The sequence below is a fragment of the Thalassophryne amazonica genome, chromosome 12 (genome assembly GCF_902500255.1).
Source record: "Thalassophryne amazonica chromosome 12, fThaAma1.1, whole genome shotgun sequence".
Taxonomy (NCBI): domain Eukaryota; kingdom Metazoa; phylum Chordata; class Actinopteri; order Batrachoidiformes; family Batrachoididae; genus Thalassophryne; species Thalassophryne amazonica.
Genome location: NC_047114.1, coordinates 10,981,007 through 11,269,364, shown reverse-complemented (window position 1 = coordinate 11,269,364; position 288,358 = coordinate 10,981,007). Strand labels below are relative to the sequence as shown.

The 288,358-nt window shown below is 42.1% G+C and overlaps 1 protein-coding gene and 1 long non-coding RNA gene across 4 annotated transcripts; both read left to right on the top strand.

Moving 5' to 3' along the window:
• The first annotated feature begins 46,016 nt into the window (after positions 1-46,016).
• Positions 46,017-286,998, top strand: efr3a (EFR3 homolog A (S. cerevisiae)). 3 transcript variants are annotated; one of them, XM_034182374.1, is made up of 24 exons: positions 46,017-46,061; positions 46,211-46,293; positions 140,906-140,982; positions 153,279-153,406; positions 156,951-157,101; positions 189,877-189,998; positions 197,353-197,502; positions 203,146-203,286; positions 219,693-219,771; positions 227,977-228,112; positions 239,763-239,930; positions 244,665-244,779; positions 245,476-245,527; positions 253,135-253,307; positions 253,648-253,723; positions 256,870-257,031; positions 257,189-257,320; positions 263,754-263,821; positions 269,690-269,817; positions 273,975-274,060; positions 281,850-281,898; positions 283,092-283,195; positions 283,319-283,368; positions 286,136-286,241. In XM_034182374.1, exons 2-24 carry the CDS (start codon positions 46,284-46,286, stop codon positions 286,239-286,241), a joined length of 2,463 nt encoding a protein of 820 aa, XP_034038265.1. In that variant the 5' UTR covers positions 46,017-46,061; positions 46,211-46,283. The 3 variants fall into 3 exon arrangements, with proteins under 3 accessions (XP_034038265.1, XP_034038264.1, XP_034038263.1); XM_034182373.1 differs by lacking the exons at positions 46,017-46,061; positions 46,211-46,293 and adding an exon at positions 136,030-136,176 and having other exon boundaries at positions 273,981-274,060; positions 286,136-286,998; XM_034182372.1 differs by lacking the exons at positions 46,017-46,061; positions 46,211-46,293 and adding an exon at positions 136,031-136,176 and having other exon boundaries at positions 286,136-286,998.
• LOC117521061 lies at positions 113,578-131,854 on the top strand. Its single transcript, XR_004563874.1, has 3 exons — positions 113,578-113,694; positions 124,461-124,473; positions 131,843-131,854. It is a non-coding gene; the product is annotated as an uncharacterized LOC117521061 (long non-coding RNA).
• Positions 286,999-288,358: the final 1,360 nt, after the last annotated feature.

Below are 288,358 nucleotides of genomic sequence, written 5' to 3'. Positions count from 1 at the left end.
ACACCAGATGTCAGTGAGAAGGTGAACATCAGGTGTCAGTCAGCAGTTGAACATCAGCTTCCAGTCAGCAGGTGAACACCAGGTGTCAGCAGACAAACACCAGTTGTCAGCAGATGAACATCACGTGTCAGCAGGTGGACACCAGGTGTCCGTCAGCAGGCAGACACCAGGTGTCAGCAGGTGAACATCAGGTGTAAGTCAGCAGGCGTACACCAAGTGTCAGGACGTGACTATCAGGTGTCAGTCAGATGGCGAACAAGTGTCATCAGTCGGACACCAGGTGTCAGCAGGTGAACACCATATGTCAGTAATCAGGGGAACATAAGGTGTCAGTCAGCAAGCAAACACCAGATGTCACTGAGCAGGTGAATATCAGGTGTCAGTCAGCAAGCAAACACCAGGAGCCAGCAGGTGAACACCAGGGGTCAGGAGATGAACACCAGGTGTCACCAGATGAACACAAGTGTCATTCAGTCAGCGAACACCAGGTGTAAGAATGCGAACAACAGGTGCAGCAGTGAACATCAGGTGTCAGTCAGCAGCTGAATCATCAGGTGTCAGTGAGCAGGCGAACCAGCTTTCAGCAGCTGAATATCAACTGTCACTCAGCAGGCGAACACCAGGTGTCAGCTGGTGAACCCAGGTGTCAGAAGACAAACCAGGTGTCAGCAGGCGAACATCAGGTGACAGTCAGCAGTCAAACACCAGGTGTCAGCAGGTGAATACCAGATGTCAGTAAGCAGGGGAACATAAGGTGTCAGTCAGCAAGCAAACACCAGATGTCAGTGAGCAGGTGAACATCAGGTGTCAGTCAGCAGGCAAACACCAGGAGCCAGCAGGTGAACACCAGGTGTCAGTCAGCAGTTGAATCAGCTTTCAGTCAGCAGTGAACACCAGGTGTCAGCAGACAAACACCAGTTGTCAGCAGATGAACATCAGATGTCAGTAAGCAGGTGAACACTAGTGTCAGCAGATGAACATCACGTGTCAGCAGGTGGACACCAGGTGTCCGTCAGCAGGCAGACACCAGGTGTCAGCAGGTGAACACCAGTGTCAGTCAGCAGGTGACCACCAGGTGTCAACAGTGAACACCAGGTGTCAGTCAGCAGGCGAACACCAGTGTCAGCAGATGAAAATCAGGTGTTCACAGGTGGACACCAGGTGTCAGTCAGCAAGTGAACATCAGTTATGTAAGCAGGTGAACACCAGGTGTCAGTCAGCTGGTGAACAACAAGTGTCTGTCAGCAGGTGACCACCAGGTGACAACAGGTGAACACTGGGTATCAGTCAGCAGGCGAACACTAGGTGTCAGCAGATGAAATCAGGTGTTGACAGGTTGACACCAGGTGTCAGTCAGCAATGACCATCAGGTGTAAGCAAGCAGGTCACACCAGGTTTCAGCAGGGGAAACAAGGTGTAAGCAGGCAGACATCAGGTGTCATTCAGCAGGCAAACACCAGGTGTCAGTCAGCATGCGAACACCATGTGTCAACAGGTGAACACCAGATGTCAGTAAGCTGGCGAACGTCAGGTGTCAATCAACAGGTGAATGGCAGGTGTCAGCAGGCGAACACCAGGTGTCAGCAGACAAACACTAGGCGTCATCAGGCGAACACCAGGTGTCAGTGAGCAGCGAAAAACAGCTGTCAGCAGGTGATCATCAGGTCTCAGTAGGCGAACACCAGGTGTCAGAAGGTGAACACCAGGTGTCAGCAGACGAACACCAGGTGTGAGCAGGCGAAAACCAGGTGTCAGTCAGATTGTGTCAGTCAGTCAGTTGTCAGTCAGGTCAGTCAGGTGTCAGCAGGTGGACATCAGGTGACAGTCAGCAGGTGGACATCAGGTGACAGTCAGCAGGTACAAATAAGGTGTCAGTCAGCAGATGAACATCAGGTGTCAGCAGATGAACAGCAGGCGTCATCAGGCAAACACCAGTTGTCAGCAGGTGAACATCAGGTGTCAGTGAGTAGGCGAACACCAGGTGTATGCAGCTGATCATCAGGTGTCAGTAGGCGAACACCAGGTGTCAGAAGGCAAACACCAGGTGTCAGCAGGTGAACACCAGATGTCAGTCAGCTGGCGAACATCATGTGTCAATCAACAGGTGAATGGCAGGTGTCATCAGGCGAACACCAGGTGTCAGTGAGCAAGCGAAAAACAGCTGTCAGCAGGTGATCATCAGGTCTCAGTAGGCGAACTACAAGTTGTCAGAAGGTGAATACCAGGTGTCAGCAGACGAACACCAGGTGTGAGCAGGCGAAAACCAGGTGTCAGTCAGATTGTGACAGTCAGTCAGTGGTCAGTCAGGTGTCAGCAGGTGGACATCAGGTGACAGTCAGCAGGTAAAAATAAGGTGTCAGTCAGCAGGTGAACATCAGGTGTCAGCAGGTGAACACCAGGTGTCAGCAGATGAACAGCAGGTGTCATCAGGCGAACACCAGTTGTCAGCAGGTGTACACCAGGTGTCAGTGAGTAGGCGAACACCAGGTGTATGCAGGTGATCATCAGGTGTCAGTAGGCGAACACCAGGTGTCAGAAGGCAAACACCAGGTGTCAGCAGGTGAACACCAGATGTCAGTCAGCTGGCGACCACCAGGTGTCAGCAGATGAACATCAGGTGTCCCAGGTGAACACTAGGTGTCAGGAGGTAAACACCAGGTGTCAGTCAGTAGGTGAAAATCGGATGTCAGTCATTAGGTGAACGGCAGGTGTCAGCAGGCAAACACCGGGTGTCAATCATTAGGTGAACGCCAGGTGTCAGCTGGTGAACATCAGGTGTCAGCAAGTGGACACTAAATGTCATTAAGCAGGTCAACACCTGGTGTTCACAGATGAACATCAGGTGTCAGCAGGTGGACATCAGGTGACAGTCAGCAGGGGAACACCAGTTGTCAGCAGATGAATACCAGGTGTCATCTGGTGAACACCAGGTGTCAGCAGTGAACACCAGTGTTAGTGAGTAGGAAAACACCAGGTGTCAGCAGGTGCATCAGTGTCAGTAGGTGAACACCATGTGTCAGAAGGCAAACACCAGGTGTCAGCAGGTGAACACCAGGTGTCAGTCAGCAGGTTAACATCAGGTGTAAGCAGATCAACCTCAGGTGTCAACACAAAAAAAACTCTATATAACTGACAGAGGGCCCAGGTTACCATCGAGGAAACTGACTTTCTGGCGCAGGTGGATGTGTAGAACCGGGTTAAATACTTTGCACAGTGATTAGTGGCAGGTGTGACAATCCCCCAATCAGCACAGTGCTCAACCACCTGGGGAGAGAGAGAGAGAAAACAGAAACCTGGCAGGACCCAAGGTGACACACATAGTACCCCCCACCACCACCACCACCACCCAAAGGGAGCCTCCAGGCGACCTACCCTGCCAATCAGGCGATCCTGTTAGAAATCCCAGATGGGGAAGGATCCAGGATGAGGCCTCACCGCACCTAGGAATGTTCCTCGGGGCCATAGCCCTCACAGCCCACCAGGTACTGAAAGCCCCCACCACAGCGACAAACGTCCAAGATCTTTGTGACTGTTCAGGCCGGTGACCATCCATGATCTGGCAGGAGGCAGAGGAGGTGCAGGTGGGCAGAGCGGACTGGCTTGCACCAGCTTCAAGCAGGAAGTGTGAAACACCGGGTGGATCTAGAGGGCACGGCAGGCGGAGAGGAACAGCGGCTGGATTCACCATCTGATCCACCACAAATGACCCAATGTATTTGGGAGACAGTTTGTTGGACTCAGTTTGAAGCAGAATGTTCTGAATGTCCAGCCCCAGCCCCTGGTAGTACGGGACGGGGTCCTGTGTCAGTCTGCAAGGTGCCTGGTCCGTTCCTTGGTCCGCAGGAGAGCGGAACGGCTGTCCTCCACACACTGTCCTCCTCTTGGCCGAGGAATATAGAGGTTGACAGCCCAATCCTCAAATGGAGATAATTTGGTGGCAGAACAGGTTTGAGAGCTGTGGGCGTATTCATTCCATGGAAGGTGGTCGCTCCAGTTGTTCAGGTGGAGGACGTAATGCATCGTAAGGCGGCTTCACGGTCTTGATTAGCCCATTCCACCTGGCTGTTGGTTTGGGGGTGGAACCCTGAGGAAGACTGACCGAGGTGCCCAATGCTAACAAAAAGCTCGCCAAACCTGAGATGTAAATTGTGGGCCTTGATCACACACAATGTCACTAGGAATGCCATGCTGCCAAAAAACCTTTTGGACCAGGAGGTCAGCAGTCTTCTGAGCAATGGTAACTTAGCAGGGCCACAAAGTGTTCCGCCTTGGAGAACCGGTCCACAATGGTGAACACAACAGTGTTTCCCTGGGACGGGGAGTCCCATGCTGCAGTCCAAGCCAATGTGAGATCAGGGTGTCCGGATTAGGAAGAGGCCAGAGTAGGCCGGAGACGGGCTTGGAGGCTCTTACCCCTGGCACAGGTGGTACATGCCTGGACAAAGTGCTTTACGTCAGCTTGGACTGAGGGTCACCAGAAGTGGTGCTGAAGAAGGTCCAAGGTCCTGTGAATGCCCGGGTGACAGGCTAGTTTGGATGTGTGACAAAACTGCAGGACCTGGGATCACCGGGCGCCAGCACCGGTGGCCGAGGACGGGCTCGCTTCCTCTACCACATTCCTCTCTTTGATGTGTGCGATGGCACATCTGCATCGACACCTGTTCGGTTAGGTACGGGTGTTCTAGACTTTCTCAGCGCTGGTATCCTGGTGGCGTAGTTCCATCGCTACTGTGGCACTTCCGTGTTTACGCCTCTGCCTGCACGGATCAGCTGGAGTCCACGTGACCACTGTCCTTCGTCCTATCCCATTGCGAGCCTCAGACAGCGCCTACGTGAACGTCGTCCACCTTGCGCCTTGGTTTATTGAACGTGCGTTCAATCCTCCGATAAATCATTTCCCTGAATGATCTTATATCAACGGAAATGTGGACTTAATGTGCCTTTCGGAGACTTGGCAGAGAGAAGAGGAATTTTCTTCATTTAAATGAGCTCTGCCCTGCTGGGTTCTGTGTCCTTGGGAAGCCCACCACCCTGTCGCCGTGGTGGGGGCCCTTGCCATCGTTTATAAAGAGGATTGTGTGTGTAAAGGGGTACAGTCACAGGATTTTCCCTCCTTGAATCACAGTTGGTCAAGGTGGGTTTCTCAAACCCATTTTTCTGTGTGTTGGTTTACCGGCCCCCCAGGCCCTGTTACTGCCTTTCTTAAGGATTTTAGTGACTTTTTATCCTCTATTATAACGTTGGAATCTGTTTTAATTCTTGGAGATTTTAACCTTCATGTTGATGACAAGTTATCTGCTCTGCTATGGAGCTTTTAAGCGTTGACTGAAGCTTTGAATTTTGTGCAATATGTTTCTGAGCCCACTCACCAAAGGGTCACATTTAGATTTAGTTTTTACACTTGGCCTAGACATTTTAAATATGTCTATAAAAGATGTCCACTTGAGCGACCATAGTCCTCGTTTCGTTGGACCTGCATTCCAGCTCTGATCAGAAGCCCTTAGAAGTTAAGTCTCGGAGGCGTATCATCACTGCTGAAACTGCAGAAAGATTTTCTTCTATGTTTAATCCTTGTTTGTTCACTGATTTTCTTGATATGGACAATTTTATCCAGTGTTTTAACCAACACTGTGATTCTATTCTTGATCAGTTGGCTCCTGTCAAATACAATGTGTCCTTTACAGAAAAATGAGTGCCCTTGGATTAATGAAGAGCTCTTAAAGTCTTAAGAGACTGTGTCGAAGGACTGAACGCCTGTGGAAATCCTCTAAACTTGAGGTTCACGAGGCTTCATCTCAGGGCGCTGGTTCTATCATACAACAAAATGGCAGAGAGTGCCCGCTCTGTCTACATACGTCAGCTGGTGTCTGTGAATAAGAAGAATCCCAGAGTGTTGTTTGATACAATCAACTCTCTTGTATGTCCTGCTGCTTCAGTTACTCCTGTGTTTTCTGAAGCTGACAGCAATGCTTTTTTGAGTTTTTCACTGACAAAATCAAGTTGATTAGGATAAAATTCCACCCTCCCTGTGTGGTACTTCTATTGTTATTGAGCCTGCTCCCAGCATTTGTCTTCATTTAGGGCTGTGACACTTGCTGATATTTCGGCATTGGTGAGCAAGATGAAACCTGCCTCTTGCTCATTGGACATCCTTCCCTACAGGCTCTTTATTAAAGTATTGAGGTAATTGGTCCGGGTATTACTAGAATGGTAAATCTTTCTTTGTCCACCGTGTGTTTCCCAGTGCTTTTAAAGCATTCCATAGTGTTGCCTCTACTGAAAAAACCAGGTTTAAATCAAATGGAGCTAAGTAGTTTTAGACCTATTTCTAAGCTCCCATTCCTGTCTAAGATCCTCGAGAGGGTGGTTTCAGACCAACTGACACTCTTCCTGGATCAGAATAACATTCATGACAGGTTTCAGTCCGGTTTTTGTAGACAACACTCTACGGAAACGGCTCTTTTGAAAGTGTCCAGCGACATTATTATGTCTGCTGATGCTGGGAAATCCACCGTGTTGGTTCTTTTGGATTTGTCCTCTGCCTTTGATACTGTTGACCACCAGGGTCCTGCTGAATAGACTGAGGGATCATGTCGGACTGTCGGGGTCAGTTCTTCGGTGGTTTTTTCATATCTGTCCTGGGCGCAGCTTTAGCATTTTTGCTAATCAGATAGGTCAGAGTCTGTGGACCTGTTATGTGGAGTCCCTCAGGGTTCTGTATTGGGCCCCATTTTGTTTTTATTGTACTTGATCCCTTTAGGTAGGATCATTCAAAGATTTACTGATGTCTCTTACCAGTTATTTGCAGATGACATCCAGCTTTACTGCTCCTTTAAGCCATCTGAGATTAAGAGGCTTGATTCCCTCCTCCATTGTTTGGGCGGAAATTAAACAATGGCTAACAAATAACTTTCTTCAGCTTAACGCAGACAAAATAGAGACATTGGTTATTGCCCCTGATGCCCATATTCCAGGTATTCAGCAGTACTTGGGAGACCTGGGCCAGTCTGCTAAATCATGTCTTCGAAACCTGGGTGTCATTTTTGACAAAGACATGTCGTTGGTACAGCATTGTAAACAGGTGACGAGGAATTGCTTCTTTCAATTAAGAAATATCTCTAAGCTCAGGAAAATGGTGTCTCGAAATGATTTAGAGCTTATTATTCATAGGCTTTGTGTCAACACGTTTAGACTATTGTAACAGTTTGTTTTCGTGTCTAAACAAGAAGGAGTTGCGTCGACTGCAGTTGGTACAGAACTCTGCAGCAAGAATTCTGACACAAGCTAACAGAAGGACTCATATTTCCCCAATTTTAAAGGAACTTCATTGGCTGCCAATGTCCTTCAGGATCAATTTTAAAATTTTGGTTTTAAACTTTTAGAGCTCTACATGGCCAGGCGCCTCCCTATATCTGTGACCTCATCCAGCCTTATGCCCCTGCCAGGGCTTTGAGGTCTGTGGACCAAAATCTGTTGATGGTTCCTCGCACCCATTTTGCAACCAGAGGAGAGCGATCCTTCCAGGCTGTTGCTCCCAGGCTTTGGAATGGTCTCCCGCTCTCTCTGCGCTCACTGGACTCTGTCGATACTTTTAAAAGCCAACTTAAGACTTTCTTTTTACTCAAGCATTTGCTTAGCTTTTAGGCTGCTCTGTGATCCTATGTTATGTTTTATGTTTTTATGTCTCGGCCATTGTCTGATGTTTTGTGTGTGGTGTACTCTGCTTTTATGTTGTGAAGCACCTTGTGGCTCTTGTCTGTGAAAGGTGCTATATAAATAAAATTTACTTACTTACTTACTTACTAGTGGTGATGATGAGTGCTGAATCAGTCCTGCGACCAGGCAGTCCCAAATTTACATCTCCATTGATTTCTCTCCGGACGTGACAAGTTGTACAACCGACTGGAAGGAAATTTGCGCCTGGAAGATCAAAGGAAATGTCATATGGTCTGTGAGGAGGGATGGACAGGGAATGATCTTTGCTGAGTACTTCAGCAATGTCATGATAATTTTCAGAAACTAAAGAGAGATCAGTGGGTGTGAAGTGATACTCCCTGGTACAACTGCTGGGAAGAATCAAAGAACAAAGGCACTGTCTAAGGCAGGCTTCACTCCACTGGGTGATGGTCCCAGTCAGCCAATCAATCCAGGTATTGTGTAGTACAGCCCAAGGATGTCCTAACACCAGTGGGGACATGGAGGAAAACACACACACACAAAAAAAACAGATAGTCTCACGGTGGTTGCCAGACACCACCAACGCGACCTTTTCGGTCTGGTGGGTGATGGGCGGCAAGGAGGTGCCGTCTAAAACATGCACATTTTAAGGTGGCGGGAGTGCTTTGACTGGGCTATGTGCTTTAGTGACCACCTTGAGATCTAAGAAATTTCCCTCAGCCCCAGTGTCAATTAGTGCAGTTAACGAGAATGAATGCTGACCAAACAAGATTGTGGCCGGGACTTGTGTGGGAGATGAATTAACACCTGTGAATTGGACCTGGCTCACCTAAAGCCTGGATCTTATGGGTGAGCACCATCTTTTGGCCACATGGAACAGGAGCTAAGTACATGCCCCTTAGCACTGCAATAGAGACATACTCCGGTCTCCAGTCTCCAGCGCCACTCATTAGCGGACAGTTTTGTCCTGCCCAGCTGCATGGGTTCATCATCAGGCGGAGCTGGAGGACTGGAGAGAAGGGGCCCTGCAGAGCTCAGCACAGAAGGACCTACTCCATGTACTAGAGGGATCGGGGTGGGCATGCCGCAGTCAGTGCTCTGGCTTTTCTCTTGCCAACGCTCCCTTAACCAGTTGTCTATTTTGATTACCAGAGCGATAAGCTGATCGATATCATGTGGCTCATCCCATACCACCAGCTCGTCTTTGAGAGCCTCAGATAGGCCGTGAATGTAAACCGTTCGCAATGCCTCGGGATTTCAGAGCGATAACGTGGTTGATATCATGTGGCTCATCCCATACCACCAGCTCGTCTTTGAGAGCCTCAGATAGGCCGTGAATGTAAACCGTTCACAATGCCTGGGGATTCCAGTCTGCCTCAGCTGCGAGAATGTGGAAGTCAACGGAATACTCCGTGGTGCTGCGGTGCTCCTGTCTGAGAGACAGAAGTCACTGCTAGGTGGCATGCTTCCGCATGGGATGATCAAAAATGAGCTTAAACCCTAAGGAAAAAGCTTGGAACGAATCTAACAGAGGGGACTCATTATCCCAGAGAGCAGTAGCCCACGTATGAGCCTCTCCATGGAGCAGATTAATCACATACGCCACTTTGCTGGACTCACTTGCGTAATGGGAGGGATGCTGAGAAAAAAACAAGGAGCACTGCATTAGAAAAACCAATTATGTTGAACCTGGTCCAGGAGAGTGTCAAGCTGCTGTTGTTGCTTCCCCAGGAACTCTCCCTGCAGACAGATGGCTGGCTGGATTGAATCTGTTCCTGCTGAATCCATGACGCTGGTCATAACTCCTGTTACAGTTTGCCTGGTTGGAACTGGACCCAGAATGCAGGGAACAGAGAAAGTGGATGAGCCACAAGATCCGAGGGCGGGCCAGGCACCCTAAGGCCCGCCCATGATGTTGGGACTGCCCCTGTTCTGTGGAATGATCTCCCTGCATCAATAAAACAGTCAGATTCTGAATTAATTTTATTAGGAAATGGAGCAGGCCTCAACTTTATCTAAATTCTGGGTCCTTTAGTGAAGCTTAGGGCTCCTGGCCGGTGATCACCTTAGTATTTCTTCTGTTTTTCTTGTTGCTTAATCCTGTCTTTCCGATGCCTGATTCTGTTTTTGTTTTCCTCTCTGTTTGAGGTGCAGCTCCATCTAAAGATGGGTGTGTTTTCTGTTTCTGCAACCCTCCTGTCCTGTGCACCAGCTAAATTTCCTGTATATTTCTTTTGTAAATTGTTTTGTAAATTCTGTTGGTAGCATGGCCCAAGCAGAGGGTCACCCCTTTGAATCTGGTCTGCTTGAGGTTTCTTCCTCAAATCATCAGAAGGAGTTTTTCCTTACCACTGATGCCTGTGTGCTGCTCTGGGGGATGGTAAGGTTAGACTTGACTTGTGTGAAGGACCTTGAGGCAACCTTGTTGTGATTTGGCGCTATATAAATGAAATTAAATTGAAATTAAAATTGATTGGTTACCAGGCAATCACCAGGTGTCAGTCAGCAGGTGAACATCAGGTGTAAGTCAGCAGGCAAACACCAGGTGTCAGCAGGTGAACATCAGGTGTCAATCAACAGGTGAACACAAGGTGTCAGCAGGCCAACCCCGGGTCAGCAGTTGAACACCAGGTGTCAGTCAGCAGGCAAACATCAGGTGTCAGCAGATGAACATCAGGTGTCAGTCAGTAGGTGAACACCGGGTGTCAGCATTTGAACATCAGGTGTCAGTCAGCAGGCAGTGGTGGGCACAGCTAACCAAAAAGTTTGCTTTGATAACCACTCATCTGCTAACTGAAAAGTTAACTTTTATAACACTAAACCAATCAACCACTAAAAAAATTAGCCAAATTTACAGCTAACCGCTTTCTTGTACTATTGATTCGGTACACGCTCAGCTACTGATAAGCCAGTTTTGAGTTTAACAACCGCCCAGGCTTCTGAGTAAAATCAAAGGCGATCACAAACCCAAACCGAACAACTCACCAGAGCGTCTGTCTTTATGCACCCCTGCCCGCTGTGGTAAGGAAGTGTCATTTACTTTCCACATGCAATGACACAGATGTGTGGCAGGAGACCTGAAAAGCAAGGCCCTTTTCAGTCATGGTTTCATTCATAAATAAAACTCATTCCAGACAGTTTATTGACATTAACGGCAACTCTGTCATTTTTACAAATAATAACAATAAAAAATGTAATAATAAATTTTATAAAGCGCCTTACATTTGACAAGCAAATCTCAAGGTGCTACCATAAAAGTACAAAGGATAAAACACAGTACAAAAATAAAAAAACAGTTAAGAAAAAGCTTTTAAAAACAGACAAGACAAGATTTTAAGTGTTTTTTAAAAGTTTAAGTTGACTGTAGCGCTCTTAGGTTGGGAAGAGCATTCCACAGTCGGGGTGTAGCCGTCTGGCCCTGTCTCCCATAGTGCGGAGTTTGGCCTTCAAAGGCTTGAGTTGGTGACTGTCAGCAGAGCGAAGATGGCGTGATGGGTTGTAGGGACTGATCACATCTTTAAGGTACAACGGTGCACTGCCATAGACACACTGATAGGTCAGGAGACAGATCTTATATTCAATCCTGAACCTAACAGGGAGCCAGTGGAGGTTTTTGAGGATGGGTGTGATGTGCAGCAGTGAAAATATCGCACATATATTATAAAGTAATGGGCTAATTCTGAAGGTTTGAGCATTAACAAACAAACGTTCAAAAGGCATTATGGGAAATGAGTGTCCTCTCAGTCATTGCTTTGTTGGTTTATTTGTAAAATCCAACACACAAGTTACTGTGTGTGCTATTTTTTTTTTTACAAATAAATGTGTATTTGTAAATACACAAATACACGTCATTTTTTCATTAGTAAAAAAAGGCATTTGCAAAACCGAAAATTCTGTTTGTTAAGTGTAATTCACAATGAAACGACCAACGTTGACTTGATCACCAGGTGTCAGTCAGCAGGTTGACACCAGGTGTCAGCAAGGGGGACACCAGTTGTCAGTCAGGAGTTGAACTTCAAGTATCAGTCAGCAGGTGAACACCGGGTGTCAGTCAGCAGGTGGACTTCGGTTGTCAGTCAGCAGGTGAATACTGGGTGTCATTCAGCAGGTGGACAAAAGGTGTCAGTCAGCAGGTGAACATCAGGTGTCATCAGCAGGTTGTCTGACACCTGGTGTCAGTAGAACACCAGGTGTCAGCAGGTGAACATCAGGTGTCAGTCAGCAGTCGAACATCAGGTGTCAGCAGGTGAATACCAGGTGTCAGTCAGCAGGTGAACACCAGGTGTTAGCAGATGAACAACAGGTGTCAGCAGGTGGACACCAGGTGTCAGTCAGCAGGTAAACATCAGGTGTCAGTCGGCAGGTGAACATCAGGTATCAAAAGGTGAACACCAGATGTCTGTAAGCAGGAGAACACCAGCTGTGAGTCAGCAGGTTAACATCATGTGTGAGTCGCAGGTCTGCCTGCCATCGAGGCCCAACAGCCCCGCGGCTGCTGCTGCTGCTGGAACACCACCGTCTGCGCTCGTCTGCCTGCCTTCGAGGCCTGACAACCCCGCTGCTTCTGCTGCTGCTGCTGGAACACCGCCGTCTGCGCTCGTCTGCCCGCCTTCGAGGCCTGACAGCCCCGCGACTGCTGCTGCTGCGGCTGGAACACCGCCGTCTGCGCTCATCTGCCCGCCTTCGAGGCCCAACAGCCCCGCGGCGGCTGCTGCTGCTGGAACACCGCCGTAGGCGCTCGTCAACTATGTTTGGTGGCTGGAGTGGATTGACGGAATTAATGTAGTGAGTGCAAGTTATTCTGTTTTCTAATTATGGGGCCTCAAAAGGGACTCCGGTTATGCAGGAAGAACTGGAGGAAATTAGAAAAATGTTAAATGACATGTCGGCACAAATGAAACCTATTAAAGAGGTGGTGGATCAATTACAAATTATTTCACAACAACAACAAAAAATATTGGAATTAACAAAGCAAGTTGAATTACAAAAGGCAAATGAAGAGAAGGACAAGTCAATAAAACTTATGGAAAACCGCATTACCGATCTTGAGCAACAGACTAGGTCAAATGTCCTCCTTATCACGGGTTTGGACATTAAACTTCGGAGTTATGCAAGAGCAGTGGTTCCAGGAGGGGAGCCCTCTGAGTTGGACAACCAATCTGTGGAGGAACAGGTGATCTCTTTTCTGAGTGCTAAAGGAATTTCGATAAACTCTGGAGACATTGAAAACTGTCACCTTATACCCCAGAGAGGTCAAACGCAATTAAAAGTCACAGTGTTGAGGTTTGTAAATAGAAAACAGAAGATTGCAGTTCTCAAGCAAGCAAAAAACTTAAGGGAACTAATGTGTACATAAATGAAAACTTGACCAAAAAGAATTCAGATCTTGCAAGACAAGCTCAACTCCTAAAAAAAGCAAAATAAGATACAGGCCACATGGACATTAAATTGCAAAATTTATATTAAACTAAAGGGGACACCAGAAGAGGCTGAAACCCTGTACATTAAAGATGAATATGATTTGAGCAAGTTTAACTGAAGAAAGGTGTAAAACAATAAAACAATATGGTGAAAATCACAATTACGATTAATGACTAACCTTCTGGGTGGCTTTTCATCATTTGATGATGGAACTTTTGCACAGGAGTCTAGCTTAAAAATCTTTGAAGATACTGTTAGATACAGTTGGGATCGATACTGAAGATACAGTTTTCATAACTTTGAAAATAATATTGACCCAGATTGTTTTTTTTCGTGAAAATATTATTCAAAATTGTAAATATTTCACTGAAGACAAACTGAAGGATTACTCTTTAATAAATGGGACTTCTTCTATTATACATTTTAATAGTAGAAGTCTCCCTACAAATTTCTCTAAAATTCAGGACTGTTTAAGAATATCAATAAGCAATTTTCAGTTATAGCTATCACTGAGACTTGGTTGAGAGAGGATCTAGAGGATGATGTTCAGCTTGAGGGATATGATTTTTTTTTTTTTTTTTTTTGCAATAAACAGGAAGAATAAACGAGGTGGTGGTGTGGCACTTTATGTAAGTTCTAATCACCAATGTGAAATTATACATAGTATGTCATTTTCCTTGGAAAATATCATGGAATGTGTTACAGTTGAAATTAAATGTAAAAAATCAAAAAATATAATTATAAGCTGCGTTTATAGAGCTCCAGGATCAGATATCAATACTTTTGTGGATAGACTGACTGACATGTACAACACAATTAATAATAACAAGCTTTTGTGTTGTGAAAGTGTAGGAACACGGACCCACAACAGGGGGCGCAATGAACGGACAATGGAGAGAGTAAATAACAAGATTTACTACTGAAACAAGCACGAGTAATACAACAAACACAATTTGGGGTCGAATCCGCTGGTGTCGTGTGGGCAGGCTCGAAGGTAGGAGACGTCTGTCTCAGTCGAACCGGAACCACCCAGATCTCCTCTGCCACCGAACCCTGGAAATACTGGAACCGCCAAGTCCCGAATTCCCAGGTGGCCACTGCCTCCGCTCGTCGGATCCGGTACTGCTGGCAGGAGAGAGCAAGAACACACAGGAGTGGATGAACGCACCCAGTACAGAGAGGGGAGAAGCCGCCTCCACCTCTTGGCAAAGTATAGCAGGAAGGTGAGTACTTATCCAAAGAATGAGGTTTTCAGTAGTCACCAGTCCTGAAAAAGGTTTTAACAGTCTTAGCTGATGATGCAATGTATAACTGCAGAGAATACTACCTTGGTCTTAGGCGATATCTCGGCACTGAGGTGGAGACGCCGTCCTCCTGATATACCTCGGTGCTGAGTAGAACAGCTGTGTCTGGTGATGGGTGACAGCTGTCACCCAGGCTACTCCCATGATGCGGCAGCGCCCTCTGGTGCCTGGAGCCCGCACTCCAGGCAGGGCGCCCTCTGGTGGTGGTGGGCCAGCAGTACCTCCTCTTCAGCGGCCCACACAACAGGACCCCCCCCCCTCAACGGGCGCCTCCTGGCGCACGACCGGGCTTGTCCGGATGGCGACGGTAGAAGTCGGCCAGGAGGGCCGGGTCCAGGATGAAGCCCTTCTTCACCCAGGAGCGCTCCTCGGGGCCGTACCCTTCCCAGTCCACCAGATACTGAAAACCCTGGCCCATCCGACGGACGTCAAGGAGCCGGCGGACAGTCCAAGCCGGTGCTCCGTCGATGATCCAGGCAGGAGGCGGCGCCGGACCCGGGGTGCAGAGGGGTGAGGTGTGAAGAGGCTTGATCCGGGAAACATGGAAGACTGGATGGATCCGCAGTGAGGCCGGAAGCTGGAGCCTCACTGCGGCGGGGTTGATGACCTTGAGGATCTTATAAGGTCCGATGTACCGTTCTTGTAGTTTTGGAGAATCAACCTGTAGCGGAATGTCCTTCATGGACAACCAGACCTCCTGCCCAGGACGATACTTGGGGGCCGGGGCTCGCCGCCGGTCTGCATGTTTCTTCGCCCTCGTCCGGGCCTGCAACAAGGCAGAGCGGGCGGCCCGCCACACCCGACGGCACTTCCGTAGGTGGGCCTGGACCGAGGGCACACCAACCTCTCCCTCAACCACCGGAAACAAGGGGGGCTGATACCCCAAGCACACCTCAAACGGGGAGAGGCCGGTGGCTGATGACACTTGGCTGTTGTGGGCGTACTCGATCCAGGCCAGGTGGGTACTCCAGGCCGTCGGGTGCGCGGCTGTCACACAGCGAAGTGTCTGCTCCAGTTCTTGATTCGCCCGCTCTGCCTGCCCGTTGGTCTGGGGGTGGTACCCAGACGAGAGGCTGACCGTGGCCCCCAGTTCCCGGCAGAAGCTCCTCCAGACATGTGAGGTGAACTGGGGACCGCGATCGGAGACGATGTCTGATGGTATGCCATGCAGACGGACGACGTGGTGGACCAGGAGGTCCGCTGTCTCCTGGGCCGTAGGGAGCTTCGGGAGGGCCACGAAGTGGGCCGCCTTGGAGAAACGGTCCACTATCGTGAAGACGACGGTGTTTCCCTGGGACGGCGGGAGACCCGTGACGAAGCTGCCCTGAGGTCTTCCTATGGTCGGCCTTGCCCCTGGCGCAGGTGGTACAGGCCTGGACGTAGTCCCGGACGTCGGTCTCCAGGGATGCCCACCAGAAGCGTTGCCGGACGACTGCCACGGTCCTTCGCACCCCTGGGTGACAGGAGAGCTTAGAACCGTGACAGAAGTCCAGGACTGCAGCTCTAGCCTCTGGTGGGACGTATAGTCTGTTTTTTGGTCCGTTTCCGGGGTCCGGGACACGGGTCAGGGCCTCCCGGACGGTCTTCTCCACGTCCCAGGTGAGGGCGGCCACGATAGCGGACTCCGGGATGATGGGATCCGGGGGATCCGACGGTTCCGTTTTGACCTCATCTTCGTGCACCCGGGACAATGCATCCGATCTCTGATTCTTGGTCCCGGGACGGTAGGTAATCCGGAAGTCAAAACGGCCAAAGAACAGTGACCAGCGGGCTTGCCTGGGGTTCAGACGCTTGGCGGTTCTGATGTACTCCAGGTTCCGATGGTCAGTGAAAACCGTGAATGGCACGGCTGTTCCCTCCAACAGATGTCTCCACTCTTCGAGGGCCTCTTTCACAGCAAGGAGTTCCCGATTGCCGACGTCATAATTCCGTTCAGCGGGGGTCAACCTGCGAGAAAAATAGGCACACGGGTGAAGGACCTTATCCGTCTTCCTGCTCTGGGAGAGCACCGCTCCTATCCCTGAGTCCGAGGCATCCACTTCAACCACTAACTGGCGGCTAGGATCGGGCTGCACCAGAACTGGTGCAGACGAGAAGCGCTGTTTCAACTCCTTGAACGCGGCCTCGCACCGGTCCGACCAGGTGAAGGGAACTTTTGGAGAGGTCAGGGCTGTCAGGGGGCTAACTACCTGACTGTAGCCCTTAATGAACCTCCTATAAAAATTAGCAAAACCGAGGAACTGTTGCAGCTTCCTACGGCTTGTAGGTTGGGGCCAATCTCTCACCGCCGCAACCTTGGCCGGGTCCGGGGCGACGGAGTTAGAGGAGATGATAAACCCCAGGAAGGACAAAGAAGTGCGGTGGAACTCACACTTCTCGCCCTTCACAAACAGGCGGTTCTCCAACAACCGCTGCAGGACCTGACGGACATGCCGGACATGAGTCTCAGGATCCGGGGAAAAGATGAGTATATCGTCCAGATACACGAAGACGAACCGGTGCAGGAAGTCCCGCAGGACATCGTTTACCAACGCTTGGAAGGTCGCGGGAGCGTTAGTGAGACCGAACGGCATGACCAGGTACTCAAAATGGCCCAACGGGGTGTTAAATGCCGTCTTCCATTCGTCTCCCTTCCGGATCCGAACCAAATGATAGGCATTCCTAAGATCAAGTTTGGTGAAGATATTGGCTCCATGCAAGGGGGTGAACACCGAATCCAACAGGGGCAACGGGTATCGATTGCGAACCGTGATTTCGTTCAACCCCCTATAGTCAATGCATGGACGAAGCCCGCCATCCTTTTTACCCACAAAAAAGAAACCAGCACCCATCGGAGAGGTGGAATTCCGGATCAACCCGGCAGCTAATGAGTCCCGGATGTAGGTCTCCATTGATTCACGCTCCGGCCGTGAGAGGTTGTACAGCCTACTGGACGGAAACTCACTGCCTGGAACCAAATCAATGGCACAATCGTACGGGCGGTGAGGAGGAAGCGTGAGAGCCAGATCCTTGCTGAACACATCAGCGAGGTCATGGTACTCCGCTGGCACCGCCTTCAGATTGGGCGGGACTCGGACCTCCTCCTTAGCTTGGGAGCCGGGAGGAACCGAGGAACCTAGACACTCCCGATGGCAGGTTTCGCTCCACTGAACCACTACCCCGGACGGCCAATCAATCCGGGGATTGTGCTTTAGCATCCATGGAAACCCTAAAACCACACGGGAGGTGGCCTGAGTCACGAAGAACTCGATCACCTCCCGGTGGTTACCTGACACCACCAGAGTTACTGGAGGTGTCTTATGTGTGATTGGTGGGAGTAGGGAGCCATCTAGCGCCCGAACCTGCACAGGCGAGGTAAGAGCCACCAGAGGGAGCCCTATCTCCCTGGCCCATCTACTGTCAAGCAGATTCCCCTCAGAGCCCGTGTCCACCAGTGCTGGGGCCTTCAGGGTTGAATCCTCATAAAGGATCGTGACTGGGAGTCGTGTAGCAATGTGGGTGTGTCCCACGTGAATGTTTTGGCCCACCCCTGGCCCAGTCTCTAGGGGCGGGCGTTGGAGTTTAACCGCTCGGGGCAGTCGTTTGCCATATGCTCACTCGAGCCACAAACATAACAAGCTCCGTGGGCCCGCCTCCTTTGTGCTCCAGGTGCCCTAAATGTTGCCCTGCTCGTGTCCATAGCTTCGTCAGCAGGGGGAGCCATAGGCGCACGGAGCGCAGGAACAGAGGAGCGTGGGGAGGGCGGAGCTCGATCGGACCCGGAAGGGAGAGGGACGACGCGTGCCTGGCCACGCCCTTCGCCTCGTTCCCGACGGCGTTCTTCTAACCGGTTGTCGAGTCGTATGACTAGATCGATGAGCCCATCTAAATCCCGCGGTTCGTCCTTAGCCACCAGGTGCTCTTTTAGGACCAGAGACAGTCCGTTTACAAAGGCAGCGCGGAGGGCAGTGCTATTCCAGCCGGATCTCGCCGCCGCGATGCGGAAGGCGACTGCATAGGCAGCTGCGCTCCGACGTCCCTGTCGTATGGACAGTAGTGCGGTTGAAGCGGACTCTCCTCTGTTGGGATGATCGAACACCGTTCTGAGCTCCCGTACAAACCCATCGTATGTATGAAGGAGCCGTGAGTTCTGCTCCCAGAGCACTGTAGCCCAAGCGCGTGCCTCCCCGCGAAGCAGATTTATCACATAAGCTACTTTGCTAGCATCAGTCGCGTACATCACGGGACGCTGAGCGAAGACGAGCGAACACTGCATAAGAAAGTCCGCGCACGTCTCCACACAGCCTCCGTACGGTTCTGGAGGGCTTATGTATGCTTCTGGGGACGGAGGGAGGGACCGTTGAACGACCAGTGGAACGTTACTTTCGCACGCAGGGTCCTCGGGAGGGAGAGCCGCAGCGGCGCCCGAAGGGCGCGCCTCCACTTGTGCGGCGAGAGCCTCCACCCTGCGGTTTAGGAGAACGTGCTGCTCGGTCATTAAGTCGATCCGAGAGGTGAAAGCGGTGAGGATCCGCTGCAACTCACCGATTACCCCTCCCGAAGCCTCCGCCGCGCCTTGGTCTTCCATTGGCCGTTCAACAGCCGGTTGACGCCCCTCGGGATCCATGACGCTGGCCGAGATATCCTGTTGTGAAAGTGTAGGAACACGGACCCACAACAGGGGGCGCAATGAACGGACAATGGAGAGAGTAAATAACAAGATTTACTACTGAAACAAGCACGAGTAATACAACAAACACAATTTGGGGTCGAATCCGCTGGTGTCGTGTGGGCAGGCTCGAAGGTAGGAGACGTCTGTCTCAGTCGAACCGGAACCACCCAGATCTCCTCTGCCACCGAACCCTGGAAATACTGGAACCGCCAAGTCCCGAATTCCCAGGTGGCCACTGCCTCCGCTCGTCGGATCCGGTACTGCTGGCAGGAGAGAGCAACAACACACAGGAGTGGATGAACGCACCCAGTAACAGAGAGGGGAGAAGCCGCCTCCACCTCTTGGCAAAGTATAGCAGGAAGGTGAGTACTTATCCAAAGAATGAGGTTTTCAGTAGTCACCAGTCCTGAAAAAGGTTTTAACAGTCTTAGCTGATGATGCAATGTATAACTGCAGAGAATACTACCTTGGTCTTAGGCGATATCTCGGCACTGAGGTGGAGACGCCGTCCTCCTGATATACCTCGGTGCTGAGTAGAACAGCTGTGTCTGGTGATGGGTGACAGCTGTCACCCAGGCTACTCCCATGATGCGGCAGCGCCCTCTGGTGCCTGGAGCCCGCACTCCAGGCAGGGCGCCCTCTGGTGGTGGTGGGCCAGCAGTACCTCCTCTTCAGCGGCCCACACAACACTTTTGTTTGTCTGTGGAGACTTTAATATTGATTTTTTAAACCCTTATGGTCAATTACAAATAACTGAATTTCTAAACTCTGTGTTTTGTATGGGTCTATATCCTGTGATCACACATCCAACCAGGATAACTAGGAACACATCAATACTCATTGACAACATATTAACAAATGCCATTGTAGGGAATATAACAGGTGGAATACTTATTTCTGATGTCAGTGATCACTTGCCAGTTTTGTAGCCTTTCAATCATCAGTGGACAGTGTGCACCAAACAAAAACTGTACATTTTATTAGGAAAGTAACTAATGTTAATATTGAGAACCTCAGAAGGGATTTATTGCGCCAGAATTGGTGTGAAATTTATTGTGATGATGCTGATGAATCATATGAATCATTTATTTCTATTGTATCTAATCTGTATGATAAACATTGTCCGTGGGTGCCTAAAACCGGAAGTATGCAAAGGACTGATAAACCTTGGGTAACAAAGGGACTCCTGAATGCATGTAAAAAGAAAAATTTATTGTATAAGCAGTTTTTAAAATTTAGAACTAATGAAGCGGATAGGAAATATAAGACATATAAAAATAAATTAACAAACATTATGCGATTGTGTAAGAAACAGTATTACTGCGATTTGTTGGAGAAAAATAAAACTAACATTAGGGGAACCTGGAAGCTCTTGGGCGAAATCATTGAAAAGAAAAAGTTGTTAAAGATTATTTATTACAGAGATTAGAGCATGCCATAGGTATTAAAGGCACTGTGCTGCGGTGGTTTGAATCATATTTATCTAATAGATTACAATTTGTTCATGTAAATGGGGAATCTTCTTCACAGACTAAGGTTAATTATGTTCCACAAGGTTCTGTGCTAGGACCAATTTTATTCACTTTATACATGCTTCCCTTAGGCAGTATTATTAGACAGCATTGCTTAAATTTTCATTGTTACACAGATGATACCCAGCTTTATCTATCCATGAAGCCAGAGGACACACACCAATGAGCTAAACTGCAGGATTGTCTTACAGACATAAAGACATGGATGACCTCTAATTTCCTGCTTTTAAACTCAGATAAAACTGAAGTTATTGTACTTGGCCCCACAAATCTTAGAAACATGGTGTCTAACCAGATCTTTACTCTGGATGGCATTACCCTGACCTCTAGTAATACTGTGAGAAATCTTGGAGTCATTTTTGATCAGGATATGTCATTCAATGCGCATATTAAACAAATATGTAGGACTGCTTTTTTGCATTTGCACAATATCTCTAAAATTAGAAAGGTCTTGTCTCAGAGTGATGCTGAAAAACTAATTCATGCATTTATTTCCTCTAGGCTGGACTACTGTAATTCATTATTATCAGGTTGTCCTAAAAGTTCCCTGAAAAGCCTTCTGTTAATTCAAAATGCTGCAGCTAGAGTACTGACAGGGACTAGAAGGAGAGAGCATACGAGGTCTGTCCGTAAAGTATCGTACCTTTTTATTTTTTTCAAAAACTATATGGATTTCATTCATATGTTTTTACGTCAGACATGCTTGAACCCTCGTGCGCATGCGTGAGTTTTTCCACGCCTGTCGGTGACGTCATTCGCCTGTGAGCACGCCTTGTGGAAGGAGTGGTCCCGCCCCCTCGTCGGATTTTCATTGTCTGGAAATGGCGGAATGAAAAGGACTTTTTTCCCATCAGAATTTTTTCAGAAGCTGTTAGAGACTGGCACCTGGAAACCATTCGAAAAATGTATCTGGCTTTCAGTGAAAATTTTACCGGCTTCACAGAGAATAAGGACTTTAACTACAGGTTTAAGGACCCCTTTAAAGGACGGTCGGTGCGCCGCGCTGCGAGCTGCGACGATGCGGCACAAACCACTGGATCATTTCTAAGCTGATGGCTCTGTGGATACGAGACCGTCGTGTGCTCTTTCTCTGGTTATCACAAGACCTGGACATCAGCCATTTTCCGGCAGATTTCACTTTTAACAAGAGATTTTGTCATGGAAAGCCGCGCGGAGGCTTTGCGCGTCACGACCGATTCGCTGATGAAGCGAGACAAAGGAACACCTCCGTTTCGATGTGTTAGAGGACAAGTTGGGACATGTCCAGCTCTCCACAAGTTCTTTTATACTCACTCGACTGGTAAGCACTGAAAGCCGGGATAGACATGTCCCAACTTGTCCTCTAACACATCGAAACGGAGGTGTTCCTTTGTCTCGCTTCATCAGCGAATCGGTCGTGACGCGCAAAGCCTCCGCGCGGCTTTCCATGACAAAATCTCTTGTTAAAAGTGAAATCTGCCGGAAAATGGCTGATGTCCAGGTCTTGTGATAACCAGAGAAAGAGCACACGACGGTCTCGTATCCACAGAGCCATCAGCTTAGAAATGATCCAGTGGTTTGTGCCGCATCGTCGCAGCTCGCAGCGCGGCGCACCGACCGTCCTTTAAAGGGGTCCTTAAACCTGTAGTTAAAGTCCTTATTCTCTGTGAAGCCGGTAAAATTTTCACTGAAAGCCAGATACATTTTTCGAATGGTTTCCAGGTGCCAGTCTCTAACAGCTTCTGAAAAAATTCTGATGGGAAAAAAGTCCTTTTCATTCCGCCATTTCCAGACAATGAAAATCCGACGAGGGGGCGGGACCACTCCTTCCACAAGGCGTGCTCACAGGCGAATGACGTCACCGACAGGCGTGGAAAAACTCACGCATGCGCACGAGGGTTCAAGCATGTCTGACGTAAAAACATATGAATGAAATCCATATAGTTTTTGAAAAAAATAAAAAGGTACGATACTTTACGGACAGACCTCGTATTTCACCCATATTGGCCTCTCTTCATTGGCTTCCTGTTAATTCTAGAATAGAATTTAAAATTCTTCTTCTTACTTATAAGGTTTTGAATAATCAGGTCCCATCTTATCTTAGGGACCTCGTAGTACCATATCACCCCAATAGAGCGCTTCGCTCTCAGACTGCAGGCTTACTTGTAGTTCCTAGGGTTTGTAAGAGTAGAATGGGAGGCAGAGCCTTCAGCTTTCAGGCTCCTCTCCTGTGGAACCAGCTCCCAATTCAGATCAGGGAGACAGACACCCTCTCTACTTTTAAGATTAGGCTTAAAACTTTCCTTTTTGCTAAAGCTTATACTTAGGCTGGATCAGGTGACCCTGAACCATCCCTTAGTTATGCTGCTATAGACTTAGACTGCTGGGGGGTTCCCATGATGCACTGTTTCTTTCTCTTTTTGCTCTGTATGCACCACTCTGCATTTAATCATTAGTGATTGATCTCTGCTCCCCTCCACAGCATGTCTTTTTCCTGGTTCTCTCCCTCAGCCCCAACCAGTCACAGCAGAAGACTGCCCCTCCCTGAGCCTGGTTCTGCTGGAGGTTTCTTCCTGTTAAAAGGGAGATTTCCTTCCCACTGTCGCCAAGTGCTTGCTCACAGGGGGTCGTTTTGACCGTTGGGGTTTTTCCGTAATTATTGTATGGCTTTGCCTTACAATATAAAACGCCTTGGGGCAACTGTTTGTTGTGATTTGGCGCTATATAAATGAAATTGATTTGATTTGATTTGAAAGATTATCCATCTTACTTTTATATAGACTCTGATAAAATTGTAAAAGGAAATAAAATTATTGCTGATTATTTTAATAATTATTTTGTTAATGTTGGTAAAAATTTATCAAACAACTCAAATTAACTACGGAAAAGCGTTCTATGGACAACTGTAAATTAATTAATAAAATTCAGGAGTCAATGTTTATTAGAGAAAGAGATGAAAAAGAAATTTTAACATAGTTAATAAAATGAAGGGGAAAAATCCACTGACATTGATAGCTTTGATATGGTTTTGATTAAGAACATTATTGACTGTATTATCAAACCCTTAACATATATTTGTAACCTGTCACTTATGACTGTGAAATTTCCCTCCAGAATGAAAATTGCTAAGGTGATACCATTGTTTAAATCTGGCGATAAACACGTTTTGTCAAATTATAGGCCAATCTCTTTGTTACCACAGTTTTCTAAAATTCTGGAAAAAATATTTGTAAAGAGGTTGAAAGATTTTATAGAAAAACATCATATACTTAACGAACAGTAGTATGGTTTCAGTAAAAATCGAACAACTTCTTTTGCTTTAATAGATTTTGTGGAACAAGTTACAAATGCAATAGAGAAGAAGCAATACACTGTTGGGTTGTTGTTTTTTTGTTGTTGTTGTTTTGTTTTGTTTTTTTGTTTTTTTTTTATTTACAGAAAGCATTTGATACTATTGATCATACCGTATTATTGGAAAAATTACAGATGTATGGTATTAGAGGACCGGCCTTTAACTGGATAGCTAGTTATTTACATAATACATAGATATTAGTGTGTTCACCTTGGTGGGATAAAATCAGAATTTTTGAGGATTACATGTGGAGTGCCCCAGAGGTCAGTTCTTGGGCCATTATTGTTTTTGCTGTATATTGACAAGCTTAGTTGGAAAACTCATATAAAACATATTGAGTCCAAAATATCAAAAGTTATTGCTATCTTGTACAAAGTAAAATACTTTCTCCCTCAACATCTGTTGGTTTCATTGTATCACTCATTAGTTGTCCTTTATAAGACTTACAGCATTGAAGTTTGGGGAAATACATATAAAGCAAATACTAATCCAATATTTCTGTTACAAAAAAAAGCTATGAGTGATAAGTAAAAAACCATATCGTGAACCAACAAATTCACTGTTTGTTCATCTTCAGTTTTTGAAATTTTATGACTTGGTTGATTATTTTACAATACAGATAATGTATAAAGTTAAAAATGGACTCTTGCCTCATCATGTCCAGGAGCTGTTTAAAATGAGAGAGGCCAGTTATAATTTGCGTGGAACTTTGGTGTTTGATAGAAGAAAGATTTGAACTACTGCTAAAAGTCACTGCATTTCCGTAAAGGGTGTTAGAGTGTGGAATGACTGTTTGGATTATATTAAAGTATCCAGTACATTGGCTTGTTTTAAAAGACTGTATAAAAATAATACATTAACTTGTTATAGTTTGCGTAATTACGTAAAATGACTGTGGCTGTTTTTTTGTTTGTTTTGTTTTGTTTTTTGTTTTTGTTTTTTTGTCTGTTGTATTACTTTGAATGTTTCACTGCGTTACATTGTTGACTGGTAATTGTTTTTTGTGTTTATTTTGTTTGTACACAGAAATTGATGTACGGGGTGGGCGTTTATAAGCTTTTGCTTCTGCCCACACCCTTTCAGCCGCATTAAATTGGTAAATTGTTTGAGTTTTGTTCTATATGTTTTAGTTTTTGTTTTCTCTTGACTTGTTTTGTAACTGAGAGATTTTGTCTGCGTGCGTGCTGAATAAAAAATCATTCATTCATTCAAAACGTGAACACCATGTGTCAGCAGATGAATACCAGGGGTCACAAAGACTTGCGTGAACTTTCTACTTAAAGTTGGCATATGATGAAACCCTGAATCTGGTGTAAGCACAAATATATTCAGATGTATGAAAGTGCATGTAGGCATGAATTCACATGTTCAGGTTGTCCATCCCACTGAACATGGAATTGAGCATGGGACCAAACTCCTCCCTGACCACGCCCTATTTAAATATGCAATTTCATTTAAATAGACCCTTTGGAACAGGGATTCCCCACGCCATCACATCAGACAACATGATCACAGAAAAGAATTCATACTATAGATGACTGTAAATCACGTGTAGACACGCAGGGATAGTTTATTCGGATTAATCATGAAACTGGAAAATGTTCGTGCGAGCTACGAAGAGTGAGTGTGTGAGGCCGACACGCACAACTGTGCGCACACACTGACATTAAAAAGGTGAGGTGCACCTCTGCTAACAGTGTGACATTCACAATTTACACACGCGTTTATTGACAAATACTGAACAGAGGAAGCCTTGGTGCTCACCACCAAGCAAAAGTAAAAAAGACATTAATAATAATAATAAAAACATATATGAATGCACACATGCCCAAATGTGTCCACGCTTGTTTTCATTCGAATAAACGAATGAATAAATGAATAAACTGTTTTAATACAATCAACAACGTACATCAAGCAAGGATGGGAAAGAATTCCACATACAAAGCTTCAACAATTAGTGTCCTCAGTTCCCAAATGCTTATTGAGTGTTGTTTGAAGGAAAGGTGATGTCCCACCTTTTTGAAACGTGTTGCAGGCATTTATTTCAAAATGAGCAAATATTTGCACAAAAACAATAAAGTCTATCAGTTTGAACATTAAATATCTTGTCTTTGTGGTGTATTCATTTAAATATAGGTTGAAGAGGATTTGCAAATCATTGTATTCTGTTTTTATTTACATTTTACACAACGTCCCAACTTCATTGGAATTGGGGTTGTACATCAGGCCCCAGGTCAGGCGAACACCAGGTGTCAGTAGGTGTACATCAGGTGGTGGTCAGCAGGCAAGCAGTCACTCTTCAAAAACATGTAATGCTGTTCGGTGGTAGCATGAGTGGGATTCGAACCCAGGTCTAGATATTGAATGGCCATCTCCTGATCTAATCAGCTACCTGCTCCTCTACAATATATGTGTTTATTATTAGTATTATTTCTCCTTTATAGATTGACAGCAGCTTTGTTTTCTGGATCTCAGTCCATAAAAAGTGAAAACTGGCGTTCTCAAACCACGGAATGCCATGAAACCAGAAACTGGCCTTTGCTTAGTAACAGTACACAGATTGGACTGGGTTTGGGCGGGATTGTTGGTGTACTAATTCCCAGCGGCAGTAAATGGTTCTTGGAAAAGAAAGTGTGTCATACCGCAGCATGTTATGTGAGCCTCATGTTGTGAAAATATTGAATATCAGGATCATCATGATCCAACAGCATCATCTTGTTGCTGCAGAGGCCAAAGCGTGGTCGATAATTCTGAACAAAGGTGTTATCACCACATCAGAGAAGGAAGGCTGACAAAGAGTGTTTTAGAGAAAGAAGAGTATTTATTCAACACCACCAGGCGCACACACGCACACACACACACAAACACACACACACACACATACATGCTGCACCAGCCATTGCAGTGGGGAGTCCATGAGTCACCCTTGTACCTTTTTCATACAGGCAGTACATCAATCATCCTCTCCTGATAGGAGCAGATGGCGTGTGGCGGCTGAGCCAGCAAAAGAAGTGTGTGTCATGGAGCGCGAGCACTGCTCTACTAATGGTCATGTAGGAGTGGGAATTCCCACTCCAAAATGGGGGCCAATATCTGGCCCAGTTCAGGACCAAACATCCGAGGCTGCACCACTATGCCATTGACCCTGTGGGATGTTCCACAACCTGTCAGTATTGTCCCAGGCTAAAGCTGTTGGTACAGGCAGCTTCACTTTGTTTGGAAGAACCACACCCTCCTGTCCTATTTTGTACAAGCATGATGAGGTGTCAGTTTCCTCTAACATGCTGTAGGATACACAGTGACCAAATCTATTTAAGATTCTGATGAGCTTGTTGTGTGCTGGGGTGTTTGGCTGGCTTGGTTTTTGTTTTTCTGTTTCTCCCACCAGGTGGTATGCATTCAGGACTGAGTGGCTGAGCATTAGGACCTCACCCTGAACACCTGAGGCTTGTTTTCACATGCAGGTCATCAGGACTCACAGCTGTGGTGTATTCTATCTTGATCAGAGATTGCTGCACTTAAACCTTGAATGCACAGTGTGTGATTGCCAGAGACTCGACCTTGTGAGCAGACGTGTGAGATCGACGTCAGGAGAACAATCTCACCATTACGGACGCAGAGACCGCTCCAGGTTTGACGCCACAGTCTGTGAAGGAGGATTGGGTGAGGTCTCACGCTCTTCAGCACACTTCCTGAGGTAATTTGGTTTTGGTGACTTTTATGAAGTAATGACAGTGGATTTGGTGTCCCTCACACCTTGTGTTAGTGAGCTGTCACGTTATGCTAATTGTCTAATCAGCTTCTGCTGCAGTGGAGATTTGAACTGAGTTGTTCCGTGCCTGCAGGGTGAGAAGCTGATATATATTTAAGCCAGGAAGTGTTTGCTGATTGTGTGCACCTTTTGAGCTGTGTCTCTCTGGGTGGAGAGTGTTGGACTCACCTCGTTTTGTTTCTTCACAGACTCGGTTTGTCGCGGGGGTCCGAACTGCTGTGGCTCCGGACCGTTTGCACTGCTGAGAGTGCGCCGTGTTTTCACCTCACCAGACCGCGGACATTTTTGGTTGTTTATCACTGCACTTATTATGATTATTAAATTCTGTTATCTTTTGAACCGTGCTCTGCTTATTTCGTGCTGGGTCCTGTCAAACGCTGGGTCGGTGCTCCGACCGCGTCCGACACATAACAGAGCTTCACATTACCAGTAAGTGCCTTCACAACAAAAGCCAAAAGGATGTGCTTTGAAGTCTTGACTTTGCCATGAGATATGGCATACACTAGATCCATGCCAAAAGAATCTCTTAGTCGTTATTCCTTCATACCAGTACCTGGTAACAGATAAAATAGCATTGACTCCACAGAGAAAGGAATGACAGAGGAATACAAGTCCAATTCTGTCGGTAGAGGTGCCCATGGCTGGTCCTGATTGAGCTGCTTTACATCTTGATGGATTTGGTTTGCAACAACCTGAGTTATATTCTCTTTGACCAGCATTTCACGAGTGAGACTGTCAGGGAATATCAGGACTTTTCCATCAGTATCAGAAACTGAATGAATGCTCGTGCCAAATTCTTTGGAAAGATTTCTACCAATGTGTGTCTTGGTTGAGTGTTTAATTTCAGTCACACTATAATCTGTTCTCATAAACTGGATTACTTTATCTAACAGATCTGATTGTTTCACAACACAGCATTCTGGTATGACTGTATTCCTGATATAGGCATACAGTTTCTTGTAAGTTTCACTTTCAGCACAACAATACCGTCTGTCATCGCTGTCAATGCATTCTGGCAGATTTGACTGCAATGAAGCACTGCAAGTGTACTGACAGTAACAGACACAATGGTAGTGTGCCTCAGCAGCATCAATATCCCTAGAAGTAATTGCTATGATGTCAGCATCATTTCTACTCATTGCTATGTTGCGAACACAATATATACGTATGTATGTACATCATTATCACCTAAGTTCTCTGCTATCTTGAGAACAGGTTCAAACCCACAAACATGTGCAGCTTCAAGCAAGCTCTGCCAAGATGCTATGTCTTTGACCTTTGCCACACCTGTTCCAGGATCCTCGTCACTCTCTGAAGTATGGAGAATACAGGAATGGGGAACTTGAATGGTTTGCTCCATGTGCTGGGATTCCACAGAACTGTCTTCTCTACTTTACATGTTAGTGTTCAAAGATGACTACCTGAAAAAGAAAACGAGTTAATATCTTTCATGAAACATGCATGCATGCATACACCCAAAGAAATCATGATTTGCATCATCAGCTGTAAAGTCATGACTGATTTGGGTGTATGTAAAGTAAGCTGTGAACACTCAATGCCATTTGCTGATCATGCTGATTGTGTACCTGAAATAAAAAAAAGCAAAAGACAAAAAAATAAAAAAGCACACTCCTGTTCAATCATTTAACCTTACACATAACTGTTACTGTTTTCAATATTGATGTTAATATCATTATTACTATCAGTGTATTAATATATGTGTAATATACCAACAAATTGTGATAGAACGCAGGTGTTCTTTTCTCATTTTTGAATGTTTATACATATAAAAACATTAAACATATGCCAATATTCAAAATCTCATATCGGTCTTTGAATCGAAAGTGCGTCACTGAAACATTGCAATATTTATCATTATATCTTTATCTGATGTCTACCTCCTACTAGGCTAATATACAAATGATATACAGTGGGGAAAATTAGTATTTGACCCCCTGTTTTGCAGGTTTTCCCACCTACAAAGAATGAAAAGGTCTATCATTTTTATCGTAGGTACACTTCAACTGTGAGAGATAGAATCTAAAAAAAAATCCAGGAAATCACATTGTATGATTTTTAAATAATTAATTAGCATTTTATTGCATAAAATAAGTATTTGATCCCCTACCAACCAGCAAGAATTCTGACTCTCGCAGACCTGTTAATTTGTCTTTAAGAAGCCCTCTTATTCTGCACTCTTTACCTGTATTAATTGCACCTGTTTGAACTTGTTACCTGTATAAAAGACACCTGTTCACACACTCAATCAATCACACTCCAACCTGTCCACCATAGCAAGACCAAAGAGCTGTATAAGGACACCAGGGACAAAACTGTAGACCTGCACAAGGCTGGGATGGACTACAGGACAACAGGCGAGCAGCTTGGTAGAAGACAACAACTGTTATGATTATTTATTAGAAAGTGGAAGAAACACAAGATGACTGTCAGTCTCCCTCGGTCTGGGATTCCATGCAAGATCTCACTTTGTGGGGTAAGGATGATTCTGAGAAAGCTCAGAACTACACAGGAGGACCTGGTCAATGACCTGAAGAGAGCTGGGACCACAATCACAAAGATTACATTAGTAACACATGATGCTGTCGTGGTTTAAAATCCTGCAGGGCAGCAAGGTCCCCCTGCTCAAGCCAGCACATGTCCAGGCCCGTTTGAAGTTCACCAGTGACCATCTGGATGATCCAGAGGAAGCATGGGAGAAGGTCATGTGGTCAGATGAGACCAAAATAGAGCTTTTTGGAATGAACTCCACTTACCATGTTTAGAGGATGAGAACAACCCCAAGAAAACCATCCCAACCGTGAAGCATGGGGGTGGAAACATCATACTCTGGGGGTGCTCTTCTGCAAAGGGGACAGGATGACTGCACCGTATTGAAGGGAGGATGGATGGGGTCATGTATTGTGAGATTTTGGCAAACAACCTCCTTCCCTCAGTAAGAGCATTGAAGATGGGTCATGGCTGGGTCTTCCAGCATGACAATGACCCCAAACACACAGCCAGGGCAACTAAGGAGGGGCTCCGTAAGAAGCATTTCAAGGTCCTGGAGTGGCCTGGCCAGTGTCCAGACCTGAACTCAATAGAAAATCTTTGGAGGGAGCTAAAACTGTCATGACCGGCCCTGATCCAGGCTTTGATCCCTTTTTTGTCACTTTCTTTGCTGCATCTTCTGTTCCCGCTTTGACTTATTAGTGGTTTATTTTCATCATGTGTTTCTTCTATGTTCTATTTTGCTTTGTCACTTTGTTTCTTTGCTACTTTTATACTTTAGCCATTGTCCAGTTCCGTTCTTGTTTTGTTTAGCCAGTTTGTGTTTTCATTGTTTACCACATGTTTATTTTGTTCTTCTCATTTGTTATATTATTTGTTGTGCTTTAGTGTCAGGTTTTGTTATCTCAGTCTCTGTTTTATTTCTAATTTGTTTAGCCACGTTGGTTTCTTAGTCTGTTCTAGTTTAGTTTTGTCTTAGTGTTTTATTTTCTATTATTCGCAGAGCAGTTTTTATGAAGTTTATCTTCTGTGTTTGTAATGCTCTGGTTTGCTTTTCAGTTTTGTTCTTAGATTGCACTCACATCCAGTTATTTATGTTCACTCCACGCCCTGCACCTGACTTTAAGTTTTTCCCTCACTTTGATTCTGTCTGCTTTGTTTTCTTTCATTCACACTCTTTGCACCTGCCCCATGTCTCTCACCTTGTTTCCGTCTGTGTTGTTTCACCTCACTCACACTCCCTACACCTGCCCAAGTATCTTTACTCCTCACATCACTCTCTTGCACAGTGTTTGATCTTTGTCTACTAGCCATGCCCCCTTTCTGGAATCTTCCCTCCACACCTGCACCTTGTTACCTAATTAGTCTGCACATATATGCACATTGTTCACAGCACCTGTTACTTAAGCCCTTACAGTCTCACAGCACACCGCCAGACTGTTGTATTGTATACTTTCCAGCGCCCTTCATAGTCTTGGTTTCTGTCTTGCCGCGTTACGAATCCTGCTCTGTTGTCTTTGACCATGCCTCTTGCCTCATCCAGGATGTCGGTGTTTGCTTGTGCCTCTGAACCCTGCTTGTTTATGACTGCATCTCAGCCTGATCCTGTCTGTACCTCTGACACACTGACTGACCACATGTGTACCGAACCTGTGCCTGAAATAAAGACCACGTTTTCTCTTACACCTAAGTCAAGTCTGGGAGTCTGTATTATGGGTCCAACCGTTCCTGGTGCCAGGCTGTCGCCCGGCTTGACAGAAACTCCAAACCTGAAAGATTTGGAGATCTGTATGGAGGAGTGGACCAAAATCCCTGTTGCAGTGTGTGAAAACTTGGTCAAGAACTACAGGAAACGTCTGACCTCTGTAATGGCAGACAAATGTTTCTGTACCAATTGTTAAGCTCTGTTTTTCTAGGGGGTCAAATACTTATTTTATGCAATAAAATGCTAATTAATTATTTAAAAATCATACAATGTGATTTACTGGATTTTTTTTTTTTTTTTTTTTTTAGATTCTGTCGCTCACAGTTGAAGTGTACAATTAAAATTACAGACCTCTCCATTCTTTGTAGGTGGGAAAACCTGCAAAACTGACAGGGGATCAAATACTTATTTTCCCCAGTGTATACCATTTAAAAGAGCATTTTGTTGGGTTAGAAATAAAGACATCCACATGTGTCTTCACAAAATTATGGATGGTGAAAATAGAAAGAAAAATTATATAATTTGTACAAAAAATGTCAAAAAGTGTCATTGGTCTTGCCACAAGGTCATGACCTTGACCTTTTACAGCAATGCTAATGTCATAATTGGGCTTGCCATACCCCAAAACATAGAAATCCATGTCTCACTTGTTGTTATACCATTTTTAGATTTTCAACTATCTCACTATCCTGCTTTGGTTCGTCGACAAAAAGTTTTTCAACTTTAGATTACGTTTTGTGCCATAACTTCTAACAGCTATTCTTGTCAGATGGCCATCATACATTATTGAAAAGCTGAGATTCCAGGCTTTCAGAAAAGGTATGGTAAACTTTGCCACTTTTTCGGTAACACTTTCCGTAATTTGAGGTCCTGGCTCACAGTCTAAACTGAGGGAGTTTTCACCGAGCGGACAGTCACAGAAGTACAAATTCTCACCTTCATAAAGGCCACTTCACCGGAGTGACGACCTCAAGAACATGTTTGCCATTTTTTTGTCATATATTTTGTAAACGCAGTGAGGAATAAACAATTCTCAACCTAAAAATGCTGGGGTTTTTGTTTGTTTGTTTGTTTTCACCACATAACACATCCAAAGTGATTTGCGAGACATCTTATGGCAATGTTAGCATGCTACTAGCGTTACAGAAATGTCACTGTGAAAGACGGCTTAAAAGCAAGCAAACTTTGGTTCCGTTAAACTGGTGTCCAAAGACATTCCAGAAAGGGCCAAGAGGGTGCCGGTTTTCTTTCACCCTACTTTTTCTGAGTCAGGCGTAAAACTTCTCAATCACCCCTCGTGCCATGGCAGTGTAGGTGGCCATGTCGAGGTGGAAGCTATTGCAGTTTGGAGCTATCCAGGAGGTACAGGTATCGTCCTTATAGAATGGAAGAAAGGACTTGTAACTACAGGGGTATCACTCTACTCTCTGTGCTAGAGAAGATGCTTGCAAGGATTATTCTCAACAGGATTCAGTTCCAGCTACTTGATACACGGGACTGGAACATGCTCAAGAAATCAACCATCAACTGCATTCAAGCCCTCACTGATGCGTGTATATCAGCAATGCTTCTTTGCACCCTATGTTGATTTTTGCAAAGCATTTGACTCAGTTGAATGGACTGCACTCTGGGACATCCTGAGAATATGTGCAATCCCCTAAAAGTTGCTGAACATTACAACCAGCCTGTAAACAGATACTGTGAGTGCTGTGCAGAGTGGAGGCAGAGACTTTGAGTTTTTCCCAGTTAAAACTAGAGTTCCTCAGGGGTGTGTTCTGGTTCCTACACTGTTCAGTGCTTGCATGGACAGGATGTTGGGTAGGGTTGTGGAAACCATTGACTTGGGTGCTTTTGTTGTTGAGGGAAGGTTTACTGACCTAGACTTTGCAGACGATGTTGTGATCTTTGCTGAGTCAATCGATACTCTGAATGCAGCACTTGAGAAGCTGAGTGAGAAATTAAGTGCTTGAATTTGAGGTTGTCCTGATCAAGACTGAGTCAGGCTTTTAATGGCTTCCTGGGCTCGAACATCAGAAGTGTATCTGTAGGTAGTGAAGCAGTTCATTCACTTAACTTTAAGGTTAACGCCCTGCCACCATCTACACTTCTCATTTATCCAGGCTTGGGACCAGGCTCCATGACACCAAATGAAAAAACAAAATTGAATGAATATCATTTTATTAACTGACATTCATGCAAAACAGCCATTGTACAGTTTTAGGCATGTAGCTGTACCGCATATTAAACACCTGTTGGAATCTGAGAATAAGCCCTGGCACCAATAGACCTCAGGGCTTATGTAAAGACTTTTTAGTGACTTAATTCAAATTTGGCTAAAAAATCTCCTTGGCTGCCTCTGAACAAAGTTCTTGACAAGCTCATCTTCATTTACTTGCAAAGTAGCCTGATTGTGACCTTTCCCATGATTTATCACACCTTTGGGCAGTAGCTTGGTGGTATTTGCAACCCTATATAAACCTAGATTTACCACTGCATTTATCAACACAAGTATACAGAAGCTGCAGAAATTTAATAACTGATTTTTCTGATGGAAACATTCATGTAAAATGTTAGCTATGAACTGACTTATCTCTGGGTCCACAGCCTTTGAGATCGAGAGGCGCCCGGGAAGATCTCATGGAGTCATGTGGTTGCTGGAGAGAGATGTTTAACAATGTCAATATCTTTGCAGGAGAACCAAGGTCCAAGTCTCTAAGGTCCTGGTGCTGCCAGTCTTGCTCTATGATTGTGAGACGTGGACTCAAACCAGTGACCTTAAGCCCCGGTCACACGGCACTAACGAAGGACACCAAAGCAATTTGCAAACTGTTGAAAAATGTGAACAAATCCTGACGACAACCTCAATTCACCTGTATTCCGTTTTGCTTTCTGTCTTGACGGTTCCTCATCGTTTGCGTAGTTCCCGTATCGTCAGCGTTCCGTTTGACTGTCATCCAACTTCGTCCAACCTCCCAAGGCCGATGTCTTGCACGAACGTTGACGATATCTGAAGGAATCAATAACTAAAGATCTGACGAGCTCAACTTGACTCGTCCGTGTGTGGGATGAAAAGCAACATTGTCATACAGAAACAAATAGTGGCAAGAAGGTTTTATCAACTACTTTAACTATTTATGCACGTTCCAGCCAGTTGTGGCTTGAACGGCCGTGCACACACACACGTTCCAGCCACAAATGGCTGTGCGCACGTTCCAGTTGTTTGTGGCTGGCACGGCTGTGCGCACATATACGTTCATCATGATTGTATCATTTTGATTTTGTTTAAAGCGTCAAGGTCGACATTCGCTTCATTTTTCTTTTGTTAGTTTTGGTTTTGTTTTGTTTCTTTATACGCTCTTGATTTGTAGGTTTTTCAGTGATGATCTCGATGATTTGTGACTTTTTCCTTTTGTTCAGCTATCGCTAATTTGTACATTTCTGCACCCAGATTTAAGAACGGGTACCAAAATAGCTGACCAGTTCCACTTTTTCAGCACCCTTCAGCTGGGTTGCCCAAATTACGGACAAGTTACAAAAGGGAGGTGCTAACCCACTGCTGTTCATTGACTGGCTTAGCAGCTAAAGTGAAAGCTGCAATCCTCATGCGAACAGTTCAGACTGTTTCAAATATTAAAACGGTTCAAACAGAGTAAATATAAAGTCTTAATCTTAACTGTTGCATCATTTCAGTCAGATTCATCAACACAGACTGACGAAAACACATCCACATAAAGCGTCCTTATTTTGGAAAACAACGTCTGAAAATACTTGAATTCCTTGTTGTGGCTGAAGAAATGCAGCATTTTTAAGCAGTCCTCCTATGTTTGTCTGCACTGGGTGAGTTTCTCAGCCTGAGCCAGAGGACGCCGGCGCGCTGTCCCACAGCAAGAAAATAAATTTATTACCGAAGCCAAAATATGGCCATTGGGTACTGCAAAGGCTTTGTGTCCATCTGTCCTTCCATCTGTGTTCAGCATAAGTCCAGTCCTATGATTGCCAGGGTCTTCAAATTTACAGAGAACATTCTTGGGACACAGACCTTGGCCAAGTTCAAAGATGGCTAACCTTGACCTATTTCAAAAGGTCACATTCTGTTTCCTGTTTAATTTGCTATGAATCATGCAAATCAGATTTTTTTTTGGGGGGGGGGGGTGACAGCTATTCAAAGTACTCTGTTTTTGTAACCTGATAACACCTCTGGAGTGATTTGTAAGACATCTTGCAGATGTCACCCTGCACATGCATCACATGCAGTCAAAGGTAACTTCCGGTCTTTTCAAACACTCATTTATGTGCACACGCACGCTCTCCTGCAGCCGTTAAAAAGTACATGCTCATATGGTCAAGGGTATTTTACCATTCTGTTATATTTCTAAAAGTCTACATGAGTCTACATGGTCCGCCTCCCAAAAAAAAAGAGGTACTGCTGGCGGTGGAAACACAAGCCAAGCCAGACTTAACCACTCCAACCAGCACCATACTGCGCTGTACTGACCCAGTCCGTTAGGTGGAAACAAGGCTTAAGGCAACAAGTGGATGTCTTTGGGACCAGTTCTCATCGGTGGATCCTTGGGTGCTGCTGAAATGACTTTGTATCAAATGAGCGGCTACTTAGTGATGCTAAGATGAGGATGAGGAGTATAGGCAGGAGTGATGGCCAAGTGGTTCATGCCAAGTGGTTCTTGGTTTCAGTGTGGAAGGCTCCCGGTTCAAACCCCACCCCTGCCACATTTCTCCATGTAATATGGAATTGTGGCAGGAAAGGCATTTGGCGTAAAACTTGCTAAATCAACACGCAGATCCACCTTGGATCTGCTGTGTTGACACCAAGTGAAAACAAGGGAGCAGCCAAATGGACTTACTTAGTCAGATGAGGAGCATCACTTCCATTGTGAGGGACCTGCGGCCTCATGTACAAAGCGTGCTTACTCACAAAAATGTGGCATATGTCCGTTTCCAAGCTAACGTTCACAAAATCCTGGCTGGCGTACGCACGTTTCTACAGCTATTGGTCCACTGCCGACACGTAAAAGTGACGCTGGGAAAACATAGAGTGCAAAAAAGAAGTAATCAGCGTGATCAGTGACACAACAATTAACACACCCACGTGTTTGCAATTATATGGGTGGACATAAAAGCATGCTCAAAGTGATGCGTAAAATGACATTAACAATGATTGCGTTAGTGTTGTTAGAGGACCTTGCAAATGGTGCAAGGTCGTGCATGATCATATATTCAGGGAATGTGAGGATTTACTTGCAAATGATGATAATTGGATCATAAGCCAAGTCCAGTTACCAAGGCCAGTGTCACTGGAGTTGCACGTAGAACTGAGGCTGTCCCAGAGCGCAATATGGTGAGGAGCCAGGGGTTGTCTGTGCTCACACAGATGCTGACCACGCCGGGCTTCCTGGCAAAAGGGGCATTCCAATGGGAGCTGGCCAATCATTCAGGAGTGTGCCAGTCATCCTTGAGCTGAGCCATGCCAGATGTGCGGAACACAATCATCCAAATGTCATCCATGTACGAGGTCTGTTAGAAAAGTATCCGACCTTATTATTTTTTTAAAAACCACATGGATTTGAATCACGTGTGATTACATCAGCCAAGCTTGAACCCTCGTGGGCATGCGAGAGTTTTTTCATGCCTGTCGGTGACGTCATTCGCCTGTGAGCACGCCTTGTGGAAGGAGTGGTCCAGCCCTCTCGTCGGAATTCCTTTGTCTGAGAAGTTGCTGAGAGACTGGCGCTGTGCTTGATCAAAATTTTTTCAAAAACTGTGAGGCACATCCGAGTGGACACCATTCGAGAAATTCAGCTGGTTTTCTGTGAAAATTTTAACGGCTGATGAGAGATTTTGGATTGTTTCTATCGCTGTAAGGACTTCCCACAGAGCGGGACGTCGCACAGCGCTCCGAGGCGACGTCGTCATCCTGTTTCAAGCTGAAAACCTCCAAATGTAAGCCTCTGTTGATCCAGGACGTCGTGAGAGAACAGAGAACTTTCAGAAGAGGTCGGAATCAGCAGTTTATCCGGACATTCCACTGTTAAAGGTGATTTTTTTAATGAAAGATGTGCGGATGGATTGGCGCGTCAGCTCGCAGCCAGCGCGGCACGCCAAGTTGGAACATGCCCTGCTGTTAAACAATTTCTCAGATACTCACTCAACTGGAAGCCACCAAAAGCCGCCTGGATTTTACAAATGGTTATCGACACGGAGGTATTTTTTCCTGCGCCGGCTGCGAGCCGACGCGCCAATCCGTCCACACGTCTTTCATTAAAAAAATCTCCTTTAACAGTGGAATGTCCGGATAAACTGCTGATTCCGACCTCTTCTGAAAGTTCTCAGTTCTCTCATGATGTCCTGGGTCTACAGAGGCTTAAATTTGGAGGTTTTCAGCTTGAAACAGGATGACGACGTCGCCTCAGAGCGTCCCGCTCCGTGGGAAGCCCTTACAGCGATAGAAACAATCCAAAATCTCTCATCAGCTGTTAAAATTTTCACAGAAAACCAGCTGAATTTCTCGAATGGTGTCCACTCGGATGTGCCTCACAGTTTTTGAAAAAATTTTGATCAAGCACAGCGCCAGTCTCTCAGCAACTTCTCAGACAATGAAAATCCGACGAGGGGGCTGGACCACTCCTTCCACAAGGCGTGCTCACAGGCGAATGACATCACCGACAGGCGTGAAAAAACTCACGCATGCGCACGAGGGTTCAAGCTTGGCTGATGTAATCACACATGATTCAAATCCATATAGTTTTTAAAAAATAAAACTGTCAGTTTCTTTTCTAATAGACCTCGTACATCACATTCCAACATTAAAGTGCAGTGAGAGCCGGTTTCCCTAATGTAATCGGAGCTATTGACTACACACATATTGCTATAAAGGCGCCATCACATGATGAATATGTTTTTGTGAATAGGAAACAATTTCATTCCATCAATGTTCAAATCATATGTGATTCGCAAATGCATCTAACTTACATTGTGGCTAGGTTGCTTGGTTCAACGCATGACTCATTCAACAGCGTGTTTGGGGCAGCTCAGTCTCATGCTCTTATGCTCCTGTCATGAAATGAGTGACATTTCTGTGCACGTTTTTTATTTTACTATTTCTGACCCCAGCCCCTTCTCCCAACTGAAAGATGTATTATGCTTTTATATTAACTATGCTAATGTTAGTTGTTTATTTTCATATGATGTGTGTTGTTTGAATTAGTTTATAAGCGCTTTTAATTTGATTTCCATATATTCATTCCGAACTGCTGGATTTTCATATAACCTCGTGAAAGTGTTGCCATGGGTTGTTAGGCAGACAGGAATGTGAAAAACTAAGTTGCAGTGAAGGTTAGAAGCAGATGTCTCCTGTTATATCAGTCAGCAGTTTTAGTCTCAAGGTCTGGTTGACCACAGGATTGTGAAAGTTGCAGACAGTTGAAGGTTAGTCATCATACTTGTAGAAGTGCACAAAACAACTCCTTTTTTATGGCCCAGTCACATGGCACACGACGATTCCTAAATGAAGGGAAAAAAGTAAAAAAGTCACAATTCGTTGAGAAAAGGTGAATGAAGGAGCTTTATCGCCGAACAGCCTGTGAAGCAAGAGTGCAAAAGGGACGCAAGAGGAACTAAACAAAACCAAGGCTAACGATCTTGACTCTTTAAACGAAATGCGCCTGGAGCCACTGCTGGAGCAGTGTGTGTCTGCATCTCTGAGTTCCAGGACTTGGCACTGGGAAGGAGCTCATAGTGCCTGAGTCCTGGAGAAACTGCAAACAGAAGCTGTGGAGATCTGTGTCCACGTCGGTGGGACCACTTGCTGTGGTTCCTCATCCAGAACAAAAGAGGGACCATCTCCTTCATCATCAGAATCCTCACTGTCTGACGACATGCTGCTCGCACCGTCTTGCTCCAATTAAAAAAAAAAAAACTCTGGTGTGCCGTGGTCACTGCTCTATCACTGTATTATGTTACTAAGCCATATACGAGGTCTGTCCAAAAAGTATCGGACCTTTTTATTTTTTGCAAAAACTGTATGGATTTGAATCACGTGTGATTGCATCAGCCAAGCTTGAACCTTTGTGCGCATGCGTGAGTTTTTTCACGCCTGTCAGTTGTGTCATTCGCCTGTGAGCAGGCTTTGAGTGAGGAGTGGTCCACCCCTCTCGTCGTTTTTTTCATTGTTTAGGTATGGCTCAGAGACTGCCGCTTTGCTTGATCAAAATTTTTTCAGAAACTGTGAGGGACATCAAAGTGGACACCATTCGAGAAATTCAGATGGTTTTTGGTGAAACTTTTATGGGCTTCAAAGAGATTACGGAGTGTTACTGTCGCTTTAAGGACGGCCCAGAGCGACTGGTGGTGCGCCATGCTCCTAAGCCGCCATCGACAGGCTGAGCGACCATTTCATTTCTAAATGGATGGCTGTATGGATCCATGACCATCGTGTGCAATTTCTCTGGTTATCACAAGAGCTGGACATCAACCATTTTCCGGCAGATTTCACTTTTAACAAGAGATTTTGTCATGGAAAGCCGAGCGGAGGCTTCGCGCATCACGATGGATTCGCTACTGGAACGAGACAAAACCACCTCCGTTTTGGTCTCACAGGATGGCTTTGAGATGGGTTTCAAACAGCTGTCGGTGGTTTTTCCATCGAGTGATTATCCAAGAAATTGTGGATGTGCCTGGACATGCCAGAACATGTCCTGTGAGGCTTCATCACAGCGTTGCTTCGCGCCTTGCGGCACCGCCGCGACGCGCGAAGCCTCCTCTCCTCTTTCCATGACAAAAACTCCTGTAACAGTGGAATGTGCCGTTCATTTCCAAACTGGATGCTGTGTTTTATCCGGGATGTCATCTGACTAGCACAGGAATTGTGAAACGACGTGGACATCAGCACTTTTTCGGCACATTGAGACAGACGTGCGGAGGAATTCTGCGCGTCGCGGCGGTGCCGCATGGCGCAAAGCAACGCCGTGATGAAACCTCACAGGACATGTTCTGGCATGTTCAGGCACATCCACAATTTTTCGGATAATCACTCGATGGAAAAACCACCGACAGCTGTCTGAATGCCATCTCAAAGCCGTCCTGTGAGACCAAAACGGAGGTGGTTTTGTCTCGTTCCAGTAGCGAATCCATCGTCGACGAGAGGGGTGGACCACTCCTCACTCAAAGCCTGCTCACAGGCGAATGACGGAACTGAGAGGCGTGAAAAAACTGATGCATGCGCACGAAGGTTCAAGCTTGGCTGATGCAGTCACACGTGATTCAAATCCATATGGTTTTTGCAAAAAATAAAAAGGTCCGATACTTTTTGGACAGACCTCGTATAATCATTTGAATTATCTACCTGTTGCCACATGTACATAAGGGCTGGATTGTCATTCCTACACTCATATTGTTATATTTAATAAAAAATAATAAGCGCACGCAGGAGCTGCTGCTGCCGCTGCATTCAAGCACCGTCGGAAATTACACAACTTTTTTTGTTGTTTCAAATTCAGCAGTTGCTTGTGGCAAAATAATTAATTGTATCCACACAAAAGATTAATTCTTCCCTATATAAGGTGCCTGAGCCCATTGAAGCTGACCCCCACCCAGATAAAAAAAATCCAAGCAAGCAGGCTGAGTTTGCCCTGTAATTTCCAATGGTACATGAATGTAGCGTCAGCAGCAGCACTCAGAAGCAGCTTCTGCAGTGTGTGAAAACATTCAGCTGGTCGAACAAAGTCAAACTAAATGCCAACGTTACAAAAACTAAGCAAACGATTAAAAAACATCAAGAACGACAGCAAAACGAAACACGGATGAACTGAGGTTTTCGTTGCCCTTTGTTCAAATTTTTCAACAGTTTAAAAATCCTGACGAAGGGCCAGCTGCAGGAACGAAGTTGGGCGAAGGTTAAACAATGCCAACGAAAGTCAACTAAAGTCCAGATTTCTTGTTTCGTTTGGGCTTCATTGCCCTTTGTTAACTGCCGTGTGACTGGGCCATTAGGTAATATTGTGATGAGGACTACGCAGTCAAGCAACAAGACTTCACAGTGCATGGGTGGGACTATACCCAGAAGCAGATAGGAGAAGTGGACAGATCAAGAAAGAATACAACATCTTAGCGTAGTGACGCAATGTTTCAACAAAAAGATAGTATATATGGGTTCTGCGAGAGGTAGGAGGGGGTTCCTGCTCAGAGCCTGACTGCTAGGGCAAACTAAGCTTGAACCCAGAGGCTCTCTGTTATTGTTACTTTTGCTCATTCTCTGTATTAAAGGCGAAGTCTGGACTGAGTCCTGGTCATCTTTCCCTCTCTCATCAATGGACACACGTGGTGTGTGGCCCGGTCCCACTGGCGTGATTTGCGTATGAATGGCACACAAAATTGGCTCATATCAGCTAAACATCTGCAGTATCCATGAAACATGCTTGTATGAGTTAATCGACACCCGCACACGTCCGCAATTATCCGCAAAGGCACGTTTGTCCGTTGCCAGGATTTTTGAGCTGCACAAAATTTTAGTTGTGGATGACATCCGCCTTACATACTCAATCTATGCGCTGTATACCCGCCGTTATCCGCTGATATCCGCAACTGACGGATTTGTGGCTTGGCAGCGGACTGGGACAGTGTGTAAAATGGATATACTGCGTGCCTATCACGTCCACATCACAAACTAAAATAAGATGTAGCGAATGCATACAGATTGGCCACGGATAAAGCGTTTGTATTACGTCTGCTTTGCAGCTGATTTATGGACAATCTGTGAATGCATAACAAACACGTCACGTAAACCCAAAGTACTATATGTGGCAGAAATCGACATACTTGCCAGTCAGTGCCAGTCCAGCTGTGGAGACGTCCACATGTAGTTATGGATCCCCAAAAACGTAATAGCTGCTGCCATCCAACAACTCCTCAGCTGCAGAGAAGTCAGTCATGGACCTCTGTTCTCTTTCAGAACTTTTATTTAACACCAACAAAAGGAAGAGTTGCTGTTACAGACACAACTCACGCAGAACTCTCTCCTTTTATGACACTCTCAACCCAGAGCGGCTTCCCCCCTCCCGCTCCCCAAACTCATGAACAGTTAACCCTCACATGACAACATGAACATCAACTCTGTGATCAACTTGTCCAAGTCCAGCACTTGCTACAGAGGCTGTGGTGTTGGTGTGAATAGTGATGCCAAAAGGCCCGACTGTGCTTCTGTTATGTCCGCAATGCAGATGCAGCATACACGCATTACAACCGCTGTTGCCGCCACACGTGCGCGAAGCTTTCACAATACATGCATTATACATCCGTGATTGTTCATCATATATTTGCTATACATTATTAATATATCCGTAATTCATACTGAGACATTTGTCATTTTTGGCCAATTTTGTTGCGGACGACAACGAACGCCCGTAATTTGTATATTCAATTCATGCACAATTAATCATCTCCCCAGTGGGACCGGACCTTAAGGTAAATAGTTTTACTGTTCACATGTTGATGTTTGGGTGCACAGGTATTTAACAGAAGTAAACAATTTGGCTCCAACCAAGTGGTCTAATGTCTTGGGTTTTCAGTTAAATATAGTGATAAAATGTCCGCTCCAACATGTGTGTTGTGAAAGTGTAGGAACACGGACCCACAACAGGGGGCGCAATGAATGGACAATGGAGGAAGTAAAAAACAAGATTTACTACTGAAACAAGCACGAGTAGTATAACAAACACAATGTTTAGGGTCGATCCGCTGGTGTCGTGTGGGCAGGCTCGAAGATAGGAGACGTCCGTCTCAGTCGAACCGGAACCACCCAGATCTCCACTGCCACCGAACCCCGGAAATACTGGAACCGCCAAGTCCCGAATTCCCAGGTGGCCACTGTCTCCGCTCGTCGGATCCGGTACTGCTGGCAGGAGAGAGCAAGAACACACAGGAGTGGATGAACGCACCCAGTACAGAGAGGGGAGAAGCCGCCTCCACCTCTTGGCAAAGTTCAGCAGGAAGGTGAGTACTTATCCAAAGAAGGAGGGTCTCAGTAGTCACCAGTCCTGAAAGGTTTAACAAGTTTATCAATCACAGAATATGCTGCAGAGAATGTTACCTTGGTCTTAGGCGATATCTCGGCACTGAGGTGGAGACGCCGTCCTCCTGATATACCTCGGTGCTGAGTAGAAACAGCTGTGTTTGGTGATGGGTGACAGCTGTCACCCAGATTACTCCCATGATGCGGTAGCGCCCTCTGGTGCCTGGAGCCCGCACTCCAGGCAGGGCGCCCTCTGGTGGTGGTGGGCCAGCAGTACCTCCTCTTCAGCGGCCCACACAACAATGTGACAAGGTAAAAACTCAGATTAAATGGGTCATAATATCAAATCAAATCAAATCAATTTTATTTATATAGCGCCAAATCACAACAAACAGTCGTCCCAAGGCGCTTTATATTGTAAGGCAAAAGCCATACAATAAAGTAAGTCCCTTCGGCTGCTCCCTTGTTTGCACTTGGGGTCACCACAGCAAATCCAAGGTGGATCTGCATGTTGAATTGGCACAAGTTTTACACCGGATGCCCTTCCTGACGCAACTCCACATTACATGGAGAAATGTGGTAGGGGTGGGATTTGAACCCGGAACCTTCTGAACTGAAACCAAGCGCATTAACCACTTGGCGACCACCCCTTCAAAAGCCATACAATAATTACAGAAAATTACATATCCTTATGTGTTGTACTCCACAAGGTATTAGGTTTCACACTCCAACATAACCATAACGTAACTGTCTCCCTTGCCCTAATCCTATCCATAACCCCCCAGAACCCCGTGTCACCACGCATTTTGTGCCCCCATCTGGCATGGTGCACAATGAGTAAATAATTAGTCCCAGCAGAAGACTGCCCCTCCCTGAGCCTGGTTCTGCTGGAGGTTTCTTCCTGTTAAAAGGGAGTTTTTCCTTCCCACTGTAGCCAAGTGTTTGCTCACAGGGGGTCGTTTTGACTGTTGGGGTTTTACATAATTATTGTATGGCCTTGCCTTACAATATAAAGCGCCTTGGGGCAACTGTTTGTTGTGATTTGGCGCTATATAAAAAAAAATTGAATTGAATTGATTGATTGATAATTATTCCCATAATTTTCCGAATGAAACCAGCACTACGTGGACACATTTGAGCAAGTGCACATTCAAATATGTTTTTTTGCTATTATTATTGTTTTTGTTTCTTGATAGTGGAGCTAGAGCTTCTTAACAAGACCCTGATTGTCTTCCTGTGTTCAGTATTTGTCAAGAAACCCATGTACTGTATATAGCTATGATGTCACACACTGTCAGCCGAGACCAGAGGATCCTTGGTTCAAATCCCAGCCTGACCAGAAAATCACTAAGGGACCTTGGGCAAGGTCCTTAATCCAGTGTGCTCCCCGGCATATAGTGAGCGCCTTGTATGGCAGCATCCTGACATCGGGGTGAATGTGAGGCATTATTGTAGAGATTTTCGGGTGTTGCAGATGTTGCAGTCCATTTACCATTTTATTCCACTTCATCTGTAGCTCACACTCAATTAAATTTTTTTTATGCCGTGATCATTCCGGACAGAGAGGGGAATCCCCCAGGTTCCAGGGCCTATTTAAAAACATTTGCATATTTAAATTGGGGAGTGGACAGGGTACTTCTGCATGTGCATGCAATTCCACGTTGATTGGTATGTACAAAAGGAATGTGCTTGGATCCATGTATATGCACACTTTGATATATCAGAATTTTTTTGTGCTTACGGCCAGTTTCTGGGTTTTGTCATACTCCATGTTTCAGTAGGAAATCCATGCAAGTCTTTTTACATGAGGCTCCAGCAGTTTTGACATTTTGGCCAGTGTTGAGAACCCCAGTAGCTGGAGAAGACCAAGAGCACACCCACGTTTCACCTGGTTGCAGCAGACTGATGGTTATTTTAGAGATGTGGGGATGGACCAGTTGTCTGTCTGGGTGGTTGCTATCCAGGGGTGGTTTCATGGTGTTGTGGAAGCGCAACACCAGCACGCGTGCTCTCACACCAGCCTATGTAATATAACACATTGACTCGTGTGTGTGTGTGTGTGCGCGCGCGGGGACTTCCGTCTTGCCGTAAAACAGGAACCACTGCCGTAAGGTTCCACTGGTTGTTTTTACTTGGAGGTATTTGAAGTGTTTGTGTCTCTAAATGTCACGTTTTCGTTTCTTTCACTAAACCTGTAGTAGTTTGTGACACGTTAGCAGCTGCGGGCAGCTTCAGCCTGTTGTCGAGGCGCACGAAGTCTTTGAATTGAATTTAAATTGTTCTACAGTGTTGTCGCGCTGCAAGAGAAGCTACATGGAGGCTAACTGAGAAGGACGAGGAGCACACGGAGCATCTTCACCATGCCAGCCGGTAAGACCCGCGTCTTAATACGATTTAAGTACAAACGACGTGAAAACGTTATGTTTAGTCTCGTAATCTGAGCTAATTAACACTCCGGTCACAGTGTCGTGCCGCATTCAGGGTCACTGCTGATGTCGGATTTTTGGACACTAGTGCTGTTTGCTACGAACCTTTATAGGTCATAGCTTTTTTTTGACGGGGGGCGGGGTTTAAAGCCTAAAATACATTAGCATCATAAAGGTTATTGGCAGCTAGTTTATAAACCATAAAAATAAAAAGAAGGTAAAACCGTTTGAATGTGTTTACTCATAATCTGTTGCCTGAAAGGCAAGTTCACGTTTTCAAAGTTCAACCTTTATTATAGAGGGACTCTAGCCAGCACAGTTGAGCATAGGGGGCCCTGTGTTGTGTTTTGGATCCCCTGTGCTGTGATTTAACCAGCAGGGGGGGTTCTCTTTTTTTGTCTTTCTTTTTTAAAGGCCATGTCACACGTTATTTAACCCTCTGGGGTCCGAGGGCATTTTTTTGGTCAGTTCACTCGCCTGGCGTAAATGTTTTATTATTGCTGTTAAAAGCTCTCCCTGCATCCCACAATCAAGTTTTATGTCTCTTTTTTTCAGGACAACCTGTGCTTTCAGAATATATATGTTTTGTTGTGTTTTATAAGTGTAATAAAGGTTTACAATCAAAAATAAGAAAGGAAAAAATAAAGCGAAAAATAATTTTCCACACACATTTATTTAAAACACACAGTAAACTATAATAAACAACTGTTTTGACCCTTTATAAAGGTAATTTGAGGTCTTGTGTAAAAGACTGTACAACAAAAAGGTTCAAACAGTAAACACAAATGCACATTTTGCGCAATATATACAAAATGGTCTATGCGTTTTGTTATTTTGATATGGTAAACAGTGCTTTATGCCGAGAAAGCAACAGAGTTATCCAGTAACATTCACATGCAAATTAGTGGAGCAATCCTGATAGTTATACACTCTTTGTTTGAGCATGTGAGATTGTCATCAGAGGCTCTCCGTGTGCTCCTGCTTTCACTGATTGCTGTGCATAATGGCACAGGGCACACTGAGTATGTACTAATAGTATGTACTCATTGGAGCACCCAGGGGCAATTCAAACGGGCCAACTAGTAACATATCACTCCTGAAAACGATCTTTGGCTTTTCACGTGCGGTAAATCTGCACTACGATTGGATTTTGGAAAACCATGTGACGTGGAAACCATTCCGATTGGACACATCACATTGCGCACATCATCACACACAGCTTCTATGAGGAGTACAAAGATGGCCGATGGCTGGCTCGAAAAGTCGTGGAGTAACTTTTCAGCAAAAAAAAAAAAAAGTAAATTTCTATCTCATGTCATTCAAAAATTATTTATAATTTACTAAAGCTTGGTCTTAGCCGTCATATACGACCGCGTTGGCCCCAGAGGGTTAATGTCCCAGTTAGCAACACAAAGTGGCCCTAAAAATGCAGAAAATACTGTTTCAAAGGGTTATAAATGTCAAAATGTTCTCTAGGGGATCCACATGGACCCTCCTACAATAGTTGCACCTGCAGCGCTTTTCGCACGGCTATGCCCTGCTAAATTGCCCCCTATGCTATGAAAAAATCCTGGTGAGAACCCTGCATAGTAATACATTATCGGCAGCAGTCAACATCATTGAAGCTCAGTGCACTCAAACCATATTTTTCCTGATCCCTTAAAATTGTGTAATGAAGTTAACACATTCTCACACCATATGTTGTGATGACCTTACTAAATGACCTTACTTTACAATGCAGTACATTAGCTATACACAAAATATTCTTATTTCTTTTACCACTAATTAACTGACATGTCAATTATTAAAAGGTAGATTGTCTATTTAACTGGAATTGTGGAAAAAAATCCCTCCAATAACACAGTGGTACAAAGAAATCTCAAGGCATTACCAATGACTCTGTATAGCCAATTTTGTAATTGCCTATCCCAGCAGTCATAGGGTGTGAGGCGGGGTACACCATGGATAGGATAGCAGTGTGTCACAGGGCTTTGTGTTTGTCTGTTAATGTCTCCAAAATCACTCTTTTGCACGCACGTTTTGTGTTCCTGGAGAGCCACCTCTGCGGTCCTTCTCGTTGGCTTTATTTCTTCTGCGTCTTCGCTGGCTTTATTTCTTCTATGGCTTTAAATGCACATTTGTCACCGTGATCCAACTTTTAACTTTGTGTTTGTCTGTTATTGGCTGCAAAATCTTTCTTTTGTGAGCTAACGTTTTATGTAAATGCTCTCCTTGAGTACGAGTCATTGTGTCAGTGTGCACAGAGCACACCTCATCTGATCCATTAACAAGATTTTACATTTATCATAAACATACTTTTACAGCAGCTTATAAAGAAGGAACAAACATGCAACCGTTTTACCAAGTTATTACATTAAAAATAGTAACCATTTAAGCTGTTCCAAAATATGTTCTTCATGGAGCAGGAGAGAGAGGGACAAAAGGGTCTAGATGAAATGGTCACTGTGATTCCAGAAGCGATTAGAGGTATTTTCAACATCCAAGCTCTGACAGAAAATGATTAATCCGCTACAAAATATTTATATACAGCATAAAGCAGGTGGGATTGTAGTGTGCAAGAGGGCTGAGCCTGTCCAAATAGGCTCTCCGGTCCTTGCAGCTGCTAGTGTTCAGATAATTGGCTTTTAGCAGCCTCTTCCTCACCACACACGCCTCTAAAAATTCTTGTTTGGTCCTCACATTAAAAACATGTTTGTTTGTTTTTTGTACATTTGCAAATAAAACAAACTTTGTGCAACATTTTAGAATAAACTCATGTATAATTCTATGTATTTTAAGCTGGCACCTGTGTGAAAACCTGCTCATTATAAAACCTGTTTTAAAATAATCAAACATTTCACATTTACCATGATTGTAACATCATGAAATTAGTAGTGGCAAAATTAAAACCACATTTAAAAAAATATGCACCAGCAATGTTTGGGGCTGTATTGTGTCAAGGTCATCTGAGTTTCATAACAGCTTTGTGCACCATTTTCAAATAGTCATTTAGAATTCTGTGTTTACACATTTCACTACATAATACTCGTTCAGTCAAACCAACATTGCAAAAATGCACCAGCACTGGTCGGAATGTAACACTACTTTTATTGTAAAGGGAAATTAAACAATGTACAGTTCTCCAAAACAAATTTAAACTATGTACAGTTGTAAAAAAAACAAACTAAAAGTATGTACAACCTGCTGCTGGTGAACCTGCCTTTCACATTGCTGGTTTTTAGCCAGCACCAAGTCATTTACCCATGCCATTAGCTCCAGCGTGAAACCCATGAAGTCCACTTCTCTGACCTGACTTTCAGCAGTGGACCTCATGTGTTCCATAAATGATGCCACTCTGCCCTCGTACCCTGATGGTGGTGCTAACAATGCCACCAGTTGAGTGACGACTTGTCAGCCGCATCAAGGACAAAAGGAGTTAGTTAACAGACACAACATAAATAAAACATACATTTGTCCACAGTTTTTCAGAGTATTTTCAATTACTCTAGAGTGCTGAGTGTACTGTAGATATTTACCTTGGTCAGTGCAGCACCCAACGATGCTGAAGATGAGGTTTGGGCATCACTAGCACCTGGATAATCGCAGTGCTTCTTCCTGGGGTGAGGCATTGTTTGCCAGGGCCATCCTTCACTCCTTTGCCCTTGCCAAGGTTCTGGCTCTCACCCAGGCTGTGATGTCCCCCTGATGCCGCGATTGTGTCCGAGTACTGTGTATCTGGATTGTCTGGGTCAGCAGCGGAGTCCCCCTCCTCCTCTGATGCCGAGGTTATCAGCCGGTGATGGTCTCTGGAACTAAAGACATCAATGTGAGATGTGTGTTTTGCAAAGACAACGAAGCACAAAAAAGAAGTGGAATAATTAATTGTTAGCTTTTTTTTTATCTTAAATGGACTTCACAGTATACACATAATGATCATACTAGGGATGTGAATCATACAACAACTCACGATTCAATTCGATTCCGATTCTTGGGGTGACGATTCGATTCAGAATTGATTTTCGATTCAAAGAGCTCTGAGAAATAGTTATATTACTTAAAAAATGTTTGTTTAAGAAGATACAGCTTTACAAGGTTAATCAAGTGATTCTAGATGTAAATTTACTTATCTGCTTTGCTCGTTCAGAGTTGGCTGACAGTTTAACGAAGCGCTGGTCAGTAGTTGGCAGAGACCGCTGCTGTGCTTCTTTTAGCTCCGGGTGATGGCGTTGCATGTGGGCTTGAGGATTTGAAGTGTTTCCGAAGTACCTGACTTTCATTTTGCAGATTTTGTACACTGCATAAGTCATGTCAAGCTCCTTACGCAGAAAATCATAAAATCCAAAATGCACCCAAACATTTGCCTTCGGCAAAGACGGTGCTGGCTGAATTAGCTCTTCGTCCGCCATGCTAAGCTGCAGCTCACGAATGTTTGAAGCATGCCGGACCCTCTCCTCGCGGGGACTCTGTAGTATGGAAGCCGTTGCCTGACAAACAGTACACGCAGCGATTAAGCAAGAAAATGTTTTTTTTTTTTTTAAATGCTTTTTAAAAATCAATTCTTGGACATTTTGGATCGATTCAGAATCGTAATAAGAATCGTGATTCGGACGTGAATCAGTTTTTTCCGGCACCCTTAGAACATACCTTTGCACACTGCCTTCCAGGCTGTTAATAAATATGGTCCCTCAGAAAAGAGAACATGGTCTTGATCCTGTTTTCAGGGTCTGTCAGGCATTTCCCAGCTCCAGAGCCTGACTTTGGAGGTGGTTCCCTCTAGAACTGAAACAGCTAATCAAGTTAATCCATTAAAATCGATTATTAAAATAATTGTCAACTAATTTAGTCATTGATTAGTTGCTAAATAACTTTTACCACAAATGTTTCATTTCTTCAATATAATCAACCAAGCTTTGCTTTGAATCTTGAACAAATGGAGTTTGTTTATTTTTATTTAGTTTGTTAGTTTGTTTATTATCAAACTGTTTATTTTGTATATCAATGATTTGTGAATGTATCCAATGTGCTTGGCAGCATTTTATTTGCTGATGATACAACGCTGTTTTACTCTGGATCAGATATACAGGAAGTAGCACAAGTGATAAATACAGAGTTGGAAAAAGTTAAACATTGGTTTGATATAAACAGATTGTCACTAAATATTAATAAGACAAATTTCATATTGTTTAATGATAGAGCGAAAGAAAATAATGTGTCATTACAAATAGATGGAATGGATATACAAAGAGTAAAAGAAATGAAATTTTAGGAGTCATGATTGATGAAGATCTTACATGGAAGTCACACATAAATTACATAAAAGGAAAAATAGCGAAAGCCATTGCTGTTTTGCATAAAGTAAAATATTCATTAAATAGTTATGGTTTATTACATTGTACAATTCATTGATTGTCCCATATTTAACTTACTGTGTAGAAATCTGGGGATCAACATATACAACCTATATACAACCTTATTTATTTTGCAGAAAAGAGCTTAAAAGTGATTAGTAACATGGTTTTAGAGATCCATCTAATCCATTGTTTATTAAGTATAGGGTACTTAAATTTCATGATTTAGTTGATTTGAAAATATTACAAACGATGTACCAAGTTAATAAAAATACTTTACCAACAAACATTCAAAATATGTTTGAAAAAAGAGTAAGTAGTTATAAATTGAAAGGAATAGAAGTCTTTAAAAAAACAAGATTTAGAACCAAAGTAAAGGAAAGGAGTATTGCAGTAAATGGTGTCAAATTATGGAACAATCTTAATAAAGAAATTAAAGAATTAAGGTCACTTAAATTATTTAAAAAACATATTAAATTAGATGTATTAAGTAAGTATGAAACTATGAAGTAAGTCAGTGGGCTGCAAGAAAGTAAAAAAAAAAAAAAAGTAAACTTGTTAATAATGTTTGGAGTGTCTTAAGTTTAAATATAACCTGTCAGTGATGTAATCTATTAATTAATGGTCATAATTATGAAATGGGTCAGTGGTATGTGACAAGTTAAAGAAATGCAATCTGTTAAATAATGTTGACTATGATGCTGTATATTGAAAGATTGTATTGTTAAAAGGGGCAGAAATCATAAGACTTGTTCTTCTTTCTGCTCCTTTTCATTCTGGTATTGTGGTGCTTTTGTTTTTTGCTTTTCTGTTTTTCTTTTAAATGAATGAAATAAATATTAAAAAGAAAAAAAGAAAGAAAAGAGTGCTTCGAGCTGCTGCTTCGTTGGTTTAAATTTGTTTTATTTCAACTTTATCTTAATTTTTCGCCACTAAAACCCTAAAGAGCATATGTCTGTGAGGAATATTTACCTTTTTATGTTAAACTGACCTGTTATGGTCTTCTGAAACAGTTGATAGATGTATTTTATGTTAATACCGATGCTAACGTGTTAGCATGTCTATTGCATTTTCAATGTTAAAGTTAGCATTAAGCTGCTGGCATTTCAGCATGTTTATGCATTTGTTTTCTGTATAATAATTAATGGCTCAGCATTTGTTGTCGTAAAAGAGTCAAATGTATTACAAATTATAATATTTTTAAATTTATTTTATTTATATATTAATAATAATAGCAACAATAATAATAGTAATAATAACTAATAATGCTACAATACAATTTTAGAGAAAGAGGCATGAGTCACATGTGTCATTGTGAAATGACCACATAGTTTACAAGTTATACAGAGAATGTTGCACATATAACTAGAAGCACTCAGAGAGTGCAAACCTCCGCCAAGGCCATGGGGTCACTGACGCCATAACATCTACACGCCTTGGAATCATTGAACCCTAAAAAAGTGTAACGATGTTTGCTCAGTAGGAAAAAAAAGTTTCATCTGCTGTGACTGGATAGCATGTATCCTTAGCGCTTGGCATCACAGTTTATTGCAACTTGCACCTTTCCCAGAAGCTACTGTCATCTGAGCACTGATATTGATATTGCATGTGCTTATAGACAAAAATAAATAAGAGACAAAATTCAATTTATTATTCAACTAAACTGCAAATATATGAATTTTTTTACATTTATGAAACACTTCTCTAAACAAGGCCATAGGGTCACTGACCCTAAAGAGATTCCCTCCTTGGCACAATGATCTATTTCTTTTTGTCTCTTTCTCTAAAATTGTATATAATAATCATTAGATTATTAATATATAAACAAAAATAAATTTAAGAAATATTACAATTTGAAAACAAATGCACCCGAACGTGATGACAGCTGCAACTGCTTAATGCTAACTTTTAACATTGAAAATGCCATAGACATGCTAACGCGTTAGCATCGGGATCCAGATCATGATCCGGATCACCACTAAAATTTAATCACTTGTTCCTCTTGTCATTTCCAACCTCCTTGGCGGAGGTAAAAATAAGAAATATTACAATTTGCAAACAAATGCTCCCGAACGTGATGACAGCTGCAACTGTTAATGCTAACTTTTAACACTGAAAATGCCATAGACATGCTAACGCGTTAGCATTGGGATCCGGATCGTGATCACTTGGTCGCTTGTCATTTCCAACCACTCCACAAAATTTCATCAAAAACCGTTCAAAAGTTTTAAAGTTATCCTGCTGACAGACAGACAAACAAACAAACAAACGCGACCGAAAACATAACCTCCTTGGTGGAGGTAATGAGTCAGGCTTCAGTTTTTGATTTAGGTTTTATGGTTAACTGGTTATGCTAAGTGCTCATTTGCAGCAACAAAAATACCTCTTTTTTCACCATATATTTTATAACATTTATATGTTTCAATATTGTTTTATGGCAACTCAGCACTTTGATAAAGCAATGCCATTTGAAGTAATTATTTTTGTTCTTTATTATAAACTGTTTTATTCTTTATTTATTTTATATTTCAACAGCCAAGGGACATTTAACGATTTGTTTATTTTCAAGTATTTTAAGTTTTCAAATAATGTTCTGTTGTTAAATAAAGTGATGGAAGGAGAGAAAAATTGTTTCCCTGGCACATTTAAAAAAAAATTCCCAGATGAATCGATTAATCGATTAACCGTGTCTGTTTTCTGAACACAGTACACACGTCGCTGCCCTTGGAAGTAGTGAGCTGTTTTTGCTGTCTGTTCTTTCCTTCTTTGACCGCGAGATACGCGCGCGCGCGAACGAACCTTCAAGCGAATGTGGAGATGTCTGGATTTCTATTTGATGTTAACATGTCCTCTCTCAGGACTTATGTCCTTTTTTGTACCTTTTTTAACTGTGATGTGAGAGTTTGAGCAGAGAACAAGGAACTAATGCCTGGAGCCACACTTTTTTTTCTTTTAATTGTTCACATGTGCGCGCGTGAATGAACGTCCATGAGTGGACTAGAGATGTCCGGACTTTTCACTGGATATTTCTGGCAGTCATTCTGCTTTTTTTTTTTCCTCAGCATGTAGTTTTTACTGCATTAAGTACACGGTATAACAACAATCCTGTGTGATCCCCTCTTGCTTGCCTCTACTGGTGGTTGGCTCTCACTGCGGTATTGTATCACTTCCTGTTCCGGAGCACAGCGGTGTTTTTCTGTATCTGTTAGCTGTTTAATCTGCGCAGTTAGATTGATCTAGTTATCTAGATTACGATTTGTTTCCCAGTGTAATCTTTACATGCCTTAACTAAAGCACTCCTTCTGCTGAATCACCTCTAAATTATTTACACATTATTCACTTTGCGTGTTTTTAGGAATCCGCTAGCTTAGCGTAGCTACTAGCTCTTAGCCGATTTAGCATGGCGGCTTCTCCTGTCTCTCCCGCACTTTTCTGCTCTGGGTGTGAAATGTTTAGTTATTCCTCGGCCTCCTTTAGCAGTAACGGTACTTGTAATAAGTGTAGCTTATTCGTAGCTTTGGAGGCCAGGCTGGGCGAATTGGAGACTCGGCTCCGCACCGTGGAAAATTCTACAGCTAGCCAGGCCCCTGTAGTCGGTGCGGACCAAGGTAGCTTAGCCGCCGTTAGTTACCCCCTGGCAGATCCCGAGCAGCCGGGAAAGCAGGCTGACTGGGTGACTGTGAGGAGGAAGCGTAGTTCTAAACGGAAGCCCTGTGTACACCGCCAACCCGTTCACATCTCTAACCGTTTTTCCCCACTCGACGACACACCCGCCAAGGATCAAACTCTGGTTATTGGCGACTCTGTTTTGCGAAATGTGAAGTTAACGACACCAGCAACCATAGTCAATTGTCTTCGGGGGCCAGAGCAGGCGACATTGAAGGAAATTTGAAACTGCTGGCTAAGGCTAAGCGTAAATTTGGTAAGATTGTAATTCACGTCGGCAGTAATGACACCCGGTTACGCCAATCGGAGGTCACTAAATTAACATTAAATCGGTGTGTAACTTTGCAAAACAATGTCGGACTCTGTAGTTTTCTCTGGGCCCCTCCCCAATCAGACCGGGAGTGACAATGTTTAGCCGCATGTTCTCCTTGAATTGCTGGCTGTCCTGAGTGGTGTCCAAAAAATGAGGTGGGCTTCATAGATAATTGCAAAGCTTCTGGGGAAAACCTGGTCTTGTTAGGAGAGACAGCATCCATCCCACTTTGGATGGAGCAGCTCTCATTTCTAGAAATCTGGCCAATTTTCTTAAATCCTCCAAACCGTGACTATCCAGGGTTGGGACCAGGAAGCAGAGTTGTAGTCTTACACACCCTCTGCAGCTTCTCTCCCACTGCCATCCCCTCATTACCCCATCCCCGTAGAGACGGTGCCTGCTCCCAGACTACCAATAACCAGCAAAAATCTATTTAAGCATAAAAATTCAAAAAGAAAAAATATATAGCACCGTCAACTGCACCACAGACTAAAACAGTTAAATGTGGGTCTATAAACATTAGGTCTCTCTCTTCTAAGTCCCTGTTGGTAAATTATATAATAATTGATCAACATATTGATTTATTCTGTCTAACAGAAACCTGGTTACAGCAGGATGAATATGTTAGTTTAAATGAGTCAACACCCCCGAGTCACACTAACTGTCAGAATGCTCGTAGCACGGGCCGGGGGCGGAGGATTAGCAGCAATCTTCCATTCCAGCTTATTAATTAATCAAAAACCCAGACAGAGCTTTAATTCATTTGAAAGCTTGACTCTTAGTCTTGTCCATCCAAATTGGAAGTCCCAAAAACCAGTTTTATTTGTTATTATCTATCGTCCACCTGGTCGTTACTGTGAGTTTCTCTGTGAATTTTCAGACCTTTTGTCTGACTTAGTGCTTAGCTCAGATAAGATAATTATAGTGGGCGATTTTAACATCCACACAGATGCTGAGAATGACAGCCTCAACACTGCATTTAATCTATTATTAGACTCTATTGGCTTTGCTCAAAAAGTAATGAGTCCACCCACCACTTTAATCATATCTTAGATCTTGTTCTGACTTATGGTATGGAAATAGAAGACTTAACAGTATTCCCTGAAAACTCCCTTCTGTCTGATCATTCTTAATAACATTTACATTTACTCTGATGGACTACCCAGCAGTGGGGAATAAGTTTCATTACACTAGAAGTCTTTCAGAAAGCACTGTAACTAGGTTTAAGGATAGATTCCTTCTTTATGTTCTCTAATGCCATATACCAACACAGTGCAGAGTAGCTACCTAAACTCTGTAAGTGAGATAGAGTATCTCGTCAATAGTTTTACATCCTCATTGAAGACAACTTTGGATGCTGTAGCTCCTCTAAAAAAGAGAGCTTTAAATCAGAAGTGCCTGACTCCGTGGTATAACTCACAACTCGTAGCTTAAAGCAGATAACCCGTAGTTGGAGAGGAAATGGCGTCTCACTAACTTAGAAGATCTTCACTTAGCCTGGAAAAAGAGTCTGTTGCTCTATAAAAAAAGCCCTCCGTAAAGCTAGGACATCTTTCTACTCATCACTAATTGAAGAAAATAAGAACAACCCCAGGTTTCTTTTCAGCACTGTAGCCAGGCTGACAAAGAGTCGGAGCTCTATTGAACTGAGTATTCCATTACTTTAACTAGTAATGACTTCATGACTTTCTTTGCTAACAAAATTTTAACTATTAGAGAAAAATTACTCATAACCATCCCAAAGACGTATCGTTATCTTTGGCTGCTTTCAGTGATGCCGGTATTTGGTTAGACTCTTCTCTCCGATTGTTCTGTCTGAGTTATTTTCATTAGTTACTTCATCCAAACCATCAACATGTTTATTAGACCCCATTCCTACCAGGCTGCTCAAGGAAGCCCTACCATTATTTAATGCTTCGATCTTAAATATGATCAATCTATCTTTGTTAGTTGGCTATGTACCACAGGCTTTTAAGGTGGCAGTAATTAAACACATTACTTAAAAAGCCATCACTTGACCCAGCTATCTTAGCTAATTATAGGCCAATCTCCAACCTTCCTTTTCTCTGAAAAATTCTTGAAAGGGTAGTTGTAAAACAGCTAACTGATCATCTGCAGAGGAATGGTCTATTTGAAGAGTTTCAGTCAGGTTTTAGAATTCATCATAGTACAGAAACGGCATTAGTGAAGGTTACAAATGACCTCTTATGGCCTCGGACAGTGGACTCATCTCTGTGCTTGTTCTGTTAGACCTCAGTGCTGCTTTTGATACTGTTGACCATAAAATTTTATTACAGAGATTAGAGCATGCCATAGGTATTAAAGGCACTGCGCTGCGGTGGTTTGAATCATATTTGTCTAATAGATTACAATTTGTTCATGTAAATGGGGAATCTTCTTCACAGACTAAGTAATTATGGAGTTCCACAAGGTTCTGTGCTAGGACCAATTTTATTCACTTTATACATGCTTCCCTTAGGCAGTATTATTAGACGGTATTGCTTAAATTTTCATTGTTACGCAGATGATACCCAGCTTTATCTATCCATGAAGCCAGAGGACACACACCAATTAGCTAAACTGCAGGATTGTCTTACAGACATAAAGACATGGATGACCTCTAATTTCCTGCTTTTAAACTCAGATAAAACTGAAGTTATTGTACTTGGCCCCAACAAATCTTAGAAACATGGTGTCTAACCAGATCCTTACTGTGGATGGCATTACCCTGACCTCTAGTAATACTGTGAGAAATCTTGGAGTCATTTTTGATCAGGATATGTCATTCAAAGCGCATATTAAACAAATATGTAGGACTGCTTTTTTGCATTTACGCAATATCTCTAAATTAGAAAGGTCTTGTCTCAGAGTGATGCTGAAAAAACTAATTCATGCATTTATTTCCTCTAGGCTGGACTATTGTAATTCATTATTATCAGGTTGTCCTAAAAGTTCCCTAAAAAGCCTTCAGTTAATTCAAAATGCTGCAGCTAGAGTACTGACGGGGACTAGAAGGAGAGAGCATATCTCACCCATATGGCCTCTCTTCATTGGGTTTCCTGTTAATTCTAGAATAGAATTTAAAATTCTTCTTCTTACTTATAAGGTTTTGAATAATCAGGTCCCATCTTATCTTAGGGACCTCGTAGTACCATATCACCCCAATAGAGCGCTTCGCTCTCAGACAGCAGACTTACTTGTAGTTCCTAGGGTTTGTAAGAGTAGAAGGGGAGGCAGAGCCTTCAGCTTTCAGGCTCCTCTCCTGTGGAACCAGCTCCCAATTCAGATCAGGGAGACAGACACCCTCTCTACTTTTAAGATTAGGCTTAAAACTTTCCTTTTGCTAAAGCTTATAGTTAGGGCTGGATCAGGTGACCCTGAACCATCCCTTAGTTATGCTGCTATAGACGTAGACTGCTGGGGGGTTCCCATGATGCACTGTTTCTTTCTCTTTTTGCTCTGTATGCACCACTCTGCATTTAATCATTAGTGATCGATCTCTGCTCCCCTCCACAGCATGTCTTTTTCCTGGTTCTCTCCCTCAGCCCCAACCAGTCCCAGCAGAAGACTGCCCTCCCTGAGCCTGGTTCTGCTGGAGGTTTCTTCCTGTTAAAAGGGAGTTTTTCCTTCCATTGTAGCCAAGTGCTTGCTCACAGGGGGTCGTTTTGAACCGTTGGGGTTTTACATAATTATTGTATGGCCTTGCCTTACAATATAAAGCGCCTTGGGGCAACTGTTTGTTGTGATTTGGCGCTATATAAAAAAATTGATTGATTGATTGATTGAAACCCCATCAGATTCAACGATCATCCAAATGATCGTTTGTTGCAGCCCTAGTTCCCTCCAACCAAAACAAGAGCAAATCCCCTTAATCCATTGCTCGTGCTGTTGGTCTGCAATTATTTACAACCCCAATTCCAGTGGTTTGGGCGTTGTATGAAACGTTAGTTAAAACAGAATACAATGATTTACAAATCCTCTTCAACCTATATTCAATTGAATACACCACAAAGACAAGATATTTAATGTTCAGACTGATAAACTCTATTGTTTTTATGCAAATATTTGCTCATTTTGAAATGGATGCCTGCAACATGTTTCAAAAAAGCTGGGACAGTGGTATGTTTACCACTGTGTTACATCATCTTTCCTTCTAACGACACTCAGTAAGCCTTTGAGGCTGAGGACAGAACTGAGGACAGTAATTGTGAGTGCCATGATTGGATATAAAAGGAGCATCCCCACAAGTCTCAGCCATTCACAAGCAAAGATGGGGTGAGGATCACCACTTTGTAACAACTGCGTGAAAAAAATAGTCCAACAGTTTAAGAACAATGTTTCTCAACGTTCAGTTGCAAGGAATTTAGGGATTCCATCATCTACAGTTCATAATATAATCAGAAGATTCAGAGAATCTTGAGAACTTTCTACACATTGAATGCCTATGACCTTCGATCCCTCAGGTGGCACTGCATTAAAAACCAGCATCTTACTGCGTGGGCTCAGGAACACTTCAGAAAACCATTGTCAGTTAACACAGTTCGTCGCTACATCTGCAAGTGCAAGTTAAAACTTTACCATGCAAAGCGAAAGCCACACATTAACAATATCCAGAAACGCCGCCGCCTTCTCTGGGCCTGAGCTTATTTGAAAAGTGTGTGCTGTATGAGTCCACATTTCAGATTGTTTTTGTAAATCATGGGCGTCGTATCCTCTGGACAAAAGAGGAACGCTGGGAACAATCCAGATTGTTACCAGTGCAAAGTTCAAAAGCCAGCATTTGTGATGGTATGGGGGTGTGTTAGTGCCCATGGCATGGGCAACTTACACTTCTGTGATGGAACCATCAATGCTGAAAGGTACATCCAGGTTTTGGAGCAACACTGCTGCAACCCAAGCAACGTCTTATTCAGGACATCCCTGTTTATTTCAGCAAGACAATGCCAAGACACATTCTGCACGTGTTACAACAGTGGGCTTCGTAGTAAAAGAGTGCAGGTACTAGACTGGCCTGCCTGCAGTCCAGACCTGTCGCCCATTGAAAATGTGTGGCGCATTATGAAGCGCAAAATACATGGAGACCCCGGACTGTTTGAACAACTGAAGTCGTACAATCAAGCAAGAATGGGAAAGAATTCCACCTACAAAGCTTCAACAGTTAGTGTCCTCAGTTCCCAAAATGCTTACTGAGTGTTGTTTAGAAGGAAAGGTGATGTAACACAGTGGTAAACATACCACTGTCCCAATTTTTTTGAAACATGTTACAGGCATCCATTTCAAAATGAGCAAATATTTGCACAAAAACAATAAAGTTTATCAGTTCTGAACATTAAATATCTGTCTTTGTTGGTGTATTCAAATGAATATAGGTTGAAGAGGATTTGCAAATCATTGTATTCTGTTTTTATTTACATTTTACACAACATTCCACTTCGCTGGAATTGGGGTTGTAACAAAAGAAACAAATACATCAATATTACTACGAGTGGACACCTCATGGTGTGACATAATATTGAATGAGACACACGACTGGGGAAAAAAAAGCTTGCACCAAACACATAAAAAAAAAGAAAAAAAAAGCATGCACCAAACACATTCAAAAACACACAAAAAAAAGCACGGTAAAGCCAGACTCACATGTTAAGCCATACTCCTGCGCTTTCTTAGCTATCTCTGCCTTCTTCCTCTCGATGTGGTGGTACTGTGTGTCTCACCTGTTGTACAGATAGGCTGCACCGTGCCACACTCAGCCGTTCGTTTCCTCCAGCAGAACAACTGGAGGCCTTCTCTTCCTGCGTTGGCACCCCCACGCTCCTGCTCCTCCTGAGTCCGGCTTGGCTGCCCAGCTGCTGGGGTCAGCCTGACCGAGACATCCGCTGTTATTTCGGTGGGCCTCCTTTGATGTTGCCGCTGGGGAACCAGGCTCAGATGGCACAGGAGATGGAGGTGAACTGGAACCTGTTCCCTGGGTTGTACTCTTCTGGCTTGCTTTGCCAACCATCCTTGTCAATGTTCTTGAGTGTCCTTCGTGCGATAGCGTGTGTGGTCCATTGCAAAATGGTGGCCGACCAAGGTGGAACGACCTTATATAGAGGCAGGCCGTCTCACGGATTTGGAAATTTTTGGAGCAGCTGCCCTCTTGTGCACACAATTCCACCTGCTCTGGACACTGTATATAAAATAATTATTTTGTAGCGGATTAATCATTTTCTGCCGAAATCCAGCGTTAACATCCGCAAATCATCAGACACAAGGGGGTTATTCCCATTCTAATCCAATTCCAACCTTTGCACGGATCTGTATCTGCCACTGAAGGCTACATCTTAATCCGCATAATAAAATAGTTTGGTAAAGCTGTTACCTAGACAAGGTGTGGTCGGTTCTTCAAAGCTTACTGTAGCAACAGTGTCTTCATGCCATACTGGAAATTTTGTGAGCAGAATCCACATCAATACTTTCATATAGTAGCTTAAATTAATCCATTTCGGCATCCAAGTCTTTAGGGTCATGGTGCCTCCTGTCTTACTGTATTGGTGTGAGACAGTGACCTGAGGTGACGATTGGATGTCTTTGTACTAAGTGTCTTTGGAGGATTCATGGGTACTGCTTGGATGACTTGGTGTCATAGAAATGGGAGATTATGATCAGGAGGATCATTTGCATTGTGAGGACAGGTGAAACTTGGATGGCTCCTTGGTATCTTCCAATCTCCAGGGGCTTCAGCACTTAGGTATTTGCACACTGCACCACGCCATGTGCGAAGTTTGCAGTCAAAGAAAACTGTGATCCACAATAGATTCTATATTTTTACTGAGTATATAAATAACTGGAATATTCTGCCACACAGGTAAATTTGCCATTGTTCATATCTGGTGGATTTTGTTTAAATTTTCTGTCAGCTAGTGAAGAATGGGAGTTAGTTTGTCTCCAGACAAACCTGTCGTGTTTTCCAGTCGTTGCTGGTGGTGTGTATTTTGGAGGAGGTGCTGTTTAGCTATAAGTAGCGTCTACAGCTTCAAGGACTCTGCTTCTCTGCAGGACCCGCGGCTGGTCTATAATTACTTCCAGTGGTTAACTGCTGATTCCATTAGCTGTAATGGGACGCCTTTAGCATTGATCCTGATGGGCCGACATGGCAGAATTGTGCACTTTGAATTCATTAGTGAAATGGGCAGAAGGACGAACTGTGTAGACAAAGTTTCTTTCGCAGTGTTTGTGATTGTTATAAAGTTGTCAAATGTGGCTGTGTTTGGGATAATTACGTTTCAGGAAACTATTGGCACTTTTAATAAGGTCAGGCTGAATCAATTAGGGGTGTCTCAATCATGAGGGGTGGGTGCTCCTGAACTGAATTCTTTCTTCGTCAGCCCTGTAAGTTGCATTGTGATGTTTGGTAGTCTCACAAAAATAGCAATATGTAGATTTCACTGATACGCCTGCTTTCTCTGGAGCTGCATGAACTGAAGTATCCCTGTGTTAGGCTGGTGGCCTCTGGTTGTACCGTGTTTCTCACCCAGTGGGTCATGAGATAGACACCCCCCCCCCCCCCCCCGTTATCCTTAATTGGAATGAGCAGTATAGGAAAATAAATAAATGAATGAATAATTGAGCCCAAGTACTTTTTTATGATTCTGAGTAAAATCCAGCAGAAGCCCAATGTAGGCCTCCAAGCTAATACTGTACATTGATGCCTTATTTCCTGAAGGTGTCACTTCTGGGAGTGCTTTAAATTTTAAAGTACTTCACTCTAGTTCAGCAGGATGGTAGAGGTTTTGACTGATTGCTAATGGTCTTATCAGTTTTACTTAGCCATGGCAACATGGTTTCCCATGCATAAATGCAACACAAAATGGACATATTATTTTACTTGTTTTTTTGTGTGTGTAAAAACGGGGGAAAAACCATGGTGCCACATGCAAAGAGTTTTATTTTTTAATAATTTCATGTCTTTCTGCAGTTAGTTTACATAGTAGATTACCAGACAAAAGTAAATATAAGGAGTCGGTTGTTGTTCCTTTTATGAAAAAATATATAACTTGAAATAAAACTGGATCTGACCCTATGTTGATGTTGGTCAGAGTTGCTGAGTGTGAAAGAGCAGAGATTAGGCAAACAAACCCTCCATAAATTTAATGAATTTTTCCTAAATTTAGTTGTAGAAATTGCAATAAAACATTATTCCATCTTTTTCCATGGCCTTGCAAAAGAGGGCATCTACTCTGTAAAATGCAGTGAGTGAAATAATTTTTAAACTGTGCCCAGCCCCTGTAGTTTAATATAATAACAATAAAACAATAAATGTTATCATCTTGTATGTCTATATTTTAAAAGTGCATATAATGAGAATAAATTAAAATAATTTGGGAAGTTCGATGCATCAAATCAACATCAAGTTAGTTTTGCTTATTTAATATACTGTTTATACCTGTATGCCACCTGCTGGATATGTCTGGAATTGTTGCAGCGAATAATCTTATCCTCCCCAGGGGTAGAGAAACCCACTGGTGCGAGGACATGGGACCAGTAACTTTTGACCTACGAGGTCTGTCCCATAAAGTATAGGTCCTTTTAATTTTTTTCAAAAACTATATGGATTTCATTCATATGTTTTAACGTCAGACATGCTTGAACCCTCGTGCGCATGCGTGTGTTTTTCCACGCCTGTCGGTGACGTCATTCGCCTGTGAGCACTCCTTGTGGGAGGAGTCGTCCAGCCCCTCGTCGGAATTCCTTTGTCTGAGAAGTTGCTGAGAGACTGGCACTTTGTTTGATCAAAATTTTTTCTAAACCTGTGAGACACATCGAAGTGGACACGGTTCGAAAAATTAAGCTGGTTTTCAGTGAAAATTTTAACGGTGGATGAGAGATTTTGAGGTGATACTGTCGCTTTAAGGACTTCCCACGATGCGAGATGTCCGCGCAGCGCTCTCAGCGCCGTTGTCAGCCTGTTTAAAGCTGAAAACCTCCACATTTCAGGCTCTATTGATCCAGGACGTCGTGAGAGAACAGAGAAGTTTCAGAAGAAGTCGGTTTCAGCATTTTATCCAGATATTCCACTGTTAAAGGAGATTTTTATAATGAAAGACGTGCGGGCGGATTGCAGCGTCGGCTCGCAGCCGCCGTGACACTCCGCCACAGGAAAAACACCTCCGTTGGAAGCCTTAAGGACAAGTTGGAACATGTCCAGCTGTTAACAATTTCTCATATACTCACTCCACTGAAAGCCATCAAAAGCCGCCTGGATTTTACAAATGGTTATCAACACAGAGGTGTTTTTCCTGTGGCGCCGCACCGCGCCGGCTGCGGTCCCAACGCGCAGACCGTCCGCACGTCTTTCATTAAAAAAAATCTCCGTTAACGTGGAATATCCGGATAAAATGCTGAAACCGACTTCTTCTGAAACTTCTCTGTTCTTTCACGACGTCCTGGATCAATAGAGCCTGAAATGTGGAGGTTTTCAGCTTTAAACAGGCTGACGACGGCGCCTGAGAGCGCTGCGCGACGTCTCGCACCGTGGGAAGTCCTTAAACGACAGTATCACCTCAAAATCTCTCATCAGCCGTTAAATTTTCACTGAAACCCAGTTTAATTTTTCGAACCGTGTCCACTTCGATGTGTCTCACAGGTTTAGAAAAATTTTGATCAAACAAAGTGCCAGTCTCTCAGCAACTTCGCAGACAAAGGAATTCTGACGAGGGGCTGGACGACTCCTCCCACAAGGAGTGCTCACAGGCGAATGACGTCACCGACAGGCGTGGAAAAACTCACGCATGCGCACGAGGGTTCAAGCATGTCTGACGTAAAAACATATGAATGAAATCATATAGTTTTTGAAAAAAATAAAAAGGACCTATACTTTATGGACAGACCTCGTATGTCTAGTAGATATTTTCCCTTGCTAGATCGATGTCTAGTTAAAAATATTGTCGGTCTTGTGATTAAAAATGTTCAACGATTTTTCTTCAAACTTGCGCCTTGAATAACTGAGCCACTGTTCAGAGATTGCAGCGAGCTATCCAGCCTTCATTTGGAATTTGGAATTGGAATCAGTTTTCAAAAATGACGGCCAAAAAAACAGTGGATGGCTTCTGAAAGCTGTCTAAAGTTTTCTAAAGGAGTGAGAGTGCGGGGGAGGAGGAGGGGAGGGGGTTTTCCTGAACGGAAGCATGAGGTGCTGCAGTGATGTTCAGAAATCACATTAAGCAGGTGACAACTCTGAACTTTATAGGCTTATTTTTTAAAGATATTTATTTTGGATCGTGTGTTAATGTAGTTTTATGTTCAAACACGAAACATGACTGAGGAGGAGGAAAAAAACAGGATGACTTTATCACGCTAAAATGAACTCCAGTCAATAAAAATACAAGCTGGCTAATTTTTCTTATTATTTTTTTTTTCAAAGTTATTAGGTGGCAGCTATATGTTTTATTTATTACAAAGTAAGTTACCTCTTATTTTAGTCTTATTTTCAAAAAACCACAGGGAGTCAAATCCGCCTGCTGTGGTCTGTTCAGTTTATATCAAAGTTTTCCTACACATGTTCGTGTATTTTTTTCCTGTTAGAAGAGTTTGGTGTTTACATTTATCCTACAAAGTTAAAAAAACAAAAAAATGTTGCACTTTCTTTATAGGAGTTCTGTAATTTCATAAATGCATCAGAAACGACCACAATCAGAAAAAGTTGGCACTCTATGGAACATGAAGATAAAAATAATTCCTAGTTTCTCCACTCACACTCAGAGAAGCCAAAAATTCTTCCAGAGTTGTGTCTTGGTGACTTCCCTCACTTGTCTCCTTCCAGCATGGCCATTTAGTTTATGAGAACTGCCCTACCTGACACAAAGTTACCATCAAGTACCACATTGTTTGTGTTTTTGAATGATTGATGTAATAAGTCTAAGAAATATTCATTGAGTTGGAAATGTCCATGTATTCATCCCCTAACATTTTTCATGAAAACTGGCTGGAAAAATGATTGTTTCATCCTTACATTTAGAATAAAAACTGCAGTGTCACAACCTTTTTTTTTCTTGGAAAATGCTGCAGGCCTTAACATGTAGGAATTAACAAATAAAATAAAACTGACCTCACAAAACATGAAATATGTTAGTATTCACACAGTCTGCAGTAAATAGAAGTCAAAGAACATGTCAGGATCATTATGGGTCCCCGACCACCACATTTTTCATATAATCCAAACTTTCCTGATTTCAGGTTCCAAAAAAACAAAAATAAAACAGAACAAAAACATGACAAAAACTCCTGTAACAGTGGAATGTGCCGTTCATTTCTAAACTGGACACTGTCTTGATCCGGTATGTCGTCTGACTAGCACAGGAATTGTGAGAAGACGTGGACATCAGCACTTTTTCAGCACATTAAGACAGACGTGCGGAAGGAGTTGCGGCGCGCATGGAGCCGCATGGCGCAAAGCAACGCCGTGATGAAGCCTCACAGGATATATTGGGGCATGTCCAGCTCATGCACAATCACAATCGGATAATCACACGACTGAAAGCAACCGGAATCCATCTGAAAGCCACCTGAAAGCCGTCCTGTGAGACCAACACCGAGATGGTTTGTCCCGCGTAATGAACGGCTCCGTGGCGCATCCCTCCACTTTCTTTCCATGAAAAAAACACTCCTGTAACAGTGGAATGTGTTGAAAAAGTGCTGATGTCCATGCCTTCTGCCTTTTTGTGAAAGTCAGACGAAGGCGTCCCGGATCAACAAAGCCTTCCACGTTGGAAATGATCTGGTTGTTTGAGCGTGTCGATCGGCGCTGGGAGCGCGACACGCTCCTCAGCAGTTGTGGGCTGTCCGTAAAGTAGTCAGTAACACTCCTTAATCTGTATAATCCCCATAAAATCGTCCCCTGAAAGCCATATAATTTTCCGAATGGTGTGCACCTGGAGGTCTCTCACAGTTTCTGGAAAAAAATTGATGCAGCAAAGCTCCAAATCGTTCAGACATTTATTCGCAATAAAAAAAGATGCTCACACAAAGCCTGCTCACAGGCGAATGACGCAACCGACAGGCGTGAAAAAACTCACGCATGCGCACGAAGGTTCAAGCTTGGCTGATGCAATCACACGTGATTCAAATCCATATGGTTTTTGAAAAAAAAATAAAAAGGTCGATACTTTTCTAACAGACCTCGCGTGTGTGTGTGTATATATATATATATATATATATATATATATATATATATATATATATATATATATATATATATATATATATATATATATATATATATAATATATATATATATATATAGTTGAACTGTATATAGAAAAACATTATAAGGTGTGTTATCTTAATTCATTATTTTTAAAGGTAAAATATATCTTCTGGCTCTAGAAGAATTTTATTTGTGAAAGGCTGCAGACCCCTGACCCATTCATAAAATTTTAAAATATAATTGTTGCCCGAAAAATCTGAGATATTAAAGACCTTACGCAGCAAGAATAGACCAAGTGGATTAAGTAACAAGAGTAAGGCTATGTTTGGGCTGCATAAGGCCAGAATTACAGAAAAGTGAAGTATAAGGTGCACAGTACATTCACATCAAAGCAGAGGATCACGTAAGCAAATGTTTATTACTTTACATACATTTAACACAAAATTAAAATATTCTATCATGATTTACAAATGCAATATTAATTGAATACATGTGCATGAAGTGCTGATTAATGCTACACCAAGGCTCGCCTTCAGAGGCTGTGAGCTTCCAAATGCCTCGGGCCAATACCTTGAAACCAGGAGGACCAGAAACAAAATTGGTGCTACTGGTTCTGACCAGTGGGCTCCAAAAATATTTATCTAACCCTGCTCACATGCATGATGGCAAGTAGGAACAAGTGTTGTTGTAGCTTGAAAAGAGCTTGTTTGTGGTTTGTTTATTTTCCAAAGCATAGGTCAGATGGGCAGGGGCGTATCACCAAATTCTGGGCCCTAGGTACTAGCCATATTGAAGACCCCCCCCCCCCACACACACACACACTGTTATGTTCTTTTTTTATTAATGCAAACACCAAATTTTTAATGCGTAGTCAAACCAGGTGTAAATCATGTATACCTTAGAGTGCCGCCTGTGCGCTGGACCTAAACCATTGTACAACTTTGCAGGGGTGGGAGGGCTTCAGAGATTTTTCAATATTCTTGTTGGAGCAGAATTATGTTTCGCAACATTTATACATCAGTCTAATTATATTCTTTTACAACATGAATTGTATGGACATTAATAACATGCAACACAAAAATGTATTTAATGCCAGTTTTTGTGGGCCCCCATGCTCTGGGCCCTGGCTCTGCAGGTGGGTGCCAGTACCACCACTGCTTGCAACTTGCATCTCTATCTTTCGAAAAAAAATCACTTTTAATTGCCAAGAAGTTTGAAGCTATCTTTATTTAAGGTAAGCCTGGTTTTTGGATTCGTCTTTGATCCAGCACCACCTGCTGTGTGCACATATTCTGCCAAATTTTGAACAATCAAAGTCTGTCTCCACTTGTGTTGTTCAATTTTCTGTGTGAGACATTGTGGCCTTGATAATTTGTTGCAAATGTTATGAAAACACTGTGAATAAATGGAATTTCTGACCACCTGCAGAGCTTTTTCTGCATATTTAGAGGTTCAGAGATTCTCTGTGATGTTGATGTCTTAATTTTTAGGTACTTTTATGGCACTGATCAACGCAGTCCCCCATGGAGTCTCTGTTCCAGGTGGGACTGTTGGGGGAGTTGATGGTTTTTTTTTTTTTTGTTTTGTTTTGGCTGGTGTTGCCTGCACAATGGATTCCTGTGCTCTCAGGATGGTTCTTCACTCAGCTGTTGGTTGTGATTTGTATGCACAGTGGAAGACAGTTTTTTCTGCAACGGAGGATTTGGCCTAAATATAACTTCAAAGGAGATGTGCCTCTCTCTGTTTGCTGCGCCGGTTGCGTCTTTGCAGCGACAGCAGCTTTTATCTGTGCTTGTGTGTGACATGCAGCTGGCTGTGTGGCTGTGCTTTTGGAGGGATTCAACACTTTCTTGTGGCCTGATTTGTTGTCCGATGTTTGTTTGTATTTCGACATCAGGCCGGTGTCACCGACCGAACGGTCCCCTTAAAAATCGACCCGCCCTGCCTTTACTGCGCATGCGTCATTAGCCACTGTTCACAGATTATCACTTCATATCTGAAGCTTTTGTACGACAGTCATTTACGCATAAATTCAGCATTATTTCATCATAAAAGATGGAGGAAGCAATCAGAGCGCTGCGGCTGCATGAGCTGCTAGCTTACGTGTTCACTGCATGTCAGTCATTTCAAAACGTCACAGAGTATCGCCTTGCTTCTGCTTAAAATGCCCTCGTTTCTGCTTAACACTGACTTTAGACTGATTTAAGAGGTTTTATCTTGTCGTCTGATGGTTAATCATCCCATTAATCCATTGATCGCTTTGGGTGGAGAGACGCTCTCAGATGAGCTGCTGAGGTCCAAAATGACGCATGCGCAGTGGAGGCAGGGCGGACCAATTTTTAGGTCCCCTTCACACATAACACGATTGAAGCCGATTAGTGCACGAAGGAGGAATTGCATGCCATTCATGAAAAATCGAAGCTGCCTCAAATGCCTCATACACCTATCACTACAACTATTCCCGCACACCAGTGGCTGAAAGACAGAGTGCCCTGTGAGAGCCCATTCGATCCCTCTCGCGGCAGGTGTCGGCCAAATTCCAGGTGACGCACACGACATCACAACAACGCTCGCTGGGCACTTAGAAATGTGTAGTCATTTGCACTGTCAGCACAAAAACAGTCAGCAGACGACTGCATTCGAGCTGAATATGAAATTCATCTCAGTGCTCCCACAAATGTGGCATTGCAAAAAAGCAACACGTGGTGTGCCAGAGTGTTGGCTCCGCCTGCAGCACATGTGACGTACATGTGAATCGCATCCCCCCCCCCCCCATCGGCAACACATCTGGCGTGCCGGGAGTGTGGGGGTTGGAGGGTTGGAGCGCACTTGCATGAACTGCTGATATGGAGTTCATTGCAAGGGACGGAGCGGCCAGCCACATCAGAGCACACACAGCACAGCGAGCTGCCTCCCAGCTGCTGAACAGAGACTCACTGACAGATACAAATGCTGGCTCAGTGAACAGGAAGTGTCGCATTAAAAACACAGACCACAGCCAGGACAGGTATATGAATAAGTACAATACCTACATACATAATTACATAACAAATAACTAAAAAATAAATCAACATAAGGACAGAAACAGAGTGACACATTGGTGTGTGCGCTGGACAGATGGGGCGTGGCCACTGACAGCAGCAGCTGTTGAGAATCTCTGGTTCTGGACGTCCCAGCTGGAGAACACGTGCCATGCTTTGACGGACATGGCCTTACAATGTCCTTGTGACGTGCTGTGTCTTCTTGCTGTCCTCACGTGGACATACATAAAAAAATATTGCTGTTGCAGCGAGCGAGGTGCACGAGTGCGCACATTGACAGGCTGTCCTAGTAAAACGGATCGTCAGATCATAACACGCAGCGGGGCCGACCTGAATGTCACGTCACCCACGTGACCTCTGTTCCACATGACGCGGTGTCTGTCCTGCAGCATGCTGTCCACGGGACACGTGTGTCGGGCCGGACATGCGCATGGGGTCAGCTGGACATGCTGGGGCAGCAGATGTGGACATAAGAGCACACTGCTTCATTTATGTCATGTCATGACTGTACATCTGTGACCATGGGTCATCTACAGAGGAACAGACAGTTCATACTTGTATTGTCCACTTGATAAGAGCGATTCAGTAAAATGCAGTGTTTTTTTTCCATGGTGTGTGGTTTTATTTTTCTTCTCCATAGCCGAGGTGTGATGTGGTGCAACAATTTCTAGCTGTTTTTTTTCCCCCCACAAGAGGGGAAGTGGATTAAGTAACAAGAGTAAAGGCTATGTTTTGGGCCCCCCCCCCCCCCACACACACACATAATTAAAGACTTCCTCTTTGTCTACTTTCTCTTTTTTAAAATATGTTTATCTCAAAGTTGATTTTAGGCATTTTTAGGTAGTGGGGGGGTGATGGTCTAGTGGTTAAGCATTGGGCTTGAGACCAGAGGATCCTCTGTTCAAATCCCAGCCTGACCGTAAAATCACTAAGGGCCCTTGGGCAAGGTCCTTAATGTTGTGTGGGCCGCTGAAGAGGAGGTACTGCTGGCCCACTACCACCAGAGGGCGCCCTGCTTGGAGTGCGGGCTCCAAGCACGAGAGGGCGCCAGACCCAGAGGAAGTGACAGCTGTCACTCATTACTCCAGCTGTCACTCATCTACACCACCATATAAGCCGGACTGCAACTCCACCTCCCCGCCGAGAAATCGACTACCAGTACCAAGGTAATTTCTCTGCTGACTGACACATTGTGTAACCAACTGAACTTCTATTGCAGCCGTTTTCCTGAAGTGTTGCCTTGTCTGGAGGATTGGCGTTTGGTGTGACAGTGACGGCTTCACCTCGCACCCCCTCCCAGATAAGTGGTTGATCAGGAGCTGCACGAGTGTGTGTGATTTGGAGGTGGAGGTGCTCCCTCCTAACGGTGTCTGGACTGTAAATTACTGAGTGTGCGGACTCACACTCATACATCATCTTTCTGTTTTCTGCCAGCAGTACCAGGGTTGACAGCCGAAGACAGAGGCCACCTGGGGACTCGGGACTTGGCGGCTCCGGTGTTCTTCAGACCGTTGGTGGTGGAGGCCGTGTGGGATGCGGCTTCTCTCTCGTCGGGCGTCTTCTATCTTCGAGCCTGCCCACACGTCACCTGGTGTTTATTGACTGTGAAAATTACGACACATTTCGTTGTGTATTATCACAACATTAAATTGTTACCTTTTGGCTTACTCATTGTCCGTTCATTTGCGCCCCCTGTTGTGGGTCTGTGCTACGACACCTTCCCAACAGGATTTCTCGGCCATCGTCATGGACTCCGAGGGGCGTCAACTCCAGCTTGAACGGCCAATGGAAGAGCCAGGAGCGCAGGCGTCAGCGGGAGGCGGGTTGAGCTGCAGCAGATCTTAACCGCCTTCAAGGCCCGGTTAGAATTAGTGACCGAGCAGAGTGTCCTCCTTAATCGGAGGGTGGAGGCTCTCACCGCCAGGGTGGAAGCGCGCGATCAGGGCGCTGCTGCAGCCACTCCTCTGGCTGGTCCTGGGCCTGTATCAGACGTTCCACTGGTCGTTCAACGAACCCCCCCACCATCCCTGAAGCATACATAAGCCCTCCGGAACCGTACTGGGGCTGTGTCGAGACGTGCGCGGACTTCCTCATGCAGTGTTCGCTCGTCTTTCACAGCGCCCGTCGTCATGTACGCATCAGACGCTAGCCGGGTGGCTTATGTTATTATTTGCTTCGAGGAGAGGCACGCGCATGGGCTACGGCGCTTTGGGAGCAGAATTCACGGCTCCTAACGTCTTATACTGGGTTTGTACGGGAATTCAAACAAGTGTTTGATCATCCCAACAGAGGCGAGACCGCTTCGAACGTGCTGCTGTCGATGAGACAGGGGCGTCGTAGCGCAGCCGAGTATGCAGTCGGCTTCCGCATCGCGGCAGCGAGGTCCGGCTGGAATAACGTTGCGCTCCGCGCCGCCTTTGTAAATGGACTGTCCCCGGTCCTTAAGGAGCACCTACTGGCCAAGGAGGAACCGCGGGAATTGGACGGGCTGATCAATTTGGTTATACGTTTAGACAACCGTTTAAATGAGCATCGTCGGGAGCATGACCGGGCACGAGTCGTCCCTCCCCCTTCCGGTTCCGATAAGATGACGTCGTCCCCACGCTTCACTGCCAGAGAGCTCCGTGTGGCTACAGCTCCCCCTGCTGAGGAGGCTAGGGACACGAGCAGGGCCAAATTAAAATCAAACATCAGACAAAGGAGGCTGGCCCGCGGGGAGTGTTTCGTCTGCGGCTCTTGCGAGCACATGCAGAGGGACTGCCCTAAAACGGTCAAACTACAACGCCCGTCCTTAGAAACTGGGCTAAGGGTGGGTCATAACACGCACGCGGGAAAACCCCGCAAATCTGCACGAATCCCAGTAACAATCCTTTGTGGGGATTTAACCCTTCATGCCCCAGCACTGATAGACACGGGGTCTGAAGGGAATGTGCTGGACAGCAGATGGGTAAAGGAAGTAGGGCTCCCTCTGGTGGCTCTGCCGGCACCATTGCAGGTGCGAGCACTAGATGGCACCTGCTTCCATTAATCACACATCACACAACCAGTGACTTTGGTTGTGTCTGGGAATCACAGGGAGGAGATAGTGTTCCATGTAACACCTTCTACCTCCCGAGTGATTTTGGGCTTTCCATGGATGGTGAAGCACAATCCCCGGATAGATTGGCCATCTGGGGTTGTGACGCAGTGGAGCGAAACCTGCCACCGGGAGTGCTTAGGATCCTCGGTTCCTCCCGGCACTATGGCTAATGAGGAGGTCAAAGTCCCCCCCAATCTATCGGCGGTGCCAAAGGAGTACCACGATCTTGCTGACGTTTTCAGCAAAGATCTGGCACTCACTCTTCCCCCGCACCGACCGTATGATTGTGCCATCGGTCCCATTTTTTTTTCGGTCCCATTTGGTCCCGGGCGCTGAGTACCCGTCCAGTAGGTTGTACAACCTCTCACGTCCGGAACGCGAATCAATGGAGACCTACATCCGGGACTCCTTAGCTGCCGGGCTGATCCGAAACTCCACCTCCCCGATGGGTGCTGGTTTCTTTTTGTGGGCAAGAAAGACGGCGGACTCCGTCCATGCATTGATTACAGAGGGCTGAACGAGATCACGGTTCGCAACCGATACCCGTTACCTCTGTTGGATTCAGTGTTCACGCCCCTGCATGGAGCCCAAATTTTCACTAAATTGGATCTTAGAAATGCGTACCACCTGGTTCGGATCCGGAAGGGAGACGAATGGAAGACGGCATTCAACACCCCGTTAGGTCATTTTGAGTACCTGGTCATGCCGTTGGGCCTCACTAACGCCCCCGCGACGTTCCAAGCATTGGTAAACGACGTCTTGCGGGACTTCCTGCATCGGTTCGTCTTCGTATATCTGGACGATATACTCATCTTTTCCCCGGACCCTGAGACCCATGTCCAGCATGTACGTCAGGTCCTACAGCGGTTGTTGGAGAACCGGCTGTTTGTGAAGGGCGAGAAGTGCGAGTTCCACCGCACTTCTTTGTCCTTCCTGGGTTATCATCTCCTCCAACTCCGTCGCCCCTGATCCGGCTAAGGTTGCGGCGGTGAGAGATTGGCCCCAACCAACAAGCCGCAGGAAACTACAGCAGTTCCTTGGCTTTGCAAATTTCTACAGGAGGTTCATTAAAGGTTACAGTCAGGTAGTTAGCCCCCTGACTGCCCTGACCTCCACCAAGGTCCCCTTCGCCTGGTCGGATCGGTGCGAAGCCGCGTTCCAGGAGTTGAAACGCCGGTTCTCGACTGCACCGTTCTGGTGCAGCCAGATCCTGATCGCCAGTACATAGTAGAAGTGGACGCCTCTGACTCAGGGATGGAGCCGTGCCGTCCCAGAGCGTGGAGGCTGATAAAGTCCTCCATCCTTGTGCCTTTTATTCCCGCAGGTTGACCCCAGCTGAACGGAACTATGACGTCGGCAATCGGGAACTTCTTGCGGTGAAGGAGGCTCTTGAAGAGTGGAGACACCTGCTGGAGGGGGCATCGTTGCCCTTCACGGTTTTATCAGACCATCGGAACCTGGAGTACATCCGGACCGCCAAGCGGCTGAACCCAGGCAAGCCCGCTGGTCTCTGTTCTTCGGGCGCTTTGACTTCCAGATCACGTATCGCCCGGGACCAAGAACCAAAAACCAGATGCATTGTCCCGGGTGCACGAAGAAGCCGCCAAAGCGGGGCTGTCGAACCCCACCGAGACCATCATCTCCGAGTCCACTGTCGTGGCCACCCTCACCTGGGACGTGGAGAAGACCGTCCGGGAGGCCCTGACAAGGAGCCCGGACCCGGGGACTGGCCCCAAGAACAGACTGTACGTCCCACCAGAGGCAAGAGCTGCCGTGTTGGACTTCTGTCACGGGTCCAAGCTCTCCTGTCATCCCGGAGTGCGTAGGACCGTGGCAGTAGTCCAGCAGCGCTTCTGGTGGGCGTCCCTGGAAACCGACGTCCGGGACTACGTCCAGGCCTGTACCATCTGCGCCAGGGGCAAGGCAGACCATCGGAGGACGACGGGACTCCTCCAACCCCTGCCAGTGCCTCATCGCCCCTGGTCTCACATCGGCCTGGACTTCATCACGGGCCTCCCGCCGTCCCAGGGCAAACCATTATTCTCACGATAGTGGACCGGTTCTCCAAGGCGGCCACTTCGTGGCCCTCCCGAAGCTCCCGACGGCCCAGGAGACGGCAGACCTCCTGGTCCACCACGTCATGCGGCTGCATGGGATACCATCGGACATCGTTTCAGATCGTGGTCCCCAGTTCTCTTCGCAGGTGTGGAAGAGTTTCTGTAAGGAGCTGGGGGCCACCGTGAGTCTCTCGTCTGGGTACCACCCCCAGACCAACGGCCAGGCAGAGCGGGCTAACCAAGAGTTGGAACAGGCCCTTCGCTGCGTCACCTCCGCGGACCCGGCGGCCTGGAGTCACCATCTGGCCTGGATCGAGTATGCCATAACAGCCAAGTCTCGTCTGCTACGGCCTCTCCCCTTTTGAGGCATGTTTGGGGTTCCAGCCCCCATTGTTCCCGCTGGTGGAGAGGAGGTCGGTGTGCCCTCGGTCCAGGCCCACCTCAGGAGGTGCCGCCGGGTGTGGCGGACCGCCCGCTCTGCCCTGTTAAAGGCCCGGACAAGGGCCAAAACCCATGCGGACCGCCGACGTTCCCCGGCCCCCACATACCGGCCCGGGCAGGAGGTGTGGCTTTCAACAAAGGACATCCCCCTCTGTGTGGACTGTGTGTGTTAAAGGACAGATACATTGGACCATTTCAAATCCTCAAGATCATCCACCCTGTATTCCACGTGTCCCGCATCAAGCCATACCACACCTCGCCCCTCTGTGCACCTGGACCTACGCCGCCTCCTGCCCGGCTCATCGACGGGGAGCCTGCTTGGACGGTCCGCAGGCTCCTGGACGTCCATCGTAAGGGCCGGGGGTTCCAATATCTGGTGGACTGGGAGGGGGTATGGACCTGAAGAACATTAGCTATACACAAAATATTCTTATTTCTTTTACCACTAATTAACTGACATGTCAATTATTAAAAGGTAGATTGTCTATTTAACTGGAATTGTGGAAAAAAATCCCTCCAATAACACAGTGGTACAAAGAAATCTTCAAGGCATTACCAATGACTCTGTATAGCCAATTTTGTAATTGCCTATCCCAGCAGTCATAGGGTGTGAGGCGGGGTACACCATGGATAGGATAGCAGTGTGTCACAGGGCTTTGTGTTTGTCTGTTAATGTCTCCAAAATCACTCTTTTGCACGCACGTTTTGTGTTCCTGGAGAGCCACCTCTGCGGTCCTTCTCGTTGGCTTTATTTCTTCTGCGTCTTCGCTGGCTTTATTTCTTCTATGGCTTTAAATGCACATTTGTCACCGTGATCCAACTTTTAACTTTGTGTTTGTCTGTTATTGGCTGCAAAATCTTTCTTTTGTGAGCTAACGTTTTATGTAAATGCTCTCCTTGAGTACGAGTCATTGTGTCAGTGTGCACAGAGCACACCTCATCTGATCCATTAACAAGATTTTACATTTATCATAAACATACTTTTACAGCAGCTTATAAAGAAGGAACGAACATGCAACCGTTTTACCAAGTTATTACATTAAAAATAGTAACCATTTAAGCTGTTCCAAAATATGTTCTTCATGGAGCAGGAGAGAGAGGGACAAAAAGGGTCTAGATGAAATGGTCACTGTGATTCCAGAAGCGATTAGAGGTATTTTCAACATCCAAGCTCTGACAGAAAATGATTAATCCGCTACAAAATATTTTATATACAGCATAAAGCAGGTGGGATTGTAGTGTGCAAGAGGGCTGAGCCTGTCCAAAATAGGCTCTCCGGTCCTTGCAGCTGCTAGGTGTTCAGATAATTGGCTTTTAGCAGCCTCTTCCTCACCACACACGCCTCTAAAAATTCTTGTTTGTCCTCACATTAAAAACATGTTTGTTTGTTTTTTGTACCATTTGCAAATAAAACAAACTTTGTGCAACATTTTAGAATAAACTCATGTATAATTCTATGTATTTTAAGCTGGCACCTGTGTGAAAACCTGCTCATTATAAAACCTGTTTTAAAATAATCAAACATTTCACATTTACCATGATTGTAACATCATGAAATTAGTATTGGCAAAATTAAAACCACATTTAAAAAATATGCACCAGCAATGTTTGGGCTGTATTGTGTCAAGGTCATCTGAGTTTCATAACAGCTTTGTGCACCATTTTCAAATAGTCATTTAGAATTCTGTGTTTACACATTTCACTACATAATACTCGTTCAGTCAAACCAACATTGCAAAAATGCACCAGCACTGGTCGGAATGTAACACTACTTTTATTGTAAAGGGAAATTAAACAATGTACAGTTCTCCAAAACAAATTTAAACTATGTACAGTTGTAAAAAAAACAAACTAAAAGTATGTACAACCTGCTGCTGGTGAACCTGCCTTTCACATTGCTGGTTTTTAGCCAGCACCAAGTCATTTACCCATGCCATTAGCTCCAGCGTGAAACCCATGAAGTCCACTTCTCTGACCTGACTTTCAGCAGTGGACCTCATGTGTTCCATAAATGATGCCACTCTGCCCTCGTACCCTGATGGTGGTGCTAACAATGCCACCAGTTGGAGTGACGACTTGTCAGCCGCATCAAGGACAAAAGGAGTTAGTTAACAGACACAACATAAATAAAACATACATTTTGTCCACAGTTTTTCAGAGTATTTCAATTACTCTAGAGTGCTGAGTGTACTGTAGATATTTACCTTGGTCAGTGCAGCACCCAACGATGCTGAAGATGAGGTTTGGGCATCACTAGCACCTGGATAATCGCAGTGCTTCTTCCTGGGGTGAGGCATTGTTTGCCAGGGCCATCCTTCACTCCTTTGCCCTTGCCAAGGTTCTGGCTCTCACCCAGGCTGTGATGTCCCCCTGATGCCGCGATTGTGTCCGAGTACTGTGTATCTGGATTGTCTGGGTCAGCAGCGGAGTCCCCCTCCTCCTCTGATGCCGAGGTTATCAGCCGGTGATGGTCTCTGGAACTAAAGACATCAATGTGATATGTGTTTTGCAAAGACAACGAAGCACAAAAAAGAAGTGGAATAATTAATTGTTAGCTTTTTTTTTATCTTAAATGGACTTCACAGTATACACATAAATGATCATACTAGGGATGTGAATCATACAACAACTCACGATTCAATTCGATTCCGATTCTTGGGGTGACGATTCGATTCAGAATTGATTTTCGATTCAAAGAGCTCTGAGAAATAGTTATATTACTTAAAAAATGTTTGTTTAAGAAGATACAGCTTTACAAGGTTAATCAAGTGATTCTAGATGTAAATTTACTTATCTGCTTTGCTCGTTCAGAGTTGGCTGACAGTTTAACGAAGCGCTGGTCAGTAGTTGGCAGAGACCGCTGCTGTGCTTTTTAGCTGGGTGCGTTGCATGTGGGCTTGAGGATTTGAAGTGTTTCCGAAGTACCTGACTTTCATTTTGCAGATTTTGTACACTGCATAAGTCATGTCAAGCTCCTTACGCAGAAAATCATAAAATCCAAAATGCACCCAAACATTTGCCTTCGGCAAAGACGGTGCTGGCTGAATTAGCTCTTCGTCCGCCCATGCTCACGAATGGCATGCCGGACCCTCTCCTCGCGGGGACTCTGTAGTATGGAAGCCGTTGCCTGACAAACAGTACACGCAGCGATTAAGCAAGAAAATGTTTTTTTTTTTTTAAATGCTTTTTAAAAATCAATTCTTGGACATTTTGGATCGATTCAGAATCGTAATAAGAATCGTGATTCGGACGTGAATCAGTTTTTTCCGGCACCCTTAGAACATACCTTTGCACACTGCCTTCCAGGCTGTTAATAAATATGGTCCCTCAGAAAAGAGAACATGGTCTTGATCCTGTTTTCAGGGTCTGTCAGGCATTTCCCAGCTCCAGAGCCTGACTTTGGAGGTGGTTCCCTCTAGAACTGAAACAACTAATCAAGTTAATCCATTAAAATCGATTATTAAAATAATTGTCAACTAATTTAGTCATTGATTAGTTGCTAAATAACTTTTACCACAAATGTTTCATTTCTTCAATATAATCAACCAAGCTTTGCTTTGAATCTTGAACAAATGGAGTTTGTTTATTTTTTATTTAGTTTGTTAGTTTGTTTATTATCAAACTGTTTATTTTGTATATCAATGATTTTGTGAATGTATCCAATGTGCTTGGCAGCATTTTATTTGCTGATGATACAACGCTGTTTTACTCTGGATCAGATATACAGGAAGTAGCACAAGTGATAAATACAGAGTTGGAAAAAGTTAAACATTGGTTTGATATAAACAGATTGTCACTAAATATTAATAAGACAAATTTCATATTGTTTAATGATAGAGCGAAAGAAAATAATGTGTCATTACAAATAGATGGAATGGATATACAAAGAGTAAAAGAAATGAAATTTTTAGGAGTCATGATTGATGAAGATCTTACATGGAAGTCACACATAAATTACATAAAAGGAAAAATAGCGAAAGCCATTGCTGTTTTGCATAAAGTAAAATATTCATTAAATAGTTATGGTTTATTAACATTGTACAATTCATTGATTGTCCCATATTTAACTTACTGTGTAGAAATCTGGGGATCAACATATACAACCTATATACAACCTTTATTTATTTTGCAGAAAAGAGCTTTAAAAGTGATTAGTAACAGTGGTTTTAGAGATCCATCTAATCCATTGTTTATTAAGTATAGGGTACTTAAATTTCATGATTTAGTTGATTTGAAAATATTACAAACGATGTACCAAGTTAATAAAAATACTTTACCAACAAACATTCAAAATATGTTTGAAAAAAGAGTAAGTAGTTATAAATTGAAAGGAATAGAAGTCTTTAAAAAAACAAGATTTAGAACCAAAGTAAAGGAAAGGAGTATTGCAGTAAATGGTGTCAAATTATGGAACAATCTTAATAAAGAAATTAAAGAATTAAGGTCACTTAAATTATTTAAAAAACATATTAAATTAGATGTATTAAGTAAGTATGAAACTATGAAGTAAGTCAGTGGGCTGCAAGAAAGTAAAAAAAAAAAAAGTAAACTGTTAATAATGTTTGGAGTGTCTTAAGTTTAAATATAACCTGTCAGTGATGTAATCTATTAATTAATGGTCATAATTATGAAATGGGTCAGTGGTATGTGACAAGTTAAAGAAATGCAATCTGTTAAATAATGTTGACTATGATGCTGTATATTGAAAGATTGTATTGTTAAAAGGGGCAGAAATCATAAGACTTGTTCTTCTTTCTGCTCCTTTTCATTCTGGTATTGTGGTGCTTTTGTTTTTTGCTTTTCTGTTTTTCTTTTAAATGAATGAAATAAATATTAAAAAGAAAAAAAAGAAAGAAAAGAGTGCTTCGAGCTGCTGCTTCGTTGGTTTAATTTGTTTTATTTCACTTTATCTTAATTTTTCGCCACTAAAACCCTAAAGAGCATATGTCTGTGAGGAATATTTACCTTTTTTATGTTAAACTGACCTGTTATGGTCTTCTGAAACAGTTGATAGATGTATTTTATGTTAATACCGATGCTAACGTGTTAGCATGTCTATTGCATTTTCAATGTTAAAGTTAGCATTAAGCTGCTGGCATTTCAGCATGTTTATGCATTTGTTTTCTGTATAATAATTAATGGCTCAGCATTTGTTGTCGTAAAAGAGTCAAATGTATTACAAATTATAATATTTTTAAATTATTTTATTTTATATTAATAATAATAGCAACAATAATAGTAATAATAACTAATAATGCTACAATACAATTTTAGAGAAAGAGGCATGAGTCACATGTGTCATTGTGAAATGACCACATAGTTTACAAGTTATACAGAGAATGTTGCACATATAACTAGAAGCACTCAGAGAGTGCAAACCTCCGCCAAGGCCATGGGGTCACTGACGCCATAACATCTACACGCCTTGGAATCATTGAACCTAAAAAAGTGTAACGATGTTTGCTCAGTAGTAAAAAAAGTTTCATCTGCTGTGACTGGATAGCATGTATCCTTAGCGCTTGGCATCACAGTTTATTGCAACTTGCACCTTTCCCAGAAGCTACTGTCATCTGAGCACTGATATTGATATTGCATGTGCTTATAGACAAAAATAAATAAGAGACAAAATTCAATTTATTATTCAACTAAACTGCAAATATATGAATTTTTTACATTTATGAAACACTTCTCTAAACAAGGCCATAGGGTCACTGACCCTAAAGAGATTCCCTCCTTGGCACAATGATCTATTTCTTTTTGTCTCTTTCTCTAAAATGTGTATAATAATCATTAGATATTAATATATAAACAAAAATAAATTTAAGAAATATTACAATTTGAAAACAAATGCACCCGAACGTGATGACAGCTGCAACTGCTTAATGCTAACTTTTAACATTGAAAATGCCATAGACATGCTAACGCGTTAGCATCGGGATCCGGATCATGATCCGGATCACCACTAAAATTTAATCACTTGTTCCTCTTGTCATTTCCAACCTCCTTGGCGGAGGTAAAAATAAGAAATATTACAATTTGCAAACAAATGCTCCCGAACGTGATGACAGCTGCAACTGTTTAATGCTAACTTTTAACACTGAAAATGCCATAGACATGCTAACGCGTTAGCATTGGGATCCGGATCGTGATCACTTGGTCCGCTTGTCATTTCCAACCACTCCACAAAATTTCATCAAAAACCGTTCAAAAGTTTTAAAGTTATCCTGCTGACAGACAGACAAACAAACAAACAAACGCGACCGAAAACATAACCTCCTTGGCGGAGGTAATGAGTCAGGCTTCAGTTTTTGATTTAGGTTTTATGGTTAACTGGTTATGCTAAGTGCTCATTTGCAGCAACAAAAATACCTCTTTTTTCACCATATATTTTATAACATTTATATGTTTCAATATTGTTTTATGGCAACTCAGCACTTTGATAAAGCAATGCCATTTGAAGTAATTATTTTTGTTCTTTATTATAAACTGTTTTATTCTTTATTTATTTTATATTTCAACAGCCAAGGGACATTTAACGATTTGTTTATTTTCAAGTATTTTAAGTTTTCAAATAATGTTCTGTTGTTAAATAAAGTGATGGAAGGAGAAAAATTGTTTCCCTGGCACATTTAAAAAAAAATTCCCAGATGAATCGATTAATCGATTAACCGTGTCTGTTTTCTGAACACAGTACACACGTCGCTGCCCTTGGAAGTAGTGAGCTGTTTTTGCTGTCTGTTTTTCCTTCTTTGACCGCGAGATACGCGCGCGCGCGAACGAACCTTCAAGCGAATGTGGAGATGTCTGGATTTCTATTTGATGTTAACATGTCCTCTCTCAGGACTTATGTCCTTTTTTGTACCTTTTTAACTGTGATGTGAGAGTTTGAGCAGAGAACAAGGAACTAATGCCTGGAGCCACACTTTTTTTTCTTTTAATTGTTCACATGTGCGCGCGTGAATGAACGTCCATGAGTGGACTAGAGATGTCCGGACTTTTCACTGGATATTTCTGGCAGTCATTCTGCTTTTTTTTTTTCCTCAGCATGTATTTTTACTGCATTAAGTACACGGTATAACAACAATCCTGTGTGATCCCCTCTTGCTTGCCTCTACTGGTGGTTGGCTCTCACTGCGGTATTGTATCACTTCCTGTTCCGGAGCACAGCGGTGTTTTTCTGTATCTGTTAGCTGTTTAATCTGCGCAGTTAGATTGATCTAGTTATCTAGATTACGATTTGTTTCCCAGTGTAATCTTTACATGCCTTAACTAAAGCACTCCTTCTGCTGAATCACCTCTAAATTATTTACACATTATTCACTTTGCGTGTTTTTAGGAATCCGCTAGCTTAGCGTAGCTACTAGCTCTTAGCCGATTTAGCATGGCGGTCTCCTGTCTCTCCCGCACTTTTCTGCTCTGGGTGTGAAATGTTTAGTTATTCCTCGGCCTCCTTTAGCAGTAACGGTACTTGTAATAAGTGTAGCTTATTCGTAGCTTTGGAGGCCAGGCTGGGCGAATTGGAGACTCGGCTCCGCACCGTGGAAAATTCTACAGCTAGCCAGGCCCCTGTAGTCGGTGCGGACCAAGGTAGCTTAGCCGCCGTTAGTTACCCCCTGGCAGATCCCGAGCAGCCGGGAAAGCAGGCTGACTGGGTGACTGTGAGGAGGAAGCGTAGTTCTAAACGGAAGCCCTGTGTACACCGCCAACCCGTTCACATCTCTAACCGTTTTTCCCCACTCGACGACACACCCGCCAAGGATCAAACTCTGGTTATTGGCGACTCTGTTTTGCGAAATGTGAAGTTAACGACACCAGCAACCATAGTCAATTGTCTTCCGGGGGCCAGAGCAGGCGACATTGAAGGAAATTTGAAACTGCTGGCTAAGGCTAAGCGTAAATTTGGTAAGATTGTAATTCACGTCGGCAGTAATGACACCCGGTTACGCCAATCGGAGGTCACTAAAATTAACATTAAATCGGTGTGTAACTTTGCAAAAACAATGTCGGACTCTGTAGTTTTCTCTGGGCCCCCCCCAATCAGACCGGGAGTGACATGTTTAGCCGCATGTTCTCCTTGAATTGCTGGCTGTCTGAGTGGTGTCCAAAAAATGAGGTGGGCTTCATAGATAATTGGCAAAGCTTCTGGGGAAAACCTGGTCTTGTTAGGAGAGACAGCATCCATCCCACTTTGGATGGAGCAGCTCTCATTTCTAGAAATCTGGCCAATTTTCTTAAATCCTCCAAACCGTGACTATCCAGGGTTGGGACCAGGAAGCAGAGTTGTAGTCTTACACACCTCTCTGCAGCTTCTCTCCCACTGCCATCCCCTCATTACCCCATCCCCGTAGAGACGGTGCCTGCTCCCAGACTACCAATAACCAGCAAAAATCTATTTAAGCATAAAAATTCAAAAAGAAAAATAATATAGCACCTTCAACTGCACCACAGACTAAAACAGTTAAATGTGGTCTATTAAACATTAGGTCTCTCTCTTCTAAGTCCCTGTTGGTAAATTATATAATAATTGATCAACATATTGATTTATTCTGTCTAACAGAAACCTGGTTACAGCAGGATGAATATGTTAGTTTAAATGAGTCAACACCCCCGAGTCACACTAACTGTCAGAATGCTCGTAGCACGGGCCGGGGCGGAGGATTAGCAGCAATCTTCCATTCCAGCTTATTAATTAATCAAAAACCCAGACAGAGCTTTAATTCATTTGAAAGCTTGACTCTTAGTCTTGTCCATCCAAATTGGAAGTCCCAAAAACCAGTTTTATTTGTTATTATCTATCGTCCACCTGGTCGTTACTGTGAGTTTCTCTGTGAATTTTCAGACCTTTTGTCTGACTTAGTGCTTAGCTCAGATAAGATAATTATAGTGGGCGATTTTAACATCCACACAGATGCTGAGAATGACAGCCTCAACACTGCATTTAATCTAATTAGACTCTATTGGCTTTGCTCAAAAGTAAATGAGTCCACCCACCACTTTAATCATATCTTAGATCTTGTTCTGACTTATGGTATGGAAATAGAAGACTTAACAGTATTCCCTGAAAACTCCCTTCTGTCTGATCATTTCTTAATAACATTTACATTTACTCTGATGGACTACCCAGCAGTGGGGAATAAGTTTCATTACACTAGAAGTCTTTCAGAAAGCGCTGTAACTAGGTTTAAGGATATGATTCCTTCTTTATGTTCTCTAATGCCATATACCAACACAGTGCAGAGTAGCTACCTAAACTCTGTAAGTGAGATAGAGTATCTCGTCAATAGTTTTACATCTCATTGAAGACAACTTTGGATGCTGTAGCTCCTCTAAAAAGAGAGCTTTAAATCAGAAGTGCCTGACTCCGTGGTATAACTCACAAACTCGTAGCTTAAAGCAGATAACCCGTAAGTTGGAGAGGAAATGGCGTCTCACTAACTTAGAAGATCTTCACTTAGCCTGGAAAAAGAGTCTGTTGCTCTATAAAAAAAGCCCTCCGTAAAGCTAGGACATCTTTCTACTCATCACTAATTGAAGAAAATAAGAACAACCCCAGGTTCTTTTCAGCACTGTAGCCAGGCTGACAAAGAGTCGGAGCTCTATTGAACTGAGTATTCCATTAACTTTAACTAGTAATGACTTCATGACTTTCTTTGCTAACAAAATTTTAACTATTAGAGAAAAAATTACTCATAACCATCCCAAAGACGTATCGTTATCTTTGGCTGCTTTCAGTGATGCCGGTATTTGGTTAGACTCTTTCTCTCCGATTGTTCTGTCTGAGTTATTTTCATTAGTTACTTCATCCAAACCATCAACATGTTTATTAGACCCCATTCCTACCAGGCTGCTCAAGGAAGCCCTACCATTATTTAATGCTTCGATCTTAAATATGATCAATCTATCTTTGTTAGTTGGCTATGTACCACAGGCTTTTAAGGTGGCAGTAATTAAACCATTACTTAAAAAGCCATCACTTGACCCAGCTATCTTAGCTAATTATAGGCCAATCTCCAACCTTCCTTTTCTCTGAAAAATTCTTGAAAGGGTAGTTGTAAAACAGCTAACTGATCATCTGCAGAGGAATGGTCTATTTGAAGAGTTTCAGTCAGGTTTTAGAATTCATCATAGTACAGAAACGGCATTAGTGAAGGTTACAAATGACCTTCTTATGGCCTCGGACAGTGGACTCATCTCTGTGCTTGTTCTGTTAGACCTCAGTGCTGCTTTTGATACTGTTGACCATAAAATTTTATTACAGAGATTAGAGCATGCCATAGGTATTAAAGGCACTGCGCTGCGGTGGTTTGAATCATATTTGTCTAATAGATTACAATTTGTTCATGTAAATGGGAATCTTCTTCACAGACTAAAGTTAATTATGGAGTTCCACAAGGTTCTGTGCTAGGACCAATTTTATTCACTTTATACATGCTTCCCTTAGGCAGTATTATTAGACGGTATTGCTTAAATTTTCATTGTTACGCAGATGATACCCAGCTTTATCTATCCATGAAGCCAGAGGACACACACAATTAGCTAAACTGCAGGATTGTCTTACAGACATAAAGACATGGATGACCTCTAATTTCCTGCTTTTAAACTCAGATAAAACTGAAGTTATTGTACTTGGCCCCACAAATCTTAGAAACATGGTGTCTAACCAGATCCTTACTGTGGATGGCATTACCCTGACCTCTAGTAATACTGTGAGAAATCTTGGAGTCATTTTTGATCAGGATATGTCATTCAAAGCGCATATTAAACAAATATGTAGGACTGCTTTTTTGCATTTACGCAATATCTCTAAAATTAGAAAGGTCTTGTCTCAGAGTGATGCTGAAAAACCTATTCATGCATTTATTTCCTCTAGGCTGGACTATTGTAATTCATTATTATCAGGTTGTCCTAAAAGTTCCCTAAAAAGCCTTCAGTTAATTCAAAATGCTGCAGCTAGAGTACTGACGGGGACTAGAAGGAGAGAGCATATCTCACCCATATTGGCCTCTCTTCATTGGTTTCCTGTTAATTCTAGAATAGAATTTAAAATTCTTCTTCTTACTTATAAGGTTTTGAATAATCAGGTCCCATCTTATCTTAGGGACCTCGTAGTACCATATCACCCCAATAGAGCGCTTCGCTCTCAGACAGCAGACTTACTTGTAGTTCCTAGGGTTTGTAAGAGTAGAATGGGAGGCAGAGCCTTCAGCTTTCAGGCTCCTCTCCTGTGGAACCAGCTCCCAATTCAGATCAGGGAGACAGACACCCTCTCTACTTTTAAGATTAGGCTTAAAACTTTCCTTTTTGCTAAAGCTTATAGTTAGGGGGATCAGGTGACCCTGAACCATCCCTTAGTTATGCTGCTATAGACGTAGACTGCTGGGGGGTTCCCATGATGCACTGTTTCTTTCTCTTTTTGCTCTGTATGCACCACTCTGCATTTAATCATTAGTGATCGATCTCTGCTCCCCTCCACAGCATGTCTTTTTCCTGGTTCTCTCCCTCAGCCCCAACCAGTCCCAGCAGAAGACTGCCCCTCCCTGAGCCTGGTTCTGCTGGAGGTTTCTTCCTGTTAAAAGGGAGTTTTCCTTCCCATTGTAGCCAAGTGCTTGCTCACAGGGGGTCGTTTTGACCGTTGGGGTTTTACATAATTATTGTATGGCCTTGCCTTACAATATAAAGCGCCTTGGGGCAACTGTTTGTTGTGATTTGGCGCTATATAAAAAAATTGATTGATTGATTGATTGAAACCCCATCAGATTCAACGATCATCCAAATGATCGTTTGTTGCAGCCCTAGTTCCCTCCAACCAAAACAAGAGCAAATCCCCTTAATCCATTGCTCGTGCTGTTGGTCTGCAATTATTTACAACCCCAATTCCAGTGGTTTGGGCGTTGTATGAAACGTTAGTAAAACAGAATACAATGATTTACAAATCCTCTTCAACCTATATTCAATTGAATACACCACAAAGACAAGATATTTAATGTTCAGACTGATAAACTCTATTGTTTTTATGCAAATATTTGCTCATTTTGAAATGGATGCCTGCAACATGTTTCAAAAAAGCTGGGACAGTGTTATGTTTACCACTGTGTTACATCATCTTTCCTTCTAACGACACTCAGTAAGCCTTTGAGGCTGAGGACAGAACTGAGGACAGTAATTGTGAGTGCCATGATTGGATATAAAAGGAGCATCCCCACAAGTCTCAGCCATTCACAAGCAAAGATGGGGTGAGGATCACCACTTTGTTAACAACTGCGTGAAAAAATAGTCCAACAGTTTAAGAACAATGTTTCTCAACGTTCAGTTGCAAGGAATTTAGGGATTCCATCATCTACAGTTCATAATATAATCAGAAGATTCAGAGAATCTTGAGAACTTTCTACACATTGAATGCCTATGACCTTCGATCCCTCAGGTGGCACTGCATTAAAAACCAGCATCTTACTGCGTGGGCTCAGGAACACTTCAGAAAACCATTGTCAGTTAACACAGTTCGTCGCTACATCTGCAAGTGCAAGTTAAAACTTTACCATGCAAAGCGAAAGCCACACATTAACAATATCCAAACGCCGCCGTTCTCTGGGCCTGAGCTTATTTGAAAAGTGTGTGCTGTATGAGTCCACATTTCAGATTGTTTTTGTAAATCATGGGCGTCGTATCCTCTGGACAAAAGAGGAACGCTGGGAACAATCCAGATTGTTACCAGTGCAAAGTTCAAAAGCCAGCATTTGTGATGGTATGGGGGTGTGTTAGTGCCCATGGCATGGGCAACTTACACTTCTGTGATGGAACCATCAATGCTGAAAGGTACATCCAGGTTTTGGAGCAACACTGCTGCAACCCAAGCAACGTCTTATTCAGGGACATCCCTGTTTATTTCAGCAAGACAATGCCAAGACACATTCTGCACGTGTTACAACAGTGTGGCTTCGTAGTAAAAGAGTGCAGGTACTAGACTGGCCTGCCTGCAGTCCAGACCTGTCGCCCATTGAAAATGTGTGGCGCATTATGAAGCGCAAAATACAATGGAGACCCCGGACTGTTGAACAACTGAAGTCGTACATCAAGCAAGAATGGGAAAGAATTCCACCTACAAAGCTTCAACAGTTAGTGTCCTCAGTTCCCAAATGCTTACTGAGTGTTGTTAGAAGGAAAGGTGATGTAACACAGTGGTAAACATACCACTGTCCCAATTTTTTTGAAACATGTTACAGGCATCCATTTCAAAATGAGCAAATATTGCACAAAAACAATAAAGTTTATCAGTTTGAACATTAAATATCTTGTCTTTGTGGTGTATTCAAATGAATATAGGTTGAAGAGGATTTGCAAATCATTGTATTCTGTTTTTATTTACATTTTACACAACATTCCAACTTCGCTGGAATTGGGGTTGTAAACAAAAGAAACAAATACATCAATATTACTACGAGTGGACACCTCATGGTGTGACATAATATTGAATGAGACACACGACTGGGGAAAAAAAAGCTTGCACCAAACACATAAAAAAAAAGAAAAAAAAAGCATGCACCAAACACATTCAAAACACACAAAAAAAAGCACGGTAAAGCCAGACTCACATGTTAAGCCATACTCCTGCGCTTTCTTAGCTATCTCTGCCTTCTTCCTCTCGATGTGGTGGTACTGTGTGTCTCACCTGTTGTACAGATAGGCTGCACCGTGCCACCACTCAGCCGTCGTTTCCTCCAGCAGAACAACTGGAGGCCTTCTCTTCCTGCGTTTGGCACCCCACGCTCCTGCTCCTCCTGAGTCCGGCTTGGCTGCCCAGCTGCTGGGGTCAGCCTGACCGAGACATCCGCTGTTATTTCGGTGGGCCTCCTTTGATGTTGCCGCTGGGGAACCAGGCTCAGATGGCACAGGAGATGGAGGTGAACTGGAACCTGTTCCCTGGGTTGTACTCTTCTGGCTTGCTTGCCAACCATCCTTGTCAATGTTCTTGAGTGTCCTTCGTGCGATAGCGTGTGGTCCATTGCAAAATGGTGGCCGACCAAGGTGGAACGACCTTATATAGAGGCAGGCCGTCTCACGGATTTGGAAATTTTGGAGCAGCTGCCCTCTTGTGCACACAATTCCACCTGCTCTGGACACTGTATATAAAATAATTATTTTGTAGCGGATTAATCATTTTCTGCCGAAATCCAGCGTTAACATCCGCAAATCATCAGACACAAGGGGGTTATTCCCATTCTAATCCAATTCCAACCTTTGCACGGATCTGTATCTGCCACTGAAGGCTACATCTTAATCCGCATAATAAAATAGTTTGGTAAAGCTGTTACCTAGACAAAGGGTGTGGTCGGTTCGTCAAAGCTTACTGTAGCAACAGTGTCTTCATGCCATACTGGAAATTTTGTGAGCAGAATCCACATCAATACTTTCATATAGTAGCTTAAATTAATCCATTTCGGCATCCAAGTCTTTAGGGTCATGGTGCCTCCTGTCTTACTGTATTGGTGTGAGACAGTGACCTGAGGTGACGATTGGATGTCTTTGTACTAAGTGTCTTTGGAGGATTCATGGGTACTGCTTGGATGACTTGGTGTCATAGAAATGGGAGATTATGATCAGGAGGATCATTTGCATTGTGAGACAGGTGAAACTTGGATGGCTCCTTGGTATCTTCCAATCTCCAGGGGCTTCAGCACTTAGGTATTTGCACACTGCACCACGCCATGTTGCGAAGTTGCAGTCAAAAGAAAACTGTGATCCACAATAGATTCTATTTTTACTGAGTATATAAATAACTGGAATATTCTGCCACACAGGTAAATTTGCCATTGTTCATATCTGGTGGATTTTGTTTAAATTTCTGTCAGCTAGTGAAGAATGGGAGTTAGTTTGTCTCCAGACAAACCTGTCGTGTTTTCCAGTCGTTGCTGGTGGTGTGTATTTTGGAGGAGGTGCTGTTTAGCTATAAGTAGCGTCTACAGCTTCAAGGACTCTGCTTCTCTGCAGGACCCGCGGCTGGTCTATAATTACTTCCAGTGGTTAACTGCTGATTCCATTAGCTGTAATGGGACGCCTTTAGCATTGATCCCTGATGGGCCGACATGGCAGAATTGTGCACTTTGAATTCATTAGTGAAATGGGCAGAAGGACGAACTGTGTAGACAAAGTTTCTTTCGCAGTGTTTGTGATTGTTATAAAAGTGGTCAAATGTTGGCTGTGTTTGGGATAATTACGTTTCAGGAAACTATTTGGCACTTTTAATAAGGTCAGGCTGATCAATTAGGGGTGTCTCAATCATGAGGGGTGGGTGCTCCTGAACTGAATTCTTTCTTCGTCAGCCTGTAAGTTGCATTGTGATGTTTGGTAGTTCTCAACAAAATAGCAATATGTAGATTTCACTGATACGCCTGCTTTCTCTGGAGCTGCATGAACTGAAGTATCCCTGTGTTAGGCTGGTGGCCTCTGGTTGTACCGTGTTTCTCACCCAGTGGGTCATGAGATAGACACCCCCCCCCCCCGTTATCCTTAATTGGAATGAGCAGTATAGGAAAATAAATAAATGAATGAATAATTGAGCCCAAGTACTTTTTTATGATTCTGAGTAAAATCCAGCAGAAGCCCAATGTAGCCTCCAAGCTAATACTGTACATTGATGCCTTATTTCCTGAAGGTGTCACTTCTGGGAGTGCTTTAAATTTTAAAGTACTTCACTCTAGTTCAGCAGATGGTAGAGGTTTTGACTGATTGGCTAATGGTCTTATCAGGTTTTACTTAGCCATGGCAACATGGTTTCCCATGCATAAATGCAACACAAAATGGACATATTATTTTACTTGTTTTTTTTGTGTGTGTAAAAACGGGGAAAACCAGTGGTGCCACATGCAAAGAGTTTTATTTTTTAATAATTTCATGTCTTTCTGCAGTTAGTTTACATAGTAGATTACCAGACAAAAGTAAATATAAGGAGTCGGTTGTTGTTCCTTTTATGAAAAAATATATAACTTGAAATAAAACTGGATCTGACCCTATGTTGATGTTGGTCAGAGTTGCTGAGTGTGAAAGAGCAGAGATTAGGCAAACAAACCCTCCATAAATTTAATGAATTTTTCCTAAATTTAGTTGTAGAAATTGCAATAAAACATTATTCCATCTTTTCCATGGCCTTTGCAAAAGAGGCATCTACTCTGTAAAATGCAGTGAGTGAAATAATTTTTAAACTGTGCCCAGCCCCTGTAGTTTAATATAATAACAATAAAACAATAAATGTTATCATCTTGTATGTCTATATTTTAAAAGTGCATATAATGAGAATAAATTAAAATAATTTGGGAAGTTCGATGCATCAAATCAACATCAAGTTAGTTTTGCTTATTTAATATACTGTTTATACCTGTATGCCACCTGCTGGATATGTCTGGAATTGTTGCAGCGAATAATCTTATCCTCCCCAGGGGTAGAGAAACCCACTGGTGCGAGGACATGGACCAGTAACTTTTGACCTACGAGGTCTGTCCATAAAGTATAGGTCCTTTTAATTTTTTTCAAAAACTATATGGATTTCATTCATATGTTTTAACGTCAGACATGCTTGAACCCTCGTGCGCATGCGTGTGTTTTTCCACGCCTGTCGGTGACGTCATTCGCCTGTGAGCACTCCTTGTGGGAGGAGTCGTCCAGCCCCTCGTCGGAATTCCTTTGTCTGAGAAGTTGCTGAGAGACTGGCACTTTGTTTGATCAAAATTTTTTCTAAACCTGTGAGACACATCGAAGTGGACACGGTTCGAAAAATTAAGCTGGTTTTCAGTGAAAATTTTAACGGTGGATGAGAGATTTTGAGGTGATACTGTCGCTTTAAGGACTTCCCACGATGCGAGATGTCGCGCAGCGCTCTCAGGCGCCGTTGTCAGCCTGTTTAAAGCTGAAAACCTCCACATTTCAGGCTCTATTGATCCAGGACGTCGTGAGAGAACAGAGAAGTTTCAGAAGAAGTCGGTTTCAGCATTTTATCCAGATATTCCACTGTTAAAGGAGATTTTTATAATGAAAGACGTGCGGGCGGATTGCAGCGTCGGCTCGCAGCCGCCGTGACACTCCGCCACAGGAAAAACACCTCCGTTGGAAGCCTTAAGGACAAGTTGGAACATGTCCAGCTGTTAAACAATTTCTCATATACTCACTCCACTGAAAGCCATCAAAAGCCGCCTGGATTTTACAAATGGTTATCAACACAGAGGTGTTTTTCCTGTGGCGCCGCACCGCGCCGGCTGCGTCCCAACGCGCAGACCCGTCCGCACGTCTTTCATTAAAAAAAATCTCCTTTAACAGTGGAATATCCGGATAAAATGCTGAAACCGACTTCTTCTGAAACTTCTCTGTTCTTTCACGACGTCCTGGATCAATAGAGCCTGAAATGTGGAGGTTTTCAGCTTTAAACAGGCTGACGACGGCGCCTGAGAGCGCTGCGCGACGTCTCGCACAGTGGGAAGTCCTTAAAACGACAGTATCACCTCAAAATCTCTCATCAGCCGTTAAAATTTTCACTGAAACCCAGTTTAATTTTTCGAACCGTGTCCACTTCGATGTGTCTCACAGGTTTAGAAAAATTTTGATCAAACAAAGTGCCAGTCTCTCAGCAACTTCGCAGACAAAGGAATTCTGACGAGGGGCTGGACGACTCCTCCCACAAGGAGTGCTCACAGGCGAATGACGTCACCGACAGGCGTGGAAAAACTCACGCATGCGCACGAGGGTTCAAGCATGTCTGACGTAAAAACATATGAATGAAATCCATATAGTTTTTGAAAAAAATAAAAAGGACCTATACTTTATGGACAGACCTCGTATGTCTAGTAGATATTTTCCCTTGCTAGATCGATGTCTAGTTAAAAATATTGTCGGTCTTGTGATTAAAAATGTTCAACGATTTTTCTTCAAACTTGCGCCTTGAATAACTGAGCCACTGTTCAGAGATTGCAGCGAGCTATCCAGCCTTCATTTGGAATTTGGAATTGGAATCAGTTTTCAAAAATGACGGCCAAAAAAACAGTGGATGGCTTCTGAAAGCTGTCTAAAGTTTTCTAAAGGAGTGAGAGTGCGGGGGAGGAGGAGGGGAGGGGGTTTTCCTGAACGGAAGCATGAGGTGCTGCAGTGATGTTCAGAAATCACATTAAGCAGGTGACAACTCTGAACTTTATAGGCTTATTTTTTAAAGATATTTATTTTGGATCGTGTGTTAATGTAGTTTTATGTTCAAACACGAAACATGACTGAGGAGGAGGAAAAAAAACAGGATGACTTTATCACGCTAAAATGAACTCCAGTCAATAAAATACAAGCTGGCTAATTTTTCTTATTATTTTTTTTTTCAAAGTTATTAGGTGGCAGCTATATGTTTTATTTATTACAAAGTAAGTTACCTCTTATTTTAGTCTTATTTTCAAAAAACCACAGGGAGTCAAATCCGCCTGCTGTGGTCTGTTCAGTTTATATCAAAGTTTTCCTACACATGTTCGTGTATTTTTTCCTGTTATAAGAGTTTGGTGTTTACATTTATCCTACAAAGTTAAAAAAACAAAAAAATGTTGCACTTTTCTTTATAGGAGTTCTGTAATTTCATAAATGCATCAGAAACGACCACAAATCAGAAAAAGTTGGCACTCTATGGAACATGAAGATAAAAATAATTCCTAGTTTCTCCACTCACACTCAGAGAAGCCAAAAATTCTTCCAGAGTTGTGTCTTGGTGACTTCCCTCACTTGTCTCCTTCCAGCATGGCCATTTAGTTTATGAGAACTGCCTACCTGACACAAAGTTACCATCAAGTACCACATTGTTTGTGTTTTTGAATGATTGATGTAAATAAAGTCTAAGAAATATTCATTGAGTTGGAAATGTCCATGTATTCATCCCCTAACATTTTTCATGAAAACTGGCTGGAAAAATGATTGTTTCATCCTTACATTTAGAATAAAAACTGCAGTGTCACAACCTTTTTTTTTCTTGGAAAATGCTGCAGGCCTTAACATGTAGGAATTAACAAATAAAATAAAACTGACCTCACAAAACATGAAATATGTTAGTATTCACACAGTCTGCAGTAAATAGAAGTCAAAGAACATGTCAGGATCATTATGGGTCCCCGACCACCACATTTTCATATAATCCAAACTTTCCTGATTCAGGTTCCAAAAAAACAAAAATAAAACAGAACAAAAACATGACAAAAACTCCTGTAACAGTGGAATGTGCCGTTCATTTCTAAACTGGACACTGTCTTGATCCGGTATGTCGTCTGACTAGCACAGGAATTGTGAGAAGACGTGGACATCAGCACTTTTTCAGCACATTAGACAGACGCTGAGGAGGTTGCGCGCGCATGGAGCCGCCATGGCGCAAAGCAACGCCGTGATGAAGCCTCACAGGATATATTGGGGCATGTCCAGCTCATGCACAATCACAATCGGATAATCACACGACTGAAAAGCAACCGGAATCCATCTGAAAGCCACCTGAAAGCCGTCCTGTGAGACCAACACCGAGATGGTTTTGTCCCGCGTAATGAACGGCTCCGTGGCGCATCCCTCCACTTTTCTTTCCATGAAAAAAACTCCTGTAACAGTGGAATGTGTTGAAAAGTGCTGATGTCCATGCCTTCTGCCTTTTTGTGAAAGTCAGACGATGGTCCCGGATCAACAAGCCTTCACGTTGGAAATGATCTGGTTGTTTGAGCGTGTCGATCGGCGCTGGGAGCGCGACACGCTCTCAGCAGTTGTGGGCTGTCCTTAAAGTGGCAGTAACACTCCTTAATCTGTATAATCCCCATAAAATCGTCCCTGAAAGCCATATTAATTTTCCGAATGGTGTGCACCTGGAGGTCCTCTCACAGTTTCTGGAAAAAAAATTGATGCAGCAAAGCTCCAAATCGTTCAGACATTTATTCGCAATAAAAAAGATGCTCACACAAAGCCTGCTCACAGGCGAATGACGCAACCGACAGGCGTTGAAAAAACTCACGCATGCGCACGAAGGTTCAAGCTTGGCTGATGCAATCACACGTGATTCAAATCCATATGGTTTTTGAAAAAAAATAAAAAGGTCCGATACTTTTCTAACAGACCTCTGTGTGTGTGTGTATATATATATATATATATATATATATATATATATATATATATATATATATATATATATATATATTCTATATATATATATATATATATATATATATATATATAGTTGAACTGTATATAGAAAAACATTATAAGGTGTGTTATCTTAATTCATTATTTTTAAAGGTAAATATATCTTCTGGCTCTAGAAGAATTTTATTTGTGAAAGGCTGCAGACCCCTGACCCATTCATAAAATTTTAAAATATAATTGTTGCCCGAAAAATCTGAGATATTAAAGACCTTACGCAGCAAGAATAGACAAGTGGATTAAGTAACAAGAGTAAAGGCTATGTTTGGGCTGCATAAGGCCAGAATTACAGAAAGTGAAGTATAAGGTGCACAGTACATTCACATCAAAGCAGAGGATCACGTAAGCAAATGTTTATTACTTTACATACATTTAACACAAAATTAAAATATTCTATCATGATTTACAAATGCAATATTAATTGAATACATGTGCATGAAGTGCTGATTAATGCTACACCAAGGCTCGCCTTCAGAGGCTGTGAGCTTCCAAATTGCCTCGGGCCAATACCTTGAAACCAGGAGGACCAGAAACAAAATTGGTGCTACTGGTTCTGACCAGTGGGCTCCAAAAATATTTATCTAACCCTGCTCACATGCATGATGGCAAGTAGGAACAAGTGTTGTTGTAGCTTGAAAAGAGCTTGTTTGTGGTTTGTTTATTTTCCAAAGCATAGGTCAGATGGGCAGGGGCGTATCACCAAATTCTGGGCCCTAGGTACTAGCCATATTGAAGACCCCCCCCCCCCCACACACACACACACTGTTATGTTCTTTTTTTATTAATGCAAACACCAAATTTTTAATGCGTAGTCAAACCAGGTGTAAATCATGTATACCTTAGAGTGCCGCCTGTGCGCCTGGACTAAACCATTGTACAACTTTGCAGGGGTGGGAAGGGCCTTCAGAGATTTTTCAATATTATTGTTGGAGCAGAATTATGTTTCGCAACATTTATACATTCAGTCTAATTATATTCTTTTACAACATGAATTGTATGGACATTAATAACATGCAACACAAAAATGTATTTAATGCCAGTTTTTTGTGGGCCCCCCATGCTCTGGGCCCTGGCTCTGCAGGTGGGTGCCAGTACCACCACTGCTTGCAACTTGCATCTCTATCTTTCGAAAAAAAATCACTTTTAATTGCCAAGAAGTTTGAAGCTATCTTTATTTAAGGTAAGCCTGGTTTTTGGATTCGTCTTTGATCCAGCACCACCTGCTGTGTGCACATATTCTGCCAAATTTTGAACAATCTAAAGTCTGTCTCCACTTGTGTTGTTCAATTTTCTGTGTGAGAAATTGTGGCCTTGATAATTTGTTGCAAATGTTATGAAAACATCTGTGAATAAATGGATTTCTGACCACCTGCAGAGCTTTTCTGCATATTTAGAGGTTCAGAGATTCTCTGTGATGTTGATGTCTTAATTTTTAGGTACTTTTATGGCACCTGATCAAACGCAGTCCCCCATGGAGTCTCTGTTCCAGGTGGGACTGTTGGGGGAGTTGATGGTTTTTTTTTTTTTGTTTTGTTTTGGCTGGTGTTGCCTGCACAATGGATTCCTGTGCTCTCAGGATGGTTCTTCACTCAGCTGTTGGTTGTGATTTGTATGCACAGTGGAAGACAGTTTTTTCTGCAACGGAGGATTTGGCCTAAATATAACTTCAAAGGAGATGTGCCTCTCTCTGTTTGCTGCGCCGGTTGCGTCTTTGCAGCGACAGCAGCTTTTATCTGTGCTTGTGTGTGACATGCAGCTGGCTGTGTGGCTGTGCTTTTGGAGGGATTCAACACTTTCTTGTGGCCTGATTGTTGTCCGATGTTGTTTGTATTTCGACATCAGGCCGGTGTCACCGACCGAACGGTCCCCTTAAAAATCGACCCCGCCCTGCCTTTACTGCGCATGCGTCATTAGCCACTGTTCACAGATTATCACTTCATATCTGAAGCTTTTGTACGACAGTCATTTACGCATAAATTCAGCATTATTTCATCATAAAAGATGGAGGAAGCAATCAGAGCGCTGCGGCTGCATGAGCTGCTAGCTTACGTGTTCACTGCATGTCAGTCATTTCAAAACGTCACAGAGTATCGCCTTGCTTCTGCTTAAATGCCCTCGTTTCTGCTTAACACTGACTTTAGACTGATTTAAGAGGTTTTATCTTGTCGTCTGATGGTTAATCATCCCATTAATCCATTTGATCGCTTTGGGTGGAGAGACGCTCTCAGATGAGCTGCTGAGGTCCAAACTGACGCATGCGCAGTGGAGGCAGGGCGGCCCAATTTTAGGTCCCTTCACAATAACACGATTGAAGCCGATTAGTGCACGAAGGAGGAATTGCATGCCATTCATGAAAAATCGAAGCTGCCTCAAATGCCTCATACACCTATCACTACAACTATTCCCGCACACCAGTGGCTGAAAGACAGAGTGCCCTGTGAGAGCCCATTCGATCCCTCTCGCGGCAGGTGTCGGCCAAATTCCAGGTGACGCACACGAACATCCAACAACGCTCGCTGGGCACTTAGAAAATGTGTAGTCATTTGCACTGTCAGCACAAAAACAGTCAGCAGACGACTGCATTCGAGCTGAATATGAAATTTCATCTCAGTGCTCCCACAAATGTGGCATTGCAAAAAAGCAACACGTGGTGTGCCAGAGTGTTGGCTCCGCCTGCAGCACATGTGACGTACATGTGAATCGCATCCCCCCCCCCCCCATCGGCAACACATCTGGCGTGCCGGGAGTGTGGGGGTTGGAGGGTTGGAGCGCACTTGCATGAACTGCTGATATGGAGTTCATTGCAAGGGACGGAGCGGCCAGCCACATCAGAGCACACACAGCACAGCGAGCTGCCTCCCAGCTGCTGAACAGAGACTCACTGACAGATACAAATGCTGGCTCAGTGAACAGGAAGTGTCGCATTAAAAACACAGACCACAGCCAGGACAGGTATATGAATAAGTACAATACCTACATACATAATTACATAACAAATAACTAAAAAATAAATCACATAAGACAGAAACAGAGTGACACATTGGTGTGTGCGCTGGACAGATGGGGCGTGGCCACTGACAGCAGCAGCTGTTGAGATCTCTGGTTCTGGACGTCCCAGCTGGAGAACACGTGCCATGCTTTGACGGACATGGCCTTACAACTGTCCTCTGTGACGTGCGTGTCTTCTTGCTGTCCTCACGTGGACATACATAAAAAAAATATTGCTGTTGCAGCGAGCGAGTGCACAGTGCGCACATTGACAGGCTGTCCTAGGTAAAACGGATCGTCAGATCATAACACGCAGCGGGCGACCTGAATGTCACGTCACCCACGTGACCTCTGTTCCACATGACGCGGTGTCTGTCCTGCAGCATGCTGTCCACGGGACACGTGTGTCGGGCCGGACATGCGCATGGGGTCAGCTGGACATGCTGGGGCAGCAGATGTGGACATAAGAGCACACTGCTTCATTATGTCATGTCATGACTGTACATCTGTGACCATGGGTCATCTACAGAGGAACAGACAGTTCATACTTGTATTGTCCACTTGATAAGAGCGATTCAGTAAAATGCAGTGTTTTTTTTCCATGGTGTGTGGTTTTATTTTTCTTCTCCATAGCCGAGGTGTGATGTGGTGCAACAATTTCTAGCTGTTTTTTTTTCCCCTCCACAAGAGGGGCAAGTGGATTAAGTAACAAGAGTAAAGGCTATGTTTGGGCCCCCCCCCCCCCCCACACACACACATAATTAAAGACTTCCTCTTTGTCTACTTTCTCTTTTTTAAAATATGTTTATCTCAAAGTTGATTTTAGGCATTTTTAGGTAGTGGGGGGGTGATGGTCTAGTGGTTAAGCATTGGGCTTGAGACCAGAGGATCCTCTGTTCAAATCCCAGCATGACCGTTAAAATCACTAAGGCCCTTGGGCAAGGTCCTTAATGTTGTGTGGGCCGCTGAAGAGGAGGTACTGCTGGCCCACTACCACCAGAGGGCGCCCTGCTTGGAGTGCGGGCTCCAAGGCACGAGAGGGCGCAGACCCAGAGGAAGTGACAGCTGTCACTCATTACTCCAGCTGTCACTCATCTACACCACCATATAAGCCGGACTGCAACTCCACCTCCCCGCCGAGAAATCGACTACCAGTACCAAGGTAATTTCTCTGCTGACTGACACATTGTGTAACCAACTGAACTTCTATTGCAGCCGTTTTCCTGAAGTGTTGCCTTGTCTGGAGGATTGGCGTTTGGTGTGACAGTGACGGCTTCACCTCGCACCCCCTCCCAGATAAGTGGTTGATCAGGAGCTGCACGAGTGTGTGTGATTGGAGGTGGAGGTGCTCCCTCCTAACGGTGTCTGGACTGTAAATTACTGAGTGTGCGGACTCACACTCATACATCATCTTTCTGTTTTCTGCCAGCAGTACCAGGGTTGACAGCCGAAGACAGAGGCCACCTGGGGACTCGGGACTTGGCGGCTCCGGTGTTCTTCAGACCGTGGTGGTGGAGGCCGTGTGGGATGCGGCTTCTCTCTCGTCGGGCGTCTTCTATCTTCGAGCCTGCCCACACGTCACCTGGTGTTTATTGACTGTGAAAATTACGACACATTTCGTTGTGTATTATCACAACATTAAATTGTTACCTTTTGGCTTACTCATTGTCCGTTCATTTGCGCCCCCTGTTGTGGGTCTGTGCTACGACACCTTCCCAACAGGATTTCTCGGCCATCGTCATGGACTCCGAGGGGCGTCAACTCCAGCTTGAACGGCCAATGGAAGAGCCAGGAGCGCAGGCGTCAGCGGGAGGCGGGTTGAGTGAGCTGCAGCAGATCTTAACCGCCTTCAAGGCCCGGTTAGAATTAGTGACCGAGCAGAGTGTCCTCCTTAATCGGAGGGTGGAGGCTCTCACCGCCAGGGTGGAAGCGCGCGATCAGGGCGCTGCTGCAGCCACTCCTCTGGCTGGTCCTGGGCCTGTATCAGACGTTCCACTGGTCGTTCAACGAACCCCCCCACCATCCCCTGAAGCATACATAAGCCCTCCGGAACCGTACGGGGGCTGTGTCGAGACGTGCGCGGACTTCCTCATGCAGTGTTCGCTCGTCTTTTCACAGCGCCCCGTCATGTACGCATCAGACGCTAGCCGGGTGGCTTATGTTATTAATTTGCTTCGAGGAGAGGCACGCGCATGGGCTACGGCGCTTTGGAGCAGAATTCACGGCTCCTAACGTCTTATACTGGGTTTGTACGGGAATTCAAACAAGTGTTTGATCATCCCAACAGAGGCGAGACCGCTTCGAACGTGCTGCTGTCGATGAGACAGGGGCGTCGTAGCGCAGCCGAGTATGCAGTCGGCTTCCGCATCGCGGCAGCGAGGTCCGGCTGGAATAACGTTGCGCTCCGCGCCGCCTTTGTAAATGGACTGTCCCCGGTCCTTAAGGAGCACCTACTGGCCAAGGAGGAACCGCGGGAATTGGACGGGCTGATCAATTTGGTTATACGTTTAGACAACCGTTTAAATGAGCATCGTCGGGAGCATGACCGGGCACGAGTCGTTCCCTCCCCCTTCCGGTTCCGATAAGATGACGTCGTCCCCACGCTTTCACTGCCAGAGAGCTCCGTGTGGCTACAGCTCCCCCTGCTGAGGAGGCTAGGGACACGAGCAGGGCCAAATTAAAATCAAACATCAGACAAAGGAGGCTGGCCCGCGGGGAGTGTTTCGTCTGCGGCTCTTGCGAGCACATGCAGAGGGACTGCCCTAAAACGGTCAAACTACAACGCCCGTCCTTAGAAACTGGGCTAAGGGTGGGTCATAACACGCACGCGGGAAAACCCCGCAAATCTGCACGAATCCCAGTAACAATCCTTTGTGGGGATTTAACCCTTCATGCCCCAGCACTGATAGACACGGGGTCTGAAGGGAATGTGCTGGACAGCAGATGGGTAAAGGAAGTAGGGCTCCCTCTGGTGGCTCTGCCGGCACCATTGCAGGTGCGAGCACTAGATGGCACCCTGCTTCCATTAATCACACATCAGACACAACCAGTGACTTTGGTTGTGTCTGGGAATCACAGGGAGGAGATAGTGTTCCATGTAACACCTTCTACCTCCCGAGTGATTTTGGGCTTTCCATGGATGGTGAAGCACAATCCCCGGATAGATTGGCCATCTGGGGTTGTGACGCAGTGGAGCGAAACCTGCCACCGGGAGTGCTTAGGATCCTCGGTTCCTCCCGGCACTATGGCTAATGAGGAGGTCAAAGTCCCCCCCAATCTATCGGCGGTGCCAAGGAGTACCACGATCTTGCTGACGTTTTCAGCAAAGATCTGGCACTCACTCTTCCCCCGCACCGACCGTATGATTGTGCCATCGGTCCCATTTTTTTTTTCGGTCCCATTTGGTCCCGGGCGCTGAGTACCCGTCCAGTAGGTTGTACAACCTCTCACGTCCGGAACGCGAATCAATGGAGACCTACATCCGGGACTCCTTAGCTGCCGGGCTGATCCGAAACTCCACCTCCCCGATGGGTGCTGGTTTCTTTTTTGTGGGCAAGAAAGACGGCGGACTCCGTCCATGCATTGATTACAGAGGGCTGAACGAGATCACGGTTCGCAACCGATACCCGTTACCTCTGTTGGATTCAGTGTTCACGCCCCTGCATGGAGCCCAAATTTTCACTAAATTGGATCTTAGAAATGCGTACCACCTGGTTCGGATCCGGAAGGGAGACGAATGGAAGACGGCATTCAACACCCCGTTAGGTCATTTTGAGTACCTGGTCATGCCGTTGGGCCTCACTAACGCCCCCGCGACGTTCCAAGCATTGGTAAACGACGTCTTGCGGGACTTCCTGCATCGGTTCGTCTTCGTATATCTGGACGATATACTCATCTTTTCCCCGGACCCTGAGACCCATGTCCAGCATGTACGTCAGGTCCTACAGCGGTTGTTGGAGAACCGGCTGTTTGTGAAGGGCGAGAAGTGCGAGTTCCACCGCACTTCTTTGTCCTTCCTGGGGTTCATCATCTCCTCCAACTCCGTCGCCCCTGATCCGGCTAAGGTTGCGGCGGTGAGAGATTGGCCCCAACCAACAAGCCGCAGGAAACTACAGCAGTTCCTTGGCTTTGCAAATTTCTACAGGAGGTTCATTAAAGGTACAGTCAGGTAGTTAGCCCCCTGACTGCCCTGACCTCCACCAAGGTCCCCTTCGCCTGGTCGGATCGGTGCGAAGCCGCGTTCCAGGAGTTGAAACGCCGGTTCTCGACTGCACCAGTTCTGGTGCAGCCAGATCCTGATCGCCAGTACATAGTAGAAGTGGACGCCTCTGACTCAGGGATAGGAGCCGTGCCGTCCCAGAGCGTGGAGGCTGATAAAGTCCTCCATCCTTGTGCCTTTTATTCCCGCAGGTTGACCCCAGCTGAACGGAACTATGACGTCGGCAATCGGGAACTTCTTGCGGTGAAGGAGGCTCTTGAAGAGTGGAGACACCTGCTGGAGGGGGCATCGTTGCCCTTCACGGTTTTATCAGACCATCGGAACCTGGAGTACATCCGGACCGCCAAGCGGCTGAACCCCAGGCAAGCCCGCTGGTCTCTGTTCTTCGGGCGCTTTGACTTCCAGATCACGTATCGCCCCGGGACCAAGAACCAAAAACCAGATGCATTGTCCCGGGTGCACGAAGAAGCCGCCAAAGCGGGGCTGTCGAACCCCACCGAGACCATCATCTCCGAGTCCACTGTCGTGGCCACCCTCACCTGGGACGTGGAGAAGACCGTCCGGGAGGCCCTGACAAGGAGCCCGGACCCGGGGACTGGCCCCAAGAACAGACTGTACGTCCCACCAGAGGCAAGAGCTGCCGTGTTGGACTTCTGTCACGGGTCCAAGCTCTCCTGTCATCCCGGAGTGCGTAGGACCGTGGCAGTAGTCCAGCAGCGCTTCTGGTGGGCGTCCCTGGAAACCGACGTCCGGGACTACGTCCAGGCCTGTACCATCTGCGCCAGGGGCAAGGCAGACCATCGGAGGACGACGGGACTCCTCCAACCCCTGCCAGTGCCTCATCGCCCCTGGTCTCACATCGGCCTGGACTTCATCACGGGCCTCCCGCCGTCCCAGGGCAACACCATTATTCTCACGATAGTGGACCGGTTCTCCAAGGCGGCCCACTTCGTGGCCCTCCCGAAGCTCCCGACGGCCCAGGAGACGGCAGACCTCCTGGTCCACCACGTCATGCGGCTGCATGGGATACCATCGGACATCGTTTCAGATCGTGGTCCCCAGTTCTCTTCGCAGGTGTGGAAGAGTTTCTGTAAGGAGCTGGGGGCCACCGTGAGTCTCTCGTCTGGGTACCACCCCCAGACCAACGGCCAGGCAGAGCGGGCTAACCAAGAGTTGGAACAGGCCCTTCGCTGCGTCACCTCCGCGGACCCGGCGGCCTGGAGTCACCATCTGGCCTGGATCGAGTATGCCCATAACAGCCAAGTCTCGTCTGCTACCGGCCTCTCCCCTTTTGAGGCATGTTTGGGGTTCCAGCCCCCATTGTTCCCGCTGGTGGAGGGAGAGGTCGGTGTGCCCTCGGTCCAGGCCCACCTCAGGAGGTGCCGCCGGGTGTGGCGGACCGCCCGCTCTGCCCTGTTAAAGGCCCGGACAAGGGCCAAAACCCATGCGGACCGCCGACGTTCCCCGGCCCCCACATACCAGCCCGGGCAGGAGGTGTGGCTGTCAACAAAGGACATCCCCCTCTGTGTGGACTCACCCAAGTTAAAGGACAGATACATCGGACCATTCCCCATCCTCAAGATCATCAACCCGGTCCACCCTGTCTTCCACGTGTCCCGTATCAAGCCACACCACACCTCGCCCCTCTGTGCACCTGGACCTACGCCGCCTCCTGCCCGGCTCATCGACGGGGAGCCTGCTTGGACGGTCCGCAGGCTCCTGGACGTCCATCGTAAGGGCCGGGGGTTCCAATATCTGGTGGACTGGGAGGGGTATGGACCTGAAGAACGCTCCTGGGTGAAGAGGAGCTTCATCCTGGACCCGGCCCTCCTGGCCGATTTCTACAGACGACACCCGGACAAGCCTGGTCGGGCGCCAGGAGGCGCCCGTTGAGGGGGGGGGTCCTGTTGTGTGGGCCGCTGAAGAGGAGGTACTGCTGGCCCACTACCACCAGAGGGCGCCCTGCTTGGAGTGCGGGCTCCAAGCACAAGAGGGCGCCAGACCCAGAGGAAGTGACAGCTGTCACTCATTACTCCAGCTGTCACTCATCTACACCACCATATAAGCCGGACTGCAACTCCACCTCCCCGCCGAGAAATCGACTACCAGTACCAAGGTAATTTCTCTGCTGACTGACGCATTGTGTAACCAACTGAACTTCTATTGCAGCCGTTTTCCTGAAGTGTTGCCTTGTCTGGAGGATTGGCGTTTGGTGTGACAGTGACGGCTTCACCTCGCACCCCCTCCCAGATAAGTGGTTGATCAGGAGCTGCACGAGTGTGTGTGATTTGGAGGTGGAGGTGCTCCCTCCTAACGGTGTCTGGACTGTAAATTACTGAGTGTGCGGACTCACACTCATACATCATCTTTCTGTTTTCTGCCAGCAGTACCAGGGTCGACAGCCGAAGACAGAGGCCACCTGGGGACTCGGGACTTGGCGGCTCCGGTGTTCTTCAGACCGTTGGTGGTGGAGGCCGTGTGGGACGCGGCTTCTCTCTCGTCGGGCGTCTTCTATCTTCGAGCCTGCCCACACGTCACCTGGTGTTTATTGACTGTGAAAATTACGACACATTTCGTTGTGTATTATCACAACATTAAATTGTTACCTTTTGGCTTACTCATTGTCCGTTCATTTGCGCCCCCTGTTGTGGGTCCGTGCTACGACACCTTCCCAACACTTAATCTCCAATCTGCTCCCGGTGTACAGTGAGCACCTTGTATAGCAGCACCCTCACATCGGGGTGAATGTGAGGCGTTATTTGTAAAGCGCTTTGAGCGTCTGATGCAGATGGAAAAGCGCTATATACAGTAGTGTTTAGAATAATAGTAGTGCTATGTGACTAAAAGATTAATCCAGGTTTTGAGTATATTTCTTATTGTTACATGGGAAACAAGGTACCAGTAGATTCAGTAGATTCTCACAAACCCAACAACTTTTCTACTTTTTTTTTACTAATAGCCCAATTTCATAGCCTTAAGAGTGTGCATATCATGAATGCTTGGTCTTGTTGGATTTGTGAGAATCTACTGAATCTACTGGTACCTTGTTTCCCATGTAACAATAAGACCAACAACAACAACAAACCTACTCCGGCATTAAAGCAACACTGGCATGATGTTAAACCTACTCCGGCATTAAAGCAACACTTGCATGCTGTTAAACTACCTCTGGTGTTAAAGCAACACTGTCATGGTGTTCAGAGTTCCTGCCGTTACATTGTCACTGCTGAAGTTGACACTGTGATTAGTACTGTTACGCTGTCTTTCAAACTGTGTAAGGGCCGGCAGTTGTTTCTCCATGTACCATTGGAGTTGCATCCAGTGTGATCTGTACTGGGTCTGCTGTGGCTGCCTTGAACGGCCAGAGACAGTTGAAAGGCAAACAGTAAAACCTGGCGCAAAACTAAACCTCCAGTTTTACCAAAACTCTGTCTCTCAGATTTGTTCCATATTACTATATGCATGGGCATACCTTTACACGCACGACTGCTCCCTGACCCATCCCACAAACACCATCATAAAGTTTGTGGATGATACCACCGTGATTGGGCTCATCTCGGGGGGGATGAGTCCGACTACAGAGACGAGGTAAATCGACTGACAGCGTGGTGTTCACCTAACAATCTGCTGCTGAACACCACAAAAACAAAAGAAATAATCCTGGACTTCAGGAAGAACAGGGCTGACCCAGCCCCGCTCTTCATCCATGGGGACTGTGTGGAAAGGGTCAGCTCCGTCAGGTTCCTGGGAGTGCAGCTCTCTGACAGCCTCTCCTGGACTGCCAACACCCCAGTGGTGGTGGAAAAAAGCCCAGCAGCAACTCCACTTCCTGAGGGTGCTCAGGAGAAACAATCTGAAGGAGAAGCTGCTGGTGGTGTTCTACAGAGCCACCATTGAGAGCATCCTGACGTACTGCATCACAGCGTGGTACTGGGGGTGCTCAGCAGCAGACAGGAGAGCGCTGCAGAGGGTGATCAAAACAGCCCACGGGATCACTGGCTGCTCTCTGCCCAGCATGGAGGACATTGCCAGCTCTCACTACCTCAGCGGAGCTGCCAGCATGAGCTAAGACACATCCCACCCCAGCAACCACCTGTTTGACCTACTACCCTCTGGCCAATGGTATAGGTCAATCAAAACTAGGACAAACAGACTCAGGGACAGCTTTCTCCCCAGAGCGATCACTGCTCTGAACAATAACAAATCACTCTAATTCGCACCTTTCAAGTTTCTTGTGCAATATCTGTAAACCATGTGCAATATTCCCGTGCAGTATGATTCCACAGTTGTATATATTTCACCTTTTACATTACTTAGTCCACATTTCATTTTATTTTATTTTATTTTACCTTATGTTTATAGTAGTTGTACATATACTCTGAATAATTTACTGTTAAATTTCACTATCTTTTATTTGGCCAAAAATTACTCGCACCACAGAAAGCGCCTTTTTGGAGTTGCACTCAAATCTCGTTGTAATGCAAATTACAATGACAATAAAGGCGATTCTGATTCATAGAAAAAAAACGACGATAAACGTGATGGATGATGGAGCCGTTGGCATGTTTTGATGGTGAATGCAGTGAACTTCAGCCTGGGCAGCAGTTTTGTTGCTGCATGTTTGGCGTCTCCTTGTTCTCTGAATGTAAAATCTGATGGCTCGGTTTGTTAGAAAATCTAAGTTGTGTTTGGAAGAACAGATGAAGCTGTGTTATCTTTCAGTTCCATGTGAGTTCCCACTCGGCCCTTGAGGACACCACGATTTTCAGCTTTTTTTTGGACTTGAATCAGCGCTGCAGCCTTCAGATAATGTGTAGCCAGAGAGGCAAACAAAACCTCTGCAAGGTCAGGGAGCATTAGTGAAGGGGGGTGGGGGCAGTGAGCAATTGGGCAAGTGAGAATCAAAACACAGAGTGAGAGAGAGAGCTGAGCATTGGGGTCCACTTGGCAGACCGTCCTTCACATTGCCTCAGCAGACATGGATTCAGAGAATGAGTTGGGTAGGAACGCTTTCTCACTTTGTAGTTTGTCTGATAGCAACAGAGACACAAACACATCAGTGAAGGTTACCAAAAAACACTGCATGCCAGATTTGTGCCTGAACTGTTCAGCCCACTCACCACAACAGTCCAATCACCATCCTGGTTCAGTTTGATTAACACATTTGAGGACCAGTTCGGTGTAAGGCAAAGATTTCTTCGTGCCAAGTTGAGTGTAACAAAATGTTTCTGCTGTTTATAAATTAAAACTTAACTGCTATTTTTGTCTGTACAGGATGTTTCAGCTCCATTGACGTATATTTTGTGCAGCACGGTGGCTGAGTGGTTCACACTGTTGTTACAGCAAGAAGGTCTGGGGTTAGTTCCGCCCATGCCCCATTCCGTTTGGCATTGAGTTTGAGTGTTGTCTCCGTGGGTTTCCTCCACGTTCTCTGTTTTCTTCCCACCATCAGAAGCAATCATATTAAGATCTGCACCTTTCTCTGCTCTTGACCAAGGCAGCATCTCTAGATCTGGAGTTGGTCCCTGAGTGCCAGACTGTGCTTGTCCACTGCTCCAGGTGGCTGGTTGGACGGTGTCAAACAGTAATTCCAATGGTTAATTGCAGAGGACAAATTTCATTGTATATATCCATGTGACATTTTCTGGAGTATCTCACAATTAATTTATTTTTAAGTACTTTGTGAGGTTCTACTACTTACACTCTGGTGTGACTTATTGTATTGAAAAATCTCACTTTCTGTATTAATAATGATAATAACTATTTATGGTACCCCTGCCACATATGTAATGTGGAGTTGCATTAGGAAGGGCATCAGGCATTAAACTTGGTCCAATTCAACATGTAGATTCATCCACAACATGTAGATCCATTTGCTGTGACGACCCCCAAGTGCAAACAAAGGAGCAGCTGAGGGGGACATACTTACTATAGTAACTCTTTATGTAGGGCTTTCCCAGAAATAAAGGCATTAAACACAACAAACTCACACTCATCTTCAACAGCTTATTCCAATCAAGGGTCGCGGGGAACACCCAGTCATAGAGCGCGAGGCGGGGAACACCCAGGACAGGACGCCAGTCTGTCGCAGGGCCACAAACAGACAAACAAACACATTCAAACCCACTCGCACACCTATGGACAATTTAAAGATCCAGATCCACCTAACCCACATGTCTTTGGATGTGGGAGGAAACCGGAGCACCCGGAGGAAACCCACGCAAACACGGGGAGAACATGCACACTCCACACAGAAAGGCCACAGGCGGAAATTGAACCCATGACCTTCTCGCTGTGAGGCAACAGTGCTAACCACTAAGCCACTGTGCTGCCCCACAACAAACTCCAATAATAAAATAATAAATGGCAATAATAAAAGTACATTGCACCAGTAATATAAGAACACACCAACGGTGCACAAAAAATATTGCGCTGATGAAAAAGAATCAAACGGACTCAGGTTTGATTGTGGTGTTTCTAGTGCAGTTTGCCAGCAGTCTGGGTGCATCTGACAATTTCTCCAAACTGCATCAAATAACAGCCACTGTGTTGTTCAACTTGAATTTGTCTATCTTATGTTAAGTAAGAGCACATGTTGTGGTTAATCTTATCCATTGTTAAACTTGTCCTCAGGGAAATGCTGTGTTAAAAAGCTCCAAATACAGCAAAAAGGTGCTGCTTCTACTCTGGTGTGATTTATACTCCAGAAACTATGTACAATGACACTAAAGACCATTTATCTGTTTTCTTCCTTTTATTAAAAGTCAGCGGTTGAAAACCCAACAACTATTTACATCATTATTGCTGTTTCTCTTATTTATTACTGAGTTGGTCAGCAGTCTAAAATTTGGCTTTAATTATGGAAAATAATGGCGCCGTTAGTCACGATCATCATTGTGAAGAATAATTCCCCACAATAACAAGCTTCTCCATCCACTGTGTAGCATCGTGTGTTGCATGAATACAAAAGTATTTTGCGTGTTCACTGTGCACATTGTCTCATCACAGAGGAGGTGTGAAGGACTTTACACTTGTTTGCTTTTGTGTCCTTGAGACTGCAGCTGGCAAATATTTGGTTGGCAGCACTGCTGAAACACCAGAGTTCATGTGATGATGACTTTCATGGTTAATTTAGCCCATCTCTCCCTGTCTCTTCTCTGAAAACACCAAAATTATAAGTCTGTGTTAATCAGTCCACGAGAGGCAGACTGTTTCATTGAGCCGAACCAAAAGATCGCACACTGTCTATGTCCCAGTGGCGACTGTGTCCTCCCGGGTAAAACTACAGCAGGCATCATGCAAACCACCCAAAATTTTCCTCCAACAGCTGAACATACTGTGTGTTACATAATTTTTTACACACAAGTCTTGTTTGGTATTCACATAGATGTGATGATCATAGACGTTGCACTTCTTCAGTTATGGTGACGTTGTGCCTCTGCCCCCCTCATCAGATCTCAGGTGGGAACAAATATGTTTCCATCAGGTTTTTGTATTTGAATTGTTGATTTATGAATTATCTTCATAATCTACCACAACCCCAATTCCAGTGAAGTTGGGACATTGTGTAAAATGTAAATAAAAACAGAATACAATGATTTCCAAATCCTCTTCAACCTATATTCAATTGAATACACCACAAAGACAAGATATTTAACGTTCAAACTGATAAACTTGATTGTTTTTGTGCAACTATTTGCTCATTTTGAAATGGATGCCTGCAACACGTTTCAAAAAAGCTGGGACAGTGGTATGTTTACCACTGTGTTACATCACCTTTCCTTCTAACAACACTCAGTAAGCATTTGGGACCTGAAGCTTTGTAGTGGGAATTCTTTCCCATTCTTGTTTGATGTACGACTTCAGTTGTTCAACAGTCTGAGGTCTCTGTTGTCGTATTTTGCGCTTCATAATGCGGCACACATTTTCAATGGGCGACAGGTCTAGACTGCAGGCAGGCCAGTCTAGTACCCGCACTCTTTTACTACAAAGCCACACTGTTGTAACACGTGCAGAATATGGCTTGGCATTGTCTTGTTGAAATAAGCAGGGACGTCCCTGAAAAAGACGTTGCTTGGATGGCAGCATGTGTTGCTCCAAAACCTGGATGTACCTTTCAGCATTGATGGTACCAACAGATGTGTAAGTTGCCTATGCCATGGACACTAACACACCCCCATACCAACACAGATGCTGGCTTTTGAACTTTGTGCTGGTAACAATCTGGATGGTCTTTTTCCTCTTTTGTCCGGCAGACACAACATCCATGATTTCCAAAAACAATTTGAAATGTGGACTCATCAGACCACAGCACACTTTTCCACTTTGTGTCTGTCCATATCAAATGAGCTCGGGCCCAGAGAAGGCGGTGCCATTTCTGGATGTTGTCGATGTATGGCTTTCGCTTTGCATAGTAGAGTTTTAACTTGCACTTGTAAATGTAGCGACAAACTGTGTTAACTGCCAATAGTTTTCTGAAGTGTTCCTGAGCCCACACAGTAAGATCCTTTACACAATGATGTTGGTTTTTATTGCAGTACCACCTGAGGGATCGAAGGTCACGGGCATTCAATGTTGGTTTTCAGCCTTGCTGCTTACGTGTATAAAGTTCTCCAGATTCTCTGAATCTTCTGATTATATTGTGGACTGTAGACGATGGAATCCCTAAATTCCTTGCAATTGAAAGTTGAGAAACGTTATTCTTCAACTGTTGGACTATTTTTTCACGCAGGTGTTCACAGAGTGGTGATCCTTGCCGCATCTTTGCTTGTGAATGGCTGAGCCTTTTGGGGATACTCCTTTTATACCCAATCATGACACTCACCTGTTTCCAATTAACCTGTTCACCTGTGGAATATTCCAGACAGGTGTACTTGGGCATTCATCAACTTTCCCAGTCTTATGTTGCCACTGTTCCAGCTTTTTTAAACATGTTGCAGGCATCCATTTCATAATGAGCACATATTTGCACAAAAACAAAAAAGTTTATCAGTTTGAACATTAAAGCTCAGCTAACTGACTACCAGAGCAATAATTTTAGTTGCGGAAGCTTCTGCAATTAGAAGCGAAACCTCCTCGCGTCAAGCAACCCAGTCCAGTCGAAGATTCAGGCTTCTCTACTATGTTAAAGCACATTTGGACAAGCCAGCTTCATTTTGGAATAAGGTGCTATGGACTGATGAAACTAAAATTGAGTTATTTGGACATAACAAGGGTGGTATGCATGGCTGAAAAAGAACACAGCATTCCAAGAAAAACACTTGCTACCTACAGTAAAGTTTGGAGGTTGTTCCATCATGCTGTGTGGCCAGTGCAGGTACTGGGAATCTTGTTAAAATTGAGGGTCACATGGATTCCATAAATATCAGCAGATTCTTGAGAACAATGTTCAAGAATCAGTGACAAAGTTGAAGTTGCGCCGGGGCTGGATCTTTCAATAAGACAACGACCCTAAACACTGCTCAAAATCTTCTAAGGCATTCATGCAGAGGAACAAGTCCAATGTTCTGGAATGGCCATCTCAGTACCCCGACCTGAATATTATTGAAAATCTGTGGTGTAATTTTTAAGCGGGCTGTACACGCTTGGCAACCAACAACCCTGAGATGTTTTATAAAGAAGAATTGTCCAAAATACTTTCAACCAGAATCCAGACTCTCATTGGAAGCTATAGGAAGCATTTAGAGACTGTTATTTCTGCAAAAGGAGGATCTACTAAATATTAGGGGTGTAACAATACACAAAAATCACAGTTCCATACGTAACTCGGTTTTGAGGTCATGGTTTGGTTAATTTTCGGTACAGTATGGGAACAAAATGCAAAACCTAAAAGTGCTGCCTGGTAATAAGATGAATAAAATGTTATCAAATAAACAACAAATATGTCAGTTGATGCTGTCGATTGATTTCCTGAAAGCTATGCTCCTCATGTTGTGTGAATTCACACACAGTGTAAATATAAGGTCTTACCTGTGCATTTTAGTGAAGAAAAGTCACTCTGCGGCACTTTGCGCTGTCAGATCAGTTAGCAGAGTGGGGTCTTCTCTCCCCACCTTTCCACACCGGTTCTCTGTCTTGGCGCAACAAGTCGAAAAAGTCACAACACCTCAATCACGTCTCATTTACCCCAAGCTCCATGCGATGCTGGCTGCACACGCAGTGAAATCTCAAGAAAAAAGTTATAGAATTACTCAGTTCTCTTTGTGGAGCAGGGACACCGTGACCGTGCACTGGATAACGTGTGCATCAATATTTATGTGTAACACTTCAGGGGAGAAAAAAGAAGCATTTACGGTATGTATTTAATTAAAAGTTAAGAAATCTTTCTAGCATCGTTTGGTGTAAATATCTCATGTTACAACGTGGAGACCCGCGGATTATTTATGTACAATTTCTTTTTCTTTTTAAAACTGGTGGGTCCGGCTAATATTTAGGTGCGCTCTATAATCCAGAAATTATGGTAAACACACGCAATGCGAACTCACCCATGCACAGCCCTGTACCGAATCGAACGTCCTGTACCAAAACGGTTCCATACAAATACATGTATCGTGACACCCTTACTAAATATTGATGTACTTTTTCTGTTGGGGTGCCCATATTTATGCACCTGCCTAATTTTGTTTAAAGAATTATTGCACACTTTCTGTAAATACCAGAAGCTTCATTTCACTTCTCAAATCTCAGTTTGTCTGCTATATGATATATTTAACATAAATTGCGGATCCAAACAACCAATGATTTATACAGGAAATTCATGGAAATCATCAGGGGTGCCCAAACTTTTACATGGCATCTGTCAGAAAATCCCTCTTGACGAAGATATATACAGTAAAACTTGTATATAATGGATTCAGGTGGACCAGCGAATTTTGTCAGTTGTTATTGAAATCCGCTATATGTATAAAATGGACAAAACCTAAATGGATTAGTTACAGTCAGGAGGGCCCAAACGATCTACAGGGAATCCCCAGCACCAATTAGGCTTACGTATTTCCTTGATTAAAGTCTAGCCTAGAATTGGGGCCTGCATCATTTAATGACCAGGCCAAAACTTAATCTGAAATAAATAAATAAATGCCTGCCTTAAATAGGCATTGTGTGCATTAAAACAATTACATTTGGTTGAGTTCCCCCCCGCCAAGTCTGCTGCACAGTGGTACCTTAAAACCCTAAATAAAAACTGTGACCATTTTTTGAGTAAATAAAGGCCAAAGTAGTGCAGGTTAAAATCATTTAAATGACTGCAGATCTTTGGACTTGAGGGCAATGACTTTGCGACGCTGAAGGCGTTTCCCTCTGCTGAATGTAGCTACATGGCAGACCTTGACAGACCGAATGGTTGTGGTGATTACATGTGCCTCTGGCCCATAGTACTGCTGGGATCTTACCATAACTTGTGCCACAGTGAAACTTAGGGTTGGTTTTGAGAACCGGTTCTTTTCGGGTATCGTTAAGAAATGATTTGATCCACCGACATCAATAGCCTTTTTGCTTAACAATTCCCTTATTGGTCCTTCAGAGTGGCCGTTGTTTTTGGGGGTGTGTGTCAGGAAAATGATCATGTCACGTTGATTACAGAACCCTTGCAGGGTCTGTAATGAGCCGTTTCTTTAGCACGGCTCTTCTTTGAAGCTTGAGGCAATGAAGCATTGATCCGACCCACTGCTTTATTGGTTCTTTGTTTTATTTCACTTTATCTTAATTTTTCCCCGCTAAAATCCTAAAGAGCATAACTCTGTGAGTAATTACCTTTTTTATGTTAAACTGACTTATTATGGTCTTCTGAAACAGTTGATAGATGTATTTTATAACTTAAAAACGGGACCAATGCTAACACGTTAGCATGTCTATGGCGTTTTCAATGTTAAAGTTAGCATTAAGCTGTTCACATCTCAGCACGTTTGTGTGCATTTCTTTTCTATATAATAATCAATGGCTCAGTGTTTGTTGTCATAAAAGAGTCAAATGTATTACAAATTGTAATATTTAAAATTTATTTTTATTCATATATTAACCCTCTAGGGTCAATGCCATCGTATACAATGGCTAAGACCAAGCTTTACTAAATTCTAAATAACTTTTTAATGATATGAGATAGAAACTTACTTTTTTTGCTGAAAAACTCCGCGGACTCTCGAACCAGCCATCGGCCATCTTTGTACTTGTCATAGCAGCTGTGTGATGATGTGCGCAATGTGAGTGTCCAATCGGAATTGGTTCACCGTCACATGGTTTGCCAAAATCCAATCATAGGGTAGATTTACCTCACATGAAAAGCCAAAGATCGTTTTCAGGAGTGATACGAGGTCTGTTAGAAAAGTATCTGACTTTTTTACTTTTTTCAAAAACCATATGAATTTGAATCACATGTGATTGCATCAGCCAAGCTTGAACCTTCGTGCGCATGCGTGTTTTTTCACGCCTGTCGGTTGCATCATTCGCCTGTGAGCAGGCTTTGAGTGAGCACTGGTCCACCCCTCTCGTCGTTAAGGAAATGGCGGAATGATTTGGAGCTTTGCTGCATCAATTTTTTCCTGAAACTGTGAGAGACCTCCAGGTGGACACCAATCGGAAAATTAATATGGCTTTCAGGGACGATTTTATGGGGATTACACAGATTAAGGAGTGGTCCACCCGGTTTAAAGGCCGCCCATAGCGTCTGAGAGCGCGGCGCGCTCCGAGCGCCGATCGACAGGCTGACACCCCGCTGAAACAACCAGATCATTTCCAATGTGAAGGCTTTGTTGATCCTGGACGTCGTCTGACTTTCACAAAAAGGCAGAAGGCGTGGACATCAGCACTTTTTCGGCACATTCCACTGTTACAGGAGTTTTTTTCATGGAAAAAGAAGCGGATGAATGCGCCACCGTGCCACTCATGGCGCGGGACAAAACCACCTCCGTGCTGGTCGGTTCTCCGTCCTGCGTCCAACACATAACAGTAGTCTCTGGCCAAACATCATGGACCCAGCGGTAGCAGAGACGGTAACGCGCCGGGAAGGCGGCAGCAGACGTTCAGAAGTTATCCGGATCAGTTGTGGGTGCTCTCCGCCCGGATGGTGCGTGTTTGAGAACCCATTACTGAATACTGATTTGAGCGCTCTTGCAGCCGTGTTCCTGTGTTGTGCCTTATCCGTGGGTCGTGGTGGAGTGTGACTAGCGTCCAGAAGAATGTTTGGCACATAGCAACATTGAACTCAAAATGTTGTGGGAGAATGATGAAATCTGGTCAGCAGAAGTCCTACAAAAGATTGGCTTTTATGTGGAATTTGATCTAGAACATAAGTGCTCTTGGCTGAAGTATGCACTCTCTGGGTGCCTTCTAGTTATGTTTTTGTGATTGGTAAATTATGTAAGAAATTTTAATGCATTTTGTAGAATTGTCAATGTATATTTTGTTTGTAGGATTAATTTCACTTCATATGAAGCTGTCTTTTATACAAATTTTTTAGATATTTTTTATTTTAGATTCTTTTTAGATTTTTTAAATTTTTATGTTTCTAATTTTTTCTACCAAATTATTTCAGGCCACTGGGACATACTGGGACATTGTTTGGTGGTTTTGTGTGGATCTTCAGGAATTAGCTAAACCTCAGTTGGATCTCAGTCTTCAACCTAGGATGTTGTCTAGGGGTTCTGGGTGCATATTTCACATTGTGTCACAGGTTCAAGTGGCACTTTGTAAACAGTACCATATGTCTGTGAACGTGCGCAGTGCTGACTGCAGAGGCCTTTGACAGTTTGTACTCTGGCTAATTGACACATTCAGGCAGTCTGTCAAAAGAGGAAGTGACAGAAAATTGCCTCACAGATTTCTAAACCGCGAGTGTGTCCTGGCAGAGTAAAAAGTGAGAAATGTTCCGTCAACTACTGCCACTGTCACTGGGCAAAGCATGCTGTTAAGCAAGTGTTACAATATGCTTTTTTGTGAGCAGTAACAGAGTATATACATCATTAAAATGTTTTCCTAAAATACATGAAACAAAAAACAAAGGTTTTCTTTTCTATATTATGTTTCCAGCTCATGTCTAACTATAGCAGCGATGCAAGAAAAACAAAAACGATCCTTTTAAATTATTCAGCAGTCTGGTCTGGGGGTAAAATTGGATACGAGCAGCATTAGAATTGATTTCTTCCTGCAAATCATTAGATACAGTTGTTGCTTGTAAAGTTTTTTCTTTTTCTTAATAGGTTATTTACTGGTAGGCTTTTTCAAATTTAAGTCAAAGACTTTTTCTTGGCACCACTATAATTTTATTCCTTAGCTTTAGATAAGGGATTCAGAATATGACATTGCCAGTACAGCACATCCACAAAGTATTGTAGAGTTTATGTATGTCCTGAGATCAAGGATCCAGTGTCCAGTTTCATATTTATTTACCTTAACACTCAATAAAATGCTGTTGACATAGAAAACCCGTAAAGCCTACTTGTAGCACACAGAAAATTCACAGGAGGTATCGATAAGGGAATCGATAAGTTATCAGATTGATAAGTGGAATCAATAATGGCATCAATATCGATAAAATGCGATAAGCTGCAATTTACGTATGATCCGACGAGTTGACTAATCGCAAAAATAATCGTTGACTAGTCGACTATCAAATTAGTCGTTTGCGGCAGCTCCACTGAGAACAATTTTGGACTCCTGTTTAAAGTTTGTGTTGAGCTGTTAAGCACCAGTGACAAACACCAAAATGTAAGTCCCTTTTCTGTTGTTTATAAATTAATAAAATATCAAATGACAAGGATCTATTTTTGCCGTTATAAAAAACAAATAATGAATGTTTTTCCATTCTTTCAATAGAGCGAATACGAGGTCTATTAGAAAAGTATCCGACCTTATTATTTTTTAAAAAAACCATATGGATTTGAATCACGTGTGATTACATCAGCCAAGCTTGAACCCTCGTGGGTATGCAAGAGTTTTTTCACGCCTGTCGGTGACGTCATTCGCCTGTGAGCACGCCTTGTGGGAGGAGTGGTCCAACCCCCTCGTCGGAATTCCTTTGTCTGAGAAGTTGCTGAGAGACTGGCGCTGTGCTTAATCAAAATTTTTTCAGAAACTGTGAGGCACATCCGAGTGGACACCATTCGAGAAATTCAGCTGGTTTTCTGTGAAAATTTTAACGGCTGATGAGAGACTTCCCACGGAGCGGGACGTCGTGCAGCCCTCCAAGGCGACGTCGTCATCCTGTTTCAAGCTGAAAACCTCCAAATTTAAGCCTCTGTAGACCCAGGACATCATGAGAGAACTGAGAACTTTCATAAGAGGTCGGAATCAGCAGTTTATCCGGACATTCCACTGTTAAAGGAGATTTTTTTAATGAAAGACGTGCGGATGGATTGGTGCGTCAGCTCGCAGCCGGAGCGACGCGCCCGCCACAGAAAAAACACCTCCGTTGGAAGCCTTAAGGACAAGTTGGAACATGCCCTGCTGTTAAACAATTTCTCAGATACTCAACTGAAAGCCACCAAAAGCCGCCTGGATTTTACAAATGGTTATCAACACGGAGGTGTTTTTCCTGTGGCAGGCGCGCCGCACCGGCTGCGAGCCAACGCACCAATCCGTCTGCACGTCTTTCATTAAACAAATCTCCTTTAACAGTGGAATGTCCGGATAAACTGCTGATTCCGACCTCTTCTGAAAGTTCTCTGTTCTCTCACGATGTTCTGAGTCAACAGAGGCTTAAATTTGGAGGTTTTCAGCTTGAAACAGGATGACGACATCACCTCGGAGCGCTGCGCGACGTCCCGCTCCGTGGGATGTCCTTACAGCGATAGAAACAATCCAAAATCTCTCATCAGCCGTTAAAATTTTCACCGAAAACCAGCTTAATTTCTCGAATGGTGTCCACTCGGATGTGCCTCACAGTTTCTGAAAAAATTTTGATCAAGCACAGCGCCAGTCTCTCAGCAACTTGTCAGACAATGAAAATCTGACGAGGGGGCTGGACCACTCCTCCCACAAGGTGTGCTCACAGGCGAATGACGTCACCGACAGGTTGGAAAAACTCACGCATGCGCACGAAGGTTCAAGCTTGGCTGACGTAAAAACATATGAATCAAATCCATATACAACCCCTGGCAAAAATTATGGAATCACTGGCCTCGGATAATGTTCATTCAGTTGTTTAATTTTGTAGAAAAAAAGCAGATCACAGACATGACGCAAAACTAAAGTCATTTCAAATGGCAACTTTCTGGCTTTAAGAAACACTATAAGAAATCAAGAAAAAAAGATTGTGACAGTCAGTAACAGTTACTTTTTTAGACCAAGCAGAGGAAACAAATATGGAATCACTCAATTCTGAGGAATAAATTATGGAATCACCCTGTAAATTTTCATCCCCCAAATTAACACCTGCATCAAATCAGATCTGCTCGTTGACATTGACCCTATGCCATGACATTGACCCTATGTGTCTTTTTGCAAGGAATGTTTTCACAGTTTTTGCTCTATGGCAAGATGCATTATCTTGAAAAATGATTTAATCATCCCCAAACATCCTTTCAATTGTCCAAAATATCAGCGTAAACTTGTGCATTTATTGATGATGTAATGACAGCCATCTCCCCAGTGCCTTTACCTGAGATGCAGCCCCATATCATCAATGACTGTGGAAATTTACATGTTCTCTTCAGGCAGTCATCTTTATAAATCTCATTGGAACGGCACCAAAGAAAAGTTCCAGCATCATCACCTTGCCCAATGCAGATTCGAGATTCATCACTGAATATGACTTTCATCCAGTCATCCACAGTCCACGATTGCTTTTCCTTAGCCCATTGTAACCTTGTTTTTTTTCTGTTTAGTTGTTAATGATGGCTTTTGTTTAGCTTTTCTGTATGTAAATCCCATTTCCCTTAGGCGGTTTCTTACAGTTCGGTCACAGACGTTGACTCCAGTTTCCTCCCATTCGTTCCTCATTTGTTTTGTTGTGCATTTTTCGATTTTTGAGACATATTGCTTTAAGTTTTCTGTCTTGACGCTTTGATGTCTTCCTTGGTCTACCAGTATGTTTGCCTTTAACAACCTTCCCATGTTGTTTGTATTTGGTCCAGAGTTTAGACACAGCTGACTGTGAACAACTAACATCTTTTGCAACATTGCGTGATGATTTACCCTCTTTTAAGAGTTTGATAATCCTCTCCTTTGTTTCAATTGACATCTCTCGTGTTGGAGCCATGATTCATGTCAGTCCACTTGGTGCAACAGCTCTCCAAGGTGTGATCACTCCTTTTTAGATGCAGACTAACGAGCAGATCTGATATGATGCAGGTGTTAGTTTTGGGGATGAAAATTTACAGGGTGATTCCATAATTTCTTCCTCAGAATTGAGTGATTCCATATTTTTTTCCTCTGCTTGGTCTAAAAAAGTAACCGTTACTGACTGCCACAATCTTTTTTCTTGATTTCTTATAGTGTTTCTTAAAGCCAGAAAGTTGCCATTTGAAATGACTTTAGTTTTTTGTCATGTCTGTGATCTGCTTTTTTTCTACAAAATTAAACAACTGAATGATCATCCTCTGAGGCCTGTGATTCCATAATTTTTGCCAGGGGTTGTTGTTTTTTAAAAAAATAAAACGGTCGGTTTCTTTTCTAATAGACCTCGTATATTACTCGGTGAAAGCTGGAATGGTATATTCCAGTTTTCACCTCATGAAATATTTTTACCTTTGAGCTCATAAACGTTCATTATTTGTATATTATATAACAGCTGAGTGGATCCTTGTCATTTGATTGGTGCTTTCTATGGATTATTCGTCCTATTTATTTTGCATGCAAATATGGTTCCATTTAGTGTGCAAATTTGGTTTCATACATTTTGTACCATTGCACGCTGTGAACCCTGCCCATGCACACACTATTGGGGGTGGCATTTAGCTAAACATGGAAGAGTTTGTTTTGCTGACGAACGGCGATTTGAACAAGCTATTTGTCTGTGCTAATTCTTCAAACACACACAAAACAAATCCATTACGACGTAAGCCATCTGGAGGCATGAAGAGCTGTTAGAATGAAAAGATGGACTCTGGTGCAATTTTTCGCTGGACTGAGGAAGTACACAAAGTTTTTTGTGTGTGTGTGTTTTTTGGAAAAGACTTTGAAATCTTATTTAACGTTTGTGTTGGACTGTTGATTCCTTATCGATTCCCTTATCAATACCTCTTGTGAATTTCTGTGTACTAAAAATAGGCTTTACAAGTTTTCTATGTCAACATTTTATTGAGTCTTAAAGTTAATAAATATGAAATTGGTCACTGGATCCTTGATCTCTGGACTTCAGTAAAATCTACATGGTAGATCCTTGCTCTCTGGACCTAAATAGAAATAAACAAAATCTGTTGTTTTTTTCAAAAACATTTCTTTTCAGACATTAATGACACAATTTTAAGTCCGTACATATGCTCTGAGCTGAGTTCAGCTGGCTGCGCTGCACGTCAGCATCAATGTAATTCATAAAAGAGCACAGGACGTCTCATTTTGGGAGGAAAAAACATTTTGGGCTGTTGTAGTTTGTATTACAATAATTGGAAAGAAAGGTCATTTGATTTAAAACGGTGATTTGTTTTGAAGTTGTTCATTCTGACCGAACTCTAACTTGACTCGGCAGAGAGCGGCGCAGTGTTTGGAGCTGTGCGAACGGGATGGAGGACGATTCTAGTTTCTTGCAACAAGACAAGAGTCCCAGTTAGTGACTTTAATCCCCACAAAAGTGACTCAGTCACAATTGACATGTTATAATGGCTTTGAGAGGGGTTAAGAAGTGGACTTGCCGCTTCTGAAAAGCAGCAAAGCAGTGAACCAACAAAGCAGCAGGTCGGAGCACTGCTTCATTGGTTCAAGCTTTAAAGTGGAGCCGTTACAGAAGCGGTTGATTACAGACCCACTGCAGGGTCTGCAATCATTGTAGAGGAAATGATCATTTTCCCAACAAACATCCTTAAAAACAACAGCCGCTGTGAAGGACCAATAAGGGAATTATTTAGCAAAAAGGCTATTGATGTCAGTGAATTGCCAGTTGAATTTAATTTATTAGACACCCATGCATATCAGAAATTCAGTCGGATACAAACAACCATACTCCATCCATCCATCCATTTTCTTCCGTTTTATCCGGAGTCGGGTCGCGGGGGCAGCAGCTCAAGCAAAGCCGCCCAGACCTCCCGATCCACACACACACCCCCCCCCCCCCAGCTCTTCTGGGGGTACCCCAAGGCGTTCCCAAGCCTTGGGGTATCTACAGATAAAAGAAGTAAAATATTTCTCCAGACAGCCCCCCCCCCCCAAAAAAAACACAAAGGTTCCAGAAAAGCAGCATCTACATATAACACAACTCAACCATATTCATCTAATACATATCTAGAAAATACCATTTCTCTATATAAATATTTGAACCGGTTGATATCTGGACATCGCTTAAGTTTCTCCGGTAAATTATTCCATTTGTTTGGACCACAAATGGAGACACAGAAGCACCTCCTAGTCGTCCTAGCGACAGCAATTTTAAAATAAAACTAACCCCTTAAATTATACATTCTTTCTGTCTGTGTAAAATATTCTTGAATTCTGAAAGATAATTGTTTATTTCTCACTTTATACATCAACTGAACACTCTTAAATGAAACCATATCAGAAAGTTTTAATATCTTTGATTTAATAAACAACGGATTGGTATGATCCCGAAACCCTGAATTCTGAATTATTCTTAATACTTTTTTCTTGAAGGATGAATAATGATTGTAATGTAGTTTTATAGTTATTACCCCAAACTTCAGCACAGTAAGTCAAGTAAGGTGCAATCAATGCACAATAGAAAGTATGTAGTGATTTACCATCTAGAATGTACTTTGCCTTATTTAATGCTGCAATACTTTTATAAACTTTCTTTTGGATATGTTGAATATGCACTTTCCAGTTAATTCTATCATCAATAATCGCACCTAACAACTTATTCTCCTTGACACAATCTATATTTACCCCACGTATATTGAACTGTGTACATCCTGTTTAGAATTTCCAAATAACATCATTTTAGTTTTAGACCAATTTAATGACAGTTTGTTCATATCAAACCAACTCTTCAACTTTATCATTTCAGTTCTCAAGTCAAACAATAATTGCTGCAAATTCTCTCCAGAACAAAGCAGGTTTGTGTCATCAGCAAAGAGAACTGCGTTAAACACGTTGGAAACTTTACTTAAATCATTAATATATAAAATAAATAATTTTGGTCCCAGCACAGAGCCCTGAGGAACCCCACAAACAATGTCCAGATATGCAGAACAGCAGTCCCCGATTTTAAACTGCTTCTGGTTTTGCAAATAACTTTTAATCCAATTCAGAGCCACTCCTCTAATCCCATAAAGTTCCAACTTTTGAAATAATATGTTATGATTGATTGTGTCAAAAGCCTTTTTTAAGTAAATAAATACACCTATTACTAATTCCCTTTGGCCTACATGCTTATTGATCTCTTTGATTGTATTGCACAAAGCCAAAGCAGTGGACCTTTTTGCTCTGAACCTATATTGACTGTCGTCAAGCCGGTTGTGAAGTTAAATAAATCTATCCAGTCTGTTATTGTAAAGTTTTTTTTTTCCAGTATCTTAGAAAATTGTGACAATAAAGACAAAGGCCTCTAGTTAGTAAAAAGATGTTTGGTACCTTTGCCACTTTCATACCATTTGAAACAATTCCCGTTTGAAATTATTTATTAAATATATATGCTAGTGGTTTAGCCATTTCTGGAATTATGTACTGACTACCATAATTTCCCTCTGATCAACTGGGCCAAGAAACATTGTATATGGATTTCTCTGTTAATTGCTGGTTTACCCATGTAGTGTGTGGAATGTCATCTGCTAAATCTGAATCATTTCATCTGATTGAATCATTTCTTAAGGATTCTTGAAAAGAACCAGTTCTCGATACCCATCCCTAGTCCTGAGATTGAAGTCATCCTGACCTTAAATTATTTTCAGAATTTTTGTCCACAGTTAATTAACTTGAAGGTATTATCACTTCATTTATACCATCACTGATTGGTCATGTAGGCTTCACAGTGATCAATTTATTGGCCTCCACCACTTATCAGTGAAGTTATGTCTTTGACATATTTAATCTAAAATATTTCTAATCAAGAAATCATTGATTAGATCATAGAATACAATACGTTTTTGACACTTCATGAACAAAATATGTCCTCTGCATTTAACCCTCCATAATTAGATTTAGACACAATCCAGCCATTAGGAGGAGTGGGCAGCCACAGTTTGGTGCCCAGTTCCAGGTCTGCAAGCACTGCCTTCATCAGAATGAGTTGGACAGATATTATTGAGCCAGTATTTTTTTAAGGGCTGTGATTCAAGCCAACTCAGATTTCAAAAAACATGGCTCAGAGATGGAACCTATCATGAAATGAACTTTCCCCAAATTTTTTGACCAAAAACCAAACAGTGGCCTTGCCAGGGGTCATCAGTGTTCAAGGCAAAAATATGCAAAAACTGATATTTCATTAAATTCCCATCTTTCAAGTGGTGTAATATTCAGCACCATCAAGTCCCCAAGCCAGTTTAACTATCAAATGACATAGGGAGGCAAACGCTTTAATCTTACATACATATTAGGTTGGGGGATCAATGGTGCTGAATATAGCAGACGCTCAGAGTCTGGTCATTTTGCAAAATTGGCTGTATTTAAAGGTCCATAACCCTCTGCGCCATCAAGACGCCAACCAGATTTCGATGTTATCAACAAATACAGCCCCCTTTTTTCTCCCTCAGCCCCAACCAGTCCCAGCAGAAGACTGCCCCTCCCTGAGCCTGGTTCTGCTGGAGGTTTCTTCCTGTTAAAAGGGAGTTTTTCCTTCCCACTGCAGCCAAGTGCTTGCTCACAGGGGGTCGTTTTGACCGTTGGGGTTTTACATAATTATTGTATGGCCTTGCCTTACAATATAAAGCGCCTTGGGGCAACTGTTTGTTGTGATTTGGCGCTATATAAAAAAATTGATTGATTGATTGAAATACAAGCCCTACTCTATCAAATGCAACTGAAAATCTTTGGGGTCTTGATGAAGCTCGCCACCAGGGGGGGCCAAAGTACTCAACTTGCCCAATTTTAATGAAGTTTAGCACCACCTGGTGGCCCCTGCCATCAGCATTTTTTAACGAAATTTGCAGGAGTGGATAAACTACTACTACTTTATATAACAGTTTGCAGAATTTTGGGAACTCCTCTTATACTGGTTTGATACCCCTTTTAATCAGGTCACTGAACACATGCTCTCTAACCCAATTGCATGAATTACCACATGAATGCATGTATGATCTGATGATATTTTCTTTTGATTCTTCTTCCCTTATGTACAGTCAATCCGATACATGTGTAATGGTATCAGTTGCTATGGCAACAAGCTTGCGAACATGTCCTGTTCAATAGAACATAAGAATTTTCCTGAAGTTATTTTTCCCATACCTAAATCCTCAAGTCTGTCAACGGAAAAGGCAATTTTAGGAATATCCAAGTAAGTCATGCATGAACTCTTGTACTGCAGATGACGCAGATCGAGAGACAAATGTCTAACCAATGTAAACTGCCTGAACTTTAAAAATATTGGCTAATAAGTTTTTAAATTGTAACCTTAAAACACGTTTCCAGCTCATTAAAACTCATTACCTGGTGGTTTTCCTTAGTGAGTTTGGAATCATGCTTGTGATTTCATGCCAATGTTTTACTTTTGTTCTTACTGGCGCATTGCTTTTTGTCTTTTTGTTTGAACATTATTGTGTTTATTTTATGTGATATTGCAGAAAATGTTTGTTTTGTGTTTGGAAAGTTACCTGCACAGTATTCATTCGGCGATTGGGTTTCTTAGGATGTGTGAGAAGGACAGGTTTGATCAAATGCGTGAATTTAATCATTCGGCGATTGGGTTTCTTAGGATGTGTGAGAAGGACAGGTTTGATCAAATGCGTGAATTTAATCAGTGTTGATCAAGAACTCTCATTTGGACCTGATGAGTGCCACAACTGTTTGCGGCATAAACCTGCTAACAGTCCATTGGATGTGAGCTGTCACATGACCTCCTCCTTGGAAGTAACAAATGTGTGGTGATGGGATTAGGGATCAATGTTTCCAGAGGGCTCGGGTTTCCTGCGGCATTCTGGTCCGTTTAGGAAACCTGAGCTTGGGGTTTCATCTGATTTGGGTTCCATTTCTTGGCTTTGTCTTCTTGCCATAAATATTTCAATGAGAAACACTCAAGCTTCCTCGATCTGCGTGGACTCCTAATTCAGTGTGATAGTAACTCATTTATCACAAAGTAAGTGTTTAAAGCAATGGCAGATGTCCTAGACTCAGGTCAGTCCCACATGTAAACTGGTTTTCATGCTGTGTTCATGCAGGGATTGTAGAAACGCTTTGAGAGGCGTATTAATAATAATGTAAACATTCTGTTCGTATAATCAACATTTGTGAAAAGAAACAATAGCACTATGAAAAATACAAATAGTCAAAACAACACAAATTACAAACAGCATACTGTCGTGAGGGAAGCTTCCAAGAAAGATTTCACCTCTGAAGCATAAGCTTGGTTGGACGATTTGAGCTGTTAGAATAATTAGAATTGCCTATTATCAAAAACTTCATCAAATACTACATTTTTGTGTAAATGGCAACAGAGAAACCATTTAAACTGTTTTATTAATATATATTTGTAATTTGGCAGCAGGTGTTGTGACACCTACTTGCATCATTTTATGTGATGCTAGGTAGATTCCTGTTACTGTTAGCCAGTTAGCATCATGTTACGTGACACACGTGGTAGTTTTAGCTCATTAACATTGTCTTGTGTGATGCTAGCAAGTTCTAAGTACATGTGAAGGATTAATGTATCAAGAATCAGTACTTTAAAGTGCTCACCTTGCTCTGGCCCTCAACTGCCACAAGTACTGTATTTTCCAGAGTATAAGTTGCACTTTTTTTCTGTATTATCAGCTCTTTAATTTGGGATTTTTGTACATTGTTGGAGTGTACTACTTATTATTGGCATATATTCTTTTATTATTGGAGTTTAATTTGGTTAGTCCTTTGATTCCAGTGAAAGTCTGATATAAATAGTTAGTATAATTATTATTATGAATAACAAATGCATGACAGGTTACAGGGCCTCCCAAACAAGTAAAAACACCACAACCTGTACTCTGAAATATACGGTATATAATTTTTTTAGAGCATGAATCCCATTGTTCACAATGGAGGCACATTATGTGTGATGTCAGTGCACTGACATCAGCAAGCTAGGGCCAAGCCAGTTATACAGCATACTGTGTAAAGACTGTAAGTTTACTAAAATAAGAAAAGATTGTTGCAACAAAATTACAGTATTTATCAGTTGTGAACTGCAACTGCATTAAATATGTATAATTTAGAATGCCCAAAAAAAGCATTTCTCAGTGTTTTCCCTAAAAAACTGCTCAGAGGAAAGACAGATGGTCTTAATCAAGCATGCCCCAATCACGCTCATATTTGAGAGTGAGGTGCAGACTGGCACTCACTATCACCTGACAAAGTGTGGATTTTGTGGACATTTGAATTGAATATTGATAAGCCCATTTTGTGTACATTTTGTATTATATCTCAATCAAAAGTGCCTCAGTCACTCTCATTTTTCTGTTATGGATTTACCAACACCACCAAAATTGGATAGAGATTCAAATTCTGTGCCTGTCCATCAGTCGGAAACCAAGTGCCAAAAAGCATTGACAAATTGTGCACAGCAGAGAAAACCAATGTTCTCTGAAAATGATCTGAAAAAGAATTCAAAAACCGAAAAAGTTGGGGGGGGGCAGACAACATCACAAAAAAAACCTGATTCAAGTGCATGAACTAAATACATCCTCTTGACATTTGATGATATCTAATTTAGCTTCTGAAAAGCCACTTCTAACTGGACTTTGACCTTGAAAATTTCTTCCAAGGTAAAATTTTGTGGAATTAGAAACTAGTGTTGGCAAAAGTTTGTGGCCTACGAGTGAAGTGCTGTAGTTTTGATGCAGTTTTCCCCTCCCCGCTTATTTGGCTCTATGGGCGTAAGCAGACCGGTTGTCTGGTGAAGCTCCAACGGCAGAATCTGTCCATCCGCTTCAAGCTATCTACCTTCTGCTGATTACTGAAGGATACCAAAGCGACCTTGAGGAAATATTTCTTTTCCCCATAGAGGATTCTTCTGGGCAGTCACGTCATTTTGCTGACAGATTGCTGAACTTGGCCGCAGCTCCAGGCCACAGGCGAGGACAAAAACTGATTCTTAAGCAGTATAAATTTAGACATCCGCCTGGCCCCTGTGACAGGGAGGCTGTAAATTTCTCTCTATATCTGTTTTTGTGTGGCTGTCCTCCAAGGTTTTAAAGCTGTGGGAGTCAAGGCACCCACTCATCATCTTCAAAACGTATAAATAACCAGCTTTAGCAAATGTTCATTTATTATTATCATATAATTTATTATATCATCATAAGTTTACTTGGGCTTTGTCAGTTTAATGACTTTTGTTGGTGATCCGAGTTATAACTCTGCGGTGATGTTATGTTTTGTGACCCGCTGTGGTGCTGCTGGGTGTTGTTACAGTTCTGGTGAATGATGTGAAAACATGTTTTAGTTTATGTTTATTAATGCAGCAGATAACAGAATATTTACAGAGGAATCCTGCAAATGGTGATAGAAGCACCAAAATTCAGCACAAATACACTTTGGGTATTACTCTTTTGAAAAACTATTGGCCATTTGAATTTTCAGTATGGACATCGACATTGTTTGACCTTTACTTTGCAACACAGTCAAAACTATTCAATTTATTAATCCTGTTAGCTCAACCAATAATTTGTACCACGTTTTACCAAAATTGGACGAACTTTAACTTTCAACCCCTGTACAAACTGAAATTGATCTTTCTCACCATTTTTGCTGTTTATACCCCATAACTCTATAACATTCAGTCACAGACAGTCCAAACTATACCTTTTTGGCATATTTATGCTCAGACAAATAATGTGGTGTAGTTTTCAATATGACTGGAGCATCTTTTAATTTTGACCCCTGTGTAATTCTTTGACCTCTACCTGGCTGCCTATTAAAAATTCAAATGGCCATTCGTTTTTTTTTCAGAAGAGTGATGTCTATGGAGTATTTAAGTTATGGTTAGAGGTCTGGATGGGACCACACAGGTTATGGTACAGGCTATGGACCCAAACACTGGGAGCAAGAAACAGAGTAGGTTGTGAGGAAAAGATATTTACTGACAAAGGACAAATAATAATGCTGCACTGGGGGTGTCTGCAGAGTGGAGAGTAGCCTGCTCCTAGCGGTAAAAATAGGGAGCTGCAGGTTCCCGAGCCAGTTTTGAAGGAGAACTGGAAACTTGGATTCTAGGACCAGGAGCAGGTGGGACTCAGTCGAGACCAGGAAGTGGGGGAACAAAGAAACAGATAGCGAGTGATAGCACTAGTAACACTGAAGGCTGGAAACAGAATTGTTCACTGTTCTGGAAATAATGTTCTTCTTTAAGAAAATAAGGTTTACTGTTCAAAAATAGTTCACAGTTCATAAATTGTCTCTAGAGGTTTGAGTTTAAGTGCATTTGTGACATTTTTGACGTAGTTCCAATTAAGTAGGACTTGGCAGGACTTTTAATAGTTCAATGTCAGAGTTCATACAGTTCTTAGGAAGAGTTCCTGGACAGTTCTTTATCATGCACAGTCACAGGCAGGAAGGAGTGAGAGCGGAATCCCAATGAGACATGAAATAACTTAACTGGCGTGAAACAGAGCCGCACGCTCTGAGGGGAGAGCCGGAGAGTCCCAAAGTGACGTTGTTGTGCAGGTAGCCAAGAGCCAGGAACCAGCGTAGGGCCATGCAGGATAGCATCTGGAAGACCAGGAAAGACAGTTCGCTCTAACACGGGAATTAGAGAGCTAGCCAGGTTAGCTTGAGTTTAACTGCCGAAGCTGCGATGTCTTTAGTGCTTGGGAGCAGCAGGAAGACGCGGTCATGGAGTCACAGAGGGGAATCAGGCTAGGTCCTCCGATCATGGATCATGGAAGCATCTGGTTCTAGGAAGTGTCTGGAAGAATCTGGCAACCACTAATCTGAAAGTCTGAGTTTATATAGTCTGCTGCTCATTTACAGCAAGTGTGCGGCCAAGATGAGCGGTGAGGAACAGAACTGAGGACGCCATCTGGGGGAAAATGTCACACATAACAACAAGGTTAAAAGCAGATAAAAACCAGGGGTCAGGGGAACCACAACAATTTGTCCTGAATTTGTTGCTTCTATCATCATTTGCAGGATTGTTTCAGTTATCTGCTGCACTATGTGGACGTTTACTTGGGTTTAGTTTCACATTCGGGCTGCACTCTGGTAGCTTAAGGTCTATTTTCTGGGTTCTGCTGCCATTCTTTCATCGTCGACTAGAACCAGGCTGGCACTCAGAGAGAAAATCTCTCTGCTGATGGTGGTGTCCGGTCACAGCGGCTTAGTGGGGCCAGAGACGGCTTGCTTGTTGTTTTTTTGTTTTTTTTAACTATTTTTTGCAAAGAGCAAATAGAGAGAGGAAGACAGGAAGTGAGATTGGATTATACTTAACAATTTGAAATAAATGCTATTTAATACCAACATGCAAACAAATCTCCATGAGATGAAATAAATAGAAAATATTTGTGTACCTTAATAGAACTCCAACTTGAGGATCAGTGAACTTTAGACGAGTCATAACAGCTATGCCTATTTAAAGGGTAGAAATAAGTTCTGGTGGAAACAGACAAATGTCTATATTGTAGTAAAGCTTGAAAATAAAAAAAATAAAAAAATCCCTTCCAAAAGATGTTGGGATGGAGTAGAGTTGTAACAAATAATCAACAGTTAAATTAAATAACAAATATTTTGATGATCAGTTAATCATTTTGAGTCATTTTAAAAGAAATTAAACATTCTCTGGTGTTTAGTTGCTTAAATGTGGGTAATTTCTGGTTTTATTTTATTAGTTTCTTTTCTCTGGCAGTAACCTGAATGTCTGTGGGTTGCGGACAAAACTAGACATTTGAAGATGTCATCTTGGGTTCTGATAACATTCATCAACATTTTTCATATTCTGACTTTTTATTCAGTACTTTAACCCTCTGGGGTCTGAGGGCATTTTTTGGACAGTTCACTCGCCTGGCATAAGTGTTTTTATTACTGCTGTTAACAGCTCTCACTGCATCCCACAATCAAGTTTTATGTCTCTTTTTTTCAGGACAACCTGTTCTTTCATAATATATATGCTTTTGTTGTGTTTTATATGTGTAATAAAGGTTTACAGTCACAAATAACAAAGGAAAAGTGAAAAATAATTTTCCACACACATTTATTCAAAACACACAGCAAACTATAATAAACAACGGTTTTGACACTTTATAAAGGTAATTTGAGGTCTTGTGTGAAAGATTGTACAACAAAAAAGTTCAAACAATAAACACAAATGCACGTTTTGAACAATATATTCAAAATGGTCTATGCATTTATGCTCCAGTCTGAGGAGCGGCCCCTCTCCCTCACTCCATTGATATGGTAAACGGTGCTTTACACCAGAGGGAGAGAGCCACAGAGTAATCCAGTAACATTCAAATGCAGACTAGTGGAGCAATCCTGATAGTTACACACTCTTTGTTTGAGCACATGAGATTGTCATAGTCTCTCCGTCTGCTTTCATTTTCGCTGTGCGTAATGGCGCATTGGAGGAGTTAAGGGCCTATTCAAACGGGCCAACTAGTAAGATATCACTCCTGAAAATGATCTTTTTATCTTTTGATCTTTTTGTTTATCATGTGAGGTAAATCTACCCTACAATTGGATTTTGGAAAACCATGTGACGGTGAACCAATTTCGATTGTACACACTCACATTCCACACGTCATCACACAGCTTCTATGAGGAGTACAAAGATGGCCGATGGTGGATCGAAAGTCCGCTGAGTTAACTTTTCTGCAAAAAAAAAAAAAGTAAGTTTCTGTCTCATATCATTAAAAAGTTATTTATAACTTAGTAAAGTTTGGTCCCAGCCGTAGTATACGACGGTGTTGGCCCCAGAGGGTTAATGTTTCTCATAATGCCCCTGGTGGCCCCCTGCACTTCCCAGAATGCACCGCGGTGCCAGCAGAGTTCCGGCATCTCACAGCACATGTAAACAATGACTAACGAGGATGTGATGGTGTTGAACCAGCAAATTCATGGGCGATTATTATGATGACATGTTCTCCCAAGTTGAGAGGGTTATCTAGAGGAGGTGTTGCACCTGTGATGAACTTCTGCTGTGCCCTGATGTTGTCTTATTGTCCATACATCACAGTGTTTACATTGTGCCCTGAACTGGAACTAAGCTTGTATGTGTCATGGACTGTGAAAGAGCACGAAATTCACAACTGCAAAACACTGAATAGACCTAAAACAAAGAATCAACCAATCAGTTATTTTTGTGATGAATTGATTATGAAAATAATGGTCAGTTGCAGCCCTCGTCAAAGCAGCCGTTTGACCTCAAAGAATCCCTTCAGCAGCGAGCTTTATCTGAAAGTCACATTGTTGGTTCCTTTGATTTTAACATTTATAGCTCTGGTTTTGTTGCTTTTTGGGCTTGTTGAGAGTGAACTAATGCATTTCTTTTAATTTTTGAAGCAGATTGTCCAAAGTAAAAAAAAAAAAAAAAAAAAAAAAAAAAAAAATGATAGCAGCAGCTTTTTTTTTCTTGTCATGTTCTTTTAGCAGTTAACAAGCTCCCCACATCAGTGACATGAAAACGCTACCAGACCAATGTTGTCAGGTGAGACAGATTGACAGTGTGTGAAAACGGCATTACAGCTTTTATCTGCCTGTCATAGGCCTGGGACTTAATCTGGAGGATTGAGGGCCCTCTTTAATCTTTTAGATTACCCACCTCACAGGCGCTTTAGGGGTAGATTAAAGCCCTCAGCTCCACCCCAGGTGAGATTTACTGCATATGTCTGGGGTTAAGATGGAAATAGTGCTCCAAACTGTCTGCGTCAAAGCAGACCTTTTTTTTTTTTTTTTTTTTTTTTTTTTTTTTAATTCCTTATTCAGGCTTTGACTAAACGAGCGTTTACATCATGTTTGGGAATGTTTTCTTCTTTTTGTTTCCCCTCCTTCTTTTAGCCAATACCTCACACTCGGGATCACCTGACGCGGTTAAACACATCTGGTCATTTTCCGCATCCCTGTGATACATTTTTCATTGTTTGCTATCTTGGAAAAAATTGTCTGTCCCAAATTTTAACTCTCTGCAGTTGATGCGTAGCATTGTGGTCATCTGGGTAATTTTATTTTGAAGTCCTGAGGTCAAAATACAAGCTTTGTATTTTGGTATTTTGTGGCCCACACTGGGGAATAGTTGAGATGATCCTGACATTCAAGAGTGTATGGTTTATGGTGCATGGTGACAGAGCACTTATTTAAATACAAGGTCAATAATTATTTATTTAAAATGGCTTTTAATATCTAGTGGTGCCATAATATGTTTATGTTTTAATATGTTTGCTTTTATTCCTTTGAATTCTGTTTATTGATTTCACTGTAGGGCACTTTGGTCACCTTTTGGTTACTGTGAAGAGTTATATAAATAATGTTGATTGATTAAACTTAAGCCCTGTGATAGGCTGGCGTCCTGTCCAGGGTGTACCACGCCCCACGCCCCACGCCCTGTGACTGCTGGGGTAGGCTCCAGCTCCCTGTGACCCTATTGTGATAGATTGTTCAGTGAGAAATCAGCTGACTGTTGACTGAAACAGAAACAGTTAACCTCTCTGCAGTGACGTCACAGTGTCTTTCAGAAAGGGATTTTCAACTTAAAAGCACTCGCAGTGGCCTCTCCAAAAAAAAAAAAAAAGCGGACCAGGAAAGCGGTCTGAGGAAAGCTGCTGGGTGTGGAGTGTTTTTTTATAATGGGAGGGGGCTGCCCATTTGCTGATGCCAATTCCCTCCATCAGTACACTGTCAGGGCTGTTAAATCAGAGTGGGGAAATTTACTAATTTTGTCTGGTGTGCTCTTCTCTCTTTTCATCTGTGAAATTAGGATTTGAGCCTTTGTAACAGTCTGAACTGCCAGTCTGATTAAAATCTTTTCTGTTTTTAGACTCAAAGTGTCTCTTTTGTGGTTCTGAACACAACATTACAGCATTAATATCAGTATAACAACAATTTATCGTTATTTTGTTTTGAAAATTCGAAATTTAAAATAACAAAACCTGTGTTTGGAAATTACTTTAAAATCTTCTTTTGATTCTTGTTTCTCACTCTGGGTTTTTGCTTCTCAAGCTCCAACGCTGTTCTCGTTCAGTCCTTTTCCTCTTTGTTGTATTGTGTTTTCCTGTCAGTTGGAACAAATAGAGGCAGCGAAACCCGAGCTGCTGTAGACAAGTTCTCATCAGACCCAGCGGCGTCTCATCTTCTGTGTCAGAGTGAGGTATAAACCCAGCCCACGTTGGTGCTGCTGCCCCGCTGCTACAGCTTTTTGCCTCTGACCATCCTGTGGCATGGGCCGTCCGTCCAGACATTGATTTTTTGTTTTTGTTTTTGTTTTTTTGGCTGATTGAAAAACTGCTTCTTGAACATTGTCCTAAATTCTCTTCTGTTCAACTTACTGCCTGACAATTCCTTGATGCAAAAGACATTGTAATGTTCTGGAAAGCATCTTGAAAATGCAGAAATAATAGCTGGCTCTTTAATTTGTGTGAACTTGTTGAAGAGTTCTGAGAAGATTGTCAATGTCTGCAGCCAAGTGACCTCTGCCCTGTTTGGAGGATATTCTTGAGGAGCTACTTGACAGCATACAACACACAAGTCAGTGTCTGCAGCCAGTTGAGTGCTGAAAAGTTTAACAAACATTCTTGAGGATCTATGTCAAACCTGTAGCAGGCATCTGCACCCAAGTGACCGTTAAAGAGTTTGAAGAAAGTTCTTGAGGAGTTGCTTAAAAACCATAGCCAACATCAGCAGCCAGGTGTCCGCTGAACAATTTGAAGAATTTTTTTTGAAGAACTACGGGAAAACATAGCCTACTTTGGCAGACCTGTGACAGATTTGGAGAACGGTCCAGTTCTCACGTATGTTTTAAAAGAAGTGTGCCGTGAGCAGTGATGCCGTCACTTTGTGTCCACTTCAGACGGGGTATCCTGAGGACTTACAGACAGGTTCCTCGGACCGAGGCTGGTGGAGTCCTCAGATATAGAGGAGCCACAGACAGGAGGTCTCTGCTGAACTCTGGTAGGCTGGAATCAGATCCTCTGTATGAAATATTTCTTCTGCCAGGGAGTTTTTTTTTCTCTCCTCTGTTTGTTATTATGATTATTCAGTAGAAAAGCATCAACGCACTCGGACCAGAGCTCAGTTTATTTGATAATTACTGAAGCTAAATCAAGGATATGGCAAATAAAGGAAGAAGAAAAGGAGCTTAAAAAAGAAGTTATGATATGGGTGTTTTAGTTCTTGGTGGTAGAATACATTTCACTGAGTGGTCATCTAGTTCAGTCTTCACAGTGGCTCCTGAGCAAGCGGTAACACTCGAGCTCCCATTTTGACCCTATTGCGGAAGTAATTTTTCTTGAAGTTCCTTGACTGGCCACTTGAGGCTGGCTTCGAAACAGAGCAGATTCCCTTAGAAGCCCATTTTAAAACGTCCAACTTGAGAACAGAAATAATCATGTTTACAGCGTGGTACAAAAAACTGTTTTGGTCCATTTTCTTCTCCATGACAACTGTACAGGTGAGTGATTTATTTATTTTTATTTTTTTTTCTTAAGTTCGTCGTCTCCCACCAAAATGGAGCCACTTGCTTTTGTGTCTGTTTGGAGTATTTTATTACAAACACCTGGAATAATGTGGTTTATTGTACCGTGAAATGTCCTATCAGATCGTCTAAGACATCATTGTTGTAATATTGACGCTGAGTGCAACTCTTTTCTTATTTAGTAGCATTTTTAACAGCTGGCAGTAGGTCCACTTAATGCACCATTACTGAGAAAACATACAGCGGGTAACTTTTACTGTCCACACCAAAGTAAATCGTTAGGAGAACCATAGTGCAGCCTGAATAAATAAATATCCAAACCGAGGTTAGCTGTTAGCTGTTGGTTCAGACTCAGAGAGAGGGACGTGTTCAGGCTTTTTTCAGCACACATGGAGCCACCTGTGGTCCGCCCCTTTATGCATTAATGAGTTCATCGTGAACCAGTGTGGGTGGGGGCTCTAAACATGGCGACACCCAAAAAAGGGGGTCATTTGGCTGTTCCAGATCTCTATAGAAAACCAATGGGTGACGTCACGCAAGCTCTGTTCATTGTATATATACATTCTGATACTGAGTCACTTGTTTTGAAGAAATGTGACAGGAATAAATATAGAAATTATATAAATTCAGACGAGTGCAAGCAGTAAGTGGCATCTCCTTCACAAATATCTAAAACAAGTCACTTTATTATGTTTCGACACCTGGAACCAGTTCCTCGAGGTTGTACTCTCTGAGTTCCATGAGACCAGCCCAGCTCCAGTTGTGCTGTGTAGCAGCTAATTCCAGGCTCTGTAATGAAGCTGAGGCTGTTTAAATGTCATCTTGGGAACCTAAGCCAGTCTTTGCCTTAATGAAGATGAACAATCTCCCGGTGGGTCTTCCTGTCATTCCGCCCTATGTGACGCCCAAACGTAACCTTGAGGAAGTTAGGTAACCCAGTATCAACAGCAAGGCATTTGTGTAACTCTCTGAGCGGGCTGAGCAAAGACACCTGGGAAATAATATCCTCCACCTCCTGAAAATTAACTTTCAGAAGAAGTGGCTCCAATGGGAAGTGATGTCAGAAGCACAAAACAGATCAAACTCAATTTGCAGCTTTGTGCATGTTTGACTGGGTTATTATGCCTCAGATGTTTCTGCACATTGTTGGGACATTTGGATATTTGCATTTTAGTTTACTTCTCAAACTACATACAGTAGTGTTCAGAATAATAGTAGTGCTATGTGACTAAAAAGGATTAATCCAGGTTTTGAGTATATTTCTTATTGTTACATGGGAAACAAGGTACCAGTAAATTCAGTACATTGTCACAAATCCAACAAGACCAAGCATTCATGATATTCACACTCTTAAGGCTATGAAATTGGGCTATTAGTAAAAAAAAAAAAAGTAGAAAAGGGGGTGTTCACAATAATAGTAGCATCTGCTGTTGATGCTACAAACTCAAAATTATTATGTTCAAACTGCTTTTTTAGCAATCCTATGAATCACTAAACTAGTATTTAGCTGTATAACCACAGTTTTTTTTATGATTTCTTCACATCTGCGAAGCATTAATTTTGTTGGTTTGGAACCAAGATTTTGCTCATTTACTAGTGTGCTTGGGGTCATTGTCTTGTTGACATTGTCTTGTCATTGTCCTGTCTGAGGCCCTTGGACACAAAAAGAACAATTTTACTCTCATCAGTCCACAAAATATTCCTCCATTTCTCTTTAGGCCAGTTGATGTGTTCTTTGGCAAATTGTAACCTCTTCTGCATGTCTTTTATTTAACAGAGGGACTTTGTGGGGGATTCTTGCAAATAAATTAGCTTCACATAGGTGTCTTCTAACTCTCACAGCACTTACAGGTAACTCCAGACTGTCTTTGATCATCCTGGAGCTGATCAATGGGTGAGCCTTTGCCATTCTGGTTATTCTTCTATCCATTTTGATAGTTGTTTTCCATTTTCTTCTGCACGTCTCTGTTTTTTTTTTGTGTCCATTTTAAAGCATTGGAGATCATTGTAGATGAACAGCCTATAATGTTTTGCACCTGCGTATAAGTTTTCTCCTCTCCAATCAACTTTTTATCAAACTACGCTGTTCTTCTGAACAATGTCTTGAACGTCCCATTTTCCTCAGGCTTTCAAAGAGAAAAGCATGTTCAACAGGTGCTTGCTTCATCCTTAAATAGGGGACACCTGATTCACAACTGTTTGTTCCACAAAATTGACGAACTCACTGACTGAATGCCACACTACTATTATTGTGAACACCCCCTTTTCTACTTTTTTTTTTTTTTTTACTAATAACCCAATTTCATAGCCTTAAGAGTGTGCATATCATGAATGCTTGGTCTTGTTGGATTTGTGAGAATCTACTGAATCTACTGGTACCTTGTTTCCCATGTAACAATAAGAAATATACTCAAAACCTGAATTAATCTTTTTAGTCACATAGCACTACTATTATTCTAAACACTACTGTATATAGCGCTTTTCCATCTGCATCAGACGCTCAATCGCTTTACAAATAATGCCTCACATTCACCCCGATGTGAGGGTGCTGCTATACAAGGTGCTTACTATACACCGGGAGCAGATTGGGGATTAAGGACCTTGCCCAAGGGCCCTTAGTGATTTTACGGTCAGGCTGGGATTTGAGCAGAGGATCCTCTGGTCTCAAGCCCAATGCTTAACCACTAGACCATCACCCCCTGGAGATGTAACCTGCACAGGACTGGCGTCCTGTCCTGGGGGTGTCCTAGACTCTCATCTACGTCACACTATGGGCACCAGTGGACCTCAGTTTGTACAGGCAATTTAATTTGTAGGACATCTCTTTTGGATTGTCAGAGAACATCTTTTGATTTTTGGTTATAATTTGGTTCCATTATGGTCTGTAGGGCCTTTCTTTGTGATAAACTGAAGAATAGCCTTTTGATTTGAAATGGTTTAACTTTATTTCCTGATCTGACTCCTGTTACATTCTGAATTGAGGAACTAAAGTGTTTCTGGTTCAGTTAACTTCCCCTGACTGAAAGAACGGTTTGACTGACCTCAGTGTGTGAGTCAGTAGGAGACTATGAATTAGCAGACTCCTGGGTTTGGTGCAGTCACTGGGTCTGGGTGTCGGCTGATACAGGTATCCGATTAGCATGCTTCCCTCTGGAGATAACATGCGATGCTACTGGTGATACTAGTTGAAAAATAATGATGACTTAATGAGAAGAGCATTGCAGTAAGACCAGTAAAAATGGCGCGGACGTCGATGTGAACTCTTCTTTGTTCATGTTCTTTGTGGCACTGAGCATCAGAGCCATGTCTTCACTGAAATGCCAGACTATTTATAAAGGTCACAGCAGCAGCATTCAGCTCTTCTGGAAATCAATGAAGTGAGCCATTTAGCAGCAGAGCAAAATGTGCCCAGTTCAGTGAAGAAATATTGAGATATGAGACAAGCTAGGATGTTTAACAGAAATAAAATCTGCAGCGTGAGGTTTCAAAAGGAAACTACTGAGCCATGACAAAAATCGAGTCACAGCTCGGTAGCTGCTACTATTTTTAGAAGCCATTTACTCCCATTTCCTTAAAGGTCTGCAGTGTCTTGACTGTTTCAAAGTGGAGATATTTGCATGAATTGGATCTTCTAGAATGGCATCGGACTGGGTTCAATTCCTGGTCATGCTGCTTGGACAAGACACTTCAACTGCATGGTCTCAGTCCACCCAGCTGTAAATGAGTGCCAGCTTTGGCTGGAGAAGTCACCTGTGAAGGACTGGCTTACGGTCAAGGGGTAGTAATAGACTTTTATGCTATAAAACCTTCGGCTAAGCACCAGCACCAAAGGGGTTCAAGGTCTACATCGTACATCCTTACTTATTAATTTATATATTTAAGCTTATCTTTTGTCTTCTTCAGTGGATTTGCAGTAATCACAACCAGTTACACTGAAATAAAACTTCAGATCTTTAAAATGTTTGTGGGATCAGCTCCAAGTAGCACATCAGGTAGAAACTCCACCGTGTTTGTCTTCAAAGCACCACACAAAACACTTTGAAAACTTTTGACCTGGTGTATTTTGAGCTGTGGAAAATGTTTATTTTATTTAATTTTTTTTGTCCTGACAGTTGTGTTTGAACGTTCATATCCTGATACCTACAGAGTCACACCAGATGCTTTTTCTTATGGTCTAATGTGTGTTTTTTGTCTCTGATCTTGCAGGAGTTTGTGGTTGCTGTGGTCCGCTGAGGCCGAGGTACAAACGCCTGGTGGACAACATTTTCCCCGAAGACCCAAAAGTAAGCAGCCTGTAGATGTGTTCAGTGAAAGAACTTGGTGATCTTTGTTCAGTAAATGCAAAAGTCATAGCAGTGTGATTTCTACACCAGAAATGCAGTGTGATGAGTTTTTAGAAAATAGTTGACTCTCTGCGATACATGGAATGGGATTTGATTTGTGGTCTGTTTGAAGCAATCCCATCCTTGATGAAGTGTTTCTCCTTTTGTTACAACCATTGCTGCTGCTCTTGACTGTGGCTTTAAGCTTGTCACATCTTCATTGTTTTCCTTCCTTGAGCTGTATTAAAAAGGACCTGTTTCAGGTGTTGATTGTCATCAATTGGGAGAACGTGTCCTTCCCATCAAAGACCATTCCTGTTGGTCGCTTCAGTGCTGGCAGGCTTGGCTTCATCAAGTTTACTGACATTGGTTCTAACCTTCTCAAAGACAGTGTTGACAGAATCCTTCTAAGTGGTTGAGGTGCCTCCTGTTGGGGATCCAGGTTTCTGATTCATATACAGGAGTGGGCAAAACAACTTACCCTCTTTATAGTCTTTCATATGTTCATACAGTGAGGAAAATAAGTATCTGATCCACTGTCAAATTTGCATGTTCTCCCACCTACAAAGAATGGACAGGTCTGTAATTTTTATTGTGAGAGACAGAATCTAAAAAAATAATAAATCAGAAAATCACATTGTATGATTTTTAAATTTTATTGCATGAAATAAGTATTTGATCACCTACCAACCAGCAGGAATTCTGGCTCTCATAGACCTGTTAGTTTTCTTTAAGAAGCTCTCTTATTCTGCACTCTTCACCTGTATTAATTGCAGCTGTTTGAGCTCGTTACCTGTATAAACGACACCTGTCCACACAATCAGTGAACCACACTCCAGCCTGAGCACCATGGCCAAGACCAAAGAGCTGTCTAAGTACACCATGGACAAAATTGTAGGCCTGCACAAGGTTGGGATGGTCTACAGGACAGTATGCAAGCAGCTTGGTGAGAAGGCAACAACTGTTGGCATAATTATTAGAAAATGGAAGTAACACAAGATGACTGTCAAGCTTCCTCGGTCTGGGGCCCCATGCAAGATCTCACCTCATGGGGTAAGGATGATTCTGAGAAAGCCCAGAACTACATGGGAGGACCTGGTCAATGGCCTGAAGAGAGCTGGGACCACAGTCGCTAAGATTACATTAGTAACACACGACGCCGTCAGGGTTTACAATCTTGCAGGGCAGCAAGGTCCCCCTGCTTACGCTAGCACATATCCAGGTCCATTTGAAGTTCACCAGTGACCATTTGGATGATCCAGAGGAGGCATGGGAGAAGGTCATGTGGTCAGATGAGACCAAAATAGAGCTTTTTGGGATCAACTCCACTTACCGTGTTTAGAGGATAACAGCCCCAAGAACACCATCCCAACCATGAAGCATGGGGGTGGAAACATCATTTTTGGGGTGCTTTTCTGCAAATGTGACAGGACCGCTGCACCGTTTTGAAGGGAGGATGGATGGGGTCATGTATAGTGAAACTTTGGCAAACAACTAGCTTCCCTCAGTCAGAGCATTGAAGATGGGTCATGCCTGGGTCTTCCAGCATGACAATAACCCCAAACACACAGCCAGGGAAACTAAGGAGGGGCTCTGTAAGAAGCATTTCAAGGTCCTGGAGTGGCCTGGCCAGTCTCCAGACCTGAACTCAATAGAAAATCTTTGGAGGGAGCTGAAACTCCAAACCTGAAAGATCTGGAGAAGTTCTGTGTGAAGGAATAAACCAAAATCCCTGCTGCAGTGTGCAAACTTGGTCAAGAACTACAGTAAACGTCTGACCTCTGTAATTGCAAACAAAGGTTTCTGTACCATATATTAAGGTCTGTTTTTCTATTATAACAAGTAATTATTTTATGCAGTAAAATGCAAATTAATTATTTAAAAATCATACAATGTGAGTTTCTGAAAAATGTAGTTTTTTTTATTCTGTCTGTCACAGTTGAAGTGTACGATAAAATTTACAGACCTCTCTATTCTTTATAGGTGGGAAAACTTGCAAAATCGTCAGTGGATCAAGTAGTTATTTGCCTCACTGTATTTGTCTTTACAAGGTCCATGAAACTGACTTTGCGCATTAGGACCCCGTTAAAGGCATTGTACTTGAGTTGTTTCATTAACGGTACCTTGGCCTGGACAGCTCATCATACTTCTGATTGTTTGTTAATTAAACATCTGCCTGTACACAGGAATGTCTTTTTTTTTTTTATCTCTTCATGTCTTCTTTGAGGCAGCTACAAAAGCAAAGGGTGCAGTAAGAAATCAGAACGTATGAACAGTTAATACTTTGTCAAATTATCACCCTCTGACAGCTTGAGCTGGTGATCAATCAATCAATTTTTTTATATAGCGCCAAATCACAACAAACAGTTGCCCCAAGGCGCTTTATATTGTAAGGCAAGGCCATACAATAATTATGTAAAACCCCAACGGTCAAAACGACCCCCTGTGAGCAAGCACTTGGCTACAGTGGGAAGGAAAAACTCCCTTTTAACAGGAAGAAACCTCCAGCAGAACCAGGCTCAGGGAGGGGCAGTCTTCTGCTGGGACTGGTTGGGGCTGAGGGAGAGAACCAGGAAAAAGACATGCTGTGGAGGGGAGCAGAGATCGATCACTAATGATTAAATGCAGAGTGGTGCATACAGAGCAAAAAGAGAAAGAAACAGTGCATCATGGGAACCCCCCAGCAGTCTACGTCTATAGCAGCATAACTAAGGGATGGTTCAGGGTCACCTGATCCAGCCCTAACTATAAGCTTTAGCAAAAAGGAAAGTTTTAAGCCTAATCTTAAAAGTAGAGAGGGTGTCTGTCTCCCTGATCTGAATTGGGAGCTGTTTCCACAGGAGAGGAGCCTGAAAGCTGAAGGCTCTGCCTCCCATTCTACTCTTACAAACCATAGGAACTACAAGTAAGCCTGCAGTCTGAGAGCGAAGCGCTCTATTGGGGTGATATGGTACTACGAGGTCCCTAAGATAAGATGGGACCTGATTATTCAAAACCTTATAAGTAAGAAGAGGAATTTTAAATTCTATTCTAGAATTAACAGGAAGCCAATGAAGAGAGGCCAATATGGGTGAGATATGCTCTCTCCTTCTAGTCCCCGTCAGTACTCTAGCTGCAGCATTTTGAATTAACTGAAGGCTTTTTAGGGAACTTTTAGGACAACCTGATAATAATGAATTACAATAGTCCAGCCTAGAGGAAATAAATGCATGAATTAGTTTTTCAGCATCACTCTGAGACAAGACCTTTCTGATTTTAGAGATATTGCATAAATGCAAAAAAGCAGTCCTACATATTTGTTTAATATGCGCTTTGAATGACATATCCTGATCAAAAATGACTCCAAGATTTCTCACAGTATTACTAAAGGTCAGGGTAATGCCATCCACAGTAAGGATCTGGTTAGACACCATGTTTCTAAGATTTGTGGGGCCAAGTACAATAACTTCAGTTTTATCTGAGTTTAAAAGCAGGAAATTAGAGGTCATCCATGTCTTTATGTCTGTAAGACAATCCTGCAGTTTAGCTAATTGGTGTGTGTCCTCTGGCTTCATGGATAGATAAAGCTGGGTATCATCTGCGTAACAATGAAAATTTAAGCAATACCATCTAATAATACTGCCTAAGGGAAGCATGTATAAAGTGAATAAAATTGGTCCTAGCACAGAACCTTGTGGAACTCCATAATTAACTTTAGTCTGTGAAGAAGATTCCCCATTTACATGAACAAATTGTAATCTATTAGACAAATATGATTCAAACCACCGCAGCGCAGTGCCTTTAATACCTATGGCATGCTCTAATCTCTGTAATAAAATTTTATGGTCAACAGTATCAAAAGCAGCACTGAGGTCTAACAGAACAAGCACAGAGATGAGTCCACTGTCCGAGGCCATAAGAAGATCATTTGTAACCTTCACTAATGCTGTTTCTGTACTATGATGAATTCTAAAACCTGACTGAAACTCTTCAAATAGACCATTCCTCTGCAGATGATCAGTTAGCTGTTTTACAACTACCCTTTCAAGAATTTTTGAGAAAAGGAAGGTTGGAGATTGGCCTATAATTAGCTAAGATAGCTGGGTCAAGTGATGGCTTTTAAAGTAATGGTTTAATTACTGCCACCACTGGCATGATGACACACCTCATGTGTCATCATGCCACCTCATGATGACACATGAGGTGGTGATATATTTTATCTTAGTTTTCATTATTATTGCTCTCGTTAGGACAAACAGACTCAGGGACAGATTTCTCCAGTAACAATAACAAACCACATTAATCTGCACTTTTCAAAGTTCTTGTGCAATATCTGTACCCATGTGCAATATTTTCCCATGCAGTATCATTCCACAGTTGTACATAATTCTCGTAACAATTACTCACACCCAGTGGTGGGCACAATTCCAATAATCCGATAACTGATAATTTGCTTTAACATCATACTGATATGCGGGCAATATCACCCAAGTCATCCAGAGGCATACATTTTTAACTTTTGGTTCAAATTTTAACCAAACTAATTTTGGACAAGTTATTTAAAATTACTGTCATGTATGAAGTTTTATAAAGTGAAAATATCAGATATATGTTTTAGTTTTAAAGTAATGTGCTAATTTTTAAGGTGTTAGTGAGCGCATGCTGTGCCCAGCACTCGTGAATATATTCTCTGGGTTTATAGACGTTGTTATTGTATTTGCATTTGTTAAATTCCATGCATCTTAAATGTAGCAGACACGGATTATCTGGAATTTTGTTTTGGCACATTTTCAAGGCCTCTACTGCCATCTACTGGCCAGTAGTGTTCATGGCAGTTCACGGCAGTATTTGTCCTGAAGCTGAGCTGACACTGTATGATATTTTAATCACTGTACTCGGTTTCAGTTCAAACTGTACCACAGAGGCACATGGTGTAAAAGTTCAGAGCACCCGATTTATGTTGTACATTCAAAAACCACACGTCAAACTCGTGTTTCCAAAAGCAAAACGTAAGCTTTTTTTTTCAGACTTAATTTACAAAAACTTTCGATGGGAGACATCGAAGTTTAAAAACAAAACAACAAAAAAACATTACAAGACATCTCTGCGGTGTTTGCCCATGGACACTGCGAGCAGTTGGATGCTTGTAGCTCTTCAGCAGCAGGATACCCTCACGACTGCTGACCAGAATAATATCAAACAGGTTTGATTTTCATTTGACCATACGATCAGCGATCAGGAGGTGGTCGTGAGATGTTAAACGCAGCTTGTTACTCCATGTACACTACACGATGCAGGACGCGCGATTAACCCTATAACTCGGTCCAAAAAATTCTCACATGAATGAAAAATCATCTGAAAAAGGGCCAAAACTCGCACAGTGTAAAGCCAACATTTATGTGTCAAGACAGTATTGAGTGCACGTTTTACAACATCATAAAATGTGCGCACATCATAAAACTAGTAATAAAAATAATAAGACTAATAAAATGAGCGCACATTCTCTCCACATGTAAAACATTTTGCGATGACACTTCCAGGGCTCTGTAAAAATGCCTGTTTTTACAAATAAAAAATGGAATATTTTACAAAAGCACATTTATCTGTAAACACCAACATCACCAACGTGACAAAGTGACAAAGTTTTTATTCGGCACACAAATATTCAAATAGAAAAAAATGAACAATTCCACAAACAAACACAGACAAAACTAGCGAGTCCGAAAGGGTGTGGGCTGAAGCAAAGCTTATTAGCGCCCACCCCTGCTCGTACAAGTCCAACAATTCTTATCAGTCATATTTACATAAATACAAATTCACTACTACATGTCGACACACAGACATACACATCAATATACTATTCACTTATAATTATATTTATATAGTACCAGATCACAAGAAAGTCGAATCAAGGCACTTTACGCCAGTAAGGACTAACCTTACCAACCCCCAGAGCGAGCACTAGGCAACTGTGGTGAGGAAAAACTCCCTATAAGGACGAAACCTCAAGCAGACCAGGCTCTTGGGGGTGACCCTCTGCTTGGGCTGTGCCATATATACCTATATACATACTTATATACTTTACACACATAAATATATACATACATACATATACACAGTCACTTATATACATATACATATACACCTACCCATATCTATATATCTACATACGCATATACATACCCACACATTCAAATATACAATGAGTCCCACTTATAAATTGAACATTCCATATAAATCAAATTATATTTGCTTCTTTATGATACTTAGACATGATGTTCTTTTTGAGTAGTTTCTTAAATCTTACTAAGTTACTACTCATTCTAACCTCTGTTGAAGATTTGTTCCATTTCCTCACCCCAACCACAGACACACAAAAACCCTTTACATTTGTTCTTACTGCTGGTTTCATAAAAATTGCACAACCTCTTAAACTATATCTGGATTCCCTCAATCGGAACAGACTCTGGACATGTCTCGGTAAGGCTTGGTTTTTCGCTCGAAATAAAGTTTGAATTGTAATGTAATTGACCAAATCTATGAATTTTAATAAATTTAAAGACACAAATAAAGAATGAGTTGGTTCACGATATTGTTTATTGCAGATGATTCGTATGGCTCGTTTTTGCAAAAGGAATATTGGATTGGTATTTGATTTGTAAGTGTTTCCCCATGACTCAACACAATATGTCATATATGGTACCATCAGAGAATGATATAAAGTAAGTAACCCTTCTTGCGGCAGTAGGTCTTTGGCTTTATACAGAATGGCTATAGTTTTTGACAATTTTGATTTCACATAATTTATATGTGGTTTCCAGCTAAGTTTATTATCAATTATAACACCTAAAAATTTATTCTCTGTTACTAACTCAATTTCCTTATTGTTTATAGTTAAATTTTTACATTTGGGTGCCTGTTTATTTCCAAATATAATACATTTAGTTTTCCCAAGGTTGAGTGACAACTTATTAGTGTCAAACCAAACCTTAAATTTTTCCAGTTCTTTCTCCACTATGTCCAGAAGCTGTTCAAGATTTTCACCGCTACAGAACACAGTTGTATCAGCCGCAAAAAGGACACATCTCAGTGAACTCGACACCCAACTTATATCATTTATATAGATTATAAACAACAAAGGACCCAGCACTGAGCCCTGCGGCACCCCACATGTGACATCCCTGAGTTCAGAATTTGTATTATTGAACTGAACATACTGAAATCTGCCTTGTAAATAACTAGCTATCCATTCATATGCCAGACCTCTGATTCCATATTTCTGCAGTTTAATTAATAGTATTCCATGGTTAATTGTGTCAAACGCTTTCTGTAAATAAAAAAAAACACCTATTGTGTATTGTTTATTGTCAATTGCAGTTGCTATACTTTCCACAAAGTCCCTCAAAGCATGTGATGTAGTTCGAGACCTTCTGAATCCATATTGTTCTTCACAAATGATGTTATGCTTCAGTAAATAATCATTTAATCTTTTAGCAAATATTTTTTCAAAAATTTTGGAAAATTGTGGCAGGAGTGATATAGGTCTATAATTAGAAAATGTGTGTTTGTCACCAGTTTTAAACAGAGGAATTACTTTGGCTATTTTCATTTGAGAAGGAAATTTACCAGTACTTAGTGACATATTGCAAATATAATTGAACGGTTTTACTATACAATCAATAACTTTTTTTAATAAAGCCATATCCAAATTATTAAAATCAGTCGATTTCTTACTTTTTGAACCATGAACCAGATCAAGTATTTCCCTTTCATGAGTACCACCAATGAACATTGAAACAGATTTGTTAAACGTTGAATTATTTACCCAGACGTTATTAGTTGATGAGTCAATTTTACTGGCAAGATTTTTACCCACATTAACGAAGTATTCATTAAAGTGTTCAGCAATAGACTTGTCGTTATCAATCATGATGTAGTTGTTACTCTGAAAAAAATGAAGGATAATCTCTAGTTACTCTATTCTTTTTTACTATTTCATTTAATATGTTCCATGTGTTTTTGATGTTATTTCTATTTTTGACAAGTAACTCATTATAATATATTTTTTTTACTGAGTCTCATGATATTGATTAACTTATTCTTATATGTTTTATACTTACTTTCAGCTTCCTTAGTTCGTAGTTTTATGAAATGTTTATATAGTATGTTTTTCTTTTTACATGCCCTCTGAAGCCCCTTAGTTATCCATGGTTTGTTGCTATATTGATTTCTATATATTTTGTCAACAAATGGACACTGTTTATTATACAAACTGGAAAAAATGGAAATGAAAGCATCATATGACCTGTCAACATCATCAACAAAAACATCTGACCAATTCTGACTTGATAAATCCTCCCTTAAATTATCAATTGTTTCAGGTGTTACTTTTCTACTCATGAATTTGATATTGCTTCGATACTTACAACAACCCTCCAATGCAAAGACTGAGAAAACTGGCAAGTGATCACTGATATCACTGACCAGTAGTCCCCCACTAAGATTACCGGATATAACGTTAGTTAAAATATTGTCAATGAGAGTTGTTGAGTCCATAGTTATTCTGCTAGGATGAATGATGGTTGGAAACAGTACAAGGTGTTTATAAATGAAGTGATTTGTGGATGATTGTGAGGGTTTAAAAAATCTATATTGACTATCCACAGACAAATAAATGCTTATTTCTGTTGATTTTGTTGTACATTCCTAAGATAATGTCTTCAAAGGTGTCAATATTTGTCCCAGGAGCTCTGTAAATACAACTAACAACTATGTTTTTGGAGTTTATAGATGTAATTTATATGGTAACACATTCCATGATGTTGTCCACTGTAAATGACATGTTGTTAATGAGTTTACAGTTATAATCTGACCTTACAAACAATGCAACGCCTCCACCCCTTCTCGTCTGCCTATTAACCAGGAACAATTCATAACCATCAAGATATACGAGATCTTTATTATCCTCATTTAACCATGTTTCTGAAATTGCAATAACTGAAAAACGTTTTTTGGATGTTTTCAAACAATCATTAATAGTGGACAGATTACGAGAAAGACTTCTGCTGTTGAAATGTATAATTGAAAAATCTTCATCATTGATTTTATAATTTTTGAATTGTTCTTCTGTAAAATATTTGTACTGTCTCACAATATTCTCACTGAAAAAGGTATCAGGATCATTTTCAGATTCGAAGGGGTGGTTAGCAGAGTTATTATAATTAAATGTATCTAGACAGAGCTCCTGGGCAGAAATAAACGGATCATTATCCTTAGTCATTATGTCTCTCTTGTCTCCGGGTGTAGATGATGTGGATGAGTGGGTTGCTCCAGTCTGCATCATGGTGCTGTGATGTGTTTGAGTCCTCATACCTATTGTTCATATTTGTCCAGCTCCTCGATGTTCCTTATTGCCATAACCTTTGCTTGTCCTGGTGATCCGTTCAGTTTGATGAATATTTTACAGTTTGAAGTCCATGTGTGCTGGATTTTTTCCCTGTTTCTTTAAGAAGCATGCTTTCCTGGCGATGTCGGCGTTCCGTTTGGTGAGATGTTCATTGATGAATACGTTTGTCCCTTTCAGTTTTCTTCCTTGTTTTAACAGTGCTGTTTTGTGTTTTCTGTTGATAAATCTCATGATGACGGTTCGTTTATCACCGTCATTTCTCCGGGGCAGAGGGTGGCACGCTTCAATGTTATTTAAATCCATTTCTATACCTTTAGATAGGAGGAAATCAGCAACCTGTTTTTCCACAGAGCTGACCTCCTGTTCACTGGGCTCCCCTCCGCTCTCATCTGTTACCGCCCGTGCGTAGGACCGTGGTTTGATGTGAAGACCTGTGATGATGACGTCGTTAATTCTGGTGTACTGCTCCAATTCAGCCACTCTATTTTCCAGCTGCACCAGACGCCGGTCTTTCTCAGTGTTCTGGAGCCGTAATGCCTTCACCTCCTCCACCAGATCCATGATTGATTTCTGTTGCTGCTTCACAACAGAAATCTCCTCTGATAGAAAGTCCAGAGATTTTTTAATATCGTCACCTTCCTCCGCTGTCAGAACCTTCTTAGGCCCCATGGTCGGCTTATGGGCAGCTTGACGATCACCGATGTTAACAGCCTGCGTTGTTTGTCACCGGGATGGATCTGCACTGCGCTGGTGCCACGCGGCCTCGGTGTTTCCACGCTGATGGATCCGCGGTGGCTGCACGAGGCCTCGGGGAAGCGGCACTCGTGACGCTCGGCTTTAATGACGCAGCGCGCGGTCCTCTGTGAATTCACCACGTTGGGCGGGCCTCGGACGTTGTTGCCGTCCAGTCGCGGGACTAAGTTGCCGGTTGAGGTGGTATTCCCACTGTCCGGGTTGGCAAACACCGGCGTGGCAGATGGCAACTACAAACACCACCTCTGAAAACTCAGGTACAAACTTTTTGCAGCTTGCTCTGACGACACGCAGCTCTCTAGTGACGACACGCAGCTCTCTCACGCAGTCTGGCATGTTGGTTTACATAATGAATGACTGAACCAGTCAGTGTTTAGCAGAGGCACTTTTACCCACAATCCTTTGCGATCTGTCTGTGTTTGTTACAAAACCTCAGAATTAGTGCATTATTCAACATTAAAAGATATATGTTATATTTTAACTTTGTACAAATGACAGAATTGACATTAATGGAGTTATTCTATCAGTATATGTTATATTTTAACTTTGTACAAATGACAGAATTGACATTAATGGAGTTATTCTATCAGTATTCACACCAAACCATAAGTCAGCATGACTTTATTTTCCAAGACCTCCGCCTGACCAGAGCATTGTGTTTGGTGGAGACCTGGCTTTGTGGCTGCTCTCAGTGTGCTTCTGTGCTGGAAGCCGTGTAGTAAACAAGAGCTTCCAGCTGGGGGCAAGATGTTCAAACAGAAGTGCGGGCTTATTGTTTGGGTCTGTTGTCGCTTTTGATGCTTCCAAAAGCGATTGTTAGCGATTGTTGTTAGATTGTTAGTTAGTAGTTGCAAATGTACCAGAGACAATACTGGAATTTATTGGTTATCTGTAACTTCGATACAATTTTGGGTGGTTTATCGGTTTATCTGTATCAAAGATAACTTTTTAGTTATCTAATTATCTGTTATCGAAGTTAATTTTTTGGTTATCTGTGCCCACCACTGCTCACACCTCGGAAAAGCTCCTTTTGGAGTTGCACTCAAATCTTGTTGCAATGTAAATTGCAATGACAATAAATGCGGTTCTGATTCTGATTAAAAGGTGCTGTTGTTCAAATCAATTGTACTTGGTACAGTTTCACCGAAAGGTAAAAATTTCTGATATAGTTTGTGTGAAACACTTCACTTAGTTAAGTGAAGTATTTCCCTAGTTTTTGTGATGCAGATATTGCATTGGAATAAGTTGGTAGCAGTTGGTCATTGAGTATTGTCATCATTATTAGTGTAGTCTTTTAATATTGGCCAAAAAAGAATTACTGGAAAACTGTAATTTTTCAGTTGGGCTTTTTTTTCTTTCCATGAGAGGGAAGAAAGGGGGTTCAGCATAAATCAGCTAGGCTACACATAGAAATAAGAAAAATAAATAAAATCCACATCTACACTGTTTTAGCCTTTGTATTCCTAGAGTGGTTTATTGGTTTATAGAGTTGTTTATTTTAAATATTATCAAATAATAACATGAACATTGCTCCTGCTCTTAGCTTAATAACCACTAACATTAACAGGCAGAGAGAGTATTTAGAACTATTTTAGTAAAGATATTAGCATTATGGACCCAACCATAGTCCATGATGATGATGATGATTTCCCTCCAGCTTATTAATTGTTTCATTCCAATGTGACAATGTTATTTTTATTATTGATTGAGTTGGTGATCCATTTTTTTTTATTTCTGGCAAATTGCTTAGTCCATACAAATGAGTACCAATATAGATTATTAAATAAGACGTGCTGATTCAGGTACATGTATAAATAAAGAGCAACAGTTTGTGACTGTGAGGAAGTGAACCATTAACTGTCCAATAAACCGATCTGGATTGGGATCAGAATTTGTTATTGAATGTTAACCTTGGGGGGTGGTACAGTTTATGTTCCTGCTGTATCATTAAATTGTTTAGATTGTTAAAACACAAGAATGTTTAGTCAAATCAAATGGAGAAAAGCCGCAAACGTTTGTCAGAATCTGTCGGCCGTCATGGTTTCTATCCCCCCATGTAGCGTTCACTGATGATTAAAGAAGTCGATGTTCACACCGCACCCATGTTGTTTCTGTTTAGGATGGACTGAGTAAGTCTGACATGGAGAAGCTGACCTTCTATGCCGTGTCGGCTCCAGAGAAACTGGACCGGATTGGTGCCTACCTGGCCGAGAGACTGAGCAGAGATGTGGTGCGACATCGATATGGGTGAGTGACAGATGATGTAAAATCTGAAACCCCCGCAATGTATGAAGCCTTGTAGCTGAAGGCCAGTTTATATCAACATAAATATCCAGAAACCCCCTGAGATGTGGCCCACTATCGTGAGTCGAGTCTGTCAAGTGATTGTTGTGTGCAAAAATAGACACACGTATAATAAACGACAAGTCTTAACCTACTCGGCAAATAAAACTGAACAGTTTCTCAACAGATGAGAATGAGACAGACAGACACCAGGATAAAGATTCATGTTGTACACTTGTTTTTTAAGTCCATATGATAGTCAAATTATTTTTATTCCAGCATGACAATATATTGGCCGATATGAGCGTTTCATGAATTTATCGGGATCTGCATTATTTTTAGTTCTATGAAAACTTTTACTGAATAAATTATACAGAAACACTTTCACTGTTGGAATTTGCCATTACTTGTCTAGCAGAGGGCACTCCAGTGGCATTGTTTTCAGTGCTGTCAAGCATGGCTGGGACTCCATCACCCTTTGCAGGGTTCTCCTCAGACAATGGAATAATGGTGCTGTGCTGTTATACTGTGGCGTCATCTCGCAATGTTTTAGTGCAAGATTTGATGGGAATCTGGCCGCATGCAAACCCGTTTTTGCAGGGAAACTTCACATAAACAACTTCAGCTCTTTATTTTAACCTTTTGGCATCCAGCTGACGCAAACCTTGACAAAATGCAAGTGTTACATGAAGTCTGATGATCAGAGGACAATCTCTGCATTTTTTGTTTCGTCTTGGTGACTGCAGCCCATGCAGGGTGCTGCGATTGCGTGTTTGTCCAGCGATGGGGCATGTCGGTGTCGACGACCGAGCAGTCTCCTCTAAAAATTGGTCTGCCCTGCCTTCACTGTGCTTGCATTATTATTTTTTCTTTCAAATAAATGTAATGCACATTCATAACGTGCATCCAGTGTGTCAATGAAACAAACATTTTAGATTTAATTTTACTACTCAAGAATTCAGCACAGAGTCAGAACAGAAACTGTACTTAAACATTTTTATAGGGCTGAAACGATTCGAGTAATTCGATTACAAAAAATGTTCGAGGCAAATTCTTTGCCTCAAGGCTTCGTTTAAAGCTGTAGTACATACACCAGGCCTGTATGTGGCGCTGTAACGCTCCCACAAAAAACACAGAAGAAGACCATAGTGCTAATCAATGTAGCAGGCGATGCTACAAGTTTGCAAAGCCACACACTGAGTAAAGTAAAGCCTTTTAAGAGAAACTGAAACTGACTTATTGCACATTTAAAGTGAAGCAGTGTGTTTGTATATATTTAAAAAAAAAAACACGTTTTGCTCCACTAGCCGTTCTCCACCTCTGCAGATGAAGTGAAAGGACGCGCACTTTAAATGAGTCATTTTTAATGATTAAAAAAAAGCTTTAATTCAGATTTGGTAAGAGTTTTTATCAACAGGCAGCTTTTGTGGAAACGCTGCACTCCACAGCCGTTTTTCAAAGGCTGTGTTATTCACCAAGTATCCACAGAAAACAAAGAATTTGACTTTGGTTTGAGCTACACTCTGTATGGCATGTAGAAATATACACTAAACACCGAATGATGCACAGTAATAAAAAGTGCAAATGAAATATGCAATAAGAAGGAAAAAAGAATGCAGACTGAAGATTTCACAGACTGCCTGGGCTTATGGTTTGGCAAAGCTCTAAAACTCTTAATATGAAAAAATGAATAACCCGGCAAAACAGAGAGAGGGAACACCCTAAACTTAAAAATCTGCCTGATGGCACAGAAACATTGTGCCACTGCTTAGGGAGAGCCCTGCCACTACTGATATTGTTTAAAAACACAAAGGTACTTTTTATCCGATTACTCGATTAATCGATGAAATAATCGATAGAATATTCGGTTCCAAAAATATTCGATAGCTGCAGCCCTACATTATTTTTGTCTTAGGACTTCACAACACAAGGTCAGATCGAATCCCAAGTGGAAGCGACAGTGCCACTAAAGTAAAAAGTTCTTGGGAGAACCTTGGTTTGGTCACATTAGCTACAAGAGATGGGGGCAAAGCAACCGGCTGCCATTCATTTTCAATCAGCGTGGATGTTTTATAGCCACAAGAGACACATGGTCAAATGGCCGGGCCAAAATAGTGAAGTCCATTTTACGCAAATGCTAAGCAAAGAGACACAGCAACTACCAATCCCAGTGAAGACAATGTGACAGCAGCGCGATTTTGGTTGGTTGTTCGTTCTGTTTGTAATATTATTTATTCATAATCACATGATGTTCATACTGCAAAACATCAAACCTCAATTACATTTCTTTGTCATGAGCATTTGATCATGAAAACTAATGAATCACTGCCATTGTCTATGGATGTATTGGTATCAAAAAAGTTTTACTCGCCAATATCTGTATCAGTATCATTGACTGTATATATACTGGACAGAGCCTGTGTGACCTCACCCATTGTGTGATAAAAGAAGCCTGAACACGCCCCTCTCGCTGAGTCCGAACCAGCAGCTAACAGCTAACCTTGGATTGGGTGTTTATTAATTCATATTTTTGGGGGCTGCTCGGTGGTTCACATTACATTTTACTTTGGTGTGGACAGTAAAAGTTATCTGCCTTGTGTTTCCTTATAAATCATGCATTAAGTGGACCTACCAACAGCTGCTGAAAGTGCTAACACCATTACTCGACCTGCATAATATATGCGGTTTAACCATTAAACGGTATAATATTGGCCGATGGTAGCGATTTGGACTCCACCGACTAATTGCGATAACGCCCGCAGTTTTTCAGTCCAGGAAAACTCCTCTGTTGTGAAGCCTCTGTGTGTGTGAAGCACTTTTCTGCAGGGGGATATTCTGAGCTGGTGCGTGACTCTCTCATTAAGACTGGAGTGTTGATGTGAGTTTGAGATGCCTGAATGTCTTCCCCACTTAGCAGTTCTGTCACTGATATTTGCAAAAGCCTTGTTTATTTACTTCAGCGTATGCACTGGGGGAAGGCGACCGTCCAGGCGGAGGCCTAAATCAAACATTTGAGAAAGCGCCACATTAAATAATGCAAGGATTTTTTTTAAGACAGATTAGAAAAGCACCAGTGACTGTCCTGAAAACGGTTCATGTATTCAGTGTGGGTGTGCCATCTAGTGTTCAAGAGATGAAACTTCAGCCACTGACTCAGCAATGAATAAATTTATTTCCTTCACCAAAACCTCAAATCTTGTAGCTGGTGCAAATTGTAGCTGTAGTTTTGAGATCTGCACAATAAATGTTCAAAATTACATTATATCTGTTTGGTATTTTGTTGTCATTTATTTATTTTTAGCAGTTTACTTTTGCTAAGGGACCCATTCAGAAACACATTATAATTTTTACACATATATGAATTATGAAAATTCTCAGATTAATTTGACTTTGAAATGATGGTCATTGAAAATGAATATGTGATGGGAGACTGGACCCAGTGAGCAGATCCACAGGTAAACAAATGAAACAGACCCATGAATAAGAATTCTGACCTCTGTGTGTCCAGGAATGTGGTGATCGCCATGGAGGCTCTGGACCAGTTGCTGATGGCCTGTCACTCCCAGAGCATCAAGCCCTTCGTAGAGAGTTTCCTACACATGGTAGCAAAGCTGCTGGAGTCCAAAGAACCTGACTTGCAGGTCCTCGGTACCAACTCGGTAAAATGACAAAACTTTGTATATTTAACATCCAGCACCATCGGAAGAGGGTTTTTTTTATTCTTTTCTTTCACATCTAACTCATCACCTCAGCATGTGATGTCACAGATAAGCTCTTCCCCTCAGCCCAAAGTTTCATTCAGTGCTGAAAATTGTATCAGATTTTTGGATATGAAAGGGTTAGTGGGTTAACTGAAGGGGTTTCCAGGTTATCCAAGGACTTTACGTGGGTTAACTGAAGGGGTTTCCACATTTAACTGAAGGGGGTCTGTGTGTTCACTGAAGGGGTTTCTGAGTTATCAGAAGAATTTGCAGGTTGATTGAGGACTTTTCGGGTAAACTGAAGGTGTTGTGCGTTAACTTGAGGGCGTTTGTGTGTTAACTGAAGGCACTTACGGGTTAAGTGAAGGCGTTTGTGTGTTAACTGAAGGCACTTACGGGTTAACTGAAGGCGTTTGTGTGTTAACTGAAGGCGTTTGTGTGTTAACTGAAGGTGTTTATGGGTTAACGGAAGGTGTTTGTAGGTTAACTGAATGCGTTTGGGTGTTAAGTGAAGGCGTTTGTGTGTTAACTGAAGGCACTTACGGGTTAACTGAAGGCGTTTGTGTGTTAACTGAAGGTGTTTGTAGGTTAACTGAATGCGTTTGGGTGTTAAGTGAAGGTGTTTGCAGGGTAACTGAAGGCACTTGCGGGTTATCTGAAGGTTTTTCTGTGTTGGCGTTTGCACGTTAACTGAATGTGTTTGTGTGTTAACTGAAGGCATTTGTGGGTTAAGTGAAGGTGATTTTTGTTAGGTGAAGGTGTTTGTGTGTTAACTGAAGACAATTGCAGGTTAACTGAAGGCATCTGACGGTTAACTGAAAGTGTTTGTTAACTGAAGCCGTTTGCGGGTTAACTGAAGGCACTTGCGGGTTACCTGAAGGTTTTTCTGTATTGGTGTTTGCACGTTAACTGAATGTGTTTGTGTGTTAACTGAAGGCATTTGTGGGTTAACTGAAGGTTTTTTGTGTTAGCTGAATGTGTTTCCAGGTTAACTGAAAGTGTTTGCGGGTTAACTGAAGGTGTTTGCCGGTTTACTGAATGTGTTTGTGTGTTAACTGAAGGCAATTGCGGGTTTACTGAAGGCATTTGCCCTTTTAACTGAAGGCATTTGTGGGTTAGCTGAAGCTTTTTCTGTGTTAACTGAAGGTGTTTGTGGGTTAATTGAAGGCATTTTTTGGGTTAACTGAAGGGTTTTCTCTGTTAACGGAAGGTGTTAACAGAGGTTAACTGAATGTGTTTGCAGTTAACTGAATGTGTTTGTGTGGTACCTGAAGGTGTTTGCGGTTTAACTGAAGGCGTATGCGAGTTAACTGAAGGTGTTTGCAGGTTAATTGAAAGCGTTTGCCAGTTAACGGAAGGTGTTTGCTGGTTATCTGAAGGCATTTGCTGGTTAACTGAAGGTGTTTGGTGGTTAACAGGATGTTTTTACAGATTAACTGAAAGTGTTTAAGTGAAGGTGTTTGCAGGGTAACTGAAGGCACTTGCGGGTTATCTGAAGGTTTTTCTGTGTTGGCGTTTGCACGTTAACTGAATGTGTTTGTGTGTTAACTGAAGGCATTTGTGGGTTAACTGAAGGTGTTTGTGTGTTAACTGAAGGTGTTTTTTGTTAAGTGAAGGTGTTTGTGTGTTAACTGAAGGCACTTGTGGGTTAACTGAAGGTTTTCTGTGTTAACTGAAGGTGTTTTCTGGTAAACTGATTGTGTTTGCGCGTAAACTGAATGTTTAACTGAATGTATTTCAGATAACTGAATGTGTTTGGACCTGAAGGTGTTTGTATGTTACCTGAAGGTGTTGACGAGTCAACTGAAGTTCATTTGTGGGTTAACTGAATGCATTTGGGTTTTAAATGAAGGTGTTTTCATGGTCACTGAAGGCACTTGCGGGTTACCTGAAGGTTTGTCTGAATTGGTGTTTGCACGTTAACTGAATGTGTTTGTGTGTTAACTGAAGGCGTTTGTGGGTTAACTGAAGGTTTTTTTTGTGTTAGCTGAATGTGATTCCAGGTTTACTGAATGTGTTTGTGTGTTAACTGAAGGCAATTGCCGGTTAACTGAAGGCATTTGTGGGTTAGCTGAAGCTTTTTCTGTGTTAACTGAAGGTGTTTGCGGGTTAACTGAAGGCGTTTGCGGGTTAACTGAAGGCATTTGCGGGTTAACTGAAGGCATTTTTGGGTTAATTGAAGGCATTTTTGGGTTAACTGAAGGTTTTCTCTGTTAATGGAAGGTGTTAACAGAGGTTAACTGAATGTGTTTGCAGTTAACTGAATGTGTTTGTGTGGTACCTGAAGGTGTTTGCGGTTTAACTGAAGGCGTATGCGAGTTAACTGAAAGTGTTTGTTAACTGAAGCCGTTTGCGGGTTAACTGAAGGCACTTGCGGGTTACCTGAAGGTTTTTCTGTATTGGTGTTTGCACGTTAACTGAATGTGTTTGTGTGTTAACTGAAGGCATTTGTGGGTTAACTGAAGGTTTTTTGTGTTAGCTGAATGTGTTTCCAGGTTAACTGAAAGTGTTTGCGGGTTAACTGAAGGTGTTTGCCGGTTTACTGAATGTGTTTGTGTGTTAACTGAAGGCAATTGCGGGTTTACTGAAGGCATTTGCCCTTTTAACTGAAGGCATTTGTGGGTTAGCTGAAGCTTTTTCTGTGTTAACTGAAGGTGTTTGTGGGTTAATTGAAGGCATTTTTTGGGTTAACTGAAGGGTTTTCTCTGTTAAAGGAAGGTGTTAACAGAGGTTAACTGAATGTGTTTGCAGTTAACTGAATGTGTTTGTGTGGTACCTGAAGGTGTTTGCGGTTTAACTGAAGGCGTATGCGAGTTAAGTGAAGGTGTTTGCAGGTTAATTGAAAGCGTTTGTCAGTTAACGGAAGGTGTTTGCTGGTTATCTGAAGGCATTTGCTGGTTAACTGAAGGTGTTTGGTGGTTAACAGGATGTTTTTACAGATTAACTGAAAGTGTTTAAGTGAAGGTGTTTGCAGGGTAACTGAAGGCACTTGCGGGTTATCTGAAGGTTTTTCTGTGTTGGCGTTTGCACGTTAACTGAATGTGTTTGTGTGTTAACTGAAGGCATTTATGGGTTAACTGAAGGTGTTTGTGTGTTAACTGAAGGTGTTTTTTGTTAAGTGAAGGTGTTTGTGTGTTAACTGAAGGCACTTGTGGGTTAACTGAAGGTTTTCTGTGTTAACTGAAGGTGTTTTCTGGTAAACTAATTGTGTTTGCGCGTAAACTGAATGTTTAACCGAATGTATTTCAGATAACTGAATGTGTTTGGACCTGAAGGTGTTTGTATGTTAACTGAAGGCAATTGCGGGTTTACTGAAGGCATTTGCCGGTTAACTGAAGGCATTTGTGGGTTAGCTGAAGCTTTTTCTGTGTTAACTGAAGGCGTTTGCGGGTTAACTGAAGGCGTTTGCGGGTTAACTGAAGGCATTTTTGGGTTAATTGAAGGCATTTTTGGGTTAACTGAAGGTTTTCTCTGTTAATGGAAGGTGTTAACAGAGGTTAACTAAATGTGTTTGCAGTTAACTGAATGTGTTTGTGTGGTACCTGAAGGTGTTTGCGGTTTAACTGAAGGCGTATGCGAGTTAACTGAAGGTGTTTGCAGGTTAATTGAAAGCGTTTGCCAGTTAACGGAAGGTGTTTGAGGGTTATCTGAAGGCATTTGCTGGTTAGCTGAAGGCTTCTGTGTTAACTGAAGGTGTTTGGTGGGTAACAGGATGTGTTTACAGATTAACTGAAAGTGTTTGTTTAAGTGAAGGTGTTTGCGTGTTAAGTAAAGGTGTTTAAGTGAAGGTGTTTGCGGGTTAACTGAAGGTGTTTGCGGGTTAACTGAAGGCGTTTGCTGGTTTTCTGAATGTTTTCGTGTATTAACTGAAGGCAATTTGGGTTAACTGATGGTGTTTGCGGTTATCTGAATGTGTTTGTGTGGGACCTTAAGGTGTTTGTGGGTTAACTGAAGGTTTTTCTCTGTTCACTGAAGGTGTTTGGGTGTTAAGTGAAGGTGTTTGCAGGGTATATGAAGGCACTTGCGGGTTACCTGAAGGTTTTTCTGTATTGGTGTTTACATGTTAACTGAATGTGTTTGTGTGTTAACTGAAGGCGTTTGTGGGTTAACTGAAGGTTTTTTTTGTGTTAGCTGAATGTGTTTCCAGGTTAACTGAAAGTGTTTGTGGGTTTACTGAAGGCATTTGCCGGTTAACTGAAGGCATTTTTGGGTTAGCTGAAGCTTTTTCTGTGTTAACTGAAGGTGTTTGTGGGTTAACTGAAGGTGTTTGTGAAGTGAAGGTGTTTGCATGTTAACTAAAGGTGTTAAGTGAAGGTGTTTGTAGGTTAATTGAATGCATTTGGGTGTTAAGTGAAGGTGTTTGCAGGGTAACTGAAGGCACTTGCGGGTTATCTGAAGGTTTTTTTGTGTTGGCATTTGCACGTTAACTGAATGTGTTTGTGTGTTAACTGAAGGCATTTGTGGGTTAACTGAAGGCACTTGTGGGTTAACTGAAGGTTTTCTGTGTAAACTGAAGGTGTTTTCTGGTAAACTGATTGTGTTTGCGGGTTAACTGAATGTGTTTGCGGGTTAACTGAATGTATTTCAGATAACTGAATGTGTTTGGACCTGAAGGTGTTTGTATGTTACCTGAAGGTGTTTACGAGTCAACTGAATTTCATTTGTGGGTTAACTGAATGCATTTGGGTTTTAAGTGAAGGTGTTTTCAGGGTCACTGAAGGCACTTGCAGGTTACCTGAAGGTTTTTCTGTATTGGTGTTTGCACGTTAACTGAATGTGTTTGTGTGTTAACTCAATCAATCAATCAATTTTTTTTTTATATAGCACCAAATCACAAAAAACAGTTGCCCCAAGGCGCTTTATATTGTAAGGCAAGGCCATACAATAATTATGTAAAACCCCAACGGTCAAAACGACCCCCTGTGAGCAAGCACTTGGCTACAGTGGGAAGGAAAAAACCCCTTTTAACAGGAAGAAACCTCCAGCAGAACCAGGCTCAGGGAGGGGCAGTCCTCTGCTGGGACTGGTTGGGGCTGAGGGAGAGAACCAGGAAAAAGACATGCTGTGGAGGGGAGCAGAGATCGATCACTAATGATTAAATGCAGAGTGGTGCATACAGAGCAAAAAGAGAAAGAAACAGTGCATCATGGGAACCCCCCAGCAGTCTACGTCTATAGCAGCATAACTAAGGGATGGTTCAGGGTCACCTGATCCAGCCCTAACTATAAGCTTTAGCAAAAAGGAAAGTTTTAAGCCTAATCTTAAAAGTAGAGAGGGTGTCTGTCTCCCTGATCTGAATTGGGAGCTGGTTCCACAGGAGAGGAGCCTGAAAGCTGAAGGCTCTGCCTCCCATTCTACTCTTACAAACCCTAGGAACTACAAGTAAGCCTGCAGTCTGAGAGCGAAGCGCTCTATTGGGGTGATATGGTACTATGAGGTCCCTAAGATAAGATGGGACCTGATTATTCAAAACCTTATAAGTAAGAAGAAGAATTTTAAATTCTATTCTAGAATTAACAGGAAGCCAATGAAGAGAGGCCAATATGGGTGAGATATGCTCTCTCCTTCTAGTCCCCGTCAGTACTCTAGCTGCAGCATTTTGAATTAACTGAAGGCTTTTTAGGGAACTTTTAGGACAACCTGATAATAATGAATTACAATAGTCCAGCCTAGAGGAAATAAATGCATGAATTAGTTTTTCAGCATCACTCTGAGACAAGACCTTTCTGATTTTAGAGATATTGCGTAAATGCAAAAAAGCAGTCCTACATATTTGTTTAATATGCGCTTTGAATGACATATCCTGATCAAAAATGACTCCAAGATTTCTCACAGTATTACTAGAGGTCAGGGTAATGCCATCCAGAGTAAGGATCTGGTTAGACACCATGTTTCTAAGATTTGTGGGGCCAAGTACAATAACTTCAGTTTTATCTGAGTTTAAAAGCAGGAAATTAGAGGTCATCCATGTCTTTATGTCTGTAAGACAATCTTGCAGTTTAGCTAATTGTTGTGTGTCCTCTGGCTTCATGGATAGATAAAGCTGGGTATCATCTGCGTAACAATGAAAATTTAAGCAATACCGTCTAATAATACTGCCTAAGGGAAGCATGTATAAAGTGAATAAAATTGGTCCTAGCACAGAACCTTGTGGAACTCCATAATTAACTTTAGTCTGTGAAGAAGATTCCCCATTTACATGAACAAATTGTAATCTAACTGAAGGTGTTTGTGGGTTAACTGAAGGTTTTTTTTTTTGTGTTAGCTGAAAGTTGCGAGTGCGGACAGAGGAAAACATGAACACACTAAAGAAGGATTTACAGGAGCAAAACTGGGAAAAGGTATACAGTGAAAGTGATGTTGATAGTGCATATGAAACTTTTTTACAAATATTTACATCATTATATGATCAAAATTGTCCAATTAAACAAGACTACAGAAAACAAAAAATCCAAGCTCGACCATGGATGACGAAAGGGTTACGAAATGCATGTAATAAGAAAAATACACTGTATAGAGAATTCATAAAACTAAAGACTAAAGAGGCAGAAAATAGATATAAGAAATACAAAAATAGATTAACTAATATTATACGGGTATGTAGGAAGGAATATTATAGTAACATATATAATAACAAAAACAATATTAAAGGAATATGGGATATATTAAATAGCATTATCAAAAATGGTAATAAAAAACAGAGTTACCCTCAGTATTTCATTGATAATAATGTCAAGAAGGAAAATAAGGATGAGGTAGTCAACGGCTTTAATAATTTTTTTGTAAATATTGGACCAAGCTTGGCAGAAAAAATTCCCGATTCCCAACCTGAGGATTGGGATAATAATCTCATAGAAAGAAATCCCTGTTCAATGTTCCTCACAGCAGTGGATGGAAAAGAAATTATAGACATTGTGAATAATTGTAAATATAAAACATCTACCGATTTAAATGAAATTGATATGGTGGTGGTAAAACAGGTCATTGAATGGATTGTAGAACCATTAACATACATCTGTAACTTATCATTTCAAACCGGTAAATTTCCCAATCAAATGAAAATAGCTAAGGTTGTGCCGCTGTATAAGACTGGGGATAGACACCACTTCACAAATTATAGACCTGTTTCTTTGCTTCCACAATTTTCCAAATTATTAGAAAAGTTATTCAAAAATAGATTAGACAAATTCATAAATAAACATAAATTACTTACTGATAGTCAATATGGATTCAGAGCACATAGTTCAACATCACTTGCATTAATAGAATCAGTTGAGGAGATTACAAACGCCATAGACCACAAATTACATTCAGTTGGAATATTTATAGACCTTAAAAAGGCTTTTGATACAATCAATCATGACATATTAATCAATAAACTTGAACAGTATGGGATTAGGGGGTTGGTGTTGCACTGGGTGAGAAGCTACTTAAGTAACAGAAAACAGTTTGTGAAGTTGGGGGAATATACATCATCATGCTTGGACAATGCTTGTGGCATCCCACAGGGGTCAGTATTGGGTCCAAAACTGTTTCTAATTTATATAAATGATATTGTCAATGTTTCCAAAATATTAAAATTAGTATTATTTGCAGATGACACAAGCATTTTTTGTTCAGGGGGGGATTTGCAGGGGTTACTGAGGAGGATCAGTATAGAAATGGGAAAATTGAAAATATGGTTTGACAGAAACAAATTATCATTAAACTTAAGTAAAACAAAATACATGTTATTTGGCTATTGTAATACAGACATACAGGTTCAGTTACAAGTCGAGGGGGTAGATATTGAAAGGGTACATGAAAATAAGTTTCTGGGGGTGATAATAGATGATAAGATAAACTGGAAGACTCATATAAAACATATACAAAGTAAACTGTCAAGAAGCATTTCAGTTCTAAACAAAGCGAAACATATTCTGGACCACAACTCACTCCGCATTCTTTACTGCTCACTGGTTTTACCATATTTACAGTACTGTGCAGAGGTGTGGGGTAATACTTATAAAGGTACAACACAATCACTATCAGTAATGCAGAAAAGAGCTATAAGAATTATTCATAATACTGGCTATAGAGATCATACAAATCCACTATTTTTACAATCCAAATTCTTAAAATTCACAGACTTGGTTCATTTTCAAACAGTACAAATTGTGTATAAAGCAATAAACAATTTACTTCCAGCAAATATTAAAAATATGTTTTTTAACAGATCAGGGGATTACAGTCTGAGGGGGAAATTTAATTTAAAGCATCAGTGGGCACGAACAACATTAAAAGGTTTCTGTATTTCTGTCTGTGGGGTGAGGATTTGGAACAGATTGGGAGTGGGGCTCAAGCAATGTCCAAGCATGAACCAGTTCAAACAGCGGTACAAAAATATGTTTTTTTCTAGGTATAGGGAGGAGGAAGGGTAATGAGGGTTAGGGTGTTTTTGTTTTTTGCTTCGGCTTGTAAATATATAGTATTTTGTATGTAAGTAGGTATGTGTAGGTGTATATTTATGTTTGTGTATATATATGTGTATATATATGTATATGTGTGTATATGTGTATGTATGTTGATGTGTGTATGTATATATGTACGTGTATATATGTATATATATATATATATTGATATCGGTTTAGTGTGTAGGAATCTATGTGTATATGTGGCAAAGGGTATTACTGGTTGTGGGGAAGAAGGGGTAGGGATAAATAAGCTGATGCTTCACCCTACCCCTTTTCGGACATGTTGGGTACACAGTAGGAACTTTTTTGTTTTGTCTTTACTGATCTATCTTGTAATTGTTGTTGTATCAAATGTTCGAAATAAACAGTTTTCATTCATTCATTCATTCATTCAATGTGTTTCCAGGTTAACTGAAAGTGTTTGCGGGTTAACTGAAGGTGTTTGCCGGTTTACTGAATGTGTTTGTGTGTTAACTGAAGGCAATTGCGGGTTTACTGAAGGCATTTGCCGGTTAACTGAAGGCATTTGTGGGTTAGCTGAAGCTTTTTCTGTGTTAACTGAAGGTGTTTGCGGGTTAACTCAAGGCCTTTGCAGGTTAACTGAAGGTTTTTCTGTGTTAACTGAAGGTGTTTGTGGGTTAATTGGAGGCATTTTTGGGTTAACTGAAGGGTTTTCTCTGTTAATGGAAGGTGTTAACAGAGGTTAACTGAATGTGTTTGCAGTTAACTGAATGTGTTTGTATGGTACCTGAAAGTGTTTGCGGTTTAACTGAAGGTGTATGCGAGTTAACTGAAGGTGTTTGCAGGTTATCTGAAGGCATTTGCTGGTTAGCTGAAGGTTTTCTGTGTTAACTGAAGGTGTTTGGTGGTTAACAGGACGTGTTTACAGATTAACTGAAAGTGTTTAAGTGAAGGTGTTTGTGGGTTAACTGAAGGTGTTTGCGGGTTTGCTGAATGTTTTTGTGTGTTAACTGAAGGCAATTTGGGTTAACTGATGGTGTTTGCGGTTATCTGAATGTATTTGTGTGGGACCTTAAGGTGTTTGTGGGTTAACTGAAGGTTTTTCTCTGTTCACTGAAGGTGTTTGCAAGTTCACTGAATATGTTTGGGTGTTAAGTGAAGGTGTTTGCAGGGTATATGAAGGCACTTGCGAGTTACCTGAAGGTTTTTCTGTGTTGGTGTTTACATGTTAACTGAATGTGTTTGTGTGTTAAGTGAAGGCGTTTGTGGGTTAACTGAAGGTTTTTTTTGTGTTAGCTGAATGTGTTTCCAGGTTAACTGAAAGTGTTTGTGGGTTTACTGAAGGCATTTGCCGGTTAACTGAAGGCATTTGTGGGTTAGCTGAAGCTTCTTCTGTGTCAACTGAAGGTGTTTGCGGGTTAACTGAAGGCGTTTGCGGGTTAACTGAAGGTTTTTCTGTGTTAAGTGAAGGCGTTTGTACGTTAACTGAATGTTTTTACAGGGTTAACTGTTGGCGTTTGCCGGTTAATGGAAGGCGTTTGCCGGTTAACTGAAGGCATTTGCTGGTTAACTAAAGCTTTTTTCTGTGTTAATTGAAGGTGTTTGCGGGTTAATTGAAGGCACTTGTGTGATAACTGAAGGTTTTTCTCTGTTAATGGAAGCTGTTTGCAGGTTAACTGAAGGTGTTTGTGTGGGATCTGAAGGTGTTTGTGGGTTAACTGAATGCGTTTGGGTGTTAAGTAAAGGTGTTTGCAGGTTACCTGATGGCATTTGTCGATTAACTGAATGTGTTTGTGTGTTAACTGAAGGCATTTGCGGGTCAACTGAACCCATTTGCGGGTTAAATAAAGGCACTTATGGGTTAACTGAAGGTACCTATGGGTTACCTGAAGGTTTTCTGTGTTAACTGAAGGCGTTTGGTGGTTAACAGGATGTGTTTACAGGTTAACTGAAGGCACTTGTGGGTTAACTGAAGGTTTTTTTTTTTGTGTTAACTGAATATGTTTACAGGTTAACTGAAAGTGTTTGTTTGTTTAGTGAATGTGTTTGCATGTTAACTGAAGGTGTTTGTTAAGTGAAGGTGTTTGTGGGTTAATGGAAGGTGTTTTCGGGCTAACTGAAGGCGTTTGCCGGTTTACTGAATGTTTCTGTGGGTTAACTGAAGACGTTTGTGGGATAACTGAAGGCGATTGCTAGTTAACTGAAAGCACTTGCGAGTTACCTGGAGCTTTTTCTGTGTTAACTGAAGGTGCTTGCCGTTTGCTGGTTAACGGAATGTGTTTGTGTGTTAAGTAAAGGCGTTTGTGTGTTAAGTAAAGGTGTTTGCAGGTTACCTGACGGCGTTAGCCGATTAACTGAATGTGTGTGTGTGTGTGTTAACTGAAGGCGTTTGCGGGTTAAATAAAGGCACTTATGGGTTAACTGAAGGTACCTACGGGTTACCTGAAGGTGTTTTCCAGTTAACTGAAGGCGTTTGCCGGTTTACTGAATGTGTTTGTGTGTTAACTGAAGGGGATTGCGGGTTAACTGAAAGTGTTTGTGTGTTAACTGAAGGTGTTTGCGTGTTAAGTGAAGGTGTTTGCGTGTTAAGTGAAGGTGTTTGCGTGTTAAGTGAAGGTGTTTGCAGGTTACCTGGCAGCATTTGCCGGTTAACTGAAGGCGTTTGCGGGTCAACTGAATTGAAAAAGAGATAGGAGCATCTTATTTACAATATGTGAACTGGAATTTAGATGTGATAAGGTGACATTAGTGCGGGGATTTGTAAACGAGTTGTTGTTGCACATGATTTGTGGACATATTAATATTGGACCTGATTTCAATCAATCAATCATTTTTATTTATATAGCGCCAAATCACAACATACAGTTGCCCCAAGGCACTTTATATTGTAAGGCAAGGCCATACAATAATTACGTAAAAACCCCAACGGTCAAAACGACCCCCTGTGAGCAAGCACTTGGCGACAGTGGGAAGGAAAAACTCCCTTTTAACAGGAAGAAACCTCCAGCAGAACCAGGCTCAGGGAGGGGCAGTCTTCTGCTGGGACTGGTTGGGGCTGAGGGAGAGAACCAGGAAAAAGACATGCTGTGGAGGGGAGCAGAGATCAATCACTAATGATTAAATGCAGAGTGGTGCATACAGAGCAAAAAGAGAAAGAAACACTCAGTGCATCATGGGAACCCCCCAGCAGTCTAAGTCTATACCAGCATAACTAAGGGATGGTTCAGGGTCACCTGATCCAGCCCTAACTATAAGCTTTAGCAAAAAGGAAAGTTTTAAGCCTAATCTTAAAAGTAGAGAGGGTGTCTGTCTCCCTGATCCGAATTGGGAGCTGGTTCCACAGGAGAGGAGCCTGAAAGCTGAAGGCTCTGCCTCCCATTCTACTCTTACAAACCCTAGGAACTACAAGTAAGCCTGCAGTCTGAGAGCGAAGCGCTCTATTGGGGTGATATGGTACTATGAGGTCCCTAAGATAAGATGGGACCTGATTATTCAAAACCTTATAAGAAGAAGAATTTTAAATTCTATTCTAGAATTAACAGGAAGCCAATGAAGAGAGGCCAATATGGGTGAGATATGCTCTCTCCTTCTAGTCCTCGTTAGTACTCTAGCTGCAGCATTTTGAATTAACTGAAGGCTTTTCAGGGAACTTTTAGGACATCCTGATAATAATGAATTACAATAGTCCAGCCTAGAGAAAATAAATGCATGAATTAGTTTTTCAGCATCACTCTGAGACAACACCTTTCTAATTTTAGAGATATTGCGTAAATGCAAAAAAGCAGTCCTACATATTTGTTTAATATGCGCTTTGAATGACATATCCTGATCAAAAATGACTCCAAGATTTCTCACAGTATTACTAGAGGTCAGGGTAATGCCATCCAGAGTAAGGATCTGGTTAGACACCATGTTTGATTTGTGGACATATTATTGCATGTGGTTATTTCACAGTGTTATTGTATTGTTTGACAGCAGCAGGGAGGAATGACCTGCGGTATTGTTCCTTCTTGCACTGAGGGTGCCTCAGTCTGTCACTGAACGAGCTGCTCAGCTCCACTACAGTCCGGTGCAGAGGGTGAGAGGAGTCGTTCATGATGGATTTGAACATGGCTAACACCCTTCTCTCAGCCACCTCCTCCAGAGGACAGCCTAGGACAGAGCTGGACTTCCTGACCAGCTTATTCAGTCTCTTTCCCGCTCTGTGCTGCCTGGGGCCCAACAGACGACAGCATAGAGGAGAGCTGAGGCTACAGCAGAGTCATAAAGGTCTTAAGCGGAGGCCTGCTCACTCCAAAGGATCTCAGTCTCCTCAGGAGGTGGAGGCGACCCTTCTTGTACAGGGCGTCAGTGTTGTGAGTCCAGTCCAGTTTGTTGTTGAGATGAACACCCAGGTATTTGAAACTGTCCATAGTTTCTATGTTCTCCCCCTCGATGTTCACCGGTGGGTGAGGTGGTGGTTTCCTCCTGAAGTCGATCATCTCCTTCGTGTTACTGGTGTTGAGACACAAGTGGTTGCGCTCACACCAGTCCGCGAAGTCTGTAATGACCGACTGGTACTCCAGCTCGTTCCCCTCAGACACACGACCCACAATGGCGGAGTCATCAGAGAACTTCTGGAGATGGCAGCTGTCCATGTTGTAGGTGAAGTCCGAGGTGTAGAGGGTGAAGAGGAAAGGCAAGAGGACGGTGCCCTGGGGGGCCCCGGTGCTGCACCTTACCACCTCAGACTGACAGTCGCACAGCCGTACGTACTGCGGGCGGTCAGTGAGGTAGTCGATGGTCCAGGCGGCGAGATGTCCATCCACACCTGCGTTCTCCAGCTTCCCCCACAGCAGCACTGATCTGATGGTGTTGAAAGCGCTGGAGAAATCAAAGAACATGACTCTCCAGGTGGGTGAGCACTCGCTGCAGTAGGTAGGTGACAGTGTCATCTACCCCGATGTTGGGCCTGTAGGCGAACTGCAGTGGGTCCAGGATATCGCTCACCACGGTGCGGAGGTAAGACAAGACGAGCCGTTCCATGGTCTTCATGAGGTGGGAGGTCAGGGCAACTGGTCTGTAGTAGGCTGGTTCCTTGGCGTGCGGCGTTTTGGGAACTAAGACCACACAGGAGGTGCATATCGTTAGCTTTAGAAATCCATACTGCAGACTATGGTCCATATCATTAGCTTTAGAGGTCCATACTGCAGACTATGTGCATATCGTTAGCTTTAGTGATCCATGCTGCAGATTACGGTCCATATCATTAGCTTTAGAGATCCATACTGCAGACTATGTGCATATCGTTAGCTTTAGAGATCCATGCTGCAGACTACGGTCCATATCGTTAGCTTTAGACATCCATACTGCAGATTACGTTCCATATCATTAGCTTTAGAGGTCCATACTGCAGACTATGTGCATATCGTTAGCTTTAGCGATCCATGCTGCAGATTACGGTCCATATCATTAGCTTTAGAGATCCATACTGCAGACTATGTGCATATCGTTAGCTTTAGAGATCCATGCTGCAGACTACAGTCCATATCATTAGCTTTAGACATCCATACTGCAGACTACGGTCCATATCGTTAGCTTTAGAGATCCATGCTGCAGACTATGGTCTATATCATTAGCTTTTGAAATCCATGCTGCAGACTATGGTCTATATCATTAGCTTTTGAAGTCCATGCTGCAGACTATGGTCTATATCATTAGCTTTTGAAATCTGTACTGCAGACTATGGTCCATATCATTACCTTTAGAGGTCCATACTGCTGATTATGGTCCATATCATTTCCTTTAGAGATCCATACTGCAGACTGTGGCCCATATCATTAGCTTTAGATATCCATACTGCAGACTGAATACAGCATATGTACCGTTTGAGTGTAACAAGCTGTTTGCCATGAACTCTGTAAAGTGACAGAGGAAACACATCATTCAATTCAGACAACGGTGACTGAGAAGGTGGACAAATGGCTGCGACAGAGGTCATACACTCTAAGATGCTAATCATACCACAAGGTCGTCAGTCTGCAGACAAATGCTGCATCGGTGCTATGAACAGCAATCTTTGCCATTTGTCTGAAAGCTGGGAGCCATACACAAGATCAAACAGAAATAACCATATCAGCACTGTACTTAATGCCATCAATGAAGATGGAGGAAGCTGCAAGTCCTGTGTTCAGCTGGTTGTTCCTTTGATTGAGCCAGTTCTGCATATTTTCCAGAAATGAGGAAACCATCAGACTTCATTTGTAAATTTCAATAGATGGCTTAAAAAATGTGGCAGCTAAATGGAAGGCCATCATTTTCTGATGTATGTTTGCTAAAGAGTTGTGTTTTTAAAGTCATGAGAGTGATACACAACTGTCATCACCGTTTAGAATGTGTTGACCTATCAATAATGGCAGAAGTCAGGAGAACAATCCAATTTTCATGACAATTTCCTCAAATTGTCAACTTTGAGGAGAAGGTCTTTGGAATGAGCTGGGGTTGGTTTGTTCAATCTGAAAATGTGTATGGGAACTTGCATGGAGCACTGCGTCCAGTGCTGTACTCTGAAGTCCATGAAAAAAATTAAACATATTTTTTCACAGACATTTCATGGACTCCTTTGGGTCCCTCGGTGTATTGCCACGTAGGGCTGCATAAACTTGGCGTAGTCAGTATGCCATGCTGCGTTGGCCTGGTGTGAAAGGGGCTTTAGTTAGAAGTTCAAAGAGTGAATCATTGGGGAGTGCCAAGATGGCGCCGTTGTGTCTGGCTGCTCGTCTGCTGCTCTCCAGTCTGTTTGATATTTTATTGTTTTTAATTTATGCTGTTTTTGAGTCAGAGGTACTGCGGGTGTATGATCGCCAAACTCTGCTGGATCTCCAGCCCCCGGTTCGTGGTGTGGTGTGGTTATCGGCGGTTGGACAGAACTTTCCGCCCCCATTTTTATCGGAGGTGCCAGCTTTTCTGTGCCGTGCTCCTGCGCTGCCTTTCGGCCGAAAGCGCAGTTGTCGCCGCGGGAGATGAAGTGGACGTCTGGTGAAGCTGAAGCTCTGTTTGGCCTGCTGTTTGGCTTCCGGACGAGCTGTGCACAGAATTCTGGCAGGATCTGTGCTGCCCTGGCGCCTTGTGGATCCGGTTAGAGCCTGTGTGGTGCCGCTGGCCGGCTCTGAGGACTGTCGGCCCAGACGTCCACGTCTTCGCCGGATTGATGTGCGCCAGTGGCGCTCTCGGAACCTGGGCTTGCTTCGCCGGGTTCCGAACAGTGAGACTGTCATTCCCACTGAGGTCCTTACTCTGGGTCTCCTGAACATCAGATCACTGTCCTCAAAATCATTGTTGATTAATGATTTAATCATGGATCATCATTTAGATATGACTGGCTTGTGTGAAACCTGGCTCAAACCCACAACTCTCCTTCCTTTGAATGAGGCCTGTCCACCAGCGTACACATTTAGTCACGTGTCTCGTGGTGTGAAGCAAGGCAGGGGTGTGGCTTTTATTTACAAATCTAGGTTTTCTTTATTAGCTGTTGGGGGTCACAAATATAATTCGTTTGAGCATCTGACTCTCCGTTATGCCCGTGATGCTAAGTACTGTCAGGGTCATAAAACTGGAGCTCAGCTGTGTTATTTTGTCACTGTTTATAGGCCCCCTGGCCTATTCTGACTTCTTAGATGAATTTGGTGCGTTCATCTCTAGTTTGTCAACTAGTGCAGATAACATTTTGATTATTGATGACTTTAACATTCATATAAATAAGCCCTCTGATCCCCTTAGCAAATCATTTATGCAAATTGTGGATGCTTTAGGATTCCAGCAATGCATTCAGGACCCGACACACATTAGTGGAAATACCCTGGATCTGGTTCTTGCACGTGGGTTTGCTGTCACAAATATTGACATTTTGCCTCTTGCATCTATAGTCTCTGACCATTCACTTATCAGGTTTACATTTACGCTGCCACATTTAGTGGAACAACAACCTTGTCTACAACTGCAGCATCATATTAAACCCTCAACTATGACTGAACTTGAGGCCAGACTACCTGATATTTTAGCTTTGAATCTGGAGAATGCTAAATCAGTGGACAGCCTCACAGATAGTCTAAATTTAACGCTTAAAACTACACTTGATAAGATTGCGCCTCTCTTTTAAGGTCACGCCCTCCTAAGGCACAGTCACCTTGGTTCAATGATTATTTGCGTGACCTCAGGCAGAAGGCTAGAGGTTTGGAACAGAAATGGCGTTATTCCAAATTAGTGGTGTTCCGCCTTGTGTGGTGGGATGCTATTTTAGATTATAAGCATGCACTACTGGCCACGAAGCGGACCTATTACTCTGATTTGATCAGTAAAAACAAACATAACTCAAAGTTTTTGTTTGACACGGTCGCATTTCTTATTCACGGGCAGCCGCCTGTTAGTCGTTCTCCCTTTTCAGCACAGGATTTCTTGGATTATTTTGAGAAGAAAATAGAAGATATTAGGCTGAGCATATCTCAGCATGCCTCGGCCCAGCCATTAAAACCAGCTATGGAGGTGGGCGCTACCATTGAGGGGTTACCTAGATTGACAGAATTTAATAGTATTTCATTGGGCGTGCTGACGAAACTTGTGGCGTCTACAAAAAGCACAACCTGTTTATTTGATCCCATACCAACAAAATTGTTTAAGGACCTGTGGCCCACTCTTGGGCCGACTGTGCTGGAAATTATTAATCTGTCATTAACCTCTGGATCTGTTCCGAAATGTTTTAAATCAGCAGTGATTAAACCATTACTTAAGAAATCTAATCTTGACCCTAGTGTATTGAAAAATTACAGGCTGATATCAAATCTATCATTCTGTTCCAAAATTTTATAAAAGGTGGTTTCACGGCAGCTCATAGACCACCTTACTGAGAATGATCTTTTTGAGCCGCTGCAGTCTGCTTTTACGAAATATCACTCGACAGAGACAGCGCTCACTAAAGTTGTGAATGATCTTCTGCGAGCAATGGACTCAGACACCACTGCGATTTTGGTGTTGTTAGATCTCAGTGCTGCGTTTGATATTGTGGATCATCATATTTTGCTCAGTAGGTTGGAGAATTTTTTGGGGATTACTGGAAGTGCCCTTGCCTGGTTGACATCATATCTGTCCAGTCATTCTCAATGTGTCTTGTATAATGGCACTACCTCTGACCTTGCTGACATGAGATTTGGGGATCCACAGGGATCTGTTTTAGGCCCCTTGCTTTTCTTCCTGTATGTGGCACCCCTTGGGCGTATACTGCGGAGTTTTGGGATTGCCTTTCATTGTTAAGCTGATGATACTCAGTTGTACATGCTGATAACTGCGGGAAATCTTACTCCCATAAAATCCCTGGAGGACTGTCTTCTGTCAGTGAGAAGTTGGATGTCTAGTAACTTTGATAAGACTGAAATGATGGTTCTTGGTCCAGCGAGACATCGGCATCAGTTTGACCAGCTGGCACTCAGCCTGGGTTCCTGTGTCATACATCATACGGACAAAATGAGGAACTTTGGGGTAATTTTTGATCCCACATTGTCGTTTGACCTCCACATCAGGGATGTTACTAGGACTGCTTTTTTCCATCTGAGAAATATAGCGAGGATCTGCCCCATCCTGTCCGTGGCTGATGCTGAGACCCTGATTCATGCTTTTGTTTCTTCTAAACTAGATCACTGTAATGTTCTATTTTCAGGGTTACCACAGTCCAGCATTAGGGGTCTTCTGCTGGTTCAGAATGCTGGTTCAGAAGGTCTTAACATATCACACCCATTTTGGCATCTTTGCACTGGCTCCCTGTCTCTGTGAGAGCAGATTTTAAGGTTTTGTTATTGACTTATAAGGTTGTTCATGGACTGGCGCCATCTTATCTGGCTGATCTGGTGGAACTCTACGTGCCGGCCCGGGCTTTGCGGCCGCAGGATGCGGGACTTCTCTGTGTTCCCAGGGTGAAGAAGAAGTCAGCAGGTCAAAGAGCCTTTTCGTATCGTGCACCCACCCTGTGGAACAGTCTTCCTGCGACTGTGAGGCAGTCTGAGTCTGTGGACATTTTTAAGTCAAGACTCAAAACCTATTTTTATTCTCTTTCTTATGGATAGTTTTTATTTGTATTTGTTTTATTCTTTTACTTCTGTTTTTATTTATGTATTTGAATTTTTTATTCATTTTTAATTATTTATTCAATTTTATGTTGACTTGTTTTATGTAAGGCGCCTTGAGACGGCTTTTGCTGTGATTTGGCGCATTATAAGCTAATTAAATTAAGTTCAACTACATTTTTTTTAAAACAATTTCAAGTTTGAATGCCGTCTTGTTGTGCATCTGATGCTCTTTGCTTTTATGTGCAGTGAAGGTAGAATAAACACTGCTATTAAAGTTACAGTAGTTACAGTCTTGATATGGGCAAGCAACCATTTGCCTCGTCTTAAGATGTCTTTGCAAATGGGTAAAGAAGTCTGCTTCTGTGGAAGGCTCCACAAACTTGCACAACTGACAGTGATAACAGTGAAATGCAGTTTCTCCACTTTTGCCTGCATCCTTTTGAGTCTGCCATGTTAAGTGTACTTTGAGAGCATTAAAAGATTGAAATGTGCAGAAGCATTCCTTATGAAGGCATGGGAGAAGGGATGTCCGAGTGTGGTATCCATGTTGTAAGCGGTAATGCTTAAGCAAGTAGTCTCTCTTTTCAGCAAAAAATGTGCAGTACTTACAAGTCCACTGCATTAGATGATACTGCTCTGGTTGATCCCAAAAGCCATGATAATGTCAGCAGTGAGCAAAAAAAAAAAAAAAAAAACCTTTTCTAAACAGTCACAAATTAAAATGTACAACTATTTTTTAACCACAAATTTAAATCTGCAATGAATTATTTTAACATTCACAAACTAGAACGTGGAATTAATTTGTTTTAAATTAATGTAATTGATTCTTTTTGAACAGTCAAATTGAAATGTACGTTGAATTTCAGAATACAGCTAGTGACATTATTGTATGTCTGTTGGTTACCCCAACCCACGAAACAAATACAAATATTGAATGATTGATTGTTCAGTATATGAGGCATTAGGTGAATACCTGTAATTGCTGAGATTGGGCTGTGTGTGGCCAGTTTACCATCTGCTTCAGCCTGAAAGGGGGATAGTGAAAAAGAACACAAAATTAAGGCAATAATTTCAAAATAAAGCTGGAAGTAGCATTGGTTGGGACCTCACACTCCTGTTGGGGTAGGCCCAGTCATGGTCTCTGGCCCATTTAAATATTAATAAATTGTCCATTTTGAAGCTTTCATGGTCATTTGTAAGAATCAAGGACTTTTATTTTGAAGGAGTTTGGGGCTTTTATTTGGAAAGTCAGGACATCCAGGTAAACTGGTCAGTTTTGGTGATGTACTCTCTGGTGAGTGAGGATGAGAAGTATCTGCAGGTTGATCAATTCAAATGGCACATCTGGGTAATTCTACAGTAATGGAATTACAATCTGAGCTAATCTGTCATGGTTAGATGCCATATGTCCAGGTTTGCTGCTGTTGTAATTCCGTTACCATAGAATTGCCCATCTACATTCATTTGACTTCATGTGAGCTGGTAACAGTGTGTCTGACACGTGCACGTGCAGCTGTGAGGGGATCACTCATGTAGGCAGACAGAGATAAATATTCAAGTGATTAAACCTTTTTGAACTGTCACTGCTTCTATTTTAGCTACAAATTTTATTTTAACTTTAAAATTGGTCCAACTTTGACCTACAAATCTTGTATTTACATGATTTTGCTATCTTTTACCGTTATTGAGAAATGAGGGTTTTTCTCTGCTTCCAGAGATGTTAAAATACACCCATATACGAGCAAAGAAAAAAAGTCTGCACACTTGACCTCCAGCTACGTATGCATTAATCTTTCTCCACATGCTTCTCTCCCAAACTCGCCCCTCTCGTCGATTTTATACACACACACACACACCTGCCCCCATTGCACATCTCCTCTTCACTTGTTCTCCTTTTTTTCCGGGCACCCCTTACCAAAAAGTAGTACATGCAAGTATGTTTCAAGTATACTTCCAGTTTACTTTTTATATACTTATCAGTACTATTTTTTGGTAAGGGACTATTTGAAAAAGCATTTCAAACGTATCTGAAGCGTCCACATTTCTAGCGTCTCACTTCGTTTGTACACCTGTCCCAACCACCGTGTCAATTTCACCTGTCCCTCAGTATGAATTTGTAAAAATGTAGTGCAAGCTAGCTTGCAAATGTCTGGCTAGGATACGCCACAAAATCTCTCCAGCTGCCCAGAAAAGTTACGGGCCCTGTCTCTCAACAGGACTTTGAATTCAAAATGCTAAATTTTGCCAAAACAGAGTATTAGTCTACAATAAACTGTAGCCGACATTTGTTTCCAAAAGTGTTGAAGTTACTGTCACGGCCCAATTTAGCATGCTTGCTACCAGTGATATTTGAATCAAATTTAATTGGCACGCCTCCCTGGCAAGCACCCGGTACTACACTACAGCAAGACAACTCGACAGTCTACCAAAGTAAAGTAAGTAAAATATTTACTTACCAAATCAGTGTGGCAAGCACAAGCAATCCCACAACACTAACGATAACTGACAAACAGGTGGAAGAGAGCACTGGTCCAAACATGGGCTCACTGTAGACATGTGCGGGTGAGAATGTGGGCAGTTTCAGGAATGCGCTAAGTAGATGAGGCAGATCTGCGCATGTCTGAAAGAATGCCCAGAGTACACAAAAAGATTTTTTTTTTCTAATTTGGAACTGGGATACATCAAGTAAAGCATGTTTTCCAACCTCAGATTACTCCATACTTATTTAAAAGTAGTGTTCATAACAGATTGATGAAAACTGAGTTTGATTCACTTATCATATTTAATTAATTTGTATGTTAGCATTTACTTTTAGTGTATATTTATACAGGCTCGTACAAAGAGAGTACAGTTCAAATCGGAGTCAAATTCCTTGTATTCTTGTAGGTACTTGGTGAGTGAAGCCCTGGTCACAACCCACCGTGTGTGGGCCTCCCCACATTTTCACAAAAACGTGGGGAGGCAGTAGCAAGAGCAAGGAGGGAGTACGTCAACGCACCCCCCCCCCCCCCCCCCCCGTGCTCCTGGTGAATCCGCAGCTCGACCGCAGCGAACGTTCTGCATGCACTAAAACCTCTGCGGCGTGTCTGCGTGCTCCCAAAACCGTAAGGAGGCAGTACTTACAATGTACGGATCTCCAGATTTTTTTGCGAGTAGACTGCACGCATGTGCAAGTACGGCGGGTTGTGACAATGGCTTAAAGGCTATTCTGCTTCTGATTCTGAAGAGACCAGCCCCTTCCCCATCAAATTAAACACTTCACCATTGTTTGAATGATTCCTCTTGTCATACTAAAGCAGAAAAACCATTTTAACTGATTTGGTGATGTCACCATTTGCAATATCCAGGGAAAGTCTTGGTGACCTCCGTAGACCATGTAGACCCTTGATACATTTCGCCATTTAATTATCCAACCAAATGCCACACACTGTAAAATAGTACATTTTTGGATCCTATGAGACATGAACAAATTGTCAGCAATTTCAACAAAATTTGAGCATTGGGTAAATTTTATCCCAGGATGACCTTGAACCATTATGGGGCTATACCGCTTTAACTAAACGTTGGAACCGAGCCAAATATACGCATATACTTTTCCCAATCTGTTAGTGTACATTAAAACACAGTTTGACTCAATTTCAAATTTTCCCCCTGTACTAATATTTTGCCACCTTGAAGATGGGGGCAGCAGTGTTAAAATTTGAACCCCATCATTTTCTGACAGATACTTTGAAGTTGGTAACTATTCAATCAGAGAAAGTATGCATCATTGGCAGAAAAAGCAAAATATGTATAAATCATAGTTGACTTTTATTTGATCTCGTATTTTGATGTAGAGAATGGTCACTGATCTGAAGCTTTTATTATTACATATAAAATTATTTAAACAGATCCATTTGGTGGTCTTATTATAGAATGATATATTGGGTTATGGTGGTACCATAAAAATTGGTAAATATCACTGTATGCAACTTTTCTTGCAAAGATGCACTTTTTACATAGAAGAAAATCAATATCTTGTCCAAATACAAGTGAGAACACAGATTTCTCTGAGAATTGTGTGTAAAGAATCTACCAGAATGCACTAAAATGCACCATTTAAAAAAATAAAGAAAAAAATTTCTGGGGGGGAGTTACCATTTTTAATGCAGCGCCCGTCAGTTCAACAGCATGAACCGTTTTTATTTTTGTGTTGTCTCTGTGTAAATGCGTTAGTCTCCACCGTGTTTCTTCTGCCAAGAATTTTCTCCCCAAAGTGATCTGTACATTAATTTTATTAGACAAATTGTCTAACAGTGAAACTTGTCGTTACTCGTTACATTCCCTATTTTATTCACAGCCAATAGAGTTGGTTCTTGACTTGTTAACTAGCTTATTGACTTAATTTCTAAATGATTGTTTGTTTTTTTTGTTTTTTTTTATTTTGGGTCCACCTTTAAGATTAAAACTTCTCAAATGAATTATAATATTCTTAAGTCTGAACACATTTTTAGTCATTAGCCTCAATAGTATCAATCTGTGTTACTTCCCCAACCCAGGCTGGGGAAGCAACCTGAGCGTTATTGTACAAGGCACAAAACACAAATAAAATGCTACTTGTCATCACTGAACAGATGATTAAAGGTGAGGTAAACATCCAGCGAATTATTTGTAACACCAACACTTATCTTGGATTTGGCTTGCTGTCCTCCTGTTGCTTCACACAGTCCAACCAAGTGTTCAAAGGTAGTATAAACATTACATTCACTCTTTTGATTCGAAATTGTGGTCATTCAGTCTGAGAGCAGGATTTCTTAATTTTTTTTGTTTTATATGACTCAAAGTGTCTCTCTCATTCAGATCTTGTTTTATGGCAGTTGGCATCCAGCCTAATGGTGCGTTACTACCACCTTCTGCTCTGGAATGTGAATCACAGGATCTCATTGCAAACTCCCAGTCTCTGGCCTGAGAGGTGGACACTCTGTCCAGTTGGGCTCTGGCCTGAGGAGCCAGAGAGTCCTTTAGCTGTTGGGGGAGTGAGGCTTATTGGCTACTATATGCATGGCGACTCCTGCTGGCTTCCATCACATGTAGACCTGTGCCATCATAGCATTAGCTTTACAGAACTGATATCCAGACTACAGTCCATAACATTAGATGGTGCCAGTATGTTTTTAACATATGAATTGCTTCAGGACTGCCCCAACTAGTAAAAAAAAAACAGAACAAACATGACTTATTGTCTCAAAAATGCAGTACATGCCAAAATGTGTTGAAAAAAATATGAACACAGTTTATTCTTGATGCATTATGCATTTATGCGTCATCCATTACTTTCACAAAATGTGCTGAAGACCTGAGAAGAGAAGATGGTGGATTTTTTTTTTTTTCCATGTTGCTATGAAGTTGGAACTCCATACAATAAAATAATTAAACTTATAAGCATTTTCTGTTTGTAAAGCTTCAGGCAGCAGTCGAGTCAGAATTTGATGATGCTTCAGCAACACTGAGGCTGCAGAAAGAAAGTCCCAGTCTGACCGTTACTGGGCTGCGAAGACCTTCGTCATCATTACCTGACTCGGGACACCAGAGGCAGCAGATCGTTAGGGCTGTCGACTCCAGCAGACATAAACAATTTGCTGTGAAAAACTGCAGGTGCCACCATGTCTGAAAGTTGCTTTCAAATTGTTTTCAAAGTTTGTGTGCATTATCTGTTTAAACAAACTGTCGACCAATGGGGATTGTAGAATGGCTTCCTGATTATGACTGTCAGGGGCCACTGGACTGCTGTGGAGAAACAAAAATTAAAAAAACATTCCACCCACGGGATTCGAACCTGCAATTTACAAAAGCTCTGATTAACAAACGTAAACTTTACCACTGCGCTACCATTGCTGTCCTGTAATAGGAGCATAAAATGCCTACAATCAACAAGGAGATAAACATATTTAAAAATAAAAGAGAAATTAGACAAAGTAGACGAAGAGAAAGTCTTTAATTTTTGCCGTAATAACTGACAACATGGCATTTGTTATGGCGTATTTTTGGCTGTGTTGTAATGCAGGGTTCGCCCCAGACATTTTTAGTATAGCAGTGCTCTTGACAATTATCACCCGAGGCGGCACGCGTTGCGAGTCATTTTGACTGGTTTTAGATGCATTGAAAGCAAGAATAATAGACAAAAAAAGACGCTTATGTTGTAATATCAAAGTTCTTTGTTGCATGTTTCTGTCTAAGTTAATAAAATAAATAATGTTTAAAAGTTTAAAAACACATTAATATTTGATGGACATAGCATTTGCTCTCTTCAAAAATGACACACTGTACCTTTAATCCTGTAAGACAGAGTTTTTCTGTCATATTGACAGTTTAAGTTTTTGAGTGGGATTGCATACTTAAAAAAAAAAAGCAAAAAAAAAAAAGCAAAAAACAATATAACCCCTAATTGTCTTGTTTGAAAAAGAGCTGAGCCTGGACTGATTTGATTGTCTAATCAAAATCAGAATCAGATTTATTGCCAATTAAGTTCTCACATACAAGTAATTTGATCTGGTGTCACTGGTGCAATAATGAAAGCAAAAAAAAATACTTGTCTATGGCTGATGCTGAGACTTTGATTCATGCATTTGTCTCTTTGAGACTGGACTATTGTAATGCTCTATTTTCTGGTTTACTGCAGTCCAGTATTCGGGTTGTTCAACTGGTTCAAAATGCTGCTGCCAGACTTTTGATACAAAGTGTCAAAGGTTTGGCCACATTATGCCCATTTTGGCATCCCTACACTGCCTTCCTTTCACTGTAAGATCAGATTTGACGGTACTGTTATTAGCTTATAAAATTGATCATGGACAATTGTTCATTGTTCCCTATCTGGCTGACCTGGTAAGGCCCTATGTACCAGCTCGGGCCCTGCAGGACTTTTTTGTGTCCCCAGAGTGAATAAAAAGTCTGCTGGTCATAGAGCTTTCTCTTACCGTGCCCCAGCTCTGTGGAATGACACTTTTAAATCACGTTTAAAGACTCATTTGTTTTCCTTGTTTTATTGTGTTATGATGTGTTTTTATTCTTGTGTTCTTATATGGTTTTGTCTTTTTACTGTGTTTTTACATTTTTAAATCAGTTTTCTCAGTTTTTATTATGCTGTATGAAGCACCTTGAGGCGATCTCACCGAGAATTGGTGGTATATAAATTAATAAATTTGAATTTGGAGTGTATTTGGGAGGTCCACTTCAGATCTTGGGAGATGGCGAATCCCAGGAACCCGAAAGTGTCCACAGTAGGCACAGTGTTGTTGAGGATGGGAGGGTGATGGTGGGTTCCTCCTGAAGTCTGCTGTCATGTCCACAGTCTTGAACGGGTTCAGCTCCAGGTTGTTCTGACCACACCAGAGGACCACCTCCACCTCCTGTTCCACCTCCTGTCTGTATGCAGTCCATGGAGCTGTATAAAAGAACTAGAGAGCGCAGTAGCGCTGAGCCGTGTGCCAAAAAGGAGGCATGATTGCCATGTTAATTCCGTGCAAGTTAGTGATTTGCGTGCATAGAAGTTTACTTAGTCTTGTCAAGAAACAGGTGGAATATGCCGGAAAGCTGCGCATGTTGGCAAAGCCACAAACAGAGGAACAAGGGAGACAAATATTTCCTTCCATAAGTAAGTGCTTTTGGTTCTTCTTGTCACTTTGTCCGTGATGTTTGAATGATAAACAGCTGTATGTCTCCTGCCGTACCTGTGTCACCCGATGACATGGACCATTAACTCTTCACTTATGTCTAGTTGATATTTTCCACTGCTAGACCAATGTCTAGTTAAAATACTTGTCGTTAGTGATTAAAATTGTTTGACAAGACGGGGGATTTTTTTTTAATTTGCACCTTAAAATAATGAGATTATAATGACCCGCGCTGTGCCGCTCTCAGCCACACTCACACACAGAGATGTGTACGTACCCACACCACTGACTTCATGAATGAAACTCAGTCAATAAAGGATAATTGTGTAAAAATCTAATATATATATATATATATATATATATATATATATATATATATATATATATTGAGCGCCTTGGGGCAACTGTTTGTTGTGATTTGGCGCTATATAAGAAAAAAGTTGATTGATTGATATATATATATATATATATATATATTGTAATGTTTTAGGAGCCGCGCTGTGTTGAACACAGCAGCAGCTCAGCCTAGCAGCGTAGCTTAACAACGCAGATCCGTGTAACTTTCAACACTAATATTTGGGAATGTGTGGGTGTCGGAGTAGGTTTAATACCTTTCTGACATAATTTAATGTAAATTCATTTTACTGGCTCGATATCCAGGTCAAAATGGCATTTTAACACGTGTTTTGCGAGCATTTTTCTGAGTGTGTTCAGTCGCGAATCTCCATTGAAAATGCATTAACATCCGGGTACTTCATCAATATTTTGCCCGGTTAGGAGGCGTCATGTCGCTGTCCATGAAGGAACATTTTCATTTAGTGTGCAGCATTGGGACTGCGCTCTCTAGTACTCATATACAGCTCCATGATGCAGCCTCATCACCATCCCGGATGAGACCAGTGATGGTCGTATCATCCACAAACTTCAGGAGTTTAACAGATGAGTCCACTGAGGCGCCTGAGCACTGTATGAGGTCAAAAGGTAATAAAAAAAAAAAAAACTACAGACATTCATCACGAAATGTCCCGCGCGCAGTACTATTTTCCATGTAAAATGCAGTAATATGTACATGTGTGGGATAGGTATTTGGTAAAAATTGGAGATTGACATATTTATTTAGAGGATGTGGCCAACAGTGACCATAAAAAGTCAGTAGCCTTCGAACAAATGCAAATAATTTTTTAAAAGTAGGTCAAGGTCACCGGCCTTCGAACACATACGAAGTACCCCTCCAAGACATGTACCCACCAAATACGAAGTTTTTGCAAGCAATAGGTGCTGAGGTACATTGCAGCGAACAAATTTCAGGCAAAGGATGTGACAGTTGTGACCACTGGTGACATTGAAAAGTAGGTCAACGTCCCCGGCCATTGAACCCATGCGAAGTACTCCAAGGCATGTACCCACCAAATATGAAGTTTCTGCGAGCAAAAGGTGCCGAGCTACGTTGCGCGAATGATATAATAGTTGTTACCATTGGTGACCTACAAAAGTAGGTCAAGGTCACCGGCCTTCGAACCCATGCGAAGTACTCTTCCAAGGCATGTATCCACCAAATATGAAGTTTTTGTGAGCAATAGATGCCGAGGTACATTGCAGCAAACAAATTTCAGGTGAAGGATTTGACAGTTATGACCATTGGTGACCTTGAAAAGTAGGTCAAGGTCCCCGGCTTTCGAACCCATGCGAAGTACTCCTTCAAAGTAGGGCTGCAGCAATTGATTATTTTAGTAATTGAGTATTCTATTGATTATTCTGGGGAATCGAGTAATCGGGTAAAAAGTAATTTTGTGTTTTTAAACATCAATAGTCCAGGGCTCTTCCTAAGCAGTGGCACTGTGCCAAAGTCTTGACATTTTGCTGAAATGGCGATGGGATGTGACTTTGTTTTTTTCCCCCCCAACTTGTAATATTTAACCATTTTGTTTTTTTTGTTTTTTTTTTTTATTATTTTTAAAGGTTGGTGGACTGGGTCCCTACGTGATTTTTTTTTTTTATCCCTCTTTCTCTTTGATTCAGCAGATGCATTTCAGCTGGAGGTTGAACATGCAAGCCTTGCAGTCACTGTTTTTTTTTTTTTTTTTTTTTTTTTTTTTTTAAGTTACCGTGTTTGTGATGAATTGTGTGTTGCCCCCCAAAAAAACGAAAATTAAAAAGCGAAACACTCAGTCAGCGCGAGTCTGAACAAAACAGACAGCAGCCGGCTTCGACTGTGGGTACCCGGCCGTCACTCACCACGTCGAGCAGACCGTGTGTTTTTTAAACAAACAAACACACTGCTTCACTTTAAATGCACAGTAAGTCTATTTCAGATGATCAGTGTGGTCCGTCTTTCTCTTAAAAGGCTTTATATTACTCTGTCGCATTGGAAAGCGGTAGCTTTAAGGGCTAAATTATTAGCTGTTAGCCTTCTTCTGTTGTTTTTCTGGGGACGCTACAGCGGCACACACAGGCCTGGCATATGTACTACAACGTTAAATGAAGCTTCGAGGCACAGAATTTGCCTCGATCATTTTTGTAATCGAATTATTCGAGTTATTCGAGTAATCGTTTCAGCCCGACTCCAGAGCATGTACCCATCAAATATGAAGTTGTTACCATTGGTGACCTTCAAAAGTAGGTCAAGGTCCCCGGACTTCGAACCCGTGCGAAGTACTCCTCCAAGGCATGTACCCACCAAAACTGAAGTTTTTGTGAGCAGTAGGTGTCGAACTACGTTGCGGTGAACAAATTAACGGACGGACCGACGTCAGGACGGACAGACGGACGGATGGACAGCCCGGATGCTATATGCCCTGCCTCGTGGCACAAGCGCTGCTCGGGGTATAAAAACAGTATAGCAAAACTGATCATGTTGAAAAAGTTTCTGAGATAGATATTGGACAGCTTATATTAGTGTATTAATAATTGTTAATCTAATATTTTTTATTGTTTACTTAAACTATTCTGAGATCAAGTCAAGATTGAGTACAATTGCTTTCAATTCCAAGACGAGGCTGAGGTAGTGGAAAGATAGTCTCGAGACAGACCAGACTCGAGTACTACAACTAACCTTAAAAAGCAAGTCTCTTCGGCTGCTCCCATGTTTTCGCTTGGGGTCGGCACAGCAGATTTACGTGGGTCTGCATGTTGATTTTTACACTGGATACCCTTCCTGATGCAACTCCAGATTACATGGAGAAATGTGGCAGGGGTGGGGTTTGAACCAGGAGCCTTCTGCACTGCCACGAAGTGCACTACCATTCGTCCACTACCCCTGCTTCCTACAGCTAACCTTATGGCGTCTTAATTCCAACCAGTGCCGAGCATCAAGGAACTAAAACACCACGTAAAAAACATTTCCATTTATTGGTCTGCACAGACAGGTGTTACTTATAGAATGCAATTTTTTTTTCAGTTTCACTGCTTTCCTCATATTATTGATAAAAGACCAAATACACCTTTCATACAAGCTTCATATGTTTATTTACTTATTTTTTGTTGCAATTTAGCTTAACTAAATAAATAAACGTTAACCTTGTGGTACTCCTCACATTGAACATTATAACTCATTTCCAGGAAACATTTCCACACTTGGTTTTACAACCCCTGGCAATAATTATGGAATCACCGGCCTCGGAGGATGTTCATTCAGTTGTTTAATTTTGTAGAAAAAAAGCAGATCACAGACATGACACAAAACTAAAGTCATTTCAAATGGCAACTTTCTGGCTTTAAGAAACACTATAAGAAATCAGGAAAAATAATTGTGGCAGTCAGTAACGGTTACTTTTTTTAGACCAAGAAGAGGGAAAAAAAATATGGACTCACTCAATTCTGAGGAATAAATTATGGAATCACCCTGTAAATTTTCATCCCCAAAACTAACACCTGCATCATATCAGATCTGCTCGTTAGTCTGCATCTAAAAAGGAGTGATCACACCTTGGAGAGCTGTTGCACCAAGTGGACTGACATGAATCATGGCTCCAACACGAGAGATGTCAGTTGAAACAAAAGAGAGGATTATCAAACTCTTAAAAGAGGGTAAATCATCACGCAATGTTGCAAAAGATGTTGGTTGTTAACAGTCAGCTGTGTCTAAACTCTGGACCAAATACAAACAACATGGGAAGGTTGTTAAAGGCAAACATACTGGTAGACCAAGGAAGACATCAAAGCGTCAAGACGGAAAACTTAAAGCAAAAAATTGAAAATGCACAACAAAACAAATGAGGAACGAATGGGAGGAAACTAGAGTCAACGTCTGTGACCGAACTGTAAGAAACCGCCTAAAGGAAGTGGGATTTACATACAGAAAAGCTAAACGAAAGCCATCATTAAAACCTAAACAGAAAAAACAAGGTTACAATGGGCTAAGGAAAAGCAATCGTGGACTGTGGATGACTGGATGAAAGTCATATTCAGTGATGAATCTCAAATCTGCATTGGGCAAGGTGATGATGCTGGAACTTTTGTTTGGTGCCGTTCCAATGAGATTTATAAAGATGACTGCCTGAAGAGAACATGTAAATTTCCACAGTCATTGATGATATGGGGCTGCATGTCAGGTAAAGGCAGTGGGGAGATGGCTGTCATTACATCATCAATAAATGCACAAGTTTACGTTGATATTTTGGACACTTTTCTTATCCCATCAATTGAAAGGATGTTTGGGGATGATGAAATCATTTTTCAAGATGATAATGCATCTTGCCATAGAGCAAAAACTGTGAAAACATTCCTTGCAAAAAGACACATAGGGTCAATGTCATGGCCTGCAAATAGTCCAGATCTTAATCCAATTGAAAATCTTTGGTGGAAGTTGAAGAAAATGGTCCATGACAAGGCTCCAACCTGCAAAGCTGATCTGGCAACAGCAATCAGAGAAAGTTGAGCCAGATTGATGAAGAGTACTGTTTGTCACTCATTAAGTCCATGTCTCAGAGACTGCAAGCTGTTATAAAAGCCAGAGGTGGTGCAACAAAATACTAGTGATGTGTTGGAGCATTCTTTTGTTTTTCATGATTCCATCATTTTTTCCATCAGAATTGAGTGATTCCATATTTTTTTCTCTCTGCTTGGTCTAAAAAAGTAACCGTTACTGACTGCCACAATTATTTTTCCTGATTTCTTATAGTGTTTCTTAAAGCCAGAAAGTTGCCATTTGAAATGACTTTAGTTTTGTGTCATGTCTGTGATCTGCTTTTTTTCTACAAAATTAAACAACTGAATGAACATCCTCTGAGGCCGGTGATTCCATAATTTTTCCCAGGGGTTGTAATTTCACATCTGGTTTGGGAACCACACGTCACCATCAGCTTTTTGACCCACTCTGAATGGCAACCACCAAGGCTGACCACTGATCTGGCTCCAGCCCCTGAAAGTAGCTATCTGCTACCTTTATTGGTTTTAAATTAACAAAACACAAGTAAACCGGTTGTTTTTAATCAATCAATCAATTTTATTTATATAACGCCAAATCACAACAAACAGTTGCCCCAAGGCGCTTTATATTGTAAGGCAAGGCCATACAATAATTACGTAAAAACCCCAACGGTCAAAACGACCCCCTGTGAGCAAGCACTTGGCGACAGTGGGAAGGAAACTAAATGCAGTTTATAATGCAAACACACCTTAGTACTGATCAGATGCTAACAAGCTAATTAATGTCATTGTATGAGGCACAAGACCAGAGTAAACTGCTTCTTCTTGCCACTGAATAGATGATCATAAGCAAAGCAAGTCTTCAGTGTAATTAAATATATAAACTGCGCATTATCGCTTTGTTATCCCCCCGTTATGAAGTACATCCATCCGTTTTCACTTGTTAGTGCGATATCTCAAGAACCAGTTGACCAATTTCATTTATATTTAACATAAGGTTGTACTTGGGTGATCCCCGGACACCAGTTGATTATGGTGACCTTGGGGTCAATTTCAGGGTCATATTAAAGATATTATTGTCATTCTTGTTAGCACAATATCTCAAGAACCAGTTGACAGTTTCATTCATATTTAACATAAGGTTGTACTTGGATGATCCCCTGACACTTTGTATTACTGATTTGTGGAGACCTGGGGATATGACTCTTGCTTATAATATGAACACTTAGATTAGAGCTGTCTGTTCTTCTTGTCTCACATGGTCCACAGTAGTGGACTTTCAAGTAGTAAAAGTTATGTTCCCTCTTTTTATTCCAGAGCATGGTCGTTCAGATTGAGAGCATGATTTCTTAAATTTATTCTTTCTCTAAGACAGAATGTGGTACCCAGCTTAATGGTGCAATACTGACACCTTCTGCTCCAGATTGTGAATCACTGTACCTCATTTACCTCATACCACAGTACCTCATTCATTTACCTGCTGAATGAATACCTCATTCATTCAACAGCAGCTTGTTACACATGTTGACGGTGCCATCTTGTAGTCATAGTTGACTGCAGTATTTTTTTAATGTTCAAGTCGCTTTAAGAATTTAAGTTGCAGGATTTCCCAAAACAAGTTAATGTGAGTTAGAGCCCGAAAAATAAAGTATATTCTCTTTCAGTAAAGTTAGTCATCTAAGTTAATAACTTTATTTCTTTTGTTTCTAGTTTGTCAAGTTTGCCAACATTGAGGAGGACACACCCTCCTACCATCGCCGCTATGACTTCTTCGTCTCCCAGTTCAGCGCCATGTGTCATTCTACTCATGACGACCCAGATATCCGAACCAGGTGAGGAGACTGTCACTGATGACCTTGGCTAAGAAATTGTCCACAAAATATGGGCCGCTCAGCAGTCATCTCAAGAAGAAGAAACCTTTTTTCAGCTGGTGTTTCTTCAGTTTAATGTTGTAAGATTTTTGATTCTTTAGTTTTATTGTTGAAACCTGTCAGTGGTATGAATTGCATAATGACCCAGATTTTGTGCTGATCTGAATTTAAAGTCCCCAAGAAGAGTTACAGAACTTGGCCAAGGATGGGGAAGTCTGGGATGAGCTGCTTGGTCTTGCCACCACAACCTGGATAAGCAGCAGAAAATGAATGAATAAATGAGTAAATTTACAAATACAATTTTATGCTGGATTTTTATGTAATCTGACAGTACATCTTAATGACTCGTACACACATGGACAAAATTATTGGTACCCCTGTATTTTATCTATATGTACATTTTAATATGTGGTCAGAAATAAATGCAAACAAAACAAATTTTGCCATTAATTGTGTCTGTTATACATTTTTATGGCAGGATTTTTGGTTTCACTTTATAAAAGCATTTTGTTTTGTCCTTGTTGCCAAAATAACTTTGGACATTTTAAAAAGACTTACACAAAATTTCTTTGTTTGCATTTATTTATGACCATATATTAAAATGTGTACATAAAATATAGGGGTACCAACAATTTTGTCCACGTGTGCATTTTTTGAGTCCATGTTTACTCTCTGCCTTTATAAATGCGGGTTTATAATGTATGAAGATGTGAAATCGGAGTCGATCTCGCCAACGTCAGATCCGTCGAGGGCAACAGCTTTAATTCCCACTGCTGCTCTTCACGTTGAACAACATCCATCATATACAGATTTAAATGTCTGCTCCTGGTTCATATTTCACAAGCGGAGGTCATGGATTTCAAAGCATGTGACTGATGAAATGCTTCATGAATCACTGTTTAAGTAACACTCAGGTTGTCGGACATTGAAATGAAACTTTACTGTAGGCTGTGTGAAAACCCAAACTACATTTCCCACAATGTATTTTGCCTTTCCGTGTGTGTGTTGCATGTTTTGAAAATGACAGCTTGCTCATGATTATTGGCAGACAATCAGTATTAAAGGACCCATTGAATTAAAGGCCAAAAAAATCAGTACATCACTAATGTTGTTTGAGAGAGAGAGAGAGACTTTGTCATTGTAATAAACAATGAAACTTCGTTAGTGACAACCAGTCAGTAGCAGCAATGATTAGATATTAAACTAAAATAAATAAAAATAAAATATAAGAGCAATAAGGTACATAAGACAACAATAGACATCATGACATCTGCCTTCACTGTGCATGCCTTTATTTACAGTGTAAAGTGAGATGCAAAAATTGCACTGTCTATAACTGTTTAAAATCCAGTTGGTACAATAGTCAGTGGCTCAGACTGCAGCTGAAGCTGGTGAGTATGAGAGTGGGGGCGGGGGGGGGGGGGGGGGGGGTGTAATGGAGGCTACAGCTCTGGGGAAAAAGCTGTTCCTCAATCTACTAGTCCGGGGTTTGATGTTATTGAATCGCTTACCTGATGGGAGCGGACCAAACAGATGTTGTCCGGGGTGTGTTTGGTCAGTGGAGATCTTGGTGGTTCTCCTCTGCAGATATCCAGCATACACAGCATCCAGGACAGGAAGCTCAGTGCCAGTGATCCTCTGGGCTGTCCTCACAACCCGAGCCAAGTCTTTTCTGTTCTCTGCTGTGCAGCTGTTATACCATACAGTCATGTCCTGACAGAGGATGCTCTCCACAGTGGTCCAACAAAGAAGACCTTTTTCCACAAATCTGCCCATACAGCTAAACCGATTTACAGTTGTGTTCAAGAGTTTACATGCCCTGGCAGATTTTTTTTTTTTTTTTTTTTTTTTTTTTTTTTTTTTTTTTTTTTTTTCCACAACACAAAACTTTTTTGTTGTTGTTGTTCACTGATGGTTAGTGGTTGGGTGAAACTATTTATTGTCAAACAACTGTTTACTCTTTTTAGATCATAATGACAACAGAAACTACCCAAATGACCCTGATCAAAAGTCTACATCCCCCTATTCTTAATACCGTGTATTGCTCCATTTAACATGAATAACAGCTGGAAGTCTTTTGTGGTAGTTGTGGACGAGGCTCTCTGATGGTGAAGCTGCCACTGAATGTCTTGGACTTTATTTACATCCATCACAAAGAAATACAAACAGTATGGCACTCTATGGTAAATCTGCATGGAGTTGACAGTTTCAAGAACAGAGTGACTTTGCAAGGAGAAGAGTGAGGAAAGCCACCAAGACACCCAGACAACACAGAAGAAGTTATAGGCTTCTCTGTGATTGGACAAATTGTGCACAGTACAGATTTTGTATTTTGCATCAACACTTTTAGCTTCATAGTTCAGGATGAGGTTCACAGTATTACTTTCATATTGTTTTTATGCAAACCCAGAGAGCGTCTGTGGCTGTCGGGTGAAATGTTAAGAAGGTATAAATAGCTCAGTGGTGGAGGTGCTGAGGTGAGGCTTTGACACAGCAGTGAGCCTCACCGCGATGCCTGCCCTGTGTGTCTAATGCAGATCAGCAGACTGCTGAGACAGAACCTGGAGCCTGTGGTCCCTGCCATCAGAGTGACACTGCCACAGCCGAGGCTCGTGTGTGCAACAACATATTTTTGCATTACAGAAAAGTCCATTTTCATTTGTCTGACTGTGAGCATGCACGTGGTGAGTCCCAGGGATGCTGGAAACATCGCTGCTCCTGTCTGCATGTCATTATTGTGTCTGATGGCAAGTCTCTTCGGCCATAGAGGATTTCTCAAATGGACGTTCTCTTATAGGATCAAATCCAAGCCAGAGGCATGCACCTGCCCCACTACCACCGCATCAATGCTCATACTGTTAATTACTGTCAGTTGTGGAAAACAGAAAGAAAAATAATCAGCAGCCATAAGGGTTCCCGCTTATGGCTGTTTTCATGATTAACTGATTATTTTAATAATTATACATACAAATGCTAAAATTTTACTGTTTGACAGTGAACTGTGCTAGCTTAACATTAGCATTAGCATTTATAATTTATTTATAATTTATAATTTATCTTCTTCACAGACTAAGGATAATTATGGAGTTCCACAAGGTTCTGTGCTAGGACCAATTTTATTCACTTTATACATGCTTCCCTTAGGCAGTATTATTAGAAAGCATTGCTTAAATTTTCATTGTTACGCAGATGATACCCAGCTTTCCCACTGTCGCCAAGTGCTTGCTCACAGGGGGTCATTTTGACCGTTGGGGTTTTTCCGTAATTATTGTATGGCTTTGCCTTACAATATAAAGCGCCTTGGGGCAACTGTTGTGATTTGGTGCTATATAAATAACCCTGACCTCTAGTAGTACTGTGAGAAATCATGGAGTCATTTTTGATCAGGATATGTCCTTCAATGTGCATATTAAGCAAATATGTAGGACTGCTTTTTTGAATTTGCGCAATATCTCTAAAATTAGAAAGGTCTTGTCTGAGTGATGTTGAAAAACTAATTCATGCATTTATTTCCTCTAGGCTGGACTATTGTAATTCATTATTATCAGGTTGTCCTAAAAGTTCCCTGAAAAGCCTTCAGTTAATTCAAAATGCTGCAGCTAGAGTACTGACCGGGACTAGAAGGAGAGAGAATTTAAAATTCTTCTTCTTACTTATAAGGTTTTGAATAATCAGGTACCCTATCTTATCTTAGGGACCTCATAGTACCATATCACCCCAATAGAGCGCTTCGCTCTCAGACTGCAGGCTTACTTGTAGTTCCTAGGGTTTGTAAGAGTAGAATGGGAGGCAGAGCCTTCAGCTTTCAGGCTCCTCTCCTGTGGAACCAGCTCCCAGTTCGGATCAGGGAGACAGACACCCTCTCTACTTTTAAGATTAGGCTTAAAACTTTCCTTTTTGCTAAAGCTTATAGTTAGGGCTGGATCAGGTGACCCTGAACCATCCCTTAGTTATGCTGCTATAGACTTAGACTGCTGGGGGGTTCCCATGATGCATTGAGTGTTTCTTTCTCTTTTTGCTCTGTATGCACCACTCTGCATTTAATCATTAGTGATTGATCTCTGCTCTCTTCCACAGCATGTCTTTTTCCTGATTCTCTCCCCTCAGCCCCAGCCAGTCCCAGCAGAAGACTGCCCCTCCCTGAGCCTGTTTCTGCTGGAGGTTTCTTCCTGTTAAAAGGGAGTTTTTCCTTCCCACTGTCGCCAAGTGCTTGCTCACAGGGGGTCATTTACCGTTGGGGTTTTTATGTAATTATTGTATGGCTTTTGCCTTACAATATAAAGCGCCTTGGGGCAACTGTTTGTTGTGATTTGGCGCTATATAAATAAAATTGATTTGATTAAACATGAAATTCCTCCCTTTGTAGCAAATCTAGAGGAAGCCAGTCTTCGCTCGAGCTGGTGTCACTGACTGAACAGTCTCCCCCTAAAAATCGTGCCTTCACTCCGCATGCGTCATTTCGGACCACAGATGCACATCTGAGTCTGACTCTCTACACCCAAAGCAATCAAAGGGAATAATGTAATTATTAACCATCAGATGACAAAATAAAACCTCTTAACTGATTCTAAAATCTGTTTTAAACAGAAACGAGGTGATAATTGGTGAGTCTCTACTGATGCTCCAAAATGATGTGTGCTGCTGCGGCACTGTGATCACTCCCACGTCTTTTATTAGATGATGACTGGAGTGCAGTTTTAAGCTCAAACAAAGTGCTAATCAGTGAATCGCTGGTGACACTCAGAAAAGACGCATGCACAGTGAAGGCAGAGTGGACCAATTTTTAGGGGGACCGTTCGGTCAGCATCATCAGAAAAAGATAACAATTATGGATTTTTATTTATTTATTTTTTTTTTTTACCTCAAAGTACAACCCCAATTCCAGTGAAGTTGGGACATTGTGTAAAATGTAAATAAAAACAGAATACAATGATTTGCAAGTCATCTTCAACCTACAGTGGGATAAAAAGTATTTAGTCAGCCCCTGATTGTACAAGTTCTCCTACTTAGAAAGATGAGAGAGGTCTGTAATTTTCAATATAGATACACTTCAATTATGAGAGACAAAATGAGAAAAAAAAATCCAGAATCAAATCAGCAGCATCAGGCATGTCCCTCTGTTTAAGCCAGAACATGTCCAGGCCTGTCTGAAGTTTGCCAGAGAGCATATGGATGATCCAGAAGAGGATTTGGAGAATATCATGTGGTCAGATGAAACCAAAACAGAACTTTCTGGTAAAAACTCAACTCGTCGTGTTTGGAGGAAGAAGAATGCTGAGTTGCATTCCAAGAACACCATACCTACTGTGAAGCATGGGGGTGGAAACATCATGCTTTGGGGCTGTTTTTCTGCAAAGCCGACAGGACGACTGATCCGTGTTAACGGAAGAATGAACGGGGCCATGTATCGTGAGATTTTAAGCCAAAGCCTTCTTCCATCAGTGAGAGCATTGAAGATGCAATGTGGGTGGGTCTTCCATCATGACAATGATCCCAAACACACTGCTCGGGCAATGAAGGAGTGGCTCCGTAAAAAGCATTTCAAGGTCCTGGAGTGGCCAAGCCCATCTCCAGACCTCAGCCCCATAGAAAATTTGTGGAGGGAGTTGAAAGTATGTGTTGCCCAGTGACAGCCCCAAAACATCACTGCTCTAGAGGAGATCTGCATGGAGGAATGGGCCAAAATACCAGCTACAGTGTGTGCAAACCTGGTGAGGACTTACAGGAAACGTTTGACCTCTGTCATTGCCAACAAAGATTATGTAACAAAGTATTGAGTTGACCTTTTGTTATTGACCAAATACTTATTTTCCACCATAATTTGCAAATAAATTCTTTAAAAAAAATCCTACAATGTGATTTCCTGGATTTTTTTTTTTCTCTCATTTTGTCTCTCACAGTTGAAGTGTACCTATGATGAAAATTACAGACCTCTCTCATCTTTCTAAGTATGAGAACTTGCACAATCAGGGGCTGACTAAATACTTTTTACCCCACTGTATATTCAATTGAATACACCACAAAGACAAGATATTTAATGTCAAACTGATAAACTTTATTGTTTTTGTGCAAATATTTGCTCATTTTGAAATGGATGCCTGCAACACGTTTCAAAAAACCTGGGACAGTGGTATGTTTACCACTGTGTTACATCACCTTTCCTTCTAACAACACTCAGTAAGTGTTTGGGAACGCACAGCAGTGTGGCAGTTCACACAATGAGCAGTAAGCAGAATTACATTTTCATTAATTTCTACTTTTGTTTGATGTCAGGTTTCTGCAGTAAATGTATCAAACTGTTGTTGACTTGAGTTGTGGATCTTGGTGTTGCTGTCAGTTCAGCGGCAGTTTGCATACTCGTGACAATCCCCCTTCCAAGATGGTGGATGGAAATGTTGCTCAAAGGAGCTCCATGTCCCCAGCCGTATAAACAGTGCAGGTATTCAGGTTTTCCTGACGAGATGCAGCGAAATATATTTAGACTGGACATCAGTAATACCAACTCTGAATTATCAACTTGACTTCCAACATGCAATTGAACGCAGCACAAGTACGCATGTGGTGCATTCCATTGTACTCAAATGAAAAAATGAACTCTGACAGAAAAATGGAATGGACATTCAAGTCAGAATTCCAAGTCAGGAAATCTGGCAAGTTGGGACTTGTCCCCCCCAAGTTCCAACAACAACGATTGCTGTTGTTGTCCATTCGGCTGCTCCTGTTTTGTTCAGGGTCACCACAGCGGATAGATCCGCATTGGTTTTACGCTGGATGCCCTTCCTGAAGCAACTCCAGTGTTACCTGGAGAAACACGCACAGCCGCTGGTGTTCCAAAGAGGTCTTTCCAACAACAATGGTACGTAGCACAGTATTCTAACTTTATAAGTAATGATTATGAGATAAAACTCAGAAATTATGAATGAGTCATAATTGCTGGATAGAAAACATTTTAATTATAACTCATGAGATAGTCAAACTTTTGGTTTATTGTTATTATTTTAATTTGTCTGGCCAAGTGGTTAATGCGCTTGGTTTCAGTGTGGAAGGTTCCCGGTTCAAACCCCACCTCTGCCACATTTCTCCATGTAATGTTGAGATCCACCATGGATCTGCTGGGGTGACTGAGTGAAAACAAGGGAACAGCTGAAGTCACTTGTTTGCCATTTTTCCATATTTGCCACCCCCCCCTTCCATTTCTGAGGCCAATACGTCTATGTTGGGACAATGTGGCGGTTGTGTTTTAGATATGTGACTGTGTGTGTGTGTGTGTGTGTGTGTGTGTGTGTGTGTGTGCGCGTGCGTGTGTGTGGATCAGGATCCGTGTGGCAGGGATTAAAGGTCTCCAGGGCGTGGTGAGGAAGACGGTGAACGACGAGCTACAGGCCATCATCTGGGAGCCTCAGCACATGGATAAGCTGATCCCATCCATGCTGTTCAACATGCAGGACAGTGACGACCTGGACAGGTAGCGCTCAGACCACCGCGAGCCGCTGTCTTATCCTTGTCTAAAAGTTTTCATTCAGGCAGGTCGTATTGGAGCTTCAGTGCTCCTCAGGGACACAGTTTGGGATCAAACACACAGATTAGTGGCAGGTGGATGCCTACTTCCTTTTCGTTGTTTATTAAATATGATGGTTTTCCTTCCTCATTGTAAATTTGCTCACCTTTTTCTTCCTTCCCTCACATAGCCTCCTTTTTCTCTTCTACTCACCTGTCTTTCCTTGTTTTCTCTTCTTCTGGCTTCCTTGGTTCCTTTCCTCCTTCCCTCTTTCTTCATCACCATTCCTTTCTCTTTTCCTCCTGTATCCTCATTGCCTCTGCTTCCATGTTTCCTTTTCTCCTACTATGCTTCCTTCCTCCCCTGTATCCTCACCTCCACTCTTTCTTTTTTTCTCATTTTTTTTCCTCTCCGGTTTCTTCATCTCCACTACATACTTATTTTTCCCACTCCTCCTTCGGTTTTTCCTCTCTTCTTTGGTTTCTTTTGTACAATTCCTTACTTGTTGACTTCTCTCCTGCCTTGGGTCCTGATTGCTACTCCTTAATCATTTACTTCTTTCCTCCTTAGCTTTCTTATCAGTTCTTTTCTCCTATGTTTTGGTCATTTGTTCATTTTCTTGATCTTTCCTTTCAAAATGTTCTCCTCTCGTCTCTCCCTTCCTGCTCTTCACTTTCTCCTCTGTTTTAATTTTTTTCTTCCACATCTTTACTCCTCTCTCTTTTCTTCCTTCCCAGTCACTGTGGTGTTCTCTTTCCTTCAGTTTGTTTCCATGTGAACAGAAATCTATTTTTGGACAAAAATCTTTTTTCTGCTTCTCCACCGAAAGTGGCACAGACGTTTACTGAACACCGGCACCCGTCTTCAGCCCGACGCCTTCCTCATGTTTTGTTACATACACTGAGGTGGTCATGTGATCACAAGTGTGTGCATATGTTAGCAAGATTATGCAAAACTTTTGTAGTCTTAACTTCACGAAAGGAGGACGTGGTTTAAAGATAAATACAATCCAAACTTTATTTACAGTTTTTCAATTTCAATTTATTTTAATTTATATAGCGCCAAATCACAACAGAGTTGCCTCAAGGCGCTTCACATAAGTAACGTCTAACCTTACGAACCCCCAGAGCAGCAGTGGTAAGGAAAACCCGTTTGAAGTTCACCAGTGACCATCTGGATGATCCAGAGGAGGCATGGGAGAAGGTCATGTGGTCACATGAGACCAGAATAGAGCTTTTTGGAATCAACTTCACTTACCATGTTTAGCATGACAATGACCCCAAACACACAGCCAGGTCAACTAAGGAGGGGCTCTGTAAGAAGCATTTCAAGGTCCTGGAGTGGCCTGGCCAGTCTCCAGACCTGAACTCAATAGAAAATCTTTGGAGGGAGCTGAAACTCCAAACCTGAAAGATCTAGTATGGAGGAGTGGACCAAAATCCCTGCTGTAGTGTGTGAAAACCTGGTGAAAAACTACAGGAAACGTTTGACCTCTGTAATTGCAAACAAAGGCTACTGTACCAAATATTAACATTGATTTTCACAGGTGTTCGAATACTTATTTGCAGCAGTAACATACAAATAAATTATTAAAATAATCATACATTGTGATTTCCGGATTTTTTTTTTAGATTATGTCTCTCACAGTGGACATGCACCTAAGATGAAAATTTCAGACCCCTCCATGATTTCAAAGTGGGAGAACTTGCAAAATCGCAGGGTGTTCAAATACTTATTTTCCTCACTGTAGAATATTGCAGTAGTCCAATCTAGAAGAGACAAACGCATGAATCAGGGTCTCAGCATAAGCCATAAGCAGGATGGAAAGAATCTTCACTATATTTCGCAGGTGGAAGAAAGCACTCCTTGTAATATCTCTAATGTGGAGATCAAAGGACAATGTAGGATCAAAAATTTCCCCAAGGTTCCTCACTTTGTCAGTGTGATGTATGACACATGAGCCTAGGCTAAGGGTTAACTGGTCAAACTGATGCCGATGTCTCACTGGACCAAGAACCATCATTTCAGTCTTATCAGAGTTTAAAAGTAGGAAGTTGATAGACATCCAGCTTCTCACTGATGCAAGGCAATCTTCTAAGGATTTTATGTGGATGAGATTACCAGCAGTTATCAGCATGTATAACTGAGTATCATCAGCATAGCAGTGAAAGGTAATCCCAAAGCGCTGCAGTATGTGCCCAAGGGGTGCTATATAAAGGGAGAAAAGCAGGGGGGCTAACATGGACCCCTGTGGAACCCCAAATTTCATATCACTAAGGTTAAAGGTCATGTTGCTGCACAGAACACAGTGAGAACGACTGGTCAAGTTTATTTTCATTCAATTTTAAAAATTATTTCCAAAACTCAGATACTTTTCTTTACATTCACATTTTTATCAGCAGTCAGCAGTTCATGACATAAGTGGTGGGCAGTATTACTATGTCGATCGATGACTTAAACATTTAGAATCTTCAAGTAAAAGAATAATAAGAGTTACATTTCCAAGACATATAGTGTTCAAATCACGTTGAACAATAGAATAATCAGCCATATAAAAGGAAAAGGTTTTGGTGTTTATCCTGTTCTGGAGGTGCGTTCCACAGCTCTGTGTGTGTGTGTGTGTGTGTGTGTGTGTGTGTGTGTGTGTGTGTGTGTGTGTGTGTGTGTGTGTGTGTGTGTGTGTGTGTGTGTGTGTGTGTGTGTGTGTGTGTGTGTGTGTGTGTGTGTGTGTGTGTGTGTGTGTGTGTGTGTGAATAATCAGCCATATAAAAGGAAAAGGTTTTGGTGTTTATCCTGTTTTGGAGGTGCATTCCACAGCTGTGTGTGTGTGAGAGAGAGACTTGCACGTCTCGCTGCTGCCTCCCATAACAACTCCGCCCATTTTTTGTTGATGTCACTCATCTGGTTCCTTCTCATCCTCCCTTGACCTCTGTTTCCTGTAATCTCCTTTTTGCTTGTTTCCTCATGTTATATCCTGTGCTCGTTCATGCACACTGAACTCCTTCCTCTCCATAGTAGAGAAGCTTGACTCTTCGACTGGACTGGGTTGATTGACGCGAGGACGTTTCACTTGTAGAGAAGAAATCATTCTTCTCTACAAGAGTCGGACAGAAGTCAGACTTCCAGAGCAAGAATTTTAGCTGAGGAAGCTTCTGCGATTTGAAGTGAAACGTCCTCGCGTCAATCAACCCAGTCCAGTCGAAGATTCAAGCTTCTCTACTATGGAAACCACCTGGACAACTGAGAGCCTACACAGAAACATCCTTCCTCTCCAGCATTTCTCTGCAGAATCCATCCAAAAATCCTTGATGTGATCTTATATGAAGTCAAACTTTTGGGCAAGTGGTTAGTGCACTTGGTTTCAGTGCAGAAGGCTCCCGGTTCAAATCCCACCACTGCCACATTTCTCTGTGTCAGGAAGGGCATCCGATGTAAAACTTGTGCCAATTCAACATGCAGCTCCACCTTGGATTTGCTGTGGCAACCCCGAGTGCAAACAAGGGAGCAGCCAAAGGGACTTACTTTTATCTCTGGTTGTCACTTAATAGTTGAAGTTAATGACAATGTGAAAGAATTTTTCTCTTGCTTCAGTTAGTTGTGGCCACTTCATTAAATGGCCCTGCCCTCCTTCCCATTATGGGAAACATTTCCATTTTTGTGTCTCATTTCCCTGCTTGTAAGTAGCAGTAAGCATTTAATTTCCCCTGAACCTCCTGTGTGGGCTGACAGTAATTGCATTGTTTCCCTCCTGAGACTCTGCTGCTCCCGTCCATCTATAACTGGGCTTATTGGCAGGGAAATGATTGTCAGTTACTCTATTTTATGTGTATTATACGCAGCAGGACGCCTGCGGCCCGCAGCTTCTGTCAGAAACTTTTACGCTTTACACTTCATTGTTACTGCAGCAGCAAAATTACACCTGCGGAAATGTTAAAGAACCAAACCGGCTAGTTTGAAGTTTGAGTTAATTTTATACAGTTAGAATGCATGTTACATTCTGTCAACCATAGACAAAGAACAGAGCACCATCTACAGGACCTAAAGGTCTTACTACCTTGATGATGCAGCGATAGCAGGGTATTATTATTTTCATTGGCTGGGTGTGTGTGTGTGTGTGTGTGTGTGTGTGTGTGTGGGCGGAGGGGGGTGTCAACATAACTGAAAAACACCTGGACAGATTTCCTTCAAACTTGGTGGAAATGTTACTTAGATAGATATCTAGAGGTGATTCGATTTTGGAGGTAAATCATAAATGGACTGTATTTATATAGCACTTTCCCATCTGCATCAGAAGCTCAAAGTGCTTTACAGCACAAGCACCCCCCCCCCAGTCATATCTCAATAACCAGGCCTAGATGGGTCAAACGTGTTGGGAATATTATTTAGTCATTGTGGGGGCCGAAGGATTTTCAGGCTTGTCTGTGAAAGAAAAGAGTCAAGACATTGACAGTTTGTTACGACGCTGCGTCCGGAGCAAACGGTTGTTTTCTCCGGACGTTGTGCCAACCAGGGTGTCCTGATTGGAACAGTGTGAAGTGTGGCTTTCTGAGCTCTGCTTTTAACCACATGGCAGGGCGGGTAGTTACAGTGTCAGAAGAATGCATCTGTTCAAACATAAACAGAAATAATTAAAAACAGTTGTCACAAAATCTAACTGGATGATTGTCCTTCTATCTCCAAGAATGACAGGGCAGTGATGATCAAAGACTCCCTTTCATTTAACAGAATGTCTTTTCATCATGGCGTGGATCAGAGGTCACTTGGAGGTTTTGAAACAATGTTGAGAGACTGTGAGACTGTCTGCTTAAAACAGTTCTCCCTCTTGTATTGTGATTGATCAGTTTTGCAGTGTCACTCAGAGGCCATTTGTGTGATAAGGCAGCCTAAGGAATGTTTTTTATCAGATGTGCCACAACAAGGCTGGTTATCAGGACTAAGCATGTCTTTAACTAACAGGTTACATTCGGTCAAAACAGAACTTTAAACATTAAGTCAAACATTTAGTTAAAAAACAGAACATTTATTTACTAGAAAAGCAATATTTATCATTTTAATTTCCACAGTCACCTTGAGGTGCGATTACATTTTGCAGTGGTTTGGTCAAAGGTCAAGGAAAACATGGTTGAAAACACCTTTTTTGTATATCTCAACAACCAAGAAGTCTTGGTGGCTTGAGTTTTGTGAGAATATTACATGGATAGATGCGTAGAAGTGGTTAGAATTTGGAGTAATTTGGTCAATGGTCAAAGAAAACATGGTCCAAAACCATTTCTCGTATGTGTGTGTGTGTGTGTGTGTGTGTGTGTGTGTGTGTGTGTGTGTGTGTGTGTGTGTGTGTGTGTGTGTGTGTGTGTGTATATATATATATATATATATATATATATATATATATATATATATATATATATATATCTCAACAACCAACAAGCCTAGATGGATGATCTAAAGCATATATTGACCATCAAAATCTATTTGATTAATTGGTATGAATGACTTCATAATGAAGTCATACTATAAGTAGTCAAAAACTCCATGACACATAGATATAAATTTATTTGTACATTTAAAGAATGCATCAGCCCTCTGATGACTTTCGTTTTATATTTGCAGGCTGGGGCACCCGAGCACACCATCGGTGTCAGGTCAGGAAGGTGAAGAGAATCCTGGTGCGCTATCTGAGAGCTGTTTCAGGGAGCTTCTGGGTCGTGCTGCCTACGGCAACATGAACAACGCTGTCCGGCCCGTGTTGGTGTGAGTACCACAGCGTTAGAGGCAGAAGGAGATGAATTTAAAAAAAATCTTGTTAGGATTTTGTTTTCCTTGTTGTAATAAGTGCCCCTTGATTTGCAGACTTTAAGTAATCCATTTTGGGAGAGAGTATGAGAAAACCCCATGGATCTTGAATTTAAAAAAAGTTAAGAAGCCAAATCTAGATCCTGATCAACAGCAGAACTTTGACTCCACCACATTTGGAACCAGTAATCCTACCAAAAGAGCTCATGAGAAATAAAGTGTGTCAGCTCCATGTTTTTCTCTCTGAGCTGTATAAAGGTGTGTGCTGCTGTTCTGTCGGAGTAACGTTCAGTTTGAAAAGATGTTTTATTTGTGGGGTTGGACGTGAGCTTCATGGGCCCCCGGGGGCCCATTGTGATGACCCAAAAATACTCACTCATTTAAATCACTTCAGGAATTACACGTGGCTCCCTGGTGTGCATCGCGTTTCATAACGACTCTGTGTTGACATGCCAGTGCTAAATGAGCTGTGAATACTATAATCTGATGAGCTGTGAATACTATAATCATCTTACTCCAAGTGCTGCTGGCACACCTGATCAGGGGGACACCACCAAAGCCAAACTCGAACAGGCTGACGTTCATCGATTCACGATAATTAACCCTGTGTCATCTTGGGAAACTCTGAATTATGGTTCCTTTGATTGGTTCTGTCCAAAACCAAACCACTTTTTCCTGGACTATCTTTGGCCGTCTCTTTGGGTTAAACAGTTATGAACTGTTCAGAAGGACTGAGCCTTAAACTTGAACTTTGAATTCATTTTTCCCTCAAAATTGAATGGCTTTGTCCTTGGCTAACTCTCAGACATTTCACCAAATTTTGTCCACATCTGGTAAAAATTAGAGCCCGACCACTATGGATTTTTTTGACTTCTGAAACTGATACCAATATTAGATACTGATACTGATTGTACAGCTGGCAGATAAGCGGATATGGAGCTTTTTCTGCCAATAGGTAGACCTGGGTTTGAGTCCTGCTGATGCTACGTCTTTGTGTCCTTAGACAAGACGCTTAATCTTCATTGTCTCAGTCTACCCAGCTGTAAATGGGTACCAGCCTTGGCTAGAGAAGTAACCTGTATATATATATATATATATATATATATATATATATGTATGTACAACCCCAATTCCAATGAAGTTGGGATGTTGTGTGAAATGTAAATTAAAAACAGAATACAATGAGTTGCAAATCCTCTTCAACCTATATTCAATTAAATACACCACAAAAACAAAATATTTAATGTTCGAACTGACAGACTTTTTTGTTTTTGTGCAAATATCTGCTCATTTTGAATTGGATTATCATGGCAACAAAAGACTGGGAAAGTTGATGAATGCTCAAAGAACTCCTATTTGGAATATTCCACAGGTGAACAGGTTAATTGGAAACAGGTGAGTGCCATGATTGGGTATAAAAGGAGCATCCGCAAAAGGCTCAGCCGTTCACAAGCAAAGATGGTGCGAGGATCACCACTTTGTGAACAACTGCATAAAAAAATAGTCAAACAGTTTAAGAACAATGTTTCTCAACGTTCAACTGCAAGGAATTTAGGGATTCCATAATCTACAGTCCATAATATAATTAGAAGATTCAGAGAATCTGTAGAACTTGCTACACCTAAGCAGCAAGGCCGAAAACCAACATTGAATGTCCATGACCTTCGATCCCTCAGGTGGCACTGCATTAAAAACCAACATCATTGTGTAAAGAATCTTACCACATGAGCTCAGGAACACTTCAGAAAACCATTGTCAGTTAACACAGTTTGTCGCTACATCTACAAGTGCAAGTTAAAACTCTACCAGGCAAAGCGAAAGCCACACATCAACAACAGAAGGAAGGTGTTGTAACACAGTGGTGTGTGTGTGTGTATATATATATATCTATATATATATAGATATATATATATATGTATGTATGTATGTATACACACACACACACGTTTCAAAAATTCATGCCAGTGGCTTTGGCACGAAGCTGACGGAGCAAAAGCGCCTCCGTGTTGGAAGCCTCACAGGACATGTTGTGACATGCCCACCTCTTCCACAATTTCTCGGATAGTCACACGACTAAAAAGCCACCGAAAGCCGTCTGAATCTTCCGAATGGTGGAAGAGGTGGGCATCATTTTTCGGAGTCCAGCATGTCCTGTGAGAATTCAACACGGTGGTGCTTTTGCTCTGTCAACAGCTTCGTGCCGAAGCCATCTGCATGAATTTCGCTGCAAGTCTTTTCATGGTTAAATCTGCCAAAAAAGTGCTGATGTCCCCCTCTTCTGCAATTTCTCAGATAGTCACACGACGGTCCCACATCACCACAGCATTCACTTTGGAAATGATCTGGTCATTTCAGCATGTTGATAGCCGACCAGAGCGTGGCTCGCTCTCCACCGTTGTGCGGCCATCTTTAAACCGTTTGTACCGCTCCTTAATCTCTGTGATGCTCATAGCATCGTCACCGAAAGCCGTCTGAATAATCCGAATGGCTAACAGACCTCGTATGTGTATGTGTGTGTGTGTGTGTATATATATATATATATATATATATATATATATATATATATATATACCACAGTCATCACTCAGCTGTAACATCGGGTCACGGGGGCAACAGCTCCAGCAGGGGACCCCAGTCTTCCCTTTCCTGTGCCACATTGACCACCTCTGACTGAGGGATCCCAAGGCGTTACCAGGCCAGTGTGAAGATATTCATCTCTCTATCTAGTCCTGGGTCTTCCCCGGGGTTTCCTCCCAGATGGACGTGCCTGGAACACCTCCCTAGGGAGGCACCCAGGAGGCATCCTTACCAGATGCCCAAACCACAGTGTCCCATGAAAAATTCTCGCATTCTCATTTTTTCCTGTGTTTTTCTTGATGCCTGTTTAAATTGATTAGCAGTTGTGTGGATGTGGACCCATCTAAAGCAGTTTATTACAGCCCACATCTCCTCCTCCTCCACCATCTCCTCATGTCAAATGCTCCTCTCTTGTTTTCATTCCAAGTTTTATTAAAGTGTCTCCATCGCTCTCCGTCTCAGTCACTTTCTTACCGCAGTAACACGATCAGCAGGATCAGAGAATCCTTTAAATGAACAATCTCTGTCTTGTTTCTGTGTAGGCTCTCAGTTTTCCAGGTGGTTTCCATAGTAGAGAAGCTTGAATCTTCGACTGGACTGGTTTGCTTGACGCGAGGACGTTTCGCTTCAAAACGCAGAAGCTTCCTCAGCTAAAATTCTTGCTCCGGTAGTCTGACTTCTGTCTTGACTCTTGTAGAGAAGAATGTTCACAATCGTCCACAATTTCTCGGATAGTCACATGACTGAAAAGCCACGGAAAGCCGTCTGAATCTTCCGAATGGTGGAAGAACTGGGCATGTTACAACATGTCCTGTGAGGCTTCAACACGAAGGCGCTTTTGCTGCGCCATCAGCTTCGTCCCGATGAATTTCGCTGCAACTCTTTTCATGGCAAAATCTTCTGTCACAGTGCAATATGCCGAAAAAGTGCTGAAGTCCACCTCTTCCGCAATTTTCGGATAGTCACACGACAGTCCCCCATCACCACAGTGTTCACTTTGGAAATGATCTGGTCATTTCAGCATTTTGATGGCCACCCGGAGCGTGACGCGCTCTCCACCATTGTGCAGACGTCTTTAAACTGGTTGTACCACGCATTAATCTGTGTGATGCCCATAGGATCGTCACTGAAAGCCGTCTGAATAATCCGAATGGTTTCCACCTGGCTGTCGCCCAGTTTCAGTCGTTCCGCCATTTCCTTGCAAAGAAAAAACGATGAGAGACTCCACCCATCCTCACACAAAGGCTGCTTGCAAGCAAATGACGCGACCGACAGGCATGAAAAAACTCACTCACGAAGGTTCAAGGTTGGCTCATGCAAGCAGGTTTTTTTAAAAAAATAAAAAGGTTGGATACTTTTCTAACAGACTTCGTACTTCATCAAAGACTTTATATTGTTTGATTTATATAAAATTACTGGGTAACCCACAGTTGTCAATTTAAATGTGGATCATTATTGCCCCCTGTTGGTTATATGAAGTCATGACTTTTGTCAGCTCCTCGTGTTTTTTTGAGACACTGTGAGGGTTACAAATCAGGTCTAATTCAACTTCCTGTTAGTAAATTCTACCTCAGTGTTAATGTGCCGTTAAATATGACAGCTACATGTTATCATTAGAGTCTTCCTCTTGTAATAATTATCTCAATGAAACAAAATGTTTTACAGTGAGGGCTAACAATATACATCTCATAAATCCTGCATCATAACTGAAGACATTAACGATCAGTGCAGTCCAGCCCTGCACAGCCTCCTTCCATGATTTTGTGGTTGGAACCAGTTTTCCTCCTGCAGGGATAGAGAGGGGGAGGGGGCATCTTCAGACTAAAAATAGCACGGATTGGGGTTAACGGAGGGAGGAGGAGCATTTTGGGGGTGTGGATTGACGTCAGGACTGGTGAAGGTGGACTGTTCTCCTGCGACCAGCTTCCCCTCTTCATCTGTATCTCTTCCTCTCTGCCCTCCTTTTCCCTCCTTCCTTTACACCTCCTTCTCTTTTGCATCCCTCCTTTATGCCTCCTTCCACTTTCTTCTTTCCTCTGCTTTATGTTTTCCCAATGCAGTTTCATGTGTCAAACCTTTCAGATTGTTCAAAGAGCTTCCACTGAAGCACTTTTAAGCCAGTTCCTTGAGTATCTCTCTCTCTCTCTCATACACACACTTGTGTGTTTATGAATAAACAGACACTCAATTCTGGATGTGTATCTTCATCACATCAGGAGACCTTCAGGGCACACTTCTGGAAGTTGACTCAAAACCAGTGGGCGAAACAAGTCCTGTTGCTTTCACATAGTCAAGACGTCCTCTACCTCTTGAAAGATTATAGACCATGTCCGTCTGTTTGCCTCATGCCCCTTTCACACCGGGCTTGCATACAGTTGCGCTAAAATGCCTATGGATTACACTGAAAAATTGCACAGATTTGGTGTAGGCCCTGTATAGGCTGGTGTGTGATGGCACATGGTTACGTTCCTAGTCTTGCTTACAGTTGCATATGGTTAGAAACGCTGGCATAAATTAATGCAGCTGTCACACCTTGATGATTAACCAGCATATGCTGACAGCCCCGTTTCCACCGAGTGGTTCAGGTTGGTACTGCATGGTGTGGTGCAGGTCAGAACGAGTAATTTCTGTGATGACCTGAATAATGAAGTGCTGTGATGATCACACCGTTGGCCCTGGTGTGAAATGGACTTCAGGCTGTGTAGGCGTGTTCACAGAGCACAGAGTAAGTCATTGGGCATGTCTCCCGAGCTTTCTCTTTAGCTTCTCACAGACCCTAAAACAAGATGTTTCAGGCCTAAATATTTATGAAGCGTAAATCCTGTCAGGGCAGTGAGCCCCATCAGGCTGTGGCTTATCTCATAAGATCAAATCGGACATTGAAATCTAGATATTTATGTACAAATATTGAAACTCCTCCTCCAGACCTTGATTGTCTGACAAAGTGAGTAGAGTTATAAAGTGGCAATTCATACAAGCCAGTGCCAGTGCACTGCTCAGTCAGCCATGATTCTGTAAGGGCAATTACAGAAAATTCATGATTCAAAGAGGATATAAAATGTGTCAATTTCTCATCTGTTGGAAGACTGTGAATATTTAAATGTAATACTGAAAATGTTTTATAAGGAATAGTATAAGATTGTAGAAGATGTTTAAATTTGAGTTTGTCATAATAATCACATGAATTAGGGTTATTTACATTAGAGAAAAAGTTCATATCAGGATCAGCTTGTAATCTATGAGTTACATCATCTTGATCAAATTCAAAAGGGTTGAATAACAAGGTCTCGTTTACAGCGAAGCCATCGTGGTTATCAAGAAGATGTCTTTCAAGCTCTTCATCATTCAGCGAAGAGAATGGGAACATTAAGCAACAGCTTTCACAGATCCATGTACAATCTGTTTTCTTAGTTCTGCCAGAAAAATATGCATATTTTTACAAAGAGAACGACCAATAAACTGTAAACCTAATTGCTTCTGACATTTTATGCATTTATCACTATTCATGGAGTTGATGGACAATGAGTCCAAAATCACATAAGGATACTAAGAAAAAAAATGCATGTCAAACCTTTGTTGGCTTTGTTGGTCAATGGGTGATAAGTTTGTCAAATCTTAAATATGCAATGTCACCTCGTTGTCTTGCCTCTTCCATTGCTGGAATCATCTCTTTGCATTTTTGTCTCACAGCTTCAGAAAAATCTTAATTAATGTAAATGAATACAAATGATCTTCTTATGGCCTCGGACAGTGGACTCATCTCTGTGCTTGTTCTGTTAGACCTCAGTGCTGCTTTTGATACTGTTGACCATAAAATTTTATTACAGAGATTAGAGCATGCCATAGGTATTAAAGGCACTGGTTTGAATCATATTTGTCTAATAGATTACAATTTGTTCATGTAAATGGGGAATCTTCTTCACAGACTAAAGTTAATTATGGAGTTCCACAAGGTTCTGTGCTAGGACCAATTTTATTCACTTTATATATGCTTCCCTTAGGCAGTATTATTAGACGGTATTGCTTAAATTTTCATTGTTACGCAGATGATACCCAGCTTTATCTATCCATGAAGCCAGACGACACACACCAATTAGCTAAACTGCAGGATTGTCTTACAGACATAAAGACATGGATGACCTCTAATTTCCTGCTTTTAAACTCAGATAAAACTGAAGTTATTGTACTTGGCCCCACAAATCTTAGAAACATGGTGTCTAACCAGATCCTTACTCTGGATGGCATTACCCTGACCTCTAGTAATACTGTGAGAAATCTTGGAGTCATTTTTGATCAGGATATGTCATTCAAAGCGCATATTAAACAAATATGTAGGACTGCTTTTTTGCATTTACGCAATATCTCTAAAATCAGAAAGGTCTTGTCTCAGAGTGATGCTGAAAAACTAATTCATGCATTTATTTCCTCTAGGCTGGACTATTGTAATTCATTATTATCAGGTTGTCCTAAAAGTTCCCTAAAAAGCCTTCAGTTAATTCAAAATGCTGCAGCTAGAGTGCTGACGGGGACTAGAAGGAGAGAGCATATCTCACCCATATTGGCCTCTCTTCATTGGCTTCCTGTTAATTCTAGAATAGAATTTAAAATTCTTCTTCTTACTTATAAGGTTTTGAATAATCAGGTCCCATCTTATCTTAGGGACCTCGTAGTACCATATCACCCCAATAGAGCGCTTCGCTCTCAGACTGCAGGCTTACTTGTAGTTCCTAGGGTTTGTAAGAGTAGAATGGGAGGCAGAGCCTTCAGCTTTCAGGCTCCTCTCCTGTGGAACCAGCTCCCAATTCAGATCAGGGAGACAGACACCCTCTCTACTTTAAGATTAGGCTTAAAACTTTCCTTTTTGCTAAAGCTTATAGTTAGGGCTGGATCAGGTGACCCTGAACCATCCCTTAGTTATGCTGCTATAGACGTAGACTGCTGGGGGGTTCCCATGATGCACTGTTTCTTTCTCTTTTTGCTCTGTATGCACCACTCTGCATTTAATCATTAGTGATCGATCTCTGCTCCCCTCCACAGCATGTCTTTTTCCTGGTTCTCTCCCTCAGCCCCAACCAGTCCCAGCAGAAGACTGCCCCTCCCTGAGCCTGGTTCTGCTGGAGGTTTCTTCCTGTTAAAAGGGAGTTTTTCCTTCCCACTGTAGCCAAGTGCTTGCTCACAGGGGGTCGTTTTGACCGTTGGGGTTTTACATCATTATTGTATGGCCTTGCCTTACAATATAAAGCGCCTTGGGGCAACTGTTTGTTGTGATTTGGCGCTATATAAAAAAAAATTGATTGATTGATTGAAATGCTTGATCCCTTTAAAAACTTTGCCTTTTCCAACACAGCCATACGATTGTTATGCCTCAAGAACTTTACCACAATTGGTCTGGGTTCATCACCTTGTCCTGATTTATTACCACTGCATTGCACATGCTCCATTTCAATATGCCTTGAGTCTAGCTTAAGTTTTTCAGAGATGATCTCTCGTTTCTGTAGTTTGAAACAGATCCGTACTGGACTTATGAGGGGCGATTGAGAGGTTTTGAGCCTCCATCCATCCATTTTCTATACCCGCTTACTCCAATTAAAGCTTATGGGAGGACTGGAGCTTATCTCAGGAGTCATAGGGCATGAGGGACGGTACACCCTGGAAAAGGATGCCAGTCTGTCGCAGGGCCACATATTAGATAGACAAGCACATTCACACTTACATGCACACCTATGCTCAGTTTAAAGTTTCCATTTCACCTAACCTGCATATTTTTGGATGTGGCAGGAAGCCAGAGCACCCAGAGGGAACCCACACAAACACGGTGACAACAAACTCCACACAGAAAGGTCTGGTGGTTTTGAGCCTGACCCAGAAAAAGTAGGGTGTGGTTCTCCATCTTTTGCATTCTGGTAAACCAACATTTCTCAAGAATGTGTGAAGCTTTGACTCAATGGGTGCAATGTTGATTGCCCTTCTTACTTCTTCAAGATGATCAAGGTCACTTCACACATTCACCAAGAACACCAGACACACACTTACTTTGTTCCAAGATAACTTTAAGGACTTACCAAACAGTGATGTTGCCTTTTATTCTTCATTTGGACTAACTCATTTGGTTGTCGGTAAAGACACGCCCCCTTAATAAACCACCTTACTAAACCAGTTCAGTTCAGACAAGAATTCACTTTGATGATTTGTGAAATTACTTTGACTCAAGTTCTACATACGTTTGCATTTCATTTTCCAGTTTTCGTCAGTCTGACGTGAAGCCATTCAACTGAAATGTAGAAACCAAAAATCAGCCTCCGTTCAGTCCATCGATTTGTATTTAATCCACTAGATGGCAGATGCAACCTTGTAGTCTGAGCGTCAAACTTACTTTTAATGCAGAATTATACCAAATAACATCTACATTTTCTCTGCAGGCTGAAACTGTCACCAAACTATAGTTTTCGTTAATTCTGCCGTCAGTTTGTGACGGTTTGTTGCTGATCCGGAGGGACTTTGATCTTGTGAATTATTATGATTATATGATTAGATTTTATTTTGCTTATTTTATTTTATTTTTTAATATATGAGCGGGCCGAGCCGCTGCGGGTCGAAGCACTTGATTTGACACTTTATTTAAAGAGACAGCAACACTCGACACGCACCAGTCCGACGACATTCGGTGGAAACTGAGATGCACAAGTTTGGAGAACAACGGAAAACCTTCGTTTCCACCCAGAAGAGGGGTTACGATGTGACCCGCAGCCCTCACCTGAACAAGGTGCAGCTCCATCCAGAGATGGGTGTGGTATTTGTGCTGGAGTCCCTCCTGTCCTGTGCACCAACAGCATTTCCTGTGTGAATTGTTTCTGTAATTTATGTCTGTATCATGGCCCAAGCAGAGGGTCACCCCTTTGAGTCTGGTCTGCTTGAGGTTTCTTCCTCAGAGGGAGTTTTTTTCTTACCACTGTTGCTCTGGGGGTTAGTAAGTTTAGACCTTACTTGTGTGAAGCGCCTTGAGGCAACTCTATTGTGATTTGGCGCTATATAAATGAAAATAAATTGAAATTGAAATTGTGAGCTGTTGCCAGCAGCCTCCATTTTGCTTAGCGTTATTCCACTTCATCGGGCATCACATTAAATAGACATTTTTGATTTGGTTCATTTAAACTTGAGTTAAAGTGATCAGGTGCTGGGAAAAGTTGACAAAGGAGTATCAGGTGGTTAAATAAAGGTTAAATAAATATGTAATATGAATGATGTGGGGAAATGACTGAAATTGCTGAACAAAGGTTAGAAAATTATTTATTTTTTGTGTCAATCTGTATTCTGTAAAGCAGTGACTTCAGTTTTACTGCCTGAATGCTTTGTCGTGATAAATATTGCAAAATTCGTTTAGCGATTCAATTAGAAGTCTCACTTTCATAAGTCTCAGTTCATCCCTTTTTAATTAGAATCGGGTTTCTACTATAAATTTAATTTTCTTCTGAGTGTTGTGTGGCTGGGGTGCCTGGCTGGCTTTTGTTTCTGTCTTCTGTTTTTCCTTCCAGGTGGCATGCGTTCAGGACTGAGTGGCTGATGTGTGGCTGAGTTATTAGGACCTCACCCTGATCACCTGAGGCTGGTCATGTGCAGCTCGTCAGGACTCACAGCTGTGGTGCATCTGTATGGATTGGGGCATGGTTGCATTTAAGTCTGGAGTACACAGTGTGTATTTGCCAGAGACTCGACCTTGTGACCAGACGGGTGAGATCGATGTTTGGAGAACCATCTCATCATCATGGACGCAGAGACCGTACCAGGTTTGATGCCATGGTCTGTGAAAGAGGAGGGGGTGAGGTCTCACGCTCGTCAGCACACTTCCTGAGGTACTTTAGGTTTTGTGACTAACATGAGTACAGTCAGTAGATATGGTGTCCCTCACACCTTATTGTATTGAGCTGTTATGTTAGTCGTTTAATCAGCTTCCACTGCAGTGGAGAATTGAACTGGGTGTTCCATGCCTGCAGGGTGGGAAGCTGAGCCAGGGTGGGTGATTAAGCCAGGAAGTGTTTGCTGATTATGTACACCTTTGAGTGGTCTCTCTGTGTGTGGAGTGGTGGACTCACATTATGGTTTCTTCTTTCACAGATTCGGTTGGTCGCGGCCACCTGGGGGGTGTCGGCGGGGTCCTTGGATCCGAACTGTTCTGGCTCCGGACCGTTTGTGCTGCTGGGAGCGCACCGTTTTTCCACCTCGCCAGACCGCGCACTTATTTGTTATTAATTAAGCACTCACTGTTATGTCATTAAATTCTGTTATCCTTTGAACCGTGCTCTCCTTTATGCTGGGTCCTAATGTCAAACGCTGGTCGGTGCACCGACTGCGTCCGACACATAACACTGAGCCTCAAAATATCTCAGGTGGGAATTCAACTGCAGCTACTTTCAGAGACTACATTATTTAGTTTGGACCATTTCATTCAGTATTCACTCAAACATTCAAAGGTCAAATAAACTGTGGACTGAAAAACAGCAGTATCTGAACCATGTGAAGAATTGTAGCAAAAGCATGTCAAGTTTCATGGAGCTAGCTTTACTTTCTGTTACCTACAGGGTAGATAATACCTTGGTGTTCAATGTCTACAACTTTAATCTGAAGCTACTAAACCTCATGTTTAGTCTTCTGTGTTTCTGGATGTTTTGTCTTGCAGACTGAAATAGAGGTCCACTGGTTTTGAGTGTGGTTGGCATGAAGGCTCAAGACAGTGCAGGTTTTCCTTAAGCTACCTTGACACGCACAAATTTGATGCCCAAACTGGCACGCCTGATTGCGTGCCAGAGAGTAAACTCATAAACTGCATGAGCTATGCACGGCTGCGAGCAAGTATGCAAAATTGTCTTTTAAAATGTTCAAAATCTATGGCACACATTAATTTTGAACATTGCACAATCTATTAAAAAACACTGTTTGTCACTGCGGGTCAATGTGTCTCATTGCCACAGCAGTGTGCAATGAATCTGAGCAATTATGAGATGTTTCATCCACAATATACATAATTTTACAGATATATTATCTGACTCATAAGAAGGAATGAAAATGCAACTATTTTACCAGGCCAATGCAGTATAAATATTATAAATCAGTGGTTTTCAAACTGTGAGGCGCATTCCCCCTGAGGGGCCTCAGAGTTCTTTGGGGGGCGGGGCGCAGAAAAATAACTGTAAACACTGTTAACCAACAAGAGAAGAAGGGGAAAAAAGGAAAAAGAAAACATTGTTAGCTAACATGCCAGGAGCAAAATGGATAATTTTTTAGTGTGTAAATCTACCAGTGAGAAAACAGTTTGGGGAACCCAAAAAAAGAAGAAAGTAGAGGACGATCTTCATTTGTTCCTCTGCACAATGCATCCCCGCGTCAGCCGCCTGTGTGCGTCACACTAAAAAAGAGGTGAGACTAGAAATGTAAATGAGTCCACCCACCACTTCATATCTTAGATCTTGTTCTGACTTATGGTATGGAAATTGAATACTTAACAGTATTCCCTGAAAACTCCCTTCTGTCTGATCATTTCTTAATAACATTTACATTTACTCTGATGGACTACCCAGCAGTGGGGAATAAGTTTCATTACACTAGAAGTCTTTCAGAAAGCGCTGTAACTAGGTTTAAGGATATGTTTCCTTCTTTATGTTCCCTAATGCCATATACCAACACAGTGCAGAGTAGCTACCTAAACTCTGTAAGTGAGATAGAGTATCTCGTCAATAGTTTTACATCCTCATTGAAGACAACTTTGGATGCTGTAGCTCCTCTGAAAAAGAGAGCTTTAAATCAGAAGTGCCTGACTCCGTGGTATAACTCACAAACCCGTAGCTTAAAGCAGATAACCCGTAAGTTGGAGAGGAAATGGCGTCTCACTAATTTAGAAGATCTTCACTTAGCCTGGAAAAAGAGTCTGTTGCTCTATAAAAAAGCCATCCGTAAAGCTAGGACATCTTACTACTCATCACTAATTGAAGAAAATAAGAACAACCCCAGGTTTCTTTTCAGCACTTTAGCCAGGCTGACAAAGAGTCAGAGCTCTATTGAGCCAAGTATTCCTTTAACTTTAACTAGTAATGATTTCATGAATTTTAACTATTAGAGAAAAAATTACTCATAACCATCCTAAAGATGTATCGTTATCTTTGGCTGCTTTCAGTGATGCCGGTATTTGGTTAGACTCTTTCTCTGATTGTTCTGTCTGTGTTATTTTCATTAGTTACTTCATCCAACCCATCAACATGTCTATTAGCCCCCATTCCTACCAGGCTGCTCAAGGAAGCCCTACCATTATTTAATGCTTCGATCTTAAATATGATCAATCTATCTTTATTAGTTGGCTATGTACCACAGGCTTTTAAGGTGGGAGTAATTAAACCATTACTTAAAAAGCCATCACTTGACCCAGCTATCTTAGCTAATTATAGGCCAATCTCCAACCTTCCTTTTCTCTCAAAAATTGTTGAAAGGGTAGTTGTAAAACAGCTAACTGATCATCTGCAGAGGAATGGTCTATTTGAAGAGTTTCAGGTTTTAGAATTCATCATAGTACAGAAACAGCATTAGTGAAGGTTACAAATGATCTTCTTATGGCCTCAGACAGTGGACTCATCTCTGTGCTTGTTCTGTTAGACCTCAGTGCTGCTTTTGATACTGTTGACCATAAAATTTTATTACAGAGATTAGAGCATGCCATAGGTATTAAAGGTACTGCGCTGCGGTGGTTTGAATCATATTTATCTAATAGATTACAATTTGTTCATGTAAATGGGGAATCTTCTTCACAGACTAAGGTTAATTATGGAGTTCCACAAGGTTCTGTGCTAGGACCAATTTTATTCACTTTATACATGCTTCCCTTAGGCAGTATTATTAGACGGCATTGCTTAAATTTTCATTCTTACGCAGATGATACCCAGCTTTATCTATCCATGAAGCCAGAGGACACACACCAATTAGCTAAACTGCAGGATTGTCTTACAGACATAAGGACATAGATGACCTCTAATTTCCTGCTTTTAAACTCAGATAAAACTGAAGTTATTGTACTTGGCCCCACAAATCTTACAAACATGGTGTCTAACCAGATCCTTACTCTGGATGGCATTACCCTGACCTCTAGTAATACTGTGATAAATCTTGGAGTCATTTTTGATCAGGATATGTCATTCAATGCGCATATTAAACAAATATGTAGGACTGCTTTTTTGCATTTACGCAATATCTCTAAAATTAGAAAGGTCTTGTCTCAGAGTGATGCTGAAAAACTAATTCATGCATTTATTTCCTCTAGGCTGGACTATTGTAATTCATTATTATCAGGTTGTCCTAAAAGTTCCCTGAAAAGCCTTCAGTTAATTCAAAATGCTGTCTTTATGTCTGTAAGACAATCCTGCAGTTTAGCTAATTGGTGTGTGTCCTCTGGCTTCATGGATAGATAAAGCTGGGTATCATCTGCGTAACAATGAAAATTTAAGCAATACCGTCTAATAATACTGCCTAAGGGAAGCATGTATAAAGTGAATAAAATTGGTCCTAGCACAGAACCTTGTGGAACTCCATAATTAACTTTAGTCTGTGAAGAAGATTCCCCATTTACATGAACAAATTGTAATCTATTAGACAAATATGATTCAAACTACCGCAGCGCAGTGCCTTTAATACCTACGGCATGCTCTAATCTCTGTAATAAAATTTTATGGTCAACAGTATCAAAAGCAGCACTGAGGTCTAACAGAACAAGCACAGAGATGAGTCCACTGTCCGAGGCCATAAGAAGATCATTTGTAACCTTCACTAATGCTGTTTCTGTACTATGATGAATTCTAAAACCTGACTGAAACTCTTCAAATAGACCATTCCTCTGCAGATGATCAGTTAGCTGTTTTACAACTACCCTTTCAAGAATTTTTGAGAGAAAAGGAAGGTTGGAGATTGGCCTATAATTAGCTAAGATAGCTGGGTCAAGTGATGGCTTTTTAAGTAATGGTTTAATTACTGCCACCTTAAAAGCCTGTGGTACATAGCCAACTAACAAAGATAGATTGATCATATTTAAGATCGAAGCATTAAATAATGGTAGGGCTTCCTTGAGCAGCCTGGTAGGAATGGGGTCTAATAAACATGTTGATGGTTTGGGTGAAGTAACTAATGAAAATAACTCAGACAGAACAATCGGAGAGAAAGAGTCTAACCAAATACCGGCATCACTGAAAGCAGCCAAAGATAACGATACGTCTTTGGGATGGTTATGAGTAATTTTTTCTCTAATAGTTAAAATTTTGTTAGCAAAGAAAGTCATGAAGTCATTACTACTTAAAGTTAATGGAATACTCAGCTCAATAGAGCTCTGACTCTTTGTCAGCCTGGCTACAGTGCTGAAAAGAAACCTGGGGTTCTTATTTTCTTCAATTAGTGATGAGTAGAAAGATGTCCTAGCTTTACGGAGGGCTTTTTTATAGAGCAACAGACTCTTTTTCCAGGCTAAGTGAAGATCTAAATTAGTGAGACGCCATTTCCTCTCCAACTTACGGGTTATCTGCTTTAAGCTACGAGTTTGTGAGTTATACCACGGAGTCAGGCACTTCTGATTTAAAGCTCTCTTTTTCAGAGGAGCTACAGCATCCAAATTTGTCTTCAATGAGGATGCAAAACTATTGACGAGATACTCTATCTCACTTACAGAGTTTAGGTAGCTACTGTGCACTGTGTTGTTATATGGCAGAGAACATAAAGAAGGAATCATATCCTTAAACCTAGTTACAGCGCTTTCTGAAAGACTTCTAGTGTAATGAAACTTATTCCCCACTGCTGGGTAGTCCATCAGAGTAAATGTAAATGTTATTAAGAAATGATCAGACAGAAGGGAGTTTTCAGGGAATACTGTTAAGTCTTCTATTTCCATACCATAAGTCAGAACAAGATCTAAGATATGATTAAAGTGGTGGGTGGACTCATTTACATTTTGAGCAAAGCCAATGGAGTCTAATAATAGATTAAATGCAGTGTTGAGGCTGTCATTCTCAGCATCTGTGTGGATGTTAAAATCGCCCACTATAATTATCTTATCTGAGCTAAGCACTAAGTCAAAAGCCATCATCTGTGATGGTATGGGGGTGTGTTAGTGCCCATGGCATGGGCAACTTACACATCTGTGATGGCACCATCAATGCTGAAAGGTACATCCAGGTTTTGGAGCAACACATGCTGCCATCCAAGTAACGTCTTTTTCAGGGATGCCCCTGCTTATTTCAGCAAGACAATGCCAAGCCACATTCTGCACGTGTTACAACAACGTGGCTTCATAGTAAAAGAGTGCGGGTACTAGACTGGCCTGCCTGCATTCCAGACCTGTCGCACAGAATTCAACAATGGAGACCCCGGACTGTTGAACAACTCAAGTCGTACATCAAGCAAGAATGGGAAAGAAATCCATCTACAAAGCTTCATCAATTAGTGTCCTCAGTTCCCAAACGCTTGAGTGCTGTTAGAAGGAAAGGTGATGTAACACAGTGGTAAACATACCACTGTCCCAGCTTTTTTGAAATGTGTTACAGGCATCCATTTCAAAATGAGCAAATATTTGCACAAAAACAATAAATTTTATCAGTTTGATTGGAGGAGCTTATCAGTAAAACCAGCACATGATCAGTAGCAAGGAAAACCTGCACTATCTTGGTCCTTCATGGAGCGTTGTTGCCCACCCGTGCTTTATTGTAAAATTCTGGATATCTCAAGCTTCAGAGAGTGTTCAATGCGATTTTTTTTTCTGTTGTTTTCAGTCATTTGGACAACCATCACCTTTGGGACCCCAATGAGTTTGCTGTTTCATGCTTCAGAATCATCATGTACTCCATCCAGGTATGACACATTTGGAAATATTTGTATGATATAGGAAACTAGAGCTGCTGGTGAAAGTGTACTATACCTGCATTAATTGTCCACCAGGTGGAGCTATTGCTCCATTTCAGTAGCTGTGGGGCCATCGATTTCTATTTACTCACTAGATGGAGGACCGGGGCAGTCTGCTCATTTGCTGGCTATTACCAGAGCGCCGCCATCTTGGTTAGCGTCTGACAACCAGGCATACATAGAAATCAATGTGGGCATGATCAGTGTTTTCAAGAGAGTTTCACCATAAATGTGCATTTTCTGTGCTTTTACTGTGCTGTTACATTTATTCAAACTCAGTCCTACATTTGTACAGCTACTATTTGTCCAAACAAATACAGAAGAGGATCAAAACATTTCTAAAACTTGAATGAATTTGCTGGTCCCAGTCCAGATGTTGTGAAGCAAAATAAAAAATAATACCATCAGTTTGTCAAGCGCACTATGTCTGCCATGACACAAGATACTCGTCTGATCCTTAATTTCGTTATGAAGTTAAGTTAAAGATGGGAAATAATCAGGGGTGAAAGTAAGAGCTTCATGCACTCGCATCTTATTAAAGATATTAATATTAAAAACTGCTCTTAACCTACCTGTGGTGCCGCTTTTGCGGAACGCTTCTCCTTGAAAATTTAAAATAAAGTAAATAATATGAAACAGCCAGGGGGGCCAGGGTGAAAGTAAGCTTTTTCAATAAATTCTGGACCAAGTTGAAAGAAATCTGAAAACACTAGACTGGAGATATATATATATATATATATATATATATATATATATATATATATATATATATATATATATATATATATATGTACAATGTCAAAGTGACTGTCATGTGACCCACCAAATTAAGAGAAAAAGCATTTCCATTCATTGAATTTGTTCTTACAGAATATCTCAGGATAGAAAACCTGATATGAAGAAAAAACCCAGAGGCTAATTAAAAATGGATAAAGTGACACTTATGGAAGTGAGACTTCTAATTGAATCACTAAACGAATGGTGCGATATTTATCACGACGAAGGAGGCAGTAAAACTGAAGTCACTATTTTACAGAATACAGATTGACACAACAAAATTAATAATTTTCTAACCTTTATTCAACAATTATAGTCATTTCCAAACATCATTTATATTACATATAATACATACTTACCGGTGACAAAGGGCAGCCCTGGAGGAGGCCAGCGTGTACTGGAAACAGGTTTGACTTACTACCGGCAATGCGAACCAAGCTCATGCTACGGTCATACAGGGACCGGATAGCCCTTAGCAAAGGACCCCGGACCCCGTATTCCCGGAGCACCCCCCACAGGGTGCCTCGAGGGACACGGTCAAATGCCTTCTCCAGATCCACAAAGCACATGTGGACTGGTTGGGCGAACTCCCATGAACCCTTGAGCACCCGATGGAGGGTGTAGAGCTGGTCCAGTCTGTCGCGACCAGGACGAAAACCATACTGCTCCTCCTGAATCCGAGGTTCGACTGTCGGTCGGATTCTCCTCTCCACCACCCTGGAATAGACCTTACCGGGGAGGCTGAGGAGTGTGATCCCCCTGTAGTTGGAACACACCCTCCGGTCCCCCTTCTTAAACAGAGGGACCACCACCCCGGTCTGCCAATCCACAGGTACTGTCCCAGACTGCCACGCGATGTTGCAGAGACGTGTCAACCAGGACAGTCCCACAACATCCAGAGACTTAAGGTACTCAGGACGGATTTTGTCCACCCCAGGAGCCTTGCCACCAAGGAGCTTTCTGACCACCTCTGTGACTTCGGCCTGGGTGATGGACCAGTTTGCCTCTGATTCCCCCATCTCTGCTTCCTCTTCAGAAGACGTGGCGATGGGATTGAGGACATCCTCAAAGCATTCCTTCCACTGCCCAACAACGTCCCCAGTCAGGGTCAACAGCTCCCCACCTGCACTATAGACAGTATTGGCGAAGAGCTGCTTCCGCCTCCTGAGGCGACAGACAGTTTGCCAGAATTTCTTTGAGGCCGACCGATAATCCTCCTCCTGAGTTTTTGCCTCTGTGACCGCACAGGCTGCAACACGCTTGGCCTGCTGGTACCTGTCAGCTGCCTCCGGGGTCCCACCTGCAAACAAAGACAAAGATCTGGGAGAAGCTGTCCTGGAGGTGGGAGTTGAAGACCTCGCTGACAGAGGGTTCCGCCAGTCGTTCCCAGCAGACCCTCACGATACATTTGGGCCTGCCAGGTCTGACCGGCTTCCTCCCCTCCCAGCGGATCCAACTCACCAGGTGGTGATCGGTCGACAGTTCAGCCCCTCTCTTTACCCGAGTGTCTGAGACACGTGGCCGAAGGTCAGATGATATGACTACAAAGTCAATCATCGACCTCCAGCTCAGGTTGTCCTGGTGCCACGTGCACTTATGGACTCCCCTGTGCTCGAACATGGTGTTCATGATGGACAAACTGTGGCTAGCACAGAAGTCCAACAACTGAACACCACTCGGGTTCAGATCGGGGAGGTTGTGCTTCCCAATCACGCCCCTCCAGGTCTCACTGTCACCGCCCACGTGAGCATTGAAGTCCCTCAGGAGAACAATAGAGTCCCCAGTTGAAGCACTATCTAGTACCCCTCCCAGAGACTCCAAGAAGTTTGGGTACTCTGCACTGCTACTTGGCCCATAGGCCGAGACAACAGTGAGAGACCGGTGAACTCCAACACATGGCGACTGAGCTGGGGAGCAGTAAGCAATGCTACCCCAGGTTGCCGTCTCTCCCCATGAGCAACGCCAGAAAAGTGAAGCATCCAGCCCCTCTCCAGGAGTTGGGTACCAGAGCCCAAGCTGTGTGTGTGGAGGTGAGCCCGACTATCTCTAGTCGGTACCTCTCAACCTCCCGCACAAGCTCAGGCTCCTTCCCCCCCAGCGAGGGGGTTCTGTTCATTACCTTTATGGACAGAATTTCTAGGCGCAGCCAGGGGAAAAGGGGGTCCGGTTTGGGAACCACAGAATCTCATCTCTGCTGTTTGCGGATGATGTGGTCCTGTTGGCTTCGTCAAACCAGGACCTTCAGTGTGCACTGGGGCGGTTTGCAGCCAAGTGTGAAGCGTCCGGGATGAAGATCAGCACCTCCAAATCCGAGGCCATGGTTCTCGACCGGAAAAGGGTGCCCTGCCCTCTTCAGGTCGGTGGGGTGTCCTTGCCTCAGGTGGCGGAGTTTAAGTATCTCGGGGTCTTGTTCACGAGTGAGGGATGGATGGAGCGTGAGCTCGATAGACAGCTCGGTGCAGTGTCTGCAGTGATGCGGTTGCTGTATCAGACCGTCGTGGTGAAGAGAGAGCTGAGCAGGGGGGCAAAGCTCTCGATTTACCGACCGACCTACGTTCCGACCCTCACCTATGGTCATGAGATTTGGCTCATGACCGAAAGAACAAGATCGCGAGTACAAGCACCCGAGATGAGTTTCCTCCGCAGGGTGGCTGGGTGCTCCCTTAGAGATAGGGTGAGGAGCTCTGTCACTTGGGAGGAGCTCGGAGTTGAGCCGCTGCTCCTCTACGTCAAAAGGAGCCAGCTGAGGTGGCTCGGGCATCTTTTCCGGATGCCCCCTGGACGCCTCGCTGGAGAGGTGTTCCGGGCACGTCTCATCAGGAGGAGGCCCCGGGGAAGACCCAGATCACGCTGGAGGGACTACGTCTCTCAGCTGGCTTGGGAATGCCTCGGGGTTCCCCCGGAGGAGCTGGGGGAGGTGTGTGTGGATCGGGAGGTCTGGGTGGCTTTGCTTGAGCTGCTGCCGCCGCGACCTGACATAGGATAAGCGGATGAATGTATGGATGGATAATACATACTTATGAAAGCTCACTCCACAATTTATTATTTATTTTTTATTTATTTAACCTTTATTTAACCAGCTGATACTCCTTTGTCGGCTTGTCGCAGCACCTGATCACTGTACAAAACAGCACTTTCAGGTCACTTTAACCCAAGTTTAAGTTGGCGCATCATTATACCAATAATGAATGTTTATGAGTTCAATGGTACGAATATTTCATGAGGTGAAAGCTGTAACATACCATTCAACGAGTCGAAGCCGAATTGAATGGTTTGTTCCAGCTTTCACCAAATTAAATATTTGTTCTATTGAAAGAATGTAAAAACATTAATTATTTGTTTTATATAATGGCTAAAATAGACCCTTGCCAGTTGATATTTTATTAATTTATGAACAACAGAAAAGGGACTTACATTTTGGTATTCCACTGCTGCTAAAGTCCAACACGAACTTTAAATAGGATTCCAAATTGTAACGAGTAGTCCAATGATGCTGTACACTGACTTCCATTACTTCCATTAAAAAAAGACTGCGTAGTTCCGCAGTCCAGCCAAAAATCACGTCACCTTTTCAGCTTTTCTTCTGAACAGCTCTTCATACATCCAGACAGCTTACAGCGGAGTGGATTTTTTGTTTGTGTGTGTTATGTTATGTATATGTTAGAAGAACTAGCACAGTCAGTTAGCTCAATCAAATCATCGTCCCGCTTGTGTTGTCCCGTGCGCATGTACTACCAAAAAAAAAAAATAGGACTGTGTTCTTCCTCAGTGCAGCGAAAAAAATGTCCAGCTAACAGCCTCCAGACAACTTACAGCAGAGTGGACTTGTTTTGTGTGTGTGTGTGTGTGTGTGTGTGTGTGTGCGCGCACGCGTGCAGAGTGTAATGGTAACGTATGGAACCAAATTTGCACTCTAAATGGAACCAAATTGCACTCTAGATGCATATACAATTGCAAATCCAAATGCAAACACAAATGGGACAAATAATCCATGTCACATGACATATAAAGCACCGATCAAATGACAAGGATCCACTCAGCTGCTATAAAAAGATTTCTATTTAATCTAATGCCTGACAAAGCGGAATAACGCTAAGCAAGATGGAGGCTGCTGGCAACAGCTCACAGGCTGCATCTGCCATCTAGCAGATTAAATAGAAATCGATGTGTGGGACACGGCAAACTTGTTCCTTATGTTAGCAAATGTAGACGTTTGGTCAAAAGTTGGATTTCTTGTTTTTGGTCTTTTTGAAGTTTATCCAGTTATTCAAAAGCAAACACAGTGATTCGGGAAAGCAGCTGATGTTTCTCCAGAGAGAGACTTAGGAGTGCTTTGGCACCAAACAAATCCAGTCACGTTCTTCTGGATGAGGCACTTTGACTCACTGCAGCCGTAACATTGCAATATCACTAAAGAGTGAACCAGCTTAATGACCCTCAGAGAAGACATGAGGAACTCAAAGATCTGGATGGAACTCACAGTGGAACCGCTCTTCTTCACTGCACTGAAAGGAGTCGATGGAGTCAAGTCAGACTTCGTATTTTAATGCTGCATGCCACCTCGGAAAACCCGACACACATTAAATGACTTTATATCCCTACTCTGTGTGAACATTTGGGATCATTTCTTCTGTGACTGGAGCATAAATAAGTGCAGTGAAATGCATGAATGGAACACACTTTGTAGTTTTGAGTGTACCACTGTATTTGGTACAGTCACATTTTTCCTCTGTCTCTCCCTCTGTCGCTCTCTTTCTCTTTCCTGTTTTTTCTGAGCCTTTGTCCTTTTTGTCTTCCTTCCATCCACACAGTTCGATTTCTCCTGTTTATTCACACTTTCTAAAAATAGCAGCCATGTCCACCTCCCTCCTTCTCTCCCGGTCTCCCGTCTGTATGTTTAATTGGCCGTTGGTCCAGCAGTTCCCAGGTGACTCTGAGGTGCTGCCGCAGATAAAGTGTAATTGATGGATTTTGTGTGTGTGTGTGTGTGTGTGTGTGTGTGTGTGTGTGTGTGTGTGTGTGTGTGTGTGTGTGTGTGTGTGTGTGTGTGTGTGTGTGTGTGTGTGTGTGTGTGTGTGTCCTTCTTTTTATGTTAGTGGGGTTTTATTTGTCTCATCTGTCTGGGGGATTTTTGTCTGCGCCAGCTGGAGGCAGTGGGCGTCAATTGAATCTAAAATAAGAGGGGTGAAAAAAGAAGCTCACCGTGTTTTTTCTGAGCCGTGTTCAGTCTGTCATCAGCAGAATATGATGGGCATTAGAGAAATTCATCATGCACATAGCCAGAAGTTATTCCTGGCCACTAGAGGCAGTGATGAGTTGGTTTAATCTGTGCAGTGGCAGCTCCTCCTAATTCAGTTTAATCATATTGCCTGAAATCACAGAACGTCTTAGTGGGTTTTACGTCATCCACAAACTGCAAAACCCTTTGTCCTTGAAATTCTTGTTAACATGGTGAAGATTGTATAGATTAGCATATAGAATAGATGTTTATTGTCATTGCATTTCTGCAATTCAATTCTGGTGACACTTTCCAAACAGCTATAAAAACAGCTTTACAAGATGAAGGTATCTTTAAATACAAGAAGAAAAACAAGTAGCTTTATAGACAAGTACTAGGAAGAAAAACAGTGCAAAAAGGTGCTTACTGCTTAGTGAGGTAGGATAGTTTAGATATATAAACAGACTATTATTTATATCTGTTACTGAATGTATGGGAGGGGGGGACACGGCGGAGTGATGTTGGCTACAGCTTTGGGGAAAAAGCTGTTCCTTAGCCTATTAGTCTGTGCCCTTATTGTGCGGTACCTCTTCCTCAACGGCAGAGGAACAAACAGGGAATGTCCCAGGTGGCTGTTGTCCTTGCAGATGGCTCATGCTTTTCTCTGCAAGTGCTCAACATACACAGAGTCTAAGTCCGGGAGCTCAGCTCCTACATACTCTGTGCTGTCTTCACCACCCAGGACAGATCTTCTGTCCTTTGCCGTGCAGCTGTTGTACCACACTGCAGCCCTGACAGAGGATGCTCTTGATGGTGCTTCTGTAGAAGTTCCTGAGCAGCTGTAGAGCCAGACCAGCCTGCTTCAGCTTCCTCAGGAAGAACATCCTTTGCTGGGCTTTTTTCACCAGGTTGTGGGTGTGTAATGTCCACGTCAGATCCTTGGTGATGTCGGTGTCAAGGAACCTGATTGAGTCCACCCTCTCTACCTCTTCTCTGCTGATGTGTTGTGGGGGCTGTGAGACTCTCTTGGTCCTCCCGAAGTCTGATTTCCTCCTTCGTTTTGGTGGTATTGAGGACCAGGTTGTTGTCTGACAGGTGTTTGACCTCCTCCCTGTACAAGGTATTATTGTTGTTCCTGATAAGGCCTACCACCATAGTGTCGTCAGCAAACTTTTATCAAGGTGTTGGAGTGAGTGAGGACACAGTCCTGGGTGAAGAGAGTGAAGACTGCCGGACTGAGCACACACCCCTGTCGTGTGCTTGTGTTCATGGTTATGGTGTTAAATGTCAGGTTCCCCATCCTGACATTCTGAGGTCTGTTGGTCAGGAAGTCCATAATCCATGAACAGAGTGAGATAAAAAGTCTGAGGTTGGTGAGTTTATGGACCAGTTTATGAGGAATTGCACTGCTGAAATCTGCAAAAAGCATCCTGACGTGTGTTTGGCTGCTCCAGGTGGGCCAGGGCTTTGTGAAGTGCAATGGAGACAGCATCCTCTGAAGATCTGTTCATCCAGTATGCAAACTGATGGCTGTCCAGGTCTTCAGGGATGCCGTTATTGATGTGTGCTACCTCCATTCTCTCAAAGCACTACAAGATCGTGGTGATGGCAACTGGATAGTAGTCCGTTTGAGGCAGGTGGGTACAGCAGCATGTTGTAGGGAGAGGTTAAAGACATCTGTGACCCCCCCCCCCCCCCCCCCCCAAAAAAAAAAGACTTTCCTCTTTTCTCTGTCTTTATTGCATCCATTTTGACCATGTTGTTTGTTGTGGACCCCGGCTGCTAGAAAAGGCCAAGGACATGACCACTTTTTACTTGATAGTTGGACACATTTGGGAGGTGGGGTGGGGTCTTTGTGTGGTGGTCATGTCCCAAGACCTGACCTGCGTCACATAGTAATGATTAATACACAAACACTTGCTGATGGAATCACAGCTGTGAATTTGTGCATTTGTGATGGTCCAGTGGGATTTAGTTTTCATCTTGGGATAGGCTTCCTCTCCTGCAGGATAACAGGGTTAATTTGGTGAGGGTATTTTTTTTTTTTTTCTTAGTTAAACCATATTTTGATTTCAGTGGCTATGAAACAGTTCCAACTGCATGTTAGTATGTCTTAGTCTTCATGACCCAAACCTGTGGTGCTGTTTGTCGTCCTCCAGGCTCAGCATTCCCATCACGTCATTCAGCAGGTTCTGAACCACCTGGACATGCACAAGAAGAACATGCCGCGAGTGCGAGCCGGCATCGTGCAGGTCCTCCTGGAGACGGTGGCCATCGCTGCCAAAGGCTCAGTGGGTGAGTAACAGCACAGTATTGATTCTTACAGCCTGGAATTCGATTGAAAGCTGACAGAGCAACAAATCAGAGATCGTTTGTGTGTAAAATCATGATTTCACAAAAGGGAGAAAAACACTCCTGCATTTAATTTGAAGCCGGCTTCTTCTCTTTGCCCTTAAAAATGTCATCATCTGTGTCTGACTAAAGTGTTGGGTTAGTGTGCACCGTGTCTTGTGTTGTTGGATTGACTGAGATCAAAAATTAGTTGTTTGAATGGAAGATGAGCAGCAGATGAGTTTGCTGTTGGAGCCACCAGCAAAACTGCTTCATTAATGGATTGTGATCGAAATCAGACATGGTAATGGCTGCAGGTTCCTGTAACATAGACGTTCCTGCATTCAAGGAATAGTAGTAGTAATAATAACTGTATTTGCACAACACTTTCAGGTTTGAAATTTCATAACACTTTACAAAATCACAATAGGTAAAACACATCAAGTTAAGCAAAGTGCCAAAAAATCCACATGCTAAACATGCACATTTTAAACCCCTTTAAATTTAGTTTATTTAATTTCCAGATTATAATTTTTTTTAGCAGTTTGGAATGTCATGACTTATTATCCAATGCAACCTATACAGTTGTGTTCAAAATAATAGCGGTGTGCTTTTAAAAAGTGAGTAAAGCTCAAAATCCTTATAATAGCTTTTATTTCCATACACACATATGCATCTGGAACACTGCACATTCTGTTCAAAACATGAAGAAAAGTTTATCAACTTTATTACTTTACAGAAAATGAAGAAAAAAAGGCTTTTTTAGGCTATTCAAAAAATAACACTGCCTCTTTGCAAACTCTAACATTTGCTGTATAAACTGAAAAATGCTTGAAGATTTAGCTTTCCTGTGAACTAATATTTAGTTTATGACCACTGATTCTGAGAACTTCTTCACATCTGTGTTGCATGGAGTCCACCAACTTCTGGCACCGGAGAACAGGCATTCCAGCCCAGGACCATGGTTCCAGCTCTGAACATTTTAGTGCCAGAAAAATTATGTAATTGTGGCTCATAGCTTTGGGGAGCCTTGGGCCCTTGAAGCTATAAGGTTTTATACCATTAAAACATTATTGGCAAGCCCTGTTTTAACTGATTTTGGGCAGTTTTAGATGCATTGAAAGCAAGAATAATAAACAAAAATTATACTTATGTTGTAATATTTGTAAGATCGAAGTTCTTTTTTTGCATGTTTTGCATGTCAAATGTCTAAGTTCGTAAATTAAATAACGTTGAAAATGTTAAAAATACATTAATAGTTAATGGACATAGCATTTATTCTCTTCTTCAAAAATGACACACAGTAGTTTTTAATCCAGTGAAGCAGGCAGTTTTTTCTGTCATTCTGATGGTTTTCTTTTTTCTTTTTTTGTTTTTTCAGCATTTTTGAGTGGGATTGCAATACTTTTTCTTTTTCAACAATATAACATCTATTTGCCTTATTTGAACAAGAGCTGAACCTGGACTGATTTGTCAAACCTGCTTTTTTAAATGAAAAACATTTTGAATCAGTTCTTCACTTTCTTCTTTCAGTGATGCTTTGCCTCTCCTCTGCTCTCTCTCTCTCTCTCTCTCGCTAGAGTGCCTTAATTGAGAGAGTGGTGTCAACTCAGAACATGGCGCCATTTTGGACCCAACTACTGAATGAACCTTTAATGTTTTCAGCATTTTTTTAAATAATTTAACCACATACAGCAACACATCCAGGTACAGATACTATCTAAATTAAGGATGCACTGATGCTGAATCCAGTATCGGGTATCGGCCCGATCCCGTATGTATTTACTTGTACTTGTAATCATAAAACTACTCCGATACTAGACACCCAGTACCCCTTTAGAGCAGTGTGATGTCAACCTCTCAATTGTGTTTGTATTGATGGAACCAAATTGCGATCGATCATGGCGGCCCGTGAGCAGGCAGAGGTCGCGGTTTGACTGAACTGCCCCCTTCGCCCACAAAGCATTTGATGCTGCGAGCTTTTCATCTATTTTCTGCAGTGCAGCTCAGAGTTGAAAACAGTTGTTGTCTCTGAAAGCTTTACAAAGACATTTTACGCTTTTTTTTCTTTAAAGCACTGTGCGCTCCGTGTTGGTCCTCAATAAAAACGGCTGATCCGCACATATTAGCAAATGCTAATGCTTGTTTTTTCCACCCAAATGCGCCTAAAGTCTCTTTCTGAGGATGACATGAAGTTAAAAAAAAATGCTGAAAAAAACCCTACCTGTCAATCTGGTTGTGCTTTTTCCATAAATACAACCCCTGGCAAAAATTATGGAATCACCGGCCTCAGAGGATGTTCATTCAGTTGTTTAATTTTGTAGAAAAAAAGCAGATCACAGTCATGACACAAAACTAAAGTCATTTCAAATAGCAACTTTCTGGCTTTAAGAAACACTATAAGAAATCAAGAAAAAAAGATTGTGGCAGTCAGTAACGGTTACTTTTTTAGACCAAGCAGAGGAAAAAAATATGGAATCACTCAATTCTGAGGAAAAAATTATGGAATCACCCTGTAAATTTTCATCCCCCAAATTAACACCTGCATCAAATCAGATCTGCTCATTGACATTGACCCTATGCCATGACATTGACCCTATGTGTCTTTTTGCAAGGAATGTTTTTGCAGTTTTTGCTCTATGGCAAGATGCATTATCATCTTGAAAAATGATTTCATCATCCCCAAACATCCTTTCAATTGTCAAAAATATCAACATAAACTTGTGCATTTATTGATGCTGTAATGACAGCCATCTCCCCAGTGCCTTTACCTGACATGCAGCCCCATATCATCAATGACTGTGGAAATTTACATGTTCTCTTCAGGCAGTCATCTTTATAAATCTCATTGGAAAGGCACCAAACAAAAGTTCCAGCATCATCACCTTGCCCAATGCAGATTCGAGATTCATCACTGAATATGACTTTCATCCAGTCATCCACAGTCCACAATTGCTTTTCCTTAGCCCATTGTAACCTTGTTTTTTTCTGTTTAGGTGTTAATGATGGCTTTCGTTTAGCTTTTCTGTATTATGTAAATCCCATTTCCTTTAGGCGGTTTCTTACAGTTCGGTCAGTCCACTTGGTGCAACAGCTCTCCAAGGTGTGATCATTCCTTTTTAGATGCAGACTAACGAGCAGATCTGATTTGATGCAGGTGTTAGTTTTGGGGATGAAAATTTACAGGGTGATTCCATAATTGTTTCCTCAGAATTGAGTGATTCCATATTTTTTTCCTCTGCTTGGTCTAAAAAAGTAACCGTTACTGACTGCCACAATCTTTTTTTCTTTATTTCTTATAGTGTTTCTTAAAGCCAGAAAGTTGCCATTTGAAATGACTTTAGTTTTGTGTCATGTCTGTGATCTGCTTTTTTTCTACAAAATTAAACAACTGAATGAACATCCTCCGAGGCCGGTGATTCCATAATTTTTGCCAGGGGTTGTATGTTGTCAATTCTTCCAGCTCAGATGGCAAATCCAGACTTAAAAGAGGGGGGGGGGGCGTGCTTCCCTTCCACACACTTAGATTAAAGGTACACTTTTGAAGACAATTTTTCATACTACTAATATAATAATAATTTTAGTAATGAAAATGTTGACAAAGAATTGAAATGATAAAAAGAATTTAATAGTTACATTTATAAACACAATGTAGATTATAAAAAGTTTTACTGTTACAGCGCTGTCAACATTTAAATATGAGGTCAAGAAAGATGTCTGTTTTATTTTTTATTAAACAAGTATTTATGTTCATTGAAGTCAAGAATGGGTGAGTATAAAGTGAGTATTGGCAAAACTGGTAATCATTTTCATGTTGAGGTGGCAGGGTGTTGTTGTCGGCAGCGCCTAAAAGTAACTAATAAAGTAATTAGTAATCTTACTTTTAAAACTGAGTAATCAGTAAAGTAACTAAGTTACTTTTTCAAGGAGTAATCAGTAATTGGATTACTTTTTCAAAGTAACTGTGGCAACACTGGTGCTCACAGACATAAGTAAAGGTAGTGATGAATAGTTTCAGTTCAGTTACTGGTGTTGTATATTTTGTAGTGCTGAAGTCCACAGGTTACACTTCAGTGAAATGTATGGCAGTGTCATGTTCAAGAAACACACGGTTAATGTTAAAGCACAATTTGTTTTCCTCAAAAAGCAAAGTAATATGATTTAAGTGAAATGTTTGTAAATAAAAACAAAGCCAATTATATTGGTAGCAGTTATAGTCAAAAAGTAAGGAACAGCTGATGAATAAAACATGTTTTCAGAGTCATCATAAAGCTGTAATGGTATCATTGAGTATTTGTATCGGAACTCTGTATCGATGAGTACCCAAATGTAAATACTTGTACTCAGTCTTGGAAAAAGTGGTATCGGTGCATCACAAAAATAAATATAAAAATAGTTAAGCTATCAAATTGACATAAATTTACAATTCACGAGGATTTATTTAATTAATTTAAAGTCTGATTTATGTAGATGCTTCTGTGTAACTCCGTGTCATGCAGTGATGTGTGTGAGTTTTAAAGTACTCCGTCTCTGGATTATGCTTTATTCTGGACTAATTTGACCCTCGACAAGCTTTTCTTTCTACAATCATCACCTCCAAATTCAAAGCAAGCGGTACATTTTCCTCTTTTACTGACTTCATCCTGTAAAATGGACTTTTCTGATCCATTTTTAATCAGCATGCGCGCTGTAAAAACTGTTATGAGGGCACACGAATGGAGTAAAAGCAGAAAAGTGTCTGAACACGGTTTGAAAAAATAAACGGTCGGTCTTTTAATCACAGAAATGACTCCGGTCCCACTTTCCTCAAATTGGTGAGTGTCAGACCACTGAACTTCAATTTGTACCTCTGTTAGTGTGCACGTCCAGACTGCTCGGGGTTTTTAATGGAAATATATTGCGATTAGACGATTAGATTTTATCCGATGTGAGCGATATGTATGTAACAGATTAGTTACAGTCGGGAGGCGATGAACATCTACGGGGAATCCTGAACCCCTGCACTGGGATCATGCATGCCTGCGTGTCGGTGCAGTGTTTCATGGTGCACTAATTCGAATTGTTTTGCGCTGTTTCGCCATATTCGACCAAACTTCGCACTATGTATGAAGGGGCCTTAAAAATGGTAGTTTTGTTTTTTTGTTTTTTTTTTGAGAAAAAATTTCTAAATGTCTGTATTTAATCATTCTGACCTGTTTTACTGCTTCTGCCTGTAAGAAAAGCAACCTTCATTCTCGTTAGGATTGATGTTGACGTCTAAAGGAGGTGTGGATGGCATCTTTGAACATGAAAACTTGTTTCCTCCCAATCTGTGGCTTGGTACAGTATGACTGATTTTAAGTGACCCCAGAACAATGGACCTGCTGGTGACCACCGACATTAACACGCATCCTGCACAAAACCCAAAAGGCTGCTGCAACATAAAGACATCACAGTACAAACCAGAGAAAGGTCCTTTGTGGGAATATGAACACATGCACGCATGCACATCAGATTTTGTCCACGTGACACATGATTCGTGTTAATGCCGATCATTGTTAGCTGTAGAACCTTTTATGTTGTTGTTGTGACCTTAAAAGCAAACAGTTGTACCGATTACCCTCATTCAGCATTGTGTTGTTGTGTTGGTGCTACAGTGATGTCATCCTGTCCTATCCTGTCACATGTTTCTTCCATAGAGTAGATGAACTTTTTTCTTTAAAAAATAAAAAAACGTGTTTTAGTATAAATGTTTTTTTTTTTTTATTTCTTCTCATTTTTAGTTTGGTTAATTGCTGAAAATATATTTTCCCCACACGATTTAACTTGATTCAAACTCAGCCACATGGGGTGTAGAGCCAGTGCATTCTGAGTGCTGGGCCCAAACCCAAATAAATGAGCAGGGTTGTACTAGGAGGGGCATCCAGCATACGTTTTTGTCAAACAAGACGTTTGTCCAGTTGACATACCAATGGAGACATGGAAATGTTTGAATGAGAGGATGCCTGAGGAGTGGAGAAGTGTGCTGCTTCCGATTTTTAAGAACATGGGTGATGTGCGGAGTTGTATTAAGTACAGAGGCATAAAGGTGATCAGCCACAGCATGAAATTATGGGAGAGAGTAGTGGAAGCTTGGCTGAGAAAACACGTGAAGATGTGTGAGAAGCAATATGGGTTCATGCTGAGAAAGACCACTACAGATGAAATGTTTGCTCTGAGAGTGCTGATGGAAGAGTGCGCAGGAGTGGTTTGTGACCAAAGAATGTCTACAAGAGTGTAGGATAGTCTACAAGACCATAGCGAGACCAGCTATACGAGGTCTATTAGAAAAGTATCCGACCTTATTATTTTTTTTCAAAAACCATATGGATTTGAATCACGTGTGATTGCGTCAGACAAGCTTGAACCCTCGTGCGCATGCGTGAGTTTTTCCACGCCTGTCGGTTGCGTCATTCGCCTGTGAGCAGGCTTTGAGTGAGGAGTGGTCCACCCCCTCGGTGGATTTTCATTGTCAGGCGGAATGATCTGGGCTTTTTTCCATCAGACGTGGACATCAGCACTTTTTCGGCACATTGAGACAGATGTGCGGAGGAATTCCGCGTGTCGCGGCGGTGCCGCATGGCGCAAAGCAACGCCGTGATGAAGCCTCACGGGATATGTTCTGGCATGTCCAGGCACATCCACAATTTCTCGGATAATCACTCGATGGAAAAACCACCGACAGCTGTCTGAACACCATCTCAAAGCCGTCCTGTGAGACCAAAACGGAGGTGGTTTTGTCTCGTTCCAGTAGCGAATCCATCGTGACGCGCGAAGCCTCCCCTTGGCTTTCCATGACAAAATCTCTTGTTAAAAGTGAAATCTGCCGGAAAATGGTTGATGTCCAGCTCTTGTGATAACCAGAGAAATGGCACACGACGGTCCCGGCTCCACAGAGCCATGCGTTTAGAAATGATCCGGTGGTTTATGGCTCTCGATGGCGGCACTGAGCGCGGCACGCAGAGCGTCCTTAAAGCTGTAGTAACAGTCCTTATTCTCTGTGAAGCCCGTAAAATTTTCACCGGAAGCCAGATAAATTTTTCGAATGGTTTCCAGCTGCCAGTCTCTAACAGTTTCTGAAAAAATTGTGATGGAAAAAAAAGCCCAAATCATTCCGCCATTTCCTGACAATGAAAATCCGCCGAAGGGCTGGACAACTCCTCACTCAAAGCCTGCTCACAGGCGAATGACGCAACTGACAGGCGTGGAAAAACACGCATGCGCACGAGGGTTCAAGCTTGTCTGACGCAATCACACGTGATTCAAATCCATATGGTTTTTGAAAAAAATAATAAGGTCGGATACTTTTCTAATAGACCTCGTATTATATGGCTTAGTGATGGTGGCAGGAGGAGAAGCTGAAGATGCTGCAATTTTCTTTGGGAGTGCTGACGATATTTAGGATTAGGAATGAGCATGTCAGAGAGACAGCGTAGGTTGGATGGTTTGGGCACAATGTCAGAGAGGTCAGACTAAGATGGTTTGGACATGTGCAGAAGATGGACTCCGGGCATATAGGGAGAAGGACGTTTAGGATGGAACCACCAGGCAGGAGGAGACAAAAGGTCACGAAGGAAGTTTATAGTGGTGCAGCTTAGCTAAAATTCCCATAACAGTTTGTGATAAAAGCATGAAATTTGGCACACATATTCTAAATTAACTGTTTATTTTCAGATATAGAGCCATCCTGGAGCATGCTTAGTTATCATGTTACGGGGTAACATATGTCACATGTCATAGAATCCAATGGATATCAACCTTTTTTGACTTGTACTTTGGAGACCAAGCATTCAACATAGTCAAAACTATTCCATTTATTAATCCTAGTCACTCAACCAATAATTTGCATCACTTTTCAGCAAAATTGAAGTAACTTTAACTTTTCATCCCTATACAAACTGAAACTGACCTTTGTCACCATTTTTGCTGTTTTTACTCCATAACTCCAGAACATTCAGTCATAGATAGTCCAAACTATACCTTTTTGGAATCCTTATGATCACACTAATAGCGTGGTATAGTTTTCAACATAATTGAAGCATTTTTAAATTTTGACCCCTGTGTAATTCTTTATTGATCCCCTGCAGCACATTAGAGGTCAGCTCCAGGATGGCTCCTTATTTGAAAATAAAAATTAGTTAATTTATTTAGAATATGTGTTCTAAATTTCATGCTTTTATCACAAACCAGACGATTGTTTTGGTTATCTGCTGCACTATTATGGATGTGCTGAAGAATAACATGCAGGCGGTTGGTGTGACAGAGGAAGATGGAGAGACTAGAAGTGCGGGCAACTCTGTGATAGTTCACTTTTGGCATACCATGCCATGCCAACTTAAGACAGCCAGTGCTGACACAAAGTGCTGTACACTAAAAACACAAGGCAAATTAAAATACAATAAAATGAGTATAAGAAGACCCACTAAAATGCAAATTAAAATATTATCAAACTACGTCTCATTTCTGTCAAAAGCCAAGGAGAAAAGATAAGTTTTAAAACAAACTTTAAAACTGGCCAATGAGGGTGCCTCCCTAACAACCAGAGGCAAGCTGTTCCACAGTTTGGGAGCAACAACAGAGAAAGAACTGTTCCCTCTGAGCTTTCTCTTCAACCTAGGCACTAGTAAGAGCAGCTGGTCACTTACCCTGAGAGACCAACAAGGTGCATAAAGCTGAAGAAGCCCAGAGAGGTATGACGGAGCTAGACTATGGAGAGACTTAAAAATGAACATAAGAATTTTAAAATGGACCCTAAAATGAACCGGCTAGGACAGAAGTCATATGCTCCCTCCTCCGCACCCCTGTCAAAAGCTGTGCCGCAGCATTCTGGACCAACTGCAGACAGGAGAGAAGTGCCTGATTTACTCTCACATAGAGTGAATTGCAGTAATCCAGATGAAATTATACAAAAGCGTGAACAACCAACTTGAAATGTTGCTTGGAAAGAAACGGTTTCAATGTTGGCAAATGCCACAAGTGATAAACAGATTTCACCACTGCTGTAATCTGACTGTCCAATTTAAGATCACCGTCCATTTTAAAACCAAGATTAAGGATAACTGGTTTAAAATATGCCTCCTGTTAGGCCGGGCGGCTGCCAGGCACTCGTGGCGGCTGGACCGGCAATGCAAACTCCCAGACTAGGTTTAAGTGTAAAAGAAGACATCATCTATATTCCAGGCTCTGGTTCGGTACACATGTAATCAAGCAGTGGAGCAGAAGTGCAATCAGGATTAGGCAGAGACGCAGTCATGGACGAGCAGGGGTCAGAGGCACAAGCAGACACCGACATCCAGGTTGAGTCTAGAGGCATGGTCGAGGAATACTGAACAATAAACGGTACATGGCTAGGCAAAAACAGGACTGTGAACTAAAGGCTGGAATGCATACTAACGACAACAAACTGGCAGAGGAGTGATGGCTGGGTAGTGAGGAAGGAAGTGCACAAAGGGGAGGGGAGGTGATGGTCTAGTGGTTAAGGTGTTGGGCTTGAGTCCAGAAGATCATGGGTTCAAATCCTCGCCTGACTGGAAAATCACTAAGGGCCCTTGGGCAAGGCCTTTAATCCCCTATTGCTCCTGGTGTGTAGTGAGCGCCTTGTATGGCAGCACCCTGACATTGGGGTGAATGTGAGCGTCTGATGCAGATGGAAAAGCACTATATAAATGCAGTCCATTTTACAAAGTGGAGTGATGCATGAACAGGTGCCAAGAGTGTGAGTGAATGACAACACAAAGCAGACAGAGTCAAAGTGCGAGACACAGACACGAGGCAGGTGCAGTAAAGTGAATTGAGAACATAATCAGATATAAGTGAGGGATGAAGACATAATGGCAGGTGCAGGGCATGTAGTGAACATAATCAGATGGGCATGAGGGAAACAGGGAACTATGAACAGAGACGAGGACAGAATAAAGTATTACCATGAAGCGAATCAGGACAGAGCATGAACATTAGAATAAATCAGAGAATAAGAAAAAGAAAATAAACACGACAAAACTAGACTGGAACTGACTCATGACTAAAGTATAAAAGAGAAGATAACCAGATGACAAAACAAACAAGCAAAGCCTAACAAATTAACAGAAAGCAAAACCCCATATACAGGTAGTAGAAAATAACAGAAATGATAACAGCAAAAATAAACTGATGATAACTAAATGATAAACATTGAAAAATACAACCTGGCAGAACAAACTACAATGGAACTGAACGTATGGGCAAAGTATAGAAGTAACAAAGAAACAAAGTGGGAAAGCAAAATGGGACATAGAATATACACATGATGAAAATAAACAACTAATAAATCAAAGCTGGAGCAGATGGTGGAAAAAGAAAGAGGGGAAAAATAGATCAATGCCCCGATCAGGGCCAAAACGTGACGCCTCCAGGGGTCCCAAAATGACAGAGGCAGACTCACAAAGACTACTAGGTCCAAAAACCATGGTTTTCTTTTCATCAAAACTTAGAAAATTCAGGGCAGGCCAAGCTTTAATATACAAATAATGAATGTTTATGAGTTCAATGGTATGAATATTTCATGAGGTGAAAGTTGGAACATACCATTCAGCTTGCCTTCGCCTCATTGAATAGTATGTTCTAGTTTTCACCGAATTAAATATTTGTTCCATTGAAATAATGTAAAAACATTCATTATTTGTTTTATATAACTGCTAAAATAGATCCTTGTCATTTGATATTTTATTAATTTATTAACAACAGAAAAGGGACTTACATTTTGGTGTTCGATTGCTGCTAAAGTCCTAATTGTAATGTGTAGTCCAGTGATGCTGTGCACTGACTTCAGACTTCCATAAAATAAGATTTTGTGTAGTTCCTCAGTCCAGCCAAAAATTCACACCAGCGTTTCATGTGAACAGCTTTTCATCCATCCAGATGGCTTACAGCGGAGTGTGAGTGTGTTACAAGAATTAGCAGTGTCAGTTAGCTCAATCAAATCATCATGTCGTTGTCCCCCGCGCGCATGCGCACACACACGCAACCGGGTCGAGACTGTGTACATCCTCAGTGCAGCAAAAAAAAAAAAAATCACATCAGAAATTAGTCCAGCTTTTCGTTCCAACTTCCTGCCAACAGCCTCCAGACAGCATAGTGGATTTGTTTTGTGTGTGCGCACGTGCATGTATGTGCATGAGCACGTGTGCACGCATGCACAAGGACGTGCCTGTGTGTGTGTGCGCAGAGTGCAATGGTACAAAACGTATGGAACCAAATATGCACTCTAAATGGAACCAAGCTGCACTCTAAATGCAATACAACACAAATGGGATGAATTAATCCATGGCATGTGACATAAAAAAAAACACCAATCAAATGACAAGGATCCACTCAGCCGTTATATCTTCTAAACACGCCAGGAGCCATTTTCATGACTGACCATCCCTCTGAGTCACAGACACACGTAAATCTGGCAATCATCTGCATAGCAGTGGATTAAGATCCCATGTCTTCCAAAAATAATCCCCAGAGGCAATCAGTGTAAAGAAATCCTTTATTTACAAGAGGCCCCAAAATAGAGCATGTTTCTTGTGCATTTACGTGTATGAGTGACTTTTATTTATTTATTTTTCCTTAGGTCCGACTGTGCTGGAGGTGTTCAACACTTTGCTGAAACACCTGAGAATGAGCGTGGACTTTGAGTTGGGCGAAAGTTCAAGGAGAAACTCTGGCACCAGTGTTTCATCGGGTCGTGGCAAGGAGAGTGAAGAGCGCATCGTGCAGAATGCAATCATCCAAACCATTGGTATGGATAAGTGTTGATGTACTTGTAATGGACAGACATTTTTAAAATTTAGTCAGTTTAATTTTTCTTAGTAGTATGTTCATTAAGATCTAGAAGTTGAATCAGTAACAACTAAATAATGTAATACTGGTAATGTTTCTGTGTAGGCTCTCAGTTGTCCAGGTTGTTTCCATAGTAGAGAAGCTTGAATCTTCGACTGGACTGGGTTGCTTGACGCGAGGACGTTTCGCTTCAAATCGCAAAAGCTTCCTCAGCTAAAATTCTTGCTCTGGAAGTCTGACTTCTGTCTGACTCTTGTAGAGAAGAATAAAACAGAAGCCAACAAAAGCTGGAGTTTTAAACCTAACCAGACCCCTCCTACTGAGAGGCAGACTGCTATAGGCTAGTGACTAAACAATAGCTCTAATTAGCAACTATTGTGCTGTAGTTAGCACACCTAATGGCAGGACAGCTGTCCCTCTAATGATGGGATGGATGCCTTTCTGATGGCTCCCTTGATGACATGAATGACTCATTGCCATGAACAAAAGACTGAAACTCCTTTGACCTGAGTACCCCATTGTAAACAGGGGATAAAGTGTGTCTCAGACCCCCTCCCCGGTTAAGGCTGGGTTTAAAACGTTTCACAAAGAATGCCTCCTTGACCCCTCTCTCAAACCATTTCTTCTCTCTGGCTAATATTTTAACTTCCTTGTCCTCAAACATGTGGTTAGTGTCTTTAAGGTGGAGGTGAACCGCAGACTGAGGTCCACTGGTGCCCTCTCTGCGGTGCTGTTATATCCTTTTGTGTAAAGGTTGCTTCGTTTCACCTATGTAGTGTTCGTTACAGTTTTCCTGACATCTGATAGAATACACTACATTGCTCTGTTTGTAACTAGGGATCATGTCCTTAGGGTGAACTAATTTCTGTCTCAAGGTGTTAACCGGTTTAAAGTAAACTGGGATTTTGTGCTGTCTGAAGATCCTCTGTAGTTTTTCCCCTACTCCTGCTAAATAAGGGAGAGACACTCCTCTTCTTCTTGTCTCCGTCTCCTGTCTATCTGGTCTCTTTGTTCTCTGGGACTTCTGCACTTTGTCCAGGGACCATCGTGGGTACCCACATACTGTGAGGGCTTTCCGGACACGTTGTTGTTCTTTAGCCCTTCCCTCTGCAGTTGTGGGCACCTGTAGGACTCTGTGTTGAAGCGTCCTGATTGAGGACAAGGAAGTTAAAATATTAGCCAGAGAGAAGAAATGGTTTGAGAGAGGGGTCAAGGAGGCATTCTTTGTGAAACGTTTTAAACCCAGCCTTAACTGGGGAGGGGGTCTGAGACACACTTTATCCCTGTTTACAATGGGGTACTCAGGTCAAAGGAGTTTCAGTCTTTTGTTCATGGTAATGAGTCATTCACGTCATCAAGGGAGCCATCAGAAAGGCATCCATCCCATCATTAGAGGGACAGCTGTCCTGCCATTAGGTGTGCTAACTACAGCACAATAGTTGCTAATTAGAGCTATTGTTTAGTCACTAGCCTATAGCAGTCTGCCTCTCAGTAGGAGGGGTCTGGTTAGGTTTAAAACTCCAGCTTTTGTTGGCTTCTGTTTTATTCTTCTCTACAAGAGTCAGACAGAAGTCAGACTTCCAGAGCAAGAATTTTAGCTGAGGAAGCTTTTGCGATTTGAAGCGAAACATCCTCGCGTCAAGCAACCCAGTCCAGTCAAAGATTCAAGCTTCTCTACTATGTAATACTGGTAAGTGTTCCCATATTATTGGGTTAGGGTTAGGTCTGGATCTTACTCTACAAAAACAGTCACATGACCACTAAGAGGATCATAACCAATATACCAAATGGTGAATAGGTGAACTTAAAGATGCCCGACAGCAACAAAAATGTTGTCATCTGTTGTTTACAAGAGAAAGACAGTGGCCACAGTTAGCTTCCTGTGATGCCTCTTTGGTCTCTTTCTTGATTCAGTTGGAGTGACACTTCACTCCTTTGGACCAATGTTGGTCATCTGCCTTGGCACCTGTTGGGTCCAGAACAGTCTTCACTCTGTGTTAGATAACAGATCGTTGTAATGTACATTGTTTGGCACATTGCACACTGAGTACTCCAGAAGTCGCTCATGTAGAACACTGTGGGGTGCAGCGCCTTTTAATGTGGACATGCAGGCTCCGAGTAACTACACAGACCTGACTGAATCTATGGATAACACTGCAACAAATGCCTGTAGTTTGCCCAAGGAACTGTGAAAAAAGTCTCTTAAATGTGTCCCAGATGTGACAATCAGAACAATAATAAGACAATATTTAATAGATAACATTGGCGCTATCAGCTCTAATCCTGTACGCAGTGGAGGTTCTACACTGCCTTACTCATGGGTACTTCTTTCAGGCCTTACAATTGATTTCCTTCAGTTTTTACTCTTTAATAGATAAACCATTCAAAAATGATGATGTATATTTTGCCTGCATGCTGAAATTGGCCTGCATCAATTTTATTTTTATATTGTATTTGGCAAATTTCATCGACTGCGGTACAGCTGGTGCTGTGTATGCTTGCTTTTTAATGATACTATGCTGTACGTGCCTGTGGGGTTTTCCTGCTGATTGACATAAGTAGTTGTGGTGCAAATTCACATGGTGTGATTTAGAAATTTATTATTGTTCAGTAATTTGTAAGCATACATTTTACATGTAAATATTAATAAAGTCACTGTTTTATACCACAGATGTTGTTTTGATAGGTTTTAATCTCTTTAAATGATTAACACATACTTGCATGAAGTTTCAGTATATTTCAGAGCTCATTGCAGGTTAAAGAAAGACACTTACAGAAACGTTTTGGCAAGTTCACTGATATCTGTCCAATGCTATGGCATCACCTTTATTGTCATTGCACAGCAATCAACACAACGAAATTTGCTTGTGCATCCTCAAAAACAATGACCACCCTCAAACACACACCCATACACATACTTCAATCAATATTAAAATAAAGAAGGTATACATAGACAGATTCTTTTATAAGAAGAGTAAGGTTGATTGATGAGTAAGTAAGGTTTCCACATACCCCAGCATATAAAAAATAGAAAATGGAAATTCCTGAAATGCCTCTAAAATGCTCAAAACCTGTGGGCCCCCACCAGGGAGGGACACTGCCCCTGGATCCTGCTGGGGGCCTGCGGCGGCCCCCGGCCCCTGCCGATTTTCAGGTTTTTTTTCTTTGCCCATCCCTGTAAATGCTGTCTGGTTGGCCTGTAACAACACCGCTACTGTCTGTACGCACTGTGCACACATTTTTGTCACACCTTTAGTCATAAAAATCATTCAGTATTACGACAGTAAAAATAGCTTGTGTGAAAATGTGTTGCACAAATGATAGCTGTGGTTTGGAGAAAAGCCGTAAAGACAGCAGACTTTTCCATAGGGAAGCCTGGGCAGGCAGACTGCAAAATGCTATAAAAACGCAACGTTCCATTTATTCATCAAAAACAAATTGTACTGCTCCAGTTGTCATGAAAAGAAAGCACCAACTCATTATATTTTTTAAGCATTTAGAAACGGTAAAATGCGCACTAAAAGCAGCTGAACTTCTGGCCGAAGGTGCAGCTGAACTTCTGGCCGAAGGTGCAGCTGAACTTCTGGCCGAAGGTGCAGTTTACTTTTGTTTTGAGGTGGATTATCAGGTCTGTACTTTATATGGCAACATGTTGGGAGGCAAGCTGGATTAAGCCGTTTCATCTTGTTTTAATACTTTTTTGGATTGTGGGTGATCATAGGACAACAGCACCCTGTGAAATATACTGCAAGAGCCGCTACTTGTGCGTGTTTTCGAGGAGTAGGCAAATAGTCCCCACGTCACCAGCAGAGGTGGGAGCTCACACTACTGAGCATGCTCATTGAGAATGTAGAAAGACCTTTTGTTGTACAAACACTTTAATTTTCATTCAGTCCCAGTGTGAAGTGTTGTTGGGTGCACGTCATGACTTTGGTAACAAATTTTGGCTGCCCCCAAAGCAACACACCAGACCTGAGACAGGCAAGTTTGCACCTCGACATCATTCACACTCAAAACCAACATGAAACAACGCTCCGCATTGTGTTCTTATTGGTCCAGATCAACAAATTGGTATTGGTATTACAGACCCTCTGTAGGGTAATAACTTATGATACTGAACCAGTTTTGTTTTTAACTGAAGACAACTGGAGAAAGAGGTGGAGGTACAGTATATTCTGGAGAGAAGGGGAATGAAATTCTGTTGGAGCAAGACTGAATACGTGTGTGGGTGAGGGGGAGCCCGGTGAAATAGTGTGGTTACATGGAGTTGAGGTGGTTAAGGTATATGAGTTTGAATATTTGTGGGGTCAACTATCCACAGTAATAGAGAGTGTGGAAGAGAGTGCAAGCAGGGTGGAGAAAGGTGTCAGGGGTGATTTGTGACAGAAGGGTATCTGCAAGTGTGAAAGGGAAGTTTCTAAAAATTCATGGTACGTGGCTCGTTATTTATCGATCATTATTCAGTCTGACTAGGGTTTAAGACTGCAGTGAGACCAGCTGTGGAACACCTGTTAAAAACACCTTGAACATCTAAAGAATTGTGTTTGTTTTGACCTAGCATGTAGATTTTGTTTAGCAGATCTGTGTTTTCAGAAAACTGCGGTTGATGACTTGCTATGTCTGACTGTTGTTTCTCCATGAATTATGTGTAATTGAGAAAAAACACTGTGTCTCCTTCATGTTCTGCTGCCAGGATTCTTCGGTGGAAACCTGCCAGACTACCAGCGAGCTGAAGTCATGATGTTCATCATGGGAAAGGTGCCAGTCTATGGGACTCCCTGTCACACCTTGGACACTGTCAAGATCGGGTGAGTCACACAGCCCTCCCCCAATGACTTCGGGTTTCTACAAACTGCTGCTGCAGCCAGTTGTGTACAAAATGAATAAATAAATAAACACTTTAAGCACCAGCAGCTATACATAAACGAAACCCCCCATTAAATGGTAACTAGACTGTATTTCTGTAGCACTTTTCCATCTGATGTAGACACACAACATGCTCTGCACTGATGCCTTATATTCACCCACTGATATTAGGTGCTCAGCTGCAGACCAAGAGCATTTTGGGATTAAGGACCTCTCTCAAGGGACCTTAGTGATTCTCTGCTCTGACGGGGAATCGAACTGTTTGTACTCTGATCACAAGCCCACCTCTCTAATATTGAAACCATCACCTCCCCTGAGTCGACTCTCAAAATGATGCTCAAATGCAAGCTGTCCAGGCTCCAGACTGGAACGCTGAATCACCGAACTACAGAGTCTGAAGTGTTTAACGTTACAGACTCTGGCCGTCTTTTGGTTTTATTTGCTCTTTTTGCTGACATTCAGATGTGAATATTAAAGGAGATAGAATGAAACTGGGGAAAAATAGATTTCTAAACATTGAAATTGGGGAAAAATAGATTTCTACACAACAGGCTTTTTTATGATGAACTGATTCAATCTTCCTGTTTTCATCTCTGTTTCCTCGTTTCTGGGAACTGATGTGGTGGTTTTGGATTCAGACATCAGGGCACCAAGCGGATCCAGACCATGCTGCTCAGCTCTCTCATTATGGTGAGTTTTCCTCGTTACCTCTGAATCTCAAGCTGCTGGTTTCATTTATTTATTTAGCTCGTGTCACATTTTTGCTTGCTGTCAGCTCCTTTTTCACTCCACCTACAAGTTTTGCACCTCTGGAAGTCAGACCTCATAACAGTCTTTTGTACATGATAGCACAATTACTATAATTCCTAAAAGTAGGAAAGTGTTCAGTGCCCTTATTTACTGAACTTTCTGGAGTATAACTCACAGCTTTTTACTAACTTGGGAAGTCCTGCGACTTATACTCCAGTGCTGCTTGTATACAACATCACACATTTGTTATCAGTAATAATAACTTCATATAGGGCTTTCCCAGGAATGAAAGCACAAAACAAAATAAACTTCATTAATAAAAGAATAAATTCCAATAATAAGAAGCACACAACAATGTAGAAACATACCAAATTAAAGAGCTGATTAAAAATCAAGGGGACTCACAGCTTTAGCATATTGTTTGAAATGCTTTGGGCCAAAAGTCCATGTCAAATGATTTTTTGTATCCAAACTGCATCAAATACCATCCAGTATGTTGTCCAGCACACTTTTATTTGTCCACCTTGCTTATTTTTTTGGAATTTAACAGTGCTTGTGTTAAAGCAACAGTACATGCTGATGTGTGCACATATGCTTAATGGAGTTCCTGTCTATTATTAAACTCAACATCAGGGAACAAAGTGAATTCCACATACAGAAAGAAGGTGCGACTTATACACATTCTTCCTTTTTACAATGAATTTTTTTAATGAGTGCAACTTGTACTCTGGAAAATGTGGCAGCTTGTAATCTTTTAGCTTGTCCAGTTGTGTTTGGGGGCAGCACGATGGATCAGTGGTTAGCACTGTTGCCTCACAGCAAGGACATCGTGGGTTCGATTCCCACCTGGGGGGTTTCTGTGTGGAGTTTGCATGTTCGCCCCGTGTTTGTGTGGGTTCCCTCCAAGTGCTCTGGCTTCCTCCCACATCCAAAGACATGTAGGTTAGATGGATTGGAAACTTTAAATTGACCGTAAGTGTGTGTGCGGGGGTGAATGTGTTTGTCTGTCTATATGTGGCCCTGTGATAGACTGGCATCCTGTCCAAGGTGTACCCTGCCTCATGCCCCATGACATCTTGCATAAGGGCCTTTCACACCGCGCATGCCAGGCGATCATTGTGCCGTATCCACTCATGTTTTTTGCAAAAATAGATGCAGCAATAACATGTCTGGATGCGCAGATAGGGCGGAGATTTCTATGTCACTATCTGGCGTTTTGGGCATCCAATGAACAACAGCAACAATCGCCATGTATTTGCAGCAAGAAAAAGCGAAACAGTCTGTGAGTCATAACCACAGAGATTAGGAGCAAAAAGCAGAAAAATGAGTGATCGACATCACCCTGCTGGTAGCTTTTTTTCAGTGACTGTTTGAAGTGAGGCCGGGTAGAGCTGAAGTGGTCGGACGGAGCTGAACACCAAAAGCTGAAATCCAGAAGGAAGAAGAGAACATCTCTGTTCTTCAAAATGTGAGGAAAGTGTCTCCAAAAACTCCACCAAGAGGTCAAAGCTGCTGAGGAGACCTTCATCTGGTTAAATCCTGAGAGTCCAGCTCACCTGTCATCTGTGAAAACCAACACCTGCTGCTACACTTCTAAGGCTCTTTGAAGAGCAACTATTTTGTTATTTGAAAAAAAAACTTTCCTTTTATATTTTAACATTAAATGAATGAATCATTAAACATGTCCATGAAGTCAAAGTTCAGTCCATAAGATACTTGCACAGGTAGTAGAAGCCCCGCCCCTATTGTGCATAATTTCAAAACATTCACAATCACTAGAATAGTAAAATTCATATTTTAGTACTCACATTTTACTCTGTCCTGATTACAACATTAAAAGCAATCACATAGTTAATGAAGATGAAATTGAATGTTGAAATGACTAAATTAAAAAATTATTTCATCATGTGGGTTATTTCACTTTGAGAAATCCTAATTAACAGACACACTGCATTTACTGTTGAATCATCTCCTGTTATGCTTATAATAAATATTTATTTACTGTCTTTTTTTTCTGGTTGAATTCAAATTTGCACAGCCTGTGTTTCTCTCTTACAAGCAGATCATACGCCATGCGATTAGAATGATTTGCCGTCCTGTGACAGAAACCACAGTGAAAAAAGTTGAGTAGTTTCTACTGTTCAGATTGAAACGTAATTCTGTTTCCTATCCTGCATGATGCAGGTATGTTGACTCTTTAATTTATTTGTGCTCATTTTCTTTGCATGTTTTATGCATTTTGCTCTTGAAAGAATTTTGGAAATACATGTTGCAAAATTTGTCTGTCAGTAATTCTTTAGCAGCAGTGGTCAGTTGTAATTGGTCAGTTATTTCTTTATGGTAGTATCAGAATCAAATTTATTGCCAAGTAAGTTCTCACATACAAGGAATTTGATCTGGTGTCATTGGTGCATAAACAAAAATAAAAGGAAATACTTCTGTAAGAAGGAAAAAACTCAAATAGACAAATAGTGGAGTGGGGCTGTGCAGGCATGCAGATGAACAGTACAGGAATGATCAATCTGTACTTTGTGGGAGTAGGGGGAGACGGGATAAATGGGGATCTCTGGCATTATAAGTCTAGCTGCCATGGAAAGAAGCCGTTTTGTGTGTTGAGGTTTTAGTCCTGATGGACCTCAGCTGTCTGCCAGAGGGGAGGGTAACAAAAAGTTTGTGTCCTGGGTGAGAGGGATCAGCCACAATCTTCCTTGCTAGCCTCAGGGCCCTGGAGGTGTACAGGTCCTGTAGGGATGGCAGATTGCAATTGATCACCTTGTCTGCTGCATGGATGATACGTTGCAGTCTTGCATTCTAGGGCAATACTTCTAGGGCAGTATTGTGTTCTGGTGCTGTATGAATACAGTAATTTCCGGACTATAGAGCACACCTGAATATTAGCCGCACCCACCAATTTAAAAAAGAAATTGTACATAAATAGGCCGCACTTATCCACATTGTAACATGAGATATTTACACAGAAAGATGTTGGACAGAAAGATTTATAAACTTTTAATTAAATACATACCGTAAATGCTTTTTTCCTCTTAAGTGTTACACGTAAATATTGACGCGTACGTCAACCAGCGTGCGCACACGGTGTCTGTGCTCCACATGGAGAACTGAGTAATTTTAACTTTTTCTAACTTTCATCACGTGCAGCCAGGATCGGATGGAGTCTGGTAAATGAGACATTAATGAGGCGCTGTGATTTTTTCAACTTGTTGCACCAAGACAGAGAACTGGTTTGGAAGAGTGGGGGGGGGGGGGGGGGAGATGGCGAAACTCTTGCGCAAAGTGCCGGAGAGAGACTTTTCTTCACTAAAACGAATGGATAAGACCTTAGTGCAGCTTTCAGGAAATCAACTACAGCATCACAGCATCGTATTTCAACTTATGAAAAAGCCTGTAAAAAATCCATAAATTAGCCGCATCATTGTAAAAGACGCAGTCTTCAAAATGTGTGGGAAAATGTAGCTGCTTATAGTCCAGAAATGACCGTAGTTTTAGTTGTGCACTTTGAAAAATGGTCAACTGTAACGTAACACAAATGCTAATCTTATGTACTGAGCTCAAACATCAAAATGTGCATATGGTCCTTTAAATCTGGGGTGAAAAAAAAAATCTTTGTTTTTCCATCTTCATGAACATTTTTATTTTCCCTTCATTAACCTGCTCGGTAACAAATCATCCCATTGACAAGGTCACAAGTTGCGGCTGGTAACAACGTGCACACATCAGTGTGAGGTGCTCATCGTTTCTCAGACATGCACGCGCAACAGAAGAATTTATTTTGACTCTTGTTTCCTTCCTTCCTTGCTGCCACCTGGTTCCTCTGTGCAGCTGGTGGAGGGGCAAAAGGTCACAGTATTTATAAGGAGGTGCACCAGCAGAGCCATGGGGGTGGGGTTGTTGCCAGTGTTGTGATTCTGATGCTGCAGGATGATCTCCAGAGGTGTGACTGCAGACTGCAGCAGAAAGGCCTTTTCTACACTCTTCAGGTTGTTTGGTAATGATTCCTTTGGTAGCTGCTTTCATCCAACACATCCATCGCCTTTGGTTCAATGAGACGCCATGAATGGTGTCTGAGGGGCGGTGGGGGATGGGGGAGGCATTGTCTCCAGTCTGCTCAAATGTTTACTAGAACAGTATGTTTTATAAGCACCAAATATATTTTTGACAGCATGTTAGTTTTTTTCATATACTCATGAATGACCAGCAGTGTTTATTAAATGATGCACTGGAGTTGATGGAGCTCTCTGTGCATTTACATGGAGCCTAATAATTCCTTATTAATCAGAATGATTTAGAATCTGAACAGACATGTACAGTGAGGAAAATGAGTATTTAAACACCCTGCGATTTTGTGTTTTCCCCACTTAGAAATTATGGAGGGGTCTGAAATTTTCATCTTAGGCGCATGTCCACTGGAAATCACAAGGTATGATTTTTTTTAAATAATTTATTTGCATGTTACTGCTGCAAATAAGTATTTCAACACCTGCCAATCAGCAGAAATTCTGGCCCTCAAAGACCTGTTAGTCTGCCTCTAAAAAGTCCACCTCCACTCCACTTGTTGTTGTTGTCCATTCGGCTGCTCCCGTTATTGTCCGGGGTCGCCACAGCAGATAGAGCCAGATCCGCACTGGTAATTGGCAACATGACAATGACCCGAAGCACACAGCCAGGATAACCAAGGAGTGGCTCAGTAAGAAACATATCAAGGTTCTGGAGTGGCCTGGCCAGTCTCCAGACCTAAACCGAATAGAAAATCTTTGGAGGGAGCTCAAACTCCGTGTTTCTCAGTGACAGCTCAGTAACCTGGCTGATCTAGAGAAGATCTGTATGGAGGAGTGGACCAAAATCCCTGCTGCAGTGTGTGCAAACCTGGTGAAAATTACAGGAAACGTTTTACCTCTGTAATTGCAAACAAAGGCTACTGTACCAAATATTAACATTGATTTTCACAGGTGTTCAAATGCCTATTTGCAGCAGTAACATACAAATAAATTACTAAAAAAATCATACATTGTGATTTCTGGATTTTTTTTTATTTTTTTTTTAGATTATGTCTCTCACAGTGGACATGCACCTAAGATGAAAATTTCAGATCCCTCCATGATTTCTAAGTGGGAGAACTTGCAAAACTGCAGGGTGTTCAAATACTTATTTTCCTCACTGTATTTTCTGGTTTGCCGCAGCCCAGCATTAGGTGTTTCCAGTTGGTTCAAAATACTGCTGCCAGACTTTTGACACGAAGCAGAAAGTTTGACCACATTACACCCATTTTGGCATCCCTTCACTGGTTTCCTGTCCCAGTGAGATCAGATTTTAAGATTCTGCTACTAGTCTATGAAATTGTTCACGGGCTGGCACCTCCCTACCTTGTGATTTCCGGATTTATTTATTTATTTATTTTAGATTATGTCTCTCACAGTGGACATACACCTAAGATGAAAATTTCAGACCCCTCCATGATTTCTAAGTGGGAGAACTTGCAAAACTGCAGGGTGTTCAAATACTTATTTTCCTCACTGTATTTTCTGGTTTGCCGCAGCCCAGCATTAGGTGTTTCCAGTTGGTTCAAAATACTGCTGCCAGACTTTTGACACGAAGCAGAAAGTTTGACCACATTACACCCATTTTGGCATCCCTTCACTGGTTTCCTGTCCCAGTGAGATCAGATTTTAAGATTCTGCTACTAGTCTATGAAATTGTTCACGGGCTGGCACCTCCCTACCTTGTGATTTCCGGATTTATTTATTTATTTATTTTAGATTATGTCTCTCACAGTGGACATACACCTAAGATGAAAATTTCAGACCCCTCCATGATTTCTAAGTGGGAGAACTTGCAAAATCACAGGGTGTTCAAATACTTTCCTCACTGTATTTTGCAATCTCATCAGTCAGAATGAAACTGATTGGATCTGATCAAGTCTAAAATGAGGAAAGTGATGCAGTTCTTTAACAAGCTGAAAATGTCAGTACTGTATTTTCTGGAGTAATTCCTTTTTTCTTCTTCTTCTTTTATTTTTTTAGTAGTTTGGGAGGTCCTGCAACTTCTATACTCTGGTGAGACTGTTTACGTATAATTATTATAACTATTTAAACAGGACTTTCCCAGCAATGAAAGTACTGAACAAATTCCAATAATGAAACAAACACAGCAACAATGGACAAAAATCCCAAATTAAATAGCAACTATTTTGTTATTTGAAAAAGCTGTTTCGTTTTATATTTTAACATTTTAAAAATAAAAAAGGTGCAATTTATAATCTGGAAAATATGATGCCTATTAACCATCTCAGCACTCAGTCACATTGTCCTCATCATGTCTGGTGAGGTGTGATCAGTGCTTTTGAGATTTTCCCATGAAGGGATGAGGAGCCATCAGCCCCACTGGTGTAGCCTCCGATGGGTGGGTCTGACCTCCAGTGGATGAAGGGGTGAAAGTAAAGGGTGAGATTATTCTCCCATTTTCCTCTCCATTTCTCCTGCTGCCATTTGTAAAGCCAGAATAAAGCAGTTCTGCTCAGGCAGACTCCTTTTAAACTACTATGATAAAGCTAGCTTCGTGGCACGTGTATGGTCAATTCTGTCTGCTTTAAGGTTTCAAAAAATGTCTCAAGAAGAGAAATAAAACATGTCACACCATTTTTTCTGTATGTGAAGCTTACCTTTTAACAGTTTCCCTTGGGTCAAGTTTAACAATGGGCAGAAACTCAGTGTAGCACATGTGCACGCCACAGGGTGTGCTGTTATTTAACATCAGGACTTTTAAATCCCCAAAATACGTAAGATGGACAAATGTGCAATGGACAACATATTGGATGCTATTTGATGCAGTTTGGACAAAATAAATTGTCAGATGGATGCGTTCTGTTGGCCCACACCATTATTGGAAAGACTAATGAAAACATGAGTTTATCTGACTTTTTTATCAGCTCTAATTTGGGTGTTTTGTGCATTGTTGTAGTTTACTTTTATTATTGGAGTTTGTTTAATTTAGTGTTTTGATTCCTGGGAAAGCGCTACATAAATAGTTGGTGTTTTTATTCATGACCAACATGTGATTTTTTTTTTTTCTTTGTTTGTATCCTGCGGCTTGCAGGATCTCCCAGATTAGCAAATAAAAACATGACTTGTACTGCCAAAAACATGACTTGTACTGCCAGAAACATGGTAACTTTGTCCTAGAAGTTCAAAAAATTTTTCATATTCTTTTCCCTCATTATAGCCAGTATTTCAAACTTAATGCATCCATTTTATTCGAGAACGTGTGTTGTGCAGCTATCTGCCTTTAATCTGGATGGAAAAATTTGCAAATAGTAAAACTCCCCAGTCCAGAGGTCCAGGTTCTTCTGATGCTACACAGGGGTTCGTACTTGAATTTTAAATCTTCAAACTAAAAATGGAAAAAGAAGTGTCCAAACTTTTCAGTTCTTACTAAAGCAAGAGAGAAAATGTCACAATCTCTACAGCAACCTCTAAACCATCTTACAATAGTGTTTCCATGATGACTTAATGCACCCCCCTGTTGTACCTCAGGTCACGTCTGGCTTCAAGTCCAAGTCCATGGTGGCAGCTTTGCCCCCTTCCTTCTTGGATCCGCTGCTCTCCATTTCCCTGATGGAGGATAGTGAGCTGAGGCAGCTGGTGCTCGAGATCCTCCACAACATCACTGATCGCCACGATAACCGCGCCAAGCTTCGCGGCATCAGGTGATAGAGCAATCTGTGATGTACTGTATTCCATTCATTAGTGATTAAACTCATTTTTCAGTAACTTGTTTTATTCTTTGAAAAAAAGTCCTGGATTTATTGAAAGAAGGTTCATCATCTTACAAGATTCCAAACTGGTGTTATGTAATGTTAACCCGTTTTGTCCCACTGGCAACAATGGTTGCCGAAGTGTATCTGTCATTTTCTACTCATAATGAAAAAATCTCAAAGGTACCAATGCAACTTTTTCCACTTGTAAAAAAAATCTGGGCATAAACAGGTTAAGTGAGACATAATCTTGAATGTTAATAATTGTGTAGTTTGTTGTTTTGTGTTTTAGGATCATTCCTAATGTTTCGGCTCTGAAGATTAAGAGAGAGAAAATTTCCAAGCAAGATGTTGCCTTCATGAAGAAGGTAAGACTGCTTAAAATGAATCTTAAGTGATGTGGTGAAGAAATAATCCTTTGAAAGCTTGTATTTGAGGTTTATGTACAGAGCTGTGGGCTTAACCGTTACTGCCTCCAACTCAAGAGTTTAAATTGATTAAAATGTATTAATCATTGACTCAGCTGTCTCGTTTATCAGCTGTTGACCTGCAGTTACAACAGGAAATAGCCATCTGAATTTCACCTCGCGCTTCAGGACACCCAGGGTATTCATAATTAATCATACCTTAGATCTTGTTCTGACTTATGGTATGGAAATTGAAGACTTAACAGTATTCCCTGAAAACCCCCTTCTGTCTGATCATTTCTTAATAACATTTACATTTACTCTGATGGACTACCCAGCAGTGGGGAATAAGTTTCATTACAGTAGAAGTCTTTCAGAAAGCGCTGTAACTAGGTTTAAGGATATGATTCCTTCTTTATGTTCTCCAATGCCATATACCAACACAGGGCAGAGTAGCTACCTAAACTCTGTGAGTGAGATAGATTATCTCGTCAGTAGTTTTATATCCTCATTGAGGACAACTTTGGATGCTGTAGCTCCTCTGAAAAAGAGAGCCTTAAATCAGAAGTGCCTGACTCCGTGGTATAACTCACAAACTCGCAGCTTAAAGCAGATGACCCGTAAGTTGTAGAGGAAATGGCATCTCACTAATTTAGAAGATCTTCACTTAGCCTGGAAAAAGAGTCTGTTGCTCTATAAAAACCCCTCCGTAAAGCTAGGACATCTTACTACTCATCACTAATTGAAGAAAATAAGAACAACCCCAGGTTTCTTTTCAGCACTTTAGCCAGGCTGACAAAGAGTCAGAGCTCTATTGAGCCAAGTATTCCTTTAACTAGTAATGATTTCATGAATTTTAACTATTAGAGAAAAAATTACTCATAACCATCCCAAAGACATATCGTTCTCTTTGGCTGCTTTCAGTGATGCCAGTATTTGGTTAGACTCTTTCTCTCCGATTGTTCTGTCTGAATTTTCATTAGTTACTTCCTCCAAACCATCAACATTAGCCCCCATTCCTACCAGGCTGCTCAAGGAAGCCCTACCATTAATTAATGCTTTGATCTTAAATATGATCAATCTATCTTTATTAGTTGGCTATGTACCACAGGCTTTTAAGATGGCAGTAATTAAACCATTACTTAAAAAGCCATCACTTGACCCAGCTATCTTAGCTAATTATAGGCCAATCTCCAACCTTCCTTTTCTCTGAAAAATTCTTGAAAGGGTAGTTGTAAAACAGCTAACTGATCATCTGCAGAGGAATGGTCTATTTGAAGAGTTTCAGTCAGGGTTTAGAATTCATCATAGTACAGAAACAGCATTAGTGAAGGTTACAAATGATCTTCTTATGGCCTCAGACAGTGGACTCATCTCAGTGCTGCTTTTGATATTGTTGACCAGAAAATTTTATTACAGAGATTAGAGCATGCCATAGGTATTAAAGGCACTGCGCTGCAGTGGTTTGAATCATATTTATCTAATAGATTACAATTTGTTCATGTAAATGGGGAATCTTCTTCACAGACTAAGGTTAATTATGGAGTTCCACAAGGTTCTGTGCTAGGACCAATTTTATTCACTTTATACATGCTTCCCTTAGGCAGTATTATTAGACAGCATTGCTTAAATTTTCATTGTTACGCAGATGATACCCAGCTTTATCTACCCATGAAGCCAGAGGACACACACCAATTAGCTAAACTGCAGGATTGTCTTACAGACATAAAGACATGGATGACCTCTAATTTCCTGCTTTTAAACTCAGATAAAACTGAAGTTATTGTACTTGGCCCCACAAATCTTAAAAAGATGGTGTCTAACCAGATCCTTACTCTGGATGGCATTACCCTGACCTCTAGTAATACTGTGAGAAATCTTGGAGTCATTTTTGATCAGGATATGTCATTCAATGCGCATATTAAACAAATATGTAGGACTGCTTTTTTGCATTTGCGCAATATCTCTAAAATTAGAAATTAGAAAGGTCTTGTCTCAGAGTGATGCTGAAAAACTAATTCATGCATTTATTTCCTCTAGGCTGAACTATTGTAATTCATTATTATCAGGTTGTCCTAAAAGTTCCCTGAAAAGCCTTCAGTTAATTCAAAATGCTGCAGCTAGAGTACTGACGGGGACTAGAAGGAGAGAGCATATCTCACCCATATTGGCCTCTCTTCATTGGCTTCCTGTTAATTCTAGAATAGAATTTAAAATTCTTCTTCTTACTTATAAGGTTTTGAATAATCAGGTCCCATCTTATCTTAGGGACCTCATAGTACCATATCACCCCAATAGAGCGCTTCGCTCTCAGACTGCAGGCTTACTTGTAGTTCCTAGGGTTTGTAAGAGTAGAATGGGAGGCAGAGCCTTCAGCTTTCAGGCTCCTCTCCTGTGGAACCAACTCCCAATTCGGATCAGGGAGACAGACACCCTCTCTACTTTTAAGATTAGGCTCAAAACTTTCCTTTTTGCTAAAGCTTATAGTTAGGGCTGGATCAGGTGACCCTGAACCATCCCTTAGTTATGCTGCTATAGACTTAGACTGCTGGAGGGTTCCCATGATGCACTGAGTGTTTCTTTCTCTTTTTGCTCTGTATGCACCACTCTGCATTTAATCATTAGTGATTGATCTCTGCTCCCCTCCACAGCATGTCTTTTTTTCTGGTTCTCTCCCTCAGCCCCAACCAGTCCCAGCAGAAGACTGCCCCTCCCTGAGCCTGGTTCTGCTGGAGGTTTTTTCCTGTTAAAAGGGAGTTTTCCTTCCCACTGTCACCAAGTGCTTGCTCACCCGGGGTCGTTTTGACCATTGGGGTTTTCCGTAATTATTTTATGGATTTGCCTTACAATATAATGCGCCTTGGGGCAACTGTTTGTTGTGATTTGGCGCTATATAAATAAAATTGATTTGATTTGATGACATCGTCACACATAAGATGTGGAAGCAACTAGAAAAACATACTGAAAACATTATTTTTCCTTTTTACGATGTGTTGGGGTAGGAATTTATTTAATTTAGGGTGAGCGTTTAACCGGCTTACTTCTTTTGCTTCATCTTTTTGTTTTCACTGACATTTGTTTTGTCTTCTCTTTTCTTTGGCATGCAGCACGGTCAGCAGCTCTACCGTCACATCTACCTGGGCTGTAAAGAAGACGATAACGTCCATAAAAACTTTGAACTGCTCTTCACTACCCTTGCCATTCTGACCATTGAGCTTGCCAATGAGGAAGTCATCATCGACCTCATTCGGCTCTCAGTCGCTCTGCAGGTAACTTCATTCTGATTTTGCCACTTTGCAACGTTTTGCTGCAGCTTTTAATCGTTGCATCGCTTCACACTGTGTTCACGTCAGCATGTTTTCTGAGAGGAAGTGACTCCAGAAGGTTTGCGTTTTAAAGAAAACATACTTGTGGTTTTTACTGCAGGACATGTCTCTAACCAACGAGGAGAGCATGCCCATGTTTATTCGCTGTGGCATCATGGCGCTGGTGGCGGCCTACCTCAACTTCCTCAGCCAGATGATCGCCAACCCGCCATTCTGTCAGCATGTCAGCAAGGTACATGATCATTACTGTTGGATTTTTTTATGCTGCAGCTGGTTTATTACTTTTGTCCTGATCATGTGGAAGACTCCTCACATCCCAATTAAAGGACAGTACGTTAGCCACTATGAAAGAGGTGGAAACTTAATCACTTTTTCTTAAACTGAGAATCATTTTGTTGAAATCCAGACACTGTTTTATAAATATTCAAAATGCAATCACAGTATTTGCATGGTAATCAATTAATTGTGTAAATTTGGGGGGGACCAAATTTCAATCCCTTTGTGAAACTGACATATATGCACCGATAATATCAAGTATAGAAAATTCTTATTCATTTCATTCCAAATTTTGGAACCTAAAGTATAAACCTCAGAGTCTTGTAGCAAATTGAAGCATGTAGTACCGTATTTTCCAGACTATAAGTCACACCGGAGTATAAGTCGCACCACTTTATCCATTATAAAGAAAAATAAACCATAAATAAATCACACTGGACTATAAGTCGCATGGACATACAGGTATGTTAACTTAACATGAAAAGTTCAGATGATAATATTGTGACGGCTGCCGTTTTCGGATGCATATTTCACTAGTCGTAACTTGTAATCTGCAGAGTATGATTTTCTTTTTGGTGGCATTTTTTCGGGCCTTCTCCGTTGTCTTGTTATCAGTAATGTTGAAATTTTTATTTTCTATGGTAGTCAGAAGTCGCAGGAACAGTCACACAAACCTTGAGTGCCCTCTCATGAGCTGCATTTTACCTACGGATATGTTTATATTTTGCGGACCACATTGCGAGCTGAACCATAATCCGCACCATCGCTGAACGGTTCTTTGCTAACATATTACCCACTGTGGACCACTGACCACTGATCTGACCAGTTTTTTTTAGTAACGAGTAATCTAACGCGTTAATCTGTCCAAATCAGTAATCAGATTAAAGTTACTTCTCCAAGTCACTGTGCGTTACTGTTATTTTTGCATTGTGGGTCAATAGCAGCATTAAACTTGGTCCGTGGGCAGGGGGTCAGGATTCGACTGAACTGCCCACTTTAAGCGAGCTGTGAGCTTTTCATCCGCGGTTTTCTGCGGCAGTTACGACTCATCCTCACCTCTTAAAGCGCGGTGACAACAGCACACCTGCACTGAGCTTTACAAAGACATTTTTATGCTTTTTTTCTCCTTTGTTTAGAGCCGCTTCGTATCTTCTCGCTAAAACAGCTGATCCTCCGCGACACATCAACAACTAACACTATTTTCCACTCAAATGCACCTAAACTTTCTTTCTGAGGACCACATGATGTGAAAACGCAATAAAACGTTCTTACCTGTAAATCTGGTCATGTTTTCTACATAAATAAATGTTATCCATTCTTTGTGCTCAGACGCCAAAGCATGGGCGAATCCAGATTGAATGGGGGCGTGGGGCAGGGATGTGCCCCCCCTCCCACAACACCCCTAGATTAAAGGTCCAGTTTTGAAGCCTTTTTTGTTTACAACTACTAATACTACTTATAATAATAATAATAATAATAATAATAATAATTAAGACAAGTAAAATGTTTAGAGAGAATTTAAATGTTAGAAAAATCTTAGAAAGAATTTAATAGTTACATTTATAAACAATGCAGGTTAGAAATTGCAAGTTTTACTGTTACAGTGCTGTCAACAGTTAAATATGAGGTCAAGAAAGAGGTCTTTATTTTACTTTTTATAAAACAAGTATTTATTTTCATTGAAGTCAAGAAAGGGTGACTATAAAGTGAGTTTTGGCAAAATCATTATCATATCATTGTCATGTTGAGGTGGCAGAGGGTTGTTGTTGGCAGCTGGGGAAAGTAACTGAAAAAGTAACTAGTAATCTAAATTATTAACTAGTAATCAGTAAAAGTAACTAAGTTACTTTTTCAAGGAGTAATCAATCAGTAATTGGATTACTTTTTCAAAGTAACTGTGGCAACACTGCTGTGGACCATACAACCCCTGGCAAAAATTATGGACTCACCGGCCTCAGAGGATGCTCATTCAGTTGTTTAATTTTGTAGAAAAAAAGCAAATCACAGACATGACACAAAACTAAAGTCATTTCAAATGGCAACTTTCTGGCTTTAAGAAACACTATAAGAAATCAGGAAAAATAATTGTGGCAGTCAGTAACGGTTACTTTTTTAGACCAAGCAGAGGGAAAAAAATATGGAATCACTCAATTCTGAGGAAAAAATTATGGAATCATGAAAAACAAAAGAACGCTCCAACACATCACTAGTATTTTGTTGCATCACCTCTGGCTTTTATAACAGCTTGCAGTCTCTGAAACAGTACTCTTCATCAATCATGGCTCCAACTTTCTCTGATTGCTGTTGCCAGATCAGCTTTGCAGGTTGGAGCCTTGTCATGGACCATTTTCTTCAACTTCCACCAAAGATTTTCAATTGGATTAAGATCCGGACTATTTGCAGGCCATGACATTGACCCTATGTGTCTTTTTGCAAGGAATGTTTTCACAGTTTTTGCTCTATGGCAAGATGCATTATCATCTTGAAAAATGATTTCATCATCCCCAAACATCCTTTCAATTGATGGGATAAGAAAAGTGTCCAAAATATCAACGTAAACTTGTGCATTTATTGATGATGTAATGACAGCCATCTCCCCAATGCCTTTACCTGACATGCAGCCCCATATCATCAATGACTGTGGAAATTTATATGTTCTCTTCAGGCAGTCATCTTTATAAATCTCATTGGAACGGCACCAAACAAAAGTTCCAGCATCATCACCTTGCCCAATGCAGATTCGAGATTCATCACTGAATATGACTTTCATCCAGTCATCCACAGTCCACGATTGCTTTTCCTTAGCCCTTAATTTTTTTCTGTTTAGGTGTTAATGATGGCTTTTGTTTAGCTTTTCTGTATGTAAATCCCATTTCCTTTAGGCGGTTTCTTACAGTTCGGTCACAGACGTTGACTCTAGTTTCCTCCCATTCGTTCCTCATTTGTTTTGTTGTGCATTTTCGATTTTTGAGACATATTGCTTTAAGTTTTCTGTCTTGACGCTTTGATGTCTTCCTTGGTCTACCAGTATGTTTGCCTTTAACAACCTTCCCATGTTGTTTGTATTTGGTCCAGAGTTTAGACACAGCTGACTGTGAACAGCCAACATCTTTTGCAACATTGTGTGATGAATTACCCTCTTTTAAGAGTTTGATAATCCTCCTTTGTTTCAATTGACATCTCTCGTGTTGGAGCCATGATTCATGTCAGTCCACTTGGTGCAACAGCTGTCCAAGGTGTGATCGCTCCTTTTTAGATGCAGACTAACGAGCAGATCTGATTTGATGCAGGTGTTAGTTTTGGGGATGAAAATTTACAGGGTGATTCCATAATTTTTTCCTCAGAATTGAGTGATTCCATATTTTTTTTCCCTCTGCTTGGTCTAAAAAAGAAACCGTTACTGACTGCCACAATTACTTTTTCCTGATTTCTTATAGTGTTTCTTAAAGCCAGAAAGTTGCCATTTGAAATGACTTTAGTTTTGTGTCATGTCTGTGATCTGCTTTTTTTCTACAAAATTAAACAACTGAATGAACATCCTCCGAGGCCGGTGATTCTATAATTATTGCCAGGGGTTGTAGTACACACCAGGTGTCAGCTGCCGATGTTTGTGCAGCACCTACCTGCACAGCTCATGACCTCCCCATGGTGTTGACACCAGCTCCTTCCAAGTGCAGACGCTAATCCTCCGCCGTCGCTCACCCAGTGTTCCCACGCAGCTCTCAGCGTCAACTTAAACACTCCGCTCACACTAATATCCAAGGGTTGAAGCTGTTTTGTTAGCCCTCCCGGAATATCAGCAAGCACCGTGTTCGTCTGCTTCACACGCTGTTTCACAATCAATGTCTGGGTGAGGTGAGGAATACGCGTCCAATGTTCTGTTCTCTGATTGGTTATCGCGACCAGCGTGACCTATAGGGCAGCCGCCATACTACAGTGCTCATGATGCATTGCATTTCCGTTTCCGGTGGCCATTTTAAAACATACAGCGACTCTATCACGTAAAATTGTTTTATTACGGTATATTAATTGAGAATCTACCGGTATATTTTTCATTTATAAGTCGCTCTGGAGTATAGGTCGCACCCCCGGCCAAAACATGTAAAAAACTGCGACTTATAGTCCGAAAAATATGGTAATACGTAAACACTGCAGTAGCACTGTAGCACTGCGATAATACTGTAGGACTGCAGGAATACTGTAGGACTGAAACAGTGCTGTCGCACTGCAATAATACTGTAGGACTGCTGTAGCACTGTAGTAACACTGTAGCACTGCAATAATATTGTAACACTAGTAATACTGTAGGACTGCAATAACATTGTAGCACTGCAGTAACACTGTAGCACTGCAATAATACGGTAACATTGCAATAATACTGAAGCACTGCAGTAACACTGTAGGACTGCAGTAATACAGTAACATTGCAATAATACTGTAGGACTGCAATAACACTGTAGCACTGCAATAATACGGTAACATTGCAATAATACTGAAGCACTGCAATAACACTGTAGGACTGCAGTAATACAGTAACATTGCAATAATACTGTAAGACCTCAATAACACTGTAGCACTGCAGTAATACAGTGACACTACAATAATACTGTGGCACTGCAGTAATTGCACTGCAATAATACTGTAACACTGCAGTAACACTGTAGGAATGCAACAGTATGGTAACCCTGCCGTAATACGGCAGTCCTGCAAGAATATGGCAATCTTGTAGTAATACGGTAACACTGCAATAGTATGGTAACACTGCAGCAGTTCTGGAGGTCCATGTCGGCTTTACAGTATGACACACGAACTCAGGACGAGTGCCAGCTGGTCAAACTGATGCCGATGTCTCGCTGGACCAAGAACATTATTTCAGTCTTATCAAATTTTAAAAGTAGGAAGTTACTAGACATCCAACTTCTCACTGATAGAAGACAGTCCTCCAGGGATTTTATGGGAGTGAGATTTCCCGCAGTTCTCGGCATGTACATCTGAGTATCATCAGCGTAACAATGAAAGGCAATCCCAAAACACTGCACTATACACCCAAGGGGTGCTACATACAGGGAGAAAAGCAAGGGGCCTAAAACGGATCCCTGTGGAACCCCAAATCTCATGTCACTAAGGTTAGAGGTAGTGTTATTATACAAAACACATTGAGAACGACTGGACAGATATGGCGTCAACCAGGCAAGGGCACTTCCAGTAAACCCAAAAAGATTCTCCAACCTATCAAGCAAAATATGATGATTCACGGTACCAAATGCAGCACTGAGATCTAACAACACCAAAACCGCAGTGGTGTCTGAGTCCATTGCTCACAGAAGATCATTCACTACTTTTGTGAACGCTGTCTCTGTGGAGTGATATTTCCTAAAAGCAGACTGCAGCGGCTCAAAGAGGTGGTCCATGAGCTGCCCTGAAACCACCTTTTCTAAAATTTTGGAACAGAATGATAGATTTGATATCGGCCTTTAATTTTTCAATACACTAGGGGCAAGATTAGATTTCTTAAGTAATGGTTTAATCACTGCAGATTTAAAACATTTCAGAACAGATCCAGAGGTTAATGACAGATTGATAATTTCCAGCACAGTCGGCCCAAGAGTGGGCCACAGGTCCTTAAATACTTTTGTTGGTATAGGATCAAACAAACAGGTTGTGCTTTTTGTAAACGCCATGAGTTTCGTCAGCACGCCTAATGAAATACTATTAAATTCTGTAAATCTAGGTGACACCTCAGTGGTAGTGCCCACCTCCATAGCAGGGCTTTTTGGTCGGGCCAAGGCGTGCTGAGATATGTGAATAAGATATAGAAGTGAATAAGAATCTAATTTAAACCCAAATCAGTGTTCCTGAGAATTAAATGTTATATTGGTGACTTAATTAACAGTAGATGCAGCATTTCTCTTGCTAAGTGGAAAGCTGTATGTTTCTGAACTGGGTGTTTGTGGATCATCTTCTGTTCATGGGCGATCAGTTTCAAGCATGTTAGAAATTGAAATTTTTGCAGCGATCATTATTTTAACCAGGATTCCTAAAAATTGCTGTTCATGTAATCTGCAAAAAAGTATTTGTGAGTAAAATGCTGAACCCCAAATCTAATCACAATGAGATTGAGAATTAAAAAATAAAAATAATAAAAAGCCTACATCATTATAAATATGTTGGTGGGTCATTTTGTGCAGTGTGTTCAAAATTAATTATTTAATTAAAAATATGATTGGTTAATCAGTGATGAGATCTTTATTTGCTGCTTTGGTTTTTAACTTTAGCAATATGCCAATGATGCCCTGTTTTCTTTGGCTTTTCTTTGGTAAAGTGATGCCTATTGAAGTGAAGAGAAAAGGTTTCCTGTTCTAATCTAGTTCTTCCTGCTCGACCTTCAGGTGATTGAGCTAAGGAACATGGATGCTCCATACCTCCTCCCTGAACACATCTTCAGAGACAGATGTCCGTGAGTGTCCTTCAGTCCGCCGGTGTTACTTCATTAAATATTTCTGAAAGACCTGCTGTATGCACAGAATGATGTCAGTGCTTCAACACATAGAATATAATTAATTTCTGACTGTTTTCCTGTTGTAATGTCATTTTAACATAACAGTATCCAAAGCACCAAAATAAATAAATAAAATTACAGCCTGCTTGGTGACTGTGCTTTTAAATGAGCATATTTACCATTTTCTAACATATACTATCAGAATGTCTATTAGGCAAGCCTCGGGCTGCTAATGAAGTGGAGGGCTGATAATCATAGTGCCTGGAATAAAATCATTTTTTCTATAATTATGATTGAAAATCTCTCTTTGGCGTTTCCTGACTAACAAATGTAGCAACACTACTGAACTTAAGCGAGAAAACACGCTTTTACAAGCTTATCTTTTAAATTTAACAAAATAATATGATACTGTAATCATTAAAATTGCCACTGTACCTCATTAAGACCAGTGTAACGCTATCCGGAAAATTTTGGTCTCTGACCTAGAACAGCGTTTGCTTAAACCTGGTTCACATGGCAGGATTTTAAAATTATCTGTAAAGCCTAGATCCCACCAAATAATGAATGATGAATAATGAGCCACGCAGCACATTTTCTTTGCCGTGAGAGGGCTTATTCAACTATCGTGGGAGAATAGTGGCTCTTAGAGGCATTATCTTCAGTTAATGAAGCTCCTCTCTGAGCGCTAATTTCAAGATGTTCAAAAATTTAGCAACAACAGCGTGGGGCACAAACAGCGCTTGTGTATGAGGTTTTAGAGGCATTTGTGTGGTGCTTAAGAGGCTGCTAAAAGCCCATTATCCATGCGCCTGGAAGCTACGCAAGACCTGAGAGGCTATTTTTGGAGCGGCTACCCTCTTGCGCACACAATTCCACCTGCTCTGTGCGCTGGACGCTGTATATAAAATAATTATTTAGTAGCAGATTAATCATTTTCTGCCAAACCTTGGATGAAAACACCTAATCGCTTCTGGAATCATAGTGGACTGTTTCATCTGGACGATTTTTTTTTTCTTTCTTTCCTGCTCCATGTTGAATGTATTTTGAACAACTTAAGGCAACTACTTGTATGTTTAATGTTTGTACAGCTTGATAAAACAGCTCCTAGCTGTAAAAGTATGTCTGTAGTTGATTTAATATCTTGTTAATGGATCACATGAGCTACCCTGTGTGTGCGCACTGCGCACTGAGGCAGTGATTCATCACGCTCCAAAACAAGCATGTAAGCAGAACCCAGGCTCACGAAAGAGTGATTTTCAGTCAATAATGGACGAATACAAATTTAAAATTTGGATGACTGTGTGAAAGTGGATGTGTGTTTAAAGCCACGGAAGATATAACTCCAGTAACGCCGCTAAAAGCAGCGCAGAGCTGTGCAGCAACACAGAAAGGAGAGCGTGCAAAAGACCAATTTTGAAGACATAACACAAAGTTAAAAGTTATATCACGGTGACTTGTAAGCTGCGGAAAAAAATGAAGAAATTTTTTTTTTTTTCTTTTTTGGAAAGTGATCCACAGGTGTATATAATTAAAGCGACCACCTCATTGTGTATGCAGAATGGCACAGCGTGCAAAAGTGCAATTTTGCAGAAATACAGTAGTGTTCATAATAATAGTAGTGCTATGTGACTGAAAAGGATTAATCCAGGTTTTGAGTACATTTCTTATTGTTACATGGGAAACAAGGTACCAGTAGATTCAGTAGATTCTCACAAATCCAACAAGACCAAGCATTCATGATATGCACACTCTTAAGGCTATGAAATTGGGCTATTAGTAAAAAAAAAAAAGTAGACAAGGGGGTGTTCACAATAATAGTAGTGTGGCATTCAGTCAGTGAGTTCGTCAATTTTGTGGAACAAACAGGTGTGAATCAGGTGTCCCCTATGTAAAGATGAAGCCAGCACCTGTTGAACATGCTTTTCTCTTTGAAAGCCTGAGGAAAATTGGACGTTCAAGACATTATTCAGAAGAATGGCGTAGTTTGATTAAAAAGTTGATTGGAGAGGGGAAAACTTATACACAGGTGCAAAAAAGTATAGGCTGTTCATCTATAATGATCTCCAATGCTTTAAAATGGACAAAAAAAACAGACGTGTGGAAGAAAATGGAAAACAACCATCAAAATGGATAGAAGAATAACCAGAATGGCAAAGGCTCACCCATTGATCAGCTCCAGGATGATCACAGACAGTCTGGAGTTACCTGTAAGTGCCATGACAGTTAGAAGACGCCTGTGTGAAGCTAATTTATTTGCAAGAATCCCCCACAAAGTCCCTCTGTTAAATAAAAGACATGTGCAGAAGAGGTTACAATTTGCCAAAGAACACATCAACTGGCCTAAAGAGAAATGAGGAATATTTTGTGGATTGATGAGAGTAAAATTGTTCTTTTTAGGTCCAAGGGCCGCAGACAGTTTGTGAGACGACCCCCAAACTCTGAATTCAAGCCACAGTTCACAGTGAAGACAGTGAAGCATGGTGGCGCAAGCATCATGATATGGGCATGTTTCTCCTACTATGGTGTTGGGCCTATATATCGCATACCAGGTATCATGGATCAGTTTGGATATGTCAAAATATTTGAAGAGGTCATGTTGCCTTATGCTGAAGAGGACATGCCCTTGAAATGGGTGTTTCAACAAGACAATGACCCCAAGCACACTAGTAAACCAGCAAAATCTTGGTTCCATACCAACAAAATTAATACCTCGCAGATGTGAAGAAATCATGAAAAACTGTGGTTATACAACTAAATACTACTTTAGTGATTCACAGGATTGCTAAAAAAGCAGTTTGAACATAATACGTTTGAGTTTGTAGCGTCAACAGCAGATGCTACTATTATTGTGAACACCCCCTTTTCTACTTTTTTTTTTTAGTAATAGCCCAATTTCATAGCCTTAAGAGTGTGCATATATCATGAATGCTTGGTCATGTTGGATTTGTGAGAATCTACTGAATCTACTGGTACCTTGTTTCCTATGTAACAATAAGAAATATACTCAAAACCTGGATTAATCTTTTTAGTCACATAGTACTACTATTATTCTGAACACTACTGTAAATGGACCAACACAAAGTTAAAAGTGGGATCATGGTGTGAAAATGACTGTTTTTAAAGCCAGGGAAAAAATAAATCCAGCAAGCCATGGATGGAAAGGAAGCCAGTGAGAAGGAGCACAGACGCGGCTGTCCATGAATGGAGAACAGCGGCGTGTGCGCAAAAGAGTGATTTTGCAGAAATAAATGGACAATCACAAAGTTAAAAGTGGGATCACAGTGTGTGTGTGTTTAAAGCTGCAGAAGAAGTAGAGCCAGTGAGGAGCACAGAGGCGGCTGTCCAGGAGCCCTTGGTTCGGTTCTAGCTGGTCTGGTGCATTACAAGTGGACAGCAGCCTGGCGCACAGCGCACAACCGTGAGACTGTGCTGGAGTGTCTATTTTTGGACTGCATTTAAAAAATGTGACATCTTTAAATGCTGCTGTGAATCTGTGAATTGAAAACCCACACTTTAAAGTGACCAGGTGTGGGAGGGCTGGAGGTTTGGACCAAGCCCATGCCTAAATGTGCCCCAACATTGTTATCATGGTGCTATCATGGCACTACGTGGCTTAGCGTGGCTGATGCGAGCCATTCGAAGCTCTAATGACAGGTCGGTCGTGGCTCACTAGAGGCTGCTACATGGCACATGTGGGGTACAGAGAGGCAGATAGAGGCACCTTCATAGCGGATACGTGATAGATGAAAACGTGGGTCATTCTTCGAATAATTGCTGACACACCCATGCATGGCTTATTATTCAGTGGGACCCAGGCTTAAGTTTCCAAAACCTGAGAGACCACACACATGGAGATAAAATCATAGCTCTAACAGGTTTGGTCGTACAGTGTGTGGTGTTCAACCACACGGTAAAAACAATACACCACACACGAACAGATTTCACACACAAACATTCCCAGGTGAGACAGGAAATCTCGCAAAATCTCTCAAGATTAAATGTGACTTCAGAGTAAACAGATGGAGATAGTTTGTGGACTATTTAAAACAGAGGGGAAAAAAAACAATACAAAAAGAAAAGGCGTTCTTTAAAGGAATCAAATCAATTTTATTTATATAGCGCCAAATCACAACAACAGTTGCCCCAAGGCGCTTTATATTGCAAGGCAAAAGCCATACAATAATTACAGAAAAACCCCAACGGTCAAAACGACCCCCTATGAGCAAGCACTTGGCGACAGTGGGAAGGAAAAACTCCCTTTTAACAGGAAGAAACCTCCAGCAGAACCAGGCTCAGGGAGAGGCAGTCTTCTGCTGGGACTGGTTGGGGCTGAGGGGAGAGAATCAGGAAAAAGACATGCTGTGGAAGACAGCAGAGATCAATTACTAATGATTAAATGCAGAGTGGTGCATACAGAACAAAAAGAGAAACACTCAGTGCATCATGGGAACCCCCCAGCAGTCTACGTCTATAGCAGCATAACTAAGGGATGGTTCAGGGTCACCTGATCCAGCCCGAACTATAAGCTTTAACAAAAAAGGAAAGTTTTAAGCCTAATCTTAAAAGTAGAGAGGGCGTCTGTCTCCCTGATCCGAATTGGGAGCTGGTTCCACAAGAGAGGAGCCTGAAAGCTGAAGGCTCTGCCTCCCATTCTACTCTTAAAAACCCTAGGAACTACAAGTAAGCCTGCAGTCTGAGAGCGAAGCGCTCTATTGGGGTGATATGGTACTAAGAGGTCCCTAAGATAAGATGGGACCTGATTTTAAGTAAGAAGAAGAATTTTAAATTCTATTCTAGAATTAACAGGAAGCCAATGAAGAGAGGCCATTACGGGTGAAATATGCTCTCTCCTTCTAGTCCCCGTCAGTACTCTAGCTGCAGCATTTTGAATTAACTGAAGGCTTTTCAGGGAACCTTTAGGACAACCTGATAATAATGAATTACAGTAGTCCAGCCTAGAGGAAATAAATGCATGAATTAGTTTTTCAGCATCACTCTGAGACAAGACCTTTCTAATTTTAGAGATATTACGCACATGTAAAAAAGCAGTCCTACATATTTGCTTAATATGCACATTGAAGGACATATCCTGATCAAAAATGACTCCAAGATTTCTCATAGCCCACCTCATTTTTTGGACACTACTCAGACAGCCAGCAATTCAAGGAGAACATGCGGCTAAACATTTCACTCCCGGTCCGATTGGGGAGGGGCCCAGAGAAAACTACAGAGTCCGACATTGTTTTTGCAAAGTTACACATCGATTCAATGTTAATTGGAGACATGACAAATGGAGACAGCACGACCACCAGACTTTCTGGTAAGTCAGAACAGCTGTTTTGATTGTATTTTCTGCTCCGTGCATCCATCACCTTGCTTTCTGATTGGCTACATGTCACATTCAGTAGGCTGCGTGCTCGTTTGTGGTTGGAGGACACCACATGCTGCGATATTGGGCCAAGACAATCCAACATGTTGAATATCCCGATTTGTCATCGGAGCGCCCCAGACGTCCTTCCGAGCAGATCGGAGCGCTCTTAACACACCACACATGGTAAGAATATCTGATAAGATTATCTTTTGTGTCATCACGATTGTGGTGGCGTCCTTAAGATTGTCAGAAGGGGAAGATCAGGTCCGATATCGGCCTAATTATCTTGCCGTGTGAACCAGGCTTTAGGCTGAAGATATAATCAACACATCCACAAAAAACCAATCAATGTACCTCAACTACACATCTGCTCTGCACATGATGAAGTCTGGTTTTTGTTGAAGAATGTGAATTCTCTTGGATGACTGTAAGTTTTGTGTCTGTTTTCCTCCCAGACTCCCAGAGTCTTTGAATAAGGATGACAAGCTGCTGTACTTCCAGGCAGCTGACATGGCGGAGTGCCTGGCTGGACCTGGATACAGCGCAGAGAGACTGTCTGTCCCCTACGTGCCCCAGGTCACAGGTACCGAGCAGTCTCACTGCTCCTAGAAAAAGCAGTTTTTATTTATTCATTATTACTAAATTTAGGGACTTTCTGTGGAAGTTGAATCCAATTAATTTGGAGAGAAATCTGGTGTGCAAACAGCAAGTAGACAAAGTACTGGTGGATTTGTTTGTCAGTTTACACACAGTGTTAATGAAGAAAACAAACAGCTGTGATGTTGACTGAATTAGGAAACGGGCTGAGAAAAGTGTCTGTTAATTAACACTGACCTACGGTCTGTGTTTGTTTTTTTCCCCTCTCCCCCCCATTAAAAGTGTTTTACACAGTAGGAAAAATCATCCACAGGTGCAAGCAGACGTCCAGAGGTAACCCTTAGACTGTTAGACGCCTTTTCCCCGTCACTCCTAAAGTCCAACATGTAATAGATTACTGCTGCAGTAATCCAGTGGTTTAGGAGTACTCAAGTATTCTAATAAGATGGTGGAGCTTAGTGTAAGAACCTGCTGTGTGATCCACAAGTCTGCCCCAAAGCCCAAAAATCATATTTCATCAGTATATTTACACGCACACTGCTTCTCTGTTAAGGTAGCTACATGCTAATGTTAGCTGCTAAAGTAGTGCCAGTTTTGGTACGTCCAGATCAGGTACTAAGAGTGCAGCGGAGGATGATCTGTGAGCGAGTTGAAATGTTTTTATTGTTCTGAGCAGCTGTTTATTCTAATAATTCAAATATGTTTGAAACATGCACCGGTTAAACGTGTTCACGCACTAACTGTGTAAGGCACAAAGCTGATCTGAATTATTTATTCATTTTCATATAGTTCTGTGCTGAGGTCATATTTTTATTATCTCAATCCAAATTTCAGTTTATTCCAGTCAAATATTTAGTGTTTGTTTCTGAATTTCCTCTAGGAGACATTTACTTGAATAATCTCTGCGAATTGTTGGCATTAAATTCAACTTTTTACAACTTTGACACATGAAAGACCATCGACCAGTCTCAGACCTTTTGTATGGTATTAAATTTGGTACTTTACATTTGTTCATACAAAACAAAATTGAAATCAAAAGTCCAAGTTTTGAAACTGAGAAAAACAAACAAAAAGAACAATGAAATCCATAGTCCAAGGTTGGAACTGGGGGCGACCTTATGGCCTAGTCACACGGCACACAACGATTCCTGAATGAAGGAAAAAGAGTAAAAAAAAAAAAAGTCACAATTCGTTGTGTCTGTAACTCTGCGTTCCAGGACTCGGCGCTGGTAAGGAGCTCATAGCGCCTGAGTCCTGGAGAAGCTGCAAACAAAAGCTGTGGAGATCTGTGTGCACGTGAGTGGACCACCTGCTCTGGTTCCTCATCCAGAACAAAAGAGGGATCATCTCCTTCATCATCAGAATCCTCACTGTCTGACAACATGCTGGGCACTACATCTTGCTCCACTTAAAATAAAATAAAAAACCTCTGGTGTGCCGTGGTCACTGCTGTTTCACTGTATTGCGTAATATACTAAGCCATATATATATTGATTTATAACAGAAAACTGTCAAAACGGGGAATAAATATAAGTGTAAAGATGATTGAATAAATCAGAGCAGTAAATTAATCAGTCTGTGTGAACACCACGCATTGACTCAGGTGCGGTTATTTCACGAGCTGCAGCTGATCCACAATGTGAATTCTGCCTTCCAGAACAGCTCTTTATATAATCTTTTGAATTATCTACATGTTGCCACATGTACATAAGGGGTGGATTGTCATTCCTACACTCATATTCTTATATTTAATAAAAAATAATAAGCGCACACAGAAGCTGCTGCTGCCACTGCCCCTGCATTCAAGTACCGTCAGATATTACACAACTTTTTTGTTGTTTCAAATTGTTGCTTGTGGCAAAATAATTAATTGTATCCACACAAAAGATTAATTCTGGCCTAGATAAGGTGCCTGAGCCCACTGAAGCTGACCCCCCACCCAGATAAAAAAAAAAAAATCCAAGCAAACAGGCTGAGTTTTCCCTGTAATTTCTGACGGTACATGAACGCAGCAGCAGCACTCACAAACAGCTTCTGTACTGTGAAAACATTCAGCTGGTTGAACAAAGTCAAACTAAACCCTAACGTTACAAAAACTAAGCAATTAAAAAAAAAAAAAAAAACGTCAAGAAGGACAGCAAAACGAAATAAGGACGAATTGAGGTTTTCGTTCCCCTTTGTTCAAATTTTTCGACAGTTTAAAAATCCTGACAAAGCACCAGCTGCAGGAGCGAAGCTGAGCAAAGGTTAAATGATGCCAGAGAAAGTTAACGAAAGTCCAGATTTATTGTTTTGTTAGGGCTTCGTTGACCTTCGTGAAGTGCCATGTGACTGGCCATTCTAATACTACACCACTCAAGTGAAATAATGGACAGAAGATGTGAAACTGACAAAATATCTGAAAGCAAGCAAAAAATTAGAATCTGAATCTGAAAATGTCTTAAATTAAATATTTTTAACATTTTAAATGAAAATCAAACCAGATATAATATTCCAAAGTCTGAGTCGGTTATATTCAAACTGAAAAAACAAAAATCTTGACAATTAAAATTTGTATTAATTTAATACATTGTTGTATTTTAAATGCTGTTGAAGCTCAGCTTCATACTGTTTTTGGACTTTGAACAACATTGCTGCTCTTTTAAGCAACTTTTTTCATGCAGTTGCAAACGTGAGCACAACTATATATAACTAATTATATACAACTATATATAACTAACTTATTAAATATATTGACACAAAACAAAACACCTACGCAGGCAGTAGAATTATGTCCCGACTTCAGTCAGTGTACCAATAAAAAAGTCCCTGTAGTATTTTAGTTTCCCCGAGTTTGGTGTCATTTCCAGTGATTGTGCTTGTTCAGTGTTTGGAGCCTTAAACAAAAAAGTAAACAATCTGATCATGTGTGTAACTGTTTTGCTTGCGTTTGGACATTTCACGGTGAGTATGTGAACATCATTTTGATGACATTGATTATTGTTGGAACATGAGTTTTGTGTGAAGTCTTGTTGTTGTTGTTATTAGCTGCGTTAATGTCGCATTAGCCATCGCTTGCACAGTTCACAGTCCATAAGGACAACCACACCAGCTTTCTTGTTTGCTGCCCATCGAATCTTATTTTTAAGCCATAACCATTGAGCCACAGAACAGCACAGCTAGTAGTGCTTCAATAAAGCCATCAATCCCACATGTAGCTGAAAAACATGTTATTATCTGTGAAAGCAGCTGCTGCTTTCAGGCCGGCTCCACGCTCCAGTGTCTGTGCTTTCTGTTTGCACGTTGCTTGAAGGTTTCTGATTACATTTTTATTATTATTGATTTACAGATTTCATCAATGGCTTATTTTATTTTCAATATTTTCACCTGATATTTTCTGAATTAATTTTTGCATTTTACATATTTGGGGTTTTTAATGTTGTAGGAATAGTAGCAGTCTCTGGTTTATTAGTGGGTTAGCTAAAATATTGTGCTAAATGTCAAACCCTGGATAGAAATTCAGATCTCTTTATGGCTAAAGTTGGATCAAAATACAAATTTGAGTTTCTTTTTAAAAACCTCTTTGCTGAAACTTAGCTCAAAATACAAACCTGAGCTCCTTTTTAAAATCTCTTTGTCTAAACTTAGGCAATAATGCAAACCTGAACTTCTTTTTTTATCCCCTTGATATGAAATATGAGACGATATAGCAGTCACCATGTCGGTTTGTCCGTTTTTCTCTTGTTTGCGTGATATCTCAAAAACCAGTTGACCGATTTCATTCATATTTAGCACAAGGGTGTACTTGGTTATCCCCGCGACACCAGGCGATTACAGTGATCTTGGGGTCAATTTTAAGGTCACAGCGAGATATTCAAGATATTGTCATTGCCACCCTGGTTAGTGTGAGATCTCAAGAACCAGTTGACCAATTTCATTCATATTTATCGTAAGGATGTACTTGGGTGATCTTTATATTACACTTTGTATTACTGATTTGTAGGGACCAGGGGGATATGTCATCTCCTGATGACTCTTGTTAAAATCTCTTTGTCTAAACTTAGATGAGAATACAAACTTGAGTGCCTTTTAAAAAAAAATCTTCTTGTCTTCCTCAGCTTTGTTTCCTTTTTATAAACTTTCTCTCGGTCTTTGTTGGTGCAGATGAAGATCATCTGACCAGGAGGAAGAGTTTTGTGGACACCATCTCTCTGCAGGTGGACATCCTGACCAATAGTCTCCCTGATAAGGTCAGTCCAAATTCCTAAAACCTCGGGAAGCACTTTGTCCTTCTTTAGCTGTCACTCTGAGGACTTTTCAGACATCTTCATGTTCTTCATTTACTCAGAAACGTTTTTGCAGCGTAACAACAAAAAAGTGATACTTTTTTCCTCCAAAACTCCTGTTATGAGGACACTTTTTGCACACATTTGTTAATCTGTACATTTGTCAGATTTAACATCTAGTTCCTGTTTGTAGTTTCTCAATGCAACAAATTCCTGAAAAATCTAAATGAGCAAACTTTAGAATGATTATGGTCTTAAAGAGTCAGAGATTTTTTTGTCTAATTTGTTTGTCTAAAACTTCGGCATGTTCAGTCCTTCCGTCATCAGGTGTTCACGTTCCTGAACTGTCCGACCCACACTCTGGGCGTGTCCTTCAGTGTCAAGCATGAAGACTCTTTTTACATGGTTTATGCCAGTTCAGGAAGCATGAAGTGTTTTGAATGTGGGGACGTAGGTCACAAACGTCTCGCGTGTCCGCACAAACACGATGTGTGTGGGGCATCAGTGTCGGCGGCCCCGGGTCCGGTTCCGGGGCCTTCGGCCTCGGGGCCCGAGGACCCGGTGTCGGTGTCTGGTCCGGGGGAGGGGCCCAGCGTGCAGGAGGAGGCCTTTTCTCCACAACAGGGTATCTCTGAGCCTGAAGCTGCCAGTGTAACTGCTGATCAGCTGACAAATGAACATTCTGGATTGACTGATGCTGCAGTGAATGACGGTTCTGAGGTCGATCCGGTTGATGTTTCTGTTTCTCCTTCTGTGGTCGACGCTGATGTTTCTGCTGCGGGCGAGTCCTCCGTCACCGTTGGACAGGTTGATCGGGCTGACAGGGAGACACCGGGCCCAGCGGACCCCAAACCCCCACTGAGTCAAAGCATTAATGATGACAACATGGATTATGATTCGGACTCCAGCATGTCCACCAATGATTCCTTTGGTAAATCAGTGAAAGTTGTGGATTATTTTCCCGACACAGAGAAATTTGTGAAATCTGTTAAAGTGTTGAGGAAGCTCATTGGCTTGGACCTGCTGGATGAGAAGAAGCGGTACAGACTTAGGAAACACATCACTGCTTTGGGGAAGGAATCTCTGTCCAAGCGGGGGCGAGGTCGCAGGGGTGGTAAATCCACCAGATAGAGTATGAGTGTGTCTCACCGGTGTTCTATCTTCTATCAGTCTTTCTCTCTGTTCTCTCTCCACTCAGTCCACATGCACCATCTGAAGGTGGGCTCTTTGAACATGAACAGTGGCAGGGACGGGCGGAGGAGGGCTTTGGTCTCTGAGCTCTTTGAACAAAAGGGGTTGCATGTGTTATTCCTGCAGGAGACTCACTCTGACACAGTTAATGAAGTGGACTGGGCTCATTGGTGGAGGGGACAGTTTTATCAAAGCCATGGCTCCAACATCAGTGCTGGAGTGGCGGTTTGGTTTTCTCCTCAACTTTACGTCACTGTTTTATCCACCACTGAGATTGTGCAGGGTCGGGTTCTGTTAGTGAGGGCTCAAGTCGGGGGGGTTGACCATTGTGTTTACAAATATTTACGCACATAATGAGGGCTTGGAGCGGGTGGGGTTATTCAAACCGGTGAGGGACATTTTAGTTCAGCAGGATCCTGGTGAATGTTTGGTCTTTTTGGGGTGACTGTAATTGCACTGTAGATATGTCACTGGATCGGGTTGGTGAGAAACCATATTTGCAGTCAGTTTCCTCTCTGGCTGTGTTTTGCGTGAGGTGGATTTGTTGGACACCTGGAGGGTCACACATCCACAGGACAGACAGTACACGTGGGTCTGGGTTTCAGATGGGGTGGTGTCTGCAGCCAGGCTTGACCGGCTTTACAGTGAGGAAAATAAGTATTTGAACACCCTGCGATTTTGCAAGTTCTCCCACTTAGAAATCATGGAGGGGTCTGAAATTTTTATCTTAGGTGCATGTCCACTGTGAGAGACATAATCTAAAAAAAACAAAATCCGGAAATCACAATGTATGATTTTTTTAAATAATTTATTTGTATGTTACTGCTGCAAATAAGTATTTCAACACCTGTGAAAATCAGTGTTAATATTTGGTACAGTAGCCTTTGTTTGCAATTACAGAGGTCAAACATTTCCTGTAATTTTTCACCAGGTTTGCACACACTGCAGAAGGGATTTTGGTCCACTCCTCCACACAGATCTTCTCCAAATCTTTCAGATTTGGAGTTTCAGCTCCCTCCAAAGATTTTCTATTGAGTTCAGGTCTGGAGACTGGCCAGGCCACTCCAGGACCTTGAAATGCAACTTATGGAGCCCCTCCTTAGTTGCCCTGGCTGTGTGTTTGGGGTCATTGTCATGCTGGAAGACCCAGCCATGACCCATCTTCAATGCTCTTCCTGAGGGAAGGAGGTTGTTTGCCAAAATCTCGCAATACATGACCCCATCCATCCTCCCTTCAATACGGTGCAGTCGTCCTGTCCCCTTTGCAGAAGAGCACCCCCAGAGTATGATGTTTCCACCCCCATGCTTCACAGTTGGGATGGTTTTCGTGGCGTTGTTGTCATCCTCTAAACATGGTAAGTGGAGTTGATTCCAAAAAGCTCTATTCTGGTCTTATCTGACCACATGACCTTCTCCCATGCCTCCTCTGGATCATCCACATGGTCACTGGTGAACTTCAAACTGGCCTGGACATGTGCTGGCTTGAGCAGGGGTTCCTTGCTGCCCTGCAGGATTATAAACCACGACAGCATCATGTGTTACTAATGTAATCTTTGTGACTCTGGTCCCAGCTCTGTTCAGGTCATTGACCAGGTCCTCCTGTGTAGTTCTGAGCTTTCTCAGAATCATCCTTACCCCACAAAGTGAGATCTTGCATGGAATCCCAGACCGAGGGAGATTGACAGTCATCTTGTGTTTCTTCCATTTTCTAAAATAATAAATAATAATATAAATAATAAATAAATAATAATATAATATATAATATAAATATCATAACACTTGTCTTCTACCAAGCTGCTTACTTGTTGTCCTGTAGTCCATCCCAGCCTTGTGCAGGTCTACAGTTTTGTCCCTGGTGTCCTTAGACAGCTCTTTGGTCTTGCTATGTTGGACAGGTTGGAGTGTGATTGATTAAGTATGTGAACAGGTGTATTTTATACAGGTAACAAGTTCAATCAGGTGTAGTTAATACAGGTAAAGAGTGCAGAATAAGAGGGCTTCTTAAAGAAAAATTAACAGGTCTGTGAGAGCCAGAATTCTTGCTGGTTGGTAGGTGTTCAAATACTTATTTGCAGCAGTAACATACAAATAAATTATTAAAAAATCATACATTGTGATTTCCGGAATTTTTTTTTTTTTTTTTTTTTTTTAGATTATGTCTCTCACAGTGGACATACACCTAAGATGAAAATTTTAGACCCCTCCATGATTTCTAAGTGGGAGAACTTGCAAAATCACAGGGTGTTGTCCTCACTGTATATGTCAAACTCATCACACTCATATGTCATCTCATCACAACAGAAACATTCCACTCACACACTCAGAGGTTCAACCCTTAATGGAAATTCAACACCAAACATTTGAACGACAGGGCATTTGGGATTTATTTGAATCTTTTGGGGGTTTCTGGAGGGGTAGGAAGGAGACATTTGGGTCAGTGAGTCAGTGGTGGGAGGCCAGCAAAACTCAGATTCGGGTTTTGTGTCAACAATACACTTCCTATTCTTCAGCTAGGGTTAAAGTAGCCATGGCAGCACTCGAGAGGGACATTATGGAGATTCGGGCCAACCTACATACAGCTGGGGTGCCCGACCAGCGTGGTCTGCTGCAGAGGAAGAGGGCAGAGCTGGGTGCCCTGTTACAGGTGAGGGTGAAAGGGGCGATGGCAAGGGCTCGCTTTGCGAACATTAAAGACATTTATGCACCCAGTTCCTTCTTCTTCAATCTGGAGAAGAGGACCTCTCATCAGAAAGTGATTACCTATCTTCCCCTTCCTGACGGACGGGTGACGAGTGATTTGTCGGAGATGCGGAGACATGCTATGGACTTCTACTCTGCTCTCTGTGGTGCTGTGGACTGTGATCTCTCAGACTCCTTGGACTCCCCCATCACACTGGATGAATTGACAATGGTGGTGCGGCAGATGGCATCTGGGAAAGCTCCAGGGGTCGACGGACTCCCAGTGGATTTTTATGTATAGTTCTGGTGCTTTCTCGGTGCTGATCTTCTGGAGGTGTTGCGGGAGAGCATTGCGGTGGGTTGCTTGCCCACTTCTTATCGCCGTGCTGTTCTGTCCTTACCCTGTTGCAGAACCGGAGACCAGTTGCACTTCTTTGTATGGATTATAAACTTTTTTCTAGGGTACAGGCGAACAGGTTGAGAGGTGTCCTGGATTTCATTGTTCACAAGAACCAGTCCTATTGTGTGCCCGATAAGACTATTATAGACAACCTTTTTTGATGAGGGATTTGTTTGATTTGTGTAATACTGAGGATTTGGTTTTGCCGGTTTGTTTTCCACCTTGAGGGCGTTTGGTTTTGGTGAAGGGTTTATTTCATTTGTTGGGGTTTTGTATAATGGGGCTTCATGTTTGGTTAAGGTTGGGGGTGGGTTGAGCTGCCCAGTCCCAGTAATGCGGGGTATAAGACAGGGCTGCCCCATCGCAGCTCAGCTGTATTCTTTAGCCATTGAGCCACACTCTCAGCTGTTTGGCCTTGTTTTGCCAGGTTTTCAATTGTCTCCTCTCCTGGTGCTCTCTGCTTACGTGGATGACATCACAGTTTTTGTCACAACTCAGACGGACGTTGATGGGTTATTAGACAGTTTACGGCTGTATGAGATGGGAACCTCGGCAAAAGTAAACTGGGATAACATTGAGGCTGTTCTGATGGGGAGGTGGCAGGAAGGGTCTGCTCCCTGTCTGCCACATGGTCTGCGGTGGGGAGTGGAGGGTTTAAAAATTGTGTGTTAAAAATGTGTTTTTCTGGGGACGGATGGGTATCGTCAGAGGAATTGGGAGAGTTTGGTGGAGAAGGTCTGTGCCAGACTGTCCAAATGGCAATGGTTGCTGTCCCAGATGTCCTATAAGGGGTGAGTTCTGGTCGCCAATAACTTGGTTGCTTCGGTGCTATGGCACAAACTGTTTGTCCTCCCTCCACCACAGGGCATTATTGAGCATTTTCAGCGGTTACTGGTGGACTTTTTGTGGTCAGGCCATCACTGGATCAGGGCTTCCATGCTGTACATGCCGCTTCATGAAGTACAGGGGCTGGTGGTGCTCAGGTGTCGACCTTCAGGTTGCAGGCTGCTCAGAGATTGTTGTACACCTCTGGATTGCGCTGGCAGGATACGGCACGTGTCCTGCTGAAGAAGGACGCAGGTCTTGGATATGACAAAAATCTTTTCCTCCTACATCGGCGTGATGTCATTGGGACGCGTATCTCTGCTTTTTACCGGTCAGTTCTCCAGGTATGGCAGGTCCTCACTGTGCGTAGGGGCATTGTAGGCACACCTGGGATGTGGCTGTTTGAGGAGCCTCTTTTCTTCAATGACTGTTAGCTCACCTGGTTTGTCATCTGCCACTCTGCGGTCCTGCCTGAGGGAGGCAGGGTGTACCAAAATGGGCCATCTACTGAGTACGTCTGTTGTGAGGTTGGCCGAGTCAGCGGGAGTTTTGTCCTCCAGGATGCTGCTCAGGGTGGTGGAGGAGGTTTGTGCTTTCCTGCCATGGCCTCACAGAGCATTTGCTGAGAACCGTACTCAGTCTGACCAGTGGGATGATGAACGTGAGTACGTGTTCCCCTCTCTGACTATCTCGCCTGCTGTAGGGGCATGGCAGGAGGAGCAGGGGGCTCTCCTGTCATTCAGGACACCCACTTTTGTTTGAAAGTATTGGGGGGTTGGTAAGGTTAGACCTTACTTGTGTAAAGCACCATGAGGCAACTTTGTTGTGATTTGGTGCTATATAAATGAAAATAAATTACATTGAAATTATTACACCTGTGTCAAAGTGTCATACTTACACTCTTTGGCAGGGTTGAAGCCGTTGAAGTGGTCGGAGTTTTTTGATGCCGTCTTGTCTCTTGTGGGAAGCTGGCGAAGCCTGTACAAACCCCCGGTAGACAAGCGAAAGGGCACCTCCAGTGGAGGATTGTACACGGGCTTCTGGCTACAAACGGGTATCTGGCGCACCTGGATCCAGGGGTTGTCCTTTTTGTTCACTTAGGAAAACTGTTCACCATGTTTTTGCACAGTGTCACTAGTTGTCAGGGCTGTTTGGGTTGTTGGGGAGGTGGTTTCATGGGGTTGGTTTGATGTTAACTATGGACTTGTTTATTCACTTCCGAAATATTGCGCACAATCCAGGAAGTTGCATGTTTTAATTAACCTGCTTTGTGGACTCGCCAACCTGGCTATCTGGAAGACTCGGAAGAACTGTGTTTTAGTTCAGGGGTCAGTGGACCCTGAGTTTATGCTGAAGGGTCTCTTGGCAGCCTGGATCAGAGTGGACTTCCAGTTTTATGTTCTGACTGATAATGTGGACACCTTCAGGGACACATGGTGCATAAATAATGTTCTCTCATCTGTGCAAAATGGGAGCTTGGTGCTCCATTTCTGACGCCTGTCGGTGGTAGGGCTGAAACGATTAATCGGGTGATTCGAATAATTCAATTGCAAAAAATGTTCAAGGCAAATTCTTTGCCTCAAAGCTTTGTTTAAAGCTGTAGTACATATGCCAGGCCTGTAGGTGGCGCTGTAACGCTCCCACAAAAAAAAAACAGGAAAAAGACAGTAGAGCATGCCCATAACAAATGTAAGCACTAATCAATGTAGCAGCACAAGTTTACAAAGCCACATGCTGAGTAAAATAAAGCCTTTTAAGAGAAAGGGTCCACGCTGATCATCTGAAATGGAATTATTATGCATTTAAAGTGAAGCAGTGTGTTTATATATTTTTTTTAAAAACACTGTTTGCTCCACTGGCTGCTCTCCACCTCTGTAGATGAAGCGAAAGGATGCGCATTTAAATGAATCATGTTTAACTGTTCAAATTTATTTTTAAATGCCTTTATTCAGATTTGATGAGAGTTTTTAATCAAAAGGCTGTACAGTTAATTTATCAGTGTAGCTGTTGTGGAAACGCTGAACTCCACAGCAGTTTTTCAAAGGCTTTGTTATTCGCCAAGTATCCACAGAAAACAAGGAATTTGACTTTGGTTTGAGCTGCACGCTGTACAGCATGTATAAATATACACTAAACACTGAATAAATCACAGTAATAAAAAGTGCAAATGAAATATGCAATTAAAAAAATGTCCCGTCCGCAGACTGAAGATTTCACAGATCACCTGGGCTCATGGTTTGGCAAAGCTCCAGAATTCAACATTGTGAAAAAAACAAAATAATTACCGGGAAAACACAGAGAGAGGGAACACCCTAAACTAAAAATCTGCATGATGGCACAGTGGCATTGTGCCATTGCTTAGGGAGAGCCCTGCCACTACTGATATTGTTTAAAAACACAAAAGTACTTATTATCCGAATACTCGATTAATCAATAAAATAATCGATAGAATACTCAATTCCAAAAATATTCAATAGCTGCAGCCCTAGTCCTAGCCCCCCTAGGATTGGGCCATGTTGGCGGATGCGGACATAAAGAAACAACAACAAACAGCACGATGGAAGTGATGTAACTTAATTGTTGTGAGTAAAGCTGTGTTTTGAAATTCAAATTCTCTCTCTCTCTCTGTCTGTCTGCCCCCCCCCCCCCTTTCTCTAGTCCCAGCTGGCTGAAGAAATCACCTTTGAGACCCTAAAGAAGGCGATCGGTAAGAACAGAGTTTGAGGTGATGTGTTCAAGTGTCCTCGACTCGCTATGGACTCGTTGCCGTCTTCGTCCATGTCACTCGTTGATTTTCCTTCACTCAGATTCATTTTGTTTTTTCTTTTTTGGTCATCTTTTGACCTCATCGTTACACCTGGCTTTAAATGCAGCACCTTCATCCCACAATGACAAATCTTCCCACTGTTGCTGCATTCAGAGACAACTGGGAACTCTGATTTTCTGATTTCTAACTGTGGGGGGGATAAAAGAGAAGATAAACACTAGAAGTCTGGCTTTCTGCTCGATAACTCAAGGAAGCTTATAGTTATGTCAGGAAAGCGTTCAGTTTGGCTAACATTTGTTATTCAGTACATCACTGTCAAAACAATCAAATATTTTGTTCTTGTTGATCTGATAAAACAAGAGGTTGGTTTTTTAACTCATCTGTTTCTTCACTTAAATTACATATTTTTAACTGGTGTTTATTTCTCATGGAAAAGGAACAAAACAAGCCTGGAGCCATGTTTGTGTTTGTCCCACTCCCCAGCCGGTGTCGCCAACCGAACGGTCCTTTCTTAAAATTGGTCCGCCCTGCCTGCACTGCGGCTTCACTCCGCATGCGTCTGAGACTGAATCTCTGAGTCTGACTCTCAACACCCAAAGCAGTCAAAGGGAATAATGTGATTAACCACTAGATGACAAATTAAAACCTTCTAAATCATTCTAAAGTCAGTCTTAAGCAGAACCAAGGCAATAAGTGAATCGCTATTGACGTTACAAAATGACGTAGGTGGAGCAGCCCCACATCAGACTCGGACGTGCTGCTGTGACGCTCTGATCGCTTCCCCGTCTTTTATTATGAAATAATGCTGAATTTATGTGGAAATGATTGTTGTACAAAGCTTCAGATATCTGTCGCTGAGATAGATGATGACTGGAGTACAGTCTGAAGCGGAAACAAGGAGATAATCGGTGAATCGCTGTTGATGCTCCAAAATGACGTATGCGCTGTGAAGGCAGGGAGGCCAATTTTTTTTGGGGGGGGGGGGGGGGGGGGGGGGGGGGGGGGGGGGGGGGACCATTCGGTCGGCGACACCAGGCTGCAGTATACTCATTTTGGGGAGGTTAGGGGTTTGATGTCTGTGTGACTTCAGATCAGTGGTGGAGATTAAGCCGTGATCCTCTGGCTGCTTTCAGACACGACGGGTCTGGAAGAGCAGGAGCGCGAGAAGAGGCGCCAGGTAATGGAGAAATTCCAGAAAGCACCATTTGAGGAGATTGCCGCCCACTGTGAGTCCAAGGTAAAATAACTAACTTATTCATTAAATTAAAAACTAAACACTGAGCAGGAAGAGATTACAGTAACAATCAGGAAACCGCAGTATCCATGGGAACAGAAAAACTCACTCTGAGCGTTTCTGCAGGCAAACTTGTTGCACGAACGCCTGGCACAAATCTTCGAACTGACGATCCGGTGAGTTCAGTTTGTTTTGTGTAGTGACTCAAATTATTCATTTTAATTGTTGTGCATTAGCTCATTTTAATAATGAAACACTTTGAAGTTTTTGCAACATTTTACATCTGTTTGACTTTCATCTATTTGAATTAAAGTTATTTGCTAAAATACACGTAATGAATGCTATTTAACAACTATCTGTTAAATAGAGACATTTAAATAAATTATTCCAAATCATTTAAGTAATCTTATGAACTTTTTCCTCACTTGTATATGCTTCATTTTATTTTTCAATGATATTCCGGTGAGTGTTTTCTGTGAACGGTGCTGCAGTTACGCTAGGGATTAACGATGCGTAAATTGTAGGTGCAGATTTGAACAGCTGGATGCATCATGAAGTCAAATCAGAAATGTTTGTGTTTAATAAAAGTAGATAAATGGAAACAAACAGCGTAACAATAAATAATTTGCTTCCAAATAAACTCAGGACTGTTTGCATTGTTTCATGCAAGCTACATTCTACAATTCAGCATACATTATAGTGACTAGGCTAGGCTACCTAGCTAACACATTCACTAGTATTTGTGTTAGCATTTTTGTCTCCACACTAACTACAAATTGTGTTGACTTGTTTTTGTCACTGTTGCAACTTTGATATGTGACATAGCATAGCTAGCTAATCTGGTAGCTGCTAATATTTTAATTCAATTCAATTTATTTATATTAGAGATGCACCAATGCCGATACCAGTATCGGGTATCAGCCCGATCCCGTATTCATTTACTCATACTCATAATCATAAAATGTCTCCAATACTCTGACCGGATACCCCTTTACAGCAGCATGATGTCAGCCTGTCATTGTGGGATTTTCACATGCACACTCTGAAATTTCCAGACTATAACCGCTACTTTTTTCATACGTTTTGAACACTGCGTCTTTAACAATGATGCGGTTAATTTATGGATTATTGCAGGCTTTCATGTAATTTACTCATAAGTCGAATATGTCCATCAATGCTGTCCACTGATTGGCTGATAGCTGCTGTCCATCATGCGGAGTAAATTCACTTATACAGTAAATAAAAAGTTTTACCTGTTGGCTTCAGTGGAATTCATCATCATACGAAGAAAAATAATCCATGTGAAGTCTCCAGAGTTCGGAACATAACATCTCAAAACACTTTAATTCCTTGTGTGGCTGAAAAAAGTTCCTCCGTGACTACGGTACTTTGCACTACAGTTCCTCCGTCAGAACTCTGATCAGGGTTTCTGCGGCAGAGATTATACATCAGGTTGGTGAGTTTCAGCCCTTGGTGTGGGTGTTCAGGTGTCTCGGCCTGCTACAGGGGTAATCCGTTTGTGGAATCTCTGTGCGCTGTGGTCGGAACCTCCGCTCGCCTCCACGAGCTGCTCTTTGCGCCAGAAGCTGGTTCATTGCACCTCATGAATTAAACAGCTCAGTTACCACAAGCAACGGGCTATCCCAGGGGTGGCCAAGTTCGGTCCTCGAGAGCCACCTTCCTGACACTCTTAGTTGTCTCCCTGCTCCAACACACCTGAATCCAATGAAAGACTCATTAAAAGCCTGCTAACGAGTCTTTCATTGGATTCAGGTGTGTTGGAGCAGGGAGACAACTAAGAGTGTCAGGAAGGTGGCTCTCGAGGACCGAACTTGGCCACCCCTGGGCTATCCTGTCTGAACGCGAGGAAATTATCCCATGAATCACAAATAAAAAATAAAATAATGTTAAAATTGCTATGTTTTGCCTCGTGTTGCGACACCGCGCGCGTGTGTGTGTGTGTGTGTGTGTGTGTGTGTGTGTGTGTGTGTGTGTGTGTGTGTGTGTGTGTGTGTGTGTGTGTGTGTGTGCGCGCGCGTGACGCCATGTGTGCGCATGCTGTGCTCCTCCAATATTTACGTTTCACCTTTGGGGGAAAAAAACATTTACTCTTTGGATTTGTGTATGTTTCCAGTACGTATTTAATTACAAGTTAAAAATAGGGTAGAGAGTGAAAACCTGTTTAGCTCAGTGTTGTAGATAAAAACAGAAACAGGCTCACAGCTGATTAAGCAGAGAAGCTGCTTTTCATCAAAAAGAGTCTGTCCCTCACATCTTCAAGAAAGGCTTTTAGTGCTCAGAGACATAAGTAAAGTTATTGATGGACAGTTTCAGTTCTGTTCCTGTTGTATATTTTGTAGTGCTGAAGTCCATATGTTACATTTCAGTGAGATGTCTGGCAGTGTCATGTTTGTTAAGAAACACACAGTTCATGTTAAAGGACAATTCAAGTCAAAAAGTGAAGTTACATGATTTAAGTGAAATGTTTGAAAATAAAAACAAAGCTAATGATATTGGTAACAGTTATAGTCAAAAAGTAAGGAACAACCCATGAATAAAACATACGTTCAAAGTCATCATAAAACTGTAATGGTATCATTAAGTATTCGTATCGGTACTCTGTATCGACAAGTACCAAATGTATGTACTCGTACTCGCCCTGAACAAAAGTGGTATCGGTGCATCCCTATTTATATAAGACCAAATGAAAACATAAGTTATCCCCACGCACTTCACATTTTGCACATTGTTTCTGCCTGTGCAGTGAATCCAAATGTTTACACATCCGAACGTTAATTATATTAAAATTTTCTCCAAAATGTATCAGAATAATGAAGGATAAACACGATAAACTGTTCATTCTGCTGTGCAATACACAAAGTCTTAATACATGCATTTCCACAATGGCTGTTTCTTACATTAATAAGTCCTGTCTTCCTCCAGGCCGCCGCCCAGCCCATCGGGCGTGGTTTCCATCTCAACGGGACACGCCCAGCACCAGTCCGTACCCGTCTACGAGATGAAGTTTCCGGACCTGTGTGTCTACTGACGGCTTTCACTCAAACACTCCACCGCAAAGTTACAGAATACAAAAATAAAAATGCTGTGAAGCTAAACGTTAAGAATTATCCACAATTCAGAGCTGAAATAAAACGTGAACACCACCACTGTTTTAGCAACATAAGCAGGAAAACAAAACATAGCAATATGGGTGTGTCCAAAGTGGAACCAAGAAAATTGTTTTTAAAATTACACTTATTGCTGAAACTACATCATCAAGAGTTAGTTTTCCTATTTTTAGTTCATTTTGTGACCCGTCCTGTAACTGGTTTTGCAGTTACAGGACGGGTTAATCCTCCGAGGCCCCGCCCTGTCTTGATGATAATTCAGACTTACGAAAGCAATAATTTAAAAAAGCGGCATCTTGGCCATAATTATTTTTCCCTCTTCAAACAAATTTAAGACCGACCATGGTTTGGTGCATTTTATTTCCTGACTCGTGTCCCTGAATGTAAACACAACTCAGAGTAAAAAATAAATAAAATAAAATAAAAAAACAGCAATAAAAACAGCTGACTTCAGTGTTGATGTTGCTTTCTAGTGTGACTGTGATTCAGTCTGTCATATCTGCTGTGCCAAAGTCGCATTGTGTGCACGCTGTAGACTGAGCAATGGTAAAAATGACTAAAAACCACTTTTAGCTTTAAAATTGAGCCAGTTTCTGCTTATTAACCAGTGTTGACTAGTAGGTGTCAGTGCAATGATTTATTGTAAAAAAAAAAAAAAAATTGTCATAGATTCTGATTAATTGTAGTCTGAATGCTGCACGATTCTTACACACTGTTGTGTCTATTCTAGACTACTTACAGAAACCTGTTGACGTGATAGCAATACTTTGAAATGTCATTAAATGTTTGGAGAAGAGACGTGAATGAAAAGAAAATGTTTAATTTCTAGAATGCCGATTTGTGAATTTGACGTTTTATTGGAGGTGATTTGAAAAGAGAATCATAGTTTTGGTAGTTTAAGTAATTGACAGGTTAAGGTTGCACTTTGAATTGGTCCACAGAGGGTAGTGAAATGGGCGGAGCTGGAAGCATTTGGTGCCATAGTGATTTGGGGGGTTTGACGTGAATATTGTACACAAATATCTAAAATCAAAACTATAAGTTTATTTATTTAATCAACTTATGAAGAGTATATTAATAAATAACATACAGTTCAACCTAGCTATACATTACGAGTGAAGCTAGTTGCTTAGCTCAGCCCTTGCCGCAACAGCATAGGTTAGCATGCTTGCTAACTTGTGCAGTTCATATACAATAATACGTTTTCAGTTACGTGAACAATGTTCAGTTTTGTCTTACGACTGACTGCGAACTATGTCTATCTGTTATAACCTGGCAGAGCAGGATTTCATTCACTTGGCTAACGTAACATCATAAGCTAATAATTACCATTTTCATTGACAGATTAACTTCCGTTTAATTTGTCAGAGGTATTGAGGCTTGTAATTGGGCTATTCCATTATCGTTTACATAAACACAAAGTCTTCATATGGATTACTGGAATGCGATGATGTCCTGAAGGAGCTGAATGATGAAATTCCGATATTAGCCATGTTTTTCCGTTCCTCATTAACGAACCCTTTATCAAACACTTTGGATGACATGGTGAGTTTTTTTCTATCCCATGTTTTTTTTTTTAATTTCACGTGAGTGTCCTCATCAGAGCCATCACATTTTTAGCTCGACCTCGACTTTGTGTGAAGCAACAGTTCACTGTTTTGTTTGTTTCCATTCTTTCAAATAAATAAACTTTATGGCTTAACGTCTGTGGATAAACGATCTGCCAGCACAGCCTGAAAAATAAAGACAGTTGCCAACGTTTATTGACACGCTCAACAATAAATGTTCAACATTCTTCTTAAAAGCTGATCAGATTAACTGAAACGAGGTGGTTTTGCCCGGCACTAACGAAGGACACCAAAGCCAAAATGAAACAAGAACTCTGGACTTGCGTCGACTTTCCGAGACATCGTTTAACCGTCGTCCAGCTTTGTTCCTGTAGCTGGCGCTTTGGCAGAATTGTTCAAAACTGTTGAAAAATGTTGAATGAATCCCGACGACAGCCTCTTCCCGTAATACCTTTTGCTTTCTGTGTTGA

Excerpts from the sequence above, each read along its gene's own strand:
- efr3a (XM_034182372.1), top strand. The coding sequence starts at position 136,050 with ATGCCGTCACTTTGTGTCCACTTCAGACGGGGTATCCTGAGGACTTAC. Across the intron at positions 203,287-219,692 it reads GCTGTCCGGCCCGTGTTGGT|TCATTTGGACAACCATCACC; the intron begins GTGAGTACCACA and ends TGTTGTTTTCAG. Across the intron at positions 239,931-244,664 it reads TGCAATCATCCAAACCATTG|GATTCTTCGGTGGAAACCTG; the intron begins GTATGGATAAGT and ends TTCTGCTGCCAG.